Genomic DNA, 279459 nt, shown 5'->3' with positions numbered 1-279459 from the left:
TATACAGAAGAAAATCTAATATCGGGTGAATTTTAAGATTGAGGGTGAAGGAAAGAAATTTTTGTAAAAAAATAAACGGTTGAACAAAAAGAAATTGAAAAAAAATTCAGGTCGCATTTTTTTTATACCGAGTAGAATGTTAGACAAAAAAATATGAAATGATTTTGAGATGATCGTGGAATACCCTATATAGAAAGGAGAAAGCAAGGGACGGGGAGGAGAGGGAAGACGAAGAACCGACCGAATCTGTAACACGGTGTATTTCCTCCCTCACGGGCTTCGTGGTAATAATGTAATTATCTAACAGGTTCGTAAATGTAATTTGGACAGGTGTATTTGCGGTGAAAACAAGGAGAAAATTAAACACGCGGCGGAGGGTCGAGAGTGAAAAAGAGAGAACGGGGCAAGGAGGGAGGGAGGGGTTGGAAAGAGAAGCTTGAGTTAACGGGGCTTTCAGGATAATTTTGCGGAGGAAGGATGTGATAATTACGAAAAGCTGCACGAAGGAAATGAACGATATGTTTTTCTTTTCTTTTCTTTTCTTACTTTTCTGAACTCCTCCTTTTTCATCATTAAGGGTATGGATTAAGATTTTGAAATTCTTGATTTCGAACGGTGTGTAGGTAACGTGAAAAGGAGACGGTGTTGAAGTTCGAAATTTGAGAAGTTCCGAAAGCGCCCAAGTTCGAATTATTTGTTAGCGAAACTTGATGCAAAGAAATGAAACTTTGAAGAAACAGCGAAGTTTCGAATGGTCGGAAAGCCGGAGACTCCAAATTACGAAATCCTGGATTCCGAAAATTTAAGATACGATGGAGGAAACTTGCGAAAAGTAAAGTTCTTTTTTTTTTTTTTTGAGATTTTCAAATCTCCTCATATTTGCAATTTCGGAAATTCGACTCGACGATAAAATTTAATTCTTCCACCCTAAAACTTCCCCGGAAAAAATCTGAGAGTCTGGCGCTTTCGGAATTTAAAAAAATTCGGGACTTCAACGACCCCTCAAGAAAAAATTCCAAACCATCACTCGCACCTTTGTTTGCCCCATACAAACGGCATGATTTACGGCATGTAGTTCGTTGGGCAGTTCAATATCGCTCAAGATATCAGAGTAAAGAAGAGCCGCTCGTAAAAACCTTGGGTAAAAAAAAAATAAAAAATAAAAAAAAAACAAGAACTTGCAGGAGAGCTCGCTGCAGCTCGCCGTCCGTGACGATCGCTTTCATATCGTTCGCGCATCTCGCTAAAAGGCAGAATACTCGTGAAGGAAAGAAGAAGGAAAGGATCGCGGATGATGCAGGATACAGGAAATATCCTATACTTTCAAGAACATGGCCTCCGGTAGCTACACGTACCTACTATACCTCGACTGTTTCCCCTGGAATACCGGGGTTCTTACATCCCGTCCCATCCGCTTCTCATTCTCCTTATTCTCCTCCCTTTCCTTATCCACGACTCACGACCATCCCCGCGTACCTACATATACTGATGCAGTTTTATGCAAATTTTAAACATGAGTTTCCCGGGTGAGGACCCATCTACAAACTCGAAACGGATCCTACCCAGCATCCACCACTGTTGCCCTTCGTTTTGCGGCTCGTTTCTCGGCTCGGCTCTTCTTCTTCTTCTTCTTCATCTTCATCTTCTCCGATTCTTCGATTAAACACCCCGTCGCTTTACCAAAACCCCGGGGATACAACCGTCGGTTTTGATCACCCTCCGCAGGCTCGCACAGACCGCAAAGTGTTTCACCGCGAATAGTTTTAGGCACGCCACTTTCCAATGTCTTGTTCAAATTCTCCTCCACTTTAGCCCCTTGATCTTATATCAGCATAATAAAATTTGATCAGATACTTAAAGTGGAAATGTCAGGTAATTCGAAACGGGGTCATGAAAAACCTGGAATTTTTAGGCGATTTTTAATTTAGTCGTGGAAAAAACTGTGTTCAGACTGTACCAATTCTTACCTTTTCCATATCCGCGCGTACTTTCTACCCCATCTGATACCCGAAATCTCTACCTCTCGTACCGCTACCAACAAGCTGCGGTAAGTTTAGGCGCGATCGCTGGGGTACGCGATTGGGTGGATCGTCGTTAACCGCAAAGATGGCGCTGATCGATGGAAGAATAAATAACTGACCGGGAATCGACGCTCGGTTAGTCAGTCTGATTCGAGTCTCCGGCCATTCCAGTCGCGCTCGGAACTCTCTTGTTCTCATCCTCTCCTCTCCAATTTAAACAGTAGGTTCTCGCCAGCCGATCGAACCTCCGTAGATTCACGCCTTCGGCCATTGATCGTACACTACCACCTCATGCACTCTTGACACAACTAAACTACTGTAACAATAAGGGGTTTTTATGCCTCAGCGGCTTTTCCCCTGTGAGCCAATAAATTGCAACAATTTCTCTTGGCTCAATTGAGTATTTAGACAAATTTATTTCGTTCTATATTTCATCTTTATTTCTTTTCATATAGAATCACGGAAGCCTTCCATGTCGGAAATGATTTTTTGAGGTAATAAGTTTCCTTTTTTTGTCGAGAAAACAAATTGGCTCAAATTGACTTTTTTGTACGTTATATTTTTTCTCAATTCGAGTTCGAGTCGTGGAATTTTTTTCACAAAAATTTGCGGACACCCTGTGCCTGGATTGTAGTAAAAAAAATATCGAATTAGGTATACGGATTATGCAAAATTTTAGCACCTCTAAAACTGCAGAGTTGTTTTTGTTTTGTTTTTTTTTTTTTTACAATTTTTTCGTAGAACGCTTTATACATTGTGAAATCATTTGTGTAAAGAAATTTGTTGTACCACGCTTTTGAAAGTTCTTTAAAAATATATGCACTGGAGAAATCCATTATTACGAAGCTTCTCTTATTTATCGAGCACTTTGAAAATGATCGATTTACAAAAATAGATGTTGAAACATTTAAAAATTTTCATTCTTCTTTCAATCCCGAATCACTTTCGACTCAGTAAGAAACATTTATTGCAATTATTGCAATGTAATATACGATGAACCTGATAATTGTAATAAAATTTTTGTCAATTAGCATAAAATATTATTTTCAAAACTCGTCTAGGAAATAAATTTCACCTTCTATAATACATCTCACACAGCTTAATTGTACAATTATATAACTCACTTCAATGTTTCTGTTGGTAAAGCAGAGAAATATATTGAATTTTGTATAAAGGGTTGGGACATAAAGCTCAGTCGATACGCTGTAAAGAATGTACGCATATTATCCTGTATGTTCACGTATGTATATCCGAAGTTATGCTAATCTATGGATATTCGCGAGTCTGGCCAATATATGGTACGTCCGTATTCAGACAGCGGGTGTTGGATGAGATGAGATGAGAGGTGAGGTGAGGTGAAGTGAGGTTAGGGTTGTACATGTGAGACATTTTACGGCCTCGACGTCCCGACACACCGTAGCTGTAGCTACGGGCAAACATTTACACCGTCGAATCATTTTCCATCCGGGTTTACTTTTCTGCCTTCCTGATCCACGTTCCGCAGGGTTCGCTTCGTCGATTTTCTGCAGCTTCTCCTCGCCTCGATAACAGTTTTCACCCCTTGGTTATGACCAGGCTCCGCCTGCCGCCCCACGACTGACGGTAATACCAGTCGCACATGTGCGTCTTACGGGGTCTAAAACACAGTCTAAATGAATTTCATACGAGTGTAACAGCGGGATGAAACAAATTTGTAAAACTAAGTATGAAAGAGAGTGGAAAAGGTGTTATCTTTCATTGGAAAATCTCATCGTGACGTCAGAGCTTCGTTGTCGACGCCATTTTGTCACCATATAACCTAAGTTTTTCATTTTAATTGAGACGAATCATAATTCTTGGGCTTTCAAATTAATTATATCTTTTTTTTTTTTTTTTTAGTTCAACGAGAACTAAATAATAATCGAAAATAATATAGTAACTCATTTTCACTTTGTATTTAGGTTTACATTTTTCGTATCAGGAAAAAAAAAAAAAAATTCTGTTTGTCAATTGACTGTATATTAAAATTATCTAGAAATTTTTTTAAGCACTTGATTATTTCTTTTTACATACGCTCTTCTTCTTCTTCTTCTTTGTTGTATTTCATCCCTCAATGCCTGCGTTATTTGAATTTACATATTACTATACATTTACATATATGTAAGCATCGCTGACATTCTAGGGATCGAAAGATGTTGCTACATGACGTATGTATGGGTTACAGGTGTTGAAAAAGTAATCCGTATGTGACGTCGAGGGTATAGGGAGAAAATAGGATACGTTCCCAGAAAAGAGGAAACGAGAGAAGCTCGATTCGACGTCTCTCACTCACCCGCGACAGGCTTTTTAAGAAATATGAAAATAACGATTTTTTCCTCCTTTCTCCTTTCTACGTATTTTCTTTATACGTATTATGCATAAAAATGAAGACACAAAAAAAAAAAGAAAATAAAAGTAAACAAAAATACATCCCTTATTTCGTCTTAAAAATTCTGAAAAACAGCAGAAGTCTTCTTTTCAAGGCCTCATTTCGCAGCTCACGTAACCCTCCTATACATATTTCTTTCCTTGTCCGTCGGATTTTTATTACGCGTTTCGTTTTTACCATCTCACTCGGCTCTGGCTGCCATCTTGAGAACGTAAGCAAGACGGGGCTAAGGCTAAAGGAACGAGTATCGTAGGCGGGTGCAAGAAATCCCGGGGACATTCTCTTCTTATCCGGACAATATTTTCGATGTGAGGCGATCCTTGAGGCGGGTCGTAAATATTCGAGGTACCGTACTCTGTTCGTATTTCGTAGTGTGTGTGCGCACGACCTACGCCTAAGAACGAAAAAGTATCTGCCTACCATTTCCCGTTGCTGCTCTGCCAGGTTAAATCCCAAATTTAGTATAAAAGAGGCCGCCGGGTATGCACCGCCTTACGTCATATGTACGACCTAAGGGTTGAAGGTGAGCCTGATATATTCGAAGAACACACGCCCGCTGCTTCCTCTCTCTCTCTTTTTCTGCGCCCTAAACTTCCGGCGGCCACCCATCCTCCTACCCATGCATACATACGTCTATGTATATACTTCCCCTCGAGATAAGGATTCACCCGACTAATCTCGCCGACTGCATCATGCATACACTCCTCGCATAGTTATGTAAGGGGCCGTGATACGCGTAACAAGCAGTTTTACGACTCAACGTTGCGAGATTATAATAAGGTACTATGTGAACTCAAATCTCAGTACCTTTTACCGCCGCGTATTCACTTGATTAAACCGCCAACTACAGCCATTCGCTCGTGACGTATGACGTCACGCCGCTGAGGATGGCGCGCGATTTGAATCTCGGTTTTAATCTTGATCGTGATTATCTTGAGATATTTTAGTCTTATGATTTAGTGTGAAATCGGATGTATTCACGAGACAGGTAGTTAACCGAAAAAGCGTTGTATATATTGCAATGATCTTTACGGGGGTCGTTGAGTGGAAAGAAATGATCTAACAGGTACAAATAAATTATGCAATGAAAATGTTTTATTGATGATATGTGTTTCTAGATATTGAAGTCAGGATCAAGACTGTTTTCACAATAATTTTGGCTGACGCAGCAACCTTGTTCATTTTGTAACATTTGAAAGCTCTTCAGCGTATTTTATCGCTGTTGATTTCTAGATCAGCAAAGGGGTAACAAAACGGTTGATTTCACCCTTTGTAACAGTAATATATGGATCGAGAAACTTAGAAAAGAAGTCATTAACGAATAAAATATGTAATGTCATGTCTTATGCAGTAATTCGAGATACAAACACGAGTTTTCCGACTACTCGAAATTGTACGACTTCCGTATACCGCTTCGTGTTTTCAGTCTCCTGGTGCCTGCATTAAAGTTCCATCCATCCCTGGGGAACATATAGCGATCGAGTAGGTATAGCGTAAAGATTTTACGCGGTACTTGGCTCGTCTGAAAATGAATTGGGATCCGATTTATAGACAATGATTTTCCCTCCTGTTCGCAACTCACCCCCCGTTTTCCGGTTATTGCCTGCGTCCATTATCGGGGTAACGCGAACGCCGACGGGAACTAGAAGCCCACCAGTCTTATGTGGCCGTCTCCCATTTGGGGGGATAAATTATTCTGATCAAAGTTCGCCCTGAAGTTGGGTAAGGCTGAAGCAGCTACAGGCTACGAGTTTGAATCGTGGTTTGATGGGGGAGTGGTGGAGTAGAGGGAGGTGAAAATGGTGGAGCAGGGGGGTGGAAGGGCGGGAGGGATGATCCGGTTGGCGTTGTACGCCGCTTTCCTGTATATATTTATTCGCTGGGATTTGCGGCGGTTGCGGGCAGCCCTCCACCCCTTCTTCTTGCAGATCCAAAATCCCGAACAGCCTTCGCCTTCGTCTTCGTTTTCACTACCGTTCAGTGGTAACGGATCCCGCAGGAACCCCTGGTCCCCCCCTCCGCCCCCGGTGGTGCCCCAAGGGCCGGTTTTATTGAGACTATCTCGGTGCTCCGCACCCACTTTATTTCCTCCACGTGCTTAACCCGAGGCTAGGCACCTTTTCTCCCTCCTCCCCCCCGTACTCCTTCTCTTACTCAGTTTTTCCACCCTCACGACGATTGATATGAAGGTTTGGAAATGGCCTTGTGTCGTAATGCAAGTCGTAGGGGTGGGGGGATATCCGGCGGTAATTATAACACGCCAGTTTTGCTGGGCAGAGCGGAAAAGTGGGTGAGGAAAAAAATTGAATGAAAGAAGCAGAGGGTGAAAAGGGGGAGACGGACTCTCTCGTTACAATCTCGTTACCGTTTCTCCTCCTCGTCTTCCCGCGTCACCGCCTCCCTTGAGAGCTGATTTCTGACACTTGATATTTTGGCAGAGGATGAAGGCCGCGAGGGGGTCGGACGGAAGATTGCCTACCACCTTGCCTTGCCTCCTTTACCACCCCCATCCCCACCCCCGTCGCTGTATCCTCGGCAGGTTCTTTATTTGTACGCTGGTCGACTTTTGCTTATCTAGCGCGGGCGAAGGACGACGCTTCCAAGTGCTCCCGAAGGGCCTGAACCTCCGGTTTTCCCTTCTCGCTCTTTTTTGCCCTCTTTTCATCCTGCCTTCCTTCCTTCCTTCCTTCCTTCCTTCCTTCTTTTCCTACCCTGCTTGCTTGCTTGCTTGCTTCCTTCGCAAATATACCTACCCTGCGTCTCATGGATATATGGGATGTGTGTATGATGATGGGCGACGTGTGCGTGTCGAGGTTTCCTCTTTTCTCAACCCCTGGAAGCCCGCGATCACACCTCTCTCATAGACGACGGCGTAATTGCTTTTTCTCCCTCCCTTCGTTCCTTTCCTTCCTTCCCATTCCCATACCCGCCGGACTGCGTTCGCTGTTGTTATTATTATGATTATTATCGCTACGCCGACGTGCTGTTGTTCTATTTTATCGTTATTATCATTATTGCCGCCGTTTTTGTCACCGTCACACCTTTAATCAGAAATTGTCACGTCTCTGTGATTTGCAAGGGATGACGGTTCTCATTTTTCATTTGGTACCTGCCTAACAATGTTCGTCTTTTTTCTACTCTTTTTTTTTCCTCGCGATTATTTGATGCTCGGATCACACGTTGTTTGTTGTTTGATCTCGGACTTCAAAATATTCGAACAAGATGGTCCTCCTGTTTTCTTCCATTTCGTTCGAGCGGCGTTTATACAGTTTTGCTGAAATTCTTTTAGCGTATGACTTTTCGGCTTCCTCTCACAGAGAGATTGCTTTACCAAGTTTTATCCTGTGAACCTTTTAGCTTGACGTAAGTATGAGCTGAGAACACGACCGCAAATACTAGTATGTACCTACTACACGAGGTAGTAGATTGGAATTTTTATTCGTGAATAAATTCAGGATTTGATGCGCAATGCTCTCTCAGTACGAATGTACACGGTAGAAATGTGTCGACGTCGAAGTGACGCGGAGAAGAAAACAACTTCGGATGAATGAGTAAACTGGAAAAAGTATAGAAACGTTGTACATTTCTAAAAAATTTACTTTCATCCTGAAATGTGAATTTTTTCAAAAAAGAAAAAAAAAAGAAATGGACGACGTGTTCGAAACTCTGTAGACATACAACTGCACATAACTTAGTAGAACTGCTGCCAAAGAACTGAGCGTGACGTGAAAATCAATTTCGTTCTTTGGTTTCCCCCGCGTGTCACGGGTCATTACGATATTGAAAACTCTTTCTCTGTCCGTTGGGGCCTCGCCACCATAAAACGTGTCGTAATATCTTGGAAGAGGCATAAATTCCGACTCCGGCCGGCTCTGCGGGGCTTTGGAAATGCTCTCTAATTGCTCGTAAGCTTTTTTTGCTCGCGGGTAACGAGCGCGATGCGAATGTCCAAAAGGCTGTCCCGAATTTCGAGGATCGCTGCCTGCTGCAGGTGACGACGAGGGGCGAATTGAGGCGGGAAATTTAACCGGGGAAATAACGTGGCAGGAGTTTTTTTAAAGTGCATAGTTTGACCGGAGCTATCGATTCTACTCGCGACGTACTCGCATCGGGTTGTCTGGTTTCCGGTTCCGGTTGCCAGCCTACTTCCGCCCCGCGACTGTCCGAGCCAAACAATACTCGACGCGGCCATTCATTCACGTCGCGTATAATATCGACAACTCCATTTATAACCCGCGTCCGAACCAAATCGAAAAGGACTTTCCGCCTCGGGATTCGTGGCCGAGAAAAAAGGTGTTACGTGCTCATTCTCTCGATATTCGCACTCACAGTCCATTCTTCGTACCTCTTATCTGGAAGCCTCTTCATTTCGTTAGAGTAAACAGTCTCTCGCACATCCTGAGCACACTTGTGTAAGGTAAGTGTATCAGTTATTGGCAGGTTTGGACCTTTTTCTTTTCCAAAAATCAACCAATTACTAAAGCGTTAGACATTAGAAATTGATTTTTCTGTAATTTTAGAACCAAGGTTCAAAGAGATATGACCAAAAAAGGTTAATAATTGATACCCTTACCTTATCTCCTCTCATTCCCAGAATCTTGATCATGCACTCTGCTTTCTGCACTAACTCACACTTCGTTCTTGTTACATGTTTATCTTATCATTCTCTCTCTCTCTCTCTTTCTCTTGGAAATAAACAACCCTCGAGTCGTTGCAAAAAAAAAAAATCGTCCTTTCCATTCCTCGCAGCTGGAAATTATATATATCCACACACAAACACGCACACACACATACATATTTTTTTTTAAACACCACGGAAACGATTAACCTTCGTCACTTTTTTCTTCATCTTTCACACCCAGATATTGTTATGTACGTAAAATCTTTTCCTTGGCGTATTCAGGCTTGGGAAAATTCTATATCGACACGGGGAATTTTTTTGCGGATATTTTTGCCAACTATACCGTGTGCAGGCGTTGGAAGGCTTTGAAACCGCGACAAACTTTGCTCTCTCGAAAATCCCGATCCGTTCCTTCCGTTCGCTTTGATCGCTCATCCCGTGGAAGATGGATGTGCACCCGGTTTTCGGATAATTTTTATATTGGACAACGCGTCTCTCTCACCCTCGATCTGCCCGTCGTAGTGAGCTGTGGTACCTGAGTTATAACGATCACAGGACGTGCGGGATGAGGGGAAAAAGTTTTGAAGAAATTTTTAGATTTTTCACGTCGCCTTGGGCAACGCTCTGAGAATCGAACCGCGATGATTAATATCCGGGTGCCAACCACGGTATTCCTTAGCGAAATCGCCGCCGTGAGGCGATCCGGCGGCAAATTACCGGCTCACACTTTTTCCACCTTCAGTTCGACGGTATTTTCCTTATTCCTTATCGCCAATTTCCTCTCGTTGTTTATAAAAATTCGTTTCTCTGTTGAATAGTGGAAATTAGTTGTGGGAAATGAATATGCATGAACCGCCTGAGAGCTGGCAACCCTAATGACAGGATGTAGGAAAGTCACGCGTGTATTTTGGGTTGCTTGCCGTTAGGCGGATAGAAAAAAGCTAGAATCGAGAATGCAACGGTCAAGTTCTCGCTCCGTTGCGCAGCTTCGGATCCCCGGGGAGAGGCGATTCCACAACAACAAGACAAATTATCGGTAGAGAACAAGCGACCCCGCTGTGCCGTTCTATAGACCTCGTAAAAACTATACCAATTTTCTCGGCGTCGAACCCAGCGAGGATTGGTCCGCCTCGCCGTAGGCAACCCGTAGGCATGGGATCCCCGACGAGCAACTGCTATAAAATTTGAGGTTTAGACCCGGAGGAAGCGACGACAATTACCATAAAAAGAAAACCTATTTCCTCAGACCCGCGCGGCTGCCTCAGTTTTCCGTTTTCCTCTTCTACTCTCGCCTAAACCTGTCTTATATCCGTCCTACATACGGAACGATTCAGGATTTTAGTTCTTCGGAACGTGCTGCATGTAACATATAGGACACGTTTATCCCTCGCCATATGCGCCGCAATTTTGGTCCCAAGTTCGCGGAGGTTAAAAAAATATTCTTGCTCGTCTTGTAATTTTTTTATACACTGTGACGAAATCCGTCTCTGCAAATTGGTGAATCGATATTAAAATTTATATTCTTGTTTTTTCTATTGATGATTTTACGACGGTATAGAGAAGGAAAAAGTTTCATTTTGAGTAATTAAATGTCCCTCGTGAACCAAAGCCTCTTTAGTTTGAAACCACTCGACAAACATGACAAAAAAAAAAAAAAAATCCATGTCGGTCAGTTTGAGAATATTTGGTAGGTATAACAAAAAATTCTAATCCTAGATTCTTTTTAGATTGAAGTTCTTACGAAGGTTTTAGAGCAAAAAGATCCAGACTTGTCTGTAATCGTGGGACCGTAAATTCCAACCCGGTTATAATATGCAAAATTCCGCAGGCAAATATCGGGTTTTCGAGTAAAAAAAACTTGTGCTGCTTTTCTTATTTCCATTGTATTTTCATACATAAGCTAACGATAAAGTCTAGCCTAAGATTTACGCGGCCATCAGCTATAAGGTTCAACGGAAAGAGGGAGCCAGTTTTTCTTCTTTGTTCTTTTTTTTAACCTCTCTCTCTCTCTCTCTCTCTCTCTCTCTCTTCTTGTTCTCAGGGAATATTTTTCCTCTTTATTTTACAAAAATAGTTTTTTTCGTTCGTATTTATGGAACATATCTTACAAGCGTAAGTATATTTATATATATATATATATATTGTCTAGAAATGGCGATATTTTACTTGTCAAGTTTTTGCAATTCGTAGTCCTTTTTCACGGACCAACTGCAGTGGAAAAAAGCGAGTTTCTTCAGTAAGGCAACGGAAAGGATAATACATAGGTACAGGTATTTATGTACACATACACAAAAAGTGGGATCATAGATTTCAACCCGTTAAAAGTGAAGTTTAGGGAAAAAAATGTGCCCTCTGTACGGGTAGTCGTAATATAACGTCAGCAGCAACTTGGCTTCCATCCGCCCATACCTACAACTCGTGTATCAGACGTGGTCTGCAGAATTCTGGCAGTTTTCCAGACGCGTTGAAACATACGTGCCATCGCCAGAAAGAAATTCGTGGCGGCAAAAATCACGTATAGGAATCAAAAAATTTTTTCTCCCCTCTTCTTCGTATACCTACTGTGCACACATACGTATACCTTAGATGAATGCACACACACGACTTATCTTATATAAACCCGGGAGAATCGTCAGAACTGTTCGCGACTATATTCCTCAAAGACGTCTTCATATCCCCGGCATCCCTCGGGAGACGTGCTTCGGGTTTTTTCTTACCTTCTCTCCCTTCCTCTATTTTTTTTTATTTATTTTTTTTTTTGACTTCTTTTTTTCCCTTTCTGTCCTTTTTTTTCTTCTTCCCTTGTACACGCGTTGTTGGTCGCGCGTCTCATCGACAGTTCAACGAAGGAGGGAAAGGAGGAAGGTGGGATGGAGGGAAGGACGGATAGGCTGCAGGGAAGACGGACAAAAGGGGAGACGCACCCTCAAACGAGCTTTCTCCATCCCATCGTCGCCCCCGCCCCCCAAGCTGGGAATTTGTTATTCGAGCCGTTGGCCGCGGTGGCGAAAGGAGATTTCGCGCGGGGTTTTCCTCGGCCTATGTATAGCTATACCTATATCGCGTATATATATGTATGTATGTATGTATGTATGTATGTATGTATGTACATAGACATACAGTCAAGCTCGAAGCAGGGGGGGAGGAGAAGGGCATATTTCTACCATAAATTTAAATTTACCATCTCGACTAGGCTTTCTTCACTCTCTTTCTCCCCTCCCGTATACTATATGTAGCTGCGTATCGAAATCGAAATTTTTTCCTGTCCCTCTCTTAACCTTTGGTACTCGGCGATTCGCTGCGTTGCGTGTCACTAATAAATTGCATCAAGTATTCCGCACGAAAAACTTGCTGGGGAAATCAGATCTTGGCCATAGTTCAAGTCAAGGTCTGTACCTGTACACATTTTATACTTCTATGGTGCTTAAAATTGATCAGAAATTCACTCCGGATGGTATTTTAAGTGAGAAATTCTGCCAATCGATGTCAATCGGTAAAATTGACTGTGTACCCTGAATTGCATACATGCAGGCGTATTTCCAATATTCTTAATAAATCGTTAACGCTACGTACCTGCTAAGTAACTCTGAAAAATAAAATGGCGGTAAAAGACACCAAGGATCTGTTACTGTTACTAACGAGCGGTGAAATATTATTTTATTCATCGTATGAACTCCTACAAAGTGCAGATACTGTACTGCGCAATCTGCACAAGAAGATGAGTGGAAGTGCCTCAAGTGGCCGTGAGCACTCTGCACTTTGGAAATTGTATTTCGAGATCGTTATTCCCCGTGCGCTTATAGCTCCTATACCATCGGCCAAGTTTCTGGTATTTTGCGAAGGGGTGCCGCGGGGTGCAGCCGGTGGATATTATATTATCGACGTTGGACGGTCGGACGAAGCACACTTGCAGGTTGTAGTATTTCTCTATCCAGCGACGCTCCTCCTCCTCCTCGTCCTCCTCCTCGTCCTCCTCCTCGTCCTCCTCTTCTCCTCGCCCAGGAGATGCCTTCTTGACGCCGACGACGACGAATATTCAAGAGCTAGCCGGGACGATTCGCGGCCCTGGATAGACGGGTCGGCACCAATTGGCACCAATTAGCGCAAACTACTAACTCTCTCTCTCTCTTTCTCTTCTCTCTTCCCTCCTGTCTCCGCCTCTGTCTCCCTACCCTGCTCACTCATTCGCGAATTGACGGCAAACTAGACCGAGGCAAACTCACCACCACTTAACAACCTCTCTTACTTCGCAACCCTTATACGATGCATAGCTATAGGCTCCATTGGTCAGGCGATGATTATCATGCTTTTGAATTTATCACCCTGATGCTCTCGTGCTTCGCTGTATGTACAGTTCATGCATATTTTACAGGCGTTATAGGGATCTATAAGTTATCTTGCGGCAACAAAAAAGAGGAGACGAAAAAGAAGAAGAAGAGGAAATTAATAGTAAGAACTCGATTTAAGGGTTGCGGTCACCCTTTCACGCTTGATTTTAAAGACAACTTTAAACATCATATTTATAGCGCCCTACGTTACCATCATATCGATCATCGGAAAAAAATCGCGCGCTGTGTCGTTAAGGCAGGGATTTGTATCGCGAACCGGCCTTCCCACATTACTTTTATTCCCTTGTTACATAATGTACTATTTTTCTACTTTATCCCCCCGCAGAATAATAGAGGAAATTAATTTTTGTTTATCTTTCAGGCGGTCCAGCGGTGCGGCCGTCGACTCAAACGGTCACGGCGGTCGAGGGTCAGCCGCTCGAGGTGATGGTCGAATTCTGCGCTGAACCGACCTTCACCAGGCTCCTATGGCTTTCGGAGGAGCGAGTTTACCTACCCGGGAGCGAAGCTGTGGCCGGTGTAAAGGCGCTCGTCGTCGAGGTGAGCCTAGAGCGAGAGCCTAGAGCGCGCGCCGCGGTTAATGGAGCAAGAAACGACCCCCATCCTCGTCCCCATCCTCCTCTTCCAACCCGCAAGCAAGGAAAAAGAGAAAAAAACGAAGATGAAAAAAATCGCCTACGTTAGTTCTATTCGCGGACGACGTCTGCCGCCGCTTAAAATCTCGCGGTATCAGCAAATTTCCGCTTCACCCTGCTCACTTGTATGCCTACCTACACATCTATACATATATATGTTGGACCCTTCGATTCGACCGAAATTTTTTTTAAACGTATACGTACACGTAGAGATATGTATATAAATATATAGATATTCGGCCAAGGGTGTATCCCGAAAATCCTACATTTTCGTCTAACTTGTATTATACCTGCAGTGTAAGAGGATGAATCCGCCTGACCGTACGATTCTGCGGAAGTTAGGAAAGAGGGTGAAAAAAATCTCGCTGTGGCAAGATATCTTTTGAATTCTTGCTTTTTGTCTGCTTGTCAATTCCTAATTTTTTATACAGACGGTAACGTTCGCGTACCTTCTACATCCGTTGATATTCGAAAATTCAAAGTTTTCAAAACGTTTTCAGGAGGGCGACACGAAGGCCTGCCACCAGTCGATACTCAGTTTTGACTCGGTAAGGTGGTCTCATTCCGGGGAATGGACGATGGTCGTCAAATCATCGGCCGGCATCGCGGACGCCTCAGTTTTTCTCAACGTTACACGTCCCGCCGTCGGTCTCAACGTCGTTTCCGGTTCTCTGCGGGGACCGTCACCAAGTATTCACGGTATTACAATATCTCTGACTATCGTCCGGTTTGCAGGGATGTTTTTACGGTGGTCAACGTCGCCTGGGAACTATTAGGGTATTATATATATATGAATATGGGTACTAAATTGAAAATAAAAATGATGATACTGATAAAAGTTATGGTAATTGTGTAGATATAATATGCGATTATTGTAATATGTTATACATAATGTGTTACGAGTACCTCGAATATAGAATATTGTAATATTGACATTTTTTATTTTCGACTTTAAAACGTCAAACACTTCATGTATAGTATATATGATAGGAATTATTATCGTTATATGATATCAACCTGAGGTCGCAGTATTAACGAAAACGAATTTAATAATTTATAATAATCGACGCGTGGGTATAATATTATTTAAAAAGGACGATTATAGATTTGTAACTTCGTATCCTATATATAGTTATTATTATATTGATAAATATTCTCGCACGTAAATATCTCGCGGCGACTGTTTATAATTGGACGATGGAGAGATTTTTCTGCAGTAAAGAAAATTTGGACCTAATAACAATTATACATATATAGGTATATACAATAGGTGCAATGACTGTTGACTTGTAATTAACTTACAATTAGCGAGATCGTCGATATTACAATGTGTATTATAGTGTGAGAATATATAAACGTGCGGTTGATTATTATTATTATTTTTGAAGGGAAAATAACTTATACATCCGTGCATATATTACAGTATACAATATACATATACACACCATTCATTCATACATATAACTAACAATAAATGGAGGAGAAAACCGTGTAAATAAATTGTATAGGTAATCAAATTTATGTGTATGATATATATATACATATATGTATGTATATATGCACACACAGACACACACACACAGACACACACACACACGCGCGCGCGCGCGTTATATCGTTACGATGTATAATTATATACATATATGGTGTAGCGATGTATCGAGTAAGTATAATAAACGGATGGACGTGGACGGATATATTGTGTAACATAAATTAACAATCGTAATAATGAACGTTGAAGAAGAAGCAGAAAAAAATACGTACACGTATTAAAAGTAATGAAGAAGAAAAAACTTGACCAATCAACGATATGAGAGAGAGAAGTGCACGAAATTATCAAATAACTGCAATTAGAAAAACTGCAGTGTCGAAAAAAAAAAAACATGGTTGCGGAGACGTGGGATTTTCAAAGGAAACAAAAAATAAAGAAAACTGGTAAGATAATACGGGGATTGAATCGGTTATGAATTCTAACTAACCCGAATGGAATAGAATCTCGAAAAATGTTGCGAATCAATTGATTTTCGTATATATATATATACTATGATAATTAGTATCGCGCCAAATTTATCTCCGAATCTTAACAATTCCGATGTGACGGTTAGTTTTTTTTATTTTATTTTTTTTTTCTTTCAATTGTGCAAAACGAAAAATCAAGCAAAATCGAAATTCGTTTTCGTTCAGTGTGTTTGTCGAATATAAATGGGTATAATATTGTATACATTTAGTATGAGGATTGGAAGTAAAAACTTTTACCTAATATGCCAATGAAGGAGGAAATTGTACTCACCACGGTTAGATACACACACGCACACGCACACACACACACACACACACACACATACACGTATAAAAATATTGTTACAGATTAAATGAATAAATATTGTTGTACATTAACGCCGTCTAGGTGAGTAGAATTTGTAAAATATAATTATACCTATAACGTGGAATAATAATAATAATAATAATAATAATAATAGTAACAAGAACAAAAACAACAATAATAATAATAATGATGATAATAGTATTTCAAAAGAAACTTAATTAATGTTTTAATGTTAATAATAATAATAATAATAATAATAATGTATAATATACACGATACACAATATAGTGTAATGAGTATGTGTGATGTAACACAAAAATTTATTCCGGTCCGCGCACGATGAAAGATGAAAAACAATTATTGACAGGGAGTGAAAAATAATTAGGGGAAAAAACGTGACGTCATGAAGAATTGTTATAATAGATGATATTTATTATTTGTTGATATATTTTTGTAAAGTTTTATTTAGCCATAAGTTTTCCATACACATATTATACATATAACGCGTACATAATCTTCTCTCTCTCTCTCTCTCTCTCTCTTTCTCTCTCTCTCTCTATATATATCTCGAAAAAACTTCTCCGCACCTCTACGTGTACAAGTAACAATATCTTCGTAATTCGGTATCTCGAGATTTGTTCGTTTTTTTTTTTTTTTTACGTTTGCTTTATTTCTCTCGTCTCGTCTTGTCTTGTCTTTTTGTTTTTTTTTCTCTCTTTTTCTTCATCATTATAACGTTGCGATTTCTTTCCCCTCACCTTTCTTTTCTTTTCTTTTCTTTGATTTCTGCCAACCAACGGTGAAATATACTTGCTTCCAAAATTACCGCTCAAATCCGCGAACTCATGCCAAGAGATTTACACGCACGGACACACACCCACACACACACACGCACGCACACATACAGGATAATAAAACTGCAGAGAGCTTTGTCGATTTCAATATCATATAATAATATTATATATATATGTATATAGAAATATATTCAACCCCTGAGGTTATAAACGTCGCCCGTCTCTCTTCTAGTGTCATATATATATATATATACATATTATATATGTATCCTTGGTACTGTACCAAATCCTCGTGATCCAACATCACGATTCCAGAGTAAAGTTTCGATATTTTTTTTTCCCGATCCCTGCCCGCTCCGATGCCGGAGCTCTTCAATTTCCGAACAATAATCTACGCGTTACAGAAACGTTGACTGAATTTTCTCCCTTTTCTCTTTCTCTCTTTCACTCTTCAGCCATACTTCTACAATGCATATATATATGTATGTATTCATATGTACGGGACCTTTGTAGTAGCGTAAAAAAGAAATGAAAAATAAAACAGAAATCTGCAAAGCAAAATAGAGAAAAATGAAACGAAAATAACGAGGAACTCGATTCGTTGCAAGTAAATCTTTAACAACACGTGATACGGACGCCGCGAATCGTTCGTTGCAGGGTGCATACTGATATTTTATCGCTGCACATGCAGCGGATAGGTATATCTACCTTTATTACGCCTCGAGGTGTGCGGGTAAATGTTTTCGCGTTATAAACCGCGCGGTTTATCCGTTCAATCGCCGGTCGTATCGCAAATCACAAGTTAACAAGAAAAAAAAAAAAAAAAAAAAAAAAACAGGGTGAAAATTGGTAAACTGAAAAAGCGTGAAAGAAGAACGAGGGAATATAGATAAAAAATTATTTTACCAATCGAAAAAGTGCGTTTAAACAGTATGGAGTTTACCTGCATATGGATATGGGTACTGACAATGAGTTATCTATGGAAAATTGTAAATATGCTATACACGTAGGTATACACAACGATGGATGAATGTTAACTTGAGCCTGCAATCTGCTGAACCGAATTCATTCGTTGGCTGAGGGGATGAAAACGCGTGCTGCACGCGAATAGATAGATAGATAGATTAATAGATAGATAGGTAGGCATAATAATACGTATACATATAGGTATACAACGTTGTGTTGTAATATAGAATTTCGATGATAGCTCAGGCGTGAATAGATTAATATTAGTGAAATACCGTGAGGTTCGATCCGAGCTAAATCGAGGTTTTATTGCTCGACGCAGAGATGGAAAAAAAAATGATACGAAATTGAAAAAACAAAAACAACAAGCAAACGATAGTTAAAAACACACCTACCCTTCCAGACACACGCACACATGCACACGAAAAAAAGGAAAGTCAATTTGTACATATGAAAAAATACCGATAATAGATTATTGATATTTATTTGTCAAAGATATACGGATATAAATATATATATATATATATACATACATATTATTCTATACAGATATGTATGATAGTGATCGTAGTTAGCTATATTGTAAATTTCACAATGTTCCATTCGCATAAGTTTATTGTAACACGATACATCTATAGTAAGTATTCAACTAGGTATTTATTATATATTATCCGAGTAGGTATGTATATATATTACACATCCTTATTCAAGAACGGATGGTGAAAATTATTGGGCCTCGTTCGTCAGAAGAGGAAAAATTACACTTGCGAAGAAAATTTTTTTTTATTCAAACAAGAATCGAGCTTAACGTATCGGCGAATTTTTCTCCTTTCTTTTCTCTCGGGTACTTTTGGTTTTTGTCCTTTCATAGACGCTTAGAATTCCGCCCGAGTCATCGAACACACCTTGAGAGAAAGAAAAGGAGGCTCGGACTCATAAATTACAATCGTCACTATCCATCAATACCTTTTCATACATCTGCTCTAATGTTGAAAAGTGACTTAGCGATGAAAAATTCGGAGTGAGAGAGACGATTCTTCGTGATGAAAATTTTTCAAACACCACCCCGTCTATTTGTCTCTTGATTCATTGGTAAAGATTAATCACATCGGGGTGTGAGACTGAGTTATTGAACAATTCCTACGGGATGGCGTGCACGGATTTGAGAAAAACTGGAGTAACGGAACCTATTGAAACGGAAACGAACGACGAATATGGCCCGGGAAGATCGGGGCTAACCAATCGCTGAACAATTTCGATCGATATTATCGAGGCAGACAGTGCGTGGGGGTGGGGGATGGGGATCTCCAATTAAACAATCCGCCCCTTTAATCGCTCGGACGTTATCAGCCCGTACATCCTGGTCCAGCGATGTAATTCGGCTGCTCTTCACCCTCTTCCTCGACGGTATCGCAGGCGCTTAATCTCCAAACCTTCGAAACTGGGAAACATTTGCATTTATCGACTTTATCGGAAAATCTAAATACACAGATATATGTATATACAATTCCGGAGCTAGCATAACGACGAATACCTGTTTACAAATTTCTACGTGCCATAGATTCGTGTATATGTCATTTCATCGTCAACATTTGTATTAACAAGTTTTACGCAGGTTCGACTACTCTGAATAATATCCAGCGCATGTGAAATTAATGCTAGCGGTTTGAAGTATATGCTGAACAATTCAAAGAACGTTCTCGATCACCGCGTTTCCTGATTTCTATGCCCACCCATTATTACGTCTTGACGATATTGCGCGAAATCGAACGGGAAGGAAAAAAGAGAGAGATGAAATTATCGAGTGCAATTATCCGGCGTTTGTGCATTCATCCTTTAAATTTTACCTACACTTAATAATCCTGTAATACTTATATAATGCTACTAATATTACTACTATGTTACTAATCGCTACTTCTAACACTACTATTCTACTAATAACTAATGAAATGACCATCTCCTTTCCTCTTTCCAAAGTAAAAAAAAAAAAGTAAAAAAAAGAAAAGAAAGATAAATCAATGGAACGCAAAAATTACAAATCGCTATGTATTATAAATAAACGCAATTATAAACAACAACAACAACAACAAAAACGAATACCTATATTGATATAAATATGTTATCGTAACGTGATTATTATATATATATATATAAATATAAGGTTACACAAGGTTATAAATTATGGTAATAAACTGTATACGTCCAATGATACGTAGATACGGAATGAAAGGGAAAAAAAAAGGAAAACTAAACTGAAAACAAAAATTTTGTCCTTATTTTCATCTCTTCGGCCATTCGTAATCTCTGCCGTAGTAAATCGTTAAAAATCCACGAATAACTTCTGGCAATTATAGTCGAATTGACGAGAAAATTTGTATCAACATTATTTTCTGCAAATCGTTATATTTCGTGCCGATTTAATTAGGAATAATTTTTAAAAATGTAATAAGTTTTTTATCATATCAAGTGTAATATTACAAGAGACGCTGGGGGTAAGTTCGAATTTAATAATATTATATAATAATAAGTAGTTCCCACTTCTCGGTTTCCGTTCTCCATCTTGGTGTACCAGCCCTAGCACATATATATATATATATACGTGTGTACATATGTATAAAGATATATCGGGTGTGCGCATAGACGCGTAGTTTACTTTGGTAACTGTGCAGCAGGTACCCAGCTGGCTGACAGAGAGAACTACGAACTACAGGAGCGAGCGATCCCGCGTCGTCTTCCTCCAGGACCCCCGTTTCGAGTTGCGAGGCGAGCCGACGGGATGCTGCAGAGGGGTGGGGATGCGAGTCAATTAACCGCGCTTTGCCGAAAGAGACCTACGTAAACAGAGGGAGAGAGAGAGGGAGAGCGAGAGTGTGGATGCAGAGCCGGAGGGAAGCTACAAAGCCGAATAATGTCTACCGAGAGCCAGTAAATTACTCTTAACTTGTCCGGGGGTAAAAATTACGGACTTGTAAGGTTGGGAGCGGGCTTAAACCGACCACGCTTCACCCCTCTCTCGCTTCTCTTCTTCTCTCTTCTCTCCCCCTCCTCTTCGTCTGGCCGTTCGCGCTCTGGAGGTCATAACTCTCCCGCTATCTACGCGGAGAAACCGTTCCTTCCACCCTGCGGGAGCCGGGAGCTTCCACCACACCCTACCGACCCCGGGGAATCGCTCGTCATTTATTTATTTCGCCCATCCGGAGGAGACCGAACGACGTACAGCTCTAACTGCCTCCCCCCCTCCTCAGGCCGCACCCCATTGGCCCCCCGTTGACGACAACGAGGTCGACTTAGACACTGCAGAGATTTCTCCTACGAGAATGGAGAATTAAGGAATTCCTTGCACATAATCAGTGACTTGAGAAGGGCTGGTTGAACGAAATTGAGCGCTGGCTGTCCGCTGTCCAGATACGAGGTTTGTGTATCTATACGTCGTTTCAGATAAAGCGATAATAAACGCGGGATATAGGTACAGCAATATACCGGGATTTCTCGGATCGCTTTAATCCCGCGGGATGACGTCTGCGCTGTAGAGAAGGAACTGCGGGGTAACGAGGGCGGGGGAAAAGAGGACTCATCGAGATTTACGGGACAATTTTCACGCAATAAAGAACCCTTGATAAGCGGACGTTTTGCGACAGAAGTTTTTTTTTTCTGCTGCACGAGCTGCGCGAGGGGAGATGAGAGAGGGATGAGAAAAGCTTCAAAAGTAACGACGACGTAACCCCCCCCCCCCCCCCCCCCTGCCGATAAACTTATTCATTTATCTAGATCACCGTTTGTCTAACTCGAATATCTTTTTTTCTTCATTTTCTCATCGCTAATTCGTTGACGAGTAATAATAAAACTATCGGCTTTATTGGGAATGTCAGTTTTCAATGCGACATCTGGTGGAAAAAAAAATTAAACTAATACAACCAGGCTAACAGCTGACCGTTGACCGTGTTTTTCGCGTGTGGATGGTAGAACAGGGATATCACTGATTACATTTCATTAATTTATGTCACATGAGTCATTTGAAATTCGAAGAATTACGGTTTGCTTCTATTAAAATCAAAAACTTAGGTTATGTCGTGAAAAAATGGCGCCGAAAACCAGGCTCTGACGCCACGAGGACATTTTCTAATACACATTACACTGCATTTTACATCGCATTAACGATCGATCGTCGACGTCACGTGTGTAATAACGACGCACCCTGTTACGGATAGGTATACACATCAACAACGTGTATGATTTACGTTGAATCACAATGCGTGCAATATATTCCATTCCACGCATTATGTGCGTGTAGCGTGAAAGTCAGGCACAGCCCTGAGATGTGCCATCACCTTCGGATTATTACCACATGAAGCTGCACGCCGAAGCGGTGCGATTCGGAATTGCATAATCGCATCACTACACGCGGTGCACATCTGTTGCATAATTTTCAACTGACAGTTGAGGCGTATCTCGCTGCAGCCCAAGGTGAGAGAGGTGATATAAAAAAAAAAAAAAAAAAAAAAAAAAACAAGAATGAAAATTAAACCAATTCGAAAGTGAATTTGACGATAAAGAAACGGGCAAAAAGGAACACACATAGTGCAGGATTCAAATGAGCCGAGTGAAATAATGAAATCTTCTTCTACACCCCGATGTAAAGAGTGCAAAGTGTATGCAACGCGATCAGGTCGCAGCTGCAGAAAATCAAAGAGAGAGAGAGAGAGAGAGAGAGAGAGAAAGATGTGTGCACTGCAACTTGAACAGCGCGATGCAGTTCTCCAGGCAACCTCGAGTACAGTCGTTTAATTTATGCAACCGTGTCGACGTCTGTCGCGACGAATTGCCGTGCGGGAAAGAGATCTGCAGCACGTGTGTGTGTCAGGGAATGCAAATGGATTCAAAGAGGCAGTTCAGCTCAGCAGCGGCGTGGATCGAAACGCGTACGTGCCCGAAATTAAGGGGATGTACAATGTGTTTTTATGTGCCCCCTTTGTACCGGCTGAGTACACATACATAACCAAAGTTTCGTTCTTTATTTACGATTTTTTTTTTTTTTTTCTTTCTTTTCTTTCTGTCTTCCCTGCCGTCAAGGTACTGTCTCATTACGTTGCGATCGTGAATTAATACAGTTTTAATGAAATTCCATCGAACAATTACGGAGTTTGTTATACCGGCCTCTGATGGGGCGGCGTCGTTTTACCAAGGGTATAATAAACGTTTGATCGCGCAGGTTTCCCGGGACTGGATTCGCTCGATCGCGTTGTATGAAGGGGGAAAATGTAAAAAAAAAGAAAAAAAAAAGAAAGAGGAGATAGAAGAGAAAAGAGTACATACATTTCATCGACCGTGATCCGTGGCGTCGATACCCGCTGCTGCTGCTGCTGCCGCTCGTGTAATTAGACCGTATTAAATTAAATTAAAAGAATGAATATTCACTTGTATATGTATACCTATAATACATATAGCAATACACGCAACCCTCTGAACAATTGGTTTTAATTTTCACTGGTAAATCCGACGTATGGCAGTTCCATCAATGTGACGTAACCTGTGTACACCTCCCGAGGTGGATTCTGACCAATTCAAGGCCACCGGTGTCGTCTCCTACCATCCATTCAACTTGGGTAGCAGACGACACCACCTCGTGAGGTGTACAATGTACAGGATACACTCCTTCTCATGTTTTCGAACTGCGGTAGTACCAAGAAGCTATTAACCGCGTTTCAAACGGCATAAAACTGGTGAGCAGCTCGACACGTGAGCCCTTCGGGAGGCTACAGGGAACAGGCAAGGAACAGGCGTTACGCAGAGACCCCGTGGCTTCACCCCTGGAAGTCGAGGCAACGAGGCTGATCCGATTTCAACTGGTAATCCAGTTTTATCGGGTCAATTATCGTTAAACAGAAACGCGACCCCGCAGGCTCCCGCGGTATAATCTTTAGATAATCTTCGGTGCCATGGGGGGTTGGGAAGGGGAGAGGGGAATGGAGAAGGGCTGCGTTGTGGATTAGCCGGCGTTACGCAGTTATGCGTTATACACCCATTCTCCGCAGGATCTGTGTGTATGTATGTGCGGGTATCTCTCCGGGTGGATCTACGCACGTAGCGATCTAGCGAATCTCTGCAGCTCCATGGAAACCGCAAAACGGGTATAATAGCCGTTGCCTCTGGATTTTGGCGGACTCGCGCTCTTCTCGTCTAGATGCGTCGTGCTGCTGGCTGTTAAACCTACGCAGACAGCACAGCACGCACACGCACGCACGCGCCTCAAACCGCAGGCTGTGGCTCTGGCTTTGGCTTTGGCTTTGACTTTGAGCCTCCTCCCGTCCTCGTCATCCTCGACTTCCCTCGTGACCTCGTTCTCTCCCTTTTCTCCTCGCCGTTGCTCACCCTCGTCATACGTGCGTTAGAATTACATTTTCCGAGCGCGTCACCTCGCAGGTATTGCCGTCGATCGCTTTTCCAGGGCACGAGGACTAGGTCGGTACGGTATCTGGGCTCACGGCTTATCGGCCTCACATTGAAGGCTGCATCGTCACCGATTTTAATTGCAATTGTTTTATATATCGATTCTGCGTAAGCCTGCCACCATCCAAGCGTTGATCGAGAAAACACCTTTTGTCTCTCGATAATTCGCACAATAGATACTAACGAGTGGAACAGTCTTTTAAGTTTTCTAAACGATGTGCGAAACGGTCTCAGCGTTCGTCTGGTATCACGTTGTTACAGCTGTTCATATTATACAAAATATTTTCAGGATTGCGCCATAGAGATTTCGTCATTCATATTGTCGTTCGGGGTAGCGTGATTATTTATCTTAATTTTTTTTTGTTTTTTTTTCGAAAATCGAGACGAGGCAAGCGAGTAGGTATATACATACATATAGTGCACAGGTGTGTTCATGACACATGTGTGGCCGTAGTACATGCGTGTAAGGGAATCGACAGGGCGACAAATTGCATTTGGGGGGATGAAAAAAATGAAAAGAAACAAACAACAACAACACCGATAGACAAACGGGTTCTGGCGGGATGTTGAAAAACGAGGAGTGAATTTGAAGAAAGAAAGAAAGAAAGAAAGGAACGACGACACGACTGCGAAAAGGGTAAGTGAATCGAGAATAATAAATTGCGAGGGTCAGTGTAGCAAAAGTATATCGGTTTGGAAAATGGAATGGCGGGTGAAAAGGAGGGCAGAGAGGAGAGGGTGCGGAATTGACGATCGATAAGTTACCGAAGCCTCTTCCGATTCTACGAAATATATGGTCAGTCATTCGTTGACTGATACTCTCAATTTACGTTACAATATTGAATACACGAATCAGACGAAATTGTATACATAAATGTGCTGAATTGATATATAACGCAAAATTATCTGAATCAGTTTTTCACTCTGAATAGCGCAGCTTTTCAGCCAAGGATCAAATGCAAGCTTGTGAAAATTTCCAATCGCCAGTTTTCAATCCCCAGATAATTCTAATTCTCCTCACTTCGATGCACTTCGAATTAATCAGTGTGTTTAGTTGTCAGGGAAATCTGGATAACCAAGAGAGTTTTCAGGGAAGTATCATGCCTCTGGAAAAATCGGGAAATATCAGGGAATTCCCGTATGTATCCTAGAATTTTTGTATTTCCTTCCTCACTAGTCCACAATCCTGCAAAATGTAAAAAGTTACTCTTCGTGAGACGTTTTGAAATAATGGCCAATCTTAATTCTCCGGTAGTTTCTTAAAATTGGAACGTTTATTAATATATTTGATAATTGGGTTAAAGCAAAATTGAACTGACAGACAAAATGAACAATTTTAACTCACGACGGCGACACCTGATTTCTAATTTTTAACATATTTGCTCGAAAAAGTGCGTTTGTTCGAAAAGTTGGGTTAAAATGAGTCCTGTAAAAAGCAGCCAATTTTCGTCCGGGAAATGTCAGGGAACTTGATACGTCATTGAGTCTAGGCACCCTGAATTTCACGTCGGATACGATATTGGCCGAGAGGTGTGTTTGCGCAAACAATCCATGACCATGTGCCGAAGAAATACGAGCCATTGGAGCCAAGGTGCTCCTCGCTGTTGGACGGAATACGGAAACAGCCGGTGCAGGCTAGCTTACGCCACTGGACCAGGGGACAATCGGCGCCCCTATGCTATTGACCTTACCTGATGTATTTATGCAAATTTGAAATGAACGATCGGGCCACACTTGCCTCTATCCCCCCTCGTCCAGCGCGCTGGCTTGCACCTTCTTGTTCAATATTCTCCAATCGGGAGGGATGGATGGGATGAAATGGGATGGGATGAGGGTCCGCAGTCTCGTTGCTCGCTATCTCGCCCTCAAACACCAACATAAATTACATTTAACGCGTCGAAGTACGGGAAATAGATATAGAAGCGACTATCCTCATGGTCACCAAAGCGCCTAGCTGATCACCTTGAGAGGTACCACAGTCTGCAACCACTGGTACCTACATGGAACCTATACCGATCCATGAAACGGTTGCCCGACATTCGCCAATCAGTCCTTGTGGCACACTCTTTCACTTTCATTACTATCACTCGCGGTAGTAGGACTCCAATGATTGCAATCACTTTCGAAAAAGCGATCCTTCCAAGCTTCCGAAGGACAATAAAGCCGCGTTATTTTTTTCCTATAATTTAGGACCTCGCTTTCGGAACATTACGGCATCAGCCGTGCATCATGGGCGAGAGTTGGACATTGTGTTTCCCTCTGGGCGAGGATTGGAAAGTGCTTAAGGCTGAAGTCCTCGCGGAAGGTTTCGACACGTGCCATTATGCGTGGCGTGCCTATACCTGCAGCGTTTCATCGCGCACCTCCCGAGGCCCCAAGCAACTCCTGGTTCAAGTGCACCAGGCTAACTCCACGTCCCATGCGCCATGCAAGGCTCACCGGCGCCTCGTGACCGTGTCAAGTTGACTAGGCGACCTTGCCGTGTCGTTACCGTCGCTCGATTTACTCTACTCGAGGCCTCGATAGGCACGCGTGGATAGATTTCTCGTGTACACAATCGACGTGAGTGGCTGGGCTCACCCACCTTGACTCGAGAGAGTCCGTGAAACTGCTCCGGGCGGGGACGACTTATTTATTTTACACATACCGCAGGACGTTGCAATACCTCCCTTCTTTCACCTAAGCCTACGATCGAAAGATCCTTCGCAATACAATGGTGGACAGTCTTTCAACGGTAACCTATAAACGCTAATCCTATATAAGTAACCGAATGTTGTTGTCGATTAGAATCTTAAATTTATCACTGTTTGCTTGTACGAGGATCAAGTGGATCTGGAAAAAAGTCAATAGGCACATCATAATGTTCATTAACATCAGCTGAACCGGAAGCAGATATATCGGCTCGAAAGTGGTGTCGTCGTTTCCACCATCGAACCCAATGACTTAGACAGTAAAGTTCTATAACTTCAAAACTAAAAAGTCAAAAAAAAAAAAAAAATACGAAGGTCTTATAAAGATTAATGTCTACCCCTTTCGGCTAACTTGTTTTTCATCTGAAACAAAATTCTACTTCGATTTTATAAGAACTATGTGACAATGACTGACGCTGCAGCGGGTGTGAGAGTTTAGAAATCATTGTCACGTAATTTGTATAGAACCGAACTCGCATCTTCTTTCGGACCGCAAACAAGTTAGACGGAAGGGGGAAGGTGTTACATGCTATAGATGCATGACTCCAGAGTGCAGACCGGATGTCTTCAAATGGAATTGGCGCTGGAGGAACTTCGTTCCTGCAATGGTACACGGAGTTCCTGCTCTGACGATCCATCACTACAGTAAGAGAGAGAGAGAGAGAGAGAGAGAGAGAGAGAGAGAGAGAGAGAGAGAGAGAGAGAGAGAAGAAAAATATAGAATTGGAACAATTACTTAATTCGAGAAGCGTGTGGCCCCCAGTTTACCTTGATCGATTCGAGACCCTCGTGACTCGGTTAAGTGGTGCCCTCGAGGATGGGAGCGATGCGGAGAGTGATAACATTGTACCTGGTGCTCGATGCTTACACCCACGCGACCGACGGGCCCGGGTTTCGTTAGGGTGGGGATAAGCCGACGACGGGGGTGGGAGGAGATGCAGCTGATCCGGAGCGTATAAAGAACCCCGTCTGCTCGTCAGACGTGACAATTTTTTATCCATCTCCGTCCGTCGAGGACTTCCTTGTCTGCACCTCGTCGTACGGAGTCCGCAAGCCATGTCCCTCATCTCCGGAAGATTTGGCGGAAACCTCGCCGCCCTCGTCGTCTGGACCTCGGCCCTCCAGGTCGCCGCCTTCACCAATCGTGAGTATTCGCGTTTTCCACGATATCAGACGCAGTCAGCCAAGGCTAATTTTCTCCTTACGCCGAGTTTTCCTCGAAACCGAATCAGTAACGTATTTGCGTATCTGCCGGGCGTCCTTGGGTCCCGATTAGCCGACCTTCCCACTACGCGAAACCGCCATTGTCGGCACCTAGACCCTGGCCTCTCTACTCGACATGGATATTCCGCAAGGTCGGTGAAGGTGCGTTGACTCGTTGCCAATTAAACACGCGTTCCGATTGCGACAGTTCAATTTATTCCCCGGTTTTCGCGGGTTTCTTCGACTCCTTTCACCGCCTGCACCTTAATCCGACCTTCTCGGGAATTGGATTGCCTAAAACCAACCCTTGGAACGGGTGGCTTGAGATCATCTGCAGGTATCTCACACACCTCGATCCCGAAGAAAGCAAATCCGATCCTCTATTCTACTTCTGAATATTCTCGGCCGCTTCTGTGTGCCGTTGAACGTCGGCGATGAGGAGAAAGAGGTAGAGGTCGAAAAGGAGGAGGAGGAGGGGTGGCTCGGCTAAAAGTGTTTCTCAGTTTCCTTATAGAATGCTAACGAGGGTAGGTAGCTATATATATATATATATATATATGTAAGAGAAAAAAAGCGCATATAAATTTCAGGGTGCCGCTCGCTGCTCATCCTGTGCGGTCTGTTCAAACTTTCCTGCAGAACCGCGGATGGAATAGAAGAGCTTTGCTCTCGGGGTTGTATAATTGTCGGGTCCCGTTCGCCTTCCCAACTCCTTTCCTTTCCTTTCCTCTCCTAATTTCGTTCGTCTTAATAATACCTTTAATAAATTTCCCCCGGGTTTATACGCGGTCCCGTATTACATAATGTAATATCCATGTATATGTATACACATATCGCGCTAGAGGGATGAGCATATAATATTATATCGCGATTACTTCGCCGAGGTCCGTCTGCATTTGACACGTCTATTAGTCACTCGCTGAATCTCGGGGCTCCCGGGAAGGCGCAGAATTCCATCGGGATCGGGCGGCAGCCGCGCCTGCGTATCCCAGGGGTAAACCCTGCACCAGGCGAAGCTGCGAAGGGGCGGACTCCGCGTCGCTCGAATTAATCAACCGAGGTGTGAAACGACGCGAGGGGCTCGCTCTGGAATAGGGATTGCGGTGACAGAGATTCCTCCTATCCGAACCGCGCTTGTCGTACAGGAAGCTAAATTCCACACGAACGAATGCGAACTCGAGCTGCGAGGCTAAGCCGTACCTTATACATCCGGTCGCCACCCGACACCCCTTAAGAATCCTAGTATCAGTTGCGATAGAAATCACGCTTCGCGCATTACACTGGTCTGCGAGCAAAAAACTTCACAGCTTCTTTACACTGTTTGTTATAGATTTTTTTACTCACTGAAAACGGGAAAAATACTCCAAATATTCCGTCTCGTCAGGTTTTTCCTTGGACTCGTGTTTCATTGGGAAAAAAAATGAACACGGAATGTTGAGTATATTTCATGAAGAAATTGTGTGTTGATTTTTATGAGAAATATTGGTTAGTTCATCGTAATAAAATGGTAGCTTTTTCATTATTGTTAACTTTTTTTTTTGCAAATATCTTGCATTTTGAAACTGGAAGTCATTTTTGGATTCAGCACACTCGAAACATTTCATGCAGCTGAGATAAATTTTTTTCTTTCTTTCTGGTTTTTTTGTAGACCTGTGTTAACAACGGGCAAGAATTATCCCAATTCTTTTATATTACACACAATGAGAAAATGTTTAGATTTATCTTTCGATGCGAAAAAATTTATCATCACACTAAATAAATCGGTGTAAGATTATTTTTCAGAATCGAAGATCACATCGATATATTATATTTCGAGTCAGTTTAAGAAATACTCTTTTCAATTACACCCCGTTAAACTTTGTTTGAAAATTTTTTTTTTCATTTCCCACGTTTTACGATTTCTGAATGAGTTAAATTTTTTCATCCATATTTCTCATCGAGCAATCATTATCGAAGCAAAATATAAAAATTGTACGAATTGTTAAAATACGTTTTTCATCTCGTCATCTCGTCGCACGGATGCAACGTTTATCAAATGTACAAATGTAATAAATGTACATTCCTATATCTATACCCTCGTGATTAATTTCGACGGAGAGAATAATTTTCCGTGCAGCGAAACCGTTGAAATTACGAGGGTCTATACGGCAATCAACGACAGCGAAGCCTCTGATATTCGGGATTTTTTACCGCCCAGAGAACCGGCGAATTGGCCCGTCGGTGGGACCGGACTCAACGGAGTCTAATTGAAACAGTAATCAGGACCAAATGGAGGACAAGCGAAGTCTCGTGTACAACCTAAGCCGATTGGTCGTCGGCGAAAAGTCTAGACTCCGCACTTTTCCCCCCCACAATCCGCCACAGTCGATGCAGTAATTTAGAAAGAAGCGAATTACTTTTTTCGTTTCCTTCGATTATAACAGCTGAAATTCCCGGGCCCTTTGAATTGCGCAGGTGTATAATTAATGCCATGCTGGCGTATAAATTATTGCCTTTGCAATACCCGTATATATGTTGTATAATTTTCGGTGAAGGGTATACGTGGAACTTGCTTTGATTAGATAAGCTTTGTGTTCCTTTTTTCCCCCCAAACTCCCTGTGTACGAATAAATGTAACGCAGCGGAGGTACGTGGCGGTGTTTTCAATTCGTGATACGCGTCCGTACAATCATTGGAATTAAAATTGGTTAAGCGCGTTAGAATCGACGCCGCGTTTCATTTTGAACAACGCGATTTTAATCCATACTCCAATAATTTCAATCCCGACTTGTTTTACTATACACAGATCTGTTTTCTTTCTAATTTCTCTCATCAAGTTGCGGACATTCCGTGCGGACGTTCCACTTCCGGTTCACGATCAGCCCGCGTCGTTGGCGGAGGTGATGCGGTCCCTCGGGAGTTCCCCTGGATTGTCAGCATCACCAGAAAGGGTGGACACTTCTGCGGTGGGACGATAATCGACTCAAGACACATTCTCACCGCTGGCCATTGCCTCTGCTCGTAAGTATTTGCGAAACTTATTGTTAAATCGTCCGTGAAAAGTCATGATCGTTATACGTATAAGGCTAGAATTTCATGAAAAGTAAAACGTAGCGCAGCAGCAGTAGCATTTTCCACCATCCAAGCATTCTGATTGGTCGACTAAGGTTAGGTTAGGTTCTTCCAACCAATCAGTATGCTCGGATAGTTGGAAATTCTGCTGCTGCGCTACGTTTTGCTGCTGTTAAAGTTCCGTCAACATAACAAGGTTATGCAAACAAAATCGGTGATATAGATTGAAAGAGCGAAAAAGCGTAAATCGAGGGTTGAAAAGCTGTCCAATTATAACTGGGCTTTACATGCAATGTATGGATAATTGTACACCTGTACATACACATTTATACACAGCTGCAGCGCAAAGCTGCAGCAGAGCGAAGGGCGCGTCGCGTTTTGCATGGACCGCAAGCAATTACCGAGTGCTTTGGTAATTTACGCGCAATCATGGTTCGGAGTACCGAAGCGCGTTTAATTCTCTCGCCACTTGCGCAACCGCGTTGGGATCCTCTCGACCATTTACCGATACATGATACATACTCTATGCACGAAACGTGCAGGCTGTGTCTGTGTTTGTAGGGGTGGGGGTGGGGGTGGGTAGACCGACTGTTGTATAACCGACTCGTTGTTGCGCCTCGGTTTAATTACTCCCCTATTCGAGAGGAAAATCAAAATTAAAACAGCCCCGGGGGGCCGGAGAGCGTCTATCTATCTATCTATCTATCTATCTATCTATCTATCCATCTATCTATCTATCACTCTACGATTTTTTACCGGTAAGACGCGGATTGCTTCAAGCTTTTATCTCCTTATTATATTCTTCTCATCTTCTTTTTATATAAAGACGGCTTTTGGCTTCACGCTTTCCATCGATCGAGGAGAACGTCTCGACGGTTTCTTTGTATATATATTTATTATATAATATATAAACGTCGCAGAATAATTCCGTTAATTACTCGGACGCAGCTCGTGGCAATTAATCAAGCGACGTTACGCCAAAGATACAGAAAGCATTTACCAGGCGAAAGAGAAGTGTTATTATACATATATATCTTTACCATCGCGTCGAGCTTCCATTATTTCGTAAGAGAAGTCACACAAACCCTTCGTGCGGATCACTGTACAAATTCTCTACAGTCGCACAACTTCCACCTCTGAAAATATCAGGGAATCCCCGAAATTTTGAAATTCAGCCAATTCCTCCCTCGTTTATAAATCAATCGAAACGAAACAGGGGGGCGTCTGAGATTCCGGCTCGTCAGCTTCGCGTCAGCCTTGGAGAACACAATCTTCGGGGCCCTGAAAACCCCCCGGCAAGACAGGAAAGCGTTGCCAGGGTGCTCATCCATCCGGGGCACAAGTGCGGCGGCTACGTCGACGACATAGCTCTCCTCGAACTCACCAGGCCTGTTTCGTGGTCGGAAAGCGTAAGGCCCGCGTGTCTTCCTTGGGCTTCCGGTGCTGCGGATTACAGCGCTTTTGAGGGTGAGAACGCCATCGCTGCCGGATGGGGATGGCTCGGTGAAGACACCTCGAGACGTGAGTTAATTTCAGGATTTAGAGAGGTTGATTAGCCGAGAGTCGATACTTTTTCGCAATTTTAAGAACTTAAGAAAACAGGAAATAAGGAAGTTACGGACGACGACGTTGGATTTCACTCCACTACGGATCTCTTCTTTTCAGAAGTCAAATTTAATCGAAAGTATCGAGTCGTGTGCAACCAAGCTTCTTATATTAGTTATTATATAATTCTTTCACTAACGGTGGCAAAGAAGTTGCAAACTTGTGGTGATAAGTGATATATTGTAGTTAATTTTCTACCTTCAAGACAAGAGAGCAGACATCCTGCAGAAGGTCGGCGTACGAGTTGTGAAAAATGACGTATGTCGAGAATGGTACGCAAGTCAGGGTAGGAAAACCCGCGTCGAGCCACGACAGATGTGTGCCGGTCACGAGGAAGGCGGCCGTGACTCTTGCTGGGTGAGTCTAACGTCTGTAATCTACTAAATTATTTAGTACTTTCGCCATCCTCGGATTTCAATCCATCCGATTAATTCTGTCAAGTATACAAGTAACGAGGTCCAATCCTCGTAAAGATTCTATGTATAGTCCATTCCCTTCACCATCTTGGACGAATTTCTTTGCTCTCGCGAATTTTATCTCTCGCTACATCGCCGATAACTCTTCACCCCGCACCCTCGAATCTCACCCTCAACCGTAATTTATCTCCAAACACGTGTTGACGTGTTGTTCTACCTCCCGTACAGTGAGACCCTTGAGGGATCGCGCGATTCCCGCGAAATTAGTAAACGCATTTCTCTCCCTTTTCCCCAGTCTGGACCGCTCCTCGGAGTCCCCTGATCGCGCATGAATGAGGAAAACTTTAATCGGACAGCTATTTTTCACCCCTCGACGATTACAAATCTCGGGATAACTCGCCGCGTTTCTTTCCCTTTCAACCGCGGCGCAGGAACACCTTGTTGTCTTATTTTAATTCTCCCCTCTTTCCAGGCTGACAGCGGAGGTCCTCTTATGGTCCGGAACTCCCGCGGCGAAGAGAGAGGCTCGACGGTTGTCGTCGGCGTCGTTTCAACGGGGGTGGGATGCGCCCGTCCTCGTCTCCCCGGCGTCTACACCCGCGTCTCCGAGTACGTACCCTGGATCGCGCAACAAGCTGCGTCAACCCGGAGATGAGCGTCCACTTCCACAATCCTCCCTTCCTCTCACCCTCATCCCATTTACCGCGACGTCGCCGCCGCCGCCACCGTCGGGAGAGATAAGCGGGGCAAAAGCTGTGATAAATTGTGTTAAGCTTCAGCCTAATTACTTCAAGACTTGTATATAAGTTTACCGCTGGTAGCTTTGTGCATGTACTACATACAGCACCAAGCTCTGACGGTACATGTATAATACACCGTATAATCTTATAATGTAGTGTTTATTCTAGTCAATTCATTGTTCGTCTTATACCTGCACGTATTCTGTATGTATTGTATAAATAAATTCCTGCCATTGACATTCCGGTCACGCGTTTTCCTTGTATTGTGTAGGTTTTGGATGCTATTTTATACCCATGTACCATTCATCGTGCCTGTGCAATGCAACCTGACAGATATCGTATATTACGTTATATTACATTGTACTAGCTGTATTTCAACGTAATAACTTACTACTTTAACGTATAAGTATAATTGTTATAGCGATAAGATTTATCAACAAGACACTGACAATATATTTCAATCTATAAGCGAGGAAGGAAAGGAGAGAAAAAAATACTAGACCTCAAGTCGTGATTACAGGTTTATAATAACAATGGTGAAAACGTGCTTTATTCATTATAGACCAAAAACATGCGATGTGGTTTGTACAACATTTTTATTCATACCATGTCGTGTGATGAAGTGTAATAAAGTTGCAACCGTTTACTCTCGGTTAGCGACGCTGATCTTCACCGATGATGAACAGGTGGTGTAGGTATAATATTAGCCGTCACGTGCCGTTCCCGTATTCCTCATTTCCCTTTCACCTCGACGATCCTAGTGCCTAGCGACTGGCGAACGACCTCGGGGTCTCTCTTGTGCAGTGGGTAATATACCTATAAGTATGTATTAGGTAAGTATACGTGCAATATGTACGGACGTGATATTTAATGCATCCATATCGGTAGACGTAATGCCGGCTCTCCTCCGTTCATGAATCGTTCATAGCCGTCAGGGTAGCCGTATTAGCCCGATACATATCTTATGCCGGGTTGTGTGCATGATCCGACCATTCATCCGTCGGTCTATGTATAATGCATACACTCCACGTCACGCGTATACCTGATCAAGGACGGAAAATTCTCTCAAAGTAATACCTGCACGCCGTTTTTTTTTTTTTTTTTTTTTTTTTCTTTTTTCATCAGGTATTACTAATTACTGCGAACAACAATGATTACACGTCTCGATCTACGGCAGCCTTTTTTTACCGTCGCTTTAGTCGGTAATTAGACTTCCAGAATCGAGGATGACGCGCGTATATAACTATTTAAGGACGACTTCCGATCCAGCTTGAGACGGAATCGCAATGTTCGAGGGTGCGGATTGCAATCGCGAAACCACCGAGCCGTTCACCCGGCTGAATGTGATCGCGATGCAGATTCAGGGCCTCTGGCCGGTTGCCCGATTCGGGAAGAAAGTAGCGCTCCTTCACAGGACTTTCGGCGTCTTTGTCACCCTTTGCTACGGATTTTTCACCGCGACGATGTTCGTCGACGTCGTCATGTCGCGCGGAAACCTCGAGGCTCTGAGCGGCAATTTGAGCATAAGCCTTCTCTACTTGAGCGGCATTGCTAAGGCGACCGCTTTTCTATTCACAAGAACCTCCTTCGTCGATCTGGTCAGTCGTGATTTATCTACTATTGGAAAATGTCCTCATGACGTCAGAGCTTGCCTATCGGCACCATTTTTTCACCACATAACCTAAGTTTTTTATTTTAATCGAGGCAAACGGTAATTCCTGGGGGTTTCAAATGATTCATGTCACATAAATTAATGAAACATAATCAATAATATACTTGTTCTACGATCCAAAAGCGAAAAAATACGGTTAATGGTCAGCTGTTAGCCTGGTTGTATTAGTTTCGTTTTTGTCCACCAGATGACGCATTGCTAAGTGACATTCCCAATAGTATACCGTACTTTTTCTAATTCTGTAACATACTAGAACATAACGTGTAGAGTCGGAGATTATTATTACCGCGAATAGGTTTACTGCCTGAGGGAATAATGTGATAATTTCGTTCCGATTTTCAGGTAAATAAAGTCAACATTATGCTTGGGTTGGGAATAAATTGATTTTCGTATCCAGGTCGAACACGCCGTACAGTTTAGTCTGAGGGTCAGATGCTCCGGGGATTCAGAGCTCCTCAAGATACTCGAGGCACATGTCAAACAGGGCAACTTCGTCACCTTATGCTTCTGGATTTGTGCAGCCCTGACCATTACCGGTTACTGCGGGTTACCGATCATTGACGTGGTTGCCGGTACAAAGACCGAACCGAGCAGAATGATCTTCAGGTACATACTTGAAAACTGTTTTGATATACTTTCAGGGTACTTGAATTGTACTCGCGGGACTTGATGAAGTCGGGGAAGTACCTAACGAATGATTGCAGGGCTTGGAACCCCTTTCCGGATATCTGGCCAGGCTACTTTCTTCAGCTAACGATGAGCTATCTGACGGGCGTCATAACGGCTAGCTGGTCCACTTTAATCGCTGTTCTCATAATTGTACCAACGTGCGAGATGAAGGTCCTCGGTATCGAGCTGGACGGAATCATAAAGGCTGCCAGTCTCCATGAGAGGAAGGATCGGGAACTCCAGAGGAGTGTTAAGAATTGGGTGAAGAAGCACCTTGGCGTTATTCGGTAAATTAAGAGTCGCTGTGTCAAGGTGTAATCCGTTCTGAAAATTACTTTCAAATTCGGTTTTAGTTACGTCGAGAAGCTCGATCGGGTCCTGAATCGTCTCTTGCTATTTGATTTTGTCATATACTCCGGTATATTCTGTACGACGTTCTTTCAGTACATCGTCGTGAGTACTTAGAACTGCATAATTCTGCTAATTTTAATCGTTACGAGTGAATCCACAGTAGATATTACATTCTAGTTAGGATTGAGATACGAGATCGTCGTTGCGTCTGCGTACATGGTCGCCATGGCGATTCAGATAATGATGATGTACTGGACCGGAAACGAAGTTATAATTCACGTGACTATTTCTTCTCTTACAATTAGATAAAATTATTATGCTTACTGACATTATATCCTACCCGTGCGATAACGCGTCATAAATCATTATTTCAGAGCGAATCTCTCGTCGATGCGGCCTACAACAGCATCTGGTACAAAGCACCTGTTTGGTACACGATGACTATTAGGATAATAATGCAGCGTTGTCGAAAGCCCTTGACACTAAGGGTATGGAAACTCTACAAAGTATCGACGGAGACTTGTCTCACGGTAATTGGAACGATTTTACAATTCGAATGGCGTTTCGAAGTTTAAGGTGCGAAGTATTGACTTAATCAAAAATATTTCAGATAGCAAAGACGGCGTATTCCTACTTTGCGATTCTTCGACATATTTATTTCAAGAAATAATCATTTCATGATAATGTACATGCATGTACAGTAGTTACAAAATAGTTCACAAATTGTTACTTCTCTGTTGATACAACATTGGAGTAAATATGGTCATATTCATGTGTGAAGCGATGAATGGTTATATCTACGTTCTGTATTTCCACCAAACCCCGATAATGTCTTTTGAAATATTTTACAATCTTCTCGCTTTTCGCGGCCTTGGCGGGTTCCATGACACGTGAGTATTGTCCGTTATAGACACAATGTTCAGCCCTCCTAATTGCAGACCTTTTATCGATGACTGAAACAGGAATTACACAAGTTTAAGAAATACGTAATTCATATAGTGCGATTTACCCAATTTTCTCACCAATCTACCAGGACCCATGCCTCGAATGCGAACACGGACGGTTTTTATCCCGCTTCGGAGCGTTTTCTGAAAGAACAATGCGAGCTTTGAAGGATCAGAAAGTAAAGAACCTCTTCGTTTACCCAGAATTTTGTTCCAGAATCATCTTACCGCGCCAAAAGTAGTGGCTGTGGCTTGAGCAGCGATGTTAGTGCCTTTACGCGTGTTCTTGAATCCCTCCTTTCCGCAGCTATGTATCATTTGCACTGTTCCTGAAACAGAGAATCGTTTACAATCAAGCTATGATTGACAACCACATCTTCCAAGGTGGGGCAGTTACCGTGGCAGTCGGTTAAGGTGATGATTGTGTTGTTCAGTGAAACCTTGATATTGCAGATGGGTAAATCTTTGTAGGGTATTCCGTCGTGGAGTTTGAAGGGCGTAGATTCATCAGGGAACACAAACTCTGAGCTGAAACAGGAAAAAGAAGTTTAGTGGATTAGTGGCTTCATCTTCTATAAATTTTCATCGGCTGCAGTAGGTTTAGACTGTTCTGAGATCGATATAGCGCTCGCGATTGGTGAAGTCTAAAAAGAAGTAAACCTAACCTCAACATCTGCCCCGGAACCCAGCAATAAGGTGAATATACCGGTTGACAAATTGGAAGATTGCTCATTTTACTTGCCTGGCTAGCATATTGTCAATCTGAAGTAAGTTCTCTCCTTTGGTTCCTTCGTCAACACGAGGTAAAGATGCCAGCATCATTTTCCTGTCTTCTGTCTTTTGACATCTTGTGGTGTGAAAATTTCGCCAAATATTAGCAGAACCCGTAAATCTCGCACCTTCGCCGATCAAGCTTTGAGATAATAATCGATCTCTGAAACTGGGGAAGGCCAGCAGCTTTAAGGCTGATTTGATCATCTTCCTGATGCACAAGTATTTGTCGAATGTTTATCCGAGCCTTCTCCGTTTTCGTCGACCTCGGCTCACAGCAGACGACGGAATCGAAACAGTAGTTTCCGAAATGAAATCTGATATAATAGATGGTGCTACCTCCTGGGTGCTGTAATCAGCTGGCATGGAAAGAACATGATCTTTTTACTGACGACCGGTAAAGAAGGGATTTGATATCAAGTACAAGCATGAGATGTGACTGAAGTTGCCTAAAGTTAAGTGTTCGGATATAACTATGATCTAGGGAAATATTTTCGTAAAGCGTTTGGATCAGGACGGAAGGTTCAGTGAGTGACGAACAGTGGTTCGACGAGTATTATCTTGAATTCTAGTTGATTTCGTGATTGGATTAAATGATAAATGTATTGGTTTAAGCAATCAGTCTAGTGATATTTGTTGAGTATATTCTGAGAATCAGAGAAGGTGTTGGGAAACGAATTTTGGATTGAAAAAAAAAGTGACAGGAGCCGTGGAACAATTGGGGATGTGTTCTAATTCAAGAAACTCTACTTGAAGTCCAATGAGATCAAGCAAAAATGATTGAATCGAGTATAAAACAAAATGACTTTCGCTCAAAAATGTAAGCTAACCCCTTTGCATTTTTGATGAAAATTTCGACGACTTCAAAAAGTGCTGCGATTAATTCTTGAGAACACTATTCCGACGTAATTTTCCGAGAGAAATGGATTGATCGCAGTCCCAATGCGCTGCGAGCAACACCTGTAAAGTTACAGCCGAAAAACTGCAGATTTTCATCGTCATTTCTCGGCTGCTGGTCCTACGCTATTTTTCATGTGTTTTTTGAGTTCCTGGACGTCCAATTAGTCTAAAAAGCGTCGTACTAATCGATTCCCGGACCAGGAATTTTTTGCCGAAAAAAAAACCAAGGCTAACCCCTTTGCATTTTTGATGAAAATTTCGACGACTTCAAAAAGTGCTGCGATTAATTCTTTAGAACACTATTCCGACGTAATTTTCCGAGAGAAATTGATTGATCGCAGTCCCAATGCGCTGCGAGCAACACCCGTAAAGTTACAGCCGAAAAACTGCAGATTTTCATCGTCATTTCTCTGCTGCTGGTCCTACGCTATTTTTCATGTGTTTTTTGAGTTCCTGGACGTCCAATTAGTCTAAAAAGCGTCATACTAATCGATTCCCAGACCAAAAATTTTTTGCCAAAAAAAAAACCAAGGCTAACCCCTTTGCATTTTTGATGAAAATTTCGACGACTTCAAAAAGTGCTGCGATTAATTCTTTAGAACACTATTCCGACGTAATTTTGCGAGAGAAATCGATTGATCGCAGTCCCAATGCGCTGCAAGCAACACCTGTAAAGTTACAGCCGAAAAACTGCAGATTTTCCTCGTCATTTCTCTGCTGCTGGTCCTACGCTATTTTTCATGTGTTTTTCGAGTTCCTGGACGTCCAATTAGTCTAAGAAGCGTCATACTAATCGATTCCCAGACCAAAAATTTTTTGCCAAAAAAAAAACCAAGGCTAACCCCTTTGCATTTTTGATGAAAATTTCGACGACTTCAAAAAGTGCTGCGATTAATTCTTTAGAACACTATTCCGACGTAATTTTGCGAGAGAAATCGATTGATCGCAGTCCCAATGCGCTGCGAGCAACACCTGTAAAGTTACAGCCGAAAAACTGCAGATTTTCATCGTCATTTCTCGGCTGCTGGTCCTACGCTATTTTTCATGTGTTTTTTGAGTTCCTGGACGTCCAATTAGTCTAAAAAGCGTCGTACTAATCGATTCCCACACCAGAAATTTTTTGCCGAAAAAAAAACCAAGGCTAACCCCTTTGCATTTTTGATGAAAATTTCGACGACTTTGAAAAGTGCTGCAATTGATTCTTTAGAACACTATCCCGACGTAATTTTGCGGGAGAAATCGATTGATCGCAGTCCCAATGCGCTGCGAGCAACACCTGTAAAGTTACAGCCGAAAAACTGCAGATTTTCATCGTCTTTTCTCTGCTGCTGGTCCTACGCTATTTTTCATGTGTTTTTTGAGTTCCTGGACGTACAATTAGTCTAAAAAGCGTCATACTAATCGATTCCCAGACCAAAAATTTTTCGCTAAAAAAAAAACCAAGGCTAACCCCTTTGCATTTTTGATGAAAATTTCGACGACTTCAAAAAGTGCTGCGATTAATTCTTTAGAACACTATTCCGACGTAATTTTGCGAGAGAAATCGATTGATCGCAGTCCCAATGCGCTGCGAGCAACACCTGTAAAGTTACAGCCAAAAAACTGCAGATTTTCATCGTCATTTCTCTGCTGCTGGTCCTACGCTATTTTTCATGTGTTTTTCGAGTTCCTGGACGTCCAATTAGTCTAAGAAGCGTCATACTAATCGATTCCCAGACCAAAAATTTTTTGCCAAAAAAAAAACCAAGGCTAACCCCTTTGCATTTTTGATGAAAATTTCGACGACTTCAAAAAGTGCTGCGATTAATTCTTTAGAACACTATTCCGACGTAATTTTGCGAGAGAAATCGATTGATCGCAGTCCCAATGCGCTGCGAGCAACACCTGTAAAGTTACAGCCGAAAAACTGCAGATTTTCATCGTCATTTCTCGGCTGCTGGTCCTACGCTATTTTTCATGTGTTTTTTGAGTTCCTGGACGTCCAATTAGTCTAAAAAGCGTCGTACTAATCGATTCCCACACCAGAAATTTTTTGCCGAAAAAAAAACCAAGGCTAACCCCTTTGCATTTTTGATGAAAATTTCGACGACTTTGAAAAGTGCTGCAATTGATTCTTTAGAACACTATCCCGACGTAATTTTGCGGGAGAAATCGATTGATCGCAGTCCCAATGCGCTGCGAGCAACACCTGTAAAGTTACAGCCGAAAAACTGCAGATTTTCATCGTCTTTTCTCTGCTGCTGGTCCTACGCTATTTTTCATGTGTTTTTTGAGTTCCTGGACGTACAATTAGTCTAAAAAGCGTCATACTAATCGATTCCCAGACCAAAAATTTTTCGCTAAAAAAAAAACCAAGGCTAACCCCTTTGCATTTTTGATGAAAATTTCGACGACTTCAAAAAGTGCTGCGATTAATTCTTTAGAACACTATTCCGACGTAATTTTGCGAGAGAAATCGATTGATCGCAGTCCCAATGCGCTGCGAGCAACACCTGTAAAGTTACAGCCGAAAAACTGCAGATTTTCATCGTCATTTCTCTGCTGCTGGTCCTACGCTATTTTTCATGTGTTTTTTGAGTTCCTGGACGTCCAATTAGTCTAAAAAGCGTCATATTATTCGATTCTCGGACCAAAAATTTTTTGCCAAAAAAAAAACCAAGGCTAACCCCTTTGCATTTTTGATGAAAATTTCGACGACTTTGAAAAGTGCTGCGATTAATTCTTTGGAACACTATTCCGACGTAATTTTGCGAGAGAAATCGATTGATCGCAGTCCCAATGCGCTGCGAGCAACACCTGTAAAGTTACAGCCGAAAAACTGCAGATTTTCATCGTCATTTCCCGGCTGCTGGTCCTACGCTATTTTTCATGTGTTTTTTGAGTTCCTGGACGTCCAATTAGTCTAAAAAGCGTCATACTAATCGATTCCCAGACCAAAAATTTTTTGCCAAAATAAAAACCAAGGCTAACCCCTTTGCATTTTCGATGAAAATTTCGACGACTTCAAAATGTGCTGCGATTAATTCTTTAGAACACTATTCCGACGTAATTTTGCGGGAGAAATCGATTGATCGCAGTCCCAATGCGCTGCGAGCAACACCTGTAAAGTTACAGCCGAAAAACTGCAGATTTTCATCGTCTTTTCTCTGCTGCTGGTCCTACGCTATTTTTCATGTGTTTTTTGAGTTCCTGGACGTCCAATTAGTCTAAAAAGCGTCATACTAATCGATTCCCAGACCAAAAATTTTTTGCCAAAAAAAAAACCAAGGCTAACCCCTTTGCATTTTTGATGAAAATTTCGACGACTTCAAAAAGTGCTGCGATTAATTCTTTAGAACACTATTCCGACGTAATTTTGCGAGAGAAATCGATTGATCGCAGTCCCAATGCGCTGCGAGCAACACCTGTGAAGTTACAGCCGAAAAACTGCAGATTTTCATCGTCATTTCTCGGCTGCTGGTCCTACGCTATTTTTCATGTGTTTTTCGAGTTCCTGGACGTCCGATTAGTCTCAAAAGCGTCGTACTAATCGATTCCCACACCAAAAATTTTTTGCCGAAAAAAAAACCAAGGCTAACCCCTTTGCATTTTTGATGAAAATTTCGACGACTTTAAAAAGTGCTGCGATTAATTCTTTAGAACACTATTCCGACGTAATTTTCCGAGAGAAATCGATTGATCGCAGTCCCAATGCGCTGCGAGCAACACCTGTAAAGTTACAGCCGAAAAACTGCAGATTTTCATCGTCATTTCTCTGCTGCTGGTCCTACGCTATTTTTCATGTGTTTTTCGAGTTCCTGGACGTCCAATTAGTCTAAAAAGCGTCATACTAATCGATTCCCAGACCAAAAATTTTTTGCCAAAAAAAAAACCAGGGCTAACCCCTTTGTATTTTTGATGAAAATTTCGACGACTTCAAAAAGTGCTGCGATTAATTCTTTAGAACACTATTTCGACGTAATTTTCCGAGAGAAATCGATTGATCGCAGTCCCAATGCGCTGCGAGTAACACCCGTAAAGTTACAGCCGAAAAACTGCAGATTTTCATCGTCATTTCTCTGCTGCTGGTCCTACGCTATTTTTCATGTGTTTTTTGAGTTCCTGGACGTCCAATTAGTCTAAAAAGCGTCATACTAATCGATTCCCAGACCAAAAATTTTTTGCCAAAAAAAAAACCAAGGCTAACCCCTTTGCATTTTTGATGAAAATTTCGACGACTCCAAAAAGTGCTGCGATTAATTCTTTAGAACACTATTCCGACGTAATTTTCCGAGAGAAATCGATTGATCGCAGTCCCAATGCGCTGCGAGCAACACCTGTAAAGTTACAGCCGAAAAACTGCAGATTTTCATCGTCATTTCTCGGCTGCTGGTCCTACGCTATTTTTCATGTGTTTTTCGAGTTCCTGGACGTCCAAATAGTCTGAAAAGCGTCGTACTAATCGATTCCCAGACCAAAAATTTTATGCCGAAAAAAAAACCAAGGCTAACCCCTTTGCATTTTTGATGAAAATTTTGACGACTTTAAAAAGTGCTGCGATTAATTCTTTAGAACACTATTCCGACGTAATTTTGCGAGAGAAATCGATTGATCGCAGTCCCAATGCGCTGCGAGCAACACCTGTAAAGTTACAGCCGAAAAACTGCAGATTTTCATCGTCATTTCTCTGCTGCTGGTCCTACGCTATTTTTCATGTGTTTTTTGAGTTCCTGGACGTCCAATTAGTCTAAAAAGCGTCATACTAATCGATTCTCAGACCAAAAATTTTTTGCCAAAAAAAAAACCAAGGCTAACCCCTTTGCATACTTGATGAAAATTTCGACGACTTCAAAAAGTGCTGCGATTAATTCTTTAGAACACTATTCCGACGTAATTTTGCGAGAGAAATCGATTGATCGCAGTCCCAATGCGCTGCGAGCAACACCTGTAAAGTTACAGCCGAAAAACTGCAGATTTTCATCGTCATTTCTCTGCTGCTGGTCCTACGCTATTTTTCATGTGTTTTTTGAGTTCCTGGACGTCCAATTAGTCTAAAAAGCGTCATACTAATCGATTCGCAGACCAAAAATTTTTTGCCAAAAAAAAAACCAAGGCTAACCCCTTTGCATTTTTGATGAAAATTTCGACGACTTCAAAAAGTGCTGCTATTAATTCTTTAGAACACTATTCCGACGTAATTTTGCAAGAGAAATCGATTGATCGCAGTCCCAATGCGCTGCGAGCAACACCTGTAAAGTTACAGCCGAAAAACTGCAGATTTTCATCGTCATTTCTCTGCTGCTGGTCCTACGCTATTTTTCATGTGTTTTTTGAGTTCCTGGACGTCCAATTAGTCTAAAAAGCGTCATACTAATCGATTCCCGGACCAAAAATTTTTTGCCAAAAAAAAAACCAAGGCTAACCCCTTTGCATTTTTAATGAAAATTTCGACGACTTCAAGAAATGCTGCGATTAATTCTTTAGAACACTATTCCGACGTAATTTTGCGAGAGAAATTGATTAATCGCAGTCCCAATGCGCTGCGAGCAACACCTGTAAAGTTACAGCCGAAAAACTGCAGATTGTCATCGTCATTTCTCGGCTGCTGGTCCTACGCTATTTTTCATGTGTTTTTCGAGTTTCTGGACGTCCAGTTAGTCTAAAAAGCGTCGTACTAATCGATTCCCAGACCAAAAATTTTTTGCCGAAAAAAAAACCAAGGCTAACCCCTTTGCATTTTTGATGAAAATTTCGACGACTCCAAAAAGTGCTGCGATTATTTCTTCGGAACACTATTCCGACGTAATTTTGCGAGAGAAATCGATTGATCGCAGTCCCAATGCGCTGCGAGCAACACCTGTAAAGTTACAGCCAAAAAACTGCAGATTTTCATCGTCATTTCTCTGCTGCTGGTCCTACGCTATTTTTCATGTGTTTTTCGAGTTCCTGGACGTACAATTAGTCTAAGAAGCGTCATACTAATCGATTCCCAGACCAAAAATTTTTTGCCAAAAAAAAAACCAAGGCTAACCCCTTTGCATTTTTGTTGAAATTTCGACGACTTCAAAAAGTGCTGCGATTAATTCTTGAGAACACTATTCCGACGTAATTTTGCGAGAGAAATCGATTGATCGCAGTCCCAATGCGCTGCGAGCAACACCTGTAAAGTTACAGCCGAAAAACTGCAGATTTTCATTGTCTTTTCTCTGCTGCTGGTCCTACGCTATTTTTCATGTGTTTTTCGAGTTCCTGGACGTCCAATTAGTCTAAGAAGCGTCATACTAATCGATTCCCAGACCAAAAATTTTTTGCCAAAAAAAAAACCAAGGCTAACCCCTTTGCATTTTTGATGAAAATTTCGACGACTTCAAAAAGTGCTGCGATTAATTCTTTAGAACACTATTCCGACGTAATTTTGCGAGAGAAATCGATTGATCGCAGTCCCAATGCGCTGCGAGCAACACCTGTAAAGTTACAGCCGAAAAACTGCAGATTTTCATCGTCATTTCTCGGCTGCTGGTCCTACGCTATTTTTCATGTGTTTTTTGAGTTCCTGGACGTCCAATTAGTCTAAAAAGCGTCGTACTAATCGATTCCCACACCAGAAATTTTTTGCCGAAAAAAAAACCAAGGCTAACCCCTTTGCATTTTTGATGAAAATTTCGACGACTTTGAAAAGTGCTGCAATTGATTCTTTAGAACACTATCCCGACGTAATTTTGCGGGAGAAATCGATTGATCGCAGTCCCAATGCGCTGCGAGCAACACCTGTAAAGTTACAGCCGAAAAACTGCAGATTTTCATCGTCTTTTCTCTGCTGCTGGTCCTACGCTATTTTTCATGTGTTTTTTGAGTTCCTGGACGTACAATTAGTCTAAAAAGCGTCATACTAATCGATTCCCAGACCAAAAATTTTTCGCTAAAAAAAAAACCAAGGCTAACCCCTTTGCATTTTTGATGAAAATTTCGACGACTTCAAAAAGTGCTGCGATTAATTCTTTAGAACACTATTCCGACGTAATTTTGCGAGAGAAATCGATTGATCGCAGTCCCAATGCGCTGCGAGCAACACCTGTAAAGTTACAGCCGAAAAACTGCAGATTTTCATCGTCATTTCTCTGCTGCTGGTCCTACGCTATTTTTCATGTGTTTTTTGAGTTCCTGGACGTCCAATTAGTCTAAAAAGCGTCATATTATTCGATTCTCGGACCAAAAATTTTTTGCCAAAAAAAAAACCAAGGCTAACCCCTTTGCATTTTTGATGAAAATTTCGACGACTTTGAAAAGTGCTGCGATTAATTCTTTGGAACACTATTCCGACGTAATTTTGCGAGAGAAATCGATTGATCGCAGTCCCAATGCGCTGCGAGCAACACCTGTAAAGTTACAGCCGAAAAACTGCAGATTTTCATCGTCATTTCCCGGCTGCTGGTCCTACGCTATTTTTCATGTGTTTTTTGAGTTCCTGGACGTCCAATTAGTCTAAAAAGCGTCATACTAATCGATTCCCAGACCAAAAATTTTTTGCCAAAATAAAAACCAAGGCTAACCCCTTTGCATTTTCGATGAAAATTTCGACGACTTCAAAATGTGCTGCGATTAATTCTTTAGAACACTATTCCGACGTAATTTTGCGGGAGAAATCGATTGATCGCAGTCCCAATGCGCTGCGAGCAACACCTGTAAAGTTACAGCCGAAAAACTGCAGATTTTCATCGTCTTTTCTCTGCTGCTGGTCCTACGCTATTTTTCATGTGTTTTTTGAGTTCCTGGACGTCCAATTAGTCTAAAAAGCGTCATACTAATCGATTCCCAGACCAAAAATTTTTTGCCAAAAAAAAAACCAAGGCTAACCCCTTTGCATTTTTGATGAAAATTTCGACGACTTCAAAAAGTGCTGCGATTAATTCTTTAGAACACTATTCCGACGTAATTTTGCGAGAGAAATCGATTGATCGCAGTCCCAATGCGCTGCGAGCAACACCTGTGAAGTTACAGCCGAAAAACTGCAGATTTTCATCGTCATTTCTCGGCTGCTGGTCCTACGCTATTTTTCATGTGTTTTTCGAGTTCCTGGACGTCCGATTAGTCTCAAAAGCGTCGTACTAATCGATTCCCACACCAAAAATTTTTTGCCGAAAAAAAAACCAAGGCTAACCACTTTGCATTTTTGATGAAAATTTCGACGACTTTAAAAAGTGCTGCGATTAATTCTTTAGAACACTATTCCGACGTAATTTTCCGAGAGAAATCGATTGATCGCAGTCCCAATGCGCTGCGAGCAACACCTGTAAAGTTACAGCCGAAAAACTGCAGATTTTCATCGTCATTTCTCTGCTGCTGGTCCTACGCTATTTTTCATGTGTTTTTCGAGTTCCTGGACGTCCAATTAGTCTAAAAAGCGTCATACTAATCGATTCCCAGACCAAAAATTTTTTGCCAAAAAAAAAACCAGGGCTAACCCCTTTGTATTTTTGATGAAAATTTCGACGACTTCAAAAAGTGCTGCGATTAATTCTTTAGAACACTATTTCGACGTAATTTTCCGAGAGAAATCGATTGATCGCAGTCCCAATGCGCTGCGAGTAACACCCGTAAAGTTACAGCCGAAAAACTGCAGATTTTCATCGTCATTTCTCTGCTGCTGGTCCTACGCTATTTTTCATGTGTTTTTTGAGTTCCTGGACGTCCAATTAGTCTAAAAAGCGTCATACTAATCGATTCCCAGACCAAAAATTTTTTGCCAAAAAAAAAACCAAGGCTAACCCCTTTGCATTTTTGATGAAAATTTCGACGACTCCAAAAAGTGCTGCGATTAATTCTTTAGAACACTATTCCGACGTAATTTTCCGAGAGAAATCGATTGATCGCAGTCCCAATGCGCTGCGAGCAACACCTGTAAAGTTACAGCCGAAAAACTGCAGATTTTCATCGTCATTTCTCGGCTGCTGGTCCTACGCTATTTTTCATGTGTTTTTCGAGTTCCTGGACGTCCAAATAGTCTGAAAAGCGTCGTACTAATCGATTCCCAGACCAAAAATTTTATGCCGAAAAAAAAACCAAGGCTAACCCCTTTGCATTTTTGATGAAAATTTTGACGACTTTAAAAAGTGCTGCGATTAATTCTTTAGAACACTATTCCGACGTAATTTTGCGAGAGAAATCGATTGATCGCAGTCCCAATGCGCTGCGAGCAACACCTGTAAAGTTACAGCCGAAAAACTGCAGATTTTCATCGTCATTTCTCTGCTGCTGGTCCTACGCTATTTTTCATGTGTTTTTTGAGTTCCTGGACGTCCAATTAGTCTAAAAAGCGTCATACTAATCGATTCTCAGACCAAAAATTTTTTGCCAAAAAAAAAACCAAGGCTAACCCCTTTGCATACTTGATGAAAATTTCGACGACTTCAAAAAGTGCTGCGATTAATTCTTTAGAACACTATTCCGACGTAATTTTGCGAGAGAAATCGATTGATCGCAGTCCCAATGCGCTGCGAGCAACACCTGTAAAGTTACAGCCGAAAAACTGCAGATTTTCATCGTCATTTCTCTGCTGCTGGTCCTACGCTATTTTTCATGTGTTTTTTGAGTTCCTGGACGTCCAATTAGTCTAAAAAGCGTCATACTAATCGATTCGCAGACCAAAAATTTTTTGCCAAAAAAAAAACCAAGGCTAACCCCTTTGCATTTTTGATGAAAATTTCGACGACTTCAAAAAGTGCTGCTATTAATTCTTTAGAACACTATTCCGACGTAATTTTGCAAGAGAAATCGATTGATCGCAGTCCCAATGCGCTGCGAGCAACACCTGTAAAGTTACAGCCGAAAAACTGCAGATTTTCATCGTCATTTCTCTGCTGCTGGTCCTACGCTATTTTTCATGTGTTTTTTGAGTTCCTGGACGTCCAATTAGTCTAAAAAGCGTCATACTAATCGATTCCCGGACCAAAAATTTTTTGCCAAAAAAAAAACCAAGGCTAACCCCTTTGCATTTTTAATGAAAATTTCGACGACTTCAAGAAATGCTGCGATTAATTCTTTAGAACACTATTCCGACGTAATTTTGCGAGAGAAATTGATTAATCGCAGTCCCAATGCGCTGCGAGCAACACCTGTAAAGTTACAGCCGAAAAACTGCAGATTGTCATCGTCATTTCTCGGCTGCTGGTCCTACGCTATTTTTCATGTGTTTTTCGAGTTTCTGGACGTCCAGTTAGTCTAAAAAGCGTCGTACTAATCGATTCCCAGACCAAAAATTTTTTGCCGAAAAAAAAACCAAGGCTAACCCCTTTGCATTTTTGATGAAAATTTCGACGACTCCAAAAAGTGCTGCGATTATTTCTTCGGAACACTATTCCGACGTAATTTTGCGAGAGAAATCGATTGATCGCAGTCCCAATGCGCTGCGAGCAACACCTGTAAAGTTACAGCCAAAAAACTGCAGATTTTCATCGTCATTTCTCTGCTGCTGGTCCTACGCTATTTTTCATGTGTTTTTCGAGTTCCTGGACGTACAATTAGTCTAAGAAGCGTCATACTAATCGATTCCCAGACCAAAAATTTTTTGCCAAAAAAAAAACCAAGGCTAACCCCTTTGCATTTTTGTTGAAATTTCGACGACTTCAAAAAGTGCTGCGATTAATTCTTGAGAACACTATTCCGACGTAATTTTGCGAGAGAAATCGATTGATCGCAGTCCCAATGCGCTGCGAGCAACACCTGTAAAGTTACAGCCGAAAAACTGCAGATTTTCATTGTCTTTTCTCTGCTGCTGGTCCTACGCTATTTTTCATGTGTTTTTTGAGTTCCTGGACGTCCAATTAGTCTAAAAAGCGTCATACTAATCGATTCCCAGACCAAAAATTTTTTGCCAAAAAAAAAACCAAGGCTAACCCCTTTGCATTTTTGATGAAAATTTCGAGGACTCCAAAAAGTGCTGCGATTAATTCTTTAGAACACTATTCCGACGTAATTTTCCGAGAGAAATCGATTGATCGCAGTCCCAATGCGCTGCGAGCAACACCTGTAAAGTTACAGCCGAAAAACTGCAGATTTTCATCGTCATTTCTCTGCTGCTGGTCCTACGCTATTTTTCATGTGTTTTTTGAGTTCCTTAACGTCCAATTAGTCTGAAAAGCGTCATACTTATCGATTCCCAGACCAAACATTTTTTGCCAAAAAAAAAACCAAGGCTAACCCCTTTGCATTTTTGATGAAAATTTCGACGACTTCAAAAAGTGCTGCGATTAATTCTTTAGAACACTATTCCGACGTAATTTTGCGAGAGAAATCGATTGATCGCAGTCCCAATGCGCTGCGAGCAACACCTGTAAAGTTACAGCCGAAAAACTGCAGATTTTCATCGTCATTTCTCGGCTGCTGGTCCTACGCTATTTTTCATGTGTTTTTCGAGTTCCTGGACGTCCAGTTAGTCTAAAAAGCGTCGTACTAATCGATTCCCAGACCAAAAATTTTATGCCGAAAAAAAAACCAAGGCTAACCCCTTTGCATTTTTGATAAAAATTTCGACGACTTCAAAAAGTGCTGCGATTAATTCTTTAGAACACTATTCCGACGTAATTTTGCGAGAGAAATCGATTGATCGCAGTCCCAATGCGCTGCGAGCAACACCTGTAAAGTTACAGCCAAAAAACTGCAGATTTTCATCGTCATTTCTCTGCTGCTGGTCCTACGCTATTTTTCATGTGTTTTTCGAGTTCCTTGACGTCCAATTAGTCTAAAAAGCGTCATACTAATCGATTCCCAGACCAAAAATTTTTTGCCAAAAAAAAAACCAAGGCTAACCCCTTTGCATTTTTGATGAAAATTTCGACGACTTCAAGAAATGCTGCGATTAATTCTTTAGAACACTATTCCGACGTAATTTTGCGAGAGAAATCGATTAATCGCAGTCCCAATGCGCTGCGAGCAACACCTGTAAAGTTACAGCCGAAAAACTGCAGATTGTCATCGTCATTTCTCGGCTGCTGGTCCTACGCTATTTTTCATGTGTTTTTCGAGTTCCTAGACGTCCAATTAGTCTATAAAGCGTCGTACTAATCGATTCCCAGACCAAAACTTTTTTGCCGAAAAAAAACCAAGGCTTACCCCTTTGCATTTTTGATGAAAATTTCGACGACTTCAAAAAGTGCTGCGATTAATTCTTTAGAACACCATTCCGACGTAATTTTGCGAGAGAAATCGATTGATCGCAGTCCCAATGCGCTGCGAGCAACACCTGTAAAGTTACAGCCGAAAAACTGCAGATTTTCATCGTCATTTCTCTGCTGCTGGTCCTACGCTATTTTTCATGTGTTTTTCGAGTTCCTTGACGTCCAATTAGTCTAAAAAGCGTCATACTAATCGATTCCCAGACCAAAAATTTTTTGCCAAAAAAAAACCAAGGCTAACCCCTTTGCATTTTTGATGAAAATTTCGACGACTTCAAGAAATGCTGCGATTAATTCTTTAGAACACTATTCCGACGTAATTTTGCGAGATAAATCGATTGATCGCAGTCCCAATGCGCTGCGAGCAACACCTGTAAAGTTACAGCCAAAAAACTGCAGATTTTCATCGTCATTTCTCTGCTGCTGGTCCTACGCTATTTTTCATGTGTTTTTCGAGTTCCTGGACGTCCAATTAGTCTAAGAAGCGTCATACTAATCGATTCCCAGACCAAAAATTTTTTGCCAAAAAAAAAACCAAGGCTAACCCCTTTGCATTTTTGATGAAAATTTCGACGACTTCAAAAAGTGCTGCGATTAATTCTTTAGAACACTATTCCGACGTAATTTTGCGAGAGAAATCGATTGATCGCAGTCCCAATGCGCTGCGAGCAACACCTGTAAAGTTACAGCCGAAAAACTGCAGATTTTCATCGTCTTTTCTCTGCTGCTGGTCCTACGCTATTTTTCATGTGTTTTTTGAGTTCCTGGACGTCCAATTAGTCTAGAAAGCGTCATACTAATCGATTCCCAGACCAAAAATTTTTTGCCAAAAAAAAAACCAAGGCTAACCCCTTTGCATTTTTGATGAAAATTTCGACGACTTCAGAAAGTGCTGCGATTAATTCTTTGGAACACTATTCCGACGTAATTTTGCGAGGGAAATCGATTGATCGCAGTCCCAATGCGCTGCGAGCAACACCTGTAAAGTTACAGCCGAAAAACTGCAGATTTTCATCGTCATTTCTCTGCTGCTGGTCCTACGCTATTTTTCATGTGTTTTTTGAGTTCCTGGACGTCCAATTAGTCTAAAAAGCGTCATACTAATCGATTCCCAGACCAAAAATTTTTCGCCGAAAAAAAAACCAAGGCTAACCCCTTTGCATTTTTGATGAAAATTTCGACGACTTCAAAAAGTGCTGCGATTAATTCTTTAGAACACTATTTCGACGTAATTTTCCGAGAGAAATCGATTGATCGCAGTCCCAATGCGCTGCGAGTAACACCCGTAAAGTTACAGCCGAAAAACTGCAGATTTTCATCGTCATTTCTCTGCTGCTGGTCCTACGCTATTTTTCATGTGTTTTTTGAGTTCCTGGACGTCCAATTAGTCTAAAAAGCGTCATACTAATCGATTCCCAGACCAAACATTTTTTGCCAAAAAAAAAACCAAGGCTAACCCCTTCGCATTTTTGATGAAAATTTCGACGACTTCAAAAAGTGCTGCGATTAATTCTTTAGAACACTATTCCGACGTAATTTTGCGAGAGAAATCGATTGATCGCAGTCCCAATGCGCTGCGAGCAACACCTGTAAAGTTAGAGCCGAAAAACTGCAGATTTTCATCGTCATTTATCGGCTGCTGGTCCTACGCTATTTTTCATGTGTTTTTCGAGTTCCTGGACGTCCAGTTAGTCTAAAAAGCGTCGTACTAATCGATTCCCAGACCAAAAATTTTATGCCGAAAAAAAAACCAAGGCTAACCCCTTTGCATTTTTGATAAAAATTTCGACGACTTCAAAAAGTGCTGCGATTAATTCTTTAGAACACCATTCCGACGTAATTTTGCGAGAGAAATCGATTGATCGCAGTCCCAATGCGCTGCAAGCAACACCTGTAAAGTTACAGCCGAAAAACTGCAGATTTTCATCGTCATTTCTCTGCTGCTGGTCCTACGCTATTTTTCATGTGTTTTTTGAGTTCCTGGACGTCCAATTAGTCTAAAAAGCGTCATACTAATCGATTCTCAGACCAAAAATTTTTTGCCAAAAAAAAAACCAAGGCTAACCCCTTTGCATTTTTGATGAAAATTTCGACGACTTCAAAAAGTGCTGCGATTAATTCTTCAGAACACTATTCCGACGTAATTTTGCGAGAGAAATCGATTGATCGCAGTCCCAATGCGCTGCGAGCAACACCTGTAAAGTTACAGCCGAAAAACTGCAGATTTTCATCGTCATTTCTCTGCTGCTGGTCCTACGCTATTTTTCATGTGTTTTTTGAGTTCCCGGACGTCCAATTAGTCTAAAAAGCGTCATACTAATCGATTCGCAGACCAAAAATTTTTTACCAAGAAAAAAACCAAGGCTAACCCCTTTGCATTTTTGATGAAAATTTCGACGACTTCAAAAAGTGCTGCGATTAATTCTTTAGAACACTATTCCGACGTAATTTTGCGAGAGAAATCGATTGATCGCAGTCCCAATGCGCTGCGAGCAACACCTGTAAAGTTACAGCCAAAAAACTGCAGATTTTCATCGTCATTTCTCTGCTGCTGGTCCTACGCTATTTTTCATGTGTTTTTCGAGTTCCTTGACGTCCAATTAGTCTAAAAAGCGTCATACTAATCGATTCCCAGACCAAAAATTTTTTGCCAAAAAAAAAACCAAGGCTAACCCCTTTGCATTTTTGATGAAAATTTCGACGACTTCAAGAAATGCTGCGATTAATTCTTTAGAACACTATTCCGACGTAATTTTGCGAGAGAAATCGATTGATCGCAGTCCCAATGCGCTGCGAGCAACACCTGTAAAGTTACAGCCAAAAAACTGCAGATTTTCATCGTCATTTCTCTGCTGCTGGTCCTACGCTATTTTTCATGTGTTTTTCGAGTTCCTGGACGTCCAATTAGTCTAAGAAGCGTCATACTAATCGATTCCCAGACCAAAAATTTTTTGCCAAAAAAAAAACCAAGGCTAACCCCTTTGCATTTTTGATGAAAATTTCGACGACTTCAAAAAGTGCTGCGATTAATTCTTTAGAACACTATTCCGACGTAATTTTGCGAGAGAAATCGATTGATCGCAGTCCCAATGCGCTGCGAGCAACACCTGTAAAGTTACAGCCGAAAAACTGCAGATTTTCATCGTCTTTTCTCTGCTGCTGGTCCTACGCTATTTTTCATGTGTTTTTTGAGTTCCTGGACGTCCAATTAGTCTAAAAAGCGTCATACTAATCGATTCCCAGACCAAAAATTTTTTGCCAAAAAAAAAACCAAGGCTAACCCCTTTGCATTTTTGATGAAAATTTCGACGACTTCAAAAAGTGCTGCGATTAATTCTTTGGAACACTATTCCGACGTAATTTTGCGAGGGAAATCGATTGATCGCAGTCCCAATGCGCTGCGAGCAACACCTGTCAAGTTACAGCCGAAAAACTGCAGATTTTCATCGTCATTTCTCTGCTGCTGGTCCTACGCTATTTTTCATGTGTTTTTTGAGTTCCTGGACGTCCAATTAGTCTAAGTAGCGTCATACTAATCGATTCCCAGACCAAAAATTTTTTGCCAAAAAAAAAACCAAGGCTAACCCCTTTGCATTTTTGATGAAAATTTCGACGACTTCAAAAAGTGCTGCGATTAATTCTTTAGAACACTATTCCGACGTAATTTTGCAAGAGAAATTGATTGATCGCAGTCCCAATGCGCTGCGAGCAACACCTGTAAAGTTACAGCCAAAAAACTGCAGATTTTCATCGTCATTTCTCTGCTGCTGGTCCTACGCTATTTTTCATGTGTTTTTCGAGTTCCTGGACGTCCAATTAGTCTAAAAAGCGTCATACTAATCGATTCCCAGACCGAAAATTTTTTGCAAAAAAAAAACCAAGGCTAACCCCTTTGCATTTTTGATGAAAATTTCGACGACTTCAAAAAGTGCTGCGATTAATTCTTTAGAACACTATTCCGACGTAATTTTGCGAGAGAAATCGATTGATCGCAGTCCCAATGCGCTGCGAGCAACACCTGTAAAGTTACAGCCGAAAAACTGCAGATTTTCATCGTCATTTCTCTGCTGCTGGTCCTACGCTATTTTTCATGTGTTTTTTGAGTTCCTGGACGTCCAATTAGTCTAAAAAGCGTCATACTAATCGATTCCCAGACCAAAAATTTTTTGCCAAAAAAAAAACCAAGGCTAACCCCTTTGCATTTTCGATGAAAATTTCGACGACTTCAAAATGTGCTGCGATTAATTCTTCAGAACACTATTCCGACGTAATTTTGCGAGAGAAATCGATTGATCGCAGTCCCAATGCGCTGCGAGCAACACCTGTAAAGTTACAGCCAAAAAACTGCAGATTTTCATCGTCATTTCTCGGCTGCTGGTCCTACGCTATTTTTCATGTGTTTTTCGAGTTCCTAGACGTCCAATTAGTCTATGAAGCGTCGTACTAATCGATTCCCAGACCAAAAATTTTTTGCCGAAAAAAAACCAAGGCTTACCCCTTTGCATTTTTGATGAAAATTTCGACGACTTCAAAAAGTGCTGCGATTAATTCTTTAGAACACCATTCCGACGTAATTTTGCGAGAGAAATCGATTGATCGCAGTCCCAATGCGCTGCGAGCAACACCTGTAAAGTTACAGCCGAAAAACTGCAGATTTTCATCGTCATTTCTCTGCTGCTGGTCCTACGCTATTTTCCATGTGTTTTTCGAGTTCCTGGACGTCCAATTAGTCTAAAAAGCGTCATACTAATCGATTCCCAGACCAAAAATTTTTTGCCAAAAAAAAAACCAAGGCTAACCCCTTTGCATTTTTGATGAAAATTTCGACGACTCCAAGAAGTGCTGCGATTAATTCTTCAGAACACTATTCCGACGTAATTTTGCGAGAGAAATCGATTGATCGCAGTCCCAATGCGCTGCGAGCAACACCTGTAAAGTTACAGCCAAAAAACTGCAGATTTTCATCGTCATTTCTCTGCTGCTGGTCCTACGCTATTTTTCATGTGTTTTTCGAGTTCCTGGACGTCCAATTAGTCTAAAAAGCGTCATACTAATCGATTCCCAGACCGAAAATTTTTTGCTAAAAAAAAAACCAAGGCTAACCCCTTTGCATTTTTGATGAAAATTTCGACGACTTCAAAAAGTGCTGCGATTAATTCTTTAGAACACTATTCCGACGTAATTTTGCGAGAGAAATCGATTGATCGCAGTCCCAATGCGCTGCGAGCAACACCTGTAAAGTTACAGCCCAAAAACTGCAGATTTTCATCGTCATTTCTCTGCTGCTGGTCCTACGCTATTTTTCATGTGTTTTTCGAGTTCCTGGACGTCCAATTAGTCTAAGAAGCGTCATACTCATCGATTCCCAGACCAAAAATTTTTTGCCAAAAAAAAAACCAAGGCTAACCCCTTTGCATTTTTGATGAAAATTTCGACGACTTCAAAAAGTGCTGCGATTAATTCTTTAGAACACTATTTCGACGTAATTTTGCGAGAGAAATCGATTGATCACAGTCCCAATGCGCTGCGAGCAACACCTGTAAAGTTACAGCCAAAAAACTGCAGATTTTCATCGTCATTTCTCTGCTGCTGGTCCTACGCTATTTTTCATGTGTTTTTCGAGTTCCTGGACGTCCAATTAGTCTAAGAAGCGTCATACTAATCGATTCCCAGACCAAAAATTTTTTGCCAAAAAAAAAACCAAGGCTAACCCCTTTGCATTTTTGATGAAAATTTCGACGACTTCAAAAAGTGCTGCGATTAATTCTTTAGAACACTATTCCGACGTAATTTTGCGAGAGAAATCGATTGATCGCAGTCCCAATGCGCTGCGAGCAACACCTGTAAAGTTACAGCCGAAAAAACTGCAGATTTTCATTGTCATTTCTCTGCTGCTGGTCCTACGCTATTTTTCATGTGTTTTTTGAGTTCCTGGACGTCCAATTAGTCTAAAAAGCGTCATACTAATCGATTCCCAGACCAAAAATTTTTTGCCAAAAAAAAAAAAGGCTAACCCCTTTGCATTTTCGATGAAAATTTCGACGACTTCAAAATGTGCTGCGATTAATTCTTTAGAACACTATTCCGACGTAATTTTGCGAGAGAAATCGATTGATCGCAGTCCCAATGCGCTGCGAGCAACACCTGTAAAGTTACAGCCGAAAAACTGCAGATTGTCATCGTCATTTCTCGGCTGCTGGTCCTACGCTATTTTTCATGTGTTTTTCGAGTTCCTAGACGTCCAATTAGTCTATAAAGCGTCGTACTAATCGATTCCCAGACCAAAAATTTTTTGCCGAAAAAAAAACCAAGGCTAACCCCTTTGCATTTTTGATGAAAATTTCGACGACTTCAAAAAGTGCTGCGATTAATTCTTTAGAACACTATTCCGACGTAATTTTGCGAGAGAAATCGATTGATCGCAGTCCCAATGCGCTGCGAGCAACAACTGTAAAGTTACAGCCAAAAAACTGCAGATTTTCATCGTCATTTATCTGCTGCTGGTCCTACGCTATTTTTCATGTGTTCTTTGGGTTTCCGGGCGTCCAAGCAGTCTAAAAAGCGTCATAGTAATCGATTCCCAGACGGAAAATTTCTTGGCCAAAAAAAAAACCAAGGCTCACCCCTTCGGATTGTAGGCGAAAGTTTCAACGGCTCTGAAAAGTGCTGCAAACAATTATTTCATGCACTGTTCTGACGTTATTTCGCGAGCGAAATCGAGTCTTAACAGGGCATTTTAACTGCATTCTGAGAGTCAAGATTCTAGACCCAAAAAAATTATGGCTCCTTGTATATTCAGTGAAAATTTCTACTGCACAGGAAAATTCCAGATTAAATTTTTTGAAGTATCTATATCACTTCTGACTTGCTGCTGACAACGCACCTTATGTTATGGCGGAAAAACAAGAAATATACGTTGCGTTCTTAGACTTGGGGTTGAAAAAATCGAAATTTGTCATTATTAAGTTTATTACAATTTTATTCGCTATGCTCCTATATTCTAGTATTACAAGTGATTATGTGTTAGCGTATAGTACTCTTAAAAGATGCTGAAAAGTACTATCGTGATAATCAACAAGGAATTCTGACAAAACTGATAGAACATTAGAGATGAAATCTGTCGAACTTCTGAGCAAACACAAATTTCATATAAGCGGATCCTAGCCGATTAGCAAAAATGTTACATAAGGTCGCTTTTATTGTAGTTCGTACTTGCATCTCAAATTCTAGCCTACGTGCGAGCACAGCCGCAATGCACGATTGCAGATCAGGATGTGGATGATATTATCCCTCAACTATTCATCTATTACTTAAGACAAATTGAATAAAGAACAGCAATTTTCATGTTACCTGGATTAAAATTAATAGATAAATAACCTTCTCCGTACATTCCTTGCAAATGATATATGTTTCTTATGTAATTATAATGTTCGCAATTCTAAGGGCTATTGTTTTGATAAAAAATTGGTCCAGATAATGTGGAACCCTGCATATTCAGATATTTAAGTTTACGAAATGGCGGATACTTTGGCAAAGTCCTCGTTTAACTTGTCGCACAATTCGGATGAGAAGGTTTGTTTATAAACAATTATCATAACCAGCTTATCAGTAGATGATTAATCGAAGAATTGTTTATATTGCTCCAAGCGCAGAAGTGGCGGGTCGTATGTACGTAGATCGATCACTTGAGTTTGAGACGAGATCTTAGTTCGCAGGCCTCTTCCTGGGTAGAAAAAAAAATTTCTCTAATTAACAGACTGGAGGCGAATTATATATACATGTATTCATGACTAGAAGTCACCTTCTTTGTATGAATACGGTTCAACACAAAAAATTGTAATTAAAGCAATTACTAAGGTGTCATAAGTGTTGAGCGATTTTCTAAAAGGTTGCGGTAAAGATATTTAAGGCAGCTTGTCTCTCTCCAACAATATTCTAAATCAATGAAATTTCAATTTTGATGATGACTGCAAGCCTAACACATGGATTGAGTGATGTTTGATGGATTTATTACTTTCGCTATAGATTTTTAAGTCGATTTCTACAACTATTGCGTTTCTTTTTTTTCTTTCATTATGCAAGTTTCACCTCTGATATGAGGTTGTAGAAGTAATTTCAAACGTCAGATCTCGGCTTTAAAATTTTATTTCAAACACGATTCAAAATCTTGGTCTATCTCGCGCTATCGACTCAACAGAGAAACATTTCGTCAGAGCTCGACAATCTGAAAGATAAGCAATTAAAACCATCAATTCTACAATCCACAATTATCCTCGGTTTGTGTGGAACAAGCGATTGAATTTAATCGTGGAACAACTGACTGTGCGTCTAACTCATAGATTTGTATGACTCACCAACGGATTCCAGTGTCTAACTTCTGGAATTACAGGAAAGTGCCGTTCTGACGTCACACGCTCTGCACTTCCCATCAAGTTCGTTTGATCATTCGATGTGATATGGATGAGATTCGACCTTTGACATTATAGTCCATAGACCGAACATAGACCATGACGGTTCATTTTTTTTCCTTCAGCAGTTATTTCGTTCCCATTTTTATGTCAGAACTGAGAGTAATTGAGGTTAGGTGCCCTCTTGACGCATCTAACTTTTCATTTTATTGCGCTCTTGAAGGAAAGAAAAATACAATTCATCTTCAGAAATGATACTGTGACACAAACGGAATAAAGAGAAAAGCGCAAAAGTTGAAAAAAAACAAAAAAAAAAAACAATGGCTTCGAATTGGGAAGAATTCTACTCCTCTCATCCACAACCTGTAAATTTGAACAAAAACGAAGATTTATTGAGAGATTTTTGTGCACGTCATGTGAACGGTGATACTAGAGTCGTTCTTGTTACGGTAAGAAATTCAGTCGACTGTTTAACTCTGAATCAGTATAAAAATTTACTTCTTGTCTATGTAGAGCGGCGGGACAACTGTTCCATTGGAACACAATACAGTTCGCTTCGTGGATAACTTCAGTGCAGGTACGAGAGGCTCATCTTCCACTGAATATTTCCTTGATCGTGGCTATGCCGTCGTCTTCATGCATAGGTATCCAAATTTTTTCACTATTTAAAAACATATTCAAACTCAGCAAAGACAGCATCAAAGATTATAATTTATTCACTAAAAAAGTTACAGCCATTGACGGTTCTTACGTTATAATCTACAAAGTGTCAAAATTAATTAAGATACAACTTATTTGTTTATTTTTCTTTTTGCTAGTTGATTTACATAAGCCGAAACATTTAGTTCCGTAACTTGTACTTACAATTGTTGATTTTGCCTCGGTTCTCACTTGGAGCTTTTATACTTCTTGCAAATGAATTTTTAAACTGACTTTCGTTTCGTTGGTTTTAAATAATTTTCATCAAAATCTTGCATGTTTGAGGCATCTTTCCATGTAGTGTGTAAAAAGTTTGTTCATGCCCAGCAACAAAAAAAAGTACAGACCGTTGATGGGTTTCAGGGTAAAATCCTTACAACCATTTTCAAGGCATTTTACTGGACAAAAATTTTTGAATATGCTTGAGTTGAACGAAACAAAGGATGGAACTTCTATTGCCGGTAAAGAGATTCAAATATTTCCCACACTGACTTAGAAATCTAAAAAAAAACAAGAAATTCTAGCATTACAGTATTTTACGATTTACTTGACCTTCTTGAAGATGGGAGAATGTAATAACACAAATTAATATTTGCACTAGTGGCATCGGAAAATGTTCCAAGAATAGCAGATGTGTTAAGAAAATATAAATCTGCCCTTGAAAATGGAAAATTACTCGAATTGAGTTTTACAACGGTTTACGAGTACCTTTGGTTACTAAGATCCGCTTGCCAGATTTTGGCACCTTTGAAAGAAAAATGTATCCTATACCTGGCAGCTGCGGTATCTGACTTTTACATTCCACCCAATGAAATGGTAATTGAATTATTTTTAGACTTATTGCAAAATTTTACGTATCACTTGAGTAGATCTGTAACTTGTATAAGGTGTATCAATAATTATTGGAAAATGAATATATTAGCACAATTGACTTTTATTAATATTTTTTAGTCGGTACATAAAATTGCTTCGACTAAACCCCAGACTATATCTCTTCAATTGGTACCAAAAATACTAGCTCCTTTGGTGAGCCTCTGGGTTCCAAAGGCTTTTGTAGTATCTTTCAAATTGGAAACGAACAAGGATCTGCTTATTGATAAGGCCAGAGAGGCTCTCAATAAATACAAACACAAAGTAAGTCGCAATTTTGACTGAAAACAGTAGACAACTTGTTCTAGTCGCAAATGAAATTGATTGATTCGTTCAAACGAGCCTCATTTTTTGATAACAAGATATATTTTCTTCTTTCCTTTGCAGTTGGTCATTGCTAATATGCTTCAAAATTATAGACAAAAGGTAACGCTGGTGACTCAGCAAAGCAGCAACGTAATTGAACTTACGACGGAACAATCGAATGCTGGAGAGGAAATAGAAATGTATATAGTGAAAAACGTTGTCGATAAGCATGAAGACTTTATTGCTGATTGCAGTGGGAAGAGTTGATGGTTCAAAGTAGCATGTCTCTATAAAATAATGGTAGACAAATTTTATACTGCAGTTTAACGTGGGATATTAGAACAGCTCGTCGCTAGGGCACAGAACTGACGAAAATTTTGGAAAACGCGTCTGTGGCGGGGTACTCCAAACGAACTCGATAGAAATTAGGTAACAAACTACTAGTTACTAATTCTTTTCTCTAAATTCTGTATTCGGTGCTTCGACGCAAGCAAAAAATCCACACAGGACGACAGTTATTCCGACCATCGAGGGACCAACGGCAACCCCAATGACCCAAGTTATTTTCCCGATGACCTAATCTACCGACTATCTAATGTGCAAGTCCTGTTGGGCCTTGGAAAGCACCTGGACCGGCATCTACCGCTTATCTGAACCTCTAATACTGCTTCGACCGCCAGCGTTACACTTATGAGGATGCGCGAGGAAAACACAAAAATTCTCCAGATTTCCCGGCCAGGCGCCGGACCGATTCTTAACTACTACCGTTCCAGCAGTCTTCGCTGAGAGCATCCAGAGGACTCGACGCCGCGATCCAATCGGCAAGGATGGAGAAGCACAATACCCTGTACGACACCTTCGAGTCGTTCATAAAACACGTGAAGCTGCTTGAGGGGAGGGGGGGGAGGGGCGAAGATCTGCAATCGTCACGATTTTTTACGAGGGTGAGGAATATTCGGAAAAGAGCATCGCATATTTTATGAACGGCCCCTTATCTTGGTATATCATTGTTTGTAATATTCTTTATAATATGCGATTGCCCAAGTAAAATAATTTAAAAAAGTTGATATCTTTGACTAATTATTTTTACATCATACGAACTCATAATATGCGTTAGGTAATCGATTATAACGTCCCATTAGCCATCAAGTCATCCCAGAACTGTAGACGTTCTTTGAAATAAGAATATTCAACCGTGAGTGCGAGATCGGAGTTATTTCCGATATGAAGGTTGTTGTCCTGCTCGATGGAAAACGGTTCCCACACTGTGTCGTTGCCAAAAGCTGGAGTCGTGGGTTTCCTGGAAATATGGTTTTAACTTAAGGTTTCGAAATGACGAGTCGACTCTCGTCTCTGATAGCCAAATCAGCTCACCCTTCGATAGCGAAGGACGTCCACAATTCCACCATAATGTCCACCATTTCGAAATCTTTCTTACTCCGAGTTTCGTTGAAACTACTAAATGCTAACGTATTTGGAAATATGTATATCACATCATCGCCATGCGCTACGCCATAGTTCGTCGTTGTGCCGCTCCAATTGAACGAGTAGCTCAATATACCACGGTAATCGAAGTTGTAAAAATATTGCGGATTTACCGCCGTTGCAGACTGTTGTCGGAGTGCGACGTAAAGTGGGTAGAAAAAAATAGCGTCACTCAGAAGGTCTGTCAGATTTGCTAGTATCTGTCAAATAACAGAATTACAATTTGCTGATACACAAAACTTTTTTGCAATTGAAATATTCATCCTACCCACCACGTTTCTGTCGGCTTCGAAGTCTTTGAAGTAGTATGACTTGATGGGTTCGATCCAAGCAGCTCCCGAACCCGGTAAATAGTTCCAATTCAACAAACTAGGTAAGACGTGGTCGAAGTTTGTCAGCAAGTCATCTAACATTGTCTCATTTTGATAGAAAACTGATAGTAATGCAAAAAAAGTTTGATATTAGGTTAAAAAACGAATCATTGAACGGACCATAATTCCACATTAGATACAAAAATTCCAACACCTTGAAATGTATCGTAAATATCCGCTATAATTTTTCGCTTTATTACCAAATCAAAGGTAAAAAAAAAAAAAAAACAACCACCCAAACTTTTGTGTACACAGTATGAGATATCACGGCAAGTTTTCAGCTGCAAGTTGTACGAGACTTGACAACCGATACGTATTTTCAAAATTAGATTACTAATCATTCCTGAACGTGCTCGTGAAAAAATTTTCGAACCAAATCAACTCACTTGGATGAAGTCAATCAAGCATTGATAATTTATCCGTTCGTAGTGAAATTCAGGTATTGAAAGTTTCCAAGAACAGGTGAGAAATGCAAATGATTACATGGTAGCTATGTGTACTTACCCACACTCACAATTAATCCGTCACTTTGACAGACACCTGAAATCCAAGGCAAATCTTGAACCAGACCATTGCGAATTAAATTTTGGGGACTATCAGTAAGAACGGCGCCATCAATATTTGGCTCATCAGTTGGGCCCCACACGACCGACGGAAATGATTCCCAAAGATAGAATTTCGGATAAGAACCTAAAATATCCGAAACATCGACTGTCCGTAAACATTCGATCAAGGAATCCGTGGATGTATTGGAACAGCCAACATATTCGCCAAGGTCAAATGCTTGGTCGGCATAGAGGCCGCTTGGTCTGTAAGCCCATGCTGCAAGAGCGGATCCACTTCCCGTTATGTACCTGTGGAAGAGCCCTGCAGAAACAGAAAACAAGTGATTCAATACCCAGAAGAGTAACTGTGATATACTTTAAAATATGCGAATCATACTTTATCACGACGGATACGAGCCTTGATTTGTTACAATTTGACTGAAGACTCGTTACACGAAATTGGAACCTCACCAGAAGCACCTTTTGTATTCGAATGTCGACTGAACTTGTTCTTACCAATCGTGACATTTAACATTGCCAGAAGATGAACTGAAGCCGCGCCTGAACTTTCACCAAAGAGCGTCACCTGATCAGGATTGCCTCCAAAGTACTTAATATTACTCTGTACCCATTTCAGGGCGAGGACCTGGTCCTTGACGGCCCAATTTCCCGAGGCCACTTTGTCACCGGTGCTCAAATATGCGAATACCCCTAGACGATAGTTGAAGGTTACGAGAATCACATCTTTGTCGAGGAGGTATTCCGGGCCATAATTCGAAGAAACATCGCTTCCGAATACGAATTCTCCACCGAAAATGTATACCATCACCGGAAGTAATTGCGAGGTTACATTTTCGGAAAGCTGAACACAGAAACACCTCGTTAAACTGAGTCACCTCATGTATCGACTTGATTTATATAATATTTTGATCGCCTGAAAAATTCAGCTACCTATTCCCTATTCAGCTATTATTCCCGATCCCTACTTACTTGTGGCGTGTACACGTTCAGATACAGGCAATCCTCATCCCCTATTATTTCACCGCTTGAGACCTGAGGGCATTCGTTGGAATCGACGCTAGCGTTTCGAGTCCCGTTCCAACCATCAGCTGGCACTGGATTTGCGAATCTACGGTGTGAAAAGATGCATCAAGAATTTATTGGAATCTGTTCCGAATAAATAACATCGCTCGACAATTATCCAGTATTTCTTCGAAAATATTATTTTGCCGTTAGCCTCGCAGGCGTAGAAAATTTTCAAATAAAAATCTTCAATTAAGATATGATATCCGACCGAATTCAGAGATATGTTGCCGAAGCGAAGCTTCGATACGGACGTTCGGCCACCGGGAGTAAACCGAGAAAAATCGTCGCCGTGAACTTCCCTCTCCATTTGCGTGCTGATAGACGAATGTATTGAAAACACACGCGTGCACGCACACGGCAAAGTGTGAAGGAATTATCACACTATTTTACGACAGATAGGAACATCTGTGATGTGTCGCATTATTGTCACACGGCGAAACATAGATTACGTGACAACAGCTTGCAAAAACGAAAGACAACACGAATACAATATACCGTGTATGCTTCCACCTGAAATTATTATAACAGAAAACTGCGTAAAGGTTTTGCTTCTGTCGGGCGTCCCCGGACGCTGAACGTTTTTTTTTTTTTATTCGAATTTTGAGGCACGCTGTTCTTCAAACGAATTTCGAGGTACAACAACGTGCTGCTCGGCCGTTGATGTTGTAGTAGCAGCAGCTGTATGGCACAAAGTATGGTAATTGACAAAATATCAAATTCCAGACTTACGTACATGTATTTATTAAACTTCATATATTCTACAAACCGGAGATTTTCAATTGGTGGTTGCGCGTAAGGAATTCCCAAGAAAGCTGATACAGTTCGATTGTTGCGCGTCCTCCGTATCGTACCTTGCAGTTTCCCCTGGGGGATGTCGACCTGGGGTTCAACGGTATTTACTTCTTCGGCCCAAACTACGGAAACGTAATTTTTCAGCACCAATGCCAAAAGAAGGCATTCAATTGAGTAGCACGACACCATATCGTCTTATCCCGTCCCGGAATGGAAGTGCACTTGCAGCCTGTTCGCTGCGTGGTTCACCTTTATCGACAATAGTGCCAACGTGTTATATAGTTTTAGTTCAGTGCAATTCACACATGTGTATGAAAATCTGTTTTCTTACGTCTGTGAGTATGCAGTTGCCCGCGAATTTCCCCCGACGCGCTGTTTGTGCAATTTGATGTAAATGCGTCGTAACATCATCTGACGTAGCCTAAATCGACAGAGTCCAATCGGACCCGATTTGCAGTTGTTATTTCAAAACGTGAAATTTATCGTCCACTGGACCACATTGAATGTATGTAAAAATTATTAGCACAATTGACTTTTATTAATATTTTTCAGTCGGTACATAAAATTGCTTCGACTAAACCCCAGACTATATCTCTTCAATAGGTACCAAAAATACTAGCTCCTTTGGTGAGCCTCTGGGTTCCTAAGGCTTTTGTAGTATCTTTCATATTGGAAACGAACAAGGATCTGCTTATTGATAAGGCCAGAGAGGCTCTCAATAAATACAAACACAAAGTAAGTCGCAATTTCGACTGAAAACAGTAGACAACTTGTTCTAGTCGCAAATGAAATTGATTGATTCGTTCAAACGAGCCTCATTTTTTGATAATAAGATACATTTTCTTCTTTCCTTTGCAGTTGGTCATTGCTAATATGCTTCAAAATTATAGACAAAAGGTAACGCTGGTAACTCAGCAAAGCAGCAACGTGATTGAACATACGACGGAACAGTCGAATGCTGGAGAGGAAATAGAAATGTGTATAGTGAAAAATGTTGTCGATAAGCATAAAGACTTTATTGCTGATTGCAGTGGGAAGAGTTGATGGTTTAAAGTAGCATGCCTCTATAAAATAATGGTAGACAAATTTTATACTGCAGTGTAACATGGCATACTAGAACAGCTGGTCGCAAGAGCACAGAACGAACGAAAATTTTGGATAACTCGTCTGTGGCGGGGTACTCCAAACGAACTCGATACAAATTAGGTAACAAACTACTAGTTACTAATTCTTTTCTCTCAATTCTGTATTTGGTGCTTCGACGCAAGCAATAAAGATACACAGGACGAAAAATATTCCGACCAATATGCAGCATTAAACAAAATACAACAAGCGTGCCAACGTAGAGCAAATTAAGTACTAAATGCGCATTCCAGAAATTTTGTGATGAAGTGCTGGACTTGAGAAATGGAGCTCATCGATTATAGCGGCACATTAGCTATCAAGTCATCCCAGAACTGTAGACGCTCTTTGAAATAAGAATATTCAACCGTGAGTGCGAGATCGGAGTTATTTCCGATGTGAAGGTGGTTTTCCTTCTCGATCGAAAACGGTTCCCACTCCGTGTCGTTGCCAAAAGCTGAAGTCGTGGGTTTCCTGGAAGTATGTTTTGACTTGAGGTTTTGACGTTACAAGTCGACTCTCATCTCTGCAAACAGCCAAACTAACTCACCCATCAATAGCGAAGGATGTCCACAATCCCACCATAATGTCCACCATTTCGAAATCTTTCTTGCTTCGAGTTTCGTTGAAACTACGAAATGCTAACGTTACCGGAAATATGTATATCAAATCATCAGTGTGCGATACGCCGTAGTTCACCGTTGTGCCGGCATATTTGTAGGAGTAGCTCAATTCACCACGGTAATCGAAGTTGTAAAGATATTGCGGATTCACCGCCGTTGCAGACTGTTGTCGGAGTGCGACGTAAAGCGGGTAGAAAAAATTAACGTCACTCACAAGATCTGTCAGATTTGCTAGTATCTGTCAAATAACAGAATTACAATTTGATGCTACTCAAAACTTTGTTGCAATTGAAATATTCATCCTACCCACCACGTTTTTGTCGGCTCCGAAGTCTTTGAAGTAGTATGACTTGATAGGTTCGATCCAAGCAGCTCCCGAACCCGGTAAAAAGTTCCAATTCAACAAACTAGGTAAAACGCGGTCGAAATTTGTCAGAAGGTCATCAAGCATTGTCTCATTTTGATAGAAAGCTGATGATAGAAATATAAAAAAAGTTTGATAATAGGTAAAAGAAATCAAACACTAAACAGAGCATAACTCCTCTTCAAATGTAAAAGTTGCAATACCTTGAAGCTAGCCTTGAAGTGTATCGTGATTAGCTGCTACAATTTTTCGCTTTATTGTCAAATAAAAGACAAAAAAAAAAGTACCACCCAAGCTTTTGTGTACACAGTATGAGAAATCACGACAAGTTCTCAGATGAAAGTCGCACGAGACTTAAAAGTCTCCAAGAACAGTCTAAAAATCCAAATGATTACTTGGTAGCTATGTGTACTTACCTGCAGTCAAAACTAATCCGTCACGTTGACAGGCACCTGAAATCGATGGCAAATCTTGAACCAGACCATTGCGAATTAAATTTTGGGGACTATCAGTAAGAACGGCACCATCAATATTTGGCTCATCAGTTGGGCCCCACACGACCGACGGAAATGATTCCCAAAGATGGAATTTCGGATAAGAACCTACAATATTCGAAACGTCGACTGTCCGTAAACATTCAATCAAGGAATCCGTTGATGTATTGGAACAGCCAACATATTCGCCAAGGTCAAATGCTTGGTCGGCATAGGGGCCGCTTGGTCTGTAAGCCCATGCTGCAAGAGCGGATCCACTTTCCGTTATATACCTGTGGAAGAGCCCTGCAGAAACAGGAAACAAGTGATTCAATATCCAGAAGAGTAACTGTGATATACCTTAAAATATGCGAATCATACTTTATCACGACGGATATGAGCCTTGATTTGTTACAATTTGACTGAAGACTCGTTAAACGAAAATGGAACTTCACCAGAAGCACCTTTTGTGGTCGAATGTCGACTGAACTTGTTCTTACCAATCGTGACATTTAACATTGTCAGAAGATGAACTGAAGCCGCGCCTGCACTTTGACCAAAGAGCGTCACCTGATCAGGATCGCCACAAAAGTACTTGATATTACTCTGAACCCATTTGAGGGCGAGGACCTGGTCCTTGACGGCCCAATTTCCCGAGGCCACCTTGTCACCGGTGCTCAAATATGCGAATATCCCTAGACGATAGTTTAAGGTTACGAGAATCACATCTTTGTCGAGGAGGTATTCCGGGCCGGTTTGCGATGAATCGTCGCTTCCGCTCAGGTATCCTCCACCGTGAATGAAAACCATTACCGGAAGTAGTCCTGAGGTTGCATTTTCAGAAAGCTGAACGCATAATTATCTGATTAAACTAAACCACCTCATGTATAGAATTATTTGCATGATATTTTGATCGTCTGAAGAAATGCGTTACATTATTTCCAATTCATAATCACCTGCGGTGTGTACACGTTCAGATACAGGCAATCCTCATTTCCCACTATTTCGTCGGCTAAGATCTGCGGGCATGGGTTGGAATCTACACTAGCGTTTCGAGTCCCGTTCCAACCATCAGCTGGCACTGGATTTGCGAATCTACGGTGTGAAAAGATGCATCAAGAATTTATTGGAATCTGTTCCGAATAAATAACATCGCTCGAAAATTATCCAGTATTTTTTCGAAAATAACATTTTGCCGTTAGCTTCGTAGGCGTAGAAAATTTTCAAATAAAAATCTTCAATTAAGATATGATATCCGACTGAATTCAGAGATGTGTTGCCGAAGCGAAGCTTCGATACGGACGTTCGGCCACCGGGAGTAAACCGAGAAAAATCGTCGCCGTGAACTTCCCTCTCCATTTGCGTGCTGATAGACGAATGTATTGAAAACACACGCGTGCACGCACACAGCAAAGTGTGAAGGAATTATCACACTATTTTACGACAAATAGGAACATCTGTGATGTGTCGCATTATTGTCACACGGCGAAACATAGATTACGTGACAACAGCTTGCGAAAACGAAAGACAACACGAATACAATATACCGTGTATGCTTCCACCTGAAATTAATTTAACAGAAAACTGCGTAAAGGTTTTGCTTCTGTCGGGCGTCCCCGGACGCTGAACGTTTTTTTTTTTATTCGAATTTTGAGGCACGCTGTTCTTCAAACGGATTTCGAGGTACAACAACGGCTGCTCGGCCGTTGATGTTGTGGTAGCAGCAGCTGTACGGCACAAAGTATGGTAATTGACAAAATATCAAATTCCAGACTTACGTACATGTATTTATTAAACTTCATATATTCTACAAACCGGAGATTTTCAATTGGTGGTTGCGCGTAAGGAATTCCCAAGAAAGCTGATACAGTTCGATTGTTGCGCGTCCTCCGTATCCCACCTTGCAGTTTCCCCTGGGGGATGTCGACCTGGGGTTCAACGGTATTTACTTCTTCGGCCCAAATTACGGAAACGTAATTTTTCAGCACCAATGCCAAAAGAAGGCATTCAATTGAGTAGCACGACACCATATCGTCTTATCCCGGCCCGGAATGGAAGTGCACTTGCAGCCTGTTCGCTGCGTGGTTCACCTTTATCGACTATAGTGCCAACTTGTCATATAGTTTTAGTTCAGTGCAATTCACACATTGTATGAAAATGTGTTTTATTACGTCGGTGAGTATGCAGCTGCCCGCGAATTTTTCCGGATGCGCTGTTTGTGTAATTATTGATGTAAATGCGTCGTAACATCATCTGACGTAGCCTAAATCGACGGAGTACAATCGGATCCGCTTTGCAGTTGTTAGTTCAAAACGTGAAATTTATCGTACACTGGACCACATTTTATTTCTTACGTAACATCAGTATGTCCTAGTACTACAAGATACTCAATCAAATGGCGTGGCTAGAATCCGAATTTTTTGAAACTAGCAGGGTACTGACCATTTTTAACCACCTTGTTACTGTTCACTCCAAGGGATACAAATGAAAAAAGAAATTGCACAAATGGTTATAAAAACGGAGTGTAAAAATAAAAATTAGTACTCAAATTCCGGCTCCAGATTCATTGGACAGTTGACTTTTTTGGACTAAAAAACGGGACTTCTCTGTTAGCTTTTCCCCCCTTTTCTGCGAGAAAGAAGTATCACTTTTGCTCCCGCGTTTGCGAGTGATATGAAGGTTAGTCTCTCGTCGAAAACAACTCCAAAATCTGTCATAGTGACACTTGACCTATCAAATGCATAAATGAGTATGTAATATGTGTAAATATAATATAAATGTTATATGTATTGAAGTATACAATAAAATCACGTATAATCAGTGCAATAAGGTCTCACATCCATACATCATAAGGCAATTGCCTACTACTCGTTAACAAACCTACTGTAACGGGTAAGTGAAATTTGTTTTACAATGAAATGAACACAATTAATAAAGGCAACTAAGCAAGAATTATTTCTCTCAGGAACGAGGAAATGCGATAAAAATTTATTAACTAAAAAATATGGAAATCTAACCTGAAGGCTAAAATTATGAACAGTTCGCAGGCCTAATTAGTTATAACGGGGCGTTTTAGCCCCGCCAATGTAATATCTAACACTGTATCATATGCTGAATTGTTGAACCAATTCTGTGATTGGTATTGCCTTGATTGTCATCGATTTCCATTGCTCAAGTTATTATTCTACAGTTTTCGATATTCAAACATACATATTGTCAAAACACTATTGAAATGCTTTTTCTTCAACGTTGTTCGGTGATTTGTGAATATGTATGTATAATGGATTAGGTGTTCTAAAAGAGGGTCAATTAATCTACGGCTAATTCTTCCGACATCATACACCCGTAACTCATCATCATAAATGTTTGTACAACGTATATTCCTAGACTTGACAATAATGACATAATTCACATTACGTTTTGTTATTAATAAACTAAATCAAATAAACCAATTCCTTAGCATCACATTCGTCTATCTATTATTAGCAACGAAGTTTGTGCAGGTGAATGATGTGCGTCGATGTGTGAACGAACGTGCACAAACACAAGCTTCGTCGCTGTGGGGGTCCTCGCTGAATGAACGGTCTCTACTCTCTATCCGAACCTCAAGCTGTTTTTAATTTAGTACACTCCAGTCCGTTGTACAGGGAGCTCCCGTTTAAATCGCAACAGGCGTTACCTAAAAAAAATGTCACTCAGAAACTACAGACTTTATCAATAATTAATCATTCTCAAAAGATAAACCGTGGAGCGTCAATTACGCTGTGGATATTCTGTTTGGAATTCATTTTCTCACTGTAGCCACTAAAATTCAAAATTTAGCCGAATTCTAAGTTACGACGTGTTTCACAGAGCTGCGTAAAGTGCTGCAATTAAATCGACCCGATCGAGGTAGATCATTAGTCAGATATTGCATCGTATTCAAGGTGAGTATTCAAATTTGGAACACAACGTGTCGTTAAATGAGTCGTTGATTTCTCGTTTAAATAAACGATAGATTTTGAGGTATTTATTGATTTGGCAAATCTAAACTTACCGCGTCGCTTAAGTATTTCTATAAATATGATAATCTATTTTCGAATTGGGTAAATAAGTGGAGATTCTATTTTCGCACGGATCGGTTCAAAGTTTAGGTACTTCAAACGTCATCCGCGATAAAGATTCCTAAACGTATAAACGTTCAACGATCAAGTTTGAAACATGCATTCCAGACACGCGTTGATAACTGCGATCGCATTAATCTGGCTCAGTTCCAACGGCAAAACTTTGATGTTTACTTGACGGATGCCTGTCCGCAGTAGTGTTCCGAGATCGCTTCTCGACGTTATCTAATCGTTTCCACCGGTGTACAAACACCAAAGTACCCACACGGACTTGAACCCCCGCAGAAAGTATCCTCTAGTGTATGAAACAAGATCAGACATTCCAACTTTAGAGACGTCTGGATTCGTGGCAGTTAAGGAACCAGCTCCTTAGCCTCGTGGTATTAAATCGTTGCGCAATTTATTTTCTCTCTTGGAGCTTTTTTCTCCAATAGTCTATAAATAGCTTCGGTGTGTTAGATTCCTCGCTGACGTCAAGGCGTACAATACTCGCCGATTTCGGTATCCTTTTGTTCAAGCAATTACTTATACTCGCTTGGCACCGATTCTCACCGATAACTGGTCGGTCACGTCGTCATCAGGATGAGCTTGCGATGGATACAGGAGAACCAGGAAGCTCCAATCGTCGACGAGGAGTCGAGCGACATCGAAGATAGCAGCGGCGACAACACCGATGACCAGCTTGACCACCTGAGCGTCGACGAGGACGACGTCGAAGCCGACGGCGAAGTAGCCGAGCATCAACGGCAAAAACGGGAAACCTTTCGGCATCCAACCACGACGGTTTCGCTGAGAGACATCAGGTACGAATCTGATGCTTAATGCTCGACTTGAAGGATATGCAGCTAATTGTAAGCGTTAACTGACCTGCGAGATAAAAGAGATCAGTTGCAGTTAAATTCATGCTCGCGTCAGCGAAAAGTCTGCACTGTACGGTGTACCTGTTGTTCGATTGTAGTTCCCAGAAGCCGTATTGCTGCGCGTTATTTGCTAGCCCAACAGTTTTCTGCAGACCATCATTTTGGCAATAGCATGGCAGGCTTGGATTAAATTCGATAAAATGTATAAGGAATCACGTATAATAAATTACGGAAGCACAAATCACCGGATATACTAGATCAAAATTCACCTGACGATTCGTGCTGTCATCATTTTTTATACGTGGTTTCTTGTGTATTTTTATGGAATTTACAAAATAAATCATGTAATAAATTACACGCTGAATTCTTTCATCATTCTCTAATGATCTCCACAACGACATGCTAAAAATTATATGCCACAACAGGCACTATAGGCATCACTGTGAGACACTTAGAACGCTGGGATTAAATCACTCGATCGGTAAACCGGAAACCAACGAAGTCACATGACTAGATGGAAAACAATGGAATGTTCATAACCTCAAACCATTTGGCGTTTTCAATGTTTGCCGCCCGATTTCTCAAACGCTGTTATACACGTAGCTACTCGTATTAGAATCATGTGACTCCAATTCGCAATAATTTCCAACGATATCGGTTATCTAACTCGATTCTCATACCTCGTTATTTCCAAGAACACTTCAACTCCAAGAATGAGCTCATCGATTTCTGGATCTTCCGTTTCCTCAAGTTTGGCAACAAATTGTCAAAGGTGTTAGACAACACAGGTCTGCAAGCAAAAAAACTGCACAAGTTTTTTATAATGTTTATTGTAGATTTTTACTCATTAGGATCGAGACAAATACTCAAAATATTCCATCACGTCAGGTTTCTTCTGAAACTCGTGGATGTAGTTTTATTTAGAGTGAATTAAACTCCCGTTTAACTCGAAATTTGGTATCCTATATTCTTGATCCTAAAAATCCTTTGCAAAATTGACTTCTTACTTTCATTTAAAACGCATTAGAGTGAGAGTCAAAAATAAATATAAACAAGCGTGTTCGGAAAAGTATAAAACAGAAGAAGAAATGTTTCACAGGCAACAAAAATGATCACGGAATGTTAAGTACATTTAACGAAGAAATTGTTTGTTAAATTTTACAAGAAATACTGTTTAGTTCATTGTAATAAAATGGTAATTTTTTTTTCATTACTGTCGTGCTTCTTTTATGCAATCACCTTGTATTTTGCAAAAATACTGTACGTGATGTAGATAAATGTAAGTCATTTTGGAATCAGCACACTCGAAAACATAACACTTACCAGAAACGTCCCATACCGTTGAAATATAGTATTTTTCGATACTAGTGCGCGAAGTTGGCATTGCCAACTTTCGCACTAGTATCGAACTCTATTTTTTGTTACACCTGTAATGGAAAGTCTGACATAAAAAATTGAAACCAGTCAAAGAATGAAAACGTCCGGCAATCTTGAAAAAGCGGACTTCCAACAGACAATCTACACCGCCAGCAATGTGCGAAGAATTTTTTCTCGCACCGCTAGCAATGCGCGAAAGTTTTTCCCGCACATGTGTATAAAAGACCACTTTCGGTGCTTGTAAATGGTGCATAAAAGTGGACTTTCCATGTAGGTGTTACAAAAAAATATTTTTCTTGCAGACCTGTGTACAATCGATCAAGCCGATCAGTGTCTGTAGGCTGGTTTAGTTTTTCTAACACGGTGGCAAATAATTGTCGACCTTCGACATATCACGTAGACTCGGGTCAACGCGGGCAATAAGCGTCAATGGCGTCTACCGTGGGTACAATATCTATTATATACAATACGTATATGTTTAGGTATACCTATACGCACAGAGGCAGCATATGCACGTCGTAATTAATTCACGTCGAGTTATGTGGTCAAAAGCGGATAATTTATGGCCCTCCAGACGCACGAGTACCTACAGAGAAACGTTCATGCATGTTAACGTGTGAGCGGTAGTTGTAACAGATTAGAAAATCTCGAGTCAAAAAGCGCGGCGAGCTTTTAGGCCCGTCTCGATAAGTTGCTAATTTTAGTCGTGACCAGCACTCAAGTATCGGGAAAAATATATATTTACACTTCTCAAAAGTATGTCGAACAATTTCGCTGCGTGAATGTTTATACACGTGTGTGTAATAGAGCGTAGAGATTTTCCTTTTCGGAGGTTGATTTATCGGAAATTGATCGCATTTGTTATGACCAGATCGTCTTACGATCTCTTTAAAAATCCCTTCGAAACAAAAACGAGCCGTTGTAGAGTAAAATCGAACTAACGAATCTGTAACTATATACATTATAAACAATTGTCAGGCGATTTGAAGCGAGCATCGATATCAGCTACTAACTATTTTTATGTTTATGATTGAGATTTTCAAGCTCATCGAAGCTCACGAGTATATAAATATTTCGTGAATACTCGATGCACGGTTATTCCGTGTAATGAAATCGTTCAAAATAGTCTATTTTTTACCAACTGCAACCTTATTAAAGACAGGAAATAACGTATATCGGTCCCGTATTCAAACCGATTGCGCAACGTCAAAGATCGCATCACTTTGCCGTGAAGCGTTTATCTTGATTTCAAATTGGGTTCACGGACCGAAGAGCACGAGGTTCACCAGCACACAATGCGGTCTATTCAGTATGTGCGGTGGTCTGGAAAATAAAATCCAGCAAACTGTGGCGACGCGACGCTCAAGAATTCGCGATGTGTACTGGGAACGTCACTTTGCAATGCGTCATCTGGTGGACAAAAATTAAACTAATACAGCCAGGCTAACAGCCGACCGTTAACCGTGTTTTTTGGCGTGTGGATGATAGAAGAAGTATATCATTGATTACATTTCATTAATATATGTCACACGAGCCATTTGAAACCCGAAAAATAACGATTTGCATCCATTAAAATGAAAAACTTAGGTTATGTGGTGATAAAATGGCGCCGAAAACCAGGCTCTGACGTCCCGAGAAGTCTTTCCAATTCTGGAAGGCCCGTTGAAGTCCATGACAAAGACATTCATTTGCTCACCTCTGCAGCTGATCCCGCCCTTTGACTTTTATTTTCTCGTTGATCTCTTTCCGCGTACGATAATCTAAATATACATAGAGTATAAATGTTTTGATAACAAAGTACGCCGCGCAAGATGCAAGGTGATTAATCCCAGGTCGTAATAATAAATGATAGTATAAATTACCTACAAAGAATTATACACCTGTAAGCACCGTTTTTTCTCAATTCTAATAACTCGTTTTCAAAGACTCTCTGCTTTTTCTTGAGCGTAGAAAAAAGGCCATGGAGCAGGGCTACGATCCGAACGTTCCCATGGGAAACCCGACCTACGGACCCGTCATGCAGCTGCATTCTATGACGGGATTTCGTCTGGCGATTCTACCCTGTGGCAAAGTTCGAGGACTCGAATGCGAGTGTAGCCCTTACGGTATTTCCTTATCACCTCAATTATCCCGATGAAAATAATTTCTACGCCTAACTACGATTTCATTTTACGATCCAGTACAGAAATTCGGACACTTTCGTAGTTCAAGGCCTAAAATTTTTGGTAGATTATAGTTTTTCTTTTTTTTTCCCTACAAAATTCTACACGTTCCTACCAAAAAAAGGATCTACTTTGTCCACGTTGGAAATAGTAATTATCTATTATTTTTATAATTTTCCTCCGAAAAATACAACGATTTTCAAATAACAGCATATTATTGTCAGTTTGGCGTAGAAATTATTTCCACCCATCGAAAGTTATATGAGATACGTAAGATAATACCGATCGATTGTAGCAATACTCAAAGTGACCACATTATCCTTCGACATTATCGTGCAGATCGAGGGATTGGAAACCGGATTGTTTTTGGCGATGAATGCCAGGGGTAGATTGTACGGTGAGGTAAGTAAAATTATGAATACTGCAATCACACGATCGCATCGTCCAAATACTTATTCTCTCGATAATTCAAATTCTCAATAATCTCTAATTTCCAGAGGAACAAAGATAAGGACAACACTCATTGGCAGCATGTGACAGTCCGTTCCTACAATTCGTATCGTTCTGTAAAATACGCAGACCGCGAATGGTACGTCGGAATAAAATCTAACGGACGTCCAAAGAACGGGAGAAAGACAGCGATTAATCAAAAGGCAACCAAATTTTTACCGATCCGATGAGGATCAGATCAGCCGTGGAAGAAAAATTCGACTGCATTACTATTATTATTAACATTATTATTATTATTACTACTATCATTATTATCATCATCGTTGTTATTGACTTTAGTTTTTATAGATTATTATACACCGGACTAGACGTGTAAAACGTATTACATTTAATGTACATACATAGATTTTAAATCGCGTTCAAATCCTCAACTTTAGCTACTTGGACGTTTAACGCACATAACATATATTTTTTTTTAAATGCTATACATAGAAATTAATGTTGTAATATTTTCTAATTCGTTATGTCGATAATACTGTTTCAAGTTTAACGTACTGGTGAACAATCATTAATATATACTGCATATTGTGCAGAAATTGTACTTCTATATACGTTCGCTATTTTTTCCAAAACCCCTCCTCCCCATCCAGAGAAAAAAAAAAAAAAACTTCCCATCAAATGAAATGAATTTTCAAAATCATTCATCAAAGGATCGATATAGATATATATATACGTATATGTGATTAGTTCAATAAAATAAGCGTACGCGGTTGGTAATCAATGATTTCAATAAATACTCTATTAAACGCCATTAATGTGCTACACAGTAAATATATTACAACACATTCGTGGTATATAATAATATTGTTATGTTGTTTGTTTGTTTTTTTTCGTTTTTTGTTTAATAAAAATAATAATAGTAATTGTATATATAGTTGTATGTATGTATTGTATATACATATAAATACCTCTAATCGTGATTGAAATTATTTCATAATAATCGCAGTCACCGACATTTTCATTCATCGTCGTTTTACTCATTCTTTATACTTTATCTTCTGTTTCAATTCTTCTACTCCTATATAATGTATAACGTATGTATACGTACGTATTTATGTATGTACCTCAATTTTTTAAGCAACGTGCATTATACAATATATATATATATATATATATATATATATATATATATATATATATATATATATATATATATATATATATATATATATATACTATAATAGACTATGTATGGCATGTTTAATTTTTAATTACACACAACGTAAGATGAGAGAAAAAAAGATAGAAAGAAAAAAAAAACAATAATTAAAAAAAAAAAAAAAGGAAATCAAAAGTACAATCTTTACTTGGTCGATTAGACACATAGTTAGACATACAGTTTACAATATCGTATTAGCTGTATTAGAAGCTTTTACGAATTATATATGTATACAATAATTACCACGAACAATATGATAATATTACAATAACCGGAATGTCGAGATATTTTCGTTGCTGAGAATATGTTTCCAACGAATTATATAATTATCATAATTTAAATAGGCTAGTATGCCTATCATTTCTATAATAATCGGCACCTCTCATCACCGTGCATATAACAGCTATATTCTTAGATTTGATAATCATAATGATAATAATTATAATAATAATGATCTATATAAATCGTTCACGGATACTTTTGTTTCCCCGCTTAGGTATATTATTATTATTGTTGTTATATGTATAAGAATTTCAACTAAAAACGAAGCGTAAAAATTTGAAATTGTCATCACCCTTCGCATATAATTTTTTTTTTCTTTTTTTTGTTCTTACATACCTACGATATACCTATAATATTATACTCAAAAGAATTCTACACATAATCGAATATTTTGTTTACAGAAGGATATTTATACCGTTTCAATTTTTCTTCTTATATTATCGTTCCATTAATGATTCTTTTTTTTTCTCTCTTGCTATCGTTTAATACACACTGTACAAGCATAGACGGTGTATTATAATTAAAACTAAATAACAGAGTAGCTATTTTTTTTTTCTTACTATAGACCTCTTTACAACGTCAGCTAGTCATGTGAAACGAATTTATTTTTTTTTTCTTCTTATCACGACACTTTTCAGACTTTGAAGTAATTACGGTTTGTTAATTGCTGAATAAAAACCGAAAGGAAAAAATCTTTGAGTTCCGTTTACTTTCAATATAATTTCGGACGATTATTACAAGAGATTTATCGACGAAATTGGCCAGAATAGAGAATGTAAATTTGTTCTAACACAACTAGCCGACTTGGTATATTATGTATATAAATATACAAATTAAATTTCTTATATCAGAAGTTGCTGTTTTGTATTATCTTCTTTCTTATTCATTATCGTTATTATTTTGTTTTTGTTTCTCTTTTTTCGTTAACCATTTCATTAGTCTAAAGAAAATGAAGATTATTTAAGTATTCATATAATTTTCGTAGGGTACGGGCTACACACGTAATATTGTCCTGTTTATGCTTAAATAACCTGTAGATTATGACAATTAATTTCTATATCAGTATATCCATTATCCATGTACTTTTATACATATTCGGATGGTCAGTCGAAGGCGCCGGATAAAAAAAAACTATACGAAAATGGATAATTGTCGATTGATGATTGATCGGAAAGAATTTTGGTAGAGAAAATTCACCCATGAGAAATCGGTTACGTAATACAGAAAAGAAGATGGAAATTATTCTCGTTACGCTGAATGAATAACGTTCAGATTCTATAATGATAAATATTCAAATGCGCAATATAAGAATAAAAATATAAGTGGTAGTAGTTTCGAAAAAACCGAGTTTTATACCACGAGGAAAGTGCGCGGCTTGTGCGCATGCGTCAAATCGTACGAATCTTATTGGCCGACAGTTATGAGTGAGCAGTCGATGCAACACCAATCGCGACTGTCAGAAAATGTCACTAGGAGCGGACCGTTAGGTGTGGGCTTCTAGGGACATTCTCTGACGGCCAATAAGATTCGAGCGACTTGACGCACGCGCATAAGGTACGCACTTTCCTTATGGACACACGATATATTTATCGACAAATTTTTGTTAATGAAAATTTCTAATTTCATTATTTCACGTAACTGCAAAGGCAGCATCATTGTTTTAACAGGTATGACGAACAATAGTTTATATATGTACGTATCATCAGTTATGTGTACATGTGAATGATTAAGGAGATATACGTCGGTCTTTGCTATCTATATATTCTAATCTATGATTTATAATACATGTTTAGTTTTAATATAACTATAACGTGTTTGTGTGTATGTATTTATGTATAATGTATATTATATTATTTATGCTCAAATGCACCATCGACTAACGACGCTACGATACGCTGTTAATCGCATATTTCCAGTCCTGAATTGAATTGATTTTTACAATCATCATGTTTTTTTTCTTTATCTTTTACCTCGATGATTGAAGCTAGACAAAAACTAAGTTCAAGCAAACTAACAATGGATAACAAATGGAAATTTTTGATTTTTGCAACTTATCGTGGAACTGACGTGCTAGGTAATCAATTAAATATAATCAACTACTTCATTTTTAAATTCAACTTACATATTTACACAGCTAATACAATTCCATTGAAAACCATACAAAAAAAAAAAAAAAGAAAAGCAAGAATTTTTTTCAATTTCACCTAATACGATTTCGCCGATATAAAATTATACCGTGTGTGTTAAAATTTAAATCCGCCTATGTTAGTAATTCAGATATTGTAAAAGCCTGCTGTTGAGAAAAGAAAAAAGAAACAAAACTAAACGTCAATTCATCAACAACCTTTCAGTCGTAAAACAAATGTATGAAAGAAGAATGACAATTGTAAAAGGAGTAAAATGTTGATAAAAAATCGCGAAAAAATAGATCGTGACGATAAATTGATATCTTGTAAATAAATAGTACGCAATAATTGCAACAAAAAAAAACCTGTATTCAAACTATACGTTGTATGTAGTGTATATATGATTTATTGTACAAGTTTTTATCTTTCTTTCTTTCTTTCTTTCTTTCTTTCTTTTTCTTAGAGAAGAATATTTCAGCACCGAATTTAACCGTTGGACAGAATTTTGGCGCATCAATCAACTCGTGTGAAACTGGACACGATACGGTCTCAGTAATACAATTATACAGATGCTTTATCTTACTTGTTCTGTTTTTCTATCAACTATACTATTTTCGCAATACTGTACTATTAAATATCCCAACAGCAACGAAGAATTATTTCTTCAAACACGTCGGTATTGAGTGTATTTTGAATTAGAAAAAACTAAAAGAATAAATATAAGTAAAAAGAAGAACCATTTCAACAATGTGGCCAACCGTGAGAACTGGAAAATTTATGCCGTAGTGAAAATTTCTATTAGGTACATTAAAAGTAGTTTGATATTTCATTTGGTAAAATTTCATAAATTTGTATCATGCTTATATGTACCTAATATGTTTAATGCATGTAGGCATAATTTAATTACATACTTTAATCGACATACGCGCGATAGATTTTACAACACTGTTGTTTGTTTCTTCGTATTTTTTTTCCACTCACTTACTTAATACTCATAGCACGCAATTATCGACTAACCATAAACACACGCGATTTATTTATGCAATCGGAAGCGAAAACCCAAAACGATTATTATTACCATTATTATTTATTATTTTTCGTTTCCACATCACGCAGATCATCAAGCAAGATCATTCTGTAATTAGATATTCGACATGATTTTCCTTTTAGCCACAGCCACAATAAATTGGTTAGCTTATATATGCGTACTCCAAGCTGTACAACTGTAGGGTAGACCTCTTAAATCGTTATTATATTCATCTATAATCGAATCCATAGATTCGCCAATACGGTATCGTTATAATATTTATGTGAGTATCATAGACCTAGTAATAATAATAATAATAATAATAATAATAATAATAATAATAATAATAATATATTCTTTTGTTTTACACAATAATTATTAATTTACTAACTAGTTAAGACATATCGGAACATTACAGTGACGCAAAACATTTAATTGGGGGAACCGTCTACAATCTTTCTTCGTCTCTTTTCTCTTTTTCTTCTTCCTATCGTAGAATCATACAATACAATCTTACATATTCATAATTACCGCTATTGTTATACACATATATGAGTGTGTGTATATGTATATACATTATACATATATATGTATAGATTTATTTTGATAATTAATAATATTTATTTAATTAATACTTTTTATTTTTCTTTCAAAACGAACATCATTTCGTTACTGCTTCAATGTCCTTGGCCAAAAAATGTAACTAACGAAATAATAATTTCAATAATAGTATTAATAGTAATAATAATAATAATAATAATAATAATAATAATAATAATAATAATAAAATACCTAACTTATCGTAATAAATTGAAAAAATAATATACAACAATATTCTGCACACCAGATATTTAGTGGGGGGATCTGAAAAAGTAGAGTTCATTCTCAACATTTTATCTCAATCTATATACGCTATGATAATTGTTCATTTCAAAGAAACTGGCACGATAAATACAAGTGTAAATTTTAGTACGGATCAAGAATTGCGATGTAGTCGAATTGATTTGCTACGACGACTGTCACATTCGGTGTAGTTAAAAGAAAAAAAAAAAAAAGAATTCTACTTAGACGGATCGGCGAAAAGAATTTCATCCGATACTTGTTACACATTGGATAATATTTTTTAAAAACGACATAATAACGTTGAAAAGAAAAGAAAAAAAGTCAATTTTTTTTCTCCTAACATCGATAATAATTTTACAATTACAAACGTGAAATTTAAACCAGTTGCGATTCATCATTTGTACATCTCTAACAAGTGAAATGAATTCATATATATATATATGTCTGTATAAGCACTGCAGGCCAACTTATACGAATTTATACACAACAATTTGGCAAACGTTTAAAATCAGCTTTACCGTTTGCAAAATAAAGAATGTAACACTCTGGAAATACGATCGCTATATTGCGACTAAGAAAGGAGAAAATATGTATATAAATACCTGTTGTATTAACAAAGGGGCGAGAGAGGAGGGATGCGGATGGGTGCGGGTGCGGGTGAATTGAGGCTTTCGATAGTTGGATTCATAATCAACTTGTGATAAAGGCGGGGGGTTTCGGAGGAATGGAAGCAGAACATTTAGAAGGCATATTACACAGTATGTACAAAGTTGGAGCTCCGTAAATCATTTTCATGTAAATCATCTTCATCTATATTATCATCTTAATCTTCATCTCCTTCTTAATTCCAATTGAATTCCTGAAACGAAAGAATTTATCCAACCTTTATTATCAATAATGTAAAACGTTTACTATCGACAGAAACTAAAAAAGTATCGTTATCGGTATTGTTGAATGCTGACGTGATCGAGCGATGATAGTAAGGCGATACAGTATACATGGAACCAGCCACCGACAGATTATATTAATTAATTCGCATCTACTGTATGAAACAAGCAGAAAAAGAAAAAAAAAGAAAAAAAAAAAAAAAAAAAACAACAACAACAACCACGGAGAAATTCAAATATTATTTACACACGATCGATTTATTTACAACGTCGTTATTGCTGTTATTATTGTTATTATCATTATCATTGTTATACGCATACGTAGATCAAATGATTATCATCACCTAGAAAATTCGATTACCAAGGATTGTAAAGTGAGAATAATAATAATAATAATAATAATAAAGACAAACAAACAAAAAAAAAACACAACAAAATACTAAATAATGTCACCTAACACTTTGGGTAGAGATGGAAAAAAGATGGGTACCTAATCCCCTCACAGAGCACCGAAAGGATCAAGTTGTACAGCGTTTGCTTGCGACTGAGCAGTGCTATGAGAGTGTTGCTGCTGCAGGGGAGCACTCATCATGGGACTCGGGGCGCCCATTATTGTGGGTGCGGTTCCCCCCGCAACCATCATGCCACCAGTTGCAACGGGAGCACCAGGCATTGCACCCATCATTGGCCGCATGCCCTGCATACCCATCGGCATAGATTGCATACCCTAGACACCAGACGAGGAAAGTGTATATGTATTGTATATATATAAAGTAAGTGTTTCAATGGAAGAATATAATACAAAGAGGATAAATTTTTGTTTTCAAACGTTCGATGCGCAATGTATGTACAAAAGTTCTTGAAATCCTTGTGTTCTATATTTTTTTTTATTACAATTGTATCCGATCCCTGCTACGACTCTGCGATCACTGCAACTGTGCGATTCAGATGTTGCTTTTTATTTATAATAATATAAAGTAGAACTACTACTACAATGTGCAAAACAAAAAGAATACAGAAATAATAAACAAGTTAGCTCTTTGTTATCATAGGCCAAAGACCCTATTAGGAGAGGCGATTGCGATAAAGGTGATGGTGAGAATGTGAAATTATTATGTGTATTCAATAATATACCGTTAGAACTAATCTTTACTCTTTGATTACCAGTTGATAATTAAGCCTGTTTGGTTATCGAAGCAAAGGCCTAAGACCATCAATTCTTCGACGCGATAGGTGTTTCTGTATAGTTATAGTTGCAAAAGCAGAGCGTGCAGTGAACTAAAAACACCGTTGTACCAATCAACAACGATGAATTACAGATTTCTCGACACTCATTCAATTGAGATTTACCAATTTATTCCAGTCAAAAATATGCCTACTAAGTTTGTTTTTGTGTTGATATTTTTTTACTTTCCTGAATATACCCTGCAAAATTGGTAACGTATCATCTTTTCACATACGAAACGGCAACGTTATTCGTTATGCTGAACTACTGCGATAAACTAATTAATTATTTATAGAACGGAGCAGACGGAAGAGGGGAGAAGAAAAAAAAATAACAAACGTTTTAAACTACGGAACAGGGAAGAAGTATGCGTGAATTGAAATGGGAGGATAACTCACCAGAGGCATAGCAGGCTGGGTGGGGAAGCCCATACTGGCTGTTGGAGGAAGTTGTGTCATTCCTTGGCCCTGTAACAGCCGGCAACATGCCATATGCCACGCATGCATCACTGCACTAAATATGCCAATCATCACTAACTTAAGAAAAACAAAAGAAAACAAAAAAGCGAATCTTGGCGAATTTCGATCGGATCCGAAGTAAAGAAAATAACTCGTAGCGATAAAATGCAAACACGAAAACATTATTCTTACGCGTAATATATTGCTCAACGATCATCCGGAGAACAATACTGGCCTAAATATCGAAACAATACTTTACGATTTTGGGAAGGTATACAAAAAGGCTTCTGTAACATTGTACTAACGTTACGTGTGATATAATTCCTCCTGTGTTACACTAGTCGATTTACTTGATATTATTCCAACATTCGATACACAAATGATGATTAAATCTACTGCGATGAGTTAAACAATCAGTTATTAGTTATTTCAATGTTGTATATATATAACATATTTTTATTTAAGCGAAGCAAACCAAATTAAAAGCTATAATTGATATTATATAATATTAAACGAAATATAGTCAAAGTTACGACGATTAATCAAAAACTTTCTACTTACAGCAATATGTTGTCAAACAGCATATTTGCAGGTATTTCCTGAGCACGATGCAAGACAATATCAAAACTCTGTTTTCTCTATCTATTATATATGTACACACAGTTTTACAGGAACTTGACAAAAAAAATCCTTACACACTCAAAGTTGGGGATTACGAATAACGAAATATCATGTGCAACTTACATGGATACGGTGCTCTATATTGTATAAAAATGCGATCAAAAGCTTGGAGAGAAGAAATCGCTCAAAGAAAGCTATTCATTACACCTACATGTGATATATTAAATTGTGTGTGTGTGCGTGTGTATGTTTATACAAAGAACTATTAACGTGCTAGTAATAATTTATTATTTACAAAATAATAATGATGATAATAACAACGATAATACAGATAAAGAGAAAAATTCAACTCACCATTGGTCTATAACCGGCACCTGTCGTCGCTGCCATCGGCTGAGGCGTCCAACCCGTTTGTCCTCCAGTCTTAGCAGCGTTTTTTGGAGAATTCCATTGCATTCCCCTTGAATAATGAAAAAAGTACGTTGATTATCTTCAACAGCGAAAAAGACAATGATTGAGACTTTTGAGTATCGTATACATAGTGGTGGGTTTTATAAAAAGTTTCAGAGCAACGATACGCACTTGACTTGTTGCTGAGCACTCTTATTGATAGAAAGATTCTGCGCGAGGCTGGCAAGACTGCTGTCCAAGTCACCAGTCAGGACCTTTCCGCCGCTTCCAGTTGTCGCCGGTTGACCCGCTGCTGAAACGTTATTAGCTCCAGACACAGTGGTGGATGGCTTCAGCACCGAGCCCAAACCGTCAAAACCTAAGCAACACCTACGTCAGCCAAAGCCCCAGAAAAGCAGATCCCAAATACCAGATAGTCGCTGATATTAATTTGATAGAAAGTAGCGTTTTTGAATAGTTCTTTTATCTATGGTTAAGCCGTCGGAATCCGTTTACACTGTTGCTCAAGTATTGTTTACTGTAAATTATTGTGCGATAAAACGAACAAAGTGATGCGAGAAATTCGTCGAATTCAAGCGCTAAGTGAACGTTAATTATACTTTTCACTGGTGATAGCTTGTGATAAATAACTAAGTATTAGAGTTTCTATTCTCATTCTGCACAATTAGTCAATGTGAATTGATGAATTACGAGTGCATAGATACACTTTTTGTGCTTGGAACAACTACGCATAAAACCAAATTTAAAGGAAAACACTAAATCACTCTATTAGTACATCAAGATAATACGGTACAGTTACGAATAACAACACATCAACAAAATGGATTCAGATATCTGAGGAATTTCAGTAGTTAATCGCAGACACTGGTGTAGCCAGGTTTTGTTAGTGGTAGTAATAAATAAAAAGCTGAAGTTAAAATAAATTATCTTGTACAGCATTGTTCACCAAATGAAAACAGTTTCACTGGCTGACATTTATAACTACAACGTAATCGACTAAATCAGTACTTAGTACAAAAGTAAATAGAATAAAGAATGCGTATAAGAAGAAAGAAAAAATAAAATAATGCGTATAATAGTTAAACATTCGTTAAGAGAAAACCATACGCCCTTTTTTTTCCAATGAAAGCAATTATGCATAAAATCAAAATGGCCGCTATTAGACACACCTGAAATTTTGATTCGTTTCTAAACCGATTATCAAAGCTAGTTGGGTATAAAATGTTATTCCACGTCAAAGTAAATGATAGCAAGAGCTCGGTAAGTATAATTTGACCTTGATCTAAGTTCTAATGACGGAAAATTTATCCCGTGAAAATCGCTTGCACGCGTGTATATATGTTACAAAAAGAAACTGGTATGGTTGGCTCTTAAAGCGTTGACTTCAGCCTAAACTACGATATAAATTGTTATTTTTTGGGCTCGGAGCACTGAACAAGGACACATTGCATGCATTCTAGTGATGAGACTCCCGTCACCTGACATAGGCTGCTTTGCCGGCGAACCGTACCCGACAGGAATTTGGGTTTGGGAAGGAATACCGTAACCCGGAGCGACAACTCCACTCATTACAGGTTGTCCAACGACCCCAATACCCCCCATTCCCCCCATGTCAAACTTATCGAAGCCAACCAAAGCCGGTTGTTGTTGTTGTTGCTGTTGTTGGGATTGTTGCGAAGCAGGAGGAACGGCTTGTTGGGCCAGAGGTGGCGGGCGTGACGGCGACCCACCCAGGGCCATACGAATACTGTCATTTAGATCGTCGAAGGCGCTTTTGCTGGGTGCCGAGCCTGCGGCTCGGCCAGTCGAGGCGCCTCCAATGGCAGGAGACATCGCTCTTGGCGTACCGTTAGAAGCACTTGCGGGAGGCGGTGGTCTGGGTGGCGGCGTTGCAGTGGACTTTCCAGAGCCAAGGGCTCCAGAGGACGCCGCACCTGGTAACGATCCAAGAACTGCGTCCCCGTTACCCGCCTCCGTGGTACCGACCACTGTACCGTCGCCCCCAAAGAAATCTGCCTGACCGCCAGCACTGAATAGGTCCCCGCCACCGGCGGATGGTTGACTTTCTGAGGATGTCAGGTCCGTGTTGCTATCGAACAAGCCGATATTGGCTGCATTCGTTGGCTGAGGACCGGACGTTGGGAAATCGGACATGAATGGATTGGGTACGGAACCGGTTAGTCCTGTGGCAGCAGCTTGCGCAAAAATTAGTCGACGTGCATTGTTAGCTGCGTGTTACGTTCATATTTACATTGTTAACATTTAAAGACATGTAACGCTAACCAATCCTTATGTGTTTCTGTCACTTTTTCTCACTGGCCAATGTACAAATCGAAATTTTTTTTGTATTCATCAAGTCTCGAAGTGTCATTTTTCGATTAGTTTTCTTGTATGCGTCTAGTATTTGTCAGTGAGCTTAAAGTCTATGTCATTTTTTTTTCGGAGAATCAGTCGGGAAGAACCAATGATAGAAAGACTCATTGAAACTTCATTTATGGCACAGGGAGCATTGGAAACTAGTGAGACGAGATGAAAAATGAGTTTGGTGTTGTATAATATGATAAAAAGATGAAATGAAATGAAATGAAATGAAATAATATATAAACACAATGAGCTAGTGGGAGTTTTTACAGGACGTATGAAAAGATTCGTATTAGAATACTCACTTGACTGTTCTTGATTATTTCCAAATACAGACGAGAAATTGTTATCTGTAACAAAGGCATTATTTGCTGGTGGTGGAGCAGCTCCGAAACCTACAAATCAAAACAGAAAAGCACTAAAGAAATAAAGTGCATAAAATAAAAACTGTCTCTACATAATTATTGCATACAAAAAGTGCGGCTGAATAATAAAATTGAAAAAGTATAATGTTGCATTTACCATTACCGTTTGTCATCCACATATTGTTTTGAACAGGCGCAGGTTGGACCGGTTGTGGCTGCGGTTGCGAATTACCGAACATATCCGCGAACGGATTCCCCGCAAGTTGCAGAAGGTCATCCGATGCTTTTTGTGACTGTAATTTGTTAGTTTATATTCAATACTTTTATCAAAAACCGGTATTTCTTCTCTATAATAAACAAAAATGTCAATCAACGACGTTTTGGACTCTTCTTCAAACGCACCTGATTATCCGTCACCGGAGCCGAGCTGAATAAATCAACGATTGGCTGTCCAGCATTGTTCGTCGGAGAGCTGAGAAATGGATTAGTGCTCGGGCCACCCGACGGTGACTGTACTTTGGCCTAAGTGGATAAAAATTTGTTGGATCATATGGCAATAAGACGAATCGAAGTTCGGTCGAGTAGTTAAAATATATATACACCGCAGTAAAAACTGTTCTTCGATTCTTGATTACTTGCCTTGTACTGATTCATAGCTGCCTCTTCCTCGGCTAGAGCCTGTTGTCTCAACGCCTCGTCAATGTGCCCATTTCCAGTCTGATCTAGTCTTGCGTTGCTGGCTGCTGTTCCAAACGCCATGCTGGTGGAAGACAGGGCGGACACTCCCGACTTTACATTCGTTCTATGGCTGCTTGGGCAATGATAGGGTTTGTTGGGTGTGTGTGAAGGGATGACGGTTCGTCAGAGGTAATGTTGTTTTTTTTTTTTTTGTTTTTTTTTTCAACGGATACGACAGGGAAGATAGATTTCAACGTTGAAAGATATCAAGTGTTGGTTGTGACGAGGGATAAGTGGTGAGCGGGAATGTTGATAATTGAAAAATAAAGGAGAGAAAACAAAAAGAACAAACAAATAAATAGTGTAGTACGTACAGAGGCTACAATGCATCAAAAATTAAAGGTACGACACAAAACTGTGTTTCATTTATACGTGTATAAATATTTATATACATATCTATATACATGTGGGTATATACAAATGTATAGTTGTGTAAATCTTTTTATGTACAAGTATAGTATATCACACATGCATTTATTCTAAATTAATCAGCCCCTTTTTATTCTTATTTTCTTTTGCCGCATGCAAAGAGAGAGATATAATTTTGCAAATAATTAGCAATAATTCAACTGCGTGAGGTGCCAAAAGTACAGGAATTGAGCAATGATCGTATTAATACTTCAACCATTGACGGGTGTTTTCATATTCGAAAATAATCTACTACTTGTATATCAAAGGAGTGAGATTGAAATCAATTTGACAAATAAATACATGTGCAACTAGAAGATAATTTGGTGCATCAATTGTGGTTGCAACAATTTATGTGCGACTTCTCTGAGTGCGTTATCAAAGAACACAATTATAATTCGAGGAACATACAAGTTTATAGAGAGAAAAAAAAAGGAAAAGAAAAATTCTAAAATACAATCGAAGCTCAGAATACAGTACACACAAATTGGATATAAAAATTCTGGGATACTTGGATTGAGTTTGTATAAGTATGGATACTAAATTTAAAATTATATTTTGAAAAAGTATGTGTATTGTATTGTAAGGTTCATCCATCGGATTTGATCTTGTATTAACAGGGGGAAGTACGACAAAGATATAAAATATGTGCGCTGAGAAATATTTTTACAATAAACATACAAATTAATCTACTCGAAAACACAAAGTATGTTGGTGTGTGTGAATTGAAAAAAAAAACCTCTATTATTCAGGGCGGAGGGGCGGGGATGGATAGAAATGACAGCGATATTGGTTTCATTGCAACACACGATTACATTGACGTTGGGAATCATACTAATTTACAACTAACGTGTAATTCGATGCTTCGCTGAATCTTTTTTATTACGATTCTCAACTTCAATATTACGTAGTATTTTGATCACCAATTGCTTTAAAATAATACAATAATACCAGTATTATGCCTTATTTAGAGGTATAAAGATTCATATGCATATTTTCCTTAGTGTTTTGGACAAAAGCCAGAGACATTGATGAATCTTATCAAAGCTTCTTCAACATTTCTTAACTACATCGAGTTTTTCTTCGTTTTGGTTAAACGGTTGGAAAAAAGAAAATGATTTAGATTGTTTCTAGAGAGGCTTTAGTGTAATAATCGCAGACTAGATGATGGAAAGGATTGAAAATAATGTCTAATGCTGTCGGTAAGAACAAAAAAAACTATAAGTACCGTGAAATACATTAAAACGAGATGTATGATCATCGGTAGAAAAGATTTAAATAACAATTACCATGAGGTGCGATGTGGTTTGAAAACCTCTGGGTACGTAATATAATATAGCGAAAAATATTTTTAACATCTGTCGATTTACCAATATTACATATTTATAAACGATTAATTGTCATCATGGTACAGCTATTCAGAAATATTTTCCCAACGATTGCAAAGATAAAGAGTAAAAATTCTAACGATAACAATAAGAAGGAGAAGAAGAAAAAGAAGAAGAGAAAATAATAACAAGATATCAGCATTAGTAAATATGAACGATGCAGCAAAGCCACGTGCGTATTGATATTGTAAACTTTGACAGTAATATTGAATGCCGATCATTGCGACCAGATAATAATCAAGGTATAATATATTTGATTGGAGTGAGAGAGAGAGAGAGAGAGTGAGAGAGAGAGAAAAAGAAAAAAACAAACATATTGTCAAGATTGTAAATAAATTTCCCTAGGCATTTTTATACATATATATATTTACAATCAATTGAGGGTTTTTTTTTGTTTCTTTTTTTTTTATCATCCATACCTCAATTGTATGTTAATAATCTTTGTCATACCCGCTACGTTAGAGAGTATAAGAAGAAGACAATGTACTGTGATCTTACCTAGCTGTTTGCGTTGGCGTATTAGCCGCAGATCCTTTCTTTCCTTCTAAGGAGGCAAGATGCTGTTCGAGCGCATCAAGCAGACTGCTCGGAGCCTAGAAAAATATTTTTATCAAATTACCAGTCACTCTGCGACGCTTCGTCAAAATATGCTTATAAGTATGTTATCACCGCTGCTGGGGATTGTTTCAGCTGCATTGACGATACACTTATATCGAAGAGACGACAACGTCGGATGAAGTGCAGGGAATTTATTTACTTTTGTAAATTTCAAGCTGTGAATAACAACTTTGTGGCATAAGAAACACCCGAGAAGCGATATGCAATTGGATATATTTTTTTTTAAAGCCTTCAACTCACTACCAAACTATTCTACGCCAATAATCTATTGACAACTGACAAGGTTTTACCTTTCAGACATGTATCCGAGTATAAAAACTTTGAATTATTATTAGTTTTGTATGTTTTACTTGGATCGGGTAGAGTAGAAAATTTGCAAATAGTTTTAACTCTTCGTACCTTTGTGAGATCTGGAATGTCTCCCTTATCGATACCAACATTCTGAAAGGGAGAATATTTAAATGAGAAATGCATAAACAATATTCGTCGACTCTATCGACGGATTATTAATCGTAGGGATTATCTTTACCTCTGCAACTTTCAGGAATTCTCCAACGCTGTTCATTCTGGTTAAGAATTTTCTATAAAGGTCTAACGCATCCCGGCATTGTTTCTTATTCATATCGAAGTATTTTTCTAGAAAGAAAGAAAATTTAAACATTATAATTGAAACAGAAAAAACAACAAAAACCGTCCAAATGATAATTTTCTTTCTACGATACTGAGAAAACTACGATTTACCTAATAGATTAATAATTCCGTCGTTATAACAGGCGAATAAACGGATGAGATCTCTGAAGAGAAGCATAAAGGCCATGTTTATAACACCGTTTGTAAGATCATTGGCCGAGCAGTCGAATTCCAGTAACGAGTCTAGTTGCGCCTGAAGAACGGGTAAAGTTTTGAGCAATTTCTCCGGGTTCATCGTTCGAAGAGTACCATCCTCCTTGCTGTGAATAAAAAAAGTGAAACGAAGAAAATCGGTGAGTTTCTATATCGTTCGAATTTGTGATGTAAGAAGCGTTTCCTTAACGCAGTCATGTTATACGATAAAAATACTATAATTATGGTTTATTTACCCTCGTTTGACTTTGCAAAAATCAAACGCAACGGTTCTGTACGAAAGTGCTTTCTCGTTCAAGTATTTAGCATACCGCCTGATGAACGGCGACATATCGTATCCTACAAACAAAGATAAGAGACATTTGCAAACTGTTCGATTAGAGCGTAAGAAAATAAGATTATTCAAAAGCCGGAAAAAAATTTACGAATATAAAAAACAACTGCAGAATTAACAGATTAATAAAAATTGTGACTAGTTACTGTCAATTTGTTTCAATTCTTCAACAATTATACCCATGTCTTCAAGAGAAACGACGAGATGAGACAACGAACGGACGTTTAGAGAAGTCGTAAGAGAATAAAGTGACATTGCAATATTATAACAGTCAGTTAAAATTGTCTCGATAAGATGAGGTGAATATCGATGAATAAATGTTATTATTATACGATACTGAGAACAAATTTCTTTTCTCATCATGAATATTGCGTTCGAGTATAAGACAAGCAACTATTCAGAACTGTTCATTTTTAAAGTTAAAGTTAGTTCGGTAATTCTACGTAACACAACTCACCCACACGTGCTCCAGCTGTTCCCAAAAACAGAAAATTAGTCCGGTTAGTAATAAATCAGAGATACACATGATAGAGAATTTAGATACATGGAAAACAGATATTTAAACAGAGGAGACAGATTTTTTCTCCAATCATTTCATTATTCTTCATTTTAGGTCCAATTTTAACAGAAAAGCTGTTGATAGAAAAGGAAAATGTAAACATGAATAACAACCGATTTACTGCAAGTTAACGAGGAATAATGAAAGGTCTTGTATATAAAAGAAAAAAAAAATAATAATATTTTATCAACGTAAGATGCATCATTGCAGTTATTGACACGTCTTGATTGATGAAAATTAATCACCATGTTAACAGTAAGAGAATTGTTAATGTATCGTTTGTTTTCTTTCCTCCTTTTTGGTTTTTTTTTTTCTCCGTTCCACATGTGCAGTTAGTTACAGTAAAAACAATGTATGCAGACAGTATAAATGGAGGGAAATGAATACTGAACAAAGAGGAGAAACAATTTTCGATTTGTGATGTGTGAAGAAAATTCCGTGAGGAAGAAAAATGGCAAAGAAATCACGCGACACGATTTGAACAGAGTCTGTAGAGATGCATCATAAATAGTAAAAATTGAATTAAGGTAGCGACAGTAACTGTAATGATGATAACGATGTTGATGCTGATTGCATGATGATGATTTTCAATCACGTATATTATAATACATTCGATTATTCATCAAGCATTAATTTTCACCTTGCACCCCACTTTTGTCCAGAAAACTGCTGAGCTGAAAAGTGCTGTTACTTGACGCCAGGTACTGGGTGAACCTCTGAAAAGTAAAGGAAAAGAGTGGGTCAGTGAAAATCTGTTGAAGCATGAAAAGCCGTTCTAATTTCTAATAGAAATCAATAAAAGAGGATGACCATGACGATGAAAATGAAGATGATTTATTACACACCTCGTTTCCATAGCACATCATGTGATGTACAGTGATAAGGGCCTTGAATACGACAGTCCAATTTGTGTTCTGCGACCGCTCGATGAGCAGGTTAGCCAGTTGTGGTATCGAGACATTTGGCTCGTTTGTACAGTGTATCAAATCTGTAAAAGAAGAATGGGTGAAATAACAATTCAGTATAAGGAACGATTTTACATGGTATCGACAAATAGACATAAAGATATAAAATGCAGGTTCAAGTTCTTAACGTTGATACATGCATTATGTATGTAGATAACAACGACGATGTACGAATTTTCAGGATAAATTGTTATTACAAAACGTCCAAAATTGTTTGAAATTTTCAGTACTAATCGTCATATATGGGTATTGAAAAATATGCTCACAAAGATTCTGCAAACTCAACGCTGATTTTAATTTTCCTAAATTTGCATTGTCAATCTGATGCAATCTGAAAATGGTCATTCTTTTCTTTTGTTTTGGGTGAATTTTTGATTTCTTCTGGTATATACTATAACATATAACGTGGATTATTTCCTTGTCTTAATTTTAAAAGTTCATGTCTAGTTAACTGTCTATTTTTAACGGGTACAAATAAATTCAAGAGGATTTTAATATTCAACAAATTTGGCTTGTTCTAATCCTTTAAGTCACCCGTTATTATGCTGAGTCAATTTTTACAACAAGATAGTATCTTATGGTTTTTGGAATCGCTGATTACGAATCTGAAATTTGATTTCAAAAATTCAAGATGGCGGATCTAATATGGCCGATGAAAATTTCAAATTTGATCGAATCCGGTCATAAAATTTTATGCAGGGATTTTCCGGGTTGCTGATTAGCTTCGCCGTACGAAATTTTTGAAATCTGATTTCAGATTCATAATCAACGACCCCAAAAACCTCAGGACAGAATTTTTTCTCCGGATGCGATCAAATTTGATATTTGCGTCCGCCATATTGGATCCACCATCTTGAATTTATAAAATTATATTTATAATAATTTTGTAATATATATATACATGTAAAGGGGTAACTTTCTCGGAAATTAATTATTCCTTCAATTATCGCGATTCGACTTATTTTGCCAATAAATTTGTTTCTAAAATTAACAATTTACATTATATCGCAATAATGACTCTCGAGTAGAAAAAAAAAGATTTACAAATATGTATATACATATACATAACCTCAAATGTAGGTAATTATCTACGCGTTAGACCATTATTAGAATCGTGATTGACACGAGACGCGGAAATAAGAGTATATATACCTATATGTGGTATGGGCGTCAGAAGTCGCTGCATCATGCATGAATACGTGCATGTATAACGTTTATGTATATACCTACATACATATAAACATGAAGGGGGTGCCAACTAAATGCATTATATTGATTAAATTAAATGTTGGAATTGCAGTTGCGTGTTGAAACATCATATGATCCGCGATGCACAATCGATCGGCAAAAAATATCGCTTGTTTTTCAAGTTTTTCAAGTTTCTTGTCGTCGTTGTTGTTGTTTTTTCTGTTTTTTTTTTTCTCTTGCAATTCAAGTTTTTGAACCGCGTCGATGAGATTTGAATATGTCTTTTTTTTTTTGTTCGGCAGGGATTATAATAATATGTATAATATAATTTTTCAAAACGCTCTCCGTTTTTGTCTGATTTCATCTGTAATGAATATACCGCACAGCATTATACATCTATATATATATATATATATATATATATATATATATATATATATATGTATGTATATATAACATATATTAGCAAGTTTAGAAGAGATTTCCGCTTCGCGAGTACTTACGAGGAGATATTGAATTTCCAAAAATGGCAAACGCGGCAACGTCGAGTTACTATTGTTATGGATATAATATCGCTGATGCAAACAAAAATACTCTCGACTCTGGATTTTATATAATTTTATTTAACCTTTTGAGTCACACGTTATATTGTGCTGAGTCAAACTTAATAACAACATGGTATACTACGATTTTCGGGATCGCTGATTAGGAATCTGAAATCAGATTTTAAACATTCAAGATGGCTGATCCATCATGGCGGACAGAAATTTCAATTCTGATCGAATACGGTCAAAAAACTCTACACGAGGGTTTTCGGGGTTGTTGATTAGGAATCTGATATCAGATTTTGAACATTCAAGATGGCTGATCCATCATGGCGGACAGAAATTTCAATTCTGATCGAATACGGTCAAAAAACTCTACACGAGGGTTTTCGGGGTTGTTGATTAGGAATCTGATATCAGATTTTGAACATTCAAGATGGCTGATCCATCATGGCGGACAGAAATTTCAATTCTGATTGAATACGGTCAAAAAACTTTATGCGGGAGTTTTCAGATTCGCAATCAGCGACCCCAAAAACCCCTGGGCAGAATTTTTTCTCCGGATTCGATCAAATTTGACATTTTCATTCGCCACATTAAATCTATAGCATCTTGAATTTTTCAAATTCGATTTCAGATACGTAATCACCGATCCTAACAAAAATTATACACTTAAATGATATTTATTATAAAATATATATGTATAACATGAACACGCGTATAATTCGATCGATCTGAATATTCTATTATATTATTCGTTCTTCAAGTATGATTTCACAATACGGAATTTTTCCAAGCTTTCGGGCGATTTAAAACTGCCGCAGGTGTAATAAATCAACGATAAATTGAACCAGTTGGTAAAGGAGTTAAGATAAGAGGAAAGAGGAGAATAAAAAAAAAAAGAAATAAAAAATTAATAACGAATTTCGACGATCGTTCGGTCGCGATTATACTTATGACGAAGGAAAATATAGAGTTTTTTGTTTTCCTTTTTATCACGACTATTTCATTATACGTACATGCAATATTCTTCTTTTAAAATTCTTTTCTCCATCCCTTAATTCATATATTTTCATTACATTATTGATTAATCAAATTAATCGTGGAATACAAGTCTGAAAGGTTCTCCCTTGCAGCCGGGGTCAAGGACCACGTGTGAACGATGATACCGTAGTACAAAAGAGAAAGAGAGATGAAGAGAATGAGAGAGAGAGAGAGAGAGAGAGAGAGAGAGAGAGAGAGAGAATCGGCCGAATTATACATGAATGTGTAGCATAATTTTGTGTGAGAAATATGATGGTAAGGATTGAGAATACATCAAGTTATTTGAAACTGTATTATTAATAATAATAACAACAATAACAATATTAATATCATGCGGTTTATCTTCTCGTTAGGTACTCAAAGATTACGTTACGCGTTAATAAATATCTACGTAATATTCACTACGTACAGTACAATATAGGTATACTCATAGATGAACGACCTAGTAATGGTAAAAGTAAAAGTAAACCTGAAACTGTGGACAGAAATTGCACGCGATCGCCGTTCGTTCGTTCGTTCCCTGCAACTATGCGAGTATATAAGGGTGTGTGTGTGTGTGTGTGTGTGTGTGTGTGTGTGTGTGTGTGTTTATAATAAACTAGCGAAAATTTTGCAACATTTTTTAATTAAACAGAATTATACTAATTACCTCAATTTCTATAGCCATGCAGAAACTTTCTTTTAACTAAAACCAAACTTTCTTGATATTGATATTTAGAGGTGTTTGTTGAATTTTTTTTTTTTTTTTTTTTCGTTTTTCATTCGAGTAACACGTGGGAAGAATTTGTTTTTTTTTTTTTTTTCTGTCCCCTCCCAAACGTAACTCGATTTACAAATACCATAATTTAAATACAGATTCCTTATAAGTTGTAGGAAATTTTACGCTGTATGGAAAAAAAAAAAAAAAAAAAAAATTATCTACCGTAATAAAACTTTTTCCCAATTCTAATTCTAAGACTTAGAATAATATTAGCGGACGAAAATTTTAAGTTATCAAATGAAAATTTCTCAATATGTATTACCTATGTTTCTCTCTCTCTTTCTCGAGTTTCGTTTCGCTATGTCAACCTAATACAACGATTAAATGGTACACACATGACGTACTTTACGCTAATTTCTACACCTCCTGTTATCCGCACATGATGTGTGAAAAAAAAACGGTAAACGGTAAACGGTAAACGGTATGACGACAGAATGTAAACGAGAAAAGTAATATCGCATTTAATTGAATTACACCAAAGAATATGTACGCCCGCCGTTCAATGAATCCGATTTTTAATCGATCACATTAATCACGTGTAAAAATATCTCACATTTAATTCAAACGATCTATCAAGGGGGGTGTTATTTTTTTTTATTATTTTTTTTTTTTTTTATGAAATGATTTTGATATGTTCAGGGTTTAACACTGGTCGAGGTGACGTTGAATAGCCCATATATACACGTATATAAATATATAGTCTACGCTGTATATATGGATCATAGAAATTGTATACATTAAGAGAGAGCACAGTAAGTACGAACGAATAAAAAGATCGAGATTTTCGTCGTTGACCTCTTCAACTCTGAACTGTATAACTGGGACGAATTCGTTCACCCGATAATTTAGCCTGACCCGGTCATTCGATATATAAACATATATATACATATATATATATATATATATAGTAACGTGATCCATACTTGTGAGAAATTAATAAGTCAGTTGCTATTTTTTTCGCAATATTTATTCGCACTTGTCGCGATATCAATCGTAAAACGGTAGGGAACCCCCTACAAAAAAAGGGCGGGGGGGTGAAAAATATTTTTAAACTCGTTCGACGACGAGCGAAGAATAAAAGGACGAATTAAGTGAAATTTTTCATTCTTACCGGCTAAATCTAAAAATGCTAAAATTCAACTACAGAATTCCTCGTATCGTATATTTTATAAATTAATATTATTATTATTATTATTATTATTATTATTGTAAATTTTATGCTTGTTTTACCCGATTATGGAGTAAAATTATTTCATCATTCGGGTGTTATTTTTTGAAACGATATTGAAAACCGTTTCGATTTACGATAATTTGAAAAAAAAAAAAAAAAAAAAAAAAAAAAAATTGAAGTGAATGAATAAAAAAAAAATTTGTTGGTACATATCCGTTGTGTAATATCGTCATCACATTACGCCGCTGCGTCGAGGACATCTGGTTGTTCTCGTTTGCTTCAAATCGCCATCGTTTAAATAACAAGCGGATATAATTAATCGACACGATGTCTGTTTTCGATTTTTCTCTAACAATAAACTAAAAACAATACCAAATCCACGATAACGATGTTTTATATATAATATATGGTCTGTAAATATAATACAGAGATAAGTAAGAACTGAAATTAAAATTATCACAGAGTAATAATATATATATATATATGTATGTATAATATATTTTTTTCAAATTCTAACAATAATTCTAAAAAACTGTATTCTCTTTTCGACGCATTACTTTCAAAATCGGGCCAATGATGTTTCTTTTCATAATCTAGGACGTATAGTTTAAACGGTCTGAAAATACCTCAAAACTGTATCAAAAAAAAATTTTATTCATCATTTAGAAAATTTCTAAACCGGTTTCGTTACGAGCTTGAGAGAGTGAGAGAGAGAGAGAAATGAACAAATAAATAAATAAAAATTGACAAAAACTGCTCCGCAATGAAACCGGTCTGAAAATGTTCTACCAAGTGAAAGCAGCTGTTCAAAATTTTGATAATTCTTCGGATATTTTCATACGGTTCGAGCAATATTTTGGGTGATCATAAAAAGTTGAAAGTGGTGGACAAAAAAAAGAAAAGAAGAAAATGGAAAAAAATCATCCAACATCAAATGTTTGTAATAGAAAATTAAATTTTCTTAAATTTTTTTTTAGTATCCATTTTAAAAAAAAGGTCATATTTCAAAATCACTTGTATGTACGAATAATTGACGAGTTAAATAAAAAAAAAATGTCAAAATAATCACGCTACTGTTTCTCAAAGTTTAGAAAATTCCAGGAAATGTTTTTTGTTCAAACAATATCAGAAATGACGAGTTTATTATATAGCAAGAATTCAGATCAAAGGTTATTATTAATTTAATTACAAATAACAATATAAAATAATAAATTAACAATGTATATATATTAGAAAAAAAAAAAAAGAAGATCACGCCCCGTATTTCAACGTTCGAGAATTAAATTAGAAGCCGTCGGCGTCGGCGTCGGCGTCGGCGTCGCGACGCATCGTTCCAGCAACGTCAAGAACCGTAACCTGATTATCGGCGTACAATTTAATCGATTATTGTAATCGATATTATAAAACAGAATGTATGTACACAAAGAGAGAAACATTTCCCTCCAAATCATTGCACGCGGACTTTTGTCTTTGGTTTTGTATCTTTTTTCTCCCTCCTCCTCCTCCTCCTCCTCCTCCTCCTCCTCCTCCTCCTCCTCCTCCTCGCCCCTTAAAATTATAATTATAATACTTTACAGACGACGTCGACGTCGTCAAAAACCAGACGTGAGTAATTTTAACCTGTAATCCAAGATTCGTTGATATATGTGTATATATAATTACATTATAAACTAACGTAGGTATAAATATTTATTTATCGTTAGCAGCGTGAGTTAGATTAGTTGAAAAACAAAAACAAAAAGGAGAAACACCGTATGTAACAGAACTCGGTTTATTATTTCATTAAATTAATTTGACGGATAAGTTAATCATTTGTGTCGACAAATAATTTATAACTCCGTGCTAAAATGGGTATTGTTATTACATATATATATATATATATATATTGTAATGTAATTTTATATTGTATATTACGAGAGAAAAAATATTTCTCATCGACATTTCTTACATTATATATATCGCATATATGTATATGTATCCTCAGGGAATCAAAATAAAAACAAAAAAACAAAAAATTGTATGATAGAAATTATTAATTAAACGGAAAAATGAGATGTGCAATGATTTAGAAAAAAATCTTAAATCCAAGAATACCTCGAATGAGATTCATCGCCAATTGATAATCGCAATGAAACAATAATAGAAAGCAGAAAAAAAAAAGAAAAGGAAAAGAAAAGGAAAAAAAAAAAAAGGAAAACTGCGTGGAATTTTACGTATCCTATTTATTTACTATTTATTTAGGTCCTTACCTTAGAATAGAAATAGGTGAAAGAGGAGGAGGAGGAGGAGGAGGAAAGGTATGAAATGGCAGTAGTGGATACGACATGTGTGGCCAAATGGGAATCAATACCTGGCGCAGAGTATAAGGTTCTCCTCTTGACTGACACTGGACTAGTGACACATTTTTTATCTCTCTCTATCTCTCTCTCTCTCTCTCTCTCTCTCTCTCTCTCTCTCTCTCTTTCTCCCCCTTTCTTTTTTTTCGATGATTGGAGAGGGGGGAAAAAACAAGTATCGTTTTCAAACATTCAAATCGTTTACGAATCTGAAATCGGATATTAAGATATTCAAGATGGCGGATGCAATATGGCGGATCCAATATGGTGGACGAAAATTTAAAATTTGATCGAGTCCGGAGGAAAAAAAAACTGTTCCAGGGAATTTCGGGGTCGGTGATTACGAATCTGAAATCGAATTTGAAACATTCAAGATGGCGGGTAACTAATATGGCGTACGAAAATTTCGAACTCTATCGAGTCGCTGGAGAAAAAAAACTCTGCCCAGGGATTTCTGGGATCGGTGATAACGAATCTGAAATCAGATTTCGAAAATCAACGACCCCAAAAACCCTTGCAAAGATTTTTTTTTTTTTTTTTTTTTTTTTACTAGATTCGATCAAATTAAAAATTTTCGTCCGTCATATTGGATTGGCCGTCTTGAATTTATAATCAGTAACCCCAAAAACACATAGAATACTATCATCTCGTTGGAAAGATTGATAAATTCATGAATACACTGTTATTGTCGATTATAAAAAATCTTACAACATTTTTCTGTAGCCATTGCGATACAAAAATAATTTAACCCTTGCGCAACAATAAATTATTGACGTCAACGCTTAATTCGATAAAAAAAAAAACAAAAAAATTCAGTTCATCAAACAAATAGTTCTAAGGTTGTAACCTTACCTAATGCACGAAAATACTGTATAACAAAAATTACTATGTAATAAACAATAAATATATTATTATTAGTAACAAGAAAAAAAAAAAAAAAATCGGTCATTTCAATTCATCGTGCAGAATTGAGAAGACTAGGCATACATACAATATAATGATTGGAAGTATTTTCATCTTCATCATCATAGAGTAAGAGAAGAGAAGTTGCAGATGAAAAACGTGAAAACGAAAGAAAAAAAAAAAAAAAAAACCCCAAAAAAAAAAACAACAACAAAAAAGAGAACGAAAAATGGGGAATAGAGAAATCTTCGGTGGAAGGATAATTAATGGGAAGCTGCGGCTATCTTCTTTAAGTATTGATCGCTAGGGCGAAGCCAAGCCCAGCTGCTCTCTCACCCTTCTCTTCGCCGCGATTCTTGTAACGTTTGGTAGCAGGTCGCGCGACAAGCATATATTACATACATATATATACATTATACATACACATATATACATACATTATAGGATAACATAGCGAATGACTCTGATATATTTTCAAACTGACACCATTACGTGTACATTATATCTATGTATGTATGTATGTACGTACATACATACGCCCATGTAATAATGCACTACGTACGAGAGATAAGAAAAATAGGCCTTTGGTTTGATTTCATTGTTGCACAACGTAAACTATCGCCTCCTTAACGGTTATTGTTGTTCTTATTATTATTATTGTCATTATTGTTATTATTATTCTCTCGCATGTAACATACAATTGTATTTAATACAGTGTATTTGATATAATAATAGAAACTTAATTTTTTTTTTTTTTTTTTTTTTTGTTTCGTTCCTTATCTCTCTTTTTCAGTTTTCGATTAAATTTTCAGTATAATACACAATTGTATGCGCAACGAGGACAAGTTTTTTTGTTTTTTTTTTTTTTTTGCCCTGCCTACTCTCAAAAACGTATCATCGTAATCGTAATACCGCGAAACACACATTTTTGTGGGAAATTGAACGATCTACAAAAAAAAAAATAAAAAAATAAGATAAATAAATAATAATTTATAAATTATATATATACATGTATATCTATACCTATGTAAAGACATATATATATATATTTGGTACTTTTACTGCAGGTGGGTGTAGAGTGTGACATTGAGTTTTCAGATCTTATCTTCAGTCACCCCTTGTATATAATATTATATATATATATACAATATATATATATATATATATATATATGCGGTATACACGAAAGTTTCGAGGTGACGAATAAAGGGATGGAAATGAATCTCGAGAGGAGACTTAAGATTGCTGTTGCGAGAGGTTTTATTCAAACTATTGTCGATGAAATGTTAAAAAAGCGAGAGGGGGGAGGGGGGGGAGAGAAGCGACAAAAAAGAATGAAACGAAACGAAAGTAGAAGATTAAAAAAAGGAAGAGAAGAAAATTCACAACCTGCCAACGAGGGTCGTTATGACATGTTTCAAAACTGAAAACCCAATAATGATTTCATTTTGAGATGAGAAAAAAAAACCCCAACGAAAATAAATAAATAAATAAATAAATAAATAAATAAATAAATATAGCTCGATAAACCGAAAATTGAAATTTTCAGAAAAATAACAACAACACTATCGTTAATTTATTCATAAAATAATAGTAATAATAGTAATAATAGCAATAGTAATAGTAATAATTTGAAAAAATGCAACTAATTCTAAGAAGCTGATAATTCTGTATACATATATAATACATATATATATATATATATATCCGAAATTCGTTTTGTAAAAACATAGGTAGTTATAATATACACGTGTATTCTAGTTTCGCGTTCGTAAACAAGTGTTTATTTTCGGATGCTCATGTGTATATATATATATATATACCTATATAGATAAATACAGATATATATTTCAGTCATTCTATGCCTTCTTCGTTCTACCTGAAATAAATTTATTATATCTTATTATGATATATTATATTATATTATATTATATTATATATTGATGCGTTACGAAGAAAATTCTCTGCCAAATAATACGAGAAAGCACGATACGTATGTACATGTAAAACTGATATTAGAAAATCTTAATGCGATCTCAAGCCCGTTTTTACTCATTGTCAGTCAGACTCCTTCCTCTAAATCGTGCATTATCATCGCGACCTTGCCTGAGTTTCCGTTCATCTAATTATAAGTGGTACCGCCGGTTGCAGCAGCAGCAACAGCAGACGACGCGTGGAGGGTAAACTAGCCGAGATAACAACGTGACGATGATGACGATAATGATGATGATGATGATGACACCTAGCTCAAGCTGAACCAAGACGCGTAGCCGAATGATCATTACAACTTTTTTTTGTCTATCTATCTATCTATCTATCTATCTATGTATCGATTAAATTTGTGTGAATATACATAATATAATATTAATGAATCTATTCGGAGATTTTTATTTGTGTGTTGATACTTGATAATATAGGCGAAGTGGAAAAGGAATAGCAAAAAAAAAAAAAAAAAAAAAAAAAAATCAAACAGATAAAACAAGTAAAAAATCCCACAGACAGAAGAACAGGAGTTTCACGATAACGCCGAATCGTTTTAAGAGGAGAGAAAGAGAAAGAGAAAAAGTAAAAAGAGAAAAAGAGTGAGTAAGATAAACGGTGTCGACGCACCTGCCGCCCACAAATTACACCTTCGTGTTTACATTCATAATACTGTGTACGTTCGTTGAAATCCCTCCCTTCTTCCGCTTCCTCCCCCTCCGATCCTCGGTACAGGTAGGATAGATAGAGAAGCTAGCTTTGCTAGCCCGAAGCGAGCGAGCGAGCGTAACTATAGGATCCTTAGTGTAGTGGTCATTCACCTGCCGTTCCGTTTGAACCCAGTCATAGAGATACAAACGCCTTTAAGGTTACGCGGCGGTTCTGCAGTTACCGACCGAGCAGGCGCGCCACTTTTTCGATATTTTTGGGCCGCGAGTAGCTTTCCTGAATTTCGAAATTTGAGTCCTTCACCCCGTGGTATATTTTACTTGACATAGGAATGAAAAAAAAAAAAAAAAAAGGTGAGCTTACTCGGTCGGTAAGGGTAGAACTTCCACGTGACCTTAAGTTCCGCGACGGCTCTTATATTAAAGATGAATGAAGAAGAGTAGAATTGAAAAAGCTAGAATGTGAGTGCCGGTATTTTTGTTTTCTCCTTGGTCTTTCTTCTTTCTTTCTTTCTTTCTTTCTTTTTTTTTTTTTGTTTCAAAATGGAAAAATTACGATCAAATTTGAATTTTTTTATTTGGTACCCAAAAAAGTGAATATATTATTTATTTAAATAGTATATTACATATAAGAGGTGTCTTGATTCTTCACGAGACAGTGGAACTCTTTGTTTCCTACGAAAGAATATAACGAATTATTCATCGTTTGACGCATCGGCCGAATATTCGAGAAGAGTGGAGGAAGGAAGAGGAAAAAAAAAGAAGAAAGAAAAAAGAGATAAAAATAAAAAAAATGCAGCAGCAAACGTCGTCCGCGTCATGTGCGTATAAAATTTTTATGACGTGTGACAGAGTAAATTTCGTTTTTCTTTTCATTTTATTTGATTTTTTCTTGTTTTGTTTGTTGACAAACGTTAACGTGAACAATCTGATAATGCAGAAATTTCATTATCTGCAGTCACAACATGCAAAAAAATTATCCGTCGTCCGATATTTGCAATTTTATTATACATAATTCGAGTTGATAAATTTTCATTGAAAATCACGTGTAATAATATATATATATAATAATGAATATATAAAAACAATTACGCGACAAATTAACGAAGAATATTGTTATAACAATAATAATTTAGTCTAGAGAAATTTTACACGATCTAACTAACTACGGGAAAAATTTTTCCGCAACGATTTTAATTTTAATCTCGTTTCTATAAATTTTGTCAATAATTTTTTTACGTACATAAAAGAAGAAAAAAAAAAAAAAAAAAAAAATCAGGACACTTTTTTTTACCGAGCGGAATGTTAGAAGAAAAAAAATATACTCGACGGACATGTGAATCTGCATTAAATATGCATATATATATATATATAAATATATATATATTTATATATACATTATTCACATTATTGCAATAAACACAAATCATATTCACGGGTATAAAATATTTTATCATCTGTTTCCGTAAAAAAGACAATGTGACAGACATGAAACAAGAACAAATGTAAGGTGGAAAAAAAGCAAAAGAGAATAGAAAAAAAAAAAAAAAAAAAAACAACCATTCCCACTGTATAGTCTTATACGAATAACTCATACGTATATAATCGTGTGTGCAAGTAAGAGATAAGAAGAATACCGATAGCGCCAAATGTTCTTCTCTGTTTCTGTTGCACAGTCGTCGTGTATAAAAGTAATAACAACAATAACAACAACTACAATAATAAAATAACAATAATAACCATCACCGACAATTTAAAAGATCTGAAAAATTTTTATTCGATAATTTACCCGGCGTAATCGTAGAGAGAGAGAGAGAGAGAGAGAGAGAAAGAAATCTTTTCACCATACATTAAATTCGAATTTCATTCAGACTCAATACATTTTTTCAATATACACAATTTTTTTTTCATATACAAATGTTATATTATATGTATATATATATATATAAGAGTTCGAGTATTTGAGTTTTGTTTTTTTTTTTCCTTCTTTTTTTTTCCTTCGTCTTTACCGAGTCGATTTTCATACAAAAGACGAAAAGAATATTATAATATTGTGTGACATTAAATTGCGAACAAAAATAATAATAATAACAATAATGATATTAATTGCAATTAATTGTTGTTGTTGTTGTTGTTGTTCTTGCTGTTATTATTGTGACGATGATGATGCGACGCACGAAGCAATATTCAATTTTTCCTATTGTAGCTGATTCTTTTCAGAACTAATTTAAACAATTCCCTATTTCGTTCAACGCTGCAGCGTAAGATCTTGATTTTAATTTGTTATAATTTTTTCTTGTTTTTACCATTTTCTCAAAATATACCGGATATCGTTTTTTATTATTATTATTATTATTATTTTTTTCCCCTAATTTCTCAAGAGGAAAATAAAATCAATCACCGAAACGCGCCCAACGGGAACATCGGGGGGGGGGGGGGGGGGGGGGGGGGGCAAATCGTTCGACAAGTGTTTTTCCTTTTACTAATAAAATAGGAAGGAATTTCGAATGTCCGAATAATTTCATTTCAACGAGTAGTAGGTAAACGGGTATTGGGTTAAAATGGGTTCAATTTTTCGGAGGATAATTTTGAGGTCATGGCTGACGGTCAGAGGAGTGACGACGATATGTTGATAACGGATATGTAGGCGGTCACGTTGTTATCGTACTTATAGCCTACATATACATCGGTCCGGTGCCATGAGGAGTTATCATCGGGCGAGAAAGAGAGAGAGAGAGAGAGAAAGTGACGAGACGAAATGAAACTAAACTCTCGGATGTCGAGGGGCGTGTCTGATATATATACATATAATATATATATATATATCACATATGTCTGTGTGTTTTGGCGAGACAGTAAAATTCTCTGGGTTATAATTAAATCAGCAAGGATAAATATATTTACGCCCAGTTATAACTTATACATATATATACACGTGCATATAATATATATGACTGTTGATTATGGAATAAAGAAAAAAAAATTACCAATCATCAAATAATTTAGATAGATCACATGTATAAATATATATATATATATATATAAACTTTGCGCTATATACATATATTCCGAAATTCTGTAAACCCCGTGGAACGAATCAAAACATTTGATGCAATTATTCATTAATTCTCTCTCTCTTTCTCTCTCTCTCTCTCTCTCCCTTTCTCTGTAAAGGGTAAAAAAAAGACAGTGCAATTGATTTAAGAGTCGTTGAACTCGCTAAGAAAAACAAAAAAAAAATAAATAAATACATACATGTATATAAATCATCGATAATTATTGTAGGTGGTGTTTAAAGATCGAATGTATGATATATATAAATCTCAACTGTGCCTCCCTTTTTCTGCCTTAAGTGAGTCACTTCACGTATTTTACAGTATCTCTTAACTTTAATTGGCTGTCATTGAACCGATTCTTTTGCTTCTTTTATTATTATTTTATTATTATTAATAATAATAATAATAATAACAACAACAATAATAATAATAATAATAATATTGTACGTATAACTCTTCACTCTTCGGGTAGTACAATTGTGGTTTGATATATTATTACAATTAATATACGCCGTTCATAATAACAATAACAAGAAAAACAACAACAATAATAGTAATGATAAAAAGTACACCCTGATCAATTCTTTAGCATATATGATTATAACTATACTATCTCCCCGCCCCCCTTGCAAATTGTTTGAAAAAAAAGAGAGAGAGAGAGAAAAAAAATACGTAAATATCGCAACAAACACGTTGATCATTTGTTCATCAAGCCCCCCCCCCCCCCCCCCCCCCCCCCCCAATAGGGTTTGAAACGCAGGGCAAACAATAAAATTAGAATTTACGAGAAAAAAAAAAAACACGCTCGATCGCAAGAAAGAATTAATTATGTTCATTGATTCTCAATTGTTTATTTATTTATTTATTTATTTATTTACTCGTGAGTAATTATTCCGCGATAAGATGTAAATTAATTATTGTTGTTTCCTGAGACTTTGCTTTTGTTTTTCACGAGATTGATGTCGGTGGGTGGCGGTGGCGGAGATATATATACACAAAAAAAAAAAAAAAAGGAAAAACTACTAGATTTTCTTATTTTTACAATAACTTTGGAAAGTGACGAGGAATTAAAAAAATATCATATAAGTAGTATGTTTTGTGCGTTTAATCAGAGTTTACTGAATTTCAGAACAAAATTCATCGCAACAAAAAACTGAATTCGAAATCGAAATCAAAAAAGCAACGGTTTTCTCATCAGCGTATTATAATCGTTACGATAACCTTATACATACAATTTAAGCATGCTTTTTTTTTTTTTTCTTTCTTTCATTCTTTTTTCCTTCTCTTCCGGGATACCGGAAGTATCCTATTGTTAGCCTACGGCAGTATAATAATGAGTAGCGGGTATATAACCTGAGCAATTAGGATCAGTCTAGTATACATAAAACGTCCGTTGCAGAAAGAAAGAAAAGAATCTTCATCGCGGCTGGTGAACGATGCTGTGCGATTTTGTTATTACGAAAGTATGAAAAGTAAAAGTAGCGGCGAAAGTTCGACGTTGTTACCTATATAAATTTATAACACGCATGTAATTTTTATATATATCTATAACCTCGCGAAAAACGTGTCACCGATATATATATATACATATATATATGTATTCTTGTATTTTTGTTAAAATTATAAACAGTATATATACAAGAATTCTTCTTCTTTACTTTAAATTTCATTTTTTTTCTCCAACTTCTTTTTTTCTCTTCAATTTTAATTCAGACCTCATGCAGATGTGGAGAAATTAATTTTTATAAAAATTCACTTTATACACTTGATTAAGTTTATATAAATATAGTGTTGTGGTGAGAAAATCAGTTGCACGTCAATTATAGCTACATTATTATGGGGGGGGATTTGAAAATCGCCAAATTCCGAATAATTGAGAGAACGGCGTGAAAAATTTCGGTGCATATAAAATGTAAAAAAAAAAAAATAAAACGATAAATGAAATTTTACACTTCGGCGTAAGTGTGTAAGAAAGACAGTTGAATTTTGCAATGATAGAAGACGGCAAAAAAAAATAAATAAAAAATTTTCTTTACGTACATCATCGTTTCCACATCAAAGCTCGCGGAAGTTGATAGCGTTATCGTAATCGCAACGAAACGTTGAACGGCAATGCAATGCAATGCAATTAAAAAAAAAATAAATAAAAAAATAAACCAAAAACAACAGATAACAGTTTTTTATAATTTTATAATCACTTTGACAGGAGGAGTTAAATTTTCGAAATATGAGAAGGAGTTGAGAAAAATTTCGTTATTTGTACACGGTTGTTATACGTATCGAATTTGTGAAAATATTTAATTTTCGAAATAACACCGTTTATTATTGTCACCCAACGTGCATATTATATATATGTATATATATATATATATATATATATATATATATATATATATAATATATACCTACATTTACAATAACGATAATTTTAAAACTATTTCTAACGCGATACGAGTTTTTCGGATATAAAAAATATCGCGTTTTATGGACTCAGATTTATTTTACATGGAATTTGACATATATATATATATCTTTATATATATATTTTTTTTTTTTTTATACATCAAATCGCGAGAGTTTAACGAGCCTCTCTCGTCGAGCGATATAAGTATGTACATGCATATGTATGAAGATTGCGTAAAAGCCGAGTTGAGTTTCCTCGCCCCGGCTCGGCATGCTTCCTCCTCCTTCTTCCGCCTCTTCCTCCTCTTCCTCCTCTTCCTCCTCTTCCTCCTCTTCCTGCGCCACGCGATCGAATTGACTGCCTAGACGTCGTCTCGTCGCGACGCCTCACAATCAGACGCGGCGGCATGAAGGGAGAATCGCGAGGAATGTGCAACGAAAGAAAGAAGGAACAAAGAGGAAGAAGATGGAGAGTAAAAAGAAATTGAAGATCAATGAACCTCCCTTTCCTCCTCCCCCTCCTAATACTCCCTCATCTCCGTCAATTCGCATATATATATATATAAATATATGCATATGTGTGTGTGTGTGTGTATATATAAATTGTATATTAGGGTGGGCTCAAAAAAAAAAAAGAAATGACTTATTTCTTTCTTCTTTTTTTTTTTTTTGTTTTTTTGGTTTTCGTTAGTCACCGTGAAAATATCAGTCAAGTGGAGGATAAAGAAAAATTTCTGCAAAAGTTCGAGCTCTTTATATCAATATTAAGATGTGCTGGTTTGCCATTTTCTATTTTTCGTATAAATAACACGGGAAATTTGTTTTTGTTTTCATGTTGGTTTTTTTTTTTCCCCCTTATCTCGGAATTTTATCGCTCAGCAACGGACTGGCGTATCGTTAGGAGGAGGATTAATTTTTGCAGGAAATTTGAACGATCTAAAAAAAAAAAAAATAAAAAGGTCTCTCGCGATTTTTTCGTTAATCTATACCGGTTAAAAAGTTATTTGAGGCTAAAAATTAGTTACGTCATGTTTCACGATTTTTTTCATTTCCACTGTGAAATAACGGTTGAAAAATGAAGACAAAATTGAGAGAAAGAAAAAAATCACATTTCTTAAAGTTCGTATTATCTTCTTTACTGAAACATCGAAATTTTTCCGAAATTTTTCCGATTACTTTTTTTAACGTAAACTGTTGTAACAGAATTTATATTGTTTAAATCAACTTTTGAACCGATAGATTTCTTACCTCTTATTTTCCGGAAAGAGAAAGAAGAGAAGAAGAATGTGTGTGTGTGTGTGAGAGAGAGAAAGAGAGAGAGAGAGAGAGAGAGAGAGCAGGCAGTTCTTTTCAGGGTGTGGCAAAAATGGAGAATTATCAGAAAATAAAACGGTCACGCAACGCAGAATTTTCAAACAAGAGTAAACCTAATACTGCACACAGAATTTTAAAGTAAAGAAAGGTAAAGTATAAAAAAATCCGAAATGTAAAAGAGTCAAATTATAGAAAGCCAGAATATAGAATCGCCCGATTAAGTAAGAATGTAGATATATATATGTATGTATATATTAATTACATAATTACATTATAATCATCAGAATTCTGACGATTCAATATTTTCGCTTTTCAATATATACTATGTATATATACACACTGGACTGTATAAAAAAAAACGGACTATTTTTTTTTCTAAATGTTATACTGAAACTATTGTTTAAGATGACGAAAAAAAAATACCATAAAAATTTCAGATTTTAATATTGATATTTATAGGTGCCTCATCGCGATTTTCTACTTTCCATAAGAATAACATGGCAAAAATGGTTCTTGCTTCTTGCGATTTTTATAACTGGATAACGACGCGTCGTACAGAAAATTCATAAACATGTTTTTATAGGAAATTGAACGTTCTACAAAAAAGGTCTCTTGTCATTTTACGATAAATCTACTCCTTCAAAAGTTATTTGAGGTCAAACATCAACAAAGGACCTCAAATAACTTTTGAAGGAGTAGATTTATCGTAAAATGACAAGAGACCTTTTTTGTAGAACGTTCAATTTCCTACAAAATGTGTTTTTTAATTTTCTGTACGACGCGTCGTTATCTAGTTATAAAAATCGCAAGGAGAAGAACCATTTTTTCTATATTATTCTTATGGAAAGTAGAAAATCGCGATGAGGCACCTCTAAATATCAATATAAAAATCTGAAATTTTGATGGTATTTTTTTTTCGTCATCTTGAACAATATTTTCAGTATAACATTGAAAAAAAAAAAAATAGTCAATTTTTTTGATACAGTCTAATACACATATAATATACTTGGACTTTTTTGGATTTGGAATTTTTTATACACAACTTTTCCATCATTTCAAAACACTATGAATTGGATATTGCGACTTTGAAAATTCGACATTGCGACCTTTCCATTTTCTTAACTTCCAGCATTTTTTACCCCCCCCCCCTTCCCCACCCCTCCCCCGTTCTTAGCACCCCTCTTCTCTCATTTTCTATAGGTAGAAAATTTCTGAAATTCCGTCTAAGCAGCCCCCATCTGACAAACAAAAAAATAATAAAAACAAAAAAATTCGCCCCACTCGGAAATCCCGTGCAACGTGGAATGCATATCCGATTATTTTTACGTAACGTCTAGAGACTATCGTTGCAATATATATTATACATATATATATATATATACGCACCGCCACCTTCACTTTCACGGAATGCTGTAACGGTAGCATCGAAACTATCTTGAAAGGTTTTGTTTTTCTTTAATTTGTGACAAGAAAGTATTGATTTTCGACTTACCAACCCCGTCTTATAAAGATCTTTAACTCATAATGGATCATCTCTCGCTTTCTCGTTCATTCTTCGGGGGATTTAAAATTCTTTCGAAAAGAGTACATATTTTGTACCGTTAATGACTCCTGCTTATACCGGCAAATCCTCGTCAGTCTATCCGTCGTTACGACGTGCGTTACGTTAAACCGGCCTTTGAGTCACACGCATTATTGTGCTGATTGTGAGTCAAGTTTTATACCAAGAAGAAAGTGTTTTACGGTTTTTAGGATCGCTGATTCCAAACCTGAAGCCGGATTTCAAAAATTCAAGATGGCAGATCCAACATGGCCGATGAAAATTTAAAATTTCATCGAATCCGGTTAAAAAATTTCATGCAGACGTTTTCGCGGTCGCTGATTGGATTTGCTGTACTAAATTTTCGAAATCTGACTTCAGATTCGTAATCAGCAACCCCAAAAACTCCTGAGCAGTTTTTTTTCTCCGGATACGATGGAGTTTGAAATTTTTGTCCGCCATATTGGATCCGCCATCTTGAATGTTTCAAATCCGATCTCAGATTCGTAACAAGCGACCCCAAAAACCAATAATTTATGTAAAACATGTAACTTTTTCAGAAATAAATTCTTCCGTCAATTCTCAAGATTTATTCATTTTTCAATTTGTTTTTAAAAATAAAAATTTACTTTAGTATTGAAGACCTAGATTAGTAATATATACCAACTATCCGAAGTAGCTAAAAACCGCAAAGAAATATGTTTTCAAACTTGTCTAAATATACAAAAATTGGATATAAAAATCAATAAATATCTACTCCTCGCCCACGGTGATTATAAATGTACATATTTATCGATTTTTTCAACTCTTATTTTTATTTCCTTTTTGTCCGATTAACGGTTAATTCGGCAAGGTCATTGTCACCGGTACGAGACGAGAGAGAGAGAGAGAGAGAGAGAGAGAGAGAGAGAGAGAGAGAGAGAGAGAGAGAGAGAAAAAAAGTCGTTCGTTTCACCCAATCCGTAAGTATTTTTACTATAGATCGTCGCCGTTCACAAATCGAACGAATTTCTTGTTATCGTCTTTTTTTTTTTCTCTCTCTCTCTTTCTCTCATCTTTGTTTCGTTTTACATAACTTGAGAGATGATCGATCGATCGTTTTTTGTTTCTTCTTTTTCTGAGACACAAGATTTTAAGCTTGTTCAAAGTATAATACTGTAGTAAAAAAATATATAAAGTATTTTGTGAAATAAAAACTTATATGAAAAAAAGCATAATAAGTCGACGATCTGTCAAACGACGTTTAGTTATCACACTTATATTAACACGTGACTTTTCCATACTCGCGGTGACATTTTTTTTTTTTTTTTTTTTCTTCGTCTATCTTTTGTTTCCTCCCCCCTTTTTTTGCAGCTTTCTCATTCGAGAAACAATTACGATTATACATATTGTACGAATTTTTTTTATCTCCAAGACGAGATAAGGAGGAGGAGAAAGAGAGCTGATCGACGAGTAGAGAGTGAGATTCCGGCGGCGCCGAGAGGCCGACGGAAACACGCAGGAACCTCATCGATTAGAGACTCACAGTCTCTCTATATATATTACACGCCGATATGGATCTCGTTGTGGTTAATAATAACGCGTCTAGGTGAGTGCGTATGTTCATGATGTAGTACAATAAAGTCACCTGTAAGCGACGGAACGACGAAGAAACGATCCCGACGACGACGACGACACAACGTCAAAGGGAACGAAAATATAGGTATGTGGTTACCTACGTGTCAGTGATCATAAGCTATGTACATACATTCACCTGTCCACCCATCCCTGTAGGTACAACAATAATCCGACATCGAAACGGTTCCTGGATAATATACGCGTGATAGAGAGAGAGAGAGAGAGAGAGAGAGATATATATATAGAATTAAGGTAAACACATGAAATTTGGAAGGAATTATGTGCGAAGGTGATAAGAGGATTGAAAGAAAAGAAGAAAAGAGCTACTCACAGTCAAGGTGCTTCTTTTTCGGGCCGATCAGCTCCTCGGTTGTGGCCTTGCAGACGGACTTGGCGAGTCCCTGACCGGCGATGCTGTGCCTCGCTGCGAGCAGCCTGTCGTTGATGGTCTGGCCGGCCATCCCAATCCTCGTTTTCAGCACACCGCACCCGGAGACTCACTCTCGTCCGCGATTCTCTGGGCCCTTAAACGCCGCTCGGATGATTGTTGTCAGTCCCCTTGTTGGTTAACAACCTCGAGCACTGGGGCTGACTGATGACACTCGGTGTTAAGCCTCTCTCTCTCTCTCCTCGTTGTCCCTGTCACCACCTCACCACCACCCGAACTCACTTCCCCAACGAACGCGAACACTCGTCTCGTCGCGCGCGGTTGACAGCTCAGCTGGACGACGGCACTGCTCTGCTCTGCTCCCTGATCGACTCCGGTTCACGGCAATCACGGCTATTAAATCAAAGATGGCCGCCGCGCCGAACCGCACACCTATCGCGCCGCGTGACGTCACTACAACGCTGGTCGTTGAGTGACGGTTACTTCCGACCGAGGTTATGTCTGTACTCGTTCGGGGGTGGAATATTATTTGTAGAAAATTATTACGCGGTTTAAATCGTTACCTCGATTCAAGCGGTACCGATGCTTCGACGATTTGACTTAATCGATCAGTCGGAACAGTGGGAACGCCGGAATTTTATCGCCGATAGATGGCGCTCACGCTGTGTTCTGCAATGGCGCGAATTTTGAAAATTAATTGTATGGTGTGCTTTTGATTAGAAAAATCTTTTGCCAGTATGTATGTACTGTTCGTTTTTAAGAAAAATACTAATTCACGCATTTAATATCGTGGTGTGAGGATTGTACGGTTTTTTCTATTGATAAAAGTATGTTCTCCCTGTTCGTTGACACCGTAACCTCAAAATTCAATTTAAGCTTAAGCGTCAAGTATGAGTATATTTACCATTTATCTAGTTTATTATTTTTTTTTTTTTTTGCAACATGAAACAGCAAAAAATGGTCTGACGATGTGTAGAACTCTTCTAATTTCATACATTTTCATTTATTCCATTTCAAAACGTTGTTTAAAATCACTGGAATTCAAATTTTACATCCAAACGAGCAACTGACTGCAGCGCCACCAGCAGAGACTTAAAAAAGTCTCACCACTTATCGGTTGTTTAGCTGTGGAAGCCGGCTGACAATCCTAACCTTAAAATTATGCCTTCTTTTACCGTGGATTAGGATTTTTTCGATCGAAGAACGTCGATCAAAGCTGAGGATAAAATGAGCGTCAAGATACGCACCGAGCTGTGCAAAAGGGTAATCAAAAATTGACCCGATACAAAATTTCTAACCTAACATAACCTTACTTGACACAGATTTTGGGACTTTCTTTCAGATCAAAGGATCTTTGGGAAATACTCAGCCACCCGAGGCTGTGAACGCTGTTCTTTCTTACCTGGATTTGAGGCGGGACAATTCAAGCGGCGACTTTATCGTCTCATTACCGTTGAGAACTAGGGAATATGATGCGAGGAGTTCGGCTGATAATATCGTTTCGCTAAAGCCTGACGGTGTGTTTACTGAGGTCCGACCGAACGAAAATAGATTAGACAATGTACTGTTTCGTTTGAACAGGGATCGCTGCGTCAGGGAGATTCTGGAGAATGATCCAAAGACAGTTACGATACCTGGGATCGACGACGTAGGGAAAAAGATCATTGTCGAGTTCAGTTCTCCTAACATTGCAAAGCCCTTTCATGTCGGTCATTTGCGCTCTACCATCATTGGAAACTACGTCGCAAATATCAATAATTTCATGCGCAACGATGTCAGGAGGATTAATTACCTCGGGGATTGGGGAACCCAGTTTGGGTTTGTTCAGCTCGGTATTAATTTGCTCAATGTGGCCGATGAGAAGATGAAACAGGAGCCGATCAAGCTGCTCTATGATGCTTATGTTCATGCTAATAAACTTGCCATAACTGATCCGTCGATAGCTGAGAGAGCAAGAGAAATCTTCAATGATTTAGAATCTGGGAATGCAAGGGATATAGGGAAGTGGGAAACGTTCAGGCAATTCACTGTCGACGAGCTAACGGCGACCTACCAAAGACTCGGCGTCAAATTCGACGAGTACAATTGGGAGTCTACTTATAATGCTAAAAATATATCACAGATCATATCGCTCATGGAATCGCAAGGTCTCCTCATCACTGACAGCGAATGCAGAAAGGTGGTTTCTCTTCACGAGAAGCGCCAAGTACCAATAATCAAAAGTGATGGATCAACGCTGTACTTAACAAGAGACATAGCGGCAGCTGTGGACAGATTTGACAGATACAAATTTGACGCCATGTATTACGTCGTTGATACTGCCCAGAACGAGCACTTCGCCACTTTGATTAAAATACTAGAAAAAATGAAATTTCCCTGGGCGGACAGACTCACGCACTTAAAGTTTGGCAGGATCAAAGGCATGAGCACCAGAAAGGGTTCGGCTGTGTTTCTGAAAGATATTTTAGACGAGACTCAAGCAGTGATGAGGGAAAATCAGATTCAGTCACCGAGTAAGATCGTCGCGTTAACTATTCCTAAAACCTAAATTAACAAGACAATACAACAAATAATTTGAAAGACGAATCTCTGTTTTCACAGCCACCAAAGTATCGCTCGATTCTTCCGACAAGTCTACAGACATTTTGGGTATATCTGCCGTGATTATAAACGATTTGAAACAGAGAAGATCAAAGGATTATAATTTCGACTGGAACACAGCATTGGACGTACGTTTTCCCTTGGATAATATCCGCAGGATACTTTTTTAGAACGGAAATGAATGTTTTTTTATTGTTTCACTTTTTCAATCAGATTAAAGGAGATACCGGGGTAAAAATGCAGTACGTTCACTGCAGGCTGAAGAGCCTGGAGGAAAATTCCGGAGCGAAGTTGCCGACCGAATGTGATCCGTCGCTTTTGCGAGAGCAGATTGTTGAAGAGCTCATTGTTCAAATTGGCAGATTTGATCAGGCAGTTATTAAGTCCCACCGAGAACTGGAGCCTTGCATTCTGGTCAATTATCTTTTCGGACTTAGGTAATAGTTGTGATAAAATAAACGATCTCTCCGGATTTTTGTTAACTAGAACGTCATTCAAATTGACCTTTATCATTTCACAGCCACGCCGTAAACAAGGGACTCAAGGAGATCAGGGTCAAAGGTGAACCGGACGACGTAGCCTCTCAAAGACTGCTGGTCTTTTACGCAGCGAAAAGAGTTCTCGCTCAGGGCATGAAGCTGCTGGGACTACAGCCGCTGGATAAAATGTAACACGAATAACTATGATAATTCGACAAATGTACAAAGTAGATAGTAGATAATTAAGTAAAAGAAATTTACAACAACTTGCTCCAATGTTTTGGGCAAATTTCAGATGTAAATTAGTTATAATTTTTAATAAATTAGTTGAAAGCAAGTGTCTGAGACGAGTTACCTCTACTGATACGATTAACTGGGCCTGTTTAGTGTTTGCAGAATCCGTGTTGTTTCAGTTAATAATTTTATTATAGAAACACAAGTTAGCACTAAGATCTACGGAACAGCGTCTCGGCAAAAACTCAACGTTTCTTCCAAGTAAACTTCTCCCTTGCGCCAGCCTGACCGGGCTTCTTTCGCTCACGTATTCTATGATCTCTCTTGAGCAGTCCAGCTGAAATCACAAGTCAGCGCATAAATATAATCGTCATAACGGACACCCGAGGTGGTCTCAAAGTTCGTACGTCAGAAGCTGTAATTTTTCATCGCTCCGTTCCGTGACGTGAATGTTTAACATAGTGCCCATAAAAACGAATTGCTCATCCTCAGCCGTGCAGCGAGCGACAAGAATCAAGAAAAAGGCGCCGAATGTTCTCACCTATTCGCATTTTCTCGGTGGTTTCCGGGTCCACGAAACTTCTCAGAGCCCAGGATATTCCCCACCGTATCGCACCGGCTTGTCCGGAGGGTCCGCCGCCCGAAACCTTAGCCTCGACGTCAACGGAGCCGCTGAGTCCCGTAAATATGAGAGGAAAAATGATCTGCAATGAAATAAAGAATCAACTTACAATGTTATAATAGGAATACCTTTTTTTTTTTTTTAGTAAAGTGAAAACACTTTGAGCAATTTGAGATTGGGGGCTTTATTATTTATAGTTTCAAGAACATTTTAGAATATTTTCATTTAAATTAATAACAAAATGCCGGCATGGCGTAGGTAAGTAGCGATCGAGCACGTTTTCAATCCGATTGACTTGAAGCTTTGGCACGGTCTTTAAAACTTGTTTATCTATTAGAGCTCGTGGTTAGATTTTTGAATGTCGATCCGAAAATTTTTTGTCACATACTTTTTTAACAATTTTTAGTTCATAATCGTATATGTTTGAAAACAAATTTTTTTTTTCTTCAAAAAAATTCTTCTATCTGTTACAACTTGGACAAGGATGTCAAGAGATCCGCCACCGCAAAATCCCTTGAGTTGGGAGTCGTTCGCTACTTATTACAGGATGGCCACAAATTTTTGGAAAAAAAATTTCACGACATTTCCAATTTTTCCAGGACCTAAAACCTAAAACTTAGTTTTCCCTGATCTTTTCCACCTCTAGTAAGTTACTAAAACCTGAATTGTTCAGCTTAGTAACTCTATATTCGGTTGAAATTCTATTCGAATTGAAGAAAAATATAACGTACAAAATAATCAGTTTAAACCAATTGGTTTTCTCAGTAAAAAAAAAGTAAACTTATTACCTCAAAAAATCATCTCTAATTCCGATGATAGAAAAGTGACATTTTCAGTTTTTTCCATGACCAAATTGAAAATCGCTTGACAATTTCAGGTTTTCCAGATTTTTCAGGTCATGCCGCCATTTTGTCATTAAATTTGATGAAAAAATTCCAAAATGTTCTTGAATCTACATATAACAAAGCCCTCAAACTCAATATGCTCTAAGTGTATTCATTTCCTTGGAAAAAAAATCTTAAAAATGCCTCCCTCCCCCCCCTCCATTAATTTAACGCGACTAACTCTGGAGTTTGATATTCGGTTGGATTATCAGGTTGCCGATGGTTAAGGCGCAAAGTGGAAGAACTAGTTCAGGAATCCGAGCGCTTGACGAGCGATAGAATCTCCTCCAAAGCCTTGTTGGTCCGTTCGAGTTGTTCCTTTATAGCGTTGATATTTTCCTCGTGAGTTTGCAGCCTGTTCGAGAGTTTCGCGATGACGGAATTAAGCCGTGCAACGTCGGTCGTCGGTTCTTTCCGGCTTTTTTTGACGCGTTCCTCGAGAACGACGTCGGATTCAAGGGGCGCATTTCGCTGCGCCAGTTCGTAAACGGCGTAAAGTATATCCTTGGGTAGCCGCCTCTCGAGCGGATTGAAGGGATTGACGACGAGGACGTGTTTCCGTTCCTTGCCGCTCGACGACCCGGAGCTCAATACCCATTCACGGAACCGTTTCGGTACGACGTTCTTCCTCAGAGCAGTCTCTACGAATACGATGAGCTTCGTCTGTCGTATGACCTTGGTTATCCCCGCGTTCTTTCTCAGGCCCGTTATATCGTCCACGGCGATACCGACGAGAAGGTTCATCATAACGACCGTAATGAAAAACAAAAATAGAACAAAGAGCAGCTGAGAAGCTATCGAAACGTAGGAGAAGCCGTCAGCTGGTTTGTTGTTGGTCAGAATGAGTCCCTGAAAATCGACCTCGCCGGCCATCATAGCCATGATCTTTATGAACCCGGTAAAGGGATTGGAGAACGAAGGATCGCCGACGAATATCACGCAGAAGCTGACGGTGAACCCGATGAGCACCCCGGAGTAGGCGATGAGCAGTTTGCCGAACTCCCACTGCACTTGGGTGAACATCCCGACGTAGGTCCCGAAGGCCGGGAGTTGCCCGATCATGAGCATGACGTTTGTCCAAGCGCAGAGGATGGCGAAGGCCCAGACGTAGTTCTGCCAGGAACCGGCGACGGCTTGATCGTAGGTGCTGGTAGCGACAAACAGGCCGATTACAACAAAAATATCAAGGATATTGTCGGTATATGAAAAGTACTGCTTAACCGAGTGGTACACAAAGAACTCGAAGAGCTTCCTCGCGGCGGTCGAGCAGGCGAGGAATGTCAGGAGGTAATACTCGGTGGTTAAGACGTTACTCCATATGGTAACCCAGATGGAGTTTTCCGAGCAGTAATCGGCGGTTTGGGTCTCTGGTTGGTAGCACTGGACTCCTGTAACGGCGGACAGAACGTACGCGGTGAGGGATACAACGGTGATGAGATACAGGATGATCCGGAGGAGATAAAACTTGCGCATCTTCTCCCACTTGAGGTGGAGGAACGCGGTGACGAGCGGGTGTTGAAGCAGGTCCTTCCGGTGTTCCTCGAGGATGGTATCGACGAGCCCGATCTCGCCGTCGTCACGGCTCGGGTACAGCGGCTCGAAGTCGAGCCTGAGTTCAAACTCCCTGCGGTAGGCGGCGGGTCGTCGGAGCTCGACGGAGGCGTCGAGGATCTGGCGGAAGGTCTCGAGGGCGTCGGGTATCTTCCTGAGAATGACGCCAAGGACCGTGACGCCGGAGCGGGTCTTTGCGCTGAGGTCAGCGCCGGCCTTGAGCAGGACGTTGACGGGCTCCGCGAGCTCGTTCAGGGCGGCGATATGGGCTGGGGTGTAGCCCTCCTCGTCGACGGCGTTGACCAGGGCGCCCCGTGTCAGTAGCAGCGCGATGAGCTCCGGAGCCGCGGTCGTGCTCATAACTGCGAAGTGAAGCGGGATTCGGAGGTCGTTGGAAGTGGCGTTTACCTCGACGCCGGGTCGTCGAAGGATCAGCTCAACGCACTGTATCGACTGGACGAAACAGGCGACGTGGAGGGGCGTCTCGCCGGCCTGGTTCCGCACCCCGACGCTGGCACCGCGTTCCAGAAGAAGAGCGACGGTCTCGACGGCGCGAGCCCGGACCGCGCAGTGGAGAACGGACTCGGTCGTCGATCCGTCGGAGCGGATCTTCGCGCCGTTGTCGAGGAGAATTGTTGCGACCTGGGCAGCGTTCCCGAAGGCGGCAAAGTGCAGGGGCGTGTACCCGGTGCGTGCGTCGACAGCGTTGCAGTCCATTCCTCTCTTTATCAGGTACTCGACGCAGGTCGCGCTGTTCGACATGCAACTAATAAGCATCGCATTGAGCCCGGTTAACTCACCGGTGAAATTCATGTCCGCACCCGAGGCCTCGAGCCGCGGAAGCAGATCGACGCGGCCCCCGAAGCAGGCCCAGAGGTACGCGATGTTCCGGAACTTGGCGTCGGCGTCGGGGAAGAGCGTACCGTCCGGACCCTCGACGATGATGCCACGCTGCAGGTCGATCAACGCGTCCATTTCGCCCGCCTCCACCGCCGCCTCCATCGCTATCCTCACACGCTCGATGTCGTAACCGACGTCCCTCAGACGCTCGAAGTTGTCGAAGAAGAGGGAGTGGTCCGCCGGCGGCGATTCACCCGCGTCTATCTGCACCTCTTCTTCTCGGACCGTTTCCACGGCCCGCCGACCTAACTCCCGGAGGATCGAACCACTCGTCGAGTGATACGCGGGGGCGGTTCGAACCAAGGTCAAGTCCCGTTGACTCAGGCAGCTCTGGCAAGGATCGGCCAGAGAATAGCTGCGGCACCGCGTTGTTTGCAGCCGTTTATTCATGGGCAGAATAAACTCCTCCAGGCTGAGCCTGACCTCGCGTGGACCCTTCATCGCGGATAAGTTTTCTCTCTTCGGGTTTATCCAGGTATCGTATTCCTACAGGAACGAAGCCCTCTTCCACTTCAGGTTCCACTTCCTCGGCATGCCTGATCGACGGAATTCCAGGGCGGCAACTGTTCGGTCCGCACCCAAGTTACCGTGAGACTGACTGATCGTTGAGTCTCAATGGTTTTGGAGCGTCAATTCTGGCAACCATTAGCCGATACTTCCTACGTATCAGGAAGCAAACGTGTGACGACATCGACTGTGAAATACGTGAGAGAAATACACCCGAGACGGTTGTCGAGCCACTTACGAAAATAAACAGCAATTGATATTCACTATTTGACTCGTTGCGTATGAGAGCGAAGGTCAGAGACACGCTACGTTGCTGCGACGACACCTCGCAAAGTACTGCTGGCGACACGATTTTACAATTCGTAGATTTACGAAACGAGGCAACGAGCACAGTGTGCGTGTTTTGATCGATTACGATGACTTGCGGTAGGAGAAACACACCAGCCTAGTCTGTAATCGCTACTTCGCCGAATTTCAAATGATAAGGTTTCAATGTTTCGTATTAATACTGATTCCGGGAGTCGTGTAGAGAGAAACTCTTTGCTTCCGAATGACTCTTGAAACGTCGATTTCATACGTATGACTTCCTGTTTATCCTAATTCCTTTTTTATTAAATATATCGTAAGGATTTCTGGATAAGAAACGAAGAGGAATTAACGGAAAATTTGTGGAATTCTCTTCAACGAATACCATCTATTAACGAGTGCAGTGATTTTTATCTCCATGAAAATAACATATCGCTAATCGTCGAAATCTTGACATTCCGTTTCGGCTAACCGATCAATCGTTAGCTTATCGATCTTCGTCCTAATGAAAATTCCTTGTGACGCGTAAAAATAACTTTGACTAATGTCGTTAAGTTTCTTACCTGTTCTCGCGCCTGAACGTCATTGAAGTAGAGAATATTCTGACCATTTATTGTTATCTTTCCCGATCCTTGTCCCAGAACCGTTACTTCTGCTCTGGACGATTTTCTCATGCAGTCTGTAATGGGGAAAAAAAAAAACATATTCATCAATGCTTAATTTCCGTCAGCAACAAAAAAAATTTTCAGCAGTTTTTACGTACTGGGGACAGTGATGAACGGCCTTTTATCGGAGTTGTAGTCAAGCTGAAAAAGGAACGATGCACACAGATTGGTCGGTCTTTGAATTGTTATTTTAGCAAATAATTGTCTAGAATGTGATATTATAGACTCACCGGCGGAATAGCTAGTTTCGATTTTAGAGTCAAGCGGCGTTTACTGTACTTGGTTAGCAAGTCTTGTACCTGGTTCAAGCCGGGATATTGGACTAATCTCTGCAAGACTGTGACAAATTCTTTGTACTGTTGAAAAGGGAAAACCATAATTATTTGACTAGACTCTGGCAGAGAGGCAATGATTTTGACAAAGGTCAGTGTGGCTACTCACTTCTCTGTCAATCAGCTCTTCCATCAACATTTGTTCAAGTTCAGCTTTCGAGATCCACACTGTCGAAGATAGATTACTAAAACAAGGCAGAGAGGGAAAAGATTCAGTAAACTATGTACCAGAAAAGACACTTTAACCGAGGTATCATCTAGACTTTACCTTAACACTGGTGTTTAAATAATCATAAATCAAAGTATGATAGAGAAAATTGGGCAGAACTAAAAGATGAATCGATATATAGTAAAAAGCAGTAAAACGATTGATTGAGAAACTTACAATTCTTCGGGTGGCAGTTCTGCGCGAGGATCCATCTCTAATTTCTTTTTCTTCAAAAGGTTTGTCGCCTCTACGATATCCTGCAAAATAACAGCTCAAATTGATGCTGGAAGCGATGGATGTTTTTAAAAAGATTCGGTAAGTTTTATGCTAGACTTTATAACTGACGAAAAAAAACAAACCAAAAACATCATCAACTTACGTAGAGTACTTGAAAAAAGTTTGGTTTGGTGGTGTAAAACATAGAATGTAAAGGTCTGCCACTAGCATCAAACTCTGCAGCTTTGTACTTAGGAAAGACTTGATCCGGAGGTCGCATCATGGGTCTCGCTCTTTTGTCGAATAGCCCCGACGGTAACAAGTACTCTATGGATTCCTACATAGAAAAAAAAAGAAAAAGTAATGAGAAAAAATTCATCTCTTTGCAAAATGACGTAGGTTCAACGGAAATTTGAAATTACATCGATGTCCTCTTGGGTTATAGTTTCAGGATTCAATCCCATCATGTTCGCCAGATGACGTTTGCCAATATTGAACTCTAACGTCTCTTTCTGAATGAATTCATCTGCAAAAACAAGCGACTTGCGGTTTATGTTTTTGAACGGAGTGGAGACGGTGGAAAATCACTTTGGTACGACGAACAACGAGCTTACCGTGTTTCTTAGCGCGTTCCAAGTACGCCCTCATCGCTTTGCTCGTTTTTTCCGGCTCGGCGACATCTCGACCTGGTTCATTCACATTCTCTCTGGCATTGCCGGTTGTGTAAAAGCGCGGAGTTACACCCTAGATAGATGAAAACACAAAGTCAAGAACTATAGTTGCAGATTTTAGGGTTATGTTAGGTTAGGTTGAGGTCAACAGCAGCATCGGCATATTGCATTTACGATTATGTCATACTTACTGAACGGTTGAAACTCCCTGATAACACTTCCAACCCTTTGTTTCCATTCTTTAACACATTTCGCGTGTAACTCAGGCGCGAAAACAACGCTGACGAACCGGCGACAGCCATTACGGATGGATACCGCACGAATGAAATAACTTATCAACTATAGAATCCTCAGTCAGAAGTTTCGGTGTTTGCATAACAGAGCCTGAAGCTCTATCTGACGGCGAAAAGTTCAACTAGAATGCTGGCTTTGATCCAGAATCTCGGACCAATTGCACTTGACGAAATTATTTTAAAGAATTTATCGCCTAGCAGATATTTTCTCATAATTTTAAAGATGCTTAGAAATCTGCTGCTTACGTTAGACTGGTAGTCTTCTAATAAATGACCGTTATCGAGAGAAATTCAAACCGCAACTTCTATTTTTAGAGCGTCCTTCTATTACCCTCTGAGAATATACCCATCTGTTTGTACTTCTTTATAAATAGGTATAAATTTATTACTCGTGGTGATATTTTGAAAATGTCAACTCTTTTGTACGGGGTGATAATAACAAACCAAGTTCAAATATTCAAATTCATATCGGTATGTCAGTTCACTGCAGTCAACGACAGCAGTTCTGGTAATGCAGAACGCGCATTTTGGCGTTTATATCCGCGTAATTTACGATAACTTATTTACCGCACCTGCGGATATGCAACTTAAATGTCAGTTTGGCACGAAATTGCATGCTTACAGGCTGTGGTTGGCTTCCTTCAACGCGCCGATTAGATTTTGAACAGAATTTCACTAGTCCAATGACCCACACCGCAATGTACATGAAACAGCCACTCCGAAATTATCCACTTCGAAAAAGAAAAATGTTTAAGCATTAGTATTTTTAATAACGAACAGACTGAAATCACAACGTTCTGTGATTAGGTGAAACTAGAAAAGATTACTCACATTGACATATACCTTGCGTAAATGTCCAGAAATGATCAAATATGACGATTCTGCTATTATACTTATAATGTGGTTCTACATTTTCACCGTTTCATGTGCACAATACAACCCTTTTTTTAGTTTCCGAGTAATGTTACGACTTTCATGATTCTTAAGTGAACGATAACTCTATTTATACATAAAATAGACACTTGACACGCCTTGCACGTGATTTGTTGATTACAAACATACTGTCACGAGAATAAGAGTGGCAACAGATAAGCATAGAAAGCCACCCCGGCGCCCACATATAAGCCGCAATGCTACGACGGATGTTAAAAGGTTTTCCTTGTGCCTTGAAGCAGATCAATTCACATTTCATGTGCATTTGAAAGTAGTTGTACTCCGAATCTCACCTGAAGTACGAGATAGAAACAACACAACTATTATAATCTATTTATTGCAAGAGACGAAACGAACAGGCTCGCCGAGTGTAGAGTAACTTCGAATTAAGCCTGTAACGGACAATGAGTGGCGAACTTTTCATGGGAAGCCTTCGGTGTTGGTTAACTTCAATTGCGATTCTGTACAAATTAATCAATTTACGGAATACCGTCTAGTTCTGAGACGGAAATCCCATGTTTTCTATCTTGCGTTCATAGGAAGCCTCGGTTCTTTTCTTGAGTCACTTTCGCTCGATTGCAATTGGAATTTCCCGTACACTAGCAAGATCAGCTGAGACTATCTCATCATATTTATAGCATTAACCACAAGCCTCCATTTCACATGATCGCTATTCCCTACCTTAATGTTGTTATACAAACGAACATTGGTAGTTTGCAGTCAGTTTGCCCTCAGAACTCTTGGCAATCTCGACTGGAATATGGTTGTCCGTAACTCGCGGGACCTTCTTTCCGTAATTCTGGTTCCGATTGTGCTGTCGATCATCGTCAACGTCGATGGATCCAGAGTGTCCTGTCCAGACGACGCCATAGTCAATTTGACCGGAGTGAAACTCGACGATTCGGGGTTGGTGATGAAATATGGTGGAACTTTGGTACCCAATGTAACGTGGACCGTGGGTGATGAGACTTTCGGATGTGCCTGTCGACTCAAGACGTGCCTTCCACTCTGCTGTCCTCCAGGAATGGTCCGGTTGCCTAGTCGATGCGAGCCGGATGACAGCAGTCCTGCATCTCTGTCGAAAATTAAGGAATTGATCAACGTTGTCAGAGACAAAGGAAATGGCCTTCAATGGGATTATCACCTGTTCGTCGATGATCCTTGCATCGCTGATTGGACGAGACCATCCATTGTAGATATTGCAGCAGTGTTTTCAAACGGAACGATCTACGCACCAAAATTCGACACAAAATCGAGTCATGACCAGTATTGTCTGCTCTGGGATCCGGAACGGACAAATTTTGTCGCCAAGGCGTGTCGCACGTGGATAACAGTAGGAAACTGGGAAATATTTTGCGCAGTCGTTTCTGCTTCTACCATGGTGGTTATTGTCATAGCTTACTCTGTCATTCCGGAACTGAAAACTTCCCATGGATTGATTTTCCGATGCTTCGTGGCTACTTACACCTTTGGATTCGTTGGACTGTGGGGGGCAATTTGTACGCTTGAATTGTCAGATCACCCTCTTTACTTCACTCTTTCCGGTAATGTTGAAAAAAGGCATAACTTAGAAGGACGCTTATAGCTAATTGTTCATTCTCGTGATTAATCATCCCCAAATTCTACTAATTTTACAGTAAATTTCCTTTTTCAGTCGAGCTTGTACGCTTTTGTTCGTTTTCCGTCGTCTTCTGGCTCAACGTGATGAACTTTGACATGTGGAGATCGTTTCAGTAAGTTGAAAAACTATTTTCGTAACGTCAGTGTTCAGATATTGATATCTACGAACCTGTCTGAAATATCTGATCACTATCCAAACATCTTATTGGATACATTGGCTTTTTCAAAGAGTTCATACGAGCGTTTTTCCGTTACAGAAATGTAGATACCCAACGAATCAGGGACAGAACGAGAAAAAAGTTCATTCGATACGCGATCTATGCTTGGCTTCTACCGATTTCGATGGTTTTGATTGTCAATCAGGCCTCGACGTTGATACCATTCACCTACGATGACCCAGGCGGTGAGTTCGAATTATCGTTACTTTGTCATAAATCCTCCCTAAAGAGTAATTTTAAATGATCATTATATATACCAATTTACAGTGGTTGCTTTCAAACATTGGATAACTTCGGGAATACTTGCTCTTAGTTTTTCCTGCAACATTCTTCTGTACTTTGCAACGGCCCGAATACTCAAGAAATTCAAAAAGGACACGAAGCGTCTGGCCAACTCCTCGAATAAAGACGACGCCGTTGGAAGACAGTGGTAAGCTATTGATTACCGTTGAACTTCGCTGAGTCGTCGAGATTTATAGATCCATTTCAAATTTTTACTTCACTGTAATCACTGATGGTCTCAATTGCTTTTTTCCAGGGCTAAGCTACACATGAAACTGCTTTTACTGACGGGTATCCACTCCATAATATGGCTCACGTGGTACACCTGGCCGACCATTTGGATGACCCGCCTCTACTTCTTGCAAGAAGTTCTGCAGAGTTTTCTCATATTTTATATTTTCCTGTGGAAGGACGACATCAAACGATCGGCGAGAAAACAATTTCACGTAGGATTTTGTAGGATGGGTAATATTTGCAGTGGATCAGAAAAAGAAAGCAATCCTCTAAACGCCTAATTTTTGTTTCTCGTACTTGTTCCAAATAAAAAACCATGTTTCCACATCGCTACTTCTTTGTGCCAATAATCGTCCCAAAATTCCATACCACCTATAAGTTATTGTCACCCTTTCCAATGCAATAGTTGGTGAATTTTCCAAGTGTAACATCGTATACATTTGTTATCTGAATAAATTATTGTTCTTCTTGCTGAGACTGTAAATACTTTTATTGTTCAATTGACGTCACTTCTAATATGCAATATACCTGTAAGGCTAGTGCCGTCAAAATAAAACACAAATTGTATATAAAAAGAAGTTTTCATTCTCGTCAACTACTATTATAATTATTATTGATGAAGGTGTAAACGCGTCACGACTTCGACGTGGAACCCATTCCGATGGGTTGATTTATTCGTAAAGTTAGAAGCCAAATCTGTGAAACGTAAAATCGACAGAGACGTGTTCCTATGGGAAGCTACCAAAGTGCTTCGCCCAAGATAACGTATCCATTTTTCAGAGTAATTGGTTCCAAGTGCCATTCTTATCAAAATGTATTTCGAATCGTTATTTAGACTATCGAGTCGTTCATGCAAAATTTGGGAGTGGCTTCCGGAGTCCATGAGTGAGTACATCACGTTGGACTGGACTGTGCTTCATTGTCAGATGCTTGGCTCAATTCGGTGCCGTCGCGGTTTTTGAAAGTTACTGGTGAAGCACGTGAATCGACTTTGTCCAGATTTTTAACCAAAACTCGTTCGTACCGGTCGAAGATGACAATGAATCTGAATTTGCTGGGTGTGATGTCATTATCCTCATGGGTTCTTACAACAGCCGTCATGATCGTGAACTTCATTGGCTACACGGTAGTACGAGAGCTGAAAAACAGTCATGGCCTAGCAATCCGCTGCTACATTTTTACCTACATCATTCCTTTCGTTTTGTACTTTGGGATTGAATTTCTGAAGTATATTTCCATTACCGAAGTGGCAAAATACATAGGTAACGAAAACATAAATAGTAATTAATGCGATTCTTCGATTGTCATTCTGTGCCTGAGAGTACCAAAACGATCCAACCCACGAACAATATTTCTCTGCGATATTTATTATGTATTTGATTTAGTCCTCATAGGTGTAATTGGAATTGACTATTTTAACATCTCGAGCGCACTCTGGCTGCAAGTTATAAGCTTCGACGTTTGGTGGACGTTTCGGTGAGATAGAAATTTTTCCCCTGCTTGTTCTGACCAATTGTTGGATCACTCATTTATTCGAGTAGAAATGCTGTTGGTATATGACGGTACGAGATGCAGCATAGATAAAGTTAATTCTGGAGGGTGAGAATTTCGAGAAAACTATTCTTTTCTTGCAGTAACTTACGAAACGTTGATCGTGGCCTCAGGAGAGGCGGAAATAAGAAGTTCATAAGGTGTGCGATGTATGCTTGGATTGTACCCGGATTTCTAATTGTGCCTGAGATTATTGTTTCATACAAATCGTTGAACAAGGGTGAACAGGAAGTTTACAAAATGTTTAGTAAGTTTGAATCATTGAAACTTATCAACCATCACAAATTTCCATAGTCAAAGTAACGATTCTCACACGCTCAAATTATTTGTTCTCCAAAATCCATCGGCCATTTTGTTTAAGGCATGGCTTCCGTTGAATTACAGAAAAGCAGTTGAGAACCTACATCGCCACTGGGGTATACGCCACAGTTTTTCTTTGCAACATTTTCTTCTACATCTCGATGCTATGCACAATGAAGCGGCAGAAAAAAGAAACGAATGCTTTGACCGAAGGTTCGAATCAACGTCACGGGGCTCAAAAACAGTGGTACGTATACGATCGTGATGTGGACGGAAGTCATCTTCAATTGGATAAATGATGAATAACAATCAACGTCGTCGTGGCTTCACCCGAAACCAGTATACACTTCCTTGACTCTAAAATTAGGCGATGACTTTTTTCTTTTTTCTTTTCCCACAGGATCAACTTGTACGTGAAACTATCCTTTATCATGGGTATCCACATGGTCACGTGGGCATTCGTACCCTTTCAGCTAATTGGGGAACTACCCTCGTGGTTTCACTCGATATATCAAGTAGCAGATCTGATACACAGTATTTCTATATTTCGATGCTTCATATGGAAAGACAGCATGAAACGGGCATTGTGGGATCGATTTCGCCGAATAGTATCGCGTTCACGAGGAAATGATCCTAGTCCACGTATTGCGATTGATTCACACCGTTTGAATCCGCAGACGCCGGAGGTGCTAACTAGATTTTAAACTGCGTTTTGACGGAAGTGCTGTAACGTTTTGCCACCGGATGACAAGAGTATTGCGTCATTGGTGACAGACTTCCGTGTATTTTACTCGTACGAGGTGCAATAAGTGTTCCTTGGCTTCAAGTAATACGCTTTAATATTTGTTAGTTATATTGCTAATACAACTTAAGAAACATCGATATGGACGAAGATTCTGTCAGTGGATAAGCAGAGTAAACCAAGATGATCCAAGTGCGGCGAAAATCGATCGACTGATCTTCGAAACCCAAGGAACTTTAGTCAATGAATGAAATACATAGAGACGATGTTTATTTCTAATATAAACAAATAGATAAACTATAGGAAAGATAATTTATACTTCAGAATTTGAAAATTGGACATTTGAAAGCAACGAATAAATCAGAGTTGTGGATAACAAAATGTCTGAATGATAATTTTGTACGGCAATTTTTGTTTGTAACTTGTCAAAGGCTAAATAAAAAGATTTAAAAAAAAATCAATTAAAATTGTTTACACTGCTGGATTTCATGCGAGAAAAAAGAATTGTTTCATATGTTTCTTTTTGTTATGAATTAACCATGACCTCGACCATGACAAATGATTATATGATTCATCTAGGTGCGTTCCAGTATATTTGTTAATTTACGTTAATAAACGGTATTTTCTGAACCATGTTCTTTTTTTTTTTTTAAGAGAAACGTAATGCTGATAAGATTGATTTGCCGGAAAAGCCGCCACGTAATTAGCGCACGATATCCCAACCACCGATAAAAGTAATCGACTGCAAACGCCATTATAATCAGTACAAATTTCCATTCGTTAATTAAACAAGACCCTTCGTGTGGAATTTGAGAATGCGAACTGAAGCCAATCGGTTAGTACATAACGGAGAATCGGACTGTGCTTCAGAAATATAACGAAACGTGCTGCCTTCTTGAATCTCAAAAGTTACTGACGTGTACCGGGAATTACTTTGTCTCAGTTTGCAAATGCAGAGCACATTTACACTATATTAAAATGAACGAAATTACAGTATTAGAGGCTTTGATAATACTGTTCTTATTCATCGTTAAAATGGTCGTCATGACCATCAACTTCATCGGTTACACGGTGGTTCCGGAGCTGAAAAACAACCATGGACTAGCAATTCGCTGCTACATCATCACTTACATTATTTCTCCCATTATGTACAGTTTGACGATTATAATTATTCTTGCAAATTTCCAGCCAGAATATTTTATAGGTAACGCAAAGACAGATAGTAATCAAGACAGTTCTTTGTTCCCTATCTATTCCGTTGGAGGATGAAAATTATTAAATTCATTGACAATATGTCGTATAACGCATATATATTTATTTATTACCAACAGGTTTGATTATCGCCATTATTGCCCACTATTCCAACATATCCAGCGCTCTCTGGCTGCAAGTCATAAGCTTTGATATTTGGTGGACGTTTCGGTAAGTCGAAAAATTAGATTTTCCAAGATTCAACGTTTTCTATTTCTTCATTCACTTGCATTTGTTCGAGTGGAATTTTCAATTCATATGACGTGAAATATGCCATGTTAGTACAAAATTTGGTGAGGAAAAAAACAAGAAAGGATAACAATGCAGAAAATATAATTTCTCTGTTTCAGAAACTTACGATACGTTGATTGCCGAGTCAGGGAACGAAGAAATGGAAAGTTTATTTGGTACGCGTTGTATGCTGGGGTTTTACCCATCATATTAGGAATACCTGGATTCATCTCTTCTACATGGTATCAGATGGGCGAGGTCGGAGACTTAGAATCAAACACCCTGATTCTCCGTACGTTCCAATCATTAAAATTTGTTAATCCATAAGAATTTCCAATGAAACGCAGAAAGTTTTTTCAATAAACTCAATGTGCCGCATGTGATTGTTCGTAAGCGATACGCTTCGTACGATTATCTGGCCCTTAACGAAAGTTTGTTAGCCATAAAATCTCCTTAATATTCCTCCGTTTTCACTGTACAAGGTGATTGATACCCTAGTTGTTCATACGAAGCTTCTGAAAAATTGCAGTCGACAATTTGCCACTGTACATCGAAACTGCGATATACGCTGCAGTCTGTCTTTGCAACATTTTCTTTTGCGTCTCGATGTTTTGCACGATGAGGAGTAAAAAAAAAGAGACAGCTGCTCTCGCCGAAGGGTCGAATCAACGTCACGGCGCACAAAAGCAGTGGTACGTATGCGATTATCAAATACAGACGTATCCGTGTCCATGGCTGAAATTAATTCACTTCCTGGGATTCAAAATTAAGCACAGAGTTTTTTCCACAGGTTGAACGTGTACGTGAAATTATCCCTGATAATGGGTATTCACATAATCGCGTGGATATTCCTCTTATTCACGGATCTGATACCAAGGCTCGCCTGGATATATCAAGTGTCAGAACTGTTGCACAGTATTCTGATGTTTCGATTTTTCCTCTGGAAGGACGGCGTCAAGCAGACATTCCGGAAGCGAATTTGCAGCGCGGTATCTTGTTGTTCACGGAAAATTAGTTCTGGTGTAGATAATCCGATCAGTTCACCTCTTCCAGATTCTGAGCCTGAAGAAGCATTACCGCGATTCTAAACCACGTTTTGATGATCGATTGTGATATTCAGTCAGTTATATTACGACGAACTATTTTACATATTGAGCAACATCCCTGGAGTCTCGAGTGTCCTGAAATTTCCAAAGCAAATGAAATTACGTTATACACAAGTACCGATTATCATTTTTGTACCGCATTGTATCAGAAATAAATTACAATGTTTCTATTATTGTTTTCACTCACCTTAGATAGGATTCAAAGTAGGATTTTCGAACCCAACATTGGCAACAAGAATGGTTTCCAAAGACCGTTTGACCAAACTCTTTTCATTTCTTCATTCTACTTCATGTTATGCGTAAACAACGAAAGTAACGAAAAAAGAGCAGTGTTGGTACCAGAAACCAAAGCCCAGAAGCTACTGTCACGAAACCGGGAGTTCCTGCTTCAAGAGGCTTTATTAGCATAACAAGGTTTCAGTTTGCGATCACTTATCAACCACTCCCTGATAGATCGTGACGTCAAAAGGCGTGGACTAATGAAATTTGATCTAGTTTTATCCTCGAGAAATTTTAAACAATACCTCTTAATCCCCGCCATTTCTTTTTTTAACGGAATCATGTTGAACCTGATAAAAGCATCTCTCCTGAAAAGCTACGACGCGCTTTTCACACGATTTTGAAACCACTGATAAGAGTAATCAGCTTAAAACGTTTTACACTAATCAGCACGATTTTCGAATTGTTAATTAATTACGATTGTTCGTGCAACAAGTAGGAGCGCCAGTTGAAAGCGATGGGTCAGTACACAACGGAGAATCGGACTGTGCCTCAGAATTCTGACGGAACGCGCCGCTTTTTGGAATTTTTTGAAAAAGTGACGAGTGTAAATTAGAAATTGACTCAGGCACACGATTAAAATGATAGTTTATCAGTCTTTGGATCACTGGATACGTACTTTCTTGTACATTGTTACAATGATCGTCATGATCATCAATTTTATTTGTTACTCCGTGGTGCCAGAACTGAGAAACAATCATGGACGGCTAATCCGCTGCTACATCTTCACATACGTAATAAGTTTCGTTGCAACCGTTGGGTTTATATATCTCCTGGCTGATGACATCAACATGAGGTTGTGTATGTGTCACAAGTGAATAAAATAAAAAAGGAATTCGTTCGGATCCTGAATTCGTGGTTCAATGTGTCTGAAAATGAAAAACCATTGACCCTTCGAAAATATTTCTGTATATATTATATAACGTATATATTTTTTATTCTCCACAGCTCCGAGTGTTCTCATTTATGGTGACACTTCCTGTGCTCTTTGGATACAAGTTATGAGCTTTGATATTTGGTGGAACTTTCGGTAAGTTAGACGGTTTCATACATTTTTCTTTTTTTTTTTTTAAGCACTCATTTTTCTGCGTTTTGAAAATTTAATTCCTGCGTTTCAGAAACCTAAGATGCGACAATTATCACTCCAGGAATGATGGAAATAATAGATTCATTTGGTACGCGTTGTATGCTTGGGTTGTTCCCGTCCTTCTAATCGTGCCATTGAATATTGATTATATTATACGAAATGCTCGTAAGTAAATGTATTGTTTCCGATTTTCCATACCCTCCACGGGCAACAGAGTCGATACTCGATAATGAGATTAGTTACCCAATGTCTATTAACAATTTTCATGAAATTCCACGCTATTTCGATTGAGAACATCACGCATGTACCGAATCTTCGATTATTTTACAGTTTACTACATTGCCAACTGGCTCTACTTTGCAATATTTGCCACGGTTTCTCTCAGCAATATTCTCTTTTACGTCTCGATGATTCGTACACTAAAACGACAGAAAAAAGAAACGGCAGTCCTAAACGAAGACTTCAATCAACGACACCGGGTTCAGAAACAAGGGTGAGTATGGATACATGGATCATTTTACAAAGAAAATGCGAAGTTTGCTGACTTTTAGTGTTTCTCCTTTCTCACAGGGTCAACTTGTACGTGAAACTATCCTTTATTATGGGTGTTCACATGGTCCCGTGGGCTTTCGTGACATTCCACGAACTATTGTTAATTATGACCTGGATAATTTCACTCACAGAGTTGATACACAGTATTTCTATATTCGGATGTTTCGTATGGAAAGACAGCGTTAAACATGCATTACGAGAACGATTTCGCAGTGCAATATCTTTCACACGAAAAGGTACTCCAAGTCATTCACCCGCTTCGGATTCTAAGCCAGACGAAGTACCACAGAATTTAAACTGCGTTTCGACCGCCGTGATGTGAGCTTTAATCAGTGATCGTCGAAAGTGTTAAAGTACTAGAAGTGAACCAAAATGTATACATCATATTTAGAATAGCACAGATTCTGTGGATTTATTTGATAAACTCAGTAACACGACTCACAAGTTTCAAGTATCCCCAAGTGTGAGTACCAGTCACCATTCGAAACCCACGTGGTGCATTAGTTTCTGGTTCCAGTTTATCTGTAAAGAGTGTATGAGATTATCAAATGTTGTTAAGTCTGTGTATTTTAAATGTCACGCTGCAGATCATCCATTACAACTAGATTTGTCTGACTTTCTAGGGCAGAACGTGTTTACACATATCATGTCTGGTCCCCACATACCCAGATCCAAAGTGCATTTTTGAGTAACTAACGTTCCTGACAAGCTGCAAGCGTAACAAAGTGTTTTAAATAAATTTAAAGATTCTACAATAAATACGAAGTTGTTCAAGCAGCTAATTTTCTATGTCTTTGTGAAAAATCCTTCAAGCTTTATAAAGAAATCCATGATATCAAGTCAATAACTTCGGAAGCTAACGAAATATCGCTTGGAAAACAAGACTGCTTCGTTACTGGACTGAATGTCTATCTATTTGTAGTAACTTATTTAGATCAAGAGCGGACGAAGTTGGCTTGACGATATACTCAACGTAAATAACCGCAACTTGTGTAGAAACATGTTCTTATCGCACCTTAATGGGATAATAACTTCGTAGATTATACGTTTCTATACTAGGTATCCATGCCTCATTTAGCTACCAGCAGACGAACCGAACACTAGCAGAAAAGCACCAAGTAATTCAATCGCAACATTGATCAGGCAAGTAGAAATCCTTTGTGTAGTACTTCACTGTAGTTTGATTAATTTTCAAAAGTTCGTAAAGGATCTTTTGACATATCTATAAAAACTAAAAAACGTACGTGATTCACGGGAATTGTAATACTTCGTTTGTGAATTCTTCTTCTTCAAGTATGCAAGTAGAAAACAAAACTGCATTGATTACCGGAGGAGCAAACGGGATAGGCTTCGCCTGTGCTACGGAACTTCTACGAAATGGAGCTGCGGTAAGTTTTCAGAAAAGAATTAGGTGAAATCATTTCATACAAGTCATTCAATAATAATGGAAATCGGCAGAATCTCACGCCAATTATCAATCTATATCACGTTTTACAGCATGTAGCGATTCTTGACTTGGCGACATCCCCAGGCGTAGAATCGGCTCTTAAATTAAACGCCGAATTTGGCGAAGGACGCGGGATCTTCATTGTTTGTGATGTGACAAAAGCCAGGGAGTTCGAAGGTGAGATATGGGTGACAAAAAGATTGAGTTACCATACTGGCTGTACAATGATCGAAATTTAACTCAAGCTGCGTTCGCCAAAACTACCGATGAATTCGGTGGACTTGATATCGTGATCAACAACGCTGGAATTGTCAACGAATCGATGTGGGAATTGATGATCGACGTTAATCTAGTGAGTATCAATGATCGTTACGGTTCTGAGATTAACCATCATCAGTGATATTTCTTCTGCACCAGCAAAGCTGACCATTCTGTTCTGTAGAATTCGAAGTATTTTATCTTCTCAGAAGGCCGTTGTGAGGGGAACGATTCTGGGTCTTCAGCACCTAGGAAAGGACAGAGGTGGTAAAGGTGGCGTCATCGTCAATATTGCATCTGTCGCTGGCTTGGATCCTTTTGACTGGTTTCCAGTCTACGCCGCAGCCAAACATGGCGTAGTTGGCTTAAGTCGATCGTTTGGGGTGAGAACATTTACAGATTCTGACTGGTTCGTAATGTTTTCTGTTCACTGACCAGAGGAATGATTTCCGAAAAATTGTTCCAGGCAACTTACCATTATGAAAAAACTGGTGTTCGAGTGATAGCAATTTGCCCTTCATTCACAGAGACGAGATTTTCAGCTGATGGTGGTAACGATTTTGGTCCATTCGTGGACCGAGGATTGGTTATAAACAAACTCATGCAACAACCACTGCAAAAGTTAGTACAATTCGGTTTTTTTTTTTTTTTTTTTGCTGTAGTATAAACCATAAAATTTGTATGTCCATATGACTAGTCGGAGTCTGGGAGTCAAAGTATATTAATTACCTCTGGATTCGAGCATCTTTTATCCCCCAGGCCGGAGGTCGTTGGTAAGGCTTTGGTGGAAATCGTTCAAAGAGGTGAAAGTGGCAGCGTCTGGATATCGGAGAATAGTGAACCGGTCTGCGAAGTTTTCATCCCCAATCGCTTCAGCCTGATGGCATCTTCCAAGATGCGGAAGTAGGTTCACTGTATCAAGTTAATTGCTTCTTACTTTCTGTTCAAATGTTTCCTCGAAATAAATTGCAATTCTTGCGTTACTTTTGTCACGTAACTCTTGTGTGGTTCAAAGCACAACTTCTCTGCTCATTCAGGGAACAAAGAAATTGTTCAACTGAGGAGAAAAGAGAGAAGAAATAATCCCAAGATCTGACGAACGATTTGCGATTTATCGTAATAATTTTGAACAGGCGAAAATAAATGATTCGTTCGAAATTTTTCGTTATTTTGTTTTCGAAGTATTCACCCTTCCAAGTTTTTAGTCTACTATAATTTACTTCAGCAAAGACGCAGTAGTGGAGGATGATGAGGTAAATTTCGAATTTATTACTTTGCTCTACTTAGAGTGACAGCTGCGAGTCCTGTCCCCTGTCAATAAATATCTTTTTACGGAATGGACATTGAAAAGAAGTGACGCATATACGGCAGCGAACAAAGTTGCGGAATAAAGTCTTTATCCCGCAGTTTTGATGCGCAGTTCGAAGTGCGCATCCCAAACTGCCGAATAAAGTAGCTTCGTCGAACAGATCGCGACATAACCTCACTCTTCGTTTTGCTTTTCAATACCCATACGGTGAAAAATATTGTATGTGGCATGCCCGTAAACCGTTTTTTGGCTCGGATAATTTCAGTACTCGCTTCCGGCTCGCTTCCGGCTCGCCTTCAACTCGTCCTGAAATCTTTATCCTTGCCAAAAAAACAGGCGGTTTACAGGCATGCCACATAAATAGCTATTGCATCCTCAATCTTGGATGGTAGAATAATAACTTCATGTCGCCAAGACTAAGTTAATTGAATAACAAAATCGTTCGAGCTTATCTTAAGCTGATTGTATAATAATATTGTTTCAACGACTTTGTGCTTGCTGCAATATACCTATTGCATACCGCATCATATAATGCAATGTGTAAAATAAAATAATCACTCTAAAGCTGATAACTGATAATACCTCAGAAGAATTAATTATGTTTCAATAATAACTGACTAATCAATAAAAAATACTTCTGATTAGTTCGAAAAATTTAATGACTGGTCAATGTGTCCAATCTTATCAGCAGATATTATTGAGGTTATGCAATATCAAGAGTCGATATTGGCGAACGTCGATCATTACTTCCAAGAAATTCTCCAGGACCGGTCTTGTGCGGTTGAAGTGAGTTAAAAAGAATTTAATCTTATTACAAAGAAGTAATCGGAAGCTATGTTTTTGACAATGACGTCAAGGATTTCGCTGGATAATATATATTGCGGTACTCGTGATACCTGAAAATCTCAAGCATGGAGTCGTCCTCGGGACATTTAATTTCCAATTACATTTAGAGGAAACAGAAATTTACAGATAATGCTCGTACCAGAAAGTAAGAAAAAAAAAAAAATGCCTTTTTCTCTTCCTTTCTATTATAGATACGTAGACATATATTCTAACTGCAGTGGCTACACATTACATTTCACAATTTTTTTATTAAGGTCGAGCTGCTGGTACGAGCAATATCTGTAAGCCTGTGTTTATTTTAGATGGTAATTGGAAATTAAATGTCCTGAGGATGACCCCAAACTGGAGTCGAAACGTTGACACCAAATTATTGTTGTTAATAAACGATAAAATACATCAAAAAATAACGGTTCAACTGATTTTATAAATGACACAAGTTTTGAGTCACTCGCGTACTTAGAAAATAATTGCAGTCAGATGGTTGAAATAAGAACTGATCAAATTTATCGACTTCAATGTTTTAGGAATGGATCATATAGCAAATAAAATTGTACTGGTCACAGGCGGAGCCGATGGAATCGGCTTTGCCTACGCCAGAAGATTTTTACAAAACGGAGCTGCGGTGAGTTAGTTAAATTAAATATTAATGTCTCATTGTTGATTTTTTTGATGATTGAAAACTTGAAAGGGGTTCGTAATGGTCGTTTGTGGCAATAAATACAAATTTCGAATTTCGTCAATAGCTCAAATGGTTTTCACTTGCAATAATAATCGGTAAAAAATTCAATACACTATATTAACGTGATATTACGAATATACAGCACGTGGCTATTCTCGATTTGGCCAATTCCAACGGTGACGAAGCGGTGAAAAAATTGGAGAAGGAATTCGGAAAGGGAACGGCGATATTCATCGTATGCGACGTGACGAAGGCCGAGGATTTTGAGGGTGATTTGCATGAAAAGACATAAAGCGAAACCGGGAAAGAATTATTCACTAGTAAGAAAGTAAGATACTGACGCTAATTCAACACTTGAAGGTGGATTCGCTAAGACAGTGAAAGAATTCGGCGGACTTGACATCGTGATCAACAACGCTGGAATAATGGACGACTCGCGGTGGGAAATGGAGATAAATTTAAACATCGTAAGTGTGTAAAAAGCGCCGACGATTGCACGTCTCCAAGACTTTTTAGTCCCAATTGTAAGATACGCAATTTCAGACTGCCGTAGTGCGCGGAACGCTACTGGGCTTCGAGTACATGGGAAAAGACAAAGGTGGTAAGGGTGGAACCATAGTGAACGTCTCTTCGATATTGGGCATCGTCCCAATTTGGACTTTCCCAGTTTACTCGAGTACCAAACACGCGGTCATTGGTCTAAGTCGTTCGTTCGGAGTAAGTTGGGCAAGTTTTTTTTTTTTTTGTAAAGAAGGTTGTTCGATTGATGGTTACGTTTTTTGTTCACTCAGCACCCGCATCACTTCGGTAAAACAGCCGTCCGAATAATGGTGATGTGTCCAAGCGCCACGGCTACCCAACTGATGACCAACAACCCAGAAAGTACGCTGGACTGTCTGACTCCGGATAACGTTAGGGAAGCTCTGGCCGATTTCCCAATCCAAAAGTTCGTATAAAGTTCCTATCATCTTCGGCTTTTACTCCACATAAATCACAACGATCATTGTCACGTGACGTTTTTATATCTTAGACCGGAAGCGGTAGCCGATGGGATGATGCAGATGATCAGAGACGGGGATAACGGCAGTGTCTGGGTGGTTCAGGCAGGAAAACCACCCTATGAAGCTCAGATGCTTGATCAGGCAGTGGAGAAAGTCAAGGGCTGAGGGGACAGTGGATTCCACAACGTGTCGAGACCCGAGACTGTCGGTAAAAGTGTTTCGCATGATTGATAAACGTTTTGTTCGAAACGATTCTAGGTTTGAATCTGTGCTGATTCTGTTTTTAGGCTGTTGAAGCCTAGATAAGACAGTGAAGAGAATCTCGACCTTTAGAGCTATACTGAAATGCCAGATCAACAAAAAACCAGATTTTATATATTTACTGTATTTTGGTTCGGCTGATAAATAAATGAACGAATAAAAATAATTCATGATAATTCTGACGCAAAAGTTTTACGCTATCCAGTGATGGTATTGGATGCTTATAAAATAGAAGTTTCGAGATTAATTACTCAGGTTAATCACCTCAAGTCCCAATTGTACCTGTAATATTTGCAAATGATTTTATCGAAGGTGTGTGATAATTGAAACGATAACAAGAGCGGAAGGCGATAACGTACCAAAGGTTATGTTCACTGTGTATAACGATTTTTATCTCCAACCTTACTATTGGCTTCATACTTGATCTGCGTGACGTTTTGTCACATCACACATGGCACAGATTTCGATAAGGATTCATAAGCATTTATGGAAGATTCTGGTTCAACCGGATCACACTTCTGCTCCCTAGTGAACCATTTTGACAGCATTCGAGATCTCTGGTTTTTGGCTAACCCAAAACAATTGTTCTAGAATTATAGAAGACTTGTGTCGAATCTTCTGCCAGTTACTCATCTTTCGAATTTTGAAAGAAAAATAGGACTTCTGGACACAATGGACGAATCCAAGATTTATATATTACCTCTCTGATCTCGAAAGAACGCGATAAAGTCCGTATTAGTGGTTTTCGAAATCACTGATAAGTAGCGTTCGATGGATCATAAAACGACACAAAAAAAACCCAATTCCATGTGAATTTTTATATCTGCGGCTTAAGGCGAAGAATGGATAACACTTTCGTATGCACTGCGTATCTTATCATATTACTCGAAAATACGTGGTCCAGTTATCTTGTTTTATAATATCTTAATAGCACAGTGGCCACCGAGCTAAATAGATTGCGCTCAAGTGAGTATTTATTTAACAAAAATTGACCACTCGTTTAGTTCCCAAGTGTATGTAAACTAGTTGACTTCAACTCGGTAAACGCACGCAAGTATTCCACATCCTTGTAAAAACGAAGATGGTTTTTTTCTAGGAAATAATCGAGTATTAACCCCTTCAGATATGGATATTAAGGGTAAAATCGCACTCGTAACAGGAGGAGCCAACGGCATAGGTTTTGCCTACGTTAAGGAACTCTTACGTAACGGAGCCGCAGTAAGATTAAAAAAGACATTACACAAACCGTCTCACTTAAGAACGAACCTTGATTTCGACCAAATTTTTAACTTTCACACAGAAAGTGGCCATTCTTGATTTGGCGACCTCAAATGGCATGGAAGTGGCGAAAAATCTGAACTCCGAATTCGGACATGGAAAGGTGATCTTCGTCGCCAGTGACGTGACGAAAACCAAGGAGTTCGAAGGTAATTCGGAATGAAATTACGCGAACTAAAATAATCATTTAACCAATTTCCAAAATGTGTAAGAAGCAATACTATGTTTATTTAACATTCGAAGCCGGATTCGCCAAGGCGTTCGAAGAATGCGGTGGACTCGATATCGTGATAAACAATGCCGGGATAATGGACGACACGAAATGGGAGCTCATGGTCGATATTAACTACGTGAGTGTTGAACTAGCGTTAAATAGTGAATCATAACCTGCAACATTTCTCCGATCTTTAATCGTTTGCAGAACGGAGTTGTGCGCGGAACTTTGCTGGGTCTGAAATACATGGGGAAAAACATGGGCGGCAAGGGAGGAACCATTGTCAACGTATCTTCAATCGTAGGCTGCCAGCCGTCTCCCATTTTCCCCATTTATGCTGGGACCAAATACGCCGTTATCGGTCTCACCCGATCATTCGCGGTGAGCTTTTGCCTATTTTCGTTCACCATGGAAGAGCATTTCTTTGCAAGTGCAAGAAAAATTTTGGTGTCGATTTTTCTGACTGTAATTTGGTGCTACTTGAACAATATCTCATATCAATCTAACGCTATGTCTGCGTGCTAAAGGATCCCGCTGAGTCCATATGGAACTTGGGTCCCGTTAGAATGGGCTGGATTTTCGGTATTTTATTTCTCATGGACACAAGTCCCAAGAATCTGTAGCTTACGAGATACAGTCTTCGGAAGAGGGGTGGATGGATTTTTTGATATCTATGGATTGCGCGACTTTCAAGGATTACAAAGCTTCAAGAAGGACTTGAAACCAAATATATCGGTAAAAAACTGCACAACCGATTCGTTTGATTTCAAGTCCTCTCGAAGCTTTATAATTCATGACAATCCTGAAATCCATATATATCAAAATATCCATCCACCTTCTTCCGAAGTTTGTATAATCTCAGGATCTAGTAATTTTTGGGACTTGTGTTGTGTAAAAAAAACTTTCGGATCGGGATGATATTTACTATAATATAGGCCAGAAATCCAGCCATTTCGACCGGAAGCCAATTTCCATGAGGATTCTACGGTGTTTTGACCACCAAATTGGCCACAATATGTGTCCCAAAAAAGTTCACAGAGGCTAATTTGAACACAAAATCTTTTTTATTCAAATTCTTCCCATACAGGCACCAGAAAACTACAACAACACAGGCGTTCGATTACTAGCAATATGTCCGGACGTTACCGAAACCCAACTTATAACCAAGAGTGTCGGACGGTCGCTGAGCATAATAAACACGAATTCGGTGACAGAAACCTTCAGCGAAATGCAATCGTTTGTATACGTCCTACATAACTTTTCATGATTTCTGATCAATGATTTTTTGATAAAATTCTGATCTGATCATTTTTCAGAACGGAAAGCGTCGCCAAAGCTATGATGCAGATTATTCGCGAAGGAGAAAACGGCAGTTCTTGGCTGGTGACGAATGCTGAACCACCCTGCGAGGTCGACATTCCTGACAAGGTTGTGCGAAAGGTTAAATCTTAAGAGAATAATTTAATCGAACCGCCGAAAAATTTCGAAACGGTTTGTAGTACCCTTAAACCATTTATCGTCTTGTTTTAGACCAAAAACTGTGATTGTGTCGCATAATTGTTTAAGGAAATGAATAAAAGTTTATAACTCGCTCAATTATTCGCCTATACATTCAACACAACCTCATTACGTATTGACGCAAATATCTAGCAAGTAAAAGTGTTAGAAAGTTGATTCAGGCTATTTTTCTGAAATTTTTCAATTCCGGGAGGGGCAGATTTTGCTAAATGGATTATCATCAACTGAGAGTTATTCACCGCAGAGAACCCATAAGGTACTCTTGGTCAATATCTTAGAAAATAATAATTAATATCATTGCTAGATCAATAACGCAAGTTTGAAAGGTTCGAGACTACCGAGAACAAAAAGAAAAAAAAAAAAAAAAAGAAAAGAAAGTAAAAAAAAACACTCACCAGAGGAATGTTCTTATCTTTTTCACCGTTAACGGATTACAATAATCGATACATTTTAATACCACCGACAAGCGATTGTTACTTTGTAACAAGATTTTATCCTCGATCAAATTTCTTAGATGAGATCGATAACCTTCAATTGGTACCTACTTGTTGGAATGGCAAAATTTTTCGCAAACCAAATCCCATGTTATCCTATACTATTTGTATTATGGTTATCAGTGGTTCGGGATCTTGATATAACAAACTGGAGTTTATTATCGGGAGTTGGTTGTTTACGTTACTTGAAGATGACAATTATGTGAGACTCCCGAGCGGTTACCTTGGGATTAAAAAAAATACAATTCGGTCGATTCAAATCGCTTTACGACTTCAGATAGAAACCACGTACTTTCGGACAGGCAACTGATAGTGAGATTGAAATCAGATTTTAAGACTGGCTTGCGTTTTTTTTTTTTTGTGTTAATTTTATTGGTTATTTCAGAAGTTTTTGTCTAACCCTTAAGAAGTAACACCAATTTAAGAACCTTAAAAAAAAAACACGTTGTTTTTTTTTTGGGGGGGGGGGGGGGGAGGGGGGGGGCAATAAAATAATAATATTTGAGAAAGTTATTACGCTTACAAATATTAAAAAATTGTGACACTTGAGTGATCCTCGCTGGACATGCGGCACACAGTGTAACTGATGGAAATTTGAATTTGAAAAAAAAATCACTCAATCTACGTATCAATAGCGGCAGAAATACGTAAGCGATTTTCAATTCAGATAATTTAAACATTATTAATTAACTAAGAAGATATTTTTTTCTACAATCAATTTAATATATGTTGATAATAATTATTTGTATAATATTTTAACATTTGCCTTAATAACTTCCTCAAATTATTATTATCGTACCAGCTTTTCTTCCATCCAAAAAGAAAGTGGTCACAAAAGCGATTTCTTTTGTTTTTACAGCGGCGTTAGCCCTTAAGCAAGGCTTAGAATCAACGAATAATAGCTCCAGGGGCCAAGTTAAAATTATCAACAAGTAGTTACGATATCCGTGTAGTTTATAAACCGTTTTATCAACATGTACACATTCGATTGTTATCTATATGACAGATCATATTTTAGTAATATACGCATTAGAACAGAGGCGTATAAAACGACGAGATTTCTAGCTGATTAGTTTAGTTAGGCGTGACCGTAGGGTAAGGTGAGTTCTGGAAGTGTTAAATCCACATAAAAGTAAAGGGAAATTAGCAAATTGTTCGGGAGAGGAGTGAAAGTTTTTCCAAAAATCAATTTACCGGTTTTCATAATTTCTTATAGCTTATACCGATATGGACGTCAAAGGAAAAACTGCGCTCATCACCGGCGGGGCCAATGGAATAGGCTTCGCCTACGCTGTGGAATTATTGCGCAATGGAGTTGCGGTGAGTGATTGAAGCACGTATGTTTCAGATGTTAATGATTAATTACTAATTAATTATTAGCGTGTGGCGATTTTGGATCTTGCAAACTCGAACGGCGATAAAGCGGTGAGAAAATTGGAGAATCAATTCGGAAATGGGAAGGCGATGTTCATCGTCTGCGACGTGACGAAGGCACAGCAGCTTGAAGGTAGTTAGAAATAAGAGAATGATGTAGAGGTGCAAGACTACTCACAACGTCCCACAAAGTGCGGTATCGTGATACTTTTGCTTGTTCAACACTTAAAGATGCGTTCGCCAAGATTATCGAGGACTTTGGGGGACTTGACATAGTCGTGAACAACGCTGGCATAATGGACGATAATCGATGGGAACTTGAGATAAACATCAACGTCGTAAGTCGAACTACAAATGAAATATAATGAGTAAACCGATTTGCACTCGTTCCACTCGACTTCTAGATAGTACGAACTCAATTCATTCGCTAATTCCACCATTTTCTATCGAGTCGACCATTTTGAACTCATGTTTGTTAACGTACCCTTTACCCTCACGACAGACTGCACTGGTTCGTGGAACGTTGCTGGGCCTGAAGTACATGGGAATAGACAACGGAGGCAAGGGAGGAACGATTGTGAACGTCTCTTCGATCGCTGGCGTAATCCCATTGCTGATATTCCCGGTTTACTGCGCTACGAAACACGCCGTCATTGGTCTAACTCGATCATTCGGGGTAAGATTTAATGAGGAAATTCGCAACCAGATTACACGATCAATGGGTTAACCGTCTTTAACGGACCTTTGGTCTCATTGGACCCGTTTCTTCTGATCCATACAGCAACCTTATCACTACGAGAAAACCAACGTCAGAGTCATCGCGATCTGTCCGAGCGTCACGAATACGCAATTGATGACCGAGGCTGAAGATCGAAAACTCGACGGCATAACCGTGGATGTGATTCCTGCAGACAAGGCTTTGCTGCCCCTGCAATCGTTAGTATTGTTTTTCGATCCATAGCCAAGATTCGAAAGTATGTCTGTACGGGACGATTTTAATGATGTTCGTGAGTCGCAGCTAATGCTAAAATAGTAGTAAGTGCTAATAACGCGATTACCGTTCCTCAGTGTCGAGAACGTGGCCAGAGGCCTCTTGTACATTTTACGTGTCGCTGAACCCGGTACTTCCTGGCTTGTTGAGAAGGAAAAACAGCCAGAGCTGATCGTCATTCCTGATGAACCCGTGACGCAGACCTAAGCCGAGGAGAAGAAGAATCGGACTGCTTGTAGGAACCTGATCCAACTGGAAAAGCTGGTGAAGCGCGTTGGGTGTGAAAATTTATGGATGAATGAATCTGTATGAACAGTTCTACAAAAGAACCAAAAGAACGTTGTACAATTACTGTGTAAATAAAACTGTGCCGCATCATTGGCAAACCCAAAACAGAGTCATGGCTTACCACTCATTGGATATGACGAGGCTTCTACAGTGCAGAAAAAAGAGACTAGCTACCCCTTCTGTGGATGATAAATTAATGAATCGGTTCAAAGTGGATAACCTTCTGGTTTTAGTTTGGCAATGTCACAGTTTATCGTGCTACAGATAAGTTCGGAGGTACGTATTCGTGAATTAACTAATCAAATTATTTCATTGCGACTTGTTCGGTGGCTTAGATAGATTCGGAGCAAGCGTATCAAGTGAGAAGAAAAAATCTTGGCGATTCGAATACAAGCTGAGGTAATTTATTTCATATTTTGTCTGGATGGAACTCAATCGGTCACTGAATAGATCCGAATTTTAATCGCAAGCCTGGCATGAATTTTGTAGAAATGGATGTGAGAAATAAAGTTGCTCTGATCACCGGCGGGGCCAATGGGATCGGCTTTGCCTACGCTGTGGAATTATTGCGCAATGGAGTTACGGTGAGTGATTGAAGCACGTATGTTTCAGATATTAATGATTCATTATTAATTAATTATTAGCGTGTGGCAATTTTGGATCTTGCAAATTCGAACGGCGACGAAGCGGTGAAAAAATTAGAGAAGGAATTCGGAAATGGAAAAGCGATGTTCATCGTCTGCGACGTGACGAAGGCACAGCAGCTTGAAGGTAGTTAGAAATAAGAGAATGATGTAGAGGTGCAAAACTACTCACAACGTCCCACAAAGTGCGGTATCATGATACTTTTACTTGTTCAACACGTGAAGATGCATTCGCCAAGACTGTCAAGGACTTTGGGGGACTTGACATAGTCGTGAACAACGCTGGCATAATGGACGATAGTCGATGGGAACTTGAGATAAACATCAACGTCGTAAGTCGAACTACAAATGAAATATAATGAGTAAACCGATTTGCACTCGTTCCACTCGACTTCTAGATAGTACGAACTCAATTCATTCGCTAATTCCACCATTTTCCATCGAGTCGACCATTTTGAACCCATGTTTGTTAACGTACCCTTTACCCTCACGACAGACTGCACTGGTTCGTGGAACGTTGCTGGGCCTGAAGTACATGGGAATAGACAACGGAGGCAAGGGAGGAACGATTGTGAACGTCTCTTCGATCGCTGGCGTAATCCCATTGCTGATATTCCCGGTTTACTGCGCTACGAAACACGCAGTCATTGGTCTAACTCGATCATTCGGGGTAAGATTTGATGAGGAAATTCGCTACCAGAAAGATTTTATCAGTAAATTAGCAACCGGATTACACCATCAATAGGTTAACCGTCTTTAACGGATCTTTGGTCTCATTGGACCCGTTTCTTCTGATCCATACAGCAACCTTATCACTACGAGAAAACCAACGTCAGAGTCATCGCGATCTGTCCGAGCGTCACGAATACGCAATTGATGACCGAGGCTGAAGATCGAAAACTCGACGGCATAACCGTGGATGTGATTCCTGCAGACAAGGCTTTGCTGCCCCTGCAATCGTTAGTATTGTTTTTCGATCCATAGCCAAGATTCGAAAGTATGTCTGTACGGGACGATTTTAATGATGTTCGTGAGTCGCAGCTAATGCTAAAATAGTCGTAAGTGCTAATAACGCGATTACCGTTCCTCAGTGTCGAGAACGTGGCCAGAGGCCTCTTGTACATTTTACGTGTCGCTGAACCCGGTACTTCCTGGCTTGTTGAGAAAGAAAAACAGCCAGAGCTGCTCGTCATTCCTGATGAACCCGTGACGAAAACCTAAGCCGAGGAGAAGAAGAATTGAACTGCCTGTAGGAATCTGATCCAACTGGAAAAGCTGGTGAAGCGCGTTGGGTGTGAAAATTTATGGATGAATAAACCTATATGATCGTTTTTACAGAAGAATAAAAAGCACGTTGTACAATTACTGTGTCAATAAAACTGTGCCGTATTATTGGCAAACCCAAAACAGAGTCATGGCTTACCACCCATTGGATATGACGAGGCTTCTACAGTGCAGAAAAAAGAGACTAGCTACTCCTTCTGTGGATGATAAATCAATGAATCGGTTCAAAGTGGATAACCTTTTTGTTTTTAGTCAGACGAGGTCTCAGTTTATCGTGCTCCAGATAAGTTCGGAAGAACGTATTCGTGAATTGACTAATCAAATTATTTCATTACGACTTGTTCGGTGGCTTAGATAGATCCGGAGCAAGCCTATCAAGTGAGAACAAAAAAATCTTGGCGATTCGAATACAAACTGAGGTAATTTATATCATATTTTGTTTGGATGGAACTCAATCGGTCACTGAATAGATCCGAATTTTAATCGCAAGCCTGGCGTGAATTTTGTAGAAATGGATGTGAGAAATAAAATTGCTTTGATCACCGGCGCCGCCAATGGAATCGGCTTTTCATATGCCAAGGAATTCTTGCGAAACGGAGCTTCGGTAAGTTATCCCAGTAAAAAGTACTTTTTTAATTTGACTTATGAATAATTTGTTGGAACTGAAAAATTATGACCAAGCAAATATTCTCGATGCTTTGATGTGAGTATTAAAAAAATTCGGAAAGCACAAAGTGTCACGATGGTTAAATTTCAATCCGTACAGCACGTGGCGGTTCTCGATTTGCCTAATTCGAAAGGTGAAGAATCGGTGAAAAAATTGAACGAGGAATTCGGAGATGGTCGAGCGATATTCGTCGTCTGCGATGTGACAAAGTCTGAGGAACTGGAAGGTAATACCTTGTGTCATATTGAAACTTTACACTGCAAATAACGGGTCTCTGAAAACATTTATTTGTTACAAACTGTGCAGTTGCTTTCGCAAAGATTGTCAAGAAATTTGGTGGGCTTGATATCGTTATCAACAACGCTGGCATAATGGACGATTCGCGTTGGGAGTTAGAGGTCAACATCAATTACGTAAGTATATTCAATTACACGCGATGATTAAGCAGCTGACGTGAACCTTGAACTTGAATTTTTTTTACCCTGATTCAAAAAACAGGAATACTACGTCCTCTAGCGTCACCCAACGTATTTCGGCATCGGTAACTAAGCTTTTGGAGTTACAACTCAGGAATGTTGCCATCAGATTTTTATCTCTACATTTTCTACGTCAGACCCCATTTTCTCATTGCACAATTTTTCTCTAATTACAAACCTTTCCACAGATCGGCCTAGTGCGTGGAACGCTGCTTGGTTTCCAGTACATGGGAAAGGACAAGGGCGGAAAGGGGGGGACCATAGTGAACATCTCTTCCATAGCTGGAATTATCCATGCTCCAATGTTCCCGATCTACGTGGGCACCAAGTGCGCGGTCATCGGCTTGACTCGATCATTCGGGGTAAGAAGAGAGTCCTCGATGCACCTTGTTGCCCGGCACTTCAAGTCGAGATCACATCAAGTGGTTCTCGTTCATTGCAAGCGTTAACCGCACACTTCTTCAAAGCTTGGACGAACGGTCCGATTTCACGGTCTATTTCCAATCCTTTCAGCATTCGTATCACTACGAAAAAACTGGTGTTCGAGTTTTGGCGATGTGCCCAAGCGTCACGGACACGCAGCTCGTAACGGGGGCCCCAAAGAGAACCCTGGACGCCGTCAGCCCAGAGGCTGTGACGGAAATATTGAGCACTTATTCATCGCAAACGTTAGTATATTCCAGAATATTGTTAAATCATCTTTGTTTCAATGACGATAATCAAGTTTGACCATCAGGGCAGACAGCGTGGCGCATGGCATGGTCCAAATTATACGTGACGGAAAGAGCGGCAGCGTTTGGCTTGTTGAAAATGGAGAACCGGCGTTCGAAGTTGACATTCCCGATGAGGTGATCAGGAAAGCTTTGTAAATAAGGCAATAAAGATTATTACCATTTCAATAGTCAGCAAAAATTATAAAGTGAATGTACTTCAATTGTACTTGAACTGAACTCAATAAATGACACAATCCCATATCGAAAAATATGCGAGAAATATACCCAGAGGTTCTCTTCACCCTGATTGATCATTTGGGGTGAATATCACCCCAAGCATTAATCAAACTCCCGTAAAGTTCCTTAGTACCTTGACTTTATCGATTTTTTACAATATTTAAACAATCAATTTTGGCTGGCAAAACTGAGGGAGCTTGTTCAACTGTCAGTTGTCGACCGGTGGATTCTAGGGAATTTTTTTGCTGCCAGTGAAAAGTTGCTTCAGACTTAGATAATGGACGTTAGCCAATCAAATTCAAGCAAGTTGAATCGCACGCGATACGAGCAAGTCCTTTCAATGGAACCTATCGGTATACCTGATATCTAAAATATGTATTTTTACATAAACATGACGATCATTATAACCTAAGTCTAGGGGAATTAATACAGACAACAACTTAACAACAATCTGGAGGAATTAACACAACTTGATACCACAGAATATGGTCTTGAGATAAACTCTTTTCATGGTTAAACTTTAGGATTCAAAGATCAGAAATTAATCACCTCAAGTTTGAAGTGACTATTAATGAATTTAACGTTATCACTATTACAGCATAAATTTTTACGCGATAAAATTCACACTCTCTCACTAAAGATGCGGAAATTTATCTTACTTTTTATCTCGAGATCTCGTCATCGACATCTTTAATATAAATTGGAGACCCAGCGTTATGTAGTTATCTGCAGAGGGTTCAGTGGTTCATTCAGCTTTGAACGGGACTGCAGATAAATGAGTAGATCAAATATTTCATCAGTCAATTCCCTGGGGAACGATTTCCACGCTGAAATTCTCTGGCCAACGAATTTAGTTTTTTGGGAGTAAAGTTTTCAATTTGAATGCTTAATGATTGAGGAATAATTTTCCCTCCTTATGTGAATTGAAAAGTGCGATCAAAGTATCTGATCAATAGATGAACACATTACGCAACTGACGGAGTACCTAAAATTTTGCGTAGATAGATCTGGAAGAAAGAATACGTCAAAGAAATATTGAAATATTGTGAGCTTTGTTGTTCGCTTTTCAGCCATGGAAGTGAAAAATAAAATCGCTCTGGTCACCGGAGGCGCAAATGGAATAGGTTTCGCATACGTCAGAGAACTCTTGAAAAACGGAGCTGCGGTAAGTTTCGAAATTGAAAATGAACGCCGATCGGTGGCAGATAAAAAATAATCCAATTTTTATCCAACAGCACGTGGCTCTTCTAGATCTAAGAAACTCAAACGGCGATGAATCAACGAGAAAACTGAACGAAGAATTCGGAAAGGACAAAGTGATCTTCATCGTCTGTGACGTGACAAAGTCTGAGGAAATTGAAGGTAATACTTTGTATCATAATGAAAATCGACGGTGCAAGTAACTATAGTTGATGTTAACTATATATCCCAAACTGTGCAGTTGCGTTCGCCCGGACTGTCAAGGAATTTGGTGGGCTCGATATCGTTATCAACAACGCTGGCATAATGGACGATTCGCGTTGGGAGTTAGAGGTCAACATCAATTACGTAAGTATATTCAATTACACGCGATGATTAAGCAGCTGACGTGAACCTTGAACTTGAATTTTTTTACCCTGATTCAAAAAACAGGAATACTTCGTCCTCTAGCATCACCCAACGTATTTCGGCATCGGTAACTAAGCTTTTGGAATTACAACTCAGGAATGTTGTCATCAGATTTTTATCTCTACATTGTCTACGTCAGACCCCATTTTCTCATTGCACAATTTTTCTCTAATTACAAACTTTTCGACAGATCGGCCTAGTGCGTGGAACGCTGCTTGGTTTCCAGTACATGGGAAAGGACAAGGGCGGAAAGGGGGGGACCATAGTGAACATCGCTTCCATAGCTGGATTTATCCATGCTCCAATGTTCCCGATCTACGTGGGCACCAAGTGCGCGGTCATCGGCTTGACTCGATCATTCGGGGTAAGAAGAGAGTCCTCGATGCACCTTGTTGCCCGGCACTTCAAGTCGTGATCACATAAAGCGGTTCTTGTTTATTGCAAGCGTTAACCGCACACTTGTTCAAAGCTTGGACGAACGGTCCGACTTCACGGTCTATTTCCAATCCTTCCAGCATTCGTATCACCACGAAAAAACTGGCGTTCGAGTTTTGGCGATGTGCCCAAGTGGCACCAACACGCAGCTCGTAACGGGGGCCCCGAAACGAACGTTGGACGCTGTCGCCCCAGAGACTGTAATAGAAATAGTGAAGACCTATCCATCGCAAACGTTAGTATATTTTCTAATATAGTATCGTCACCTCTGTTTCAATAACGGGAATCATGTTTTGACCAACAGGACGGAGAGCGTTGCTAGAGGCATGACACAAATTTTACGCGATGCAAAGAGCGGCAGCGTTTGGCTTGTCGAAAACGGGGAACCGGCGTTCGAGGTTGAAATTCCGGATGAAGTAATGAAGAAAGTTCCGATAAAAAGCGGGGAATGACTGTCACTAAGTATTTTACTTATATAAATAATAATCATCAGCTGAATTGTATCCCACTTGGATTGAATAAATAAAACTTACGTTTTATACGCTGATATACTTCTGTTGATGCGAAAGTTTATCGTACCTCTTATCTCAAGATATCGTCATTGATATCTCCAAGTATAAATTAGAGGCCCAGCATTACTACATCCAATCACAGATCGGCGGATTGGCCAGCTCGGACTTGACTACAGCAAGTGAGTAGATAAAATTTTGGAACAATTAATTCTATAGACGGACAATTTGGCTACTCGAATTCTTCTCGTGAATGAATCAACTTTTCCACAGAAAATTTGAAAATTGAAAAAGATTATCAAGCCAGCCGATCAATAGGTAAACATATTAAAGAAGTCACTGAGTATCTACAATGTTGAGATATACCTTATTGATCGTTAGTTATCTAGGAAATTCCAGTGATACGATTGACGAGTACGTTTAAACAATATCAAATTTTGCCTCGAACGGTATCGAAGAAAATATGTAATAGAAAAATATCGATAGTAGAGCCAGTTCTTCGTTTTTCAGACATGGATGTAAAAAATAAAATCGCTTTGGTTACCGGAGGTGCAAATGGAATAGGTTTCGCCTACGTCAAAGAACTCTTGAAAAATGGAGTTGCGGTAAGTTTTGAAGTTTGAAATGAACACTGATTAGAGGGTGATAAAAAAGTGATCCAATTTCTGTCCATCAGCACGTGGCTCTTCTAGATCTGGCAAACTCGAACGGCGATGAATCCGCGAGAAAATTGAACGACGAATTCGGAGCGGATCGAGCGCTTTTCATCGTCTGTGACGTGACGAAGTCGGCGGACTTCGAAGGTAATTTACTGCACAATAAGCGAAACGAGTCTCGGATCATAATCGACTCTAAAATCTATCCAATTAAATTCTCAATTAGCCGCGTTCGCCAAGACTGTCAAAGAGTTCGGTGGTCTCGACATCGTCATCAACAACGCTGGAATCATGGACGACGCGAGATGGGAGCTAGAAATCGCTATAAACTTCGTGAGTTGTTAAACCGTAGCAATTTGGACAAACCGTAAGAAAGAATATCACTCGAATCACCTAACAGTTTAACCACAACGATCTCCATTTCACAGACTGCCGTCGTGCGCGGAACTATGCTTGGCTTCCAGTACATGGGTAAGGACAAAGGACACAAAGGTGGCGTCATCGTCAACATATCATCAGTCGCAGGACTAGTTGCAGCTCCAACTTTTCCTGTTTACATCGCTACGAAGCACGCGGTCGTCGGCCTGACTCGATCATTCGGGGTAATATGTTGAAACAAAGCATTCTCATCCTCGTTCCAATGTCATCAAGTTGTCAAAACCAAGATACGAACATCGAGAGTCGTGCTTGACAATCATTTTCCGCTTTCCAAACAGCTGCCTTATCACTTTGACAGAACAGGCGTTCGAGTAGTCTCGATGTGCCCCTTCTTCACCAACACGCAACTGATCACGGCATGCGTCGGACGAACTCTTGACACTGTGGAGCAGAATTTCATCGACAAATCGTTTTCCACTTTCCCTCTGCAGACGTGAGTTGTATTTTTCAAAGTCTCAGGCCTCTCTCAGCGCTCACTTCAACCGATGGTTCAACGACAATAAAATTTTATAACGTAGGCCGGAGAGCGTCGCTGAAGGTGTTCTGCACATCATACGCGTTGGAAATAATGGCAGCACCTGGGTTGTCGAGAATGGGGAACCGGCCTATGAAGTCGAGCTAGCCGATGAGCCAGTGAAAAAGGTTTCTGCCTAAGTTCAGCGACAAATCGTATGATCAGGTAGATTACGACAAAAAATCGTACATCTTCTTTTTTCGTAGGTACTTTGCTCTGTAGCCATTTGAGACCATGTAGTAATCCCTAACTTAAGGTACCGACCAAGATAACTTATTTCCATTTTCTAGTAATTCAATAAGCAAATGAACGGATTAGACTCAAACACAAATAGTTTATCATTGCTTTGTCATCGCCAAGTTGAATAAAAGGATTGTTTAACTTCGATAGTTGTCCGCATTTTCTGCACTTCCAGAGTCGAATAAAAAAATGAATCGTAATTTTGTCAAATTTATTTCATAGCCATCTTCTCCAAAATACACTAACTTACGAAATTCCGTCATGCTGACAGCAGGACATCAAATTTCGCGAGTAACGGTAAGAATTAAACTCCGATCGGTGGGATCTGAAAATACACGGTCACTTCGTCAGAAAGTAAGTTTCTCGGGGGTAAAACCTCACCGCAAGGAAAAGTTCGTAATCTTTATAAATTTTCGGACTCTTTTAGATCTTAACTGTTTTTCTATTTGTACTGGGAAGTCAGCTGTCGATACGGCGAAACCCAAGTCTAGAAATTTTTGAACATATAGAGGGCGGAGAACGAGAAATTGGAAAACTCAAAATTATAGAGAAATTCCAGCGAGGAAAAAAATAGAAATTTTCGATAAGTCATAGGATCGATAATTCCAGACGATTTCATAAGATCATTAAATTCACGAAAGATCATGTATAATTTAAACTAGCTTTATCTCGCGATGTCATCTAAAGAGACGATAATAACTTACGGTAACGTGACGACAACTCGTGGCATTGCTTCGAATTTAATCTTATCAATATCGTCGATATCAACTGAATCCGCGTGCGCCTTGGTTCGTTGATTACCGCGTACAAGTCTATGGCTCGGTTGTAACTCAAAACCACTTGTCTCTCATTGTTAGTCATGGATGTGGAAGGAAAAATTGCTCTTGTGACCGGCGCCGCCAGTGGAATAGGTTTCGCCTACGCCACGGAACTTTTGAGAAATGGAGCTAAAGTGAGCTTTCATTAAACTGACACGGTAATATCGGTAAACTTGATTCTTACACGGTGATGTTCAAAATCAACAGCACGTTGCTATTCTCGACTTGGCAAGTTCGAACGGCGAGGAATCGGCGAAAAAATTGAACGCAGAATTCGGAAATGGAAAAGCAATCTTCATCGTCTGCGACGTGACGAAGGCCCAAGAATTTGAAGGTAATTATTCAAAGATCTAAACTTGAATTCTAGTGCCATCTTCATCGACTCAATATCTGATCCATGAAACCCATAAGCCGCGTTCTCCAAGACTGAAAAAGAGTTCGGTGGTCTCGACATCGTCATCAATAACGCTGGAATAATGGACGACGCTAGGTGGGAGCTTGAAATTGCTATAAACTACGTGAGTTGTTGAACCGTAGCGATTTGGATAAAGCACACAAGAGAATTTCACCCAAATCACTTCGTAATTTAACGACAACGATCTCCATTTCGCAGACTTCCGTCGTGCGCGGAACTATTTTGGGCTACCAGTACATGGGTAAGGACAAAGGGCACAAAGGGGGCGTCATCGTCAACATATCATCGGTCGCAGGCCTAATCACGGGTCCAAGTTTTCCTGTTTACATCGGTACGAAGCATGCAGTCATCGGTCTGACTCGATCATTCGGGGTAATGTCTCTTCACAAAACCATTTTCACCCTCACTCTGCAAAATCCTTAGGTCTTTACAAGCCAGGACATATTTACGCACATATAAATCGCTTGAACTAACGATGCTTTTCCTATTCATACAGCTGCCTTATCACTTCGAAAAGACGGGTGTTCGTATAATCTCGATATGCCCATCCTTCACCAACACAAAACAGATAACAGAATGCGTTGGACGGACTCTAGACATCGTGGAGCAAGAAGAAGTCGACGAATTGGTTTCCACTTTCACTCTGCAAAAGTCAGTAGCAGTTTTTACATTGCTGTATCTCTCTTTGGACCCACATAAACTAATTCCTATTAATGCATTAACAATCACATTTCATGAGGCAGACCGGAGAGCGTCGCTGTAGGTGTTCTGCACATCATACGCGTTGGAAATAATGGCAGCATCTGGGTTGTCGAGAAGGGGGAACCGGGGTACGAAGTCCAGTTAGCCGATGAGCCAGTGAAAAAGGTTTCTGCCTGAGGTCAGCGACAAATCGTGTGATCAGGTAGATTACGACAAAAAATCGTGAATCTTTTTTTTTGAAAACAAAGCAACACTGTCGTACTCTATGAGTCGTCATCAGGATTGATCAAGTGAAGTTCTATGTAGGTACTTTGCTCTGTAGCCATTTAAGACCATGTAGCAATCTCTAACTTAAGGTACCGACCAAGATAACTTATTTCCATTTTCTAGTAACTCAATAAGCAAATGAACGGATTAGGCGAATAGTGTATAATTGCTTTGTCATCGCCAAGTTGAATAGAAGAGTTGTTTAACTTCGAAAGATATCCGCATTTTCCGGACTTCCAGAATCGAATAAAAAAATGAATCGTAATTTTGTCAAATTTATTTCATAGCCATCTTTTCCAAAATACACTAACTTACGAAATTCCCTCATGCTGATAGCAGGACATCAAATTTCGCGAGTAACGGTAAGAATTAAACTCCGATCTATGGGATCTGAAAACACACGGTCACTTCGTCAGAGAGTAAGTTCCTTGGGGTTAATATCTCACTGTACAGAAAAGTTCGTAATCTTTGTGAGCGTGTGGACACTTTTACAATTGAACTGTTGTTTCCATTTGTACTGGCAAGTCACCTGTGAAATTTTCGAACATATGGATGGCGGAGAACGAGAAATCGGCAAACTCAAAATTATAGTGATATTCCAGTGCTGGAAAAAATAGCTCGATGGCATGGACAAGTTTCTCTTCATTGTGCCAGCCGTGATAGCACCAAGAATAGAAATTTCAACTTACGCCGCAATTTCACCACTTTTTATAAGTTATAGGAACGATAATTCGAGACGGTTTTATGAGAACATTACATTCACGAAAGATGATGTATAATCTTGACTAGCTGTATCTCGCGTTATCGTTTAAAGGGAGGATAATTACTAACGGTAACGTGACAGCTCGTGGCATTGCTTCCAATTTAATCTTATCAACATCGCCGATATCAACCAAATCCGCGTTCTCTGTCACGAGTACGTAGTCATCGTGCGTCTTAGTTTGTTGATTACCACGTATAAGTCTACGGCTTGATTGTAACACAAAGCCATTTGTCTCTCATTGTTAGTCATGGATGTGGGAGGAAAAATTGCTCTTGTGACCGGTGCCGCCAGCGGAATAGGTTTCGCCTACGCCACGGAACTTTTGAGAAATGGAGCTAAAGTGAGCTTTCATTAAACTGACACGGTAATATCGGTAAACTTGATTCTTACACGGTGATGTTCAAAATCAACAGCACGTTGCTATTCTCGACTTGGCAAGTTCGAACGGCGAGGAATCGGCGAAAAAATTGAACGCAGAATTCGGAAATGGAAAAGCAATCTTCATCGTCTGCGACGTGACGAAGGCCCAGGAATTGGAAGGTAATTACACAAAGATCTAAACTTCAATTCTAGGGCTGTTTTCCTCAACTCAATTATCTGCTTAATCAAACCCATAAGCTGCATTCGCCAAGACTGTCAAAGAGTTTGGTAGTCTCGACATCGTCATCAACAACGCTGGAATAATGGACGACGCGAGATGGGAGCTTGAAATCGGGATAAACTTCGTGAGTTGTTAAACCGTAGGGATTTGGACAAACAGTACAAGAGAATTTCACCCGAATCATCTAACGGTTTAACCACAACCATCTCCATTTCACAGACTGCCGTCGTGCGCGGAACTATGCTTGGCTTCCAGTACATGGGTAAGGACAAAGGGCACAAAGGGGGCGTCATCGTCAACATATCATCGGTCGCAGGACTAGTAACGGGTCCAAGTTTTCCTGTTTACATCGCTACGAAGCACGCAGTCATCGGTCTGACTCGATCATTCGGGGTAATGTCTTCACAATAGCTATTTATGTAGCATGCCCGTAAACCGCCTGTTTTTTTAGCAAGGATAAAGATTTCAGGACGAGCTGAAGGCGAGCCAGAAGCGAGTACTGAAATTATCCGAACCAAAAAACGGTCTACGGGCATGCCACATACAATATTTTTCACGGTATGGGTATTGAAAAGCAAAACGAAGAGTGAGGTTATGTCGCGATCTGTTCGACGAAGCTACTTTATTCGCCAGTTTGGGATGCGCACTTCGAACTGCGCATCAAAACTACGGAATAAAGACTTTATTCCGCAACTTTGTTCGCTGCCGTATAAAGCGTCACTTTACGGAACGAAAACTGCCACAAAAAGTGGACTTTTCAATGCCCATGCGGTAAAAAACCATTTTCACCCTCACTCTGCAAAGTGCTCAGGTCTTTACAAGCCAGGATAAAACAACGCACATAAAAATCGGTTGAACTTACGATGCGTTTCCTATCCGTACAGCTGCCTTATCACTTCGAGAAGACGGGTGTTCGCGTAATCTCGATGTGCCCATCCTTCACCAACACACAACTGATAACGGAATGCGTTGGAAGGACCCTGGACAGCGTGGAGCAGGATCACATCGACAAAGTGCTTAGCTCCGTTCCTGCGCAAACGTAAGTGTTACATCTCTTATCACCTACTTCAACCAACCGTTCAATGACGATCACATTGTTTCATGCCGCAGGCCGGAGAGCGTCGCTGAAGGTGTTCTGCACATAATACGTGTCGGCGAGAATGGCAGCATCTGGGTTGTCGAGAATGGGGAACCGGCATATGAAGTCCAGCTAGCCGATCAACCAGTGAAAAAGGTTTCTGCCTGAAGTCAGCGATAAATCAGTGACAAAAGAACTTTCCACATTTTTTTAAATTGCTTGCTTCTGTACTAGATCAAGTCGATCCGAAACTTGAAACATAAAGATCCACTATTGTACTCTATAAATAGTCATTGATCCTTCAAGTACAGGCTAAGTTTTTCTAACGTTGAGTACACACTAAGTGGTTACAGCTTTAGATGGTCACTTTTGAACAACTGTACTTGTGTAATTATCTATAATAAATTATATAATGTCCAAAAAAATCACGGATAAGCTTGAATGCTTCAAAAATGTTCGTGAATACTTTTGGAGAAAAAATATTGTGTTGCCGGTACCCAGGAGAAATTTAGAACAAATTGTGGTTTTTGGTCACAATACCGCATTTCATCTACTTTCAGGATCAATTAAAAAACTTGAATCCTCATTTTGTCAAATTTCTTTGATAGTCATCCTTTCCGAAACCCGCTAATTTAGGAAATTCTGTCTTACCCAAAGCAAGAAAGAAACTTTAGATAAAAGGCGGGAGGGACGAAGTAGATATCGATTTTTGATTTGTAGAATCTGAAAGTACATGGTCAGTTCGTCAAAAAGTGCACGAAGAGAACATAATTTTCATAAAAGTTGGGACTCCTTTAGATCTGAAATGAGTTAATCAATTCTTCTTACAAATCACCTGTTGGTCTGAAGAATCATTGAACAAAATCGGAATTGCTTTCTATAAAACTGAAGAGTAATTTTGCGAAGTGAACCAGTATAGTGAAAGGGCTGATATCTTACAGATTAGTGTCATCAAGTGGTAATCAATATGAGAATAACAACCGAATAATTTTTCTGATACTGGAAGTTGGATCCGAATTGGTTGAATGTCCCATATAATAATCGCAAATTAATAATTTGCTAATATTAATCTACAATATGCGAATTTATAACGGTCAGAGTTTGGTGGTGACGATATCATGATAAGTAACGCTGTATAATGGATGGGGATAATTCGCGATGGGATCTCATGATCGAGATCAATCGTCATAAATCACGCATCACATTTTGCGAAGTTAGGCTGATACGGCAAAAGCTGACTCTAGAAATTTTCGAATACATGGATAGCGGAGTACGAGAAATCGGAAAACAGTAATAGAAATTTCAACTTGCACCGCAATTTCATCACTTTCTATGAGTTATCGGAACGATAATTCGAGACGGTTTTATGAGAGCATTACATTCACGAAAGATGATGTATGATCTTGACTAGCTTTATCTCGCGTTATCGTTTAAAGGGAAGATAATTACTTACGGTAACGTGACAGCTCGTGGCATTGCTTCAGATTTAATCTTATCAGTATCGCCGGTATCAACTGAATCCGCGATCACTGCCACGAGTACATAGTCATCGTGCGTCTTAGTTTGTTGATTACCACGCATAAGTCTATGGCTTAATTGTAACTAAAATCCACTTGTTTCTCATTGTTAGTCATGGACGTGGAAGGAAAAATTGCTCTCGTGACCGGTGCCGCCAGCGGAATAGGTTTCGCCTACGCCACGGAACTTTTGAGAAATGGAGCTAAAGTGAGCTTTCATCAAACTGACACGGTAATTTCGGTAAACTTGATTCTTACACGGTGATGTTTAAAATCAACAGCACGTTGCTATTCTCGACTTGGCAAGTTCGAACGGCGAGGAATCGGCAAAAAAATTGAACGCAGAATTCGGAAATGGAAAAGCAATCTTCATCGTCTGCGACGTCACGAAGGCCCAAGAATTTGAAGGTAATTATTCAAAGCTCGAAACTTGAATTCTCGTGCCATCTTCCTCAACTCAATATCTGATCCATGAAACCCATAAGCCGCGTTCACCAAGACCGTCAAGGAGTTCGGTGGTCTCGACATCGTCATCAACAACGCTGGAATAATGGACGACGCGAGATGGGAACTCGAGATTAACATCAACCTGGCAAGTTATAAACCGTTAACTGTAGGCGAGTATCTTACTTCCGAATCAATTATCAATCTCATTCATGTAATTCCATAGACGGCCGTCGTGCGCGGAACTTTGCTGGCCTTCCAGTACATGGGAAAAGACAAGGGTGGCAAGGGTGGCGTTGTGGTGAACATCGCATCAACCGCTGGCATAACACCGGCTGTATATTTCCCAGTGTACAGTGGAACCAAGAATGCGGTTATCGGAGCGAGCCGATCATTCGGGGTGAGATTAATTTTCACAATTTCCAAATTCGAATCGCTGTACTTTTCCTCTGCGATTATTTCATTTTTCTCATTTTTCCGTTCGTTTCCTTATCTTCGCAGCATCCGTTCCACTTCGAAAAATCGGGTGTTAGAGTGCTGACCATGTGTCCCCATATCACGCACACTCAATTGATAACCGAAGGTGCCGATCGGGCTCTCATCGACAACGAAGCAAAGGACCAGCTTTCTGGATACATGAAGACTCTCTCCATGCAAACGTTAGTATAATTTGAAGTGCACTTTACCGCTAATACTGGCAAACGCGCAAGGAGCAAAGGTTTTTCACGGAATTCATCGTAATTACTTAATTATTTCAGCCCGGAAAGCGTCGCGCGGGGTGTCATTAAGATCATCAAAGTTGGGGAAAATGGAAGCGTGTGGATGGTGTCTGATGGAGAGCCGGCATGCGAACTCGACATTCCCAACTCACCTGTCAAAAAGCAGAAGGCTTAAGAATAAGAATGATTTGACTGAACTGTACGAGACTTGATCTAATCAATAAAAGGATTCTTGTAATTCGTTTCTTTCGAAATATCTCAAATCGTTATACAGTGAGGTCGAAGAATTCGTTCAGGTTCAAAGACGAAATGCTATCACTTGTCAAAGCTTTTCTTTGAGTGAATGTAACAACATAATTTATATTTTTAACTCTACAAAAAATACCTTGAAACGTATTTAAAGATCTAGATGATTGTTGTGTGAAAATTGAAGGCGAACTTTGAAAAGTTGAAATATTATCAAAATTATGAGTTGCCAGTAATCTAGTAAGTCCAATTTCAAACACAACGCTTCTAATCTTGCATGATATTTTATCAGATGAAGATAACTAGATAGAAGTTGATTATAAATCACCTAATTTTTCTTGACAGACCTTCACTTGATTGATCGGGGTGTGGTCCGATGTATAATATGTTGAAAAAAAGGATTCTCATCCTCGTTCCAACGTTATCAAGTTGTTAAAACCAAGATACAGACATCGATTTCATCGACAAATCGTTTTCCACTTTCCCTCTCCAGACGTGAGATGTATTTTTCAAAGTCTTCGGCCTCTCTCAGCGCTCACTTCAACCAATGGTTCAACGACAACAAAATTTTAGGCAATATAATGGCATCTTAGTTGTGTCAAGAACGGGGAATCAGCGTACGAAGTCCAGCGAGCCGATGAGCCAGCAAAAAAGGTTTCTGCCTAAGGCAACCGACGAGTCATGCAATCAGTTGGATTACGACAAGGCCCATCCATCCTCTTCTAAATTGTTTGTTTCTGTGTTAGCTTGTAGCCAGTAACGGAGCAAGGTATCCCTCGAGTGATGGTATGGTGGGGCGATATGTATGTACATTGTACACTGACAGTATGAGGCTTAGCTGAGTGGTGAGTACGCTCACCTAGACAGTCGGTCCACAGACGTGACATAGAGAAGACGATATATATATACATATACATTGAAACTGGGCCAAGAAATTTTATTCACGACAATCTGCAGTATGTGTAATATTTTTTTCAATTCATATGTAAACATATATCTACACCTACATCTATGTCCTACACCATTTTCAACGACCCTGTTTGGAAATACATACAATATCACAAATAAACTGATCAAGAACCGACTCTACGACATTAAAAGATACGTCATCGACAATATTATTCTATAGAATGCTTGTTGCTTTTTTTTTTTTTTTTTTTCTTATTTATTATTATCAAAGTTTTGTTGTTATTTTAACGTGTATGTGAAAGTGATTTTATTTTTACAACATATCTGTTTGACTGTTGCTATTTACACTAATCTGAGGTTTTTTTTTTTTATCTATATACATAAATATCTGTGTATTTTTATTTCTTTGTTCCTTTCTCTTCTTTTTGTTGTTAGTTGGGACAAGATATTTTTTATTATTTAAATTTCGTCGCTCAAATTCACTACAATGGTATGTACGTTTTGAAAGGTGATATATAAATATGAATTTGCATTTTTTTTTTTTTCTTTGCTCCACTAGGTATACCTAATGCGAGTATTTATTCGAGGTATTGGTGTATTTCTTCGTATTGCATATTGTTATGTACAATCGTGACTAGCTTGATTCCCCATTATGGCTCACAAAGCTTAGAATTACCTACACTACCGTGATATTCATGATATCGCTTGAAATAAGTCTTATCAATTCAGCTGACAGCAGTTGGTTCGCGTTCCATGTCACGAGTACCTACGTTGTCATCCGACGTCTTGGTTCGTTGATTACCGCGTATAAGTTTTCGGATCAGTTTTAGCTCAGAACCAGTTGCCTATCGTTGCCAGTCATGGATGTGAACGGAAAAAGTGCTCTTGTGACCGGAGGTGCGAATGGAATAGGTTTCGCCTGCGTCAAAGAACTCTTGAAAAACGGAGCTGCGGTAAGTTTTGAAATTTAAAACGAACGCTGATCAGAGGTTGATAAAAAAGTGATCCAATTTCTCTCTAACAGTACGTGGCTCTTCTCGATCTGGCAAACTCGAACGGCGATGAATCCGCGAGAAAACTGAACGACGAATTCGGAGCGAATCGGGCGCTTTTCATCGTCTGCGACGTGACGAAGGCCCAAGACTTTGAAGGTAATTATTCAAAGCTCGAAACTTGAATTCTCGTGCCATCATTCTCAACTCGATATTTGCTTCATGAAACCCATAAGCGGCGTTCGCCAAGACTGTCAAGGAGTTCGGTGGTCTCGACATCGTCATCAACAACGCCGGAATAATGGATGACGCGAGATGGGAACTCATGATTAACATCAATCTGGTGAGTTATAAACTGTCAACTATGGGCGCGTACTTTACTTCCGAGTCAATCCGAATATCGTTGCAAAACATCACAGAGCTGAGGACTCTTGGAAACCCCAAGCAATCAAACCCAAAAACTTCAATAACCCTATAACCCCATAGTCCCATAACTAATAAATCACAGGCAATCTGTATCATGGCAAAACGTTAACGTGATGACGTGAGGATTGTTTGAAAACCTATGCACTCGAATCTCAAAACCCCCATGACTCTACAATTCATAACCCGACGATTCACACAACCACAATTTCATTGTCCGTAGCTATGTGATGTTTTGCAATAATACAGATTGCTTATGATCTATTCCCTTGGGATATCATGGGTTTAAATGTTCAAGGGATTTGGTTAATCGTATTTAGCGGTGGAAGCCTGAGTTTCAAGGTCATATGATTTATGGGGTTAAACGGACCTCGGATTCCCATTCAGCGGCCCAAAAAACGTACAATAAACATAACCTCTCGGCTCGAAAGTCGATTTTTTTTTGTGTGGCTCTGTTATCAATCTCATTCGTATAATTTTACAGGGAGCTGTTGTTCGCGGAACTTTGCTAGCTTTCCAGTACATGGGAAAGGACAAGGGCGGCAAGGGTGGTGTTGTGGTGAACGTTTCATCAGCAACCGGCCTCGGACCGGCGTCTTATTTTCCGATTTACAGTGGCACCAAGCATGCGGTTATCGGAATGAGCCGGTCATTCGGGGTGAGATTAATTGTCGTTATTTCCAGATTCAAATCGCCGTACTTTTCACCTCTGCGATTGTTTTGTTCATGTTTTTATTCGTTTTCTCATTTGTACAGCAACCGTTTCACTTGGAAAAAACCGGCGTCAGAGTGATGACTATGTGTCCCGACACCACGTCCACTCCATTGATAACCGACAATGCTGCTCAACGGGCTCTCATTGGAAACGAGGCTAAGGAACGGCTTTCTGGATACATCAGGACCATGCCCAAGCAATCGTTAGTATAATTTGACGTCTAATACATCCCAAAGCTTGGCGAACGCGAGAAGCACGCAGATTTTTAGCAAACTTGACTGCAATTACTGACTTTTTAAGGCCGGAATGCGTCGCGCAAGGAGTTATCGACATCATAAACGTCGGGGAAAGCGGAAGCGTGTGGCTGGTGAAGGACGGAGAGCCGGCATACGAACTCGAATTTCCCAGCTCTCCTGTCAAGAAGCAAAAGGCCTAAGGATAGAAATCCTCGTCGTTCATTTCTTCCGAAATATCAGTGATTACTTTCGTCAGATGGAAGAATTTTTTCAAATTCATAGACGAAAAGTTATAAGTGTTATACCTTCTTCTGGAGCGAATGTATCTACACAATTTATATTAACAATTTCGCGAAAATTACCATAACTCATAACCAACGATCTAGAAGAGTTTCGGCAAAAAAAGGCGAATCTTGAATAGCCAAAATACAATCAAGAAGATAAATTGTCCGATACATGATGACAAAAATTTTTTCTCTGATTTTCTTTCACTTGATTGATCGGGGTGTAATTGCGTCGAGTTAGTAGAGACAATTCGTCAATTATCCATTCATTTTCCTTTCCAGTAGACAAATTTTTTTACTTTGTCTTCTTTGCACAGAATTCAACTCGTCGCATAGTTTTTATCCGATGTAAAAGTAAAAATATTATTATCATTAGTTGACTAATGGCGAAACTTCAGCGAATTGAATAAATAAAACGATTTTATAAGCTGACAATTTTTCCCACAAATCAAACGACGATCGTTAAATTATTTCTGACAAAAATGAATGATTTCGAAACGAAATTCAAATTCTCCCATTTCAAGATACTATCAGAGTTACAGTCTTACCGACCGAGCAAATGTCATCTATTCTGAATAAAGTTAGACTCAATAAGAGATAGACATAAGTTTCGAGTTAAGCACCCACGTATTTCTACACTCTATGCTCACTACGTTCTTAGATTGTAAAATTAAAGCTAAAAGATTCATGAAATAAATATGCGATAATGGAGAAAACTGAGCACCTCTAACCTCAAATCCTAACAACATCATTACCGATATCGTCACATATACTTTGTAGAACCAACTGTCATCGATCGGAAGAATCTACTCTTCGTCACGGCTTAGCCGAATTACTGATCTTGTCGCGGCGAGTTCTCACTTCGGGTATTGATGGTGAACTGATCTCTTGCGTTCCAAGATTTTCGGTTCGATCGCTTTGATTGCAGGTGGCGCCCCCTGGGTTCGAAACGGATTTGTCGCGCGTTGAACTAATTTTCATAGCGTGCGATACTATAGTGATGCGAGAAAATAAAAAAATCGATTTATTATACTTGTTCTTACGATTCTGAGAATTGATACATCGAGGATGAAAATAGCATCGATTCTTAATAATCGGCATAATATTTTGAAAAAAACAGATGAGCTGATCGAACATAATGAACATTACATTGTCTTGGCCGCGGTTTAGTAATAGTGTACTACTATTACTGACAGCATTAGTAATATTATTCAGTGCACTATTGTTGGCAGGAAATAAGCGGTATTTTTATGCTTTGCATCATATTTTCCAAGTAATCAGATAACAGGAATAGCAGATTACGTTGTTTTATGAATTATGAGAGTCGGTTGTTATTTATTAGAATATTTCATCTCAATGCAAAATACAAAGTAGATATAACATTAGTTTTTTGTAGGAAGTTGTTATTAACGACTCATTAAGTCGTAAATTAATCGATTCTGTAATAATCTGAACTTTGAAAAACCGAATAATAATCGACTAATCTAGCGCCACGAAGATCGATTCTTCAAGAAATCACAATTTACTTGAACACTCTTACTTGAACGCAATTCCGAATGTAGGTTGAATTGGAAATGCTACTTGCTCTTGCCTGTGTAAATTGAAAAGTCGGTAGAAATATCCGATCAGAAAGTGAGTAAATTACGCAACTCCTAAAGTTGTACGATGTTGAAGTATAATATTTTATCTACAGCTATCGACATTATTCCATTGTCATTATTGATAAATAAAAATTCGCAACATCGTCGTTCGTCGGCAAATTTCAACATGACGCCTCAATAAAACAGGTGGGGAGCATTTTATATCAGGGCAGTTTTGATCGTGAATCCTGACATTCAGTTTTCAGCCATGGACGTGAAAAATAAAATCGCTCTTGTTACCGGAGGTGCGAATGGAATAGGTTTCGCCTACGTCAAAGAACTCTTGAAAAACGGAGCTGCGGTAAGTTTTGAAATTTAAAACGAACGCTGATCAGAGGTTGATAAAAAAGTGATCCAATTTCTCTCTAACAGCACGTGGCTCTTCTCGATCTGGCAAACTCGAACGGCGATGAATCCGCGAGAAAACTGAACGACGAATTCGGAGCGAATCGGGCGCTTTTCATCGTCTGCGACGTGACGAAGGCCCAAGAATTTGAAGGTAATTATTCAAAGCTCGAAAGTTGAATTCTCGTGCCATCTTCCTCAACTCAATATCTGATCCATGAAACCCATAAGCCGCGTTCACCAAGACTGTCAAGGAGTTCGGTGGTCTCGACATCGTCATCAACAACGCTGGAATAATGGACGACGTGAGATGGGAACTCGAGATTAACATCAACCTGGCAAGTTATAAACCGTCAACTATGGGCGAGTATCTCACTTCCGAATCAATTATCAATCTCATTCATATAATTCCATAGACGGCCGTCGTGCGCGGAACTTTGCTGGCCTTCCAGCATATGGGAAAAGACAAGGGTGGCAAGGGTGGCGTTGTGGTGAACATCTCATCGATCGCTGGCATAACACCGACTGTATATTTCCCAGTGTACACTGGCACCAAGCATGCGGTTATCGGAGTGAGCCGATCATTCGGGGTGAGATACTGAGGAAAATTGACATATGGGTGGATTTTAAGGGCAGCGGGTTTCCCCCTCGATTACTTGATTCACATTTGTGTTCGTATTTTCATCCATGCAGCATCCGTTCTATTTTGAAAAAACAGGAGTTCGCGTGCTGACCTTGTGTCCTCACATTACGCAGACCCAGTTGGTCACGAAGAGTGCCGAACGGACTGTAGTCGACGAGACCACAAAGGAATACTTCTCGAAACGCTTGAATGCTGCGAACATGCAAAAGTGAGTAAAATATTACGTTAGAGTTTGTAAATCGCGTAAAGCGCGTAAACTTTTCGCAAACTTTACTGCAATTGCTATTTTTTTTGCAGACCGGAAAGCGTAGCTCGGGGCGCTATCGACGTCATAAAAGTCGGGGAAAACGGAAGCGTGTGGCTGGCGAGTGACGGAGAACCGGTGTGTGAACTCGACGTTCCAGATTCCCCTATCAAGAAGCAAAAAGCCTGAGGATAAAAATGATTTTATTGAACTGTGAGAGATTTGATTTGACGAATAAAGTTATTTTTCTGGAATTGCGTTTGATTTGAAAACTTTCGGTCAAAATTTCATTGAACAATTTGGATACTCTGAAAGATGATCAGTGAACAATGTTAGACCTTATTTGCGAGTGGATGTAACAACACGATTTGTACTTAGCTTATAGCTCACCTTATAGCTCATAATATGATTTTCGTGTAAAAAGAAGGTGAATGTTGAAAAGCTTGATCTAGAAAACCAATCTAGAACCAGCCAGTAATCTAAGACGCAGAGTATCAGAAGTACGAATCACAAATTCTACCAAAACGTGTAGAAATTTTTCTTCGGCCCAAAATATGTAGCTTCTGATCTCTAGGTCACACTGTCTAGATTTGAAAGTTAATTACAGTTTGTCACAATGGTTCTGAAATAGGAATTAATCCATTTACATTTCAATCTTTAAGATTGTGTAATTGAAAATCCAACGGAGGACAACGAATATTATTATTTAAAGCAATTTGCATAGCAGGTTTAATTTGTTAAATTATGGCATTTCACTCGTCGTAATGTTCCTGTATTCAATTTTACTTGCAACAAAAAGAGGCTTATGCGATGAAACGACAAACGACAGGCTCGATATCTTTGGCCAAGGAATGACCTTGGAGGTTTAGCAGAATCCATGATCCAGAGGTTTGATACTTTAGGCTCTTCGTTAGCCGGAGTTCAAGTGCAATGTTCCTACGTTTGGATAATATTTTATCGGTTGAAGATAACGAGGTGGAAGAATATATATAGCTATCTCCGTTTCAGTTGAGTTAATTGATTAAACGGGGTGTGACCGTAACAAGTGAGTACAGATTATTCACGAATTACACATTCAATTCGGTTTTTGGTAAACTAGTTTTGATTTTTTGATTTTTTGATTTCTTCGCCCAAAATGTAAATCACGCAGTTTTTGTTAGATGTACATTTATAATAATTATTGATATCAGTTCAATATACTTTAAGCAAAAATATTTCACTGGTTCAAATCCGTTTCGAAATCTCATTACGCAACCTCGCGTTGATAAAGTGATAACATCAATTTGATCTAGAGGCGATTGAAATTGTACACAGAAGATAAGACAGGTATTGAATCCATTTCACTCCGTTGCCAAATTGTACATTGCAGGGAAATACATTCTGTCAGGCATGGAGATACAGGGCAAAATTGCGTTGGTGACCGGAGGAGCTAACGGCATAGGCTTCGCCTACGTCCAGGAACTATTGCGAAACGGAGCTGCGGTAAGTTGTGAGAGTAAAAATATGGCCAAAGAACGAATAATAGAATTCATCGAGTGAAGTCGATTAACGGTTCAACTTGCATTCGCAAAGCACGTGGCGATTCTCGATTTAGCGAATTCGAAGGGGGACGAACCGGCGAACAAACTCAACGCCGAATTCGGATCCGACCGGGTGATTTTCATCGTCTGCGACGTGACGAAGCCCCAGGATTTGGAAGGTGAAATTCTTCTCTCATAGTTATAAAAATTAATAACTCCTCCCGACCAAGCCATAACATTTATCAATCAAACTTGCGAAGATGCGTTCGCCAAGGTGGTCAAGGATTACGGGAGGCTCGACATCGTGATCAACAATGCCGGAATAATGGACGACGCGCGGTGGGAACTCATGATCAACATTAACATAGTACGTGTGTACATGAAATATCATCAATCGACAGCAAAATTTCTTTCCTTTCGATCGAATTCTCACCTTCTAACTTCCAGACCGCCGTGGTCCGTGGTACTTTGCTGGCCTTCCAGTACATGGGAAAAGACAAGGGCGGCAAGGGAGGAACCCTCGTCAACGTTGCCTCCGCTGCCGGTCTGGTGCCGGCAATGCCTTTCCCCATTTACGGTGGCACCAAACACGCCGTCGTTGGTATAAGTCGCTCGTTCGGGGTAAGATTACCACAAAGAATATTACAATGAGATTCTGCAATGCGCAAAACACATTAGATCTTCGCTGTAAAACGTAAATTTAGCCTCTTGACAAAAGCGCACTTCGGATGTGGCTCTTCGTTAATCTCTCTTCCGATTCGAACAGCATCCCTATCACTACGATAGATCGGAAGTTCGAGTCCTGACGATGTGCCCGGGAGGCACGGAGACTCAACTGGTCACAAAGGCCGGTGGACGGATGCTGAATATGGTTGAACAACAAGCGGTCTTTGACGTTCTCGGCAGCATTCCCATTCAAAAGTTCGTATACACAGTAGAACCCTGCTAACGACAGTCGTTCGGTCGATGCCCCCCCTTTTCTGCGCATGCGTGGTGCCATCATTCTAGTCACGTGAGCGGCGCTGCACAGGCGTGCCAATCAAAGCACTGCCTCACTGACCGACCCTATTGTATACAAATTTATTCCAGTCAGAATTACTTACGTTGCAAAATATTATTTTCTTATTTAATGACGACTACGTTTTCCTACGTTCCTCAGACCAGAGAGTGTGGCAAAGGGCATGATGCACATCATAAAGGTTGGCAAAAGTGGAAGTGTATGGATGGTCGACAACGGAGAACCAGCTTGGGAGGTTGACATTCCTGAATATCCGGTGAAGAAGGCTTCGGAGTGAAGGTGAAAGCTGATTGGCTTCAACTGCACGCCATTTATGCTCGCGAATAAAACAAACAACAATGACACCGATCGTATAATTTTTTAACCCTGACCTACTCCACTGTTACATCGTTTATAATTTACGAAATAACAAACCTATGATGGATAAGTATTTTAATACAACGCTTGGATTCGAGTACATCATATTTATAAATAATTTAATGACTAGAATATTACGTAAAATTGTTAAAGTTGCGGGATTCAGATAAGGCCAGCCTTATCTGGCTGTGCTTGTCGTTAATTGTATTAAAAAATCGTGCTTAGTAATCGTGTCGTAATCGCAAACCCGATTATCTTGATGAATTGACAGAAACTTGAATACCAACATATATGCACAACTTTTTGTATTGAAAACGTTAGTTGATTTGTAGTTAGCCTTTCAAGTGTTGAGATATCGGTTCGTAAATAACTGCCGCAATCATCTGGGTCAAAGTCAGCGAGTAACAGGTCTCAACGAATCAACTATCGTTAGTTTTCCAAGCCAATATTCCTGCACAAAGAAAAATCTCAATTAACCAAATTCGCCTTCTTAGCTTGATAATTCATCGCAAATTGCATGCAGTGACTTGTCGTTTGGTCATCTGCAATTAGACCCCGATTCCGCCGTATAATTTATGTTTTCCAAAATTTTTCAGACAAAATTCGGGTGAATGCGTTCTTCAGAAATTGACATTGCACAATGTTGAGCAAAAAATATGCGACGGAAATTGGCTAATCACTTGTTGTTCATCCGCTTCATGACGGAGAATAAAAATGACCGGCTAAAAAATGGATGTAATGAATCGCAGTATTCCGACCTTCGTTCCGCCTGCAGGCCACTATCAATCATCTTCAAGTGTTGTTTTTTTTCCCCTCCAAATTTGAACGGTGTCTTTTAACTTCCCTTTTTAACCGGAAGGCTGATCACGTTCCGTTCACCGCATGGCCTGCAGGTGGGGAAAATGCGAAATACTCAACACGCACAGGATTGATTGTTCAACGTGAAGGCGGTCCAATGGAAAATGACCATCACTCCCCACATATTACCTCGGTAGATAAATCCTGAGACAAGATAATCAGTAGTAGAGTGAACCACAGAAAGCTGCTCACAGTTCTTTACTTTATCAACTACTGCGCAGTTATTCGCTTAGACTTGAACTGACAACTGCAAATATCGGTGAGTAACGAACACAGATTAATAGAATGAAATTCGATTGAGGTGGTTATCGCATATGAAGAAACTATGTTACGTAGTTGCTAATTCTTTTTTTTTATCTACTATTTTCATCAAAAATTAACGTCTCAGAGTCTCAAGATTCTTTGAGCACATATTCGTTGCTTTTGAAAATACGATTTTTGAAAAAATTAGGATACTCAAAATTCTATTCCATTTATTGTTCATGCTGGTCTTTCGAACACGTGGAAAAATTAAAGGCTCTCTATGATGAAGATTGTGGGAGGATGAAGATCCGAAAAATGAGCTTAGATGGGATTAATCGTCACAAAATATCATTTCCTTTTATTCTAATTTATGAATAAGTACCTTCATATGAGGTGAAGTAAGACCTGCGTACACCATATATATTCAAATTTTGTTAAAGACAAAATTTCATGAATTTCGTTGAAATTATACTTCGAATTTGTCTGAATAAAATATGATTAAAGTAATAACAACATTTGTTTTGCCCTTCGCAATTTAGGACAATATTTATACAAAAATGTACACAAGAGGATCAAATAAATTTCAAAAGTATAAATATAACGAAGTGAAAAATTGAGTTGCAAACGTTACGAGTTGCTTACGAATAATCTTATCTATAATACTTGAGAGTATAAAATTTGATAAAATTGTAAGACACCTCATGAAAATATTTGATAAAATTTTGGCGAGAGAAATTCGTTATCTATAGAAGTTATACGATTTACATTTGACTGAACAAGAAATTTTTTCCCATATATGTAAAGAATTAGTTCAGTTATAACTCTACGTGGACATATTTTTGCTCTTTTTTTTTCTATTCATCGAGTCCAACAGTATGATCTAACAAAAACCGCAACTCCTGTTTGTACATGTTGTGTCATGTTTCCGGTCATATCGCACTATGTCTTCTTGCTCTTTATCATACATTTACATTTACATTATTTTATACATGCAAAGGATTTATTAAAAAATTAGATTTCATAAAAATAACGAATATGTACTCAAAAAATCTTGAGACTCTGAGACGTCAATCAATCAAATCAGCAACTATTTGACATTAACCCTTAATTGAACATGAATTCAGGCTATAAATTTTTCAGAAATGGTCATAGAAAACAAAATCGCGTTGATCACCGGAGGGGCGAATGGAATTGGCCTGGAATACGTTAAAGCACTCCTGCGAAATGGGGTTGCGGTAAGTTTGAGAATATAGTATAGCCATAAAAAGCTGGTTGGATCGAGTTGCTAGTCAGGCATTTAACCAAGAATCGATTCTCTATCCATAGCACGTGGCTGTCCTTGACTTGGCGACCTCGAACGGGGACCAAGTGGTGAGCAAACTGAACGAGGAATTTGGAAAGGGTAAAGTGATCTTCATCGTCTGCGACGTGACGAAATCGGAGGAGCTGGAAGGTGATTAAGTTTTATTAAATTAAGGAAAGTAAAAGTGACTGGTATAAGCTAACAATTTGTACCGTTTATCTGCTGAAGCTGGATTCGCAAAGACTGTCAAGGAGTTTGGTGGACTGGACATCGTCTTCAACAACGCCGGTATAATGGACGACTCGCGATGGCAACTCATGATCGACATCAATCTGGTGAGAGTGATATCAAAGGCGAAGTAACTTTTGATTAGTTGCAGTTTTTACCAAGGAGTAAAATTTTCACCATAAATTTTTTATGATCGCAGAACGCCGTCGTCCATGGAGTGCTGTTGGGTTTGAAGTACATGGGAAAAGAGAACGGTGGAAAAGGAGGAATCATCGTCAACATCGCTTCGATAGCTGGTCTTCTACCAGTAACTATTTTCCCCATCTATGCTGCTACCAAACACGCCATTATCGGTCTGAGTAAATCGTTCGGGGTAAGAATGGGAAGAAAAACATTGGAAATTGAAATGGGGTTGAAACATGATTAGAGTGTCTTAATTTAATGGGTATAAATTCTGATTCAGCAACCGTATCACTACGAGAAAAATGGTGTGAGATTTGTAACGATTTGTCCAAGCGCCACGAACACCCAATTGATAACCAAAAGCGGTGGAAGGATCCTGAAGAGTATCGTCGACGAAAAGGAACACTCAAGAATGCTTCCCCACTTTGGAGATCAAGCGTGAGTACCTAATCCATTCTGTCCTATTACTCGACTCGAAGACTATGATACTAATTCACTTCGATAATCTGACCTCTGATTTACCTCTTCAGGCCTGAATTTGTCGCTAATGAAGTGATGAAGGTGGTTCGAAACGGGAATAACGGCAGCTCGTGGCTAATCGCTGATGGGAAACCAGCGTACGAGGTCGATATTCCTGACATGCCTGTGAAGAAGGCTTGAGTATAGACTCTTCGTGGAGCTCTTTGACTTATTGATTTTCGATGATGTCTAATTACTTGAATAAAGAGACATTTGTTTACCCATATATAACGGCTGCGTTACATAAATTATTTACACTGGCGCCTAGGTGCTTGGAAGATGAATAAATTAACATGACTGAGTATAAAGTAAGGGGAACATAAAGAGATTGAGTCATGAGTGTTAATAACAATTCGGTAAAAAAACATCGCCTGAAGCCTCACTACATTTAGCTTGAGGCTTAACTACTTTCAAGTATGAAAAAATCAGTTTCATTACTTCGTTTCGTAAAAATATTTATCGTTATGATTTTTTCAAGGTAAAATTTATAGATCAAAAAAGTGGTGGTGTATATTTTTACAAAATTCTATATCTGTATGTGTCGCCAACCCATCGCTGTGGCAATTACGTTATGACGATTGCTATTACATATGGAACTCCCTGTCGGAGAAACGGTCGGGGGGTAAGCCAGACGTCGTGTGGCGTGGTCTCGGCATCTTCCTGTGGAAGAGACGGTCGGGGGACCATACATACACACCGAAGGCGAGCCAAGCATCTGGCGCCTTAGTTCAACGCCTCCACGAGCGGAGCGCTGCGGCGCTATATTCGCGCCTGAGGCCAGCCGGCCGCGAGCGCCCGCACCGCGCATGCGCGGCGGCGAGTGAGCGCGCGGCGCGAAGCGAATCGGGCGGGAGATATTGGTGTACTCATTAGAAGCTTGGAATTCGATGTACGCGCTGCCTGGCAGTCAGCCACAGTACTACGTAGGGCGCGGCCTGTTCAAAACTACAAACAGTGAGTACAGTAATAGAAAACGACGAATCATTTTGATTCGGAAAGAATATGAGTAATAAACCGGGACGCAATTTTAATAGGAACTTGAAGGTGGCATTTTATTACAACGTGTATCTCAAAATATTTTAAATTTATGCGTACGTGTGTCATTTATGTACAAATTGTAGTATTTTTAGTATCTTGAACATGATGTTAGTAAATTAAAATCAGTAATAAAAATATTACTTTCAAAATGTTTGTTATCATTTCAAAAGTGAATAGCAGCTGCTGAAATTGAAATTGATTACTTATTTACAGGATTATGTGCAAAATCATTTTCTATACACTAACAAACTAAGAATAAACATAGTTCAGGGATTTCCCCGAAGCATCTCAGTATTGCTGCCATTCGTCTCTTGCTTGACCCTCATGTGGTGCGCTGTTTTTTTTCAGGGAATATATTGTGGTTTTTAGATGACTGACTTGTCTCTTCAAAGCTTTAACCTTTTTTTGGGATGATTCATATTTTTGCTGCATAAGATCTAGTTTTCTTTTACTTGTCCGAGGAGTATCTTCGTAATGGTGATCGTGTTTGACTAAGTCTCGCCGCCGTGATGTCTTTGGTGTGAGCATAGTTTTTACTTTTCCCCGAGAAGTACAAGCCTTCGGAGTTGGAGCAGTATAGGTTGGTATTGAAATTTCAGGACCTGAAATTTCGAAGTACGAATAAAATAATTCACAAACGCGTACATTATTAGTAGTATTGGTGCAGCACTTCTTAATTCTTTTTCTGCGTATCGTTATCACTGAATTTTTCTTTCTGTTATTAGATCGCGGTATGTTTCTTGGTTATAAGTATGTAAACAACGCACGTGAGCGTAGTACCGTGGCTGACTGCCAGGCAGCGCGAACATCGCATTCCAAGCTTCTAATGGGTATCGGCAACTGAGCTCGAAAGTTGAAAAAGACAACAGCCATTACCGCTGCCTTTGCACGTCACAGTACGTATGATAATATCAAAGGCTTCCAATCACGATTAAGTGTATCAATGCGGCTTATGTATGTTTTAATATCCTAATAATTATCTAGATCTTTATCTGCATTCACACAGTTGATTATATAGCCTGTATCCGTGTAATGGTGTTAGAAAAATTGTTTACTGTTGCATGTTATAGATAGTGAAATTAATGTTTCATATCGCATTGCAAAGTAGCCTCAACGATAGCGTAAAATAGACTGTTCGAGGCCGCAGTAGTATAAAAGTCTGTTGTATCGAAGCGAAATCGCTTATTAAGTCAAAGAGGAATTAGCGAGCAAAACGAGTGAGTTACTTCAGTTGATTATGAACAGGTGACCTCAGGTTGCCCCGATCATCGAGAGGCGATCATGCATTCATCATAAAACGTTTAAATCTTATTTTCACGTAGAGATGGGGATCGAGAATAAATCCGTGCTGATCACTGGAGGTGCTAACGGGCTTGGATTTGCCTACGCAAAAGAGCTACTGCAAAACGGTGCTGCGGTGAGTTTCATGCATGTCGATAAAATTCAGTGGCTCAAATAATAAACGAGTGAATTTTTTCTACCGACAGCGAGTGGCGATTCTCGATTTGAAGAACTCGAATGGGGAAGAAGCGGAGAAGAAGCTTAACAGTCTATCCGGAAATGGGAAGGCGCTCTTCATCGTCTGTGACGTGACGAAACCCGAGGAACTGGAAGGTAGTTTATAAACCGTTTATTCAATACCATGGAAAAATGTAGACTGAACATAACGACACGTTTTTCTACTTGACATTCAAAGCTGCGTTCGCCAAGACCGTCAAGGAATTCGGTGGTCTCGACATCGTCATCAACAACGCTGGAATAATGGACGACGCGAGATGGGAACTCGAGATTAACATCAATTTGGTGAGCTTGTGAACCACTGTAATCATCCGAATCGATCTATCTTTTGCGTGATCAATTACGGATCACGTAATCATCCCGATTTATCGAGATTGATGTAATCAAACATGAAGCAGGTCTAAAAGGGGTCCGATAATCATCAACCAGCATTGGGCACCGCTGTTTTCACAAACATAAAAAATTATTCAGAATAGATGTACCGATCTTGAAGATCCATTTATTAGTCACAGTTCTGGCAATCGTTCCATCCAGTCGTGGCCACACTCATTGGATACACTTTGACGCCATTGTCACAAGTGGTGGTACACTTCAGATGCTTCGCAGTTCACGTGAACACTGAAAACTAATGACAAGTATCGAACAAGTTCCGTTTCGCATGACGGATTTCAGTCATGAATAGGTCAATGGATGAGATAAGAAGGCATATTATAAACAAATGAACATTCTGTGAGTATTTGTTTCCCAATCTCATTGACAAGTTTCTCTTCTCTTTTCCTGATGCAGACATCTCTGGCTCGTGGAACGTTGCTGGGGCTTAAGTACATGGGAAAAGACAAGAATGGAAAGGGCGGAACCATCGTTAACGTATCTTCGGTTCTGGGCCTGATGCCCATTGAGATTTTTCCCATCTACACCGGGACTAAACACGCGGTCGTTGGTCTGACTCGGTCGTTTGCGGTAAAAACTAAAAGTTGAAAATTGTTTGGTATCTCGTTTAAATTTGATACTGATTTTCCTGTCAATCCAGAGACCGTATCACTACGACAGGACTGGTGTTAGAATGCTGACCGTCTGTCCAGGTGCTGCGAATACTCAACTGCTGACCCAATGCGCTGGACGAACGTTGGATTGCGTCGGTTTGGATGTGATCACACAAATTATGGACGCCTACCCTTCAATATCGTGTGTATTTCTTCGTCAAGTGCCTCATTTTCACGATACTCCATCGCGAGGAGTTTCTAATTGTGGTTTTTAAGCATTTCTTGACGGTTTTTAATTTTTATCCGTAACGAAAAGTATGGTTATGGATTCGGATGCTGCTTAATATCCAAGGTATACTTCCCACTCCTGGTGTCTGAATTATTTCAGATTCTTAATTTCATTGGAAAGGGTGCTGGAATCAATTTAAAGTTAAAAATTTTTTTTTCAATTATCGAGTAAGAAAATGAAAAAATTTGTTTTTCAACTTCAAATTGATTTCGACATCCTTTCCTATCAAGATAAAAATCTGAAATAATACAGACACTGTTTTTTTCGTTTTTTTCTATCGATTCCAGGGGTGGGAAGTATATCTTGGAAAATATCGACCACCCTATCCTTGATACAAGATGAAAATCAGTTTTATAGCTTTCACTCTTACTTTTAACTAGTCAAAAACTATTGCGACAATTTGAACTTCAGGTCTTGGATGCAAAAAAAAAAAAAATTTTGTTTACCGAACAAAAGTAATTAACGTCGTATAATAAGCAAAAAATTCGAGATCGGTAACTATAATCACGATGAATAGATAGTTGTACCGTATTTCGTTCTGATTTCAAAGGTATTTAAACCGTTACTGTAAAGGATATGAAATGTTTATAAGTTTACAAACATTGCTGTTTCTTCAGGACCGATGACGCGGCAAAGGGTATGATCCACGTGATCCAAAAGGGAGAAAATGGCGGCGTGTGGGTCGTCGAAGCTGGAAAACCGCCTTATGAAGCTGAGGTTCCCGATTATCCCGTCGCGAAGGCCCCGACCGAAGGGTGAATCGGTCGATTCGAGCTGATCAGCACATTTCCATTCACCCAATGAAAATAAATCTATCCGAGTAGGAAGCTGCTGGACAATTAGTCCGTCAGAGAAGAACTTATTGGGTGAAAATAAATTTTAACCAAACCGAAAATGAAATCATTTGATAGTTTCATATTCAAATACCTGCATAAAATTTTCTAGTTTCAAACGAACCTAATATAATTTCGTTCTTCTGAGTATCGACTTAATTTTTGGAACAATTGAATACAAAATATTTACATGAAATATGAATTGAGTTTTCGTTATTTTTCCTTCTTGTTACACCCAATTGGCAAGTACTTCGGTTATGCATAGATCTATAAAATTGTTGTTCAACTAGTATTTTCTACAACTCTTAATTTCGAAGGATATAATAATAGGTAACATCGTAAAAAAGTGCAATTATACTCGTACATGGATGTAATAATCCTCCAGTTAAGAAGTAGTGGAATTTCAGAGAATAATAATGAAGGTATTTATAGGTATAATATTAGGTATTTGTACGTACGAGTCTGAGTGGTAAATATAAAAAATCATTTACTTACGAATGTTTGAAATAAAAATAAGTACATATGTTATATGTATAATATATTTTAAATTCTAAACTAAATAAGTACGTGTCCACATATATGAAAATAGCAGTGATATAACATGTAGACAAAGTATGATCGTAACAAATTGACTCGCCCGCGCCACCAGAGATACGTTTTATATATTGTACTGTGCGAGAAGATAATCCGCGCGTAGCAGGAATGAAAAATATGCTATAAATTTCGAGTTCAAATCGTTACAATGATGAGAAAATTTTGTTTCTCGTTCTTGTTTTTTCAAACTTTGCGAAGTTTTTATACCAACCTCTGGAAACAAGTGTTGGGTCAATAGTTTGTTGTAATAAGGCTGATAATAACGAACTCGCCGGATGATCTGCATAATTTAGTAGATCCAAGATTGTTAATTATTAGTGTTTTTTTTCACGTTTTCGTGTAGTAAAGTACATGAATAATGATGTTGAACATCGTTATATAGTACAACGTATATCGTCAGACGTTGCAACATGAACGCGTGAGTTGTAATATCGTACGTATATATACTATCCTATATATTTTATCCGAATAAGCTAAAAACATATTTTGTGTTGCGTGTCCAGGCGATAAGATATTTTATAATTTTCTTTTACGGTATTCTCAAAAAATATTCCTTTATCTTCTATAATATGGCTGACGGCCTCGCCATTATATCAGATACGCGAAACGTACGGTTGCCTATATTATACGTAGGTATGTAAACATGGAAACAATACTATATACTTGAGGTGTACATTTATGCCCAGATTAGGTAAAATTATACATACATATATATTTTGAAATATTGTTTTTTCTTTTTACTTGTTTTTTTTTTTTTTTGTCAAATTCACTTTTCTGTATGTAGTATTATACGTAAATAAATTTAAAAGCGATTCAAACCCTGGCAAATACCTTAAACTGCTTGCATCGTCACCAGCACAAGTCTGTGTTTCCAACTCTATAATCATTAAAAGCAAACCGTCTGATTCCTATACATACAAATTAAAATAAAATATTAATCTGATTATAGTGGTGCTTGATTATAAAAATTATATTCATGATGATAATGCAATTTAAAGAAATGATCTCTGTTCGTGCGATTAACTCAAATTGATTGCCATACCTATACAGATGCATTCCTAAGTTGAGGATTGATTGTAAGAGCAAAGTACCACAATCTATAGCACAACTTTATTTTCATCGACAAAATTAACAATCTTTTATCGCATTATTGACGCTAACAGCTGTCGTCGAGTGAATTCGAAAACCGACTTGAAACTGCTGTGTAATAAGGATACAACGATGGCCACTATTACGAATAGCTTCTCTGATTCAATGTGAATGTATGAAAGCTCTAGTTTTTTGACCGCAGTTTCATTTCATAATCGGCGATATTTCTCGTAACCATAATAACGACGTTGAGTCGATTAACGATGTTCAAGTCTTCATTTGAACCGACCTGTTACTTGAATAGGTATTCTTATTTTATTTTACATGTACAACAGCCACTCCCAAATAGCTATTGGCAACAGGTATAGATGAAAAAAAGTCATACTTTTGACTGATATCCTGCTGGCAATAATTAAGGACCGAAACGTAGGTCCTTAAAAAAAAGATTTCAGCAATTATTTGATTTGTATAGTATCGCTAATCGAACCTCGATATTCTGAATCAATTCGAACAGTTGATTTTTCGTCCTGATTTTACGACGATTGCATTACGTTACTTACTAAAGATGAGTTTTGCATTTTAAGGTAATTCTGGTACTTCGCGATTTTTTTTTTTTTTTTTTTTACTTTTTTCTAAATTCACGTGTTTTTTATTCGTGTTCAATTTTACCCGGAGCCAAGAGCGGCCTATGCGATGAAACGACGAACGACAGTCTTGATATCTCAAGCCAAGAAATGACCTGGAAGATTTAGTAGAACCCATGATCCAGTAGTTATTCAACGTTTCTTCTCTTACATAATATTTTATCGGTTGAAGATAACGAGTTGGGAGATTATAAATAGCTGACTCCGTTTGAGTTGAGTTTGATTGATTGAACGGGGTGCAGTGTGGCCACAACAAGTGAGTACAGATTATTCACGAATTACCCATTCCATTCAGTTTTTGGCGAACTGATTTTCATTTTTTGATTTCTTCGCGCAGAATTTAAGTCACACAGATTTTATTGGACGTGCACTGATAATAATTATTGATATCAGTTCAATATACTTTAAGCAAAAATATTACACTGGTTCAAATCCGTTTCGAAATCTCATTACGCAACCTCGCGTTGATAAAGTGATAACATCAATTTGATCTAGAGGCGATTGAAATTGTACACAGAAGATAAGACAGGTATTGAATCCATTTCACTCCGTTGCCAAATTGTACATTGCAGGGAAATACATTCTGTCAGGCATGGAGATACAGGGCAAAATTGCGTTGGTGACCGGAGGAGCTAACGGCATAGGCTTCGCCTACGTCCAGGAACTATTGCGAAACGGAGCTGCGGTAAGTTGTGAGAGTAAAAATATGGCCAAAGAACGAATAATAGAATTCATCGAGTGAAGTCGATTAACGGTTCAACTTGCATTCGCAAAGCACGTGGCGATTCTCGATTTAGCGAATTCGAAGGGGGACGAATCGGCGAACAAACTCAACGCCGAATTCGGATCCGACCGGGTGATTTTCATCGTCTGCGACGTGACGAAGCCCCAGGATTTGGAAGGTGAAATTCTTCTCTCATAGTTATAAAAATTAATAACTCCTCCCGACCAAGCCATAACATTTATCAATCAAACTTGCGAAGATGCTTTCGCCAAGGTGGTCAAGGATTACGGGAGGCTCGACATCGTGATCAACAATGCCGGAATAATGGACGACGCGCGGTGGGAACTCATGATCAACATTAACATAGTACGTGTGTACATAAAATATCATTAATCGACAGCAAAATTTCTCTCCTCTCGATTGAATTCTCACCTTCTAACTTCTAGACCGCCGTGGTGCGTGGTACTTTGCTGGCCTTCCAATATATGGGAAAAGACAAGGGCGGCAAAGGAGGAACCCTCGTCAACGTTGCCTCCGTGGCCGGTCTGATTCCGAGTCAGCCTTTCCCCATTTACCACGGAACAAAACACGCCGTCGTTGGTATAAGTCGCTCGTTCGGGGTAAGATTACAACAAAGAATATTACAGTGAGATTCTGCAATGCCCAAAACACATTAGATCTTCGCCGTAAAACGTAAATTCAGCCTCTTGACAAAAGTGCACTCCGGATGCGGCTCTCCGTTAATCTCTCTTCCGATTCGAACAGCATCCCTATCACTACGATAGATCGGGAGTTCGAGTACTGACGATGTGCCCGGGTGCCACGGAGACTCAACTGATAACGGAGGCTGGTGGACGGATGCTGGATATAGTTGAAAAACAAGAGCTCTTTGACCTCCTCGACAGCATTCCCAGTCAAACGTTCGTATACACAGTAGAGCCCTCCTAACGACGGTTCTTTCGTAAAAATTCGAAGAGATTCTTTCTGTTTTTATGCTTCCTTGGTTCTTGCGCTTGTAACAGAATCTCAGACAGTTGATTTATTGAAAAATTTGAGATTATCTTCATTGACGACAACGTTTCGTTCCTCAGACCAGAGAGCGTGGCGAAGGGCTTGATGCAAATCATAAAAGTTGGCAAAAGTGGAAGTGTATGGATGGTCGACGGCGGAGAACCGGCTTGGGAAGTTGACATCCCTGACTACCCCGTGAAGAAGGGTGAATAAAACGATCAACAATGGCACCGAGCTTCAAATTATATAAATTTTCCTCGATCCGAGGTATAAGTTTACCATCAAAACAGGAATATAGAATTAAGAAAGGGACTTCGAAAAGATAATTTCGTAAGTTCATCGTGAAAACGCGTGAATAATATAAAGAAACGAACTTTAAAAAGCTGTAACTTCGTGGCGTCGACGCGTCTGAAAACCGTTAACGTCACGAGTTTTCCGTGATTTAAACCAAAGTAGAGTTTTTGCGGTATCGGTTGTCCGAGTATTCGAATAAGCGCTGTAGAACTGGAATCACGCATCCCAGATTCCGAAAGGACACACTTTTTTCTTTTATTTTGGAGTATCGATGGCATCAAACAAAGAGTCGACAATGATCTCAGCGATCTTATGGAATGGCAAATAGAAACGATTTTGACGGTGGGGGTCAAAATTTGGAAGGATGAATAATTCGAATGGCCGATACATCGAAATTTCAAACACGTGAAAATAAAATAGCGAAAGATGAATTCGTCGAAAGCTTGATTTTTGAAAGTTTCAGTGATTGGTTGTCATTCAAATCAGTGACACTATTGAAAATAAAGACATCGTACATTTGCGATCTAGCTTCAAGTTCAGCGTCGCGACGTACCAGCAGGTGCCCGGCGAAATCGATCTTAAATCAATTGTCGCGTTAGTATATATGTATATACTAACCATATATACGTACATACACGTATATATATAGTTTCAAACGAATCCAGAATAATTTCTTTCTTCTGAGTATCGACTTAATTTTTGTAACAATTGAATACAAAATACTTATATGAAATATGAATTGAGTTTTCGTTATTCCTCCTTATTGTTACACCTAATTAGCAAGTACTTCGGTTATGCATAGATCTATAAAATTGTTGTTCAACTGGTATTTTCTACAACTCTTAATTTCGAAGGATATAATAATAGGTAGCATCGTAAAAAAGTGCAATTATACTCGTACATGGATGTAATAATCCTCCAGTTAAGAAGTAGTGGAATTTCAGAGAATAATAATGAAGGTATTTATAGGTATAATATTAGGTATTTGTACGTACGAGTCTGAGTGGTAAATATAAAAAATCATTTACTTACGAATGTTTGAAATAAAAATAAGTACATATGTTATATGTATAATATATTTTAAATTCTAAACTAAATAAGTACGTGTCCACATATATGAAAATAGCAGTGATATAACATGTAGACAAAGTATGATTGTAACAAATTGACTCTCCGCCAGAGATACGTTCTATATATTGTACTGTGCGAGAAGATAATCCGCGCGTCGCAGGAATGAAAAGTATGCAATAAATTTCAAGTTCAAGCCGTTACAATGATGGGAAAATTTTGTTTCTCGTTCTCGTTTTTTCAAACTTTGCGAAGTTTTTATACCAATCTCTGGAAACAAGTGTTGGGTCAATAGTTTGTTGTAATAAGGCTGATAATAACGAACTCGCCGGATGATCTGCATAATTTAGTAGATCCAAGATTGTTAATTATTAGTGTTTTTTTTCACGTTGTCATGTAGTAAAGTACGTGAATAATGATGTTGAACGTCGTTATATAGTACAACGTATATCGTCAGACGTTGCAACATGAACGCGTGAGTTGTAATATCGTACGTATATATACTATCCTATATATTTTATCCGAATAAACTAAAAACATATTTTATGTTGCGTGTCCAGGCGATAAGATATATTATAATTTTCTTCTACGGTATTCTTAAAAAATATTCCTCTATCTGTTATAATATGGCTGACGGCCTCGCCATTATATCAGATACGCGAAACGTACGGTTGCCTATATTATACGTAGGTAGGTATGTAAACATGGAATTGGAAACAATAATATATACTTCAGGTATACATCTATGCCCAGATTAGGTAAAATTCTAATATGTATAATAAATTATACATACATATATATTTTGAACTATTATTTTTACTTTTAACTTCTTTTTTCTTTCTCTCAAAGTCACCTTTACATGTGTAGTATTACACGTACACAAATTTATATACGATTCAACGAGGGCAAGTTCACCAAAACTTGTTATTCCATATATATATATATACATTACATATATATATTACACAGCGAAGCGAAGGCTTGAAAATATTCAACTCTCTAATAGAGCTGGCCATCAAATTATTTCGAATCAAAACATTCCTACGATTTTCGTTCTCTTCACTTAACATACAGCCTCAAGGTTGGCACGTAGGATCTTGTTACATACACATAACGAGACCGACTTGAATAGATTGTCTATGTACATTATAATTCAATATTATTATTTTTTTTTTTCTAAATTTTTCTCTTAATTTTGGTAAATTTTATTTCCTTAGTATGTAAGTAGAAACAAAGCATCCCCGAAGGCAAAAATATACAGTGTGGAACTTTTTCTTTTCTATTCTTTCTTTCTTTTTTTTTTTTTTCTTTCTTTACGAAGAAATCCTATCATTTTTCTTACCTACATCATTGCTTCTACTTTACAGGACGAAAATTTTCATCAAATTTCGAATAAATTTTTATAACACTGTTTTTCACCAGTGATTTCCGTTTAAGGCATACATTATTTATTACAGTATTATTCTAATTTTCACAATGATATCAACTAATTGTTTCCTGCAAAACGAGATAATATATATAAAATATTTGTTCGGCAGTGTAGTTTTGAAAAATATAACTACGTAATGTGACATTCGGTTTTTATTGATTTGGAGTTTCGTTAAAAAAATTCCTTGCAACTTATTTTCTTCTTTTAAACTATTCCTGAATAGCCTAGATTGTGAAATTGAACGAAAAATTTTCACCATCAGTTTTTCCAAATCTTCGCAATCTAACGTTATAGTTTTTGAATAATTTTTTTCCGGAGAAATGAAAGAAAAAATAAATTCCCGATTATTAAAAATATTGAAATACGAGAAAGATCAAAGTTTCCTGCTAGAGTGTCGTACTCTGTTAATAATGCTTGATTAAAATTCAATTTATACACCTGTTTTGAGTTATAAAGTCACGTATATATGCCTACCTATTCAAAAACGTTTACATTACGAATATAATTTAATATAAGCTTATTGTGCATGACTGTGAGAAATGAAAAGAATTCGTCATTTAGTCTGTCTTGATTGCAGCGGTTTTAATTAAACTGTAAAAATTTTATCTATTAATATATGCATCGGATATTTTCACAACAATAGAAACCGAAAATTTCATCTGTTTTACAGAAATAAACATTTTTTCGTGTTTTTTTTTTTTTTTCTGTTTTGTTTCTTCCTCTACTTTTTTTTTCTAACCATCCGATTAAGCTTCGATTGGAATTAATTTGGTCTAGGAGAATAGAACAAATAAGGAATGCGATCTAGCTCGTATCTTTTTTCTATCCTTTTTTTTTCTTGCTTCGTTGTGATCACTGATAAACATCGATGATCGTGATTCTTGCCTTTTTACGAGGTTTTGTTTAACGATACGTAACATATAAATTCTACGATAAGCGATAATGATACTTGGATAATGGATGAGATAATCAAAACTGTAAATGCATATACGTAGGTATAGTATGTATACGGATTAACTCCATCATCCGAGATTGCTATTTTTAATATTATTGTTATTATTATTATTATTATTGTATTAATAATTTTTTTTGTTTCTATAATTATTATTGTTACCGTCATTACTGTTATTGTTAAGAATCGTGAACTACTTGCACATCGAACTTGGACTTTTTTGTGTTTTTTTTATATTTATACGCACGTCAATGTTTAATTGATAATTTGATTTCAATTTAACTGTATATAAATATTATACGTAATGTACAAGATACGAAATAAATTTTTCAACTTGCAATTATTCCCATATATTCCTCATTTTCACAATATTACTATCAATAATACAAACATCGTTATCTTCACACTTTTGTTTAACACTTTGTTTATAATAAGTATAAATTCGATGAGCAAATAGTATCAGACGAGCGATTATTTTATACATATATGTATATGTACACACAATATAACCATACCTGAGAGATCATTTATACTTTTTTCTAAAAATAGTTATTCTCAATATTATACAAATGAACATAATTAACTTCGTAATTACAATAAATTTTTTTTTTTTTTTTTTGTTTGTTTTCGTTCTTTTCTTTTGCTGCGTTTTTTCCCTACTTTTTCCCCTCGCCTCAATTTTCTTCTGTTTACATTACAATGTTTCTTAATTATATATATATATATATTCATATTATACAATTACAAGTGTACTTCGTGGATTCCATAGACATAGTGTGAAAAAATGATTTGAAAGGTAGAAGAAAATTTTTTTTTTCTATATTGGTGTGTATCTAGTTTGTTCACCAGTTCTCGTATCTTCTAACTCCAAGTATTTAAAAGACGGAATGACCCGAACGATGTTTAGTAAATTTAAGGGAAAGAAAATTACGCACGACGCAATATTTTTTGAAACGCTCAGTGAACATTACAAACTTCTATATTTAATATTATGTATATATTAGGTATATATACATCAATTAATTTAGGCTTGTACCTGAGATGAGCCGGATCGTTTCGGGACGATTTTACCTTCCTTCTGGGGCGATTCCCTCAAGGGCTGCGAATCCTCTCTGACGGATTGTGGATATTTTTGATCGGGATAATTCCACGCCTGAATATCAGCGCTGCCGAATATTTGATACACGACGTAAGTCCCGCTGGAAACGCACACGGCGACACCGAAGACTCTTCTCCATGCCTCGAGCGATTGCTGCAGGGATGCAGAAAAGTGCATTTTACTTAACCCCTTAATGAAGCATGGTGGGAAACCCACCATTTTTTCGGAAAAATTCTTTTTTGAAGCATTCTATCCAAAGAAATAACTTGAAATTTAGTGAAAGTGGGGTTTTCGGATTGCTGATTACGAATCCGAACTCAGGCTTTCAGAAGTCAAAATAGCGGATTCAAGATGGCGGATACCGAAATTTGAATTTTCGAGAATATTCATAAAAGTTTTTACTCAGGAGTTTTCAGGGTCACTGAAGAAAAGAATGTCAGAAAAACCGTCTACGTGGCATTTTCAGCAAAATTCCAAAATTTACCAAATTTTTTGCCGACATCTCGAATCCGCCATTTTGAATTTTGAAAATCTGATAACGGATTCGTCATCAGTGACCCCAAGAATCCCCGTGTGAGAATTTTTCGGATCATACGATCATCCAAAAAATGTATGCTTGAAAGGGTTAAGGGGTTGTACTTAGGCAGGAGTTTCAGTTCATAGCAGATTTAAAAATCATTATTTTTACAAATAAAAAATATCTGAATAAAGTTCACACTCGCCCCAATATGTACATAAATTTATTGAAGTGTCTCTTCGTGAAATATCCTTGAAAAATTGATTTTTGCGGTCTCCTGACTAGGTAAAACCTCTTAAAAACTCGAAACCAAAATACCAAAGCGTTACTCAGTCAATCGGGTCCGATACTCACACTGTCCTTGGTCATAACGCCGGCTACTATCGGCGACAAGAAACTCGCCGACATGTGAATAGTTTGTGCAAAGGCGAGAACTGGACCTAGAAAAAGTGAAGCATAAATCAGTCATTCGGTCACTCAATTACAGTGAATAGAAGAAAATGGACGGCTAAAGTTGTTCTGATAATACACTGTTGGAAAAACTTGACTATACATAACGTCCAAGCAGATCCACTTCACATTTGTGGTAATGGTTGCATTTCTGTTAGTGAATATGACACAAATTTTTGTGATTTTAACATTTAATTTGAAATATTATGGCTTATTACATTAAAAAATGGTTAAAACAAGCCAAAAATTTGCTGGGACATTCTCTTTTCAACCCTGTAGAAGAGGCACCTACCGGCGAGATTTGGCGCGATGTCGACGATGTTTGCCATGGCACCGGCATAAGCAGCTGTGATAAGCGTCACTGCGACGAACCAGACAAATAGAACAAGAACTATATTGCAGCCGAGATATCCGACCAGCAGTAAAAGTATTCCAGGAACAACTTGCGCTGGGAAGTGAAGACGTGTCGTTAGTATTCGGATGCACAAGATAAGGGGTCACACGATGATGATTATACTATTAAACCATCGACTCACCAACGGCGGTGAATATCCTTCGTACGTTCAAGAGCGATAGTATTTGTCTCGTGACGAGGACGTCGGCGACGTAGCAAAACGCGACGGAAGCCAGATAGCTCAGAAGGAACGGAACCCCGGACAGTATGCCGTTCTGGAACCATAATGTACATGTGCTTGGGGCTTTTGCATAACGATTTACGCATCGGCAACACCGAGGAGTTACTCACTCGTCGATTTGATATACACCTGATTTTAAGGTTACAAGAATTTCGAGAGATTTCAGGAATTTTATAAGATTACAAGAGACTTAATGGGATTTCAAATCGTTTTTCAAAAGAAAATTTCAGAAATTTTAAATAGTTCAAGAGATTTTTGATGGTTTTAGAAGAATTTAAAAGATTTCAGGGATTTTAAATGATTTCAAAGGATTTCAAAAGATTACAAGAGACTTCATGGGATTTCAAATGGTTTTTAAAAAGAAAATTTCAGAAATTTCAAAGGGCTCAAGAGATTTTGGATGATTTCAGAAGACCAAAAGATTTCAGGGATTTCAAATGATTTTAACAAATTTCCATGATTTCAAAGGATTTCAAAAGATTACAAGAGACTTTATGGGATTTCAAATGGTTTTTCAAAAGAAAATTTTAGAAATTTCAGTCAGTTCAAGAGATTTCAGATGATTTCGAAAGACTTTAAAAGATTTCAGGGATTTCAAATGATTTTAACAGATTTCAATGATTTCAAAGGATTTCAAAAGATTACAAGAGACTTCGTGGGATTTAAAATGGTTTTTCAAAAGAAAATTTCAGAAATTACACAGAGTCTAAGAGATTTTGGATGATTTCAAAAGACTTCAAAAGATTTCAAGTATTTCAAATGATTTCAAACGTTTTGTATCAAGGTAAAATTTCAAAAACTTGGAAAGATTTCAAAACATTTCCAAGATTTCCTGTGATTTCAAAAGAATTTATATATTTCAAAGATTTCAGAGGATTTCAAGATTTGAAACATTTCACAAGATTTACGGAAAAGTGTTCACCAGATTACCCAAGTGATTAACCCTTCGGGCCAAACTATAGAATTTTCTTGTAAACTCACGGTCTGTATGTCGAATCCGAGGACGCTCTTCATGTACACCGGTCCGGGGATTATGAAGACGTAATGGACCCATATCCTGCCGAATGTGGTTATCCCGATAGCCCATGCTGGCCAAGAGGTGAGAATCGCTCTCCAAGGAACCGGCATTCCCTAAAAGTGAACACCAAGGTGTTAAAACCATTTCCCGATTGAACTTCGACGGGTCCTTTTGAAGGATGGTTGATTGCGAAGAATTGTTGAAAGCCTTCGTGTATCGGAAGAGTTAGGATTGCATGTAGAGGCAGAGGAACTAGGTCGAGGTTTGTTCGAATAGTCACCTCGTTTCCACCAACAACTTGTTCACCAACGCATCCCTCGATGTATCGTCGTTCTTGAGGCGATATCCTTGGATGACAGGCGGGAGTGTCAAAGGCAAAGAAGTACCATAAGACACACCATCCAGCACCGATACTGCCGGTAGTATAGAAGACGACTCGCCATCCGAAGTGGGCGATGAGAAAACCGCAGAGTGGATAAGTGAGCCCGATGCCGATGCTGAACCCTGAATATAGATCATCTAAATTTTAGGCGTTAGCTCACCCCGATACGTAGTTTGGAAGGAGAAGCTGAAACATGACGCTTGTCGAATGGGGTGCGGCAATCTCGTATCACACGATCCGTGACTTTTTTCTCGTTACATCAGCAAACAGCTCTCAAGTCCCGAACTCGTTTACTCTGTAAAGCGATTTCAATTGGCGATTTAGTATGAGAGAGGATGAGGTTGTCATTATGGCGGAGCTATTATGGTAGGACAATGAAACTTCTATACCTGTAAAAACAATATTACTGAAACAAAAAAGGAAATCCGTTCAACCTGAAAACTATTATCTATAGCAGTCTTAAGTATATACAACACATACGTATATGTATGATATGTATATGTACCACATTCACATTGGTAAATCAATTAGCATAACGATCTTTCTCATCGTACCTCATTAACATCGTTCTGCACGTGCAAAATCGAATAACAAGTTTCTCGTCATTTATAATCAAAAAGTCTTGTACACGAGACGGAGAAAAAATAAACTATGAATAAAGAAGCCCCATAATACATCCGAATATCCGAGAGAGTAGTGTCACTGCGATAAGTTCAAAGATTAGTAAAATGGACATGGACCGAAGTCGTGACTCGTGACATCATCGAGTGAATTGTAAAACAAACTCCACCAGCTGTATGCTAATCAGCTTCAATAGCTATTATCCGTCCATCGAATCCCAGCGACGAACGACATTACATCAAACATCATTGATCCGAAAAGTATAATGGCTGAGTATAAATAAGATATTTTGGCATTGGTGACGGCGGCGTATGGATTTACAAATAGTGAACGGGCATATGTATGTGGCGGTGTAATATTAATACGGTGCATCGTATATATGTATATTGTTAGGTATATAAGGTATGTATAAACTGATCGTTGGGTCCGGCTGATTCAGCCAGGCTGGAAGTATACTCGGCCATTCTCATGCTGTTGAGCGGTCGCTGTTGAGTATACCCCGCGGTCCCGAGAATGAAATCGGTACCATCGAGCTAAACCAATTCCAACAAGATTCATGATTAATTCCTTATCGCCATTTCGCCTCTTTCAATCAAGTAATTGAAAAACAGGTATAGCATCACATTGCGATGTACACATATGTTCGACAGTTCATTGCTTCACCCACACATCGAAGCTTCGAGTTATCATTTTCCGGATGTATTAAAAAAAATGAGGAAGTGAGACCCAGTTACGAAAAGTGGGAGAAAATTCTGACAACTTTTTTTAAACTTTTTTTCTCTTTTTCTTTTTTTATCGATAACTCGCATTTTCTTTGCACGACTTTGAAACTGAACAGGAACGATATGTGGGTTTTAGAAACTAAAATCGAAATTTTACGATAATAATTATATATATTATAATTATATATATATTAGGTTGGCGCAAAAAACCGACCTGTTTTTTTTTTTAGTCTCGTGTGACAAAATGTTAGTTTTTGATGTCTTAAGAGCCCACTCCGAAGGATAGTTGAAAAAAAATTTTTAAGAAGCCGCTCCACACTTTTTAAAACGTCAGAAATCGTAAAAAATCGATTTTTTTTTTTGTTTTAATTTTTTTTCTCTTACGGTACAATTTTATAGACAAAAAAAAAAATAAGTTTACGAAAGTTTCAGTTGAAAATTTGAATTTTTAAAGGTCGCTCATAAATTTTTTTCAATTTTTTGGTGCATTTCTTTAGATCTTTTCGAGCGATCTTTTAATATTCATATTAAAATTTCATAAATTTTTTTTCTCAAATTTAGTAAGAAAGAATCGATAACAATACACCACGACATGAATTAAAAATGAAACAAAATACTGAAAATATAATTTTTTTAATCAAATTTTTTGACATTTTAAAAAATTTGGAGCGACCTCTTAAAATTTTTTTTTTTTTTTGAGCTGTCCTTTGGAGTGGGCTCTTAAAACATCAAAAACTAACATTTTGTGACACGAGACTCAAAAAAAAAAAAAAAAAATAGTCATTTTTTTTGCACCATCCTAATATATATATATATATATATATATATAGATATATATGTATATAAAGAAATGTTGTTTGAATTTCCTTTTTCCGTACTGAAATAAGAATTAATTTATATATATGTATACAAAGATGATATTACGTATATAGTATAATGTTACGTGTGAATAATTGCTGATAGTAAAAATAGAATTACTTCCGTGTTCAAGATTTTCCGCAATAATATCATATATATATATATATATATGCATATTATCATGTATATGTAATATATAAGGTTTAAGATAATGTGATAATATGAAAATGTATGGAAGTTTCACTGTAACATAGAAAGAAAACATTTCTTTAGTTTTTCTCGACTTCTCTCTTTTTTTTTTTGGGTCGAGTTCATCGCTTACCTTGAAAAGATGACATGAACCTAGAACGCTCTGCCGGCGGTATCCAGTGTCCGACTATGGCGTACATCGCAGGCCACGTCAAGCCCTGAAGAAACACGTTTAATATTAAGTTGAAATCTATCTCAAGAGGTTATATCTATAGTAAGGATTTCACATTGAAATTCAGAGTTACACCAATATGTATATACAACAATGTCTCTTAATGAGAAATCCTTCCAAAAATCGACGCTTTCGACCCGAACACCAGACTTTAACAGATGATGAACACATGGTCTTACACTTGCCGCACCCTGAATGCTCCTCAGGGCGATCATCGCCCCGTAATGAATGTCAGCGGCGGTTGGCATCAGGAAACTACAAATAGCTGTGAGTAGCTGCGACCCACCAAAGACGGTCTTGGTTCCAAAGTACTGAGTCAGGACCCCTCCGACTATCTGGGAGAGGATGTAGCACCAGTAAAAGGAGCCAACTATCGCCGATTGGATGGCCGGACTCCAATCGAATTCTCCGAGTTCCTCCGGAGGTGGAACAACCGTCGTGTTCTCCTCTGACCACGTCGTGTTCTGGGCGATGTAACAATGGGCGACGGGCTTCCCCGGCGAAGTCTCGTTGCCGTCAATACTCGCTGGCGGAGGTACCGACTTAGCCATGGCGACCATCGTCAGGTTTATGTCCATCCTCATCATGAACGAGACCAGGAAACCGGAGAAGGATAGCATGTAGAGCACGACTCTAGCTGGGACTATGTCTGTGGGAATAGAAAATGGAGATGAGAAGTGGTTGGAAGTAGGATTAGTTTCTTATCGTTACATCCAAATCCTATTTCCTATTTAAACCATAATTCTGCATCCTTGGTTCTTGTAAGATGACTTGATTAGCTTACCTGCAAGCTTTCGCAGACTGCACGGTGACGGTTGTTTGTAAATGGTGGTATCGTGGTATCTGAAAGAGAGATAACGAAACAGTCTCACAATCCAATTTACCCTCAATTAACACACGCAGCTTTCGGATTCTAATTTTCGCGAAAAGGTCTCACCTCTGAGGGTTCTCCATGATGTCTTTGGCCTTGATGTATCCAGTCTTGGACCAAATTCGGGACCGGATACTTGATTTATCACTTCAGACGCTGTAACAGGTAGAAAACGTTGGATAGTCAATTACCTCTGAAAGCTTGAGACGGAATGTTTAACGCGTGTGATAGCGGGAAGTTCAAAGTGCAGGAATCGAAAAATAACTGCTATGCAAATATAAAACTGACGAGCGTTTCTGACGACAATTTTGCAACTCAGCATGTCAGACATATATAAACGCATATACTTCCAGTGTAAATGGATATATCGACCTCACCACATGACTATATACAATATGGATATGATTACACATTATACATGCATATAAATATGAATATATATTCCTTGTACAATCCTGACACAGCATGCAGACAAAACTATCCTCCGGGCAACGTCTTTTTAGTACCAGCGATCCATCACTCCCAGTACCTAACAGTAAAAAGCAAATGTTAATTCCGAACTTGGTATGCCTTGGATAGTGTTCTTTCCATTCGGTAGTCCGACGGTGTTGCCGTGCAAAAAGAAAGAAAGAAAAAAAAAATCGGTACCATCGATCGGTTGGGAATTCCACGATCTTTGATCATGAATCGTTGTTTGACCACCAAAATCGATCTTCCAACACTTTTTGTAAGGTGAACGCCTTGCCGAGAACATAAAGTTCATGCCAAAGTCTACTGCCATCGTCACACGTGTGAAATTGTCTTGTTCACTCTCATTAAATCCCCTTTTATACATATACTTGACGCAAAGGAAAATACAACCGCAAGAGACTGTTTACACGACATAATTATCTCTAATGAACCGTCATAATCATTCTCAGTTTGCTTTTGATTCGGACTTACCGATCTCGGTATGATTGATGAGCATTCCCTGTTTGCATCTACCGTTTGATGCTGGATCTAAGAACTAAGCAGGTGGTTTTGGCACTATAACAACGAGTCCAAGATGAGGAATCACACGACCTCCGCGGAATGGTTCTATTGCGATGTTGATGAACGCTATACCGAAACTGAGTTCTCGCGGGAGGACCGGCAGGCCACGAGGCCAGTTTGCTGTGCGATTTTACCCCTCTCCTCATTCTCTCTCTCCCCCTCTCTCTCTCTCTACCTCTCTTTCTTAGCTAGACGCGGTTCAATTACTCGCCTATCGGCGTTTCTCGTACATCGCGAAACGTGCTGATGCATAAAAAAAAAAGAAAAAAAAAGAAAAAAAACAACAACTCGAAGGGCTTCTCGATCGCGTCGCTACTAATTGCGGACGGGTTGAAAAATAACAGATTTTCGCAATTTGTTCGTTTTTTTTTCTCTTCTTCTTTTTCTTTTTCTATGCTTGAAATACGCTAATCGGTCTGATTTTTTTTCATTAATACTGAATCAAAGCACTCGTGAAGAAGGGAAAATAAATTTTTTTTAACCTTGCCTTTTTTGGTTCTTTCCAATTTAGTCTATTCTTTCGATAGTTTTTCGTTAAAAAGAATAATAAAAAGAATTCAATTCGAATACCTGTTTTCCCAATCTCAAATTCCTCCGAATGATAAAACTCTGCATTTATTTCGTATTCGTAGAGCAACAAGTTTTCCGCCGGAAATCAAAAACCATCACAAATTTATCCCCGAAAGTTGCAAATATTTATCGATTGAAGGAAGTACTCAACGATAATCATCGTCACTCGTTGTTTACTCGACCAAAACCGCAAACGCATTAATTAATTATTTACGTGGACACAGCATTCTTTTATTTTTTTTCAGCCTGCTTAGCTCTCGCTAAACTGCGCGTATTTTACGTTCATAAACTTTCCACGTTAAGCTGAGAAGGGAATCAGAGAAGTGTTTATGGGGTCAATCGCTTGACTTCGGGTGATCAATTTTCGTCAAGCTCAACCCGGCAGTTTCCTGCCTACAGTTTACCGACACTTTTTGTCAAATTAGATCCCCAAAAATTTACATACATATATATTAGGGTGGCGAAAAAAAACCGAATATTTTTTTTTTTTTCTCGAGTCTCGTGTTACAAAATGTTAGTTTTTGATGTTTTAAGAGCCCAGTCCAAAGGACAGTTAAAAAAAAAAATTTTAAGGGGTCGCTCCACATTTTTTTAAACTTCAGAAATCGTCAAAAATCGATTTTTTTTTCTAATTTTTTTTCTCGCTACGGTATAATTTTATAGACAAAAAAAAATAAGTTTCCCAAAGTTTCAGTTAAAAATTTGAATTTTGAAAGGTCGCTGATAATTTTTTTTTAATTTTTTGGTGCATTTCTTTAGATCTTTTCGAGCGACCTTTTAATATTCATATTAAAATTTCATAAATTTTTTTTCTTCAACTTAGTAAGAAAGAATCGATAACAATACACCACGACGTGAATTAAAAATCAAACAAAATACTGAAAATACAATTTTTTTAATTTAATTTTTTGACGATTTTTGACGTTTTAAAAAATTTGGAGCGCCCTATTAAATTTTTTTTTTGATCTGTCCTTTGGAGTGGGCTCTTAAAACATCAAAAACTAACATTTTGTCACACGAAACTAAAAAAAAAAAAAAAAAAAAAAGCCACTCGCAATCAAACAAGTGAACCAAGGTTTTCCCCTTCTTATCTAAGTACGTTTCGCTATTTTTATGCGATAATTTAATTTTCAAACTGTACAAATAACATTCTGAGAAGGCAAAGCATGGGAGGGATTTTCCCAGAATCAATCCACAGTAATAGCGATAACAGTAACAATAACAATGCTTATTACAGGACATAATCTTCTAATTGAAACAATAACAAAATAAACCAAAAAAAAAAAAAAAAAAAGAAATGGAGAAATCATTGAAAAAAGGGGGAGGAAAAAATCTAAAATTAACTCGTAACGTCTGCAGCAGTAGAGATAATCAATTCGTTTAGTTACGTACTTTACGTCTAATCATCTCTAAATAATTGGAAAATAATTGATTCGAATTTGTTAGTGTGTTTTTCTGCAATGACGAGAATCACGGGTAAAAATTTAATTGCAAGTAGTTTTATCGCTTCGAATTCAGTAAAACTATGCATACATACATGCATATATACATACGACGTACGTAAGTACGTGTAGTTTTACACATCGATCATTTTTCGCATGTAACTATAAATAATTACGTTTGCAGGCCGCAATTACAGTACTTCGCGTACCTATCATGCAAATGAATAAATTATAAGTGTATAAACGATATATACATACATACAAGCTGGTATAACGTATTTATCACCGTATATTGATGGAAGAAAAAGAGGAAAAAAAAAAATATATATATATTCCACTGACATTCGTGCCGTTGCTCATTAGTTATACTATATTTATTGTAAGTACGTACAGCGACCTGAAAGAATTCGAATCGTTCCTGGAAACGAGATTAGATTTCACCACGTAAAGTGACGGCATATTATAACACCACGGCTGCTGCAAACCGTAGATGAAAGAACTTTGTCTCGTTATCGGAGAGTTTCTGCGGAAGTAAAACCCGGGACTGGTTGAATAATAATAATAACAATAATTAAAAAAAAAGAACTAATTAAAAATATCATGTTATATCATTGTATCATTTAATCAGAGATGAAATGAAATAAGATGAAAATAATAAAAATAAAAACTAGTCAACACCACGAGTTGTACATCAACGACAATAAGTGTTATATAAGTGTATACAGTACATGAACACTAATTAATATTCTTTGATGGATTTTCGACGATGAATAAAATTCGTTTTATGTGTATAAATAATAGTTGATAATTGAATTTACAAATTTTTTTTTTTTTTTTTTTTTTTACACATATTAGTAATCGTATGTACTACAGTGACGTTGATCGATTTGATACAAGATATTTATTTTTTTTTTTTTTTGTTTTGTTGGCAAGTTTTTACAAGTCTTTCAAATCCGTTTGTGTATGTGATAATTTATTTATACATAATTACTGGCTCGTTGTTGAATATTTTGAAAAAATGAATGGAAAGTTTCGATATCGATCGTAGGTCACGTGCGAAATGAAAATGCGTGAAATTTTGAAAACACTTAGATTGCAGAGTGATGAAAAATAAAATTCAAAACTTCATTCTGTGGAATGCTGCAATTATTGCTGGAATCGCGAATATACTGTTAGTAATCCGTTTGCTTTACGGGGCCGATAAACCCGCCGTTTCGGACATCATGCCAAGATTACGCAAAATAACGCAAACTTATCGCCCACGTGTGTGCGTATGTTCGTATATTTACGTAATAATATTAACGGCGTGAGAAAGAGAACGAACTTACGATCGTAACACTCCTCGTGTGGTGTCGATGATTATATGTATATATGTATACTCGGCCTTGGATCGATTACACCCACACACACACACACACACGTATTTATGTGTACACTTAGGTATGCACCTACACACCGAGTCGAGACTTCGATACTTTGGACACGTGGCTTTACCCTGCACTGCTCGATGAACGGATTAAAAAATCATTTCGTTCGAGGTGCGATTTTCATCTTTACCCGACTACGCTTAGTTTTTTTATTATTTACGATTTTTGGGTTTACGTTTTTCCATCATTTTCTCGGAGTATACAACGAAAAGGTGACGCACTATCGAAATTTTAACCCTTTTCGGTCATTTTTTTACCACATGTAACAAAAATCAGAGTTTATTTGCTCGGTCGGTAACGGTCGGTAAGTACTACGTGGCCCGAGATTTTTCTACTTTTTACGACCGTAAACGGTGAAAATACACGGTTCTAAACTGAAAATGAGAGTTTATCTGGTAATTGTAATCAGGACAATCTATTACTCGTTAATTCATTCGATATTCAAACGTAAAACTCCAAAGTAGGTATACATTCATTTTTAATTTTGATTCGAATCATTGAAAGATGTAAATTTTCTCCGCACTCGTGCTGATTAGATCCAAGGTTTATCTTTGAAATTTTTCACATTCAATTAGCAATACAAAAGGGGTTTTGAAAATATTCGGGTTAATTTATTCCCTGATAAAATTTCTTTGCAAGCATATTTTTACAACTTACAATAAAACTGGCAAAATTGATCGAGGTCTCGTTTCGAAGAATGTCGAATAATAATAATCAGTAGAAATCTTTAATCGGATGATTCGACGAACGTTATGTAGGAATATATTCATTTATATACCTATTCAACATGTTACAGCTATTTGCGAATAAATTAAATGTAAGAACCGAATGCTTTGACACCAGAAGGTTGCTTTCGTTCGCGCGTGGCATTCGTTCTATATATGTATGGAGAAAAAATTTGCATTTTTCTTAACTTGAATTATTAATCATGTAGTACACGCTGTTTGCATTGCTCACTCAAACCTATTTCTTTTAACGATTTTCTTTCTTTACAACGCACAGTTATGCTTAATTTCATGCGCTTCGGAGGTTCATTAAAAATCAGTCAAGTTTCTTGTGCGCGTTGTGAAAATTTTTTAAGCTTATTACACGGTACAGGTACGCGTTTTATTCAAGCATCAAACCAGTCACCCGAAAAGTCGAAAAAAAAAGAAACTCAACGATTGCATAATATACTGCCGGTTTTTTTTTTTTTTTTCTTCTTCTTTTTCTTTTTCTTTTCACGACCAAGTTACTGAGCGTCGTGGCAAACGTTGTATACGCCGTTGACTTTAATAATCTTTTTTTCCTTCCTCCGAAGTTTGTTTGTTTGTTTGTTTTTTTTTTTTTTTGTGTGTATGTTTTTATTTATTTATTCGTACCGAGTTCGACCTTTTTATTTATCGTCTTTTACGATCACGTGTGTATCAGAGAAAGAATTAACGGAAACTTGAAACTTGTATAATAAATTCACGTGATTTTGCTCGGGATAAAGGGGGGGATAAAATATTCCATCGGATAGAACATGTGATGACGGTGAAATTTTTTTCAAAAATTTTCCTCAAAAACCGGTTTATTGACTTCTTTTTTGTTAGCAAGTGAATAGCAGGTTTGAAATATGTGAACAGAATGTATAAAAAAAAATAATGCTGTTTCGTTAAATAGCGTAACGTATACTAATATGGTTCGTGGCGATAACGCGGGTCCATTTGTCTGGCTTTAAATTAGGCCATGATTCAGCCACTTCGTTAATTATCCTATCTTCTTCGTGTATCGCATATAAAACACGCTTTAACAATTATATCGTCGTTAGAATAGTTTATACTGTTGGTATTATTACTGTTTCAATTATTAGTTGACGAACAGAAGCAAGATATTATCGCACTAAACGCGGTTGAAAGATATAATCAGAAAAAAAAACATAAAACTATTAATCATCGTCAATTAGCTTGCAAAAGTATTTATAAACGATGACAATAATAATACTTTGAGAAAATTTCTTTTTATTCATAAAATGTGTGAAATGAAGAATCTTCGGTATAATTATACGGCAATTATTTCGCAAATTTAATTTTTTAGCAAAAGAAAATTAAGAGCCGGTGTCGCGACGCGTGCGCTCGATTCACTGCTTATACGCGGAGGAATTCGATGCTCGTGTTAAACGACGCCGGTTACTGATCGATAGGAAGAGACCCCATGCTTTTAGGGTACAGGGTCAAGTGCACGCACTACGTTTTTTGAAAACGTGAATCGAAAAAAATCGCGTTAATGCAGAGAAGGGATTTGGATTTCTTTATACATTTACGAATATAATATCAAATATTGTCAAGTGTAAAACGAGTCTCTACATATAGTGTTAAAAAAAAATTTTGTACAAGTTTGATACTGTTTAGTCAGCCAGAAAATTAATTTTCCTTTTTCAGTTACGGTAAAGAGTGGAAATCTAATCAAAATAAGACAGAAATGAGTAGCTCGTTATAAAAAAAAAAAAAAAAAATAAAATAAAAAGGTTAAAATGAAGGGACTGTACAGTTATTTACACTAATTTCTTATGTTTCATCTGTAAATGAAATGAATGAAAAAACAAGTTCTATATTGAATGTGTTTATTGAGATAACGATTCATGGATGTAAGATATTATAATATTCCTCTGGGTTTATCTCTCATTTACATAACAACGACTATTTCGCAGTTGTATTAATTGATCATTCCTTGTCTTTCCACAAAACGTATATAAAAATATATTCGAAAGCCTAGAGGACGTCGGAATTTATATATGATTTATTGATTTGATGTCTTGAATTTAGCCAGAAACGATTTGGTTGGGAATTCTTTTTCGACTGATTGTCCAGCTTGAGAAAATTTCTAGCGTAGGAAAAGATATATTTTTTCTACACGTTACGTAAAATAATAAAGACAACTTTATTATTCGCTTTAACGAATCACACTGGCGTTAATTAAGAAACTCTTTGAGCTTTTAAACACGATGCAATACTTGAAATACGGTTTAAAGTGTAAGGATGAATTTTTATTTCTCACAAAGTTATTTTTGAACACCAGCATCAATTTTCATTCGCGTTACTCCATTTTTTTGCAAATTAAACCAAAGTACGTAGATACCGACGTAAAGAATTTTGCATAAAAAGTTCAGGCTTCGATAAAAAGTAACGAAAATGATAGGGAAAAAATCGACATCTCACAAATTTTGAAATAATAAAAAGCTTTCTTGGAAAAATAATTAAAATACAACCGAATTCGCGGTGTCCTCGTTGAATTAAGGCGGGGCCAAATAGTACGGACTGTTACTACTAGTCAGTCAGACCACGCGGCGTGGCTCCATTGAATCTAGTAATGTAAGCCGGAAGTCGCCAGACGTGAGCGCCGGAGCTTTTTCGCACGCTTTAAAGAAGATCTCGGAGTTTGAGGTTCTCTTAACGAAGAGTAATGAGAAGACTATGATTAAACGATGAATTATACGACGATTAGAATAGAGAGTAAGAATGCAGTAAAGCTGAAGATAAGAAAAAAAAATAAATAAAAAGTTGAAGCTGACGCTATCAGATCGTTACCATCGCATGAAACTGTTCGATAAAAAGAGGGCGACCCGTGTCAATGCTGTACTATAAGGAAATGCGACCAAACGTTGAGAAGAGAGTATATATACGGCATATAATAATAGTTTCTAGAAATAGAGATACTATTCTAGAAACTTTCTAGAATAGAGATATATACTGTACGTGGACACACGCTTCCACTGCATGTGCTTCATGCACGTATATATGAATTCTGCGACTAATTAGACCAGATTGAACACGTGAGAGGAGGATGGAAATTTTAACATTGTAGATACGTCGCATGTGTCGCCAGTTACTCAGCATTCTGCTCCATATGTCACAACACCTTTGCCTATACTGCAATAAAAACGCGAGTCAGAACATGCGACCGTTGAAATCCAAAACCCCGGGAGATAAAGAGCTGTAACTGCACTGCGGGAAATCGGGCCCGTGGAATAAAATCGGTATAGACACATTTTTTAAGGCCCATATCGTCGCTCTTCTGGACTCCGTAACATGGTTTAAATATATAATATATATATATGCGACTATTCCAATAAATAAAAAAAGTTAAGACCCTGGTTTCAAGGGAACGGGCCCACTGACACTTACAGGCCCATTTCGTTATGAAAATCGCCGGCATTGACTCACCTCGATCTGAACTCCTCAGTTCCTACGTTCGCCAAAACTCTTGGCGATCTGGTCCGGCGGCGTTATCAACTGCACGACCAGGGTGCATGTCAGACCTCGGTGTCATCCGGTTTGGGACCGGTCTTCCGTGCGGGAGGGGGCGAGAATCGGGGCCCTCGATCGACGCCGATCACCGGCTGCCTCGTGAACGTCGGTTTCGTAGCAACTCGACGCGTGCGGGAACCGCGTTTGCTTGACGCAACTAACGCAATCTGACGCAACACGAGAGAGAGAGACGGGATGGGACGGGACGAGACGTGACGGCGCGACTCGACGGAGACGAGAAAAGCCTGACGCTCGACGTTGGGAAACTCGCGGAGCTTGCGACGGCACGAGGCTTCGCACGCGAACTGCCGTCACGTGACCCACCCGACGTGCCGAGACCGAGTCGCGATCAATGCGACTCGACGAAAGGCCTGCGCCGGTCAAACCGTCTCACCTACCTGCTTAAATCGATGTCCGAATTCGACGTCGACCTAGGAATCTAGGGACTTTTACTCCGTCGCGTTTGCCGCACTAGGGAGTTTACATGCATCTTCGATGAAGCTGACTGCGGACGAGAAAATTCTCGAAAATTGACTATCGTCGATTCGAGGCACCTTTTTTGAATCTATTTAAGATTTATATTCGATTGTTGAGTTATTTTTGCCATTTTTTTTTTTTTTTCTTCTTTCTTTTTTGACTGCTAAGATGTCGATGTTTATGGTTTGAGAAGGATTGTGATGATTCTGCGAATATGGTGAGCGATATAAATAAAGAAAATGTCGAAAATACTTCTTAGAACTCGGGCCGTTAAAACGAATCGAACGTTGGATTGTAAAAATTCAAGATGGCGGATTCAACATTACGGACTTAATGTATAAAAATTAATCCGATTCACTTGAAATTTGTTATCCTCGTTGCTTTTCGGGGTCGCTGAAAACAAATCTGACGTTCGAATTTCAAAATTCACGATGGAGGATCCAACATAGCGGACTGAAAATTTAAAAATTGATTCTATTCTCTCCTGTTAGATCCGCCATTTTGAATTTTTACAATTCATGCATTCCTTGCGTTGGGTGGCTGCCATATTTTGGAACCAAATGTAGCAGCATCGGTTATCAGGTTCAGATTTTAATCGGTGAATTCCTCAGAATCAATAAATACACTATCATTTCCGTAATATCGACGAAACGATTTCTGTTAAAAATCGCCATATTCTTCGATAATTCCTACCGTAATCTTCCGATAGAGCAATAATTGCATCGAGAATTCTCGAACCCGCAATTATATTTGCAAGTAGTTCTTAGCAGAAAGAAAAATGAAGAAACACGATCTGTGGATCGTCGATGTTATAATTATTGCATAAGAATCGCAATCATATCACAGCAATCTTGAATCATTATTCCGTTCCTCTGTCATACAACAACATTCCAATTTCATAACTTCTTTTCCTTTGTTATAAGATCGATACGTCGCGTCGTCGGTTCATGCATCGTCAAGATCCGACAAAGTCGTATCACGTACGTTTTACATACGATTCATCCGGCCACGTGCCCCGTCCATGACCTTATCGACCATGCATGACTTTATTGTGCTTTAGACTATCTTCCACACGTCATTTCCTGGAGTTGGCCTTGACGATATATTGGACAAAAAATGACTGAGTTTAATTTCACGACTGATTATTATAACCGGTCTGAAGGAAGCAACCATCGCCGCCGGTTTAACGGCTCGAATTTGTTTCCCGTCAACAGTTTCGGCCCTACAACCTGTACCAGTCAGTCCATCAGTTGCACTTATGTCCATTATCCGTAACTCCGTGTAATAAATATACATGGATAACACGTAACACATAAATGTCGCGAAGGTTTAAAAACAGGAAAAAAAAGAAGGAAGCCAATTTGTCTGAACGTCATAAATGTTGTGGTCAGGCTGCCTCGTCAACGGTATCCACCTCGCCCACACCATGAGCCATCAGAACCTCCCGTCACCACATCGCAAAAAACTGCCCAAACATCCCGTCCCCGTAACTCGTCGTAACAGCGTCAACAAGTATTTATCTACACTCGCAGATAGTGCCGACAGTTTTTGGGTAACCAACAAACTCACGTTGCTGTCCATCAGGCTCAACAAGGTGACATCGACGTCGTCTTACGTCGAGGATCCCGATGATGTTCAAGACGTGAATAAAAATGGATTACCTGATTACCACCCTCATTTTCTGCTCAAGTCGAAGGCCTCTTCGAATCCCATGAAACCAGCTAGGAAGTCGAACGATACGATAAGCGAGGACGAGGTTGGCTCGTTGATATCAAATATAAGGTCCAGGTTGTCAGCCTCTGATTTCAATTCGAAAAAACAGCCGGTGAACGTGAATTCATCCTCGCAGTCTATAAATAATCGTAAAATGGAAAGAGGTAAAAAGTTGTGTGGACTCTAGACTTGCATTAATGATATTACGTCTTTACGTTCACTCCGACCCAGTTTATCAATTTGCACCGTTCACTGCGTTCACTCGCTTCGTGTTCCATGGTTTACCGGCTGCAGTGATGATTGCTGTGCTGGTGAATGGATTGGACTTGTTAATGAGTGTTGTAAAGTCTTCTTGGAGGGCTGGTTAAGGGGATTGTGAAGGTTCGAGATTTTGAAACTGTGCTTGACTTTGACTGTCCATAACAATGGTAGAAATGGATATGACCAGCTCACACGTCAAAAGGTGTTATATTCATTTGTACCATTGTTATAAACCATCAAAATGACGCAAAGTATGAAAATCTCGAACCTCCATAGTCCCCTTAAGAAACAATCATGTCCGAATCATCTACTTCTGTCTTAACCAGAAAGCGCCCTGGTCGGTATGATCGGCAAGCAGTTGTACCTGGCGGAAAGTCAAATGCAGAAGATGCATCTGTTGATGTCAAAGGCCGACGAGCAGCTGAAAGAGAAGGACCAAGAAGTCGGCCGTCTGAAGCGCAAGGTATGATACAACATACATAACGTGTGACGGTGTTGTTCGTTGGACTCGTACAGTGTTGAATTCGAATTTCGAAACCTCTTCGTCGTCCGCAAGGTCAGGGAATGGGAAGCTAAGTTCAAGCACCAGGAATCCGTCCATAGGAAGGAGTTGCAGCGAGAACAGAAGCAGGTCGAAGACTCCGAGTACCTTTACAGACGGTGCCTCATGCTGGAGCACAAGATCTACGAAATGGAGGTTCGCAAACAGATACTGACACTCGGTAACATTCCAAGGATTACACCGTCTTATCCTTGCAGAAGTTCCTCGCCGACTACGGTTTGGTGTGGATCGGCGATTCGGAGGGCGGTTCCGATTCCCCCGGGGCGAAATCGAAGTGAGTGATCTACATCCTGGTCGTCTGATCGAAGGGTTATGTTTGAGAATTTTTTTCGCTTATAAAAATTAAGTTTATGAAACAAGTGTTATGTCTCTTTTAAAGTCTGACATTTTATCTGTATTGTCTCAACCTCATTCTTCCTTTTTTTATGCCCTTGTCGCTGCTGACCTGGTCGTTTACAAAACCCTACAACTTCGCGATTACAGCAAATTCCCTTACAAAATTTCCAGGGTAGATATTCAAAGGATGGTACTTTCGAATGAGCATCTTTTAAAAAAATGGAATTCCTTGACCTGCCCAAGTATATGTAACCCTTTAAAGTGACTGATCGGCTCTTTTATGGTTCAGAAACTACTTGGACACCTGCTACCACCAGCTGATGGCAAACATCGAAGAGTTGAACTTGGCCGCGGGTAAAGGGGAGGTTCACGTGCAGCGAGAAAAAGGTGGAAGTCGAGCATCGTTCAAGGTAAATACCATCGCGTCCACTTCCGTTTCTTCATCCATTGAACCAAGTGTATGCTTTTCCAAAGACGTCCTCCTGCATGTCACTCAAGTTTTACAAGAACGGTCTCGTCGTGCAAAACGGGGTTTTAAGACCGTACGAAGACGTCACGACTACTTCATTCATCCGCGACATTCTCGACGGTTACTTTCCCTCCGAACTTCAGCAGGCCTATCCAAACGGAGTTCCGTTCAAGGTGAAAGGTCCATTTGCTTATGTCGAGAAATCGCCGATTTAAACCACCAAGGAATCCCCTGCAGGTCGAAGACCATAGAACGGAAACCTTCCAGGGTATGGGATGCGGGTTTCCGGGCCACGGGCATCGGCTGGGAAAATTCCATCCCGGGGGAAGTGGAATGGCCCTCAAACAGGGTGCAGCGCCGATCGGAAGAATCCAGCGGCAGAATTGCTGCAGCCTGAAACCAAGCGTTCCACCACTTTTCACCGTGAACGCAAAGTAGGCGATAGTAGTCGATGGTTGTAAATATAAAATAACAAACGAGTTCACGTCATTTTTCGCGGGTATTTATCGTGGTTGCAGATCATTGAAGTCCAAGAGTTTCACCGAACCACCATCACCACCGGACATATTGCAGCTGAGGTCCCAAATTCTAGCCTCCCATAACAACAACTGTTCCGACTCTCATATTCAGTCTCACATAAACGCTGAGCTTGGACTGAGCTCGCGAAGTGAAAAGGTATCTTCTGCTTCTCACAATGAGCGTCTGACGGTGTTCTCAAGGGGTTATACCCAGTCAGGAGACCAAGAAAAGCGATTTTTTAAAGATTTTTCATAAAGAGACATTTAAATAATGATCTGCAGAAGCGTGACATGGCGACAAAAGACGCCGAGTACCACATTTCGCTGCGAGAAAGAGCGCTCAAACTGGAGAACCGTTTTGGCTTCCGGTCACCGAGGCTCACCAGCGGAAGCAGAACCAGTCATCACAGTTCAACAGACCGATCCTCAGACCGGATGTCACCGAGGTAGTTTATCCGATTGTGATTCAAAGTGATTCATTAGGCGGTTCCTTTCATTCTTCCATCCTCCAGTCGCCTCGAGAGCTCTCGTAGCTATGACGGAAGGTCGCGTTCAAGATCGGCAAGTTTGCCTGGGAAACGAGCGAGGCTTTCCTCGTTATCGAACCTCAGGGCCCCGTCCGGTAGTCATAACGCGGTAACGCCGAAGGTGTCCGATTACGCGAGCCTCAGCAACGTCGTCAGGAAACCTCGGGCCACCAAATCAGCGACACTGGAGAGGAATAGTGTGGTAAAGTCGTTAGTCAGTCTGAGAAATGGCTGAATTTGCTGTTCACCTTGCTTCGTATATCTCGCAGGCCCCGGTGCTCCATCAGGTGAACGAACCGACGGGAAAACCCGACGAGATGAGACTGAAGATCAGGTCTTTGAACGGAAGTACCTTCTACCTTGTCCATCTATGCCCCGACGATACTGTCGCTAGGCTTTACAAACTCCTTGACACTTGTCACACCAAGACTCGAATGCAAGGATACAAAGTCGTCGTTAGCGGGTGAGAAACAGCCGTTTCTAGATAAATTGGAGAAGGAAAGAAATCTTGTGGTCACAAGGAAGGTATCCCAGATCGATCTCTCCGATTTGATTTCTTTTGTAATGTGATATAGTAGACTAAAAAATAAGTGACACGTGTTTTTTTTTATCTGCCAATAAACACTTTACGGGGTGAAACAACCCTCCAAAGTAAGGCATGTCAACGGGCGATTTGGCAGTTTTACCCACAAGGACATAATATTGCTGAAGCTATTCATTTAGTTTTTAGTCTATTGTAACGTATGACAAGAGAAATCAATCAGAAAGATCGACCTGGGATACCTTCCTTGTCAGTCTGGCCTGCGCAATAAAAAATAGAGTTCAACAATTTTTGCGGATAATGTCGTCAGGTACGCGCCCAAGAGGTTGGAACACCTCGGTGTGTCTCTGAGGGAATATGGTATTCTGAGGGATAGCGTTCTCCACGTTGTAAACGACTCGACGATGTGATTGCAGCAATCGATATGGATGGAAACATTATAATGGTATATGAAAACAGAAATACGATGCCCGTACCGTTGTTACGTAACGCGACAACAAGGGGCATAAACACGATCACCATCACCGGTTTAATTGCGATATTACGATCATACCGATGCACATACGTGGTTTGTATACGCACATTGCACACGACATGTTTTTGTACAGTTTTTGAGACGTGAGAAGAAAAATAAACATATATGTATACGTTTGTGTTGTCAATGTGCAATAATTGCAATCATTTCGTAAGGCCTGTTTTAGGTATTATCTTTTTTCACGTTCATTAACGCATCTGCTGAAGCCTTTTCATGGCAGATTCGTGTATGGTTGTTACAATGATTTTTTTTATTCTTTTCATATTGAAAGCTCCAAGGTAATTCAAGACTTAAGATTTAATATTAATCGTTATGCGTTAACGGAATGCCTCAGGGTTTCGCTGACACTGTTTTAATGAATGCGAAATGGAAATTTAGGTCGTGGTCAAAGGGTTCATAGCCATGGCTGCTTCTTGGCGAGGCGAGTTCAACGGCTTCTTGTACAGATGGATAAAGACACGTGATGTGGCATATATGCTAATATCGATACTAATTTAAACTTCTGCCAATCCAATTAAATCGATCTCTGTGTCATATAAATATATAACCATAACCATTTCCCCTGAACTCGTTGATAAATGTTAATACTATCGTATTAATAAACCGGTTCTATTAATCTTCCATCTTATTAGCGAAGAAATTTTGCATATTTGTAATTAATTTTTTTCTTTGTCCTCATTTAATAGAGTTTCTTTTATTTTATTTAATTTTTTTTTTTTCTTTTATTATTCGTTTGCGTAATCTCTCGAATAAAACTTTCAGAATTTCAAAATCATACACAACTTGGTAATTTTATCATGAGACAGGTTCGTTTTTTGTATTATACCCAGATCGTAGAAGGAAAGAACTGGACAAAAAAACATGCCACGCCTGTTTCTTGTATCATATTTTGCAGTTTTCGAATTTTCAACAAGCGAAACCGCGTTAAATTGACTCTTTTCTTTTTGCTTTAGTTGATTCGAATCCCAAATTTGAAGCGCGCCTTCACTTGCCGGTATGATCAAGGCATTTGCTTTACCTACACCGTGGCTTTACTAAGAATCCTGTTGAAAAATCATTCGGTAAGTCAGATGACTTCATTACCTACAACAGAGGCTGCCACAATCGAAGTTTCATTTCGATTGTGTTGTAATTCATTGAGTTAGGTTATGTTAGGCTACATTAGGTTAGGTTAGGTTCATTCGTAAAAGATCACGCAATGTTATCATTCGCTAGGGATTCAAATCTGGCAATAACTAGGAGTCTTATGAATTGATAGTATCGTTGGAATAATCTGAGAGTAAAAAATGGACCACGAAGAGGAGTTTCTCAGTAATTTTTTTACCCAAGTATCACAGCTCTGTGTTGACAAGGCTAAAGAATCTGTGGTAAGAATATTTTCTCTACTTTCGCAGCCTCTTTACTTTGCCAATTACTGTCGAAAAAAGAAACCAGAAACGTGCCAGCTATGCATGAATGATCAAGACGATACGCGGTTCAAAAAGCATGTCCGGTTCCTAAAAGCAACTTTGTTTTTACTCGTTACAGGAAAAGGAGAAGGAATTATGTCGCACCATGCAAACAGGTCCTTGGGGATTGCTGCTTACAGATCTGCCACAGATCGCAGTCGCAGAGCGATCTTACGCGGACTTGGGCTTTCTGCATACTAAGAATAAAGGCTTCCTGAGAAAGGATGTACGTATTTATCAAGAATACACTATTCAGGGACTTTTAAGCTGGACTGGATAGGATATTCGTGAATTTAAAATTAAGCTTCGTCATTTTTATTCACATTGCGTAGAATTCCTTGCGCACAATATACGAGTCGTCCAGATCAGATCTTAAGAGGGTGGAAGATGCGAGTCGAGGATTCAATGCAATCGGAGCAACCGTTGCAGAGGTCTCGGGTCAGCTCTGCCAATTTCTTACGGCGAGAATGCAGCTGATAGATTTGTAAGTGATGAAAGAGAAAACGTTACGCCGCTTAACTTTATCCCTTACAAACATTTAACTGTGTTTTAAAGCTACGAGAAGATGTACAGCATGGGAACGAGCAGGAGCGTCAAATATCAAGAACTGCTCCAGGTTATAACCGGAATTGTGGACGCGCATTCACTTTCTTGTTCGCACTTGGCGTTCATCGCTATCAAGACCGCGCTGACGTACGCATAAAGATATCTCTGTCTCAGGTTGAAAAGCAAAATGCATATACATGTTTTCTCCGCAGTCTGGAGTGTGAAATACTAGTCGAGCTACTCAACGCACAAGTTGAAATTCAAAACTGGAGGTTTTTGCCGGCACTTATGGCTCTGTACGGCGCCCAAACTCGAATGTCCGCGTGGGAAAGAACTTTGCAGAGTAAAGAGGTCGGCGAGTTGCTGTACTAGCAAAACACTTTCAGTCTCTAAAATTTTTGAAAACTTTTCATGGCTCTGGTTCTTTTGCAGTCGTGGAAGTTGGGATTCGGGACAACTTTTCTGAAAACTAATCCACAGCCGGCGTTATATCAATGGCTTGTAAAACTAAAGAACGGTATACTGGCTAAATGCTCTCTTTATTTTCACGCTACGCTCAGTCAGCAGGCTAGTACCGGTGAAATGAGAAGCATCATGAGCAAACAGAGCTGCGACTATTATCACAAGTGAGTGCAAAAGCTGTACACAGTTTTCGGAATTCCACAAGAATCGTAATAGTTTCAATCATTTATACTTTAAATTTCAGAATGCAAACATTCCAAAGAAAATATGATCTCATCGCTGTCCTGATAGTCTTTCACGCCACAGGGGTAGACAGCCCTGGTCCAGGATACACGCACCCTAAGCGAGAAGTCGATACATCCGAAGAATTTTCCATCATGGTCAGCTGTCCGAGTGTAAGTATTCGTCGGTGAACTTGTAAAATTATTAGCAAAAGAAAAGTATTTTTCGTTCTATTAGTTCGAACAAATAAGAGCGAGACAAAAACAAGGTGAAAAATCGATAGTTTCTGGAAAAATTTTATTGCAGGTCTACATGCAAATGCCTTGTCTGCATTGGAACAGCATTACCAAAGCAATAAAGGAACGACACGCAGATCTTTTGAGCATGGACAAGATAATATATACGAAAAGTTTGAAGGTAATATTCGAGCACATCGAGCGATTTTTTTGAACGGATTAGTACTGAAATAATTTAATTCAATTTTTATTAGGAGCTCTGCACCTATGCAATGAACAACATAGATCCACGTACGACACTTGTGGTTGTTTTCGATACGAGCAAACAACGTGACAAGGAATCCCACGTAGCGACTTTCATGCAGGAAATATGCGTTCAACTCAGATGCAGCAAAATTTATGAAAGCCTAAAGCTGTCGAAGTGAAAAATAAGCAGAGATATTCTCAAAGGTGAATTAAACTTTTTATACAATTTACAGAAACTGTGCTGTGAAACACACCGTATTATACATATAAAAATGAACGGTATATGTGGCTGTGTTGTACCTGATCGATAATCTAATCATCTTGCGATCGGTAAAGGTTTATGTTTTCCAACCACTGCGAGTCGGGGTAGAAATATAGAAAGATCAGAAAATCGAAGGGCTACGATATCGAATTTCTAAAAAAGCTAAAACTTAATGTATAGAATTTGATAATCTTAAAAGTCGAAGTATGAAGAAGTAAAAGATTAGAAAGGTCAGAACATAGGAAACCAAAGTGTAGAATCGTCAGAATTCATCTCGATAATATCGAATCATATACAGATTGTCGATTTTGCTATTCTTTCAAATTTCTGTACTTTAATTTTCCACATCTTTAAATTCTACGCATAAAGTTTTCGCGTCTATGAAAATTTTGTATTCTGGTCCTTCCATGAATCAGCGATTCCAGTTTGTTGTTTAGTTAGAAGGGCAACTGCCCTTCTTGTTTCAATAAACTAACCGAAAGCTTGGAAAAAAAAAAAATCATTGTTAATAACTATATCAATGAGAAGGAATACTCCTAACAATACAGTAAACTCTCAAGTGACTCATAAGTCTTCTTGAATCGCGAAGCACATTTACGATAGCAGAATATTGATACTTTACAGATCAATTTCGACGACAAAAAGCTGTCCGCAAATTTTCGGATTCTACATTTTTTTTTTATACAATGCATTGTTCCTCCATTATGAAAATTTCAGTTTCTAATGATTATTGAACGAGGAATTACCTGATATTTTTTTCCGAATTGTGAATCGTCTGAAATCATGGTGCAAAATCCTTTTTAATATTTACACTGATGAAAAAACGTGTTTGATTACGAGGTAAGTAAAATTTATATACATATTTTGAAATGCATCTTTATTATAATTTTAATCGTGTACAATGAATAACTACGGATTTTCGAAATTTCCTATTCCGTGTAATTTCGAAAACACTGGAACTTAAATTCGAAATTAATTACGGGAAGTCTCTCGAGTCAAAGACAGCATACTTGCGATTTTTTTTTAAATTCGGAAATACCGATATGAATTTTTCCTCTAAAGTGTACGTTTTCACGTGGAATGTTTCAAATAATACTCAGACTTTACACAACTTGGAATTATTCCTAATTTCATCGTAAGTTCTAGCTTGCTTGATATTTAAGAAATTCCTCCCCGAGTTTGATTACATATTTAATATTTCACGTATTGGAGAATTCAATAGTGAAAATAATAATAATAATTCCACAATTTATCTTTTGATGAAAAAAAAAATTATCCATTTTGAAGAATAAAAATCTCTTCAGAATAATCGGAAAAAATTCTCTGAAATTCGATTGTTTATACAAAAGTGTTTGAGGAATCGTCAGTGTATTGAGAACTGACTCTTCCTTCTATTTTCTTCCATTTGTCCTCTTTAAAAAGCCAAGAAAAAGAGGAGAAACAACCGTCGGCTCACTCTGGGTCTAGACTGAAAAATTTTTATACCTCACACAAAATTTTGGAGAATTTTTTCATATTTTCATGGAGCCACGTTTCGATATCTATCGAGGTTCGACTTCACGACGTGTACGTGCGGGAAGGTCGTGTTTAGAATTTTTTCCTGATTTCACAGCCAAGATTGACGACGAGTTTTTTATTGCGGCTTATTTTTGCTAATTATAAATTTTTCGACATCTTAGATGTTTTTTTTTTACGCAAATCCATGGACAAACGCCGATTAACGATCGCGCAATTCTTATTCATCAGAGTGAATTCCACAATTATTTTTTTAAGAGAGTGGATTTATTCTTAAATAGGGATTCGGCGATATCTGGCGCCCATCTTTGGTTATCGGAATTTCGCAAATGAATGACCGTTTCTCGTCGCATGGTATCGAGACAAGTCCTCTTCCGTCGTGCCACATTGACCCACAGTTAAAAGTCGGACCCTGATTTGGTTCTGCGGGGGCCCATGGCAATAACGACATCGGACGACCTGATGACAAACGTAACTTCATCCTTCAGGCACTCTTTCGACGTCGTTTAATTAAAAAATGGTAGAGTATTAATCCCGACCGATTGTAGTACCTCGAAAAACTTTTTAACGTTTTCTTACGGTAATTCGAGGCACTTTGTCGATGTATGAAAAGGGTTTGAATGAATCTTGCTTTTACCGTTCTTGACATTCGTCCATTCGCCTCTGTCGAACAATCTATGGTGACCAAGGTGCGGAGAGTTACTCCAAGACTTCACAGACATCACGTGATCGTGCATCCTGGACGAGTGGATGACTGCCAAGGTAGCATCGTCCAACATACAAAGCTTGCGAGCCTCGTTCCAGGTCACCCTGTCAGCTTTGTACGACTTGTAGGCCACACCGATATCCGGGAAGGCAACGTATCCCGTGGGGAGTGCGAGGAGTTGTTCAGAACTCGGTGTATTTTGAACTGGAAGAATTTAGTCCATGAAACCTATAAGATCACTTCGTTCGCCTCGGAGAACTATTGTTTGTCGATCAACTTTTTCTTAACGTTCCTTACCAAAAGTTAGGTTTTCGTTACTTGAATTCGCGGAACACATTAGCTGGCAGGCGAGCTGCACAGGCAACGAAACAAGGACCCCAGCCATTTCTGGAGTTTGATCTCAAATTTCGAACTGACCGACTCACTGGAGGTTTCCTCTGCGTCTACTCACGAATGGCGATCTGTCGACGCTTGATAAGACGAGCATTTCCTCCTCGGACTTGTCGTGTGTCATTCTGACAAATAATTACGGGGAAATACCCGAACGCCGCGGTAATCAGTCGACACTTCCGACCACACTTCCCGAGTCGACATCCACCTTTGTTTCGAATGTTGGAATTTTCTATCCTTATCAATGACTCCGAATTATTCCATCTTGCCAAGTGTAATGCAATAGTTTCTTTAATTTTTACCTGACGAATTTCGTTCGTCAATCGATTCTCTAGTAATCGTCTGACGTGTGTCAAGGGTACCATGCATCGTCCTTGTGTCAAAGTTATTTCGTGAATACACTGCACCACAGCTTCAAGTAATTCGTACTGAAAAAAATCCGGTGAAGGAAACATTGAAGATGGTTTTTTTAACAGCAGACTGCATAGTTTAATAGCAGACTTCAAGTTTTGTCACAAAAAAAATCGGGACATTTCAAATTTGGAATGTCAACCCCGCCCCCGCCCCCAACGTGTAACGAAATTATTTCAATTTTCTCATTTGTTACATTGTGCTGTGTTGGAAGTCCCAGTACCTCCAATCTTGATCGTGAATCAATTCTACTTTGAGTCCATGAGGAAAGTGCACATCTTACTCGCGTGCGTCAAGTCGTTCGAATTTTATTGGCCGACTCATAAACTCAGAACAATTTGCCGCGTGAAATTTCTTTCTTTTTTTTTTTTATTAAATTCAATTTCAAAAGTGGAAAGTTGAATTACAACTATAAATAGTCTGGCATTTCATATTTCCGAAATCAAGAATCTTTGTCACACTGAATCACGTATACCGAGTTCGGCGATGCAAAGCATAGTTTTTATTCAACAAAATTGCAAAATTTCAATATCTGAGAAAGGTAGAGCGCTGTTGCCTCTACCTAATTCACTCGAAGAATCAGCTTGAATGGTAAAATGTTTGAAATTTGCTTACCAAGTACTCGGTAAGAGTACAAGTGGTACTCAGCTTTTTCCGCCGTGTTATCGGTCGGCATGAGATACGAACCGCAAAAGAGGGAAACATCTCGCGTATAAAGCATCGACAGATCGCCATCCGTGGGTAAACGCTGAGGAAACGTCCGGTCAGTCAGTCAGTGCGAGGTTCGAGAATAAACTCCAGAAATGGCAGCGCTCCTTGTTTCGTTGCCGATGCAGCTCGCCTGCCAGATAATGTGTGCCGCGAATTCTACCAACGAAAATGTAAATTTTGGTAAGAAATTGAGAGGAGATAGTCGATCGAAAAACAGCAGCTGCTTGCGGCTAAAGAAACACTCTCAATTGTTTAAATTATTCCAGTTCAGAATACGCTTATTTCTAAGCAAAACAGTTTCTCGTTGCCCGAGGGATACATATCATTCCCGGATATCGGTCTCGCCTACAAGTCGCATCACACGAAAGCGGTGACATGGGACGAGGCTCGAAGTCGCTGCATCCAAGACGACGCTACCATGGCAGTGATCGACTCGTGGAAGACGCTGGAGTACATAATGAAAGTGAAACCGATCACATCTGATCCTTACCTTGGGATTCACAGATTTTTTAACAAGGAAGAATGGACGAGTGTCAAGAATGGTAAGTGTCGAAATTTACTCATTTTAATGCAACTGTCGTCATGCCGAATAAAATGTTGGTCTTAAAATCGATGAAAATTCGTTAATATTACCGTTTATCAAGACAGACAAATAGATAGATATACTTTATTATGTCTATAGCAATGTTGGACAAGTAAGTAGAAAGACGGAAAAGTAATAGCAGATGCTAGAAAATAAACACGAGGTATGATGAAATATACGGCAGAAAATAAAAGCAAGTATCTAGGCAGAATTATCGCTCAAATAGTACAAGTTAAAGCAGACTGTCACGATCAAAGGAGCAGAATCACAAAAAACAACTCACGTGTAACGCGTCAAAGTCTGCGATGGTAATGCAAATAATTAGCAAACAAAAGGATACTAAATTACTATACTCATTAATTTTGATTGCGATTATGGTTAACAAATCGCGTCTAATATTGATGCTCATTTCCCAATTGGCAAACGTTCAAGAACTACCGAGTGATGTAACCAGGTGTTGATAATGATTTTCACCAGGTCTTCCCGTGCCTTTCGTGCCATGGGGGCCCGACCAACCGGCCCGTAATGCCGACCTAAATTGCGGGGCGATGTGGGCCGACGGAAGAGGATTGGCTGCAGCATCTTGCGACGGTTACAAGCGACACTTTCTCTGCGAAATTTCTGTACCACGTCTTACGACGATTAGTAGCGATAAAACCGCATGACCAGCTGAGACCACGTCGCATTGAGTGTCGTAAAAATTTCGTTTGTCAAGATTTAATCGGGAAAATAAAAAAGCTGTGCCACCGTCACGGATCGCTATTCATCAATCGAATAATCAATTCCGTAAATCGGAAAGGGAAAAATCGGTATATTCGCTCTCGACGCAGGGAAGTGGTGAGCGTAAGCGGCGGATGCGCCGAGTTGCAGTCTCGAAGGCCTGCCTGGTCGGCCATTCGGTGAAGATAAGAGTCCAACGCGTCTGAACGTAACGGCCGTTTCCACTGTTTGCCGCCCCACTGCGTTGACTCGTCCTACTTGCCGCCACGCAAATAATTCTGCTTCATCTGCGGTCGAGAAGGATACCAAGCCGGAAGCATCTATCGCCGATAACAAAGTTCCGTCACGTTGAAGTCAGTAACGTCATTGTAACGACGAATGTTGAGGGAAACCGTTGATTCGCAAATTTAAAATCGTAGTAAAGCAAGACATCCTTATGATTCGAAAATTCTCCTGCTTCAAAGTCACTCTGAGATCTAAAAATATTCAATTTTCTCTCTAATGTTTCGATAAAGTTACGATAGCGTTAATAACTTCAACCTCGTGAATTCCCCCGATTGACGACATCGACTCGAAGAGATCAGGTGATGAAATTATTACAACACCAGGAATTTTGAATCGTTTGTAAAGTTTCTCCAAAGCTAATCCAGCGTTAAATCTATGATAAGTATGAAAGGTGACCTCATGCAGAAAATTGTTGAATAAAGACACTCAAGCTTAACTGTATAATACATCTTATTGTGTTGACAAAAATAAAATAAAAATATCCCATTAGCCTGTACTTTTTCACCGAAATATCCATATCGACCGTTCGATTCTGATGAAAGATAGCTCATTTTATTTGTAAGTATATTCTCTATTTTGTGGATTTGATCGCTGAATCAATTAAAATAGTTCGCGAGACTCACAGACCTCAAATGAAACGTACAATCCACCTGAGTTTACCTGATTACGTGAACTTGATTGGTTATATATAAACAATCTAATCTCCGAGAATTTTTTCAGATTATTCTTAAGAGATTTTTCCTTACCTTTCCCATGTCCGCGCGTACTTTCTACCCCATCTGGCACTGGCTGCGGTAAGTTTAGGCGCGATCGCGGAGGTACGCGATTGGGTGGATCGTCGTTAACCGCAAAGATGGCGCTGATCGTTGGAAGAATAAATAACTGACCGGGAATCGACGCTCGGTTAGTCAGTCTGATTCGAGTCTCCGGCCATTCCAGTCGTGCTCGGAACTCTCTTGTTCTCATCCTCTCCTCTCCGATTTAAACAGTAGATTCTCGCCAGCCGATCGAACCTCCGTAGATTCACGCCTTCGGCCATTGATCGTACACTAACACCTCATGCACTCTTGACACAACTTTACTACTGTAATAATAAGGGGTTTTTATGCCTCAGCGGCTTTTCCCCTGTGAGCCAATAAATTGCAACAATTTCTCTTGGCCCAATTGAGTATTTAGACAAATTTATTTCGTTCTATATTTCATCCTCCAATCCTTATTTTTTTCATATAGAATCACGGAAGCCTTCCATGTTGGAAACTTTTCCGACGTACATACTCGCATTGACTGCAGGCCGTTCAAATTTGCCGCGCTTTTTACGCGTGGACTTGATTCCCCGAGTGTCTGAGATTAACTGCAAGCCCGATATCGAGAGACTTTCTCCTGCAGCGAAACAATTTGCACGACGATGCTGCAAATCTTTCTTCAAGTCGCCCTGACCTCGTATCGAAATTAACGTAAATGTATGACTTTCCTTTATAAGGTTAATAAATATTTACGCGTTCTTTCGTCGGTGTCAAAATTATGATACACGTGTTGACATTATTCCTGGATGGTTGATTCTTACCTCGAATAGGTGAAAACCCAATCGAAATCCCACTGCATAATATTTTCCACAGACTGCTTGGTGATAATATCGGTTAAAAAACTGACGACTGATTATCGCGCATTTCGTTTTTCGTCTGTCATGGCCACGACCTTCTTTGATATACACGATAACACGGGTTTCAAGTGTGAGAGGAGTAAACTGAGGAAAGAAAGAAAGAAAAAAAAATCGGTGCAAAGTGACTAATAAGCAATAAAATCGTTAAACGAACAGCGCTACGGAAGAAAAAACACCCGTGTTCTCAACCCTGCATAATCACTCCTCGAGTATTCGACAACGTCGCAAAAAAAATACTCGAGCCAGTGCAGAGAACATTGAACATAATATATTATGGAAAGCAGGATGAAGTCGAGGAAATTAATGCGAAATCGTACCTCACGGACGTCGGTATCCGGCACCAGACACAAACAGTGCAAAAAGAAGCAGGTTGTAAAACCGCGGAAGTGCGTCTGTCTTCCCTCGAATTACGCCCTCGTTGAATTCCCCGTTGTTTGGTCGGAGCTCAGGTCTGTCGCATCATTTTTAAAAACCAAAACCAAAACCAAAACCAAATATAAAAAAAAAAAAACCATAAACCAAAATTCGTCTTAATTCTTTCAGAGCTAATCAGCAGCTCTGCGACGGCGCGATAAGATGCGCAAGAGATCAGCTATTTCCGGTCCATCGTGCCATTCTATCGGCGGTTAGTCCGTACTTCAAAGCGCTATTTACCAATAGTCTGAAGGGTGGTAGAACCGACACAACAGAGGTTGTGATAAGCTGCGTACCCGGTGAAATATTTGGACTAATTCTCGACTACGCTTACACCGGCACTTGTACCGTCACGGCCGAAAATGTTGAACAGCTTTTACCGCTTGCCGACCAATTCGAGGTTCTCGGTGTGATACAGCTCTGCTGTTTGTTCCTGCTCCAGGAACTGAGACCGGAAAATTGTTTGGGTAATGTTTCCTTTTACTTTTCACTTGATTTGAGATTTTTTTCAAAGCCCAATGAAGAGACGATAATATTACCATGCATGTATAGTGGGGTAGTTCATTTGTTAACTGTTTTTTTTTGTTTTTGATGGTGCCATTCGAAAATTTTTTTACATATACTGAGAAAAAATATTTTACGACGGTTTTTTTTTCTGAATATTTGTCACAAATTTTTCGAGCCTTAGAAAAAAAAAAGAATAAAAACAAGAAGTTAAAAAATGAACTACCACAATGTATAGGTATTTTCAAATTCGCTCGGCACTATTTTTGCCGTGACTTGGAGGAAAAAGGCCGTAAATACATACGCCATCACTTCAAACAAATACTCCAAGAAAGTCCCGAGTTCAAGGACCTTTCCTGCGAGGAACTGGAGGCCATACTCCAGGACGACGAGCTGAACGTCAGGAACGAGGAGCTCGTATTCGAGGCGATAAAAAACTGGGTCGAGTCGAAACCGGATGAGAGAAGGTCCGCTATACCGGGACTCTTCAAATGCGTTAGATTCGGACTGATGAGTTTCAAATTTTTCAATACGAACATCATGAAGTGGAGATTCGTAGAAGAGGATAAAGTATGCGTTACTTCTTCTTCATTTTTATAATATATATACTCTCTTTGTCTCGTGTAACTACAAAGTTGTTTCACTCTTCTCCCGCTGTCATCTTCAAGGAATGTCAACAGTCACTCTTTCCTGCGAGCATATTTCTCGCCGAACAAGACTCCCGGCAGGGGGGAGAAGCCGATTTAAAAAACCCTCTAGCTCGTCCTCGAATACCTTATGAAATTCTTTTCGCCATTGGCGGTTGGAGCGCTGGCTCACCGACCAGTTTTGTCGAAACTTATGACACGAGGTAAGTAGGTAGGTACACCTGTGTATGCACGTGTCTCAATTAACTACCTAACATCCTCGACGTTCATTTTTCTCGATAAGAACTGCACTTCGATCCCCAACGGTCTTCGAAATATTAGTGGAACTGTTCGAAAGAATGAGACTGAAGTTAGTAAGGTTATCCTGATGATTCACGTTTCCTAAAAATCCTCATTTGGCAATTCTGGAAATTTCTAAAATGCGGTAAACCGCAACAAAGCAAGACATGTTCATATTTTGAGAAACTCGACTACTTCGAAAGCCACTATAAAATTGCTGAGTAGTGATTTTTTCCCGAAATGTTTCGTTACGTCAACGTTACCAACTTCAGCCTCATTCGAGAGTTTAACTTTAGTTTTGACTCGGTAAAAATCGGCCGAGTTCTGCTCTAGAATAGAAACGAAACGCTAGACGTATATCACCACTTGTTATTACATAACTTGTGCATTAAAGTAATTTTGACAACAGAGCCGACAGATGGTTCCTCTCCGTGAATACTGACGTAACACCGCGAGCTTACCACGGTCTTTGTACGTTGAACAACGTGATATACATGATCGGGGGTTTCGACGGTAACGAGCATTTCAACACCGTGCGATGTTACGACCCGGTAACGAAGGAGTGGAGAGAAAGAGCCTGCATGTATCACGCACGATGTTACGTCAGCGTATGCACACACGGTGAGACTGAAAGCCTCAGCGCACAAGGATCCGATGACAGAAAAAATGTTTTCCCCAACTGAGTGCGCACACTTCGATTTTGCGTATCCAGATGAATGCGGAAAAAGTACATTCCCGTACTAGTGCAGAAATCGAATCGAAATGTCTTTTCTTGTAGCGCAACCACATATTTCGATATAATACATCCACACGCTAGTTACGCTACAAGAAAAGACATCCCGATTCGATTTCCGCACTAGTGTGGTAATGTACCTAGTATATCGAAACATCCAGTTATGCTACATGAAGAAAAATTTCGACTTGGTTTCCGCGCTATTATGGGAATGTATCATTTTGCGCACTCATTTGGCTACGCAAAATCGAATTTTATGGTCTCAGTCAGGAAAGTCTGATTAATGGTAAACGTGGTATAGTACGTGCAACACTCAGATAACAAACTCGACTCGTTCGGGAATCGCCTATTTTGCACACTAGTTGTATAATCTACTATACCTAAATCGCCAAAGATTAATCCAAAAACTACTTCTAGCATAAAAAAAAAAGAAAATTAGAACCCAATACTTGTAGGGGGAAAGATATACGCCTTGGGAGGCTACAACGGTAGAACACGTATGAGTTCCGGTGAACGTTACGAACCGCACAGAAATCAGTGGGAAATGATACCATCGATGCATCGTCAGCGTTCCGACGCAAGCGCTGCGGCACTTCAAGACAAAATTTATATCGTCGGTGGATTTAACGGGCAGGAAGTCCTCAGCTCAGCCGAAGTATTCGACGTCGAGACTAGCCAATGGAGCTTCATTCATTCCATGACCAGTCCTCGTTCCGGCGTTTCCCTCGTCGCTTTTCGCGACAATCTTTACGCCCTTGGTGGATTCAATGGATTCACGCGCCTTAGTTCAGGTCGATATTACTCGTCATTTTCTTCATGTTCATAAGATCGTGTAGAACTCCTATCCTTACCGACCGAGCAATACTTAATATCTGAAGAAAAAAAGTGAGTTTGCTCGATCGGTACAGGTCGGACTGCTGCATAACCTTAAGTCTCATCGTTTCATTATCCTTTTAATCTTTAACCGCATATGATTTTTATCAACACATCGTTACGTTGAACGTTACTAACTGCAGATTCGTAATAAAAGCGCAGTTATAAATGTGAGGTTAGGTATTAATGGAAGCTGGTTGAATTCATTATATTCGCGTTAGAATTTTTGAAATATATCGAAACACAGTTAACTAGACCATGAAGATAATTCTGATATTCCGATAAAAACCTCTCCTTGTTGTGCTCCTAGCAGGCGAACGATACAATCCAAATCATTCGTCAGATTGGCACGAAGTGACGGAGATGTTCAGTCCGCGAAGCAACTTCGCCACGGTTATTCTCGACGACATGATATTCGTCATCGGCGGTTTTAATGGTAAATCATTGCAAAGTTAATCACGCAAAATCATCATCATTCGACATTCGCTCCTCGAAGTGTATCCATGGTTTTTATACCGATGAAGGAAGTTCGTAATCATATACATTCGAAATAAGCAAGCAGGTGCCATTGCAGGATCAACGACGATCGCTTACGTCGAGTGTTACGACGCTGAGAGCAACGAATGGTACGACGCTTCACCGATGAATTTGAATCGAAGTGCTTTGAGCGCCTGCGTGATCGCCGGTCTAGTTAATGCCCGGGAATATTCGTACCTGAGCAAGGCTCGAAACCTAGGACAAGGTCGGCCATTGAATAGAAAATTCGTCGATAGCTTCCTTTTTTCTTGCTTTTTGTTTAACTTGAGATGCAAAAATAAAAAAAAAATAAAAAAATCGTCGAATCTGAGAGGGGATTTCTAACCGTCTTCAGTTTGTCCTCAAAACCAGGTCAGGCAACGACAAAAAACCCTGTGAAACCTGATCAGGGCGGTGAAGGACCCGGGGAAATGTATCCGGCGGTGCCGGGCGATCAGGAAGCTGGTTTCATACCTGGTCCTGCAGGGCACTTGATTATCGACGGCGCAATTGACGGAATCGCGGAAGGTGGCGCTTTAATTCTCGCGGACGATTTGCAGGAGGAGATGCTGCAAGAAGATGATCCCTTGGATCTCGCTCAGGAAGTCGATTAAGCCGTACGACTGTCCCGTAAATTTCGAACCGTAGTCGCGTGAAAATTGAAGAGAAACGATGAATTAATAAAAAAAAAACGGTGCAGAAAGCAAGAAAAACGGAACAAAAAATCGCGCATGTATCAAAATGCAACGTAGAATCATCGCGAGAAATTATATATAATTGATTTGCAAATTTTAGCGTGATATATATATATTAACTTGCACGGTCATATTATACATGTATATTAGGTGAGATGAGATGAGAATGATTTTAATACGTCTAGATATTTTAAAGGTCGAAATGTTTTAATATAACGATTTAAAAAGAAGAGTTTTTAATTATTGTTGCGGGTATAACGTATATAATAATAGGGATTATTAATGAAACGCTTGTGTATTGTTATTATTGAAATGCAACGAGGTGCGATATATATTCTATTTGATAAATAAAATATTATCCGCATTCGGAATAATTCTACTTCCATAAGGGAAAAAAAGACAACAAGAACAACGAAGGACATAAAATGAAACGGGAAAATTTTCAAATCAATATTATTAAATACATATATTGTTATATATGTGAATATAGCGCGTGTGTCCGGATGTGTGTCCTTAAATTTTGTACAGAACTATTGTATAATCATATAGCTATGCCGAATGAGATATATTTCCTTTGTACATTAAAATCGTCAGATCTTTGAATACAATTATTCTTATACAGTCTTTCGGTGTCTGCGCGTGTATTTTCTCGACATCTTTAGAGTGAAAGTATAAGGAGAAGGTAATTTTTGCACATTGCCGAGTAACAGTTTCCTTTTTAGAATGTTTTTTTTTTTTTTTTTATTTTTACATATTTTTTTTTTTTTGTGTATTCAATTCTTCACATATTTATTACAATAATAATTGAAAAATGAGGCTCACAAAAAACATTGATACAAAATAATGCTTTCAAAAGTCGTTTGCAACAATCTACTTATAGCTGTAAAAAATTGACGCCAGAACGTTCGTACTGTGCATATTTAAAAACCAACAATGAATTTTTAGCAACGTGCAATTTTCAATATCATGCAAAACAAAACCATGGCCGACAATGCTAATAAATATAACAATCAGGTATTCGTAATTAGAGAAATAAATCATCTCCCTCCTCCGTTAATTTGTTCGTTTATTTATTTATTTATTTTTTTCATAATTTATTTCCACAATTTTATAAAATGGCCACGATGCTACTAACAATAATTACCATAAATTTTTATTCCGTTTTTTTTTTTTTTTTTTGTTTCTAAAACTTTCTTTGACTCTTTTCCGCGTTGTAACTGTAAATTTCCGTGTACAGTCACCACGCGTTTGGGAGAGTGAAACGGTGAAAACCGAGACTACGATATAGATCGAAGAAAATATAACTGATGAAAAAACAATTATACATATTGAGCATTTTATCGCATATTTTATGTCTGAACGCCATCGATCACTTTTTACTAATTCGTAGCTTAACCAAAGATTACAGAAAGTGATTGTAATATTTATCATCGTGTAAAGTATGTAAAGTACGTAAAGTAAATAGTAACGAGCGTCGAAAAGAAAATATTGTAGCTGGTATAATTTAGCGTTATCTTGTTATTTCACGTCTCTAAAATTAGCCCGCAGAATAGCTGTTTCTTAAAAACAATTTTCGTCCATCAACGCTTACCGTTTAACGTTTATTTAATTGTTTAAAACTTCCATTTTCACAGTGTCTTTGCGGATTATCGTTATTATATACTTCCGGCACAAAAGACACGCGGTGCGTTGAAAATTTGTAACGTATGTATCGTGTAAACATACGTATATTTTACACAAACGCGCGCGCACATACACACACACATACACACTCACATATGACCGTATAGAATTGAATAAATAAATGGGCGAAAAGTGGACGGCTGTTTTAATAATGAATAATATTATATCTTGTAATTATATAGGGCGATCAGCGAAATAATTATACATTTACATACATATATACTTTATGCAATTCCTGAGCAAAGTTAAAATGTAAATAAATATATAAAGACGTTAATTGACACATGTTTTAAATTCAACACTATGAAATTAAATTCAATTGTCTTCATCGTTAGGCAATGATCATCATTATATTTATATTGTATGGCGTGATTAGATCCGAATACTTCAGTAAACTGAAATAATCCCTTTCAATGTTTTTCGAAATTTTTCAAAAATCCACTCCAAATAAATCAACCAATTTTCGGCTAATTAATTTCTACAAAAACTTTTCTTTTAATTAGGCAATTTACGTAAAAAAAAAAACTTAGTTTTGTGGCAATCTGCCGAGACATTTTGAAAAATATTGAAAGAGGTCATTTCATCGCTCAACTACTTTTGGATTAAACCTCCATACACACATATATATTACATACATACATACATACATACACTTATATATGTACATACACATATGTGTATATCGACTGAATTATTATTATTATTATTATTTTTCCTCTTTTCTCTCTCATGTTATTTTTTTCTTCCCCTATCTTTCTCACTTTTATCATCTACGGGCGAAAAATTGTATGTACATATAAAATTCTAAATATCCAATGACGATCCTATGATATAATTTCATAATATCTCTATAGAAGGAAACAATATTCGGTGACTATACCACGTTTACGTACGTGTAATTATGGGTTATCAGGGTAATTATAGCCAGTCCGCCGTTGTTTTCTTTCTTATTATTATTATTTTTTTTTCTCTCTTTGTTTAACAAAAATCAGGTTCTCGTCATTCCCTTTTATTATTATACGTACTTAGCACGATCAGTTATTATATGTATAGACTCGTCGTTAGTCATTTTATTATTTTTTTTTTCGTTTTCGTTTTCATTTTCCTTTCTTACCGTCTTTATAAATAATATTTTAATTATTATTTTCAGGCATCAATGTGGAGACTTAGTTATTTTAGTATTCAGTCGTATAATGTACCATCATCGTATTGGTCTAGTGACTGTTAGTAGTTACATATCCCACCGTAATATTCAATCCCAGCTCCGAATACATTATACATAATTATACATACATTACGTACCTGCTACGTAATTCATCTATGATCGCGGAATATAATTAGACGTATTAGAAAAAAAGAAAAAAAAAATATATCCATACATTTATATTCAATATACTAGTAATAGTAATAATAATAATAATAATAATAATAACAACAATAATAATAACAACAACAAATTATCTTGTTTGTCGAAGAGCTCGCGTATCGCCATTATCGGAATTATCGGTAATAATGTTGAAAACCTAAAGTAAAAATGTGTTGTTTTCTTTTCTTCTTTTTTCTAAGTTTCTAACTTCATTTCCTCTTCATAGCTAATAGATCGTATTCTTTATCTAAAGTACTTTAATCCAGCGACTAGTAAAAACTTTTCAATAAACAACTCCGAGTCGAGAACTGCGATGTGAGCTGCTCTTCCTATCAAAGCATTAGCGGTCGGAGGCAAAGCGTGATGAACGTCGTACCTCACTAAACTTACGTCAAGCGTAGACATCACTGGGTACAATATGTTGTGCACCATTTCACGATACGCAGCACCTGTTAACGGTTAAATGGATTTCTTAACGCATATATACAGGGTGTCGCATCTCCAAGTGACCAAACTGATAGGGGTTATAGAGGAGGTCGAACTGAGTAAATTAACCCGAAGAACATGTGGCATCCAAAGTCGCGTTCGCGAGATACGATCGGTTAAAAAGTCCCGCTAAGCGCCGGCATGAAGGCAACCCAGCATACTATGCGCCGGCATGTAGGCAACCGAGCTTAGTGAACTAGTAAACGCTTAGTGTACTTCGGTTGCCCACATACCGGCGCTCAGTGCGATTTTTTTAACCGATCGTATCTCGCGAACGCGACTTCGGAAACCACATGTTCCTTGGGTTAAATTACTCAGTTCAACCTCCTCTATGACTCCTATCAGTTTGGTCACTTGAAGATGGAACACCCTGTATGTCAATGTAAAGATATTTTTTATCACTTTTTTTTTATATACACACGCTTACCTTGATCCGTTGGATCCTTTATGGCTGCCTTGCAAAGCTCTATACGAGCCGAATGGAGGGGGACGTAACGATCCTGGGCACTACCGCACAGCAGGACGTGCCTGAATAACTGCAGATTGCTTCGCTGGCTCAGACGAAACATGAAAGAATTTCGCACGTCTACAGCGTCCTTCATCGCAAGCTGTAAAAGCGATCCTGACTTCTTCCATTTCTGCATAAACCACATACCTGTTTTTTGGAGAACGGAAATGAAACGTATGTTGTTTTTTTTTGTTACCAAATTTTGACATTCACTTAAACCTTTCAGTCACAGAAGCCACTATAGTGACACTCTTTCTTCGTGATTCGTTTTCTTTTTTTTTTTACTCCATGCCAAATCCTGAATTTTTTGCACACTCAGGTGTAGAAATACTTAACTTTGCAATGATTAGGATTTTTTGGAAATCCGTAATTGTTTGTAATTTTTATAAATAAATATATGCAAGAACAGAAACTTATTTTCGACTGAAGGGTTAAATCAGATTCCGATACAAACCTGCGTTTACTAGGCCGCTCGTATTGTAAAGTGTTCCAAGATGAGGTCCACTCAGACTGAGAAAGGTGTGGAGTCGTGACAAAAGGGGGCGAAGCTGGGGCCTGGTTAGAGCGCTTCGAATGATGATGGTCCCCAGGGAATGCCCGATGAAACTAACTTTGGATGGATTCAGTCCAGAGGATTCAATGTGATGAAGGATCTCCGATACCAGTCTGTCAGTCATTGTATCAAAGTCTGAGAAGGTGTCACCCTGCGGAAGTAATGGAAGAAGATTAGACGGTTGTTGATATGGACCACGTCAATGGATTCGTGGAAGGTAATATTTGCCAGTACCTGGTTTCTTTCCGACATGAGAAAGTCGAGGTGAGCTCCGGTGAGGCCCAACTCGAGATAAGTCTTGACCAGTCTGAGGTCGGCGGCGTTGCCATCGAGACCGTGAACACATATTATAAGGTGAACACCTTCCGGCGAGAAGAGACGGTACTCGTCGCTGATGTGGAAGTAGGGCAGTGTCGAGGCCAGCGTTGGATAATCACTAAGAGGCACATTGGATCTTAGAGGGTGCAGAGGCGGTAGGGTCGGGAGTTCGCCATTGCCGAGGGAATGGGCGCGTTTATGCCACCGTGTTGGAGGGCCTTTTTTCTCTCTATAGGGCCGGGAAATGAAAAGAAAATGAACTTAAATGGAACGAAAAGACGAAAGAACGGAACTGAAGAAACGGGGTGAACGAGTTGATGGTGGGAAGGGGTTGAAGTTCCGATGTTGGAAAGTTCCGAAAACGCCTTATTCCGGATATTATTTGGTAGGGAAACTTGAAGTGAAGACATCCAAGTTTTACCAAACAACGGAGTTTCGAATGGTCGGAAAGCGGATAGTTCAATGTTCCGAAAAGTCAAGTTCCGATAGAGCAAAGTTCCGAAAAAATAAAGTTTCGGTACAGTAAAATTCCGAAAGTTAAAATATACTCACACAGCGTTGTTTACTCAAGAAGTGGGTGTAAAAAATGAGAAAAACCAAAACAAAGAAAGATCCAAGTGGTGAAATATCATAAGGCCAGAAATTAACAGAACTGAAAGTATTGGATCATTCGAAATTTCGTCGACGTTTCGTCAAAGTTTGATTTCTGTTCTTCAAGTTTGGCCAGGAAAAAATTTTGAATTCGGGGCTTTTGTAACTTTTCAAATTCGCAATTTCAACCCTGTCCCCAGATACTTACTAAATGTTTAAACGAATCAGTCTTAATCGTTCTACATACATATACGTATTACGTAAGTACCAATAATACAAAAAACAAAGCCAACAAACAATGAGTCAAAATTAAAGTCGAAATCTGTTTATTGTCGCACATCTATCAAACTACATCTACTTGGATTTTTAGCCGGATAAATAACTGCATATAAAAACAAAAAAGGTATTCGCCACGTGACTGAAAAAATTCGAACACGTCGTACCTGTATATCTTCCCCGAAAAGCCCATTTGCTGTTTAAATTCCTCTTTGCATTTGTTGAAGTTAACGATGTTGTCCTGCGTCGATTGCAGCAGTTCTTTACCCTCCTGATAACAATCGAAGCAGACGTCCTGGCCGCCATAAGTGTTATCCCTGCCCTTAATTCTGCTACGCTGTGGACTACAGGGTGCTGTTTTGCACTGTTTTTGATTGGACGCGACGCTTCTCACCGTCTCGTAAACGTGGTATATGGGATTATCAATGGGCGGAGGTGGGTCCTGGAATTCCTCGGGAGGCGGAGGCTCGTCCTGGAACATTTTCGGAGGGGGGAGTCTGACCTCCTCGTACGAATGTTCCCCGTTATCCTGGACCTCGGATGAATCAGTCTCAGGTTTCGTCTTGCCAGCAATCTTAGTGAGCTTTTGCCTCAAAGCCTGACCCGAGAACTTCAACGCCTGGTTCTCGGAACTTGATGTATCGCCACTGCTAACCCACCCGGAACACTCCGATGTCAAATTGCTGGAACTAGAGCTGGTCGTGAGACTGCTTGGTCTGGTAGAAGGTGGACTGCTCAGAAGACTCGAAATAACCGGGAAACTCGGGTCGAAAAGATCTCTGGCATCGTTGATCGGCATGCAGGGTAAGGATATGGCACTTCTGGGGACGACGACTTTCTTGTCGTCGATCGGAACGCTGGCGCATCTAAACCGAGTCGTTGGTTTAGTCGTGGACGTAGGATCTATGCTGGATGGACTTTTTTTCTTACTTTCATTGTTCATCGTCAAACTTTCGGATTTTGATTTATTATTCGGCTCAACTTTCAGGATTATAGTGTTATTGTTCTCAATTTCGCAGACGTTTGAACCACCGTTCGAACTTGGAAGTTGTCTGTTTTTACGCCCGTACGGTAAGGGCGCAGCCTTTCTGGCCCTGTGCCCACACTTTCTGCCGTTTTCGAGGTGATCCGCATCCACAGCTGGCGCGGAATGTGGCCGCCTCGTGTTTTCTTCACGCTGTTTAGACATCGGGGATTCCGTGTTCAGAGGTATCTCATATCGTGGTTTTCGACCCCCGCTTCTCACCGGTTTCGGGTTCTTCGGCGTTCTGTTATCCGTCTGAGAGTCCCTTTGCTCGTAATTATTCCGATCAATTCCTTGCTGCATAATCAGTTCGTCCGATAATTTGTTATCTACACTTCTGTTATTAAGGCATTTCTGATGCAATCGATGATCGTTGGTAATAATTTCCTGTTGCTGATGCTGAGGCCGTAGCGTCATCTCTCTGATCCTGGTTTGCCGACCGAGAGAGCCAGGAAACGGCGTATAAACATCGTCGTTGCTTCTACCATTGAAATTCGACTTTCTCGCCGAATCTTCCTGGGTAAAATCACCCAAAGTTCGTGTAAAATTGTTCGCTCCAATATCACCTTCGGCAGGATTGACGCGTTTCGAGTAATTTGACCTGCCGTTGGCGTGGGGTCTCCAAAACTGAAGGCTATTCGTATGATATTTACCATAATCTTGATTGAGCTTTTTTTCCCTCGGTGTACGGTCCAAGGTTTCACTATATGACAGTCTTAACCTCGCCTTATCGTCAATGTCTTTCACGTCTAACTTGTTTGCGGAAAAACCTGACGGTTTGTTTATCAACGGTTGATAAGCCGTGCCATAAATATTTCGCGACTCCGTTCCCCTGTTTCCACCACAGCTCTTCCGATTTTCCGGAGAACGTGACTTCGCGTCTTTGTCTTTGAACGTCCGGGGCGAAGACTTGGTCAGATTATCCGAACCGAGACGGTCTCCAGTCAGCTGAGTCAGATTCCGAGATCCCATGCTTGGGTTAGCTGGAATTGTGTGATAAAAACCTCTGGACGAAATGTGTTCACTGGTTACAGACGACGGACGATAGCCAGGAAAATATCCATTCAATGGAAGTTCTGGAAACATGGCTGCCAACAGAGATGTAATCGAATTCGAATCCACGTTCGAATTAATCGACGTTCCATGTCGCTGTCCTGGAACACAAACATCGAACGAAAATCAAACGGATGAGAAGTTACTCATCAAAAAAACTACACTTCAGTAGTAGTTCTCTTTCTCATTCACCGTGGATATGCTGCTGCTGTTGCTGCTGGTGGTGTTGTTGGGCCCTATGCGGAGCAAGAATCTGGGTGGATTTAGCCCTGGGCAAAGTAGCTATGGGAGATATTCCTAGGGATGGATTTGGCGCCGAGCAGGCCTGCTGTCTCGAGGATGGAAAGAAGAGGCCACTGTGGTGAGTGGTCGATGGATGTCTGCTTCTGGAGCTCGGAACAGTGGCTGGAAGCGTTCCGTTGTGGAATGGAGCCCTGTGTCGAGGTATCAACTGGGTCGAAGCGGACCTTGGAAGGGTTTTGGAAGGTGTTGGTATCTGCGGTGGGATTACTTCTGGGCCCAGTTGATCAAGCGACTTGCTGTGCCGGGCAGGAAGTGTGGATGGTGCCAAAACCACCCTCCCATGCACCGATCCCATGTTTGACTGCCCAACGCTCGTCTCGTTTCTTGGTGACCAAACATCCGTCGAACGTTTCTCGAGTATCGCTGCGATCCCACAGCTACAGTCATCCATGCTCGGGACTGTGGAATGATTGGAGAGATTGTTATTCGCTTTATGCTTGGAATGAGGGAGAAGATGAGTCCTCGACTTCGGAACGAGGTTCGAGAAGTCATGTTTTGTCATTACCCACCACTGTTTCGATGTCTGTGTTGCATGTCGGCGTACTGATCCTCGAATATTAGAGGAAGAGAGTGAAAATCTCCGTCCAATTCGATGCAGTGGACCGGAAGTGGAGGCAAAGATGCCAGGTAACGAGACCTGCGAGCTGCCTCGCTAACTGCTTGGTAAGATTGATAATTCGCGTCGTAACAGCCAGCTGCAGACGTTCGGGGATTTCCCAATACGAAAAAACCTTCTGCGAATCTGTTCACCTAAATTTTAGTGAATCATTCAGGTTCCTCTAAGATAAACTGATTGGGTATGAGAAGTAAGAAATTTTGCTAAAGTGTACGAGTGCGGAAAGAATTGGTATAAAAATTTCCTGTCAAAAGTTCATTATTCTGTTTTGTAAGAACGGCCTCAAGGATCCAGTGTAATTAACCTACTCTTAACTGATGGTGGATGTGAGCCAAATGTTCATGGACGGCCTGGCGGCCCGAAAATGCCTCGAGAAAGTGCTGCCACAATACGATGTTTTGAGCACAAAGCTGCGCTATGTCCGCTTCTTCGGTGGTCATCATCTGAAAATGGGTTTTTAAAAGCTGGTCAGAGTATTACGGTATTAACTTTGATTGTTCGTTTTAAAGTGTAATCCTCGACGTCGTAAGTGGATTCATGGTTCATGAAAAAAAATTTGGATGTTTCGAACCTTTGTGATTTCCTTGTGAGTATTTTGAGCTAATTCGAGAGCTCTTTGCTGCCAGGAAGGAAGTAAACGAGCGAGATCTGCCATTTCGACTAGCAGTGATTCTCGGGCTGTAAGGAGGAGGCGTATTACTTCCTGTTGCACTAGTTGAGCATGGTGTATCCTTGTTGCCGAACCGACGCATCGTGTGGTGTGTTCCTGTCATCGTCGTTAAGGAGAGTTAATGTCCATGCAGAAAAATTGTGGACTGGCAATTCCATGGGACAAAGGGGACTAATTAAAAACTCACGATATTTCCAAACAAAACTTTGCTCTCTTCGCTTCCGGTCGTCTGCTTGAATTGCAGCCAAGGTTTGCCGCCACGTGGAGCGCTGAAATACAAGGCATTAAATGAAGTGTCAGAATGTTTTCATAGTTGGATTTTTCAAGGGTTATTCAAAAACACTTACCAACTCTGTACGTAATGGAGGATGCTTTTCCTACGGGGGTAATTTTCAGTCATGAAAACAAAAAATTTTACACGATAAACTTTATGCATGACAATTAATGAGTATCGGATTCGTTATCGCAAGTTTAAACTCGCTGAAAACTTTCCAATTTTACAAGTTTCAAGATAATATAACGTTACGGTTTTACGGAAATTAATAATACCACTAATACTAACTTTATGTAGGGCTGGTGTAGAGCAACGAGGCACACGTGAATGGTTATGGAAACTGCTGCGAGATGAAAATAATCAAAGAGTACAGGCAGGTGGTAGTGGAGTCCTTTTGTTGGTGTAAAGTTTAGCTGCAGAGCTCTGAAAGTATTTAGAAGAAAATAAGAAGAGGACCGGTGACTTGTTAACGTGTTATAACGGTCATACAGGTGTACCGGAGAACTTGGAACTACTTGCTAAACTCATTTCACAATGCAATGCCCAGTTGAACGAGTTAGGAAGAAGATCCTTCTTAACGATTTACACCCAAGCATATAATATTTCTCCACATGCCTTGACGAGACGCAAGTCATGTTGCCAGGCTGAGTCGGCTCGCTGAACCATAACTCTATACCAAGGTTAAAATGCGTCCGAGAAAGAGTTTCCTCAATTCTATGACTGTGCACCAGCACGTGTGCCCGGAACAATACTGAAGTACCAAGTGTCACTTCTTCGTTGCGATAAAGAATCTGGAATCTCTTGCTGGTGCCCGGTTCTTCCAAGGAATCTATCGGGGCGAGAAAACAAATTGAATTGATTGATCAAAATAAAAGAAAGGTAAGAATGGAAACAGCAAGTGTCCTAATCCTAGAAACTCACGGTTGCGCAATTGGTTCACTTCGACTTTGACCGGAAGCTTGGGTGACACTCTTAAGGCAGTGCGTATCTGGTAGTACCTGATATAACAGAGAGCAAAGTAGAACGACAACTTTTTGCTCACCAGATTGAAGTTGGCAACGTTAATGTAGATTGTTTTAAAAAATTTTGAACAACTTTGAAATAGTTTATTTCCAAGAAATATTAATACATTTTGCTTTTTAAAAAAAGCTGCGCAATAATGATGTTCTTTAAAATCGTGCTCACCCACGCTGGAACAAATCGACATTGTAGAATTTGCATAGTTCGAGGGAGAACTCGAGAGTCGCCTGTAGATCGCTCATCTCTTAGCGCCCAAATCAGGCCGCGCCTTCCAAATTGGCGTCGCGACCTCGACTATAACATCACTGCAAGGTATTGGCTCGTCGCAGGTGTGCTGCTGCAGTCCTCTTTGCGGTGGATTATAGTCAGATAACTTATGTGCGCGCATTCTTTACTCGATACTCCTAATGCACTAAATCTGTTATTCGAGTCTTCCATTTTTCCAAACTCTCTGAGCCAATAGTCCCCTGAAATACATAATCGCATCATTCGCACAGTGAAAAATTTTATCTGGGACCGAATATCTTCTCTATTCTTTTCTTTTTTTTCTTCAACCCAATTTTTTTGAACATCAAAAATTGCATGTACATTATTGCAAAAATTTTTCGCAACTCATTCAGCAATGAACGATATCAAAAAACCGTTAAAAAAATTTTTTAAATCGCATTTAGCTTATGAAATAATTTTCCTTATCGCAATACAAAGTGAGGAGAAAAAAAATCTCGTCTGGAAGGCTACGTACCTGCAGTAACAGGTACGTAACAATGTGAGATGGGAATATATAGACGATGCCGTGGTAAAAGAAAGGAATAATTTGGCACGTGCAGAGCTGCGAGTACACGATTCTGACCTTTTAAAAAAAAAATATCTTTCGATCCGTGCAAGCTAGCGGCGGGGTCGCGTCGATGCCATTTCGCCAGGGTCAAAAGTTTCCCGGTTTAACTTTACTACGCCAGCATTTACGGTCCTCTACTACTTGCTCAGAGTAGAGCTCGTATTATGTGTATACCTATATATGTCGCACCACCAGACCTATCAGACTCGGAAATAATTCAGCGTTTATTCGATCGCTGTAGTGCTAGATGTATAAAGCGTTTATTATACAGGGATAAAATTTGAAGGCATAATTTATTTACTCACGGATCTCCTGACCGTCGTTTTTATCGTCGTCATTTTCTTCGCTGATCGGAATTTTCTATCACGAGAAATCTTTCACATTCGCCACAACTTTATTTTACTCTCCCTTTGTTTGCTCGTCTGTTTATTATACGTGAATAATTTCAAAGCGTTACACCAATTCTTCGTTTTCTTACGAGCGTTGCAGTTTTGTAACATTATTATCACCTTTAAATCGAGTATAATTTCTAGAAGCGAATCTTCATCCACAGATTCGCATACTCGAAGGATTTTTCATCGTCACTGTTTTCTTGTGTTATTCACCCAGCAATGAATCAGGCTTCAATTAATTATCAATCGTTTCGATCGCGGATTTTTATATATACTTGCTATCTGCAAGCTCAATTAAACGGTAGCTGCTGTTGCTGCTGCTGCTGCTGCTTCTGCTTCTGACGGATGATTATCAGCCGCATGAGCGATTCTCATGTCGAGATCCCAGGAATTTCTGCTCAGCCCCTCGGCGCAACACGATCTATTTGTTATTTAGAATAAAACTATTTTCGAACATATACGTAGAGGGGAAGGGCGGGGGAGGGAATTGACCCCTTTATATCCCCGAATATTCTAATTCGAGGTATTACTGCAGTTAGAGTGTACAACACGAGCACATCTCGATCATCATCATCATCATCGTCATCGATCACTCCCCTAAATCGAAGTCATCTCAGTATAATCGTTTGAAACAGGGCGTAAAGTTGTTTAAAAAAGCCAAAAAAAGGCTTGATATTATTGGTAGATAATGTAGATCCCTATCTCCACAGTATTGTCAATAATTTGTCAGTTTATTATCAAAACACTCCGTTGTCAAACACCCGCGACAATAATACGATAACATAATCTATAGATAATATGTACGCAGAGGTGATCGAGTATCATACCTGCGTTTAGACACAACACTGCATGCAGATAACTAGTACTACCAAGTGATACTTCAAAGTAACTCAAGAAGGTTGATGACGTTGGGGGGGCACAATCATTATCACTGTATAATCCACGCCCGAAGTGTGCGACAAAGTCAGTAACATTGTTACATCAAGAATGTATAACAAACCCGCGAGTAGATGCGAACGTAAATATTTGAGGCATGTACCTCAACAAACACGATTATACACAGGGAGGGATCCGCGCTTGCGTGGGCTTTTGCGATGCGTTGATGCGAGTCGTTTGCGAGCCTCGATACGGAGGAGGAGGAGGTGCGAATCCAGCGACGACGGAGGGACGATTAATTGACGGACAGACGACGAGAAGAGAGCTTTCAGTCTGCGTATTAAAGCAACTGCACCTCCGCAGCTTCAAACCTTCGAATCGCGAAGCTCAAGGAGAGCTGCGATGCGCCGCGATGTAGGCAATGTGCCTACATTGATTTCGGAACAAGTGACGACGACGACGACCACCACACCTCACGTATTATACATAGGTATACCTATACGTTGCGGAGGTATACGTTAGCACCTCAACGTCGATTCGCGGCTGCCGGCCGACGACTGCCGAACGTATCGCTGAGCTCGTCGCGATGCCCGAGCTTGCAAGCTCACCGGCTCAAGCGCAGCCCGCGGCGACATCGTCCTCCTCTTATACCGACTGTCCTCTCAGTCACACACTTCGACTCAATATTTTGGCCTCAATTTTGGTATCCAGGGGTTTTTCGCCTCGCTGATCACGAATCTGACGTCAGAATTTGACCATTTTTAAATCCAAAATGACGGCTAGACAATCTGACGGATTTTAAGCGGAAAAATTAGATCAAAGTTCGACGACTCTCGGGGACTTTTGGGGTTATACGAAGTAACAAAGATCATTCCCAGTTGCCAATGACATTTTAGGTTTACGCCATTTGGCGCGATGTCATGGATCTACCAGCATTTGACTTTAATTTGTCCCTATGATCTGGACTTTAGATCACTTTTCTGTAGATAAAAAGATTCTTCCCCGGTCCTCCAAGGGTTAAATTATTCAAAGGAACCACTTCGCTCGACCCTCCCTCGCTTCTTTTCCCCTTGCGACCCGCGCCTCGTGCAATCGGACAAAGTAATTACGGCAGGAATCTTACGTCGACGATGGATCGTTGATAGAGCTTGCAACTGAGTTCAGGGTGGACTTATACAGTCAAGTGTGAGAATTGAAAGGAGGGTACGAGTATACACGCTGCATAGTTAAACGTACACACGCATGTTCTATGTGCGTAAGATAGATTCATTCGTACACCTGGCGGTGAACGAGTTACAAAAATAACCTCGCCAACGGTTAAACGGAGTCGAGGAAAAGCTCCGCGGTACCACGCCGCAATCGCACGTCACGAGTTTCGCGCACGCGTGTTTGTGTGTAGCCGGTTGCTTTCCCTGTCCGAGTCCCCACCACGCCCCAATTTTTGCCGACCCGGACCTCGCGGGGTGCAGCAGTAGCTACGGATCGTAGGTATTAGGTACGGCAGGAAGCCGAAAGCTCGTCGCGAGTATACCTGCACTTGCGTATATCAGGATATGCAAGCTCGGACACACTTACAATGTAGATGTAACATAGGGCGGAGCCTTTCGGGGCAAGGGTGCGTCGGTCGGGTCGTGAAGAAGGGTCGAGAAGGGAGGCGAAGTACGCGATTACGGAAAAAGCACTCCTTCTAAATGGTTCGCGGTGCAGGGCGGATGCCCGCCTGTGTAAGCCCAGTCTCTAACACACGTTACTAGGTTGAACCCAGATGTATAATATGTATCACTATGTATGCATATACAATTTATAAATATATGTGCCTATATGTATATACGAGGGTTGCGTCCGTGTAGAAGGTGTGTAGGGATAGTATGAGTATATATATACGACATACGTACTTGGATTATTTATGTCGGTGGCCGTCCACCGTTTTCGAATAAGTTATAAAGAGTTAAGGGGGTGTCCTGGTCGATTTTAACGTTGTCGTACGTATCTTCAGATATCAAAGTTCACTTATTTTGAACACAAAAAAAAGAGAAAACAGCCCCATTCCATACACAATTTTCAAGAAAAAGACTCCAAAATTATGTTAGTAGTCACTTTAAATATGCGGTTACCGATCTGCAATCGCTTCTTCTTCTTTTTCTCGTATAATTTTTACGCTAGAAGATATTTTGGAATTATGTACACCTGGCATGGATAAATTATGTAGAATTTGAAAAGGTCGTCGTCGTTTCGACGCAAATTTATTATTAACGATTGACCGCGCGTTCACGCGCCGGTATAACTCATGCCTGTAAAACAGTACGGAAAATGTAATGTCAGAGTGAAAAAATAGCGTGAAAAATTCGCCAATGTTATCGAGGCGGAACTCTGAAATGACCTGATTGTGAATATTAATTGCTGAGCTCAGCTCTATACCTGCAGCACTCGAAACAGTGAAGAGCATCAGGATGCAAGCTGCGCTAAGTAGTCGAACCAAGGTGCTGGTCAGACGCGCAAAGTACTTAAACGGGCCGTTTTAATTCTTAAGGGGTCTACCCAACTGACGAGCAAAAAAAAGGGGTTTTTTAAGAATTATTTTAATAAGTTTTAACAGTAAATATTGATATAGGCTTTGTTAGGCTTAATAAATACACTCTTGCATTGCATTGAAATTTTTTTTATTGATTTTAGTCACTTTTTATAAACAAAAAAAGATGGTCAACCTGGAACCAAAAAATCGAACGGTTCTAGATTGAGCATGCTAATGGCCTTGGAATGAATCATACGATTTTTGATATTTGCAAAATTAACAAAATGGCGGCTATTTTTTGAAAAAGTTGAAGAAGACCGCTTTTCTTGTGGCTTATTGGGAAAAAAAATTAGTTAAAATCGAAATTTCAAAAAACTGGATAAAATTACAGATCGTAGACTAAAATTCAAGGAATCTAGCGGATTTTTAACGATTTGAAAACGAAGCATCAATGTCTGAGCTTTTCTTCATAATTTCAGTATTTTCTATTCCTCATTTCGAAGTTTAAAAATACAATATTCTGATAAATAAACTAGACTAACACACGACTATATCTCGTAATAAAGTTGAAATAAAATATCGATTTGTTGCAAGCACTCAATTTTCCTCACTTATTTTCGTACTCAAAGTAATATTCTGCAAAATAAAACGAAGCTTTTTCTCTTTCCAATACAATTTATGACAAACGAGTACAAGCAATTATTTATTTTTTTTTTTTTAAACTTTCATCGTTAATTGATTCGTATGAATTATTTAAGTCACATATGATACAAATTCATAAAAAATCGATGCTTGGGTTGAAAAACCACAACAAAGTTATAATATTCGCTTATAAAAATAGTTTATTTTTTATTGAATACACTTAACTTTAGCATGGTTGCATATTACAGGGGTGGGCAGATTACTGTATGTACCTATACTTCAGACTTAGAATTAGTTTGTATATGTACATCATGGGTAAATTATCTAAAGATGGGATGGCAGAGAAATTCCATCAATTCCAATTATTCAAGTAGGTAATTATAAAATCAGTCATAAAAATAAATCGCAGTATTCAATAATACTGCCTAATTATTCCAACTGAACACTTGCATAAGCTGCAGTTTTATGCCCAAATGTGAGCATGTTTCCATTTCTTACTATACACATAATTATCAGTACAATATAGAATCTAAAATTCGATACTTATCAGTCAACGTGTAAATTTTCGGTTTTCAGTATGTTTTCGTTTTTTTTTTTTTTTTTTTTTTTTGTCATGTTTTTTTCGTCTCTCAGCCTGGCGGGTTGAATATATCTCGGTACAATTAAAAGTGAAACGAAGACAACGAGAAATAGCTAATCGTTCGATTATCCCTCGATAAAGTTCTCGATACAGATTCCGTTACCGACACTCAGCCAGGACACAAACCTTTTTCTCGAACGATTAATAATGTTGTTAATATCGCTAAATCGTTCCAGGCGTAAAAAAAAATACAGATTATAACTAACTATTAATGTTATACTTGATTAATTTAAAAATTGAACGCCTATTCCTCGGCGTTCCTCTTATCCACATGTCGCCAGGCCAACCGGAGCCTGTGTGTTCCCGTGATTATCCCTCGCCAGCCTTTTTTTCACCTGCTGCATCTCTAGATCCATCGCGTAATTGTCTTTGAAGGTGCGACGCAAGGCATGTGGCTCAGGGATGCAGACTTCGTAAGGATGCGCCCCGTTCTCGATGACCCAAATGCTGCCGTGTTCGCCGCTACACATAATAGTCATCAAGCCCTTTGCCACAGCGACCGACCTGCGACGAAGGAATTAATGTAAGATTTTTAATTATTTTTCTCGGATTTTAAAAATCTTTCATGCTCGGTGGGGAAGCTAGATAAGCAATGAAATTTCTCGACACAGATTACGTTACCGACACTCAGCCAGGACACAAACCCTTTTTTAGAACGATTGATAACATCGGACTACTAGATGATCCGATTTTCGATAAAGTCAATCAGAGCGTGGATATCCCCCAACCTCAAACGTTTTAGAAAACGGTTTGTGTCTTGGCTAAGTGTCTCGACACAGATTATGTTACCGACACTCAGCCAGGACACAAACCTTTTTTTAGAACGATTGATAACGTCGGACTACTAGATAACTGTGATGCGACGGGATATTATTACGAATATTTTAGAAATACTCACGTTTGTATCGGAAGCTGTTCAAGATTCTTGACAAAATCGGCCTTCATCACCCTCGAAAGAAGCTTATTCGGACCGTCGATTGTCAAAGCTGTCTCTGTGAGGCCTGGACACAGAGTTATGATGCGAATGCCTTTCTTCTCGAAGTGATGCGAAGTCTGGAATGTAGGAAATTGAGTACTGATTCGCGAAAACAGACTTCCTGCAAACTCAATGTTAAACCACTCAAGTTCCTCTCACCCCCAGAGCCTTCGAGAAGCCGATGTTCGCCCATTTGGTCGCTGTGTATATTGGCAGCTGGGCACTCGTCTCGCTGTTGCAATGCTGTGCCACGTTTATCAAGACTCCTCCACGACCACCGTTGTCCATGGCCATGTGCTCGATGGCAAGAAGTGCGCAGGAAACGTTTCCATTCTACAGGATCATGAATACATTGAGGTAAGTTTTGTGGTAACAGAAATTATTAATATGTCCTCGTAATACATTCTTCCAATTTTTTGGTGCAACTGCGATTAAATAAAAAAAAAAAAAATCTTTCAAATTAATTGATGACCCTCAATTTTATCTCTAAATAATACTCTTTTTTTTTTAATACACAGTGTATTAAAAATTCGAGAAAATACTTTTTCGTCAATTGTGTAAGTGCAGGTATGTAACGCACACCCGTTGTGTAATTATTATCGATATATGCATACTTGGCAAGCGGGCTTTGCCAATAACTATAACCTGACAATGAGCCGAAAATAAATTCGCCTATTAGACTCGTCTTGGCGCACGGACTATGACATTGTCTACGTATGTACGATAGTAAAGGGAGATCATTAAACTCATTCTCAGTTCAATAATCAGCCAGCTCTGCATAATATTGTTACATGATACTTGCTCTGTACTTTGGCCAAGATAATATATACATATTATATTCTCGTTGATTCGATCTATATTTAATATTATACCTAATACGCCTTTATTATTAATCTTATAAGAACCTACAATAGAACAAGAAAAATGTTTTTCAATAGAAAAAAATAGAAAATTTTGTCATAATTTATACGCGATAATTGTTCATTTTTTTTTTTTTTTTTATATATATAATTTCGGTCTATTTTATACTCCGCTGTATCTACAGCTTATAGCTATTTATTTATTTATTATAGATTCTTTTTTCTAGGCAGTTATACAGATATAATAATTTTTTTTTTTTTTTATATATTTTTTTTTACGAACTTACGATATTAACAGCTATTTCCCTCTCCCATCTTCTCTCGTCGAGAATACCAGCGTTGTTTATAACGATATCAATACCGTCCATAGCTTCGGAGGATTTTTTAAACGCATCTGTCAATTCAACGAGTCAAGTTATTCTTTCTTTCGAAAAAAAAAGATTGAGTAATTAATGAATTTTTGTATAATATAAAAAAAAAAAAAAAAATTTTTTTTTAAACTTTCTTTCAAGTCCCATTTTAGAATATTATACAAATATACGCGCAGACACGTCATTATCACTCACCGATCATCTCTTCGTGTTTGGTAACGTCTGCGCGAATGTAAGTAGCCTTTTCATATCCGGCTGTTTTGTTTATCGCCGACGCTGACATTTGTCCCTTGACGTTGTCGACGTCGATTATCGTTACTTTCTAAAGCATGAATTATACGTACATTGTACACACATTTTAGGTATATTTCTTTAGCAATAATTATCTCCTTTGTGAAAGCGTTAGTTATAATATTTTGAATTTTAATTAGACTCACGTTGATATCGTGCTGCAAAAAAACTTTAACAAAAGCTGCTCCTAGACCGTTTGCACCACCGGTGACAAGGATGTTTTTACCGGAAACTACGCTGTTTATCTCTTCCTTTTCCTTCGCTCGTTCAGTAGCTGACATTCGTCGGAGCTGCGGTATCTGTTCGACCAGATCGACCTCTAGTTCTACATTTAAACAAGTAATTTTTCATCAATCAATTTTATACACTATACGTGAAATTTTAAGTTTTCTACGTTAATATAATATTTAGTTATACGTGCAATGGATCGTTTATAATTAATGAAAGACAATTTTGTTATAATTTAATGAAAGACATAAAATTGCGTATATATATGGCATAAAAATTCGTCAACGTCTTCTATCTTCAATAATCGCGTATATATATTATCGTGACCCTTGAACCATCTCCTCGGCTTTATCATACGTCACCGTCATCAATTTATTTGTTTACATACGAATATGCTAGACCAGCTAAAGTTGCGTGTGTATATTATACGGGGCATTGCATGTCAACACGAGGAATGACTTTCCCTCACCGTTCTCAATTTGTTTGAGGATTTTTTATTCGATTCGCTGTTCTCAAGAAAAAAAAACACACACACACACTCCTGAATTCTTTAAGATTTTTTTCTACGACCGTTAATTTTTTATTAATATACAAAATGCTAAAATTATGAGGAAAAATAAAAATAATCATTGGCCTAGTTTACATGGAATGCCCCGTATACGTGGTTGTTTTAAAAGAATTGTCATCGGTGGATTTTTTTGAAATTAAAAAAATCTCACCAAGAAAATGTCAAACTGCAGTATAATAGAACGAATTATTTGAAATTATGAATTAATTAGCTAAATATTATAATGCAAAACGTGTTTCGCTAAAATTTTACTCCATAAAAATCACTTCGTCTATAATTGAAAAACGACGCTATTTTTTCTTGGTTCATTAAAAGCTTGATAAAATTTTTAAGAATTTTTTTAAATATAAATGAATAGAATAATCGTCAGAGAGTATTTTCACGAAATTTTGACTGCATATTTCCATCACACTGATCATAAATCATAATCTGAACACTTTTTTCTACAATACACAATATAAATATATATACAACAATTCTATCTATAATAATTAGAAAAAAAAAAAAAAATTATAAGAAGAAGGAATAAAAATCAATTCAAATTCAAACTAAATTCAAATTTATAATGTTTTTTTAAAATCGACAAATTCACGTACTAATCATATTTACGTAGAGTTTGGTGTTCGAAAAATGCGTTTGCAAAGTATCGATCGTCGATTTGGCAAATGAAAAACCGAAAGAAAATCGTGCAGCTCACTCGATTCACTCGCACGATTTGTAGATCAATCTGTCTTTTCTTACATTTCATCGCCGTATTTATACATACTGGAGTAAACGCGATTATCTTCGTTTTTAGTTTATACTATCATTTTGTTGTGGATATCCATATATTATTATACAGTGTGCGCGCGCAATATTTATATACATATATTTTAACATCAATAACGTTACAACTTACACATGTGTTTGTGTATTAATAATCACGTTCTTCGGTGTCAAAGTGCGCGGTGGTTAATGAAATATACATATATATATATGCATATATACATATGTATTTGTATGTATACGTCTTACATGCAATTTATAACTGTATTATTACTTCTGCACTGTTCTTTAGCATTATTTATTAATTTTATGATTATGAAAAATAAGAGAACGACATTTTTCATTTAAAGGGATAAATTGTATATTCGTTGGTATGAAAAATTTGACGATAATAGATAAATAATTTATCATGTATTGTTTATTTATCAAAAATTCAGAAACAGAATATTATTCCACGTACATGTGGCTTACCATAAAAATCGAAATCGGTGTGAGACTTAAAATAAGAAAAAATTATTTTTACAAAAGTATTTTTGTGAACGAAATTAGCGAAGGGGGGAAAGGAGGGGATTAGAATTATTTGAATGAAATTCCCTCTGTACCCCCTGTCAAAATGCGAACTTATCTTCAACACTCAACGAGCATATGATGGATAAACGAAAACAGAGTTGTTCCTTCACCGCGGGTCAGATGATATCGATAAACTGGTTCTAAGAATGCGGGTTTGCAAGATTATCATATTATATGTGGGGGGTAAAAAGTAACGCGATATTGTAATTTGCGACAAGTTGTCATGATTATATAATTAAAACAAAAATATTACTCGGTGATAATAATAATAATTATTATTATAACAATATTACGAGGAGACGCATTGATAAAGATTTTTCTTGACGTATTTAGGATTTATAACGTATAATTTAAACATCTGATGGATTTTCTTTGAGGATCATTTTTACTATTGCACATCCTGTATATCACGACAGTTTTTCCGCTTTATATAAATAGGGGTAGAAAAATTGCCAATCTAGCGTGTCAATTATCGCGGTAATATAATCCAATAAAACACGAAGGTCTTTTGTATACGTTATCATCTATCATATAATTTAACTCACAACGCAGCAGAAATAATCAAATGAACTTTACAATGTTAGAAATATCATATATATACCGCGGTATATATGTTATGTGGTGGAATAATTAATGCAAGATTATAAAATCCGTGACACAGTTTTAGTATTTATATATACATATATATATATATGTAAAATGCAAAAAATAATTAGAAAATAATACGCAGTTGAAATTGTGATAATAAAATTATTCGCACAAATTAATAGGGTCAAGCATGAAATTTGTCACGTATCCGTAAAGTCAGTTTCTACATTTTTTCGGTTCACAAATTTGACCGATCTTTATATAATAATTGCTATTATACATATTATAGATATTAATATATGTGTATATTGATAAGGAATTATGATTAACGAATACAGAATCAGCTGTATCTAATTCTCTGCTAAGAAATGTTCGATTTCACAATTTTTGAACTGTTTGAAATTCAGTAAATCGTGATGAAAGAAAAGATACTCATATTTCGCAATCTTAATTCCTGCTAAATCGTTATAAAAATAATAAAATGGTGATTTTTTCCTACTGTTCCGTTACGATAACGTTACCAACTTCAATCTCGTATATAATCATTATCCGTTATCGAGTATTCAGTTAACTAAGCAATTAAAATTCATCGGAAATCTTCGTCCTCGAAGCGATGTAAAGTCCGGTTGAAATCTGCGGATTCATATATGTGTAATTAAATTTTTATACTATCATATTAAACATATATATGAATAGGGCAAAAAAATGATCAAATGGGCAAAAAAATTTATTTCTACAATCCGGTTTTGGTTGCACTAAAAGGATCGAACTGTTCGGTAAGCAGCCACTCGGCGCTGATGAAATACACACTTTGAGCCCAATCCCATGAGATTTGATGGTAAAATGACGAAATGGCAAGCTGATCTGGTTTTCGATTACGAAGAACACCGACATCTCATTTATGCGACATTTCTTACCGACATTACACGCATGCCTTACCGACATCTCGTTTTGGCGACATTTTTTATCAACTTTAGACGCATGCCGGTAATGCATGCGTGTAACGTCGGTAAAAAATGTCGCCAAAATGAGATGTCGGTATTTTTCGTAATCGAAAACCAGATCACCTGTCATTTCGTCATTTTACCATCAAATCTTATGGGACTGAGTTCAAAATGTGCATTTCATCAGCGCCGAGTAGCATCATACCGGACAGTTGAATACTTCTGGTGCAACTGTGAAAATTTTCCTAATTTCAGTGAGTGATAACCGATCTGTAAAATTTTTTTTCTACTTTTTTAAAAAGTAAAACTTTGCTTTACTTCTTGCCAAAATAAGGCATCAATTGTCCAAGTTTCATCCTGATCGCTTGAGCTCTATAAGAGTTTTAACTCGCCGCGTTTTCGAGGTGTGCAACGCGACTTCCTATACACCTGAGGGAATAATATGCTTTTCGTCCCGCCGCTTTTCAGGTCATAAAAGTTAAAATTATGCTTGAGTCGAGAATGAAAATATATATACATATTTATGAATATATAATTTGCTATTTTTATCTCGAAAAAAGTTGCTCGAACACGTGATATGTCTATGTATAATTAATATACGCACACAAGTCGTTGTACACACCAGCCGGTTTTTCCCCTTACTCATAATCGCTTCTTCTGACACACACGCATTACCACTTCTTCTTCGGCTTGCTTGGCTACTGTTGTGAGAGAATGTGTGACATGCACACTTGATTTCTGGACATATCACATATGGAGGTTTACTTATATTCCCTCGGGCTTAATGTCGGTCTCCCATTCTACGATTTCTTTCTGTATACCTTTGGCCGTGAAACGGAGCGGATCTCGTCTCCTCGACGTCACCGAGATCGGCGTAGACATTATTCACAAACATTCTATGAACCTTAGTTTTTTTCTCGCGGACCGATTCTGTAATTTCCGTATTTTCTACTGCATTCACGCATCCAAGTTCACGCGGTTTAGCAGCGCTTGTGAGTAACAACGATTAACAATTATTCAACCATAGTTTCTCAAAACGGTTACGATATCTTCATCAATATTCCACGACGACATTGTTAAGGAAAGTTTTTTATCATTGAATTGAAAAAAATTTTATCTACTTTGTTTTACACAATTCCATGATTTGTTTGTCCATATATGTACATTTCATTCAATTTAAACACTAACAATAATAATTGAGGCAAAATCAAGTGTTATTTGATTCGTTTTCGCTAATCGTGAGGCACGAATCTCTTTAAAACTTTTCTGACTAACTGGTGATTCGTTTTTGCGAATTACATTATTAATCCTTATAACAAATATTAAAGTTCAATGTTTTTTTTTTTCGTTTCAAATCTTAAATTCATTGGCATTATTTCATCTCGTTATTATATACGTTGTACGATACACGAAATAATCGATCGTCTTTTTTGCATGACTATGAAATTTTATTCATTCCTTTTATTTTTTCAATCTTTGCTTGGACAGGACTAAATATCTGTACTACTGCATATAAGATGCAATATCACTTCGGTAACACTCGTTATGAGCAAATAACGAGTCATCTTCGGGTAAACAGCTAATGTTATTTATCGTTTAAAAATATTTTATCAACGATCGTCCAGTCTGGAGGGGAATCTCTGATAATTAGAGGCCAAGAGCCAAAGTTCACCATATTTTTTCCAACTTTCGTGTCACTGTCCAATTATGAGAAATATACAGACTAATTTTGGTTTAAAATTAATGTCCAACACAGCTGATAATTTTTCGAGGATTGCTCGGAAGAAATTATCAGTAGAATAGTATAATATTCATGCAAATAAATGATATATTTGAAGAGATTTTATATCGTTTTTTTTCTGAGTTTTTATCACATTCGTGGTCACCTACGAGGTCGGAGATTTTACGGAACAAGTACTCTTAAAAAATACTGTTCACATTTAGCAAACAGGTTATAAACACAAATTGATTATAATAATAATGGTGGTAATAATAATGATGATAAATTTTATCTTTTTCTCACTTTATTATTCATACACAAAAACTTTTTTTCATCAAGTTACATACGAATACGGCAAATTATATGATCATCCGGTGATATAATTGTTTATAAGTACTGCAATAATCGTAATTCATAGATTTCGTTCAATAAATGCATGAATCGCATTTCTCATTATTTGGGGGGAAAAATTTTTATACATTTTAACTGGAATTTATGTGAGATGAAAAGTTGAAAAATTCGATTATACCAAAACTGAATAAATTTATTTATTATTATTCACTTATTCATCTATTAATTTTATTATTGTATTATTTTTGTTTTTTTTTACCTGCTAATTATATGTATACACTTGACTCCCTAAAAGTCAAAAACAAATTAACCACATGATTTTAGATTATAAATATAAATGCATAGAGTTTCAATATTTCTTTTAAGCATCTTGTGGAAATTTAAATTTCTTCTGAGTTCCTTTTGTCGATACCGAAGAGTTTTTGAAAAATCTTCCCACTATAATAAAATCGTTGTAATTACTCTGTTCTCAAATCCCTTTAAAATTCGCTATAAAATATTCTACAAATGTCTCAAAGAAATTTTTCAAATTTTTAAACAAAGAATCTTAAACCTTTTATCGGAAATTTTTCAGACAAATGGATTGTTGACAACGAATACTAATGCAAACGACAGACAAAATGAAGCTGAAAATTCACTGCGGCATTGGCCTGATTCCACTGGTTCTTCACCTACTGACTCTAAGGATATCCACAGCTCAATACATTCCTCCAAACCCAACGATCATGGCTTTCTGTCCGAAGGGCGTGCGACTCTCAATACCTAGTGAGTAAAATGAGAACGTCTTCTTCCTTTCCATCTACTATATCCTCAGTTTATCAGATGATATTTACCCATATGAATATATTTCTCAGACGGAGAGGGGATCTCGCTTGTCGCATATCACGCAAAGATCAACGATGACTTTTATTCGCTGGAAGCAGGGACGATATCCGTTGACATAATCAAACCTAGATATAATCGATGGACTTACGAGGATCGTACCACTAAGGTAAAGATTGGCGACACAATTTACCTCTGGGTACACGTTGTCTACGAAGGTCTTGGGTACAATCTGCTCGACCAGAGCTACGAGGTCAAAGGTGAGTGACGCTGCCACTTTATTCTTTCATTGCTTAATTTCAAATGTCAGGTAACCGCTTTGTAAATGAGAATCTGACTTGTAGAGCTGTACAATTATGATGGAACTGTGTGCCATACTGGCTCCTCCTGTGTGCTATCGGATACCATCATTAACGGAAAGCAGGCATGTACCGGACAAATTTTGTTCGAGGATTACTTCAACGAGTTGGGACCGAGCAAGTGGAGGGCTGTAAAGCAATTCCCAGGTTCTCCGGTAATAGATTTTGGACACCTTTTCCTCGATTCAATTTTTTAAATCTCTGTAGAGAAGTATTTTTCTTTATCGAACGTTATCCTTCCGTTGTTCCAGGATTACGAGTTCGTCGCGTATTTAAGTAAGGCGGAAAACTTGGCGGTCAGAGACGGTGAATTAATAATCAAGCCGACACTTCTAGACACAGGAAACGATATGAGCTTTATTCGTCATGGAAAGCTGACTGTGAACGGGTTTGTCAAATTCAGTTGCAAACTTAGAGTGCATATTTTCTACTTCCTCTTGATTAATCAAAATTCTAACGAATCAATTCCACAGGTGTACAGGTCAAGTCGGAACCGGAGAATGCGTCAAACAAGCTAGTGGGTATTTTATTCTACCGCCTGTAGCTTCCGGCCGCATCGACACCAAGCAGTCCTTCAGTTTTCAATACGGACGCGTCGAAGTTCGTGCCAAACTTCCACAAGGAGACTGGATATACCCAAGTAAGCAGATTTTCTGCCAACATTAACTGTCTTTGTGACAATATAATATGCTTATTTCCCTCCACAAATACAACATTCTCACAGATTCTTTATCGTTATTAAAATGACCCTCGTCTTGTTTACTTTCAGTAATAAAACTGCTGCCGGTAAACGAAGAATACAGATCTGGCTACATTGCCGGGGAATTGAGATTGGCAAGCGCAGTTGGAAACAGAAACTTGCACGATATCACAGGTGCAAATATAGACGGACGCAAGTTACAAGCGGGTGCTGTAGTTAGCACGGCTGCTCCGTTGCAGGACGCTACGATGTCGAAAAAACGTTCGTCGAGTTACTGGAGCGACGATTATCATGTTTACGAACTCAAATGGACTCCGACACACATATCTGTCAAAGTAGATGGCGTAAATTTCGGGGAGAAGGAATATCCACGGGAATCTTACGTGCAAGCATTAACAACCAGTCGCAGCAACAGTCCCAATTCTCTATTCAATAAGCCGGTAAGCTTTTATCCTTTTTTTTCTTTGTGTTTTCCTCTTGAAACCAGCGACGAGGAACAGCTGTGACTTCTTGAAACCTTTTCAACGTAATTCACAGTTCTACATCAGCATTGGTGTCGCGGTTGGTGGACACAAAGAATTTCCAGACAATTGTACGAGTGGGGAGTACGTTAAGCCATGGACGAACCCACAGACGAAGGTGAGTCGAGCTTGCTTTATACTATCGGTCTTACAATTAGACCGATGGATGGAACACTGAAAACTCAAATATTAATTTTAGTATAAAATTTCCAAATAGAAATCCAAATCACACATGATAGTGATCCACAAATTCGTTAAATCGTTACAATTATATTCGTTGAGTGAAAAGAACCAGTTAACTCTATTTATGAACTTAGGCTTTGCTGCACTTCTACGAGTCCATGGATGCTTGGAAAAATACGTGGACAGACGAAGGATCGATTCTCAAAGTGGACTACATCAAAGTTTGGGCGTTGTAGCGTAAGAATTTTCATCAAGAAAATAAGCATCCACGTATTACCGTCACCGGCCGGATTGGCATTGTTGAAATTTTTCGTACGATTTTATTGCATCTATATAATAAGGTTTTCAAGTTTCGTATTATCATGACTGATATAAAGAATATGAAAAACGAATTCATCACATCATGTAGATCTTGATTTTTGTCCGAAACACAATCTCTTTCAATAAAATGGAAAGCGATCAAAGAATATTTTTCCTCCCCTCCTTTTACGAAACTAGGTATTAGTGATTTACTTTCTGTGCAGGCTAAAGCACTTATTAAAAAACTTATTACAAATTAGACTGAGGAAATGGCCAAGCTGCTGAGTAGTAACAATAAATAGCTAAAGGCCAAGCAAGGTGGGATTTGGCCAAATATATGTGTTTCAAACATTAAACGAATAATTATTATTGTTCAATGTTTACAGTGGGGGTCAACTCATGATGTACAATGGCGTTTTGATCTACAAAATCAATACGTACATGTATGTATGTATGTATGTATGATAATTACAATGTGCACACATTAAGGGCAGAGGCAATATTGTTTGTTATAGAGATGTTTGTTGGATTTGCGGAGAGTATTGTATTTCTTTGTTTTTATTTTGACAACTTGACCCAACCGTAGTTTAACAGGCAAATAGGTAATTGTCGCTATGTACATTGTACAGATATCAATATATTATTAATATTATCTGATGTTGAACATACAAACATACTTTTTTCAGCCAGTTCTTCCAACGTTAGCACGCGTATGGTCACGTTTTATTGAACGAAAATTCTTACTGTTATTTTATTCCTTTCTTGACTGTTTAACATCGAAAATTGTCTCTGTTCCTTGCGGTTTTAAATAAAAAACTACTTCTCCTTTATCATGAGGGATCAGATAATTTTTCTTGGCTAATTATTTTAACTCGTGTTATTATTTCGGCAAAAATTTTACTACTTTTTCGGCACAAAGACGATCTTACGACTCTTGATAGTTGTCCACCTGTGTCTCTTCATGTAATAAGTAATCGCAAGCAATAACGTGCAGATTCCTATGGCCTGTAATAAAAGAAAAAAAGAACATGTAACCATTAAAAATTGCAGATAAACATATGTGAGTATAAGAAAAATATGAGTTTGGCAGCAATACACAATCTGTTAATCGTATCCTTTTAAAAGGTAAGTGTTACAGTGAGTTTTGAATTGTACAGGTTTATAAAAACGTCACCTTGATAAACCATCGCTTTCTGGTATCATGCTCCGGGTTCGACGACCAATGAAGGAAACTGACTACATCTTTGGCTACCTGCGATGCGGTTGCTGGAGTTCCGTCTTCAAAATCAAGTACCTCGTCATAGATTACCTGTTTTTTGTGGAAAAAAAATTGGAATAAAATGATCAAGTCTGGAAGAGAGATTTCTATAAGTACACTGAATATCATCGACATACATTGGTTATCGTAAGTCAACCACAAGTACAATTGATTTGCAATATCGTTGGCTTACCTGTGCCATACCGATAGCTCCACCAAGGAAATAAGGGTTGTAATACTGGCCGTCCGCTACAGTGATACCGGCAGGCGGGTCACAGTACCCAGTCAATAGAGAAAAGATGTAATTCTAGAAAGAGATATAAGTGAAGTTGATGAAATAAGTCAGGAGCTAAAAAAATTACGTAGTACAATAGTACCGACCTCTCCGTTGTGTCTGGCATTTACTATATACGTCAAATCTGGTGGATAAGCACCATTATTGGCTGCTCGAGCAGCCTCCTCATTGGGATACGGCGAAGGAACATGATCCGAGGGTTTGCCCGGCCTCATGAAGTACTCTCCCTGGTCATTTGGACCATCTTTGATCTAAAGTCGAGTTAAAAACACAAGCGAAATGAATACAAATGAATGGGTATGTATAGCAATGCAGAGAATAATTTTATAACCGGTTAACTACTCTCCGCTCCCTGAAATGTGAAATCCCTGGAATCAGTTGTGTCTAACTTTCAGCGTTACTCTCGAATTTCAGAAAGCGAAGCAACAAACCTCATATTCTGCAGCCAGTTCCTTAATTTCCGCTTCCGTGTGAGTAACGCCAACGAGCTCACGGAATGCGACATACTTGAGACTGTGGCACGAGGAGCAGACATTCTTGTAGACTTCCCAACCTCTTCTCAAGCTGAAATTGTTAAGAAAATAAGTTACGTTACCATATTGCAACTCGACATATATTCTACTCTTCTCTTACAGGTCTAATTAATATCACTTTTGATTAATCGTTACCTGGCATGATCCATGGAGCTAATGAGGCCATAAAAAGTCCAGGCATAATTTGGAGCGTGGAGTTCGATGCCCTCAGCTTTGACAGAACTTTCCAAAGCATATACCAAAGCTCCAGCAGCGCCTGTGGCAGCGCCAAGGCATGCTAGCAACTGCAAATTTCAATACAAACCACTATTGTTGAGAATTATTTACACGTATTAGAACGCAGTGAGAAACTCGTACCCACTAAGATATTAAAATTATTTTTATAAACTATACAATCACCCTTCGCGTCAGGTTTTCAGATACCAAAAATCTCCAATCGTCTAGTTTCAGGGATATTATTGATATACTAGAATATTCTACTCACTGAGTTAAATAATATAGGACTTCAGGGACTTCGTCATGAATTTTAGGAACTCTAGAGGTTGGGATAGGGCAGGGAAGAAGGACGTTAAACGCTGTGCATCGTTATGAGACGTACCGTTTTTCGCCCCCTAGTCCAGTCTCGGGCGGTCGAGAAGGTGCTGACCTGCAAGAAGATGAAGATGATATTTTTTCTCGTTATAATGATAAATTTAGAATTGTATAAAATGCGGCAATAGGCGTACATAACAAGAGGCTGGATGTTGCTCTATTACATAACGTATATGAAGAGAGAATACATCGTTTTAAATGGACAATGAAATTGTCAAAGTATTTTCTGGACCTTTGCTCTGATTGAAAAGTTCAATAAACCACCAGCTACCTTAGAAGCTAGCTACAATTGACACGAAATACCGAACTGATGATTACAGACAGTCAAATTATGATCGTCAAACGTTCAGTCAAAGGTTCGTGAGGAGAGAACTTCCTCGTCAGAGAGACAGTCGTGCGCAATTTCTAACTTTGACAAAAGTAAGAGCTCGATCGGGATTATAGCGAATTGAACTCTGAGTAGTAGGCCACGATTTTTCGGGCGAAAATTTACCTACTTGATTAAATAGAGCACCATTACTGGCTTTTAAAAGACCCGAACGACAAACCCTTCCCAACGATGCCGCCATCTTGGCTGTAGGTGCAGACTGCAAAAGAACACGAGTCGTTGTAAACACCGTTAATTTGACGAAGATAATTTCTTCCAATACAATACAACTTTAAAGAGCGTATAAATTGACGTTTAAAATTTTATTAATTTTCATTGAAACATCGCCCCTTATACTATTCGTAACATAATTAAAATCAGTTGCTGTAAGATTAGGAATATTGCGACGACGTCATGACTACAGGTTAGCCAACGTTACCGAGGCATTTGTCGAAGCATAAATGCAGGTGTCGTAAGCTATTGGATATCACCTAACGCTGTAAATACGAACAACGATAGACGTCTCAAAGACATTTATCGCCCGCGTGTAGACGACGGGTGAAAAGTATCCTATTACACAAAAATCCTAATTAAAATTAAAGCAGATTTTCTCGTTCGTATCGTCAAGTTGGCGGCCTTGATCCGAGTGTCGTAAATCCTCCGCCATCGCGTACATCGTCCATCGGTGTCAGCTGGCGCGTAGAGCGTAGAGTTTTTGTGTTATATCGGTTCGCGTTCAGACGGTTGTATGTAGCGGTAGTTGCGGACGGTATCGGGGATCTAAATACATCTCGCTGATCGTTAGTAATACCTAAAAGTTTCAAGATGAGTGCCGGAATGCCGGAGCTTGGTTCTAAGATAAGCCTAATATCGAAGGCAGATATTCGGTATGAAGGCCGTTTATTTACCGTCGATCCACAGGAGTGCACGATCGCCTTAGCCAACGGTAAGATGGACTCCTTTCTTTTTCGCATCAGCTTTGTTTCGGCCGTTTTCACTTTGGCCTAATGTCGCCGATGTTCACCGACAACCGGAACATATTTTCTTCCCTCCGTTTCCCTAAAATTCAACAACTCTTACTCGATATTCCACAAGTAGCTTACATTCTTGACTATTTATACCGGTTTATTATATTATTATTTTTTTTTTTGACAGTTCTTCAATTATAATACGCTAACTTATCATTTTTCATACCATCTATTTTCTCGTCATTTCTTTTTATGAAAAACAATCCGGGTCACCGGAGTTTGCGATCTACAATCTCGCGTCGCAATCTTTCCTGTCTCTGTCTTTCTTTCTTTCTCTCTCTCTCTGTCCCCTCCTTCTCTCTATCTCTCTCTCTCTCGCTCTTTCGCTGTGTTATTTATTTCCATTCTTCACGTTTATTATTCCTCTTTCCGAAAATTTGTTGCAGTTACGTTTCGTCCAAAAATATGGAATACTAACAACTTTATTGCAGTATTTCAATTGATTATATATACTCTTAACTTCTCTCTTCTCTTCCCCCTTCCCCTTTTCTATTATTTCACTTCTCCATCATCACATCCTAGTCAAAATTATGTTTATCACCTTCAAACGCTTGTTGTGAAGAATATATATCAGCACAGTCTATAATGCCGAGCTCTCAGGATCACCTAAGAAATTGTATTTTGTTTTTGTTTTCGTTTTTTCTTTCTTTCTTTCCCTCCTTCGCTAATGCTCTATCTATACAAGTAAGAACCGTTTGGATTTCAAATATCAGCTCAAAGAATTCTGGGATTAAACCTAAACGTAAACATAGTCGGAATTGATTTTGTGTATAAGATATCATCATTGATATATAATCGTCAATCAATTGTACTTTCTAATTTTCTTACACAGTCTTATGTTTTTGTTTGATTCTTTCCGAACAATAGTCTTGCCTTTTATTCACAAGTTATTAAATTTCTTTAACATCCATAGAGATAGTGAAATACAAACAATTTTTAACAATTTTCATTCATAAATTGTCGTTAATGTTAATATTATTTTCTATAACTATTCCGAGAGCACCGAAAACTACAATCGATCACTATTTTTCGTTGACACTGTTTTTATTCATTACAGTTCGTTCCTTCGGGACTGAGGATCGAGAGACGCAGTTTCCAGTAGCGCCACAGAATCAAGTCTATGAATACATATTATTTCGAGGATCCGACATCAAAGACATCAGAGTTGTCAACAATGTCAGCACCATTCCAAATGATCCAGCCATTGTTCAGGTAAAATATTACATATTCAAAGATCAATTTTGCAAGAAATTATTTCGCTTCGTCGCTCATCTTTATCGACACCTCTCAATTTTCAAGCTATGATTTAGCAGACTCGACGACTCGATTACTTGTTACTAAAATATTACCAATTCACAGATGACAGTACAGCCCAACATGGGTCAGCCGTCTTACCAGCCACAGCCGGGCTTCAACCATCCAATGATGGGTCAAATAGGACCAATGGGCGGGCAGTACGGAGGCGGATACGCGATGGGTGGAATGGGAGCCATGGGAGCCATGGGTCCAGTTATGGGTATGCCTGCAGCTGGACGAGATCCTCGAGTCGCTATGAACAAACAACCAAGTGAGTTGGGCCTGGGCTCCACCGAAGCACCCAACGTCGTCTCGATCCCAAACTCGATAGCACCGGGCAACGTTGATCAAATTCAAAAAGACCAATCTTTGGAAGATGGTAAACTGTTTTTGCTATGATCTTGCTACCCGGCATGCCTGATGATGATGCTTCTTGGTAACGCCAGATCTACTCTGTTTTATACTGTGCTGCTGCTGCTGCTGCTGCTGCTGCTGCTTTTTGCCAAACTTTTATCCTAACTATTAACGTTTTCTTTCGTTGTTTTTTTTTACACCTATGCTTTTCAGCTTGATTTGATATAATTGTTTATTTATTATTCACTTTTATGTAACACCCGTTTGACTCTCGTTTCTGCTTCACTTCAACCAAGAGAAGAAAAAAAAACAAATTACGGTTTTTACTCGAAAATATCATAGCATTGATGCACTAATGCTTTTGCTCGTTTCGCTACGCATTTTCTTTTGTCTTTTTCTATTAAGTCTGCTTCTGCGAATAGTTGCTTACGATCTGCTCAAAATACCCATTTTTATCCTACGAATTTTATGAGATCTATCTCAACCTGCCACCTCTGAGAAATTTCAAGTCGTTTTTGCATTTGAAACACGACTCTGATTTTATAAATAATTATTTACATCAAATTCTCGTTATTTACGTATGCAATGTTTCATTTATGAGGTTAACGGTACTTTCAAGTTTTGGTATTGTTCAGCTCACTCTTGGAACAGCTTGTAAAACTCCTTAATCAAATCGTATCGATTCAATAATGCTTTGTCACTGTTCTATTTGACTCTTATCGTTACATTTTTAGTTTGTTCTTTGTGCATCTAGAAGCGGTCAAGTTTTGCCAATGAAAAAATGAAAGAAGAAAATGGCTGGAAATAAAATATAGCAAAACCAGTTATCATTTACATTACCGTATAAAATATATGTGACCTTCCTTGATCGATTGGGACTTTACTTACGCGATCCATCTTTCCATCCATCTCTATCTCTATCTACCTTGTTTGCATGTATTCATTTATGTTCACCTTTATTCTCATTTTTCAAATTCTTTTGAATGATTTTTTTCTTGTGGCATTCAGAAATCTAGCATGAAATCGTAGAAAATCACTATTAGATCATTTTTAAAGAGAGTATAATGCACCAATACTTGAATATAAATGTTCTTCGCCCTTGCTACCGTTTCATACAGTTTACCATTTTACCTTCTGAATAACTATTACTAACCATCTCAGCACCGTGCGATAATTGTGACCTTTAAATATAACAGATATATGTATATATAACTTTGGATTTATTCAAGATGTAGAAGAGTTTCAAAATTTTTGTAAACTATAATAGCCGTGTGTCTCTACTTCTTTCTCGTCGGTAATTAGCTGAATAATTCTTCAATTATCCGGTGCTGTAGATACCTAAAGTTAATTGAAAAAAATGCATTCCGTGCGACTAATTTACTATGACCCAGCTGAGGAAGACGTAAAAACTCCAATATCTCATAGCAATACACCAGAATCATTCAAGGGCATCATTGATCGCATTAGAAAAGGATGTCTGTCTTCTCTTGCATTATTGGTAAATTCGTCTGCCTCAAGATTGCCTGAATAATATTGTTTGTATACATGTGAAAGTCACGAAGGATCAAAAAAAAAGTATCCCAAGTAAAAAATCGACTTCTTTACCCCCGTTACACAGGCGTGTTGGACTTGATCAGCGGAGGATCTCGATCGACTACTCCCACTTCATCCCTGATGACTAGGAAAAGTCCGACTATGGATCAGGGCACCCAGGTTGGCCATCAGCAGCGGCCAACTAACGCCAACATCCACAAACCGATGAGCGACAAGCCCAACGCTAGAACCATACAACCATCTTATCGTGATCGTGAAAGGTTGGTAAAAATATGACTTCCGTACTTTCATCCTATAAACGTTCTATCATTGCTCATTCAATTTCTCCAACTGTGCAATTCACCTATGTAAATAAACTTTTGCAGTCACGGCAGCGGGCGAACTGGCAGTGGCATGTCTCAGTACAGCGACGGAAAGCGTGACAATCGTGAAAAACAGGACGGAAATCAGCTCCAAGGACACGGGCATCCTGCAGGGCCGAATCACGCCCAGATGCATCAGGCGGGACGCGGAAATCGCGGCGGTTGGATAGCTCGAGGAAATATTCGCGGGCGAGGAAGGGGACGTGGCGGTGGTGGCGGAGGTACCTTCAGACCTCCGCAGCCAGGAAGCATAAATAACAAGCCGAAGAACACGTTGAAGTTCGAGAATGACTACGACTTCGAACAGGCCAATACGCAGTTCGAAGAGCTAAGGTAGAAACACTTGAACAATACAATTCGCTGTTTTCGAACTAGATATTCAAATGCCTGTTTTTTGGAAATACATTCAAGTAGTAGATTTGAAACCGAGTATATTAAAATTTAATAGATTTGTGTTTATTCTGTGAGATCTAGTTCGAGACATTGCTTATTGACCATTGGACAAATGAGTTGCCATATAATTGATGACGGAGTATGCAGTTTGATTGAAAATTGCAGGTCCCAATTGGCTAAGACTAAGATTGACAACGGTACTGACAATGAGAAAAAAGACGATAGCGGCAACGAAACTGGAGCGGGTGAGGGAGAGCCTGAGGAAGAGACCGACGTCGTACATTACGACAAGTCCAAATCATTCTTCGATAACATTAGTTGTGAAGCTGTAGAGAGGAGTAAAGGGTAAGTTCCGTTACGCACTTTTAACTCGTTATAATACAACGCTATTTGCTATTTTGCCTGAAGTAAAAATGTTTCAATGATACGGGAATCAAAATCCTGGAAGATCTTGACGAATTGACGATTCTAACTTATTCAAATTTCTGTCTGTATGTTTTACTTGCAAATAACCTTCTATGTATGAAAAGTGCCGGATTCACTTCATATCAATTGAAGCGATGAATGTGAATTTCATACTAGATAAAAATGGTGTAACACTGTAGCGTCCGTACTTTGTTGCGTACGGATGAATCAAGTGTAGCACCGATACTGAACATATTTTGTTGTATGTTCATTAATTTTGTCAAACCTTCGAAAAAGAATAGAATAGAAAGAATATAAATTATTTTTTACAGAAGATCTCAACGCACGGATTGGCGGACGGAGCGTAAGTTGAACTCTGAGACATTTGGAGTCGCCTCGACGAGACGCGGCGGTTTCCGTGGACGTGGATACTACAACCGTGGAATGGGAGGTGGTATGTATCGTGGTAACAACGGTTATCGTGGCGGATACAGGGGTGGAAGCAGAGGCGGTGGTGGCGGAGGAAATCGCCAACCTAGTAATCAACTGCATCAGCAACAGCAGCAGCAACAACAACAGCAACAAAAAGTTTTAACAAACCACAATCAGAATCGTCCGAACAATCAACAAGCCGCAACGACAACGGCTCAATCTCAGAACAGTGTCGTTGCAGGTACGGCATAATGGAAATAAACTTATGACTATTGAACACCACGAGCTGTTATAAGTATTTTTTAGCGTTTAAGGATTTTTACGAATAATTGCTGCGATTAGAACGTTAAGAGAATCGAGATACGTGGTTTTTTTTTTTTTTAATTTTTTTTTTTAATTTTTGTTTTCGTTATTATCAGCGTTTTTTCTTTCAAATTTTTGCCGCACGCTTTAGAGTACGTAAGGAATCAGATTTACTTTGTAATATTTTTTTAGTATGTAACAATGTGTGTATATTGACGGGTCCTGAAGGAAAGGACGTATCTCACGTTAACGGAAGTGAAGAGAAAATTTTTTTCAGAAAATTTCAAAGAAGAATAGCGTTAACGCTGAAATATTCTTGCGAACCCAGGAAGCGAACTCTTTTTTCTTTGTTTCTCAACGATACGTCTTTTCTATTCATTATAATCAAAGATACGTTCGTTCAATAGAATCGTTGAAATGTACAAGATGTTCTTTTAATCACCCGGAGACAAATGTTTCACAAACTCGATGAAATTAGGTGACAAGCCTGACTGTTATTGGCAGCTAATAGCAGTTAATGATAAAAATGTAGAACATTTTATGCCATTTTATTAACGCTGCAATCGTTCTACTGTCGAGATATCACTGATTAATAGCTTAATTTCCAAGACATTAGCTTAGGGTGATTAAAAATTACCACCCTGTATAAATTAACACGGCTTTCGGCGAAGAGAGGACTGTAAAAATGCTTTTGTACAGTCTTCTTAAGATTGAGACCCCTAAAAATTGAAAGAAATCTTTATACCTATATGTATTGGCTCTTTGTTAAGCACGACCATTTTTCGAGGCATTCTAATTTGTTTATTATTTAATTGATAAATTCTAGCAAGTCGAAACTTTCCAAACAATTTATTTTGTTCGTTCTCTTAATTTTTTACATCGCAAAATTAAAACTTATCGATCTTTCTATAATAGTAAATTTAGACAACAAAAAAAAAAGACCAAAAGACCATCATTAAAGTAGAAAGAAAAATAAAGAATGGGTTTTGTACAATAATGGGTTATAACGATTGACGATTATTATTCAATACTTTATTATATTAATTATGCTAGTTTACCGAACAAACGTGAAAAAAAGAAAGCAATTAAGGAACAAAGAAAGAAAGAAAATGGAGACAAAAAACTCGAACGATGGTCAATTAAATGAATTTTTTCAAATGAAGAAAACACAACTTCTGATTGAATTACCTTAGATAATTTTTAACGGGTACTGAAAAGTCGAAGATGATTGTATGTACGTAAATTAAAGAAGAAGAAAAAGAAGAAAATGAAGAAAGAAGAATCGAAATGCAAGAAAAAAAAGGCTGCACCTCCAGTTTTAGATAATCAAGTTGTAACGTAATATATATTTAAAAAAAAAAAAAAAAAAAAAAAAAATTGGAAAGGTATCATTATCGAAGGTTAGTTCAAATGCTGGACATTCTGGGATAGTTGGTTTGTATCCGCACGACGGAAGCGACGGTGAATTATATTATATTTTAAATGATAAACTGAAAACTGGATGGGGTTTTAACAATAATTACGATTGGGCAACGTGTGTGTCTGTGTGTAAACAATGAGAATGAAAAGAGAAGATACAAAAAAAAAAAAAAAAAAAAAACAAGGAAAAATATTGAAGTAAAAGAGGGAGGGAAGAAAAACACAAAAAATGATTAAAATAATTAATCAATTAATTAATTATGATTTTCAACGATGTCATAGTAGACAATTTATTCACATGCGTCGAGATATGTATAGGTTTAAGCAGACAGAATTTTATTCTTACGGCTGGTAACGGTCTTCCCACGTTAAACGAAGAATTTAGATTGTATACGTTGTTTTTTTTCTCGCGACATTTCAATTTTATTTGTGATTAATTTTTTTTTTTTTTCTTTTTTTTTCTGTTCCAACTTTTTTCCCCTATATTATTTATACATGTAAGCCTGAAATTATATGGTAACATTCTCCTAACTGCAAACTGGTAAAGATAACCGCTTCGAAAGAAAACTTGGAAAATTAGAGAAAAAGAAAGAAAAAAAATCTACGGTTTTCGTAGAAATTTGCAGATTATATATACACATATATATATATATATATATCTGTAAATAAATCAATTCTCATTGCAATAAGGAGAAACGCGCCTTTACTGAATTACTATATAAAGATTAAATTTACAGAAAATTATAAATACAATTTATATTTACATACCCAGAAAAAGCAGGAAATGTTTGCGATAAAAAAAGAAAAAAATATGATAATTTAAATATTAATTAGCTCTTTTCGTGCGCACAGTCATTGACCTACTGTGCACTATAAAATTTTTGGGGGCGAATTGCGAAGACTTGAATATTTATACGTATACGTATAATAATGAATATACAACAGCACAGATACGTGTCTAATCGAACCATATGTATAAAATTTAATATGGCCACAGATAGATACTTGCTAGTATAGTTATTTTATTTTACTTTTTTTCCCTTTGACCGTACTCTTGTATATTATTATTGAAAAATCTGAAAGACACCGTTTATTTTTCCTATCTTTTGCTCAACTTGTAACACATGTTAATACAAACTCTTCAACGATGCAATGTTTATTCATTCATTTTTCTTTTATCACACTCTCTCTCTCTCTCTCTCTCACTCAGGTTATTTGTCAAGAGTTAAGGAAGTATGAAAAATACAAACAGATGACAAAAATTTACCGATATCACGAAAAATTTTTCATTTAATATATTACATACATGTATCGTATTAATAATAAAAAAAAAAAGAAAGAAAGAAAAGAAAAGGAAAGGAAATAATATAATTTATCTCTTTCGTTTACCGTAAGTCAGGTTTTTTAATGTGCTAAATTCGATGTGATCATTTAAAAGCATAAAATCGTGCTGACGGTGTTACAAATTACATTTGTTGGATAATTTTATTCCACATCTCTTGTTTCAATCAAACATTCTTACGATTCTTACAGCCGTGTTAATTTCTTGGCGTATGGTGTATACAATATAGTTCACCTCTTTTTCGCCAGCTCCCTCTTTCAAGTGAAAATTATTGTATTATGTAAGAAATATAATGTGAGTGATCACGTTATATCGTGTTGCGACAATAGAAAAGAGTAAAAATAATAAAGATCTGTAAAAAGACAAAAAAAAAAAAGAAAGAAAAAAAAACGCACGAAGAAAAATACGGTGTATAAAAATATATGAATCATTTCTATAGTGGTAGAAATACAGATACGTAACTAAAAGAGAGATGCAAGGCATAATTTTGCAAGTATATTTATTTAGGTACCAACAATCGCGAGTAAACGAAACTGAAACTTAAAATAAACATTCTTCTAATTCTACATTTATATTGTTATTAGTAGCAGTATTAATATCAGTAGAAATTTATCCCCCCCCCCCCCCCCCCCCACCCCCTGTTTTGTTGTTTATTATTGTTACTGCGGATATCATTAGTACGTACCAAGAATAATAATAAAATAATAGAATAATTTCCTGAAACATTTCGGAAATATGCGAGGGGACATGTAATAATTGATTTGCAAAAGTGCCCAAAAGTTCAGTGAGAAGATTGCGAAGTAATTCTAAAACGATATAAAAAAAAACAAAGGACGTGAAAAGAAAGAGTATCGTAATTTTTTCAAACGTTTTGATGCGTAATAAAAATGGTCTAACATGGTATTTGGAGAGTGAGGGTAAACGAAAAAAAAAAAGAAATATTGTTAAGTTTCATCATGCATACATTATACCCTAAACAACGTTTCTTTCATTTTTCGGTTTTATTTTTTTCTACTGACAATTAATTTTATTTTGTACAGTGGATCTTGTGATTTCTCTTCTACTTTGGAATTCGATTCAATCACCCAGAAACCTTCACAAAATTTTGAAAGGAATGAAAGGAATCACAAACTGTAACTGTATTATGAAAATCTCCGCCCATCTTATCGTATTTTAATACTTATAATTGAATTTTCTGATATCAAAAGAAAATAGAAATCAAAAAACGCTGAAAGCACGAGTAACTTCAGTCGGTTATTCACACTCTTTTTTCCACATAATTTAATATTATGATACAAACCGTATAAATTGATTACGCTGAACATTTTTTTTTTTTATCAATATTTTGAAATTTTTTTACACATAGATCATATTTATTGTTCGAATTATATTCAGACTGAAACTTTGGTGAGTAAACGATCGGGAATCATAATTTGGTAAACGGGTTCTCCGTTTTCAGCTACCCAAACAGTGCTGTTTTGGGCCGATCGGATCAGGTATACCAAGCCATGTGCGACGCTGTCAACTCTGGAAAATCAGAACAAATCAAACCGCAGGTTAATGACTTGTGAATACTTATTAGCAAGAGCTCACCTCCTGGACAGCACGAAACTTAAAGTCGTCGAAAAGGCGTCTAGAGGATAAGACATCCTTTAGACGACTTTAAGTTTTGTGCCATCTGGCCTGCTATACAAAAAACATAGAACAAATTCTACAAACTTTTGGGAAGTTAAACTGCTGCTGTCTTCAGCTAGTTCTTCAACGTCGATTATATCTAATATTCTTTCCTGAGATTTCCTGAGCAGTTCAGTGTCTGTGAGGCCCGGGCACAGCGTCAATATTCGAACGCCTGTTTTCTCGTAATGATAAGGCATCTGCGGCAGGTTTAAGGAAATACAAATTAGGGGTCGTCGGGTACTTACTAACGGCCTACTTGTAACTCTCTTTACATTCTTCCTGTCGAATCTTACCGCGAAAGACTGACTCAATCCTATTACGGCGTACTTCGTTCCCGTATAAACTGGGAAATATTTCGACGGTACCGAGCCCAAGATGGACGCGATGTTAACAATCACACCCCCCTTGCCTCCCTTGTCTTTTCCCATGTATTGCAAGCCCAGGAGCGTTCCGCGAACCACAGCATTCTGATACCATGAAATTTGAAATTTGTTCATCCTCGTGATAAAATCTCCTCGCTTATTTCATTTCGAATGATAATTCAGTAATTCCTAAACGGTCTTTATCTATTTCAAGTCATTATAATCTCTATTCATAATCTATTTGGTTTTAAATAGTCCCAAAATTCAATTTTTAATATTTTACCCCCCCCCCCCCCCCCCCCCCCCCCCCCCCCCCACGATTATCGGCCTTGTGTGTACTCACTACGTTGGTGGCAATCATGAGCTCCCATCGTACGTCATCCATAATCCCAGCATTGTTTATCAGAATATCAAGGCCACCGAATTGCTTGACCGTCTCTGCGAATCCGGCTTCGCATATCGAATATGAAAGTATGGAAAGTCATGTAATCCAGAGAGTTAAAGTCGATTTAAAGTAGGTACCCACCTTCTAATTCTTGCGGTTTTGACACGTCGCAGAAAATGAAGACGACGTGCCCCTGTCCGAATTCCTTGTTCAATTTACTTGCCGCTTCTTTGCCGCTCGAATCCTTCACGTCCAGAATAACTATGCGCTGTATATCCCGAAAATTTTACTGTATAATTGAATTAATCATTCTTGGGACTCTGCATTGTACAGAATTGTCGGCAGATATTTTATCGTACAGAAAACGAGACTCGTTCTCGTGAGAAATATAAATGAAAAACTTAAAAATATATGCAATTTTGAAACTTACACCAGCACCATTCCGCAAAAGTTCTCTAGCATAGGCAAATCCTATTCCATTGGCCCCCCCGGTTAGCAAAACAATTTTGCTTTTTATTTGCATTCCTGAGAAATGTACGTGCGTCATATAATTATTTATCACTTGATATCAATGTTTGTCAGACGTACGTATCGCCATACACATATTCACTTATACTTTAATTGCAATTTTCGTATAAATTCGTATAAATGGACGATACAGTCGAATCATTATACGTTAACGATTACTTCTGATTGCATTAAAAACGAAATGAGATGTAGAGCCAATTTGGCGACTACCTGCAATAATATAATTTGTCTATCGTTTTTAAAAATCAAAATAATCAGTGCTACAACCTTTGAGAGAATATTTATTACCGATTTACAGTTTTAGCCGGACAAGTATATTGTTAGTGTACCACGTGCGGTTACTTACTCGTTTTTCTCGCTATTCGTGCGGATGTAAGTAAATGCTGCCCAAATTTTTTAAGCGCACTCTGTCAGAATTGCCAGTATATATTCAAAGAGTTGTCTCCCGAAAATATGCTACACAATTGCTTTGAAGTAACGCTGATAAGTATGCTTGTATGTTACACATGCGCAATACTGGACTTGGCAATATCAGTTGACCCCTTGGACCCTTGACCCCTCCGTCGACCTCCCTTGCATATTGGAAATATTTATGTAGAACATATGCTATGTAATGTGTATCAGAGTTTGCAGATTACACTTGAAGAAGTACTACTTGATCTCAACTGCTCGTAACAAAACACATCGATTTTTGCTTTTTCATAGTGACAAAGACTGCGTTTATGATTGAATTTAGAATCATCTGATCGACGGTATCAAGAATCGCAATTCGGCTGTTAGGAAAAACTTTCATCACTCAACAAAGCTTTGTCTTTCGTAATTATGGCAACAACTGAGCTATTTCTCATTTTAAGGATTGACGTGGCTTCATGGTTATTGGATTTGTAATTTTATTAAAACGTTCAGAGTATGTAGATGGAATTAAACAATATTGAGCACCCGGAAGTCTAAGAACTGTCGTTACTCTCATTACTTCTGTCTTGGTCATGAATTTTTCAGTCAAATTAAAAAAGATCATTTCGGCCCACGATTAAGCTAGGTGGAAGACAGCGCTGAATCGTTGATTCCACAGGAATCGCAGCGTTCGATAATCCCAAGATCGGTTTCTTCGCACCTAATATCCCCATGATCTTGCAATGGAATTTAGATGCGATTCCAGTTGCTCGCTCGTTGAATCACAGAACTGAGGGACCACGACTATTTGCGATATCCACACTTGCTACGAGAAATACCAGAAAGATGCATTCAGATGAGGTCTTCAATATCAGGGCAACAGGAAACAGCTGACTCACTTGAAAAACAATCTTTGATTTGCAAAAATAAGGTAATCGACGATCCAAACTCAAAAAATGTTTTCAACAACGTCCGATTGACAACGTTAATTAGAGAAAACACATTCTGGACAGAAAGCGCTTACAATTAGACGCGTGAGTTTGTGGATGCCTCTTCTGTTTTCTTTGTGGAGCAAGAATCTCTGAATTTAGTAAGAATTCGCTAATTTGGTATTTTCTGAAGCGAAGATTGCGTAGCTGTAAAATGGCGGTGAGAGTGTGACTAACCCCTTTGCATTTCTGGCAAACATTTCGACGACTTCGAAAAGTGCTGCAATTATTTCTTGAGAACACTATTCCCACGTAATTTTGCGAGAGAAATCGATTGATCGCAGTCCCAATGCGCTGCGAGCAACACCTGTAAAGTTACAGCCGAAAAACTGCAGATTTTCATCGTCATTCCTCTGCTGCTGGTCTTACGCTATTTTTCTTGTGTTTTTTGAGTTCCTGGGCGTCCAATTAGTGTGAAAAGCGTCATACTAATCGATTCCCAGACCAAAAATTTTTAGGCCAAAAAAAAACCAAGGCTAACCCCTTTGCATTTTTGATGAAAATTTCGACGACTTTGAAAAGTGCTGCAAATAATTCTTTAGAACACTATTCCGACGTAATTTTGCGAGAGAAATCGATTGATCGCAGTCCCAATGCGCTGCGAGCAACACCTGTAAAGTTACAGCCGAAAAACTGCAGATTTTCATCGTCATTTCTCTGCCGCTGGTCCTACGCTATTTTTCATGTGTTTTTTGAGTTCCTGGGCGTCCAATTAGTGTAAAAAGCGTCATACTAATCGATTCCCAGACCAAAATTTTTGAGGCCAAAAAAAAACTAAGGCTAACCCCTTTGCATTTTTGATGAAAATTTCGACGACTTTGAAAAGTGCTAATAATAATTTTTTGGAACACTATTCCGACGTAATTTTGCGAGAGAAATCGATTGATCGCAGTCCCAATGCGCTGCGAGCAACACCTGTAAAGTTACAGCCGAAAAACTGCAGATTTTCATCGTCATTTCTCTGCCGCTGGTCCTACGCTATTTTTCATGTGTTTTTTGAGTTCCTGGGCGTCCAATTAGTGTAAGAAGCGTCATACTAATCGATTCCCAGACCAAAAATTTTTAGGCCAAAAAAAAACCAAGGCTAACCCCTTTGCATTTTTGATGAAAATTTCGACGACTTTGAAAAGTGCTGCAAATAATTCTTTAGAACACTATTCCGACGTAATTTTGCGAGAGAAATCGATTGATCGCAGTCCCAATGCGCTGCGAGCAACACCTGTAAAGTTACAGCCGAAAAACTGCAGATTTTCATCGTCATTTCTCTGCCGCTGGTCCTACGCTATTTTTCATGTGTTTTTTGAGTTCCTGGGCGTCCAATTAGTGTAAAAAGCGTCATACTAATCGATTCCCAGACCAAAAATTTTTAGGCCAAAAAAAAACCAAGGCTAACCCCTTTGCATTTTTGATGAAAATTTCGACGACTTTGAAAAGTGCTGCAATTAATTCTTTAGAACACTATTCCGACGTAATTTTGCGAGAGAAATCGATTGATCGCAGTCCCAATGCGCTGCGAGCAACACCTGTAAAGTTACAGCCGAAAAACTGCAGATTTCCATCGTCATTTCTCTGCCGCTGGTCCTACGCTATTTTTCATGTGTTTTTTGAGTTCCTGGGCGTCCAATTAGTGTAAAAAGCGTCATACTAATCGATTCCCAGACCAAAAATTTTTAGGCCAAAAAAAAACCAAGGCTAACCCCTTTGCATTTTTGATGAAAATTTCGACGACTTTGAAAAGTGCTGCAATTAATTCTTGAGAACACTATTCCGACGTAATTTTGCGAGAGAAATCGATTGATCGCAGTCCCAATGCGCTGCGAGCAACACCTGTAAAGTTACAGCCGAAAAACTGCAGATTTTCATCGTCATTTCTCTGCCGCTGGTCCTACGCTATTTTTCATGTGTTTTTTGAGTTCCTGGGCGTCCAATTAGTGTAAAAAGCGTCATACTAATCGATTCCCAGACCAAAAATTTTTAGGCCAAAAAAAAACCAAGGCTAACCCCTTTGCATTTTTGATGAAAATTTCGACGACTTTGAAAAGTGCTGCAATTAATTCTTGAGAACACTATTCCGACGTAATTTTGCGAGAGAAATCGATTGATCGCAGTCCCAATGCGCTGCGAGCAACACCTGTAAAGTTACAGCCGAAAAACTGCAGATTTTCATCGTCATTTCTCTGCCGCTGGTCCTACGCTATTTTTTTATGTGTTTTTTGAGTTCCTGGGCGTCCAATTAGTGTAAAAAGCGTCATACTAATCGATTCCCAGACCAAAAATCTTTAGGCCAAAAAAAAACCAAGGCTAACCCCTTTGCATTTTTGATGAAAATTTCGACGACTTTGAAAAGTGCTAATAATAATTTTTTAAAACACTATTCCGACGTAATTTTGCGAGAGAAATCGATTGATCGCAGTCCCAATGCGCTGCGAGCAACACCTGTAAAGTTACAGCCGAAAAACTGCAGATTTTCATCGTCATTTCTCTGCCGCTGGTCCTACGCTATTTTTCATGTGTTTTTTGAGTTCCTGGGCGTCCAATTAGTGTAAAAAGCGTCATACTAATCGATTCCCAGACCAAAAATTTTTAGGCCAAAAAAAAACCAAGGCTAACCCCTTTGCATTTTTGATGAAAATTTCGACGACTTTGAAAAGTGCTGCAATTAATTCTTTAGAACACTATTCCGACGTAATTTTGCGAGAGAAATCGATTGATCGCAGTCCCAATGCGCTGCGAGCAACACCTGTGAAGTTACAGCCGAAAAACTGCAGATTTTCATCGTCATTTCTCTGCCGCTGGTCCTACGCTATTTTTCATGTGTTTTTTGAGTTCCTGGGCGTCCAATTAGTGTAAAAAGCGTCATACTAATCGATTCCCAGACCAAAAATTTTTAGGCCAAAAAAAAACCAAGGCTAACCCCTTTGCATTTTTGATGAAAATTTCGACGACTTTGAAAAGTGCTAATAATAATTTTTTAAAACACTATTCCGACGTAATTTTGCGAGAGAAATCGATTGATCGCAGTCCCAATGCGCTGCGAGCAACACCTGTAAAGTTACAGCCGAAAAACTGCAGATTTTCATCGTCATTTCTCTGCCGCTGGTCCTACGCTATTTTTCATGTGTTTTTTGAGTTCCTGGGCGTCCAATTAGTGTAAAAAGCGTCATACTAATCGATTCCCAGACCAAAAATTTTTAGGCCAAAAAAAAACCAAGGCTAACCCCTTTGCATTTTTGATGAAAATTTCGACGACTTTGAAAAGTGCTGCAATTAATTCTTTAGAACACTATTCCGACGTAATTTTGCGAGAGAAATCGATTGATCGCAGTCCCAATGCGCTGCGAGCAACACCTGTAAAGTTACAGCCGAAAAACTGCAGATTTTCATCGTCATTTCTCTGCCGCTGGTCCTACGCTATTTTTCATGTGTTTTTTGAGTTCCTGGGCGTCCAATTAGTGTAAAAAGCGTCATACTAATCGATTCCCAGACCAAAAATTTTTAGGCCAAAAAAAAACCAAGGCTAACCCCTTTGCATTTTTGATGAAAATTTCGACGACTTTGAAAAGTGCTGCAATTAATTCTTTAGAACACTATTCCGACGTAATTTTGCGAGAGAAATCGATTGATCGCAGTCCCAATGCGCTGCGAGCAACACCTGTAAAGTTACAGCCGAAAAACTGCAGATTTTCATCGTCATTTCTCTGCCGCTGGTCCTACGCTATTTTTCATGTGTTTTTTGAGTTCCTGGGCGTCCAATTAGTGTAAAAAGCGTCATACTAATCGATTCCCAGACCAAAAATTTTTAGGCCAAAAAAAAACCAAGGCTAACCCCTTTGCATTTTTGATGAAAATTTCGACGACTTTGAAAAGTGCTGCAATTAATTCTTTAGAACACTATTCCGACGTAATTTTGCGAGAGAAATCGATTGATCGCAGTCCCAATGCGCTGCGAGCAACACCTGTAAAGTTACAGCCGAAAAACTGCAGATTTTCATCGTCATTTCTCTGCCGCTGGTCCTACGCTATTTTTCATGTGTTTTTTGAGTTCCTGGGCGTCCAATTAGTGTAAAAAGCGTCATACTAATCGATTCCCAGACCAAAAATTTTTAGGCCAAAAAAAAACCAAGGCTAACCCCTTTGCATTTTTGATGAAAATTTCGACGACTTTGAAAAGTGCTGCAATTAATTCTTTAGAACACTATTCCGACGTAATTTTGCGAGAGAAATCGATTGATCGCAGTCCCAATGCGCTGCGAGCAACACCTGTAAAGTTACAGCCGAAAAACTGCAGATTTTCATCGTCATTTCTCTGCCGCTGGTCCTACGCTATTTTTCATGTGTTTTTTGAGTTCCTGGGCGTCCAATTAGTGTAAAAAGCGTCATACTAATCGATTCCCAGACCAAAAATTTTTAGGCCAAAAAAAAACCGAGGCTAACCCCTTTGCATTTTTGATGAAAATTTCGAAGACTTTGAAAAGTGCTGCAATTAATTCTATAGAACACTATTCCGACGTAATTTTGCGAGAGAAATCGATTGATCGCAGTCCCAATGCGCTGCGAGCAACACCTGTAAAGTTACAGCCGAAAAACTGCAGATTTTCATCGTCATTTCTCTGCCGCTGGTCCTACGCTATTTTTCATGTGTTTTTTGAGTTCCTGGGCGTCCAATTAGTGTAAAAAGCGTCATACTAATCGATTCCCAGACCAAAAATTTTTAGGCCAAAAAAAAACCAAGGCTAACCCCTTTGCATTTTTGATGAAAATTTCGACGACTTTGAAAAGTGCTGCAATTAATTCTTTAGAACACTATTCCGACGTAATTTTGCGAGAGAAATCGATTGATCGCAGTCCCAATGCGCTGCGAGCAACACCTGTAAAGTTACAGCCGAAAAACTGCAGATTTTCATCGTCATTTCTCTGCCGCTGGTCCTACGCTATTTTTCATGTGTTTTTTGAGTTCCTGGGCGTCCAATTAGTGTAAAAAGCGTCATACTGATCGATTCCCAGACCAAAAATTTTTAGGCCAAAAAAAAACCAAGGCTAACCCCTTTGCATTTTTGATGAAAATTTCGACGACTTTGAAAAGTGCTGCAATTAATTCTTTAGAACACTATTCCGACGTAATTTTGCGAGAGAAATCGATTGATCGCAGTCCCAATGCGCTGCGAGCAACACCTGTAAAGTTACAGCCGAAAAACTGCAGATTTTCATCGTCATTTCTCTGCCGCTGGTCCTACGCTATTTTTTATGTGTTTTTTGAGTTCCTGGGCGTCCAATTAGTGTAAAAAGCGTCATACTAATCGATTCCCAGACCAAAAATCTTTAGGCCAAAAAAAAACCAAGGCTAACCCCTTTGCATTTTTGATGAAAATTTCGACGACTTTGAAAAGTGCTAATAATAATTTTTTAAAACACTATTCCGACGTAATTTTGCGAGAGAAATCGATTGATCGCAGTCCCAATGCGCTGCGAGCAACACCTGTAAAGTTACAGCCGAAAAACTGCAGATTTTCATCGTCATTTCTCTGCCGCTGGTCCTACGCTATTTTTCATGTGTTTTTTGAGTTCCTGGGCGTCCAATTAGTGTAAAAAGCGTCATACTAATCGATTCCCAGACCAAAAATTTTTAGGCCAAAAAAAAACCAAGGCTAACCCCTTTGCATTTTTGATGAAAATTTCGACGACTTTGAAAAGTGCTGCAATTAATTCTTGAGAACACTATTCCGACGTAATTTTGCGAGAGAAATCGATTGATCGCAGTCCCAATGCGCTGCGAGCAACACCTGTAAAGTTACAGCCGAAAAACTGCAGATTTTCATCGTCATTTCTCTGCCGCTGGTCCTACGCTATTTTTTTATGTGTTTTTTGAGTTCCTGGGCGTCCAATTAGTGTAAAAAGCGTCATACTAATCGATTCCCAGACCAAAAATCTTTAGGCCAAAAAAAAACCAAGGCTAACCCCTTTGCATTTTTGATGAAAATTTCGACGACTTTGAAAAGTGCTAATAATAATTTTTTAAAACACTATTCCGACGTAATTTTGCGAGAGAAATCGATTGATCGCAGTCCCAATGCGCTGCGAGCAACACCTGTAAAGTTACAGCCGAAAAACTGCAGATTTTCATCGTCATTTCTCTGCCGCTGGTCCTACGCTATTTTTCATGTGTTTTTTGAGTTCCTGGGCGTCCAATTAGTGTAAAAAGCGTCATACTAATCGATTCCCAGACCAAAAATTTTTAGGCCAAAAAAAAACCAAGGCTAACCCCTTTGCATTTTTGATGAAAATTTCGACGACTTTGAAAAGTGCTGCAATTAATTCTTTAGAACACTATTCCGACGTAATTTTGCGAGAGAAATCGATTGATCGCAGTCCCAATGCGCTGCGAGCAACACCTGTGAAGTTACAGCCGAAAAACTGCAGATTTTCATCGTCATTTCTCTGCCGCTGGTCCTACGCTATTTTTCATGTGTTTTTTGAGTTCCTGGGCGTCCAATTAGTGTAAAAAGCGTCATACTAATCGATTCCCAGACCAAAAATTTTTAGGCCAAAAAAAAACCAAGGCTAACCCCTTTGCATTTTTGATGAAAATTTCGACGACTTTGAAAAGTGCTAATAATAATTTTTTAAAACACTATTCCGACGTAATTTTGCGAGAGAAATCGATTGATCGCAGTCCCAATGCGCTGCGAGCAACACCTGTAAAGTTACAGCCGAAAAACTGCAGATTTTCATCGTCATTTCTCTGCCGCTGGTCCTACGCTATTTTTCATGTGTTTTTTGAGTTCCTGGGCGTCCAATTAGTGTAAAAAGCGTCATACTAATCGATTCCCAGACCAAAAATTTTTAGGCCAAAAAAAAACCAAGGCTAACCCCTTTGCATTTTTGATGAAAATTTCGACGACTTTGAAAAGTGCTGCAATTAATTCTTTAGAACACTATTCCGACGTAATTTTGCGAGAGAAATCGATTGATCGCAGTCCCAATGCGCTGCGAGCAACACCTGTAAAGTTACAGCCGAAAAACTGCAGATTTTCATCGTCATTTCTCTGCCGCTGGTCCTACGCTATTTTTCATGTGTTTTTTGAGTTCCTGGGCGTCCAATTAGTGTAAAAAGCGTCATACTAATCGATTCCCAGACCAAAAATTTTTAGGCCAAAAAAAAACCAAGGCTAACCCCTTTGCATTTTTGATGAAAATTTCGACGACTTTGAAAAGTGCTGCAATTAATTCTTTAGAACACTATTCCGACGTAATTTTGCGAGAGAAATCGATTGATCGCAGTCCCAATGCGCTGCGAGCAACACCTGTAAAGTTACAGCCGAAAAACTGCAGATTTTCATCGTCATTTCTCTGCCGCTGGTCCTACGCTATTTTTCATGTGTTTTTTGAGTTCCTGGGCGTCCAATTAGTGTAAAAAGCGTCATACTAATCGATTCCCAGACCAAAAATTTTTAGGCCAAAAAAAAACCAAGGCTAACCCCTTTGCATTTTTGATGAAAATTTCGACGACTTTGAAAAGTGCTGCAATTAATTCTTTAGAACACTATTCCGACGTAATTTTGCGAGAGAAATCGATTGATCGCAGTCCCAATGCGCTGCGAGCAACACCTGTAAAGTTACAGCCGAAAAACTGCAGATTTTCATCGTCATTTCTCTGCCGCTGGTCCTACGCTATTTTTCATGTGTTTTTTGAGTTCCTGGGCGTCCAATTAGTGTAAAAAGCGTCATACTAATCGATTCCCAGACCAAAAATTTTTAGGC

The 279459-nt window shown here is 38.9% G+C and overlaps 33 protein-coding genes and 1 long non-coding RNA gene across 51 annotated transcripts in view; 23 read left to right on the top strand and 11 right to left on the bottom strand.

Moving 5' to 3' along the window:
• Window positions 1-14854, top strand: part of LOC124414724 (hemicentin-2) — a 142551-nt gene extending 127697 nt beyond the window's left edge. For both annotated transcript variants that reach the window (XM_046895760.1, XM_046895759.1), the window contains exons 9-10: window positions 13760-13938; window positions 14534-14854. In XM_046895760.1, coding sequence (XP_046751716.1) covers window positions 13760-13938; window positions 14534-14809 — 455 coding nt within the window. In that variant the 3' untranslated portion in view covers window positions 14810-14854. The remainder of the gene's footprint in view (window positions 1-13759; window positions 13939-14533) is intronic.
• A 13407-nt stretch (window positions 14855-28261) lies between these two features.
• Window positions 28262-37684, top strand: LOC124414786. The gene is made up of 10 exons (XM_046895859.1): window positions 28262-28400; window positions 31276-31459; window positions 32727-33031; window positions 33321-33472; window positions 36341-36549; window positions 36648-36899; window positions 36966-37065; window positions 37141-37242; window positions 37338-37493; window positions 37574-37684. The coding sequence occupies exons 1-10, from the start codon at window positions 28313-28315 to the stop codon at window positions 37631-37633; spliced, it is 1608 nt and encodes a 535-aa protein (XP_046751815.1). The 5' UTR covers window positions 28262-28312; the 3' UTR covers window positions 37634-37684.
• LOC124414787 (28S ribosomal protein S11, mitochondrial) lies at window positions 37591-38968 on the bottom strand. The gene is made up of 5 exons (XM_046895860.1): window positions 38650-38968; window positions 38305-38435; window positions 38136-38236; window positions 37986-38051; window positions 37591-37916 (listed from the first exon to the last, which is right to left on the bottom strand). Exons 1-5 carry the CDS (start codon window positions 38883-38885, stop codon window positions 37809-37811), a joined length of 642 nt encoding a protein of 213 aa, XP_046751816.1. The 5' UTR covers window positions 38886-38968; the 3' UTR covers window positions 37591-37808.
• Window positions 38969-60298: 21330 nt separating this feature from the next.
• On the top strand, window positions 60299-62869 carry LOC124415066 (phosphopantothenate--cysteine ligase). The gene is made up of 6 exons (XM_046896342.1): window positions 60299-60584; window positions 60649-60779; window positions 61198-61295; window positions 61436-61650; window positions 61786-61968; window positions 62092-62869. Exons 1-6 carry the CDS (start codon window positions 60456-60458, stop codon window positions 62275-62277), a joined length of 942 nt encoding a protein of 313 aa, XP_046752298.1. The 5' UTR covers window positions 60299-60455; the 3' UTR covers window positions 62278-62869.
• A 255-nt stretch (window positions 62870-63124) lies between these two features.
• LOC124415064 (esterase E4-like) lies at window positions 63125-66534 on the bottom strand. Its single transcript, XM_046896339.1, has 7 exons — window positions 66264-66534; window positions 65402-65540; window positions 64928-65273; window positions 64371-64733; window positions 63768-63928; window positions 63385-63695; window positions 63125-63310 (listed from the first exon to the last, which is right to left on the bottom strand). The coding sequence occupies exons 1-7, from the start codon at window positions 66476-66478 to the stop codon at window positions 63136-63138; spliced, it is 1710 nt and encodes a 569-aa protein (XP_046752295.1). The 5' UTR covers window positions 66479-66534; the 3' UTR covers window positions 63125-63135.
• Window positions 66535-66817: 283 nt separating this feature from the next.
• On the top strand, window positions 66818-67180 carry LOC124415068. The gene is made up of 2 exons (XR_006930095.1): window positions 66818-67024; window positions 67148-67180. It is a non-coding gene; the product is annotated as an uncharacterized LOC124415068 (long non-coding RNA).
• Window positions 67181-67314: 134 nt separating this feature from the next.
• Window positions 67315-70960, bottom strand: LOC124415065 (juvenile hormone esterase-like). Its single transcript, XM_046896341.1, has 7 exons — window positions 70687-70960; window positions 69828-69966; window positions 69372-69717; window positions 68815-69177; window positions 68345-68505; window positions 67962-68272; window positions 67315-67885 (listed from the first exon to the last, which is right to left on the bottom strand). The coding sequence occupies exons 1-7, from the start codon at window positions 70899-70901 to the stop codon at window positions 67711-67713; spliced, it is 1710 nt and encodes a 569-aa protein (XP_046752297.1). The 5' UTR covers window positions 70902-70960; the 3' UTR covers window positions 67315-67710.
• Window positions 70961-73396: 2436 nt separating this feature from the next.
• On the top strand, window positions 73397-78132 carry LOC124415067 (fibroblast growth factor 1-like). The gene is made up of 4 exons (XM_046896343.1): window positions 73397-73777; window positions 77162-77316; window positions 77669-77775; window positions 77871-78132. Exons 1-4 carry the CDS (start codon window positions 73557-73559, stop codon window positions 78051-78053), a joined length of 666 nt encoding a protein of 221 aa, XP_046752299.1. The 5' UTR covers window positions 73397-73556; the 3' UTR covers window positions 78054-78132.
• A 5779-nt stretch (window positions 78133-83911) lies between these two features.
• LOC124415060 (phosphatidylinositol-binding clathrin assembly protein unc-11) lies at window positions 83912-116883 on the bottom strand. Of its 9 annotated transcripts, none has more exons than XM_046896332.1 (19): window positions 116358-116883; window positions 95382-95524; window positions 95177-95252; window positions 94435-94449; window positions 93880-93982; window positions 93542-93750; window positions 93330-93436; window positions 93200-93241; window positions 92681-92775; window positions 90288-90408; window positions 90051-90170; window positions 89806-89941; window positions 89589-89678; window positions 88401-89117; window positions 87094-87214; window positions 86866-86971; window positions 85831-85968; window positions 84698-84934; window positions 83912-84179 (listed from the first exon to the last, which is right to left on the bottom strand). In XM_046896332.1, exons 1-18 carry the CDS (start codon window positions 116485-116487, stop codon window positions 84707-84709), a joined length of 2697 nt encoding a protein of 898 aa, XP_046752288.1. In that variant the 5' UTR covers window positions 116488-116883; the 3' UTR covers window positions 83912-84179; window positions 84698-84706. The 9 variants fall into 9 exon arrangements, with proteins under 9 accessions (XP_046752288.1, XP_046752283.1, XP_046752284.1 ...); XM_046896327.1 differs by having other exon boundaries at window positions 90288-90456; window positions 116358-116882; XM_046896328.1 differs by having other exon boundaries at window positions 87094-87211; window positions 90288-90456; window positions 116358-116882.
• A 579-nt stretch (window positions 116884-117462) lies between these two features.
• LOC124415063 (probable arginine--tRNA ligase, mitochondrial) lies at window positions 117463-119760 on the top strand. Its single transcript, XM_046896338.1, has 5 exons — window positions 117463-117677; window positions 117757-118927; window positions 119016-119143; window positions 119229-119452; window positions 119536-119760. The coding sequence occupies exons 1-5, from the start codon at window positions 117642-117644 to the stop codon at window positions 119684-119686; spliced, it is 1710 nt and encodes a 569-aa protein (XP_046752294.1). The 5' UTR covers window positions 117463-117641; the 3' UTR covers window positions 119687-119760.
• Window positions 119761-119901: 141 nt separating this feature from the next.
• On the bottom strand, window positions 119902-126935 carry LOC124415062 (28S ribosomal protein S9, mitochondrial-like). Of its 2 annotated transcripts, XM_046896337.1 has the most exons (11): window positions 126782-126935; window positions 126534-126663; window positions 126342-126445; window positions 126083-126256; window positions 125881-125960; window positions 125605-125680; window positions 125394-125519; window positions 125262-125304; window positions 125062-125177; window positions 120270-120432; window positions 119902-120065 (listed from the first exon to the last, which is right to left on the bottom strand). In XM_046896337.1, the coding sequence occupies exons 1-11, from the start codon at window positions 126890-126892 to the stop codon at window positions 119974-119976; spliced, it is 1215 nt and encodes a 404-aa protein (XP_046752293.1). In that variant the 5' UTR covers window positions 126893-126935; the 3' UTR covers window positions 119902-119973. The 2 variants fall into 2 exon arrangements, with proteins under 2 accessions (XP_046752293.1, XP_046752292.1); XM_046896336.1 differs by lacking the exons at window positions 119902-120065; window positions 125062-125177; window positions 125262-125304; ... (5 more) ...; window positions 126534-126663; window positions 126782-126935 and adding an exon at window positions 121416-124232 and having other exon boundaries at window positions 120302-120432.
• Window positions 126936-138358: 11423 nt separating this feature from the next.
• On the top strand, window positions 138359-140103 carry LOC124415053 (15-hydroxyprostaglandin dehydrogenase [NAD(+)]-like). The gene is made up of 7 exons (XM_046896320.1): window positions 138359-138412; window positions 138564-138657; window positions 138767-138893; window positions 138962-139068; window positions 139184-139357; window positions 139441-139595; window positions 139734-140103. Exons 2-7 carry the CDS (start codon window positions 138565-138567, stop codon window positions 139879-139881), a joined length of 804 nt encoding a protein of 267 aa, XP_046752276.1. The 5' UTR covers window positions 138359-138412; window position 138564; the 3' UTR covers window positions 139882-140103.
• A 711-nt stretch (window positions 140104-140814) lies between these two features.
• LOC124414498 (15-hydroxyprostaglandin dehydrogenase [NAD(+)]-like) lies at window positions 140815-142974 on the top strand. The gene is made up of 9 exons (XM_046895446.1): window positions 140815-140823; window positions 140929-141069; window positions 141256-141274; window positions 141654-141751; window positions 141951-142077; window positions 142169-142275; window positions 142352-142525; window positions 142600-142754; window positions 142839-142974. The coding sequence occupies exons 1-9, from the start codon at window positions 140815-140817 to the stop codon at window positions 142972-142974; spliced, it is 966 nt and encodes a 321-aa protein (XP_046751402.1).
• A 1200-nt stretch (window positions 142975-144174) lies between these two features.
• On the top strand, window positions 144175-149332 carry LOC124414497. The gene is made up of 12 exons (XM_046895445.1): window positions 144175-144288; window positions 144371-144497; window positions 144592-144698; window positions 144770-144943; window positions 145650-145798; window positions 145879-146006; window positions 147791-147894; window positions 147955-148081; window positions 148180-148286; window positions 148451-148624; window positions 148730-148884; window positions 149017-149332. The coding sequence occupies exons 1-12, from the start codon at window positions 144196-144198 to the stop codon at window positions 149144-149146; spliced, it is 1575 nt and encodes a 524-aa protein (XP_046751401.1). The 5' UTR covers window positions 144175-144195; the 3' UTR covers window positions 149147-149332.
• A 356-nt stretch (window positions 149333-149688) lies between these two features.
• Window positions 149689-153220, top strand: LOC124415052 (15-hydroxyprostaglandin dehydrogenase [NAD(+)]-like). Its single transcript, XM_046896319.1, has 7 exons — window positions 149689-149756; window positions 151705-151759; window positions 151922-152048; window positions 152129-152235; window positions 152487-152660; window positions 152812-152966; window positions 153035-153220. Exons 1-7 carry the CDS (start codon window positions 149704-149706, stop codon window positions 153165-153167), a joined length of 804 nt encoding a protein of 267 aa, XP_046752275.1. The 5' UTR covers window positions 149689-149703; the 3' UTR covers window positions 153168-153220.
• Window positions 153221-154311: 1091 nt separating this feature from the next.
• Window positions 154312-157577, top strand: LOC124415058 (15-hydroxyprostaglandin dehydrogenase [NAD(+)]-like). The gene is made up of 6 exons (XM_046896324.1): window positions 154312-154413; window positions 156477-156603; window positions 156683-156789; window positions 156885-157058; window positions 157173-157327; window positions 157413-157577. The coding sequence occupies exons 1-6, from the start codon at window positions 154321-154323 to the stop codon at window positions 157546-157548; spliced, it is 792 nt and encodes a 263-aa protein (XP_046752280.1). The 5' UTR covers window positions 154312-154320; the 3' UTR covers window positions 157549-157577.
• LOC124414496 (peroxisomal hydratase-dehydrogenase-epimerase-like) lies at window positions 155974-178076 on the top strand. Its single transcript, XM_046895444.1, has 13 exons — window positions 155974-155982; window positions 170624-170718; window positions 170790-170916; window positions 173430-173536; window positions 173617-173790; window positions 173936-174090; window positions 174329-174461; window positions 176770-176880; window positions 176972-177098; window positions 177177-177283; window positions 177376-177549; window positions 177640-177797; window positions 177890-178076. The coding sequence occupies exons 2-13, from the start codon at window positions 170626-170628 to the stop codon at window positions 178017-178019; spliced, it is 1596 nt and encodes a 531-aa protein (XP_046751400.1). The 5' UTR covers window positions 155974-155982; window positions 170624-170625; the 3' UTR covers window positions 178020-178076.
• On the top strand, window positions 158432-159931 carry LOC124415059 (15-hydroxyprostaglandin dehydrogenase [NAD(+)]-like). Its single transcript, XM_046896325.1, has 6 exons — window positions 158432-158600; window positions 158674-158800; window positions 158878-158984; window positions 159080-159253; window positions 159378-159532; window positions 159625-159931. The coding sequence occupies exons 1-6, from the start codon at window positions 158508-158510 to the stop codon at window positions 159758-159760; spliced, it is 792 nt and encodes a 263-aa protein (XP_046752281.1). The 5' UTR covers window positions 158432-158507; the 3' UTR covers window positions 159761-159931.
• On the top strand, window positions 160835-162506 carry LOC124415057 (15-hydroxyprostaglandin dehydrogenase [NAD(+)]-like). The gene is made up of 6 exons (XM_046896323.1): window positions 160835-160953; window positions 161027-161153; window positions 161232-161338; window positions 161434-161607; window positions 162099-162253; window positions 162325-162506. Exons 1-6 carry the CDS (start codon window positions 160861-160863, stop codon window positions 162458-162460), a joined length of 792 nt encoding a protein of 263 aa, XP_046752279.1. The 5' UTR covers window positions 160835-160860; the 3' UTR covers window positions 162461-162506.
• Window positions 163895-165208, top strand: LOC124415055 (15-hydroxyprostaglandin dehydrogenase [NAD(+)]-like). The gene is made up of 6 exons (XM_046896322.1): window positions 163895-164017; window positions 164091-164217; window positions 164295-164401; window positions 164480-164653; window positions 164755-164912; window positions 165012-165208. Exons 1-6 carry the CDS (start codon window positions 163925-163927, stop codon window positions 165145-165147), a joined length of 795 nt encoding a protein of 264 aa, XP_046752278.1. The 5' UTR covers window positions 163895-163924; the 3' UTR covers window positions 165148-165208.
• A 2162-nt stretch (window positions 178077-180238) lies between the features above and the next one.
• LOC124415054 (15-hydroxyprostaglandin dehydrogenase [NAD(+)]-like) lies at window positions 180239-182542 on the top strand. The gene is made up of 6 exons (XM_046896321.1): window positions 180239-180333; window positions 180404-180530; window positions 180613-180719; window positions 181221-181394; window positions 181465-181619; window positions 182324-182542. The coding sequence occupies exons 1-6, from the start codon at window positions 180241-180243 to the stop codon at window positions 182463-182465; spliced, it is 798 nt and encodes a 265-aa protein (XP_046752277.1). The 5' UTR covers window positions 180239-180240; the 3' UTR covers window positions 182466-182542.
• Window positions 182543-185416: 2874 nt separating this feature from the next.
• On the top strand, window positions 185417-186814 carry LOC124414495 (15-hydroxyprostaglandin dehydrogenase [NAD(+)]-like). The gene is made up of 6 exons (XM_046895443.1): window positions 185417-185551; window positions 185642-185768; window positions 185850-185956; window positions 186037-186210; window positions 186356-186510; window positions 186682-186814. The coding sequence occupies exons 1-6, from the start codon at window positions 185459-185461 to the stop codon at window positions 186812-186814; spliced, it is 789 nt and encodes a 262-aa protein (XP_046751399.1). The 5' UTR covers window positions 185417-185458.
• Window positions 186815-191305: 4491 nt separating this feature from the next.
• Window positions 191306-206798, bottom strand: LOC124415051 (sialin). Of its 2 annotated transcripts, none has more exons than XM_046896318.1 (11): window positions 206594-206798; window positions 198005-198094; window positions 197852-197910; window positions 197247-197716; window positions 196969-197053; window positions 194344-194567; window positions 194027-194176; window positions 192947-193079; window positions 192703-192858; window positions 192315-192400; window positions 191306-191596 (listed from the first exon to the last, which is right to left on the bottom strand). In XM_046896318.1, the coding sequence occupies exons 2-11, from the start codon at window positions 198019-198021 to the stop codon at window positions 191369-191371; spliced, it is 1608 nt and encodes a 535-aa protein (XP_046752274.1). In that variant the 5' UTR covers window positions 198022-198094; window positions 206594-206798; the 3' UTR covers window positions 191306-191368. The 2 variants fall into 2 exon arrangements, with proteins under 2 accessions (XP_046752274.1, XP_046752273.1); XM_046896317.1 differs by lacking the exon at window positions 206594-206798 and adding an exon at window positions 198881-199027.
• A 2582-nt stretch (window positions 206799-209380) lies between these two features.
• LOC124414596 lies at window positions 209381-212614 on the top strand. The gene is made up of 11 exons (XM_046895572.1): window positions 209381-209591; window positions 209685-209825; window positions 209888-209964; window positions 210316-210436; window positions 210501-210668; window positions 210733-210929; window positions 211014-211170; window positions 211296-211459; window positions 211526-211742; window positions 211810-212003; window positions 212392-212614. Exons 1-11 carry the CDS (start codon window positions 209472-209474, stop codon window positions 212489-212491), a joined length of 1656 nt encoding a protein of 551 aa, XP_046751528.1. The 5' UTR covers window positions 209381-209471; the 3' UTR covers window positions 212492-212614.
• A 1161-nt stretch (window positions 212615-213775) lies between these two features.
• On the top strand, window positions 213776-216102 carry LOC124414811 (KICSTOR subunit 2-like). Its single transcript, XM_046895891.1, has 9 exons — window positions 213776-213983; window positions 214144-214290; window positions 214397-214548; window positions 214620-214757; window positions 214823-214961; window positions 215043-215236; window positions 215317-215467; window positions 215601-215711; window positions 215785-216102. The coding sequence occupies exons 1-9, from the start codon at window positions 213903-213905 to the stop codon at window positions 215953-215955; spliced, it is 1284 nt and encodes a 427-aa protein (XP_046751847.1). The 5' UTR covers window positions 213776-213902; the 3' UTR covers window positions 215956-216102.
• Window positions 216103-217806: 1704 nt separating this feature from the next.
• Window positions 217807-218773, bottom strand: LOC124414494 (hemolymph lipopolysaccharide-binding protein). The gene is made up of 4 exons (XM_046895441.1): window positions 218711-218773; window positions 218557-218611; window positions 218191-218463; window positions 217807-218012 (listed from the first exon to the last, which is right to left on the bottom strand). Exons 1-4 carry the CDS (start codon window positions 218771-218773, stop codon window positions 217807-217809), a joined length of 597 nt encoding a protein of 198 aa, XP_046751397.1.
• A 989-nt stretch (window positions 218774-219762) lies between these two features.
• On the top strand, window positions 219763-221019 carry LOC124414493. Its single transcript, XM_046895440.1, has 3 exons — window positions 219763-219951; window positions 220038-220313; window positions 220832-221019. Exons 1-3 carry the CDS (start codon window positions 219864-219866, stop codon window positions 221017-221019), a joined length of 552 nt encoding a protein of 183 aa, XP_046751396.1. The 5' UTR covers window positions 219763-219863.
• A 2236-nt stretch (window positions 221020-223255) lies between these two features.
• On the top strand, window positions 223256-227680 carry LOC124414644 (kelch-like protein 10). The gene is made up of 9 exons (XM_046895646.1): window positions 223256-223468; window positions 223563-223900; window positions 224176-224507; window positions 224606-224787; window positions 225273-225484; window positions 226052-226387; window positions 226783-226905; window positions 227044-227211; window positions 227358-227680. The coding sequence occupies exons 1-9, from the start codon at window positions 223293-223295 to the stop codon at window positions 227597-227599; spliced, it is 2109 nt and encodes a 702-aa protein (XP_046751602.1). The 5' UTR covers window positions 223256-223292; the 3' UTR covers window positions 227600-227680.
• A 3135-nt stretch (window positions 227681-230815) lies between these two features.
• LOC124414701 (protein FAM135A) lies at window positions 230816-239634 on the bottom strand. Of its 3 annotated transcripts, none has more exons than XM_046895725.1 (16): window positions 239562-239634; window positions 238587-238888; window positions 238323-238399; window positions 238017-238230; window positions 237690-237824; window positions 237475-237504; window positions 237315-237396; window positions 237029-237223; window positions 236766-236900; window positions 236351-236591; window positions 235731-236240; window positions 233629-235639; window positions 232511-232823; window positions 232178-232427; window positions 231643-231870; window positions 230816-231178 (listed from the first exon to the last, which is right to left on the bottom strand). In XM_046895725.1, the coding sequence occupies exons 2-16, from the start codon at window positions 238661-238663 to the stop codon at window positions 230973-230975; spliced, it is 4704 nt and encodes a 1567-aa protein (XP_046751681.1). In that variant the 5' UTR covers window positions 238664-238888; window positions 239562-239634; the 3' UTR covers window positions 230816-230972. The 3 variants fall into 3 exon arrangements, with proteins under 3 accessions (XP_046751681.1, XP_046751683.1, XP_046751682.1); XM_046895727.1 differs by having other exon boundaries at window positions 232511-232712; XM_046895726.1 differs by lacking the exon at window positions 237475-237504.
• Window positions 239635-243860: 4226 nt separating this feature from the next.
• On the bottom strand, window positions 243861-248350 carry LOC124414998 (15-hydroxyprostaglandin dehydrogenase [NAD(+)]-like). 2 transcript variants are annotated; one of them, XM_046896217.1, is made up of 7 exons: window positions 248209-248350; window positions 246963-247141; window positions 246721-246847; window positions 246442-246548; window positions 245454-245627; window positions 245217-245371; window positions 243861-244822 (listed from the first exon to the last, which is right to left on the bottom strand). In XM_046896217.1, the coding sequence occupies exons 1-7, from the start codon at window positions 248213-248215 to the stop codon at window positions 244582-244584; spliced, it is 990 nt and encodes a 329-aa protein (XP_046752173.1). In that variant the 5' UTR covers window positions 248216-248350; the 3' UTR covers window positions 243861-244581. The 2 variants fall into 2 exon arrangements, with proteins under 2 accessions (XP_046752173.1, XP_046752175.1); XM_046896219.1 differs by having other exon boundaries at window positions 243861-244780.
• A 2898-nt stretch (window positions 248351-251248) lies between these two features.
• Window positions 251249-255420, top strand: LOC124414996 (beta-1,3-glucan-binding protein 1-like). The gene is given in 10 exon segments (XM_046896213.1): window positions 251249-251471; window positions 253125-253145; window positions 253148-253315; window positions 253405-253632; window positions 253717-253886; window positions 253983-254119; window positions 254205-254371; window positions 254501-254871; window positions 254969-255070; window positions 255270-255420. Coding segments are annotated over 10 exon segments (1674 nt in total). The 5' UTR covers window positions 251249-251263; the 3' UTR covers window positions 255372-255420.
• Window positions 255421-256193: 773 nt separating this feature from the next.
• Window positions 256194-258716, bottom strand: LOC124415000 (cytochrome c1, heme protein, mitochondrial-like). The gene is made up of 8 exons (XM_046896220.1): window positions 258610-258716; window positions 258120-258167; window positions 257657-257805; window positions 257420-257552; window positions 257075-257239; window positions 256887-257000; window positions 256610-256744; window positions 256194-256440 (listed from the first exon to the last, which is right to left on the bottom strand). Exons 1-8 carry the CDS (start codon window positions 258679-258681, stop codon window positions 256336-256338), a joined length of 921 nt encoding a protein of 306 aa, XP_046752176.1. The 5' UTR covers window positions 258682-258716; the 3' UTR covers window positions 256194-256335.
• Window positions 258717-259162: 446 nt separating this feature from the next.
• LOC124414997 (protein LSM14 homolog B) lies at window positions 259163-266173 on the top strand. 3 transcript variants are annotated; one of them, XM_046896214.1, is made up of 7 exons: window positions 259163-259425; window positions 260565-260719; window positions 260867-261182; window positions 262776-262971; window positions 263077-263406; window positions 263614-263811; window positions 264204-266173. In XM_046896214.1, exons 1-7 carry the CDS (start codon window positions 259305-259307, stop codon window positions 264553-264555), a joined length of 1668 nt encoding a protein of 555 aa, XP_046752170.1. In that variant the 5' UTR covers window positions 259163-259304; the 3' UTR covers window positions 264556-266173. The 3 variants fall into 3 exon arrangements, with proteins under 3 accessions (XP_046752170.1, XP_046752172.1, XP_046752171.1); XM_046896216.1 differs by having other exon boundaries at window positions 259164-259425; window positions 260867-261074; XM_046896215.1 differs by having other exon boundaries at window positions 259164-259425; window positions 263632-263811.
• A 2536-nt stretch (window positions 266174-268709) lies between these two features.
• LOC124415001 (15-hydroxyprostaglandin dehydrogenase [NAD(+)]-like) lies at window positions 268710-270804 on the bottom strand. 2 transcript variants are annotated; one of them, XM_046896221.1, is made up of 7 exons: window positions 270666-270804; window positions 270222-270316; window positions 269933-270059; window positions 269750-269856; window positions 269338-269511; window positions 269087-269241; window positions 268710-268894 (listed from the first exon to the last, which is right to left on the bottom strand). In XM_046896221.1, exons 2-7 carry the CDS (start codon window positions 270312-270314, stop codon window positions 268759-268761), a joined length of 792 nt encoding a protein of 263 aa, XP_046752177.1. In that variant the 5' UTR covers window positions 270315-270316; window positions 270666-270804; the 3' UTR covers window positions 268710-268758. The 2 variants fall into 2 exon arrangements, with proteins under 2 accessions (XP_046752177.1, XP_046752178.1); XM_046896222.1 differs by lacking the exon at window positions 270666-270804 and adding an exon at window positions 270479-270483.
• Between the last annotated feature and the right edge of the window lie 8655 nt (window positions 270805-279459).

Source organism: Diprion similis, chromosome 14, assembly GCF_021155765.1.
Source record: "Diprion similis isolate iyDipSimi1 chromosome 14, iyDipSimi1.1, whole genome shotgun sequence".
In the NCBI taxonomy this organism is placed as follows: Eukaryota; Metazoa; Arthropoda; class Insecta; order Hymenoptera; family Diprionidae; genus Diprion; species Diprion similis.
The sequence above is the reverse complement of the archived record's forward strand: the minus strand, read 5'-3'. Positions and strand labels throughout refer to the sequence as shown.

What these genes read in the sequence shown, in the direction of transcription:
- LOC124414786 (XM_046895859.1), top strand. Translation starts at nt 28,313, where the DNA reads ATGTCCCTCATCTCCGGAAGATTTGGCGGAAACCTCGCCGCCCTCGTC. An exon ending in AAGCACCTTGGCGTTATTCG is followed by an intron (nt 36,900 to 36,965) that starts GTAAATTAAGAG and finishes ATTCGGTTTTAG; the next exon opens with TTACGTCGAGAAGCTCGATC. An exon ending in GAAACGAAGTTATAATTCAC is followed by an intron (nt 37,243 to 37,337) that starts GTGACTATTTCT and finishes TCATTATTTCAG; the next exon opens with AGCGAATCTCTCGTCGATGC.
- LOC124414787 (XM_046895860.1), bottom strand. Translation starts at nt 38,885, where the DNA reads ATGATCAAATCAGCCTTAAAGCTGCTGGCCTTCCCCAGTTTCAGAGAT. An exon ending in CACCTTAACCGACTGCCACG is followed by an intron (nt 38,237 to 38,304) that starts GTAACTGCCCCA and finishes TCTCTGTTTCAG; the next exon opens with GAACAGTGCAAATGATACAT. An exon ending in GCATGGGTCCTGGTAGATTG is followed by an intron (nt 37,917 to 37,985) that starts GTGAGAAAATTG and finishes TTCCTGTTTCAG; the next exon opens with TCATCGATAAAAGGTCTGCA.
- LOC124415066 (XM_046896342.1), top strand. Translation starts at nt 60,456, where the DNA reads ATGGCTTCGAATTGGGAAGAATTCTACTCCTCTCATCCACAACCTGTA. An exon ending in CTAGAGTCGTTCTTGTTACG is followed by an intron (nt 60,585 to 60,648) that starts GTAAGAAATTCA and finishes TTGTCTATGTAG; the next exon opens with AGCGGCGGGACAACTGTTCC. An exon ending in GGATGGAACTTCTATTGCCG is followed by an intron (nt 61,296 to 61,435) that starts GTAAAGAGATTC and finishes TATTTGCACTAG; the next exon opens with TGGCATCGGAAAATGTTCCA.
- LOC124415064 (XM_046896339.1), bottom strand. Translation starts at nt 66,478, where the DNA reads ATGGTGTCGTGCTACTCAATTGAATGCCTTCTTTTGGCATTGGTGCTG. An exon ending in TGAACGTGTACACGCCACAA is followed by an intron (nt 65,274 to 65,401) that starts GTAAGTAGGGAT and finishes TTCTGTGTTCAG; the next exon opens with CTTTCCGAAAATGTAACCTC. An exon ending in TCGAAGCCGACAGAAACGTG is followed by an intron (nt 63,696 to 63,767) that starts GTGGGTAGGATG and finishes GTTATTTGACAG; the next exon opens with ATACTAGCAAATCTGACAGA.
- LOC124415065 (XM_046896341.1), bottom strand. Translation starts at nt 70,901, where the DNA reads ATGGTGTCGTGCTACTCAATTGAATGCCTTCTTTTGGCATTGGTGCTG. An exon ending in CGGATTAGTTTTGACTGCAG is followed by an intron (nt 68,506 to 68,814) that starts GTAAGTACACAT and finishes TTCTATCATCAG; the next exon opens with CTTTCTATCAAAATGAGACA. An exon ending in ACATCCTTCGCTATTGATGG is followed by an intron (nt 67,886 to 67,961) that starts GTGAGTTAGTTT and finishes ACATACTTCCAG; the next exon opens with GAAACCCACGACTTCAGCTT.
- LOC124415067 (XM_046896343.1), top strand. Translation starts at nt 73,557, where the DNA reads ATGAGCTTGCGATGGATACAGGAGAACCAGGAAGCTCCAATCGTCGAC. An exon ending in GTTTCGCTGAGAGACATCAG is followed by an intron (nt 73,778 to 77,161) that starts GTACGAATCTGA and finishes TCTTGAGCGTAG; the next exon opens with AAAAAAGGCCATGGAGCAGG. An exon ending in ATGCGAGTGTAGCCCTTACG is followed by an intron (nt 77,317 to 77,668) that starts GTATTTCCTTAT and finishes GATCGATTGTAG; the next exon opens with CAATACTCAAAGTGACCACA.
- LOC124415060 (XM_046896327.1), bottom strand. Translation starts at nt 116,487, where the DNA reads ATGGCCGGCCAGACCATCAACGACAGGCTGCTCGCAGCGAGGCACAGC. An exon ending in TGATGTGCTATGGAAACGAG is followed by an intron (nt 95,253 to 95,381) that starts GTGTGTAATAAA and finishes TTTACTTTTCAG; the next exon opens with AGGTTCACCCAGTACCTGGC. An exon ending in ACGCCAACGCAAACAGCTAG is followed by an intron (nt 90,457 to 92,680) that starts GTAAGATCACAG and finishes TTGCCCAAGCAG; the next exon opens with CCATAGAACGAATGTAAAGT.
- LOC124415063 (XM_046896338.1), top strand. Translation starts at nt 117,642, where the DNA reads ATGAGCGTCAAGATACGCACCGAGCTGTGCAAAAGG. An exon ending in AAATCAGATTCAGTCACCGA is followed by an intron (nt 118,928 to 119,015) that starts GTAAGATCGTCG and finishes CTGTTTTCACAG; the next exon opens with CCACCAAAGTATCGCTCGAT. An exon ending in ACTGGAACACAGCATTGGAC is followed by an intron (nt 119,144 to 119,228) that starts GTACGTTTTCCC and finishes TTTTTCAATCAG; the next exon opens with ATTAAAGGAGATACCGGGGT.
- LOC124415062 (XM_046896336.1), bottom strand. Translation starts at nt 124,126, where the DNA reads ATGAAGGGTCCACGCGAGGTCAGGCTCAGCCTGGAGGAGTTTATTCTG.
- LOC124415053 (XM_046896320.1), top strand. Translation starts at nt 138,565, where the DNA reads ATGCAAGTAGAAAACAAAACTGCATTGATTACCGGAGGAGCAAACGGG. An exon ending in GCTTAAGTCGATCGTTTGGG is followed by an intron (nt 139,358 to 139,440) that starts GTGAGAACATTT and finishes AAATTGTTCCAG; the next exon opens with GCAACTTACCATTATGAAAA. An exon ending in ATGCAACAACCACTGCAAAA is followed by an intron (nt 139,596 to 139,733) that starts GTTAGTACAATT and finishes TTTATCCCCCAG; the next exon opens with GCCGGAGGTCGTTGGTAAGG.
- LOC124414498 (XM_046895446.1), top strand. An exon ending in TGGAGATAAATTTAAACATC is followed by an intron (nt 142,276 to 142,351) that starts GTAAGTGTGTAA and finishes ACGCAATTTCAG; the next exon opens with ACTGCCGTAGTGCGCGGAAC. An exon ending in GTCTAAGTCGTTCGTTCGGA is followed by an intron (nt 142,526 to 142,599) that starts GTAAGTTGGGCA and finishes TTGTTCACTCAG; the next exon opens with CACCCGCATCACTTCGGTAA.
- LOC124414497 (XM_046895445.1), top strand. Translation starts at nt 144,196, where the DNA reads ATGGATATTAAGGGTAAAATCGCACTCGTAACAGGAGGAGCCAACGGC. An exon ending in GAAGGCACAGCAGCTTGAAG is followed by an intron (nt 148,082 to 148,179) that starts GTAGTTAGAAAT and finishes CAACACTTAAAG; the next exon opens with ATGCGTTCGCCAAGATTATC. An exon ending in GCTTTGCTGCCCCTGCAATC is followed by an intron (nt 148,885 to 149,016) that starts GTTAGTATTGTT and finishes ACCGTTCCTCAG; the next exon opens with TGTCGAGAACGTGGCCAGAG.
- LOC124415052 (XM_046896319.1), top strand. Translation starts at nt 149,704, where the DNA reads ATGAATTTTGTAGAAATGGATGTGAGAAATAAAGTTGCTCTGATCACC. An exon ending in TCTTGCGAAACGGAGCTTCG is followed by an intron (nt 151,760 to 151,921) that starts GTAAGTTATCCC and finishes CAATCCGTACAG; the next exon opens with CACGTGGCGGTTCTCGATTT. An exon ending in AGCACTTATTCATCGCAAAC is followed by an intron (nt 152,967 to 153,034) that starts GTTAGTATATTC and finishes TTTGACCATCAG; the next exon opens with GGCAGACAGCGTGGCGCATG.
- LOC124415058 (XM_046896324.1), top strand. Translation starts at nt 154,321, where the DNA reads ATGGAAGTGAAAAATAAAATCGCTCTGGTCACCGGAGGCGCAAATGGA. An exon ending in GAAGTCGGCGGACTTCGAAG is followed by an intron (nt 156,604 to 156,682) that starts GTAATTTACTGC and finishes ATTCTCAATTAG; the next exon opens with CCGCGTTCGCCAAGACTGTC. An exon ending in GCCTGACTCGATCATTCGGG is followed by an intron (nt 157,059 to 157,172) that starts GTAATATGTTGA and finishes CTTTCCAAACAG; the next exon opens with CTGCCTTATCACTTTGACAG.
- LOC124415059 (XM_046896325.1), top strand. Translation starts at nt 158,508, where the DNA reads ATGGATGTGGAAGGAAAAATTGCTCTTGTGACCGGCGCCGCCAGTGGA. An exon ending in TTTTGAGAAATGGAGCTAAA is followed by an intron (nt 158,601 to 158,673) that starts GTGAGCTTTCAT and finishes CAAAATCAACAG; the next exon opens with CACGTTGCTATTCTCGACTT. An exon ending in GTCTGACTCGATCATTCGGG is followed by an intron (nt 159,254 to 159,377) that starts GTAATGTCTCTT and finishes CTATTCATACAG; the next exon opens with CTGCCTTATCACTTCGAAAA.
- LOC124415057 (XM_046896323.1), top strand. Translation starts at nt 160,861, where the DNA reads ATGGATGTGGGAGGAAAAATTGCTCTTGTGACCGGTGCCGCCAGCGGA. An exon ending in TTTTGAGAAATGGAGCTAAA is followed by an intron (nt 160,954 to 161,026) that starts GTGAGCTTTCAT and finishes CAAAATCAACAG; the next exon opens with CACGTTGCTATTCTCGACTT. An exon ending in AGCTCCGTTCCTGCGCAAAC is followed by an intron (nt 162,254 to 162,324) that starts GTAAGTGTTACA and finishes TTCATGCCGCAG; the next exon opens with GCCGGAGAGCGTCGCTGAAG.
- LOC124415055 (XM_046896322.1), top strand. Translation starts at nt 163,925, where the DNA reads ATGGACGTGGAAGGAAAAATTGCTCTCGTGACCGGTGCCGCCAGCGGA. An exon ending in GAGCGAGCCGATCATTCGGG is followed by an intron (nt 164,654 to 164,754) that starts GTGAGATTAATT and finishes TTATCTTCGCAG; the next exon opens with CATCCGTTCCACTTCGAAAA. An exon ending in AAGACTCTCTCCATGCAAAC is followed by an intron (nt 164,913 to 165,011) that starts GTTAGTATAATT and finishes TAATTATTTCAG; the next exon opens with CCCGGAAAGCGTCGCGCGGG.
- LOC124414496 (XM_046895444.1), top strand. Translation starts at nt 170,626, where the DNA reads ATGGACGTGAAAAATAAAATCGCTCTTGTTACCGGAGGTGCGAATGGA. An exon ending in GGCAGCATTCCCATTCAAAA is followed by an intron (nt 174,091 to 174,328) that starts GTTCGTATACAC and finishes TACGTTCCTCAG; the next exon opens with ACCAGAGAGTGTGGCAAAGG. An exon ending in GTCTGAGTAAATCGTTCGGG is followed by an intron (nt 177,550 to 177,639) that starts GTAAGAATGGGA and finishes ATTCTGATTCAG; the next exon opens with CAACCGTATCACTACGAGAA.
- LOC124415054 (XM_046896321.1), top strand. Translation starts at nt 180,241, where the DNA reads ATGGGGATCGAGAATAAATCCGTGCTGATCACTGGAGGTGCTAACGGG. An exon ending in TACTGCAAAACGGTGCTGCG is followed by an intron (nt 180,334 to 180,403) that starts GTGAGTTTCATG and finishes TTCTACCGACAG; the next exon opens with CGAGTGGCGATTCTCGATTT. An exon ending in GACGCCTACCCTTCAATATC is followed by an intron (nt 181,620 to 182,323) that starts GTGTGTATTTCT and finishes CTGTTTCTTCAG; the next exon opens with GACCGATGACGCGGCAAAGG.
- LOC124414495 (XM_046895443.1), top strand. Translation starts at nt 185,459, where the DNA reads ATGGAGATACAGGGCAAAATTGCGTTGGTGACCGGAGGAGCTAACGGC. An exon ending in TATTGCGAAACGGAGCTGCG is followed by an intron (nt 185,552 to 185,641) that starts GTAAGTTGTGAG and finishes GCATTCGCAAAG; the next exon opens with CACGTGGCGATTCTCGATTT. An exon ending in TCATGATCAACATTAACATA is followed by an intron (nt 185,957 to 186,036) that starts GTACGTGTGTAC and finishes TCTAACTTCTAG; the next exon opens with ACCGCCGTGGTGCGTGGTAC.
- LOC124415051 (XM_046896318.1), bottom strand. An exon ending in GCATTCAGGGTGCGGCAAGT is followed by an intron (nt 197,054 to 197,246) that starts GTAAGACCATGT and finishes GTGTTTCTTCAG; the next exon opens with GGCTTGACGTGGCCTGCGAT. An exon ending in GCGTTATGACCAAGGACAGT is followed by an intron (nt 191,597 to 192,314) that starts GTGAGTATCGGA and finishes GCATCCCTGCAG; the next exon opens with CAATCGCTCGAGGCATGGAG.
- LOC124414596 (XM_046895572.1), top strand. Translation starts at nt 209,472, where the DNA reads ATGATCGGCAAGCAGTTGTACCTGGCGGAAAGTCAAATGCAGAAGATG. An exon ending in CAAACGGAGTTCCGTTCAAG is followed by an intron (nt 210,669 to 210,732) that starts GTGAAAGGTCCA and finishes AATCCCCTGCAG; the next exon opens with GTCGAAGACCATAGAACGGA. An exon ending in TACAAAGTCGTCGTTAGCGG is followed by an intron (nt 212,004 to 212,391) that starts GTGAGAAACAGC and finishes TAATGTCGTCAG; the next exon opens with GTACGCGCCCAAGAGGTTGG.
- LOC124414811 (XM_046895891.1), top strand. Translation starts at nt 213,903, where the DNA reads ATGGACCACGAAGAGGAGTTTCTCAGTAATTTTTTTACCCAAGTATCA. An exon ending in AAGGCTTCCTGAGAAAGGAT is followed by an intron (nt 214,291 to 214,396) that starts GTACGTATTTAT and finishes CACATTGCGTAG; the next exon opens with AATTCCTTGCGCACAATATA. An exon ending in TATATACGAAAAGTTTGAAG is followed by an intron (nt 215,712 to 215,784) that starts GTAATATTCGAG and finishes AATTTTTATTAG; the next exon opens with GAGCTCTGCACCTATGCAAT.
- LOC124414494 (XM_046895441.1), bottom strand. Translation starts at nt 218,773, where the DNA reads ATGACACACGACAAGTCCGAGGAGGAAATGCTCGTCTTATCAAGCGTC. An exon ending in GCGTCGACAGATCGCCATTC is followed by an intron (nt 218,612 to 218,710) that starts GTGAGTAGACGC and finishes TTGCCTGTGCAG; the next exon opens with CTCGCCTGCCAGCTAATGTG. An exon ending in ATGGACGAATGTCAAGAACG is followed by an intron (nt 218,013 to 218,190) that starts GTAAAAGCAAGA and finishes GTTTGTCATCAG; the next exon opens with GTCGTCCGATGTCGTTATTG.
- LOC124414493 (XM_046895440.1), top strand. Translation starts at nt 219,864, where the DNA reads ATGGCAGCGCTCCTTGTTTCGTTGCCGATGCAGCTCGCCTGCCAGATA. An exon ending in CAACGAAAATGTAAATTTTG is followed by an intron (nt 219,952 to 220,037) that starts GTAAGAAATTGA and finishes AAATTATTCCAG; the next exon opens with TTCAGAATACGCTTATTTCT. An exon ending in ATGGACGAGTGTCAAGAATG is followed by an intron (nt 220,314 to 220,831) that starts GTAAGTGTCGAA and finishes GATTTTCACCAG; the next exon opens with GTCTTCCCGTGCCTTTCGTG.
- LOC124414644 (XM_046895646.1), top strand. Translation starts at nt 223,293, where the DNA reads ATGGAAAGCAGGATGAAGTCGAGGAAATTAATGCGAAATCGTACCTCA. An exon ending in CGTCATCGGCGGTTTTAATG is followed by an intron (nt 226,906 to 227,043) that starts GTAAATCATTGC and finishes GTGCCATTGCAG; the next exon opens with GATCAACGACGATCGCTTAC. An exon ending in GGCTCGAAACCTAGGACAAG is followed by an intron (nt 227,212 to 227,357) that starts GTCGGCCATTGA and finishes CCTCAAAACCAG; the next exon opens with GTCAGGCAACGACAAAAAAC.
- LOC124414701 (XM_046895725.1), bottom strand. Translation starts at nt 238,663, where the DNA reads ATGAGCGATCTACAGGCGACTCTCGAGTTCTCCCTCGAACTATGCAAA. An exon ending in CTCACAAGGAAATCACAAAG is followed by an intron (nt 236,901 to 237,028) that starts GTTCGAAACATC and finishes ACCCATTTTCAG; the next exon opens with ATGATGACCACCGAAGAAGC. An exon ending in ACATCCACCATCAGTTAAGA is followed by an intron (nt 236,592 to 236,765) that starts GTAGGTTAATTA and finishes ACTAAAATTTAG; the next exon opens with GTGAACAGATTCGCAGAAGG.
- LOC124414998 (XM_046896217.1), bottom strand. An exon ending in TTTTGCAGCACGATATCAAC is followed by an intron (nt 246,848 to 246,962) that starts GTGAGTCTAATT and finishes TTCATGCTTTAG; the next exon opens with AAAGTAACGATAATCGACGT. An exon ending in GCTTCTCGAAGGCTCTGGGG is followed by an intron (nt 245,372 to 245,453) that starts GTGAGAGGAACT and finishes CCTACATTCCAG; the next exon opens with ACTTCGCATCACTTCGAGAA.
- LOC124415000 (XM_046896220.1), bottom strand. Translation starts at nt 258,681, where the DNA reads ATGGCGGCATCGTTGGGAAGGGTTTGTCGTTCGGGTCTTTTAAAAGCC. An exon ending in GGACTAGGGGGCGAAAAACG is followed by an intron (nt 257,806 to 258,119) that starts GTACGTCTCATA and finishes TGAAATTTGCAG; the next exon opens with TTGCTAGCATGCCTTGGCGC. An exon ending in GAGCTATCGGTATGGCACAG is followed by an intron (nt 256,745 to 256,886) that starts GTAAGCCAACGA and finishes CACAAAAAACAG; the next exon opens with GTAATCTATGACGAGGTACT.
- LOC124414997 (XM_046896214.1), top strand. Translation starts at nt 259,305, where the DNA reads ATGAGTGCCGGAATGCCGGAGCTTGGTTCTAAGATAAGCCTAATATCG. An exon ending in CACGATCGCCTTAGCCAACG is followed by an intron (nt 259,426 to 260,564) that starts GTAAGATGGACT and finishes TATTCATTACAG; the next exon opens with TTCGTTCCTTCGGGACTGAG. An exon ending in ATGATCCAGCCATTGTTCAG is followed by an intron (nt 260,720 to 260,866) that starts GTAAAATATTAC and finishes ACCAATTCACAG; the next exon opens with ATGACAGTACAGCCCAACAT.
- LOC124415001 (XM_046896221.1), bottom strand. Translation starts at nt 270,314, where the DNA reads ATGCAAATAAAAAGCAAAATTGTTTTGCTAACCGGGGGGGCCAATGGA. An exon ending in AAAACCGCAAGAATTAGAAG is followed by an intron (nt 269,857 to 269,932) that starts GTGGGTACCTAC and finishes CGATATGCGAAG; the next exon opens with CCGGATTCGCAGAGACGGTC. An exon ending in AGCAGTTTAACTTCCCAAAA is followed by an intron (nt 268,895 to 269,086) that starts GTTTGTAGAATT and finishes CTGATTTTCCAG; the next exon opens with AGTTGACAGCGTCGCACATG.